At 37.2% G+C, this 248,536-nt stretch overlaps 1 protein-coding gene and 1 non-coding gene across 4 annotated transcripts; one reads left to right on the forward strand and one right to left on the reverse strand.

The window, feature by feature from the left end:
* Positions 1-4,213: 4,213 nt before the first annotated feature.
* Positions 4,214-4,286, reverse strand: TRNAG-ACC. Its single transcript has one exon. It is a non-coding gene; the product is annotated as a tRNA-Gly (tRNA).
* A 14,249-nt stretch (positions 4,287-18,535) lies between these two features.
* Positions 18,536-205,697, forward strand: BMPR2 (bone morphogenetic protein receptor type 2). Of its 3 annotated transcripts, none has more exons than XM_036857146.1 (14): positions 18,536-18,768; positions 66,135-66,407; positions 107,857-108,027; positions 109,109-109,279; positions 160,982-161,092; positions 161,860-161,951; positions 164,005-164,235; positions 164,958-165,072; positions 170,448-170,608; positions 171,631-171,778; positions 175,940-176,076; positions 191,921-192,093; positions 195,598-196,877; positions 198,196-205,697. In XM_036857146.1, the coding sequence occupies exons 2-14, from the start codon at positions 66,260-66,262 to the stop codon at positions 198,444-198,446; spliced, it is 3,189 nt and encodes a 1,062-aa protein (XP_036713041.1). In that variant the 5' UTR covers positions 18,536-18,768; positions 66,135-66,259; the 3' UTR covers positions 198,447-205,697. The 3 variants fall into 3 exon arrangements, with proteins under 3 accessions (XP_036713041.1, XP_036713042.1, XP_036713043.1); XM_036857147.1 differs by having other exon boundaries at positions 161,863-161,951; XM_036857148.1 differs by lacking the exon at positions 66,135-66,407.
* Positions 205,698-248,536: the final 42,839 nt, after the last annotated feature.

Raw genomic sequence — 248,536 nt, forward strand, 5'->3', positions numbered from 1 at the left:
TGGCATGTGGAATCTTCCCGGACCAGGGCTCAAACCTGTGTCCCCTGCATTGGGATTCTTAACCACTGTGCCACCAGGGAAGCCCTAAATTACATTCTTGCCAAGTAGAAATTCAAGTTATACAAGCAAGAACCAATTTTAGCTTCTACATGAATAGTGTCTTCCCATATAGGTCTTACACATCTCTCTTAGATAAAGATCAGATTAGATGTGTTTCATATGGAAATTTCAAAGCAGCTTAAAGACATTAATTAGTTCTCATGACAACTCTGAAGTGGGTGTATTTTATCCTGTCTATTTTCCATATGAGAAGACTGACAGGCTGATTGATTTCCTAGTATTCCATACCTCATTATTGTTAGTGAAAATAAGAATGCCATTACTTTATTGGCCACTTATTTTTTCTTGAAAAGAGACAAAGCAATTTTGGGTGGATAAGCCAAACTAAAATAACTATTTATGCTTCATTTTTTAAAAAACATAGGTATTTTTAATTATTTTGTACTTTCCTAACAATCTGGAGTATTGGTGTAGTTTACTCTACACCCCAATAGTTGGTTGGGAAAGTGTTTTCAAAATTAAAATTTCTGTTTTAAGATATATATAGGTAGATAGATAGAGGTAAAGCTCTGTCGTAGCTTCATCAGAGATCTGCTTTGGGTATTTTGTCAAGTACAAGAAATGTCCTTACAGATGAAGTAATGTAGTTTAGTAACAAGGAGTCCTATTTTTACAGATCCTGGCATGGCACACTGAAAGGATACAATAAATTCTTAGAAAAGGCAGGGTTAAAATACCCTTTCTTGTGCCACTACTATGCTAACCATTTTATAAGCATTATTTCATTTAATCCATAACATGATGAGGTAGTTCCTATCATTGTGCTTCATATTTTACAGATAAAGAGAGAGCCCGATAGTGAGACTTATTTAACATTACATAGTCATGTTACATCAGGTAAGAAGGCAAGGCAGGATTCTAAAAATCAAGCCAATAATGCCGAATTTGATCTTGCCACTTTCTCCTCCTTGTTTTTTTATCCCTGCCACTTGAATCAGGTGCATGATTTTAATCTGCCATTTTGAACCCTGTTTTTATGAGTATATCCATTTAAACAATAATTATAACCAATTTAATTCTTTTTTTTTTTAAGTTTTTTTAAAAAATTTATTTATTTATTTTATTTATGGCTGTGTTGGGTCTTCGTTTCTCTGCAAGGGTTTCTCTAGTTGTGGCAGGCAGGGGCCACTCTTCATCGCGGTGCGCAGGCCTCTCACTATCACGGCCTCTCTTGTTGCGGAGCACAGGCTCCAGACGCACAGGCTCAGTAATTGTGGCTCACGGGCCTAGTTGCTCCGCGGCATGTGGGATCTTCCCAGACCAGGGCTCGAACCCGTGTCCCCTGCATTAGCAGGCAGATTCTCAACCACTGCACTACCAGGGAAGCCCCACCAATTTAATTCTTGATCAGATTCCTGTGCAGTAACAGTGAAACTATTTCCAATTTCTTTCTTTCTTTTTTTTTTTAATTTTATTTATTTATTTATTTATTTATTTATTTATTTATTTATTTATTTATTTATGGCTGTGTTGGATCCTCGTTTCTGTGCGAGGGCTTTCTCTAGTTGCGGCAAGTGGGGGCCACTCTTCACCATGGTGCGCGGGCCTCTCACTATCGCGGCCTCTCTTGTTGTGGAGCACAGGCTCCAGACGCGCAGGTTCAGTAATTGTAGCTCACGGGCCCAGCTGCTCCGCGGCATGTGGGATCTTCACAGACCAGGGCTCGAACCCGTGTCCCCTGCATCGGCAGGCAGATTCTCAACCACTGCACCACCAGGGAAGCCCCTGGCCTTTTTAAATTAAAAATAAATTTTTTGTAAGTTAGAAAGAAAGTAAAATTTGGGATAGGGCCTGGATTGTTTAGCAAACTGTAAGAGGTTCTGTGTGTCTAGTCTAGACTTCTGGACTCTAGGGGATAAAAAAGGGGGATAAAACTGGAAATATTGTGAGGACCTTTGTTCATAAAGCTACAGAATTGTCCTTAGTTATACTGAGATAAGTGTGGTAATGGACACCCGGAAATGTGATGTTCATCATTAGCCTTTTAACTAGAAAATTGTTACTTAGCTTAATCACCCCATCAGATTTCCCCCTCCTTTCCCATTTTTCTATTACTGAAGCTTTGTGGCCAAGAGAAAAAAAGTCCTTATAGGGAGATGTAGGAAGGCAAGACAATGGCAAATAAGATTTCTTACAGATGTTCTACATAAAAACTTGGCAAACAGAATGCATATGAGTAATCCTTAGCTTTGAAACCATTCTAGTAATAGTTTGTGTTTAGTGCATTTTCCTAAAGGCGTTTATTTTTGGTATATGGGAAGATAATTCTGTAATATTTAAAAGAGAAAAAAAATCCCCAAGTCTGGTGGTTCCATTTTTTAATTCTGTGCTTTAAGAAGAATAAACGTATAGAGCCCATTTCTGTATGGTAGCAGATATATTCTGAAAAAATTGATTAATTTGAGAACTATACATGGGCAAACAATCACCCCAAGAGCAATGAGTTAGCCAGTAGAAGGCAATGATGGTTTTGAAGCAAAAGTATATTAAAGATGCCAGAGATACTGTAAGCCTCATGCTGAGTGAAATAGGGTTGTGCCCTGAGGGCAGCCCATGATCAGCCTTCTTTTAAATTGTTATTTTTATAACTGAAAATTGGATTTCTTTCAATAAAAAAGAGTAGGTAGTCACCTTGCTTTTTGAACATTTTTGAGACCAAATTTAAACAAAGATTTTATCCTAAATTTGGTGTAGGACTTGATTTCCTACTGCAAAGGAGGTTTTAAAAATGGTCTTTTATATATCTGTAACTTATATAATATTGTACATCAGCTATACATTAATAAAATAATAAACCCCACTGAATTGTACAGTTAAAAAAACAGTCTTTTAGTTGAAGGGAAAAGGAACACATTCAAGTGGAAGAGATTCAAATTTTAAAGCGTGATTTGTTTTATGTTTGGAAAATAAAAACATCACATTTTAGCTCTAAATATCTAATCAATTTTAACTAGGGAAATTCAAGATTAAGAAAGGAGAAAGTAAGTTTTGATGTGGATATTTCTGTTTCAGGGGCATCTAAAAAGGGTGAATATGTACTTGTTTGGCACAGGGTGAAGGTTGTGAAGACGAGTATTACAGTAGCTTCAGCTGCTCTTGAAATTATTTGTGTAATTTCTGCAAGCAGATAATCCAGTGCAGTTTTTTGGAGGTCATTATGAAAGGCCAGATAAATATTTATCAAAAGCCAGAAAGACTAGAATGTAAGGCCATAAAACAGTCTTGTTTTCTAACTTCAGTGCATTTCAAAAGCTTATGCAACAGCCTCAGCATCTAAGTGAGAAACTGTTGACATGCTTAATAACTGGAAAAAGTATAGAAAAAGTATTAAACATTTGAAAATATGCATTAAGAAATAAATGTTAATTATGATTTTTTTCTAATCCTCAAGATACAAATAAGCCTATTCAGGATCAAATATTTTTGCCTTGTTTTGTGTCCTCAATTGGTTTTTCACTTCAGTTACTTTTTTTTTTTTAATTAATTAATTAATTAATTTATTTATTTTTGGCTGTGTTGGGTCTTCGTTTCTGTACGAGGGCTTTCTCTAGTTGCGGCAAGTGGGGGCCACTCTTCATCGCGGTGCGTGGGCCTCTCACTATTGCGGCTCTCTTGTTGTGGAGCACAGGCTCCAGACGCGCAGGCTCAGTAGTTGTGGCTTACAGGCCTAGTTGCTCTGCGGCATGTGGGATCTCCCCAGACCAGGGCTCGAACCCCTGTCCCCTGCATTGGCAGGCAGATTCTCAACCACTGCGCCACCTGGGAAGCCCCCCAGTTACTATTTATTGAACATTTTCTGGGTATGTAGTGGCATATGATTTAGCCACTACTCTCCAATATTATGTCTTTCTGGGGAAATAAGATTTTCACACATCAAATAATTGTACATGAAATAATTAGAAATATGCTTTTAATGCTTCTTTGACAACATTAACTGTATTATGCTCATCATACTGAAATAGAGAGCTTTTAAAATTTAGTTTTTATAGCATTTGTGTAAAGTTATACGCCCAAAAAGGATTCAACAAATGCTTCCTGATAGATTTATTTATTTATTTATTTATTTTGGCCATGCCATTTGCGGGTATCTTAGTTCCCCGACCAGGGATTGAACCTGTGCCCCCTGCAATGGTAGCGCAGAGCCCTAACCACTGGGCCGCCAGGGAATACCCTAGTCATAGTATTTCTGAATAAGTTGTAAGGTATGATTCAGACCTTTCTGGGCATCATGAAGGGCAAATTGTATACTCTGATCACATATTAGTATGTAAGTGGGCAAATCTCTTGCTTCTAAATTTTGGCTATGAACAGCAGGAATCACGATTTCTTAAGAAGAAAAATGAAGACAATGATTTCTTTTCTGTAAAATCATATAACTCAGGACTCAACATTATACAAATAGCTCTAACTAGTTCATGAAATAATTTAAAAAAAAGAATCACTACAGTTTTCACTAATATAAAGTAATTACTGTAGAAAAGCTTTTGCTCAAATATTTCTGTTTTCAGCTTATGTCATTTAGGGTAAAAATGAAACCTGTCATGTATAATTTTCTTAATATAGGAAAGTCAGTGATGTAAATAAATAATAAGTTTAAAGTTGAAGGGAAACAGGGATAGATACTCCAAACTTATTTTACAGCTGAGGAATTGAAGCCTAGAGAAGCGAAATGATTTGCTCAAGGTCACAGAATCAATAGAGCTGTTCCTAAAGCTTTGGTTTAATGTTTTTTCCCCACTACATCTAATTGTTTCCTTTAATTACAAATGGGAGAGATTTAGATAGTTTACTGACATAAGGAGGTACTCTGTGGATGCTGAATTTTGCCATTCTGCTTGGTTAAAAAAAAAAAAGGTACTGCTTGAATTGATCCAGTAACTTGATAACTTGATATGGTTCTTTAACTATGTGAACAACCAAATCCTAAAACTGCAAAACTAGCCCCAAATTCGGTATTCAAATTCTTCCATTGCCCATTGTGACTCTTTTTACCATTATAGTTTCAGATAATTTTCTTCTAACCATCAGTCTTTGTAATTTGCCTGTGTCTGATGTACCCTTGGTACCCACGACTAAGGTCAGGTGCTCCAGACCCTTATGTTGATCCTCATGTAATCTTTGTATTTTTTAATGAGATATCCAGTAGTTTGTTTCAGTAATTTAAAAAGATATTGGGGCTTCCCTGGTGGCGCAGTGGTTGAGAATCTGCCTGCCGATGCAGGGGTAAGCGGGTTCGAGCCCTGGTCTGGGAAGATCCCACATGCCGCGGAGCAACTGGGCCCGTCAGCCACATCTACTGAGCCTGCGCGTCTGGAGCCTATGCTCCGCAACAAGAGAGGCCGCGATAGTGAGAGGCCCATGCACCGCGATGAAGAGTGGCCCCCGCTTGCCGCAACTAGAGAAAGCCCTTGTACAGAAACGAAGACCCAACACAGCCAAAAATAAATTTTAAAAATTAAAAAAAAAAAAAAGATATTAGCTATTCTCCTTCATAATTCTCATTTGTGAATCACAGCCCAGTTTTGTAAAAATGTGCTGACTTAATAATAGTCTTACACTGATGTTACCTGTCATTTGGTTACTTTATCTGTCGAAGGTAACACATGTTATACTAGAATATGCTCAATAACTATTCTGTAATCTCTGTACCTTAATATAAAAGTATATTTTTCACTCAAGATACATGTCCAGTGTAGGTTAATGTGGGGTTCCACTCAGTTATCAGGGACCCAAGCTAATGGAGTCTGCACCATCTTGTAGTTGTACTAGCTGGAGTACTTGGCCTTCTTGATTGTTGTAAGAAGGAAATAGCTGGAGTGTAACACCAGCTCTTCTGTGCTTTGGTCGGAAATGACACACATTAATTCTACTACAGCTTCACGAAGGAGCTGGAAAAATTGGGGAGCAGATGATATGTTTATGGAGCACCAGTGTCTCTGCCACTCATGCCAAAGTAGCCACACTTCCTGTAGGACAGCTGCCTGTTGTCCAGACTCTGCATCCTTCTTCCCACAGTTTACCTGAATTCCAGCTACAAGCCTCGTCTCACCTTTTCCCGTGGTCACAGACAGGAAGGGATTCTGCAATGATAGTTCTGGGGCTTAGGATTTTAACCTTTGGGTTAAAACTCATCCCAGTTTTAAGTTTCTGTCTCTTTCTGAAAGTATAGCAGCCCACCTTGTGCCCTGTTTCATCCCTATTTTATTCCTTGTACCTGAGTTCCTGTTTTTTTTTAAAGGAAGTGATTTTTTTTTAATTGAAGTATAGTTGATTTACAATGTTGTGTTAGTTTCTGGTGTACAGCAAAGTGATTCAGTTATACATATATATATTCCTTTTCATATTCTTTTTCATTATACGTTATTACAAGATATTGAATATAGTTCCCTGTGCTATACAGTAGTACCTTGTCATTTATCTATTTTATTTTATAATTATTTTTAAATTTATTTATTTATTTATTTATTTTGGCTGTGCCAGGTCTTAGTTGCGGCACGTGGGATCTTTAGTTGCAGCATGCATGCGGGGTCTAGTTCCCTGACCAGGGATTGAACCCAGGTCCCCTGCATTGGGAGCGCGGAGTCTTACCCACTGGACCACCAGGGAATTCCCCTGAGTTCCTATTTTAACTGGTAATTTTGAGATTTGGTAACTTTGAGATTGATGCAAAGAACTAGTCTAAAGTAAGGTTGAAGTATCTCTGAAAATGTGGCTGGTTTTTAATAATTCGCTACAACCATGAACTATTAGTTCTATTATTAACTTCGGGTTACATAGCCCTTTTGGTGTAAAGGATTCTTAACATAAAGGTCTTCTCTCCTGCTGAGCTAGGTAGCCTCCTAAATGAACTCTTGATCTGCTCATTCTAAACCAGTCTCCATCTAGCAGTCTGAATGATTTGTGCAAGATGCATATTTGATCATGCCACTCCTCTGTTTAACACCCTTCAATGGTTGCCCAGCACTGTAGGAAAAAGACCAAATGCTTAACACAGTCCTTCACCTATCTCTTTTGCCAGTGTCCTCTAAGCTCTCAAGAACTGGTCACACAGGTTGTTTAGATCTTCTGAAAAAGCCAGTGTCTTCCCATCTTTGCTCAAATTTTACTTTCTCAACAAATCTTACTCTATCATATTTTATACTATTACCTGATTGACCTCCCTACTCCAAATTCAATCACTCTTAACTTGTCTTCATTTTCTTTTTCCACAGTACTTGGCACCTTCTACATACTAGATACTTTACTTATTTTTCATGTCTCTTTTTTTTTTTTTAAAGGTAGATGCTGGAGTATCTATTTATTTATTTATTTATTATTTATTTATGGCTGTGTTGGGTCTTCGTTTCTGTGCGAGGGCTTTCTCTAGTTGTGGCAAGCGGGGGCCACTCTTCATCGCGGTGCGCGGGCCTCTCACCATCGCGGCCTCTCCCGCTGCGGAGCACAGGCTCCAGACGCGCAGGCTCAGTAGTTGTGGCTCACGGGCCCAGCCGCTCCGCGGCACGTGGGATCTTCCCAGGCCAGGGCCCGAACCTGCGTCTCCTGCATTAGCAGGCAGATTCTCAACCACTGCGCCACCAGGGAAGCCCCTCATGTCTTTTTTTTTTTTTTTTTTTTTAATATGTTATTATTTCTGCTTTTAATTTTTATTTATTTATTTGCTTATTTATTTATGGCTGTGTTGGGTCTTCGTTTCTGTGCGAGGGCTTTCTCTAGTTGTGGCAAGCGGGGGCCACTCTTCATTGCAGTGCGCGGGCCTCTCACTGTCGCGGCCTCTCTTGTTGCGGAGCACAGGCTCCAAACGCGCAGGCTCAGTAATTGTGGCTCACGGGTCCAGTCGCTCCGCGGCATGTGGGATCTTCCCAGACCAGGGCTCGAACCCGTGTCCCCTGCATTGGCAGGCAGATTCTCAACCACTGCGCCACCAGGGAAGCCCCCTCATGTCTTTTATTTACTGCCTGCCTCCCTCTGCTAGAATGAAGTGTCAAGAAGACAGAGATCTTTGTGTTTTATTCACTGATGGGCACATAATAGGTGCTTAATACATATTAGTTGAATAAATGAGTAGATAACACTTTTAGTACAGATTTGAAAGTAACAGACCTGTAATTCTGACAATCAGGAGTTGATTAATATGGGACTTCCCTGGTGGTCCAGTGGTTAAGACTCTGTGCTTCCAGTGCAGGGGGTGTAGGTTAGATCCCCGGTAGGGGAACAAAGATCCCACATGCCTCGCACTGCAGTCAAAAAAAAAAAAAAAAAAAAAGAGTTGATTAATAATAAAGTTGAATAAAAAGAGATAACAAGATTAAGGGTATGGGGACTTCCATGGTGGTCCTGTGGTTGGGACTCCTCGCTCCCAAGGCAGGGGACCCGGGGTCCATCCCTGGTCAGGGAACTGGATCCCGCATGCATGCTGCAACTAAAGATCCCTCATACCGCAATGAAGATCCCACGTGACGCCACTAAGACCCAGCTCAGCCAAATAAATAAATAATTTTTAAAAACTAAAGGAAAAAAAACAAGATTAAGTGTATGAACCCTGGACTGAGTTGGGAGATAAGAGTTCGGTGTTTGACTCTGCTCCTCTTTTGTATATACATTTGAGTAATTGCTTTTTTGGAAGTGTGTGTGAAAATAAAATAAGGATCATGTATAATACCTTAGCCACAGACATGGCCAGCCCAGGCAAATTTACAGAGCAATTGTGTCTCTAAGCTTCCCCCCTCTTTCTTTTCAATATCTGCTTTCCTTTTGGACAACTCCCAAACCCAGACAATCAATATCCTCATATTTTTTTTCCCCCCAAAGATGTTTTCTAGATTAACTGTTAGAAAGTATGCTATCAACTAACTCATACCAAAGGTATACATGATTATGAGATTAATGTGGGGTAGGTGGAGGTACCTAAAATTTAATAAAGGAAAATGCCTCTATTGAAAAAAACAAAAATTTTGGAATTCAGGCACCATATAGACATCATTCATAACTGTATATTTTTTTTAATTTTTAATTTAATTTTATTTTATTTTATTTATTTATTTTTATGGCTGTGTTGGGTCTTCGTTTCTGTGCGAGGGCTTTCTCTAGTTGTGGCAGGCGGGGGCCACTCTTCATCGCGGTGCGCGGGCCTCTCACTGTCGTGGCCTCTCTTGTTGCGGAGCACAGGCTCTAGACGCGCAGGCTCAGTAATTGTGGCTCATGGGCCCAGCTGCTCCGCGGCATGAGGGATCTTCCCAGAGCAGGGCTCGAACCCGTGTCCCCTGCATTGGCAGGCAGATTCTCAACCACTGTGCCACCAGGGAAGCCCCATAACTGTATTTTTTAATATTTATTTTTATTTATTTATTTGGCTGCGCCAGGTCTTAGTTTCCTAGTTTCCGCACGTGGAATCTTCATTGCAGACTGCAGGATCTTCATTGTGGCATGTGGACTCTTAGTTGCAGCATGCATGTGGGATCTAGTTCCCTGACCAGGGATTGAACCTGGGCCTGCTGCATTGGGAGCGTGGAGTCTTAACCACTGGACCACCAACCAGCTAAGTCCCCATAACAGTTGTTTTAAATATAGCAAACCATTTTTCTGATTTTAAAGTCCTTGCATGTTTATTATTATTATTTTTTTAATATTTATTTATATTTATTTATTTGGCTGCGCCCGGTCTTAGTTGCAGCACTTGGGGTATTCGTTGTGGCATGCATGTGGGATCTAGTTCCCTGACCAGGGATCAAACCTGGGCCCCCTGCATTGGGAGCGCAGAGTCTTAACCACTGGACCACAAGGGAAGTCCCTTGCATGTTTATTATTGAAAATATTTAAAAGTATAAAAAAATTTTTCATACTTCCACCATACAGAGACAACAATTTTGTTTTGATGTCTATTCTTCAATAGATAGTATGTATTTTTTTTTAATAGCTCTTCTGTGTGCATTTTTTTTAAATTAATTAATTAATTTTTGGCTGTGTTGGGTCTTTGTTGCTGCGTGCGGGGCCTTTTCTAGTTGCGGTGAGCAGGGGCTACTCTTCCTTGCAGTGCGCAGGCTTCTCATTGCAGTGGCTTCTCTTGCTGCGGAGCACGGGCTCTAGGGGCGTGGGATTCAGTAGTTGTGGCACGCGGGCTCAGTAGTTGTGGCTCATGGGCTTTAGAGCACAGGCTCAGTAGTTGTGGTGCATGGGCTTAGTTGCTCTGTGGCATGTGGGATCTTCCCGGACCAGGGCTCGAACCCATGTCTCCTGCATTGGCAGGCGGATTCTTAACCACTGCGCAACCAGGGAAGTCCCAATAGTATGTACTTATACAGAGAATTATACAGAGAATCTTATATACATACGGTTGAGATAATATATTATTTACATTTAACATTCTGATTTCCCAGTTTAACACTGTATCATGGTCATGTCCCCATGCCATTAATTATTTTTTGTAAGTACCATTTTAATAGCTCTATAGTATTCCATTCTTTTTATGTCATAATTTACCCAACTGTTCCTTTATTGTTGGATATTTGAATTATTTTCAACTTTTTACTACTATAAATAACATGACAGGAAATTCCCTGGCCGTCCGGTAGTTAGGACTCTGTGCTCTCACTGCTGAGGGCCAGGGTTCCATCCCTGGTCAGGGAACTAAAATCCCACAAGCCGCGTGGTATAGCCAAAAAAAAAAAAAAAAAAGTGATAGATGTCTTTGTCTGCCTTTCTGACTACATCCTTAGGGTAGAGTCCTAGAATTTCATAGCTGTTCTTTTTTTTCCAACAATCTTTTTTTTTCTTTTTGTTTGTTTTTTTCAACAATCTTTATTGAGAACCTATTCTGTGCTAGTTACTGTACTTATTGCTGGGGATAGAGTGATAAATAAGAGATCATCCCTCTTTTTAAGCTGCTTACAATCTAGTAGGGGAGAAAATGAAAGCAAGTAATCAGAATGCAGCCTGACAAGTGCAACATTAGAAGCTTATAAAAGGTATAGAGGTAACGCAAAGAGGGAATAATTATTTCTGTTTGGGATTTGGGGTCAGGGGAATCCTCATAGAGGTAGTACTGTCTGACCTGGATGTTGTATGGTGGACAAAAATTAATAAGACAATCAGAGGGGGAAAGGGCATTCTTGGCAGATATAAGTTCAAGTGTAAAGGCATAAAGGTATGTGTGTTTGAGGAACTGTAAATTCTTTGGTAGCACAGAGCTCCTGAGAGCAGAGGCTTTGACTGTTTTGCTTAATGTATCCAGAGTAGCACAGTACAGAGCCTGGAGCACAGTAGACAGTAAATACTTGCTGAACAAAGGAATGAATGAGAGGAGCTTGGACTTAGTCTTGTACTTCCCATTGGCTGAACCTAACTGGAAGCCAGTAGGCAAGGGAGTCTTGGAAATGTAGTTTGTAGGAGTCAGTCTCTGAACAAAGAAGAGAAGGGAAGGGAATGGAACTGAGAACAAATAGGCAAATTATCTACACCTTTACTATGGCCTATTAACCTTGTATGATGTGGGGCATGCCTACCTCTCTAACTATGTCTCCTATGCTCCAATAAACAGTCCCCCTTTTCATTCATCAGACATACCAAGATTGTCTTAACTAGTTCAGGACTTTTGCTTGTTTCCTAAGCCAAAAAGGCTCTTCTACCAGATCTCTGCCTAGCAGAGATCATTCTGATAGAATCCTTTTCATCATTCAAATCCCAGGTCAAGTGACACTTCCTCAAACAAGCCTTCCCTGATAAGTCCTTTTAAGGTAGAATAGCTCTCCCCCTCATATTGTCTCTCCTTGCTAAAAGGTAATGTGGTGAACATAATCTTGTCTCTCCTTGCTAAAAGGTAATGTGGTGAACATAATCTAAGGTGACCCCCCAATCATTCACATCCTTGTAAAATCCCTTCCCTTGGAGAGTGATGGAAACTATGACTTGCTTCTAATCAATAGAATAAGGCAAAGGTGATGGGATGCCACTCCCATGATTATGTTATGTTATATACAACTCAGTCTTAGCCGACTGGAGCAAGAGAGACTCTCCCTGTTGGCTCAAATGAATACGCTACTATGTTGTGAGAACAGCTATGGAGAAGGCCACATGGCAAGAAACTGTAGGGGCCTCTAGGAGCTGAGAGCAGCCCCTGGCAGACAGTCAACATCTGAATGAGCTTAAAAGGAGATTCTTCCCCAGAGAAGCCTTTGGATGAGAACACAGCTTGGCTGACACCTTGATTGCAACCTCGAGAGATTCTGAGCAGAGGACCCAGCTAAATTGTGCCTGGTCTCTTGATCCATGGAAACTGTGAGATAATAAATATGTGTGGTTTTGAGTTGCTAGGTTTGTGGTAATTTTTTAAATAACAATAGAAAACAAACACAGGTAAGTGCCATGAGAGCATGAGAGGAAGGAACTTGGCTCCCTTGTTCCTTTCATATCATTATATCTAGACTAGTGACTGGCACATAGTTCAATAAACAATAAACATTTATTGATTATATACAGGAAAGAATGAAAGGATGGATGGGGGGATGAATGGATGAACTTCAGCTGGATGCAGGGAGAGGACAGGACTGGATCCTAGAAACATGGCTAGTGGCTATAGGCTAAGGAATACTACTTTCAAAGGGAGAAGTGAATCCACTGGGCAGGTATTGATGCGGTTCAAGGACTACAGGGAGACAGGAGATCTAATATCCTGTTTTAAGATTTCTTTTATTATGTTAAACTTCTTTTTTAAAAAAATTCTAAGCCTTAGCAAAAATTTTAACCATATTTTAGTGTAGCTTAGAGAATAAATGAAGGGTCCTGTTGCTACTCTTTGGAGGAAAGCAGAGCTCAGTGTCTGGCATTTGCAAGGAAAAGCTCTTACAAGGTGTCAGTAGAGAAGTCCAGACCATATCAGGTAAATCTGTGGAAAATGTAAGTCCTCCTCCTCTGGGATTGGGATCTTTCACATGCTTAGGGAAAGGCTGTGTTCTCCTGCTGTGAGTCATTCAGGATGGGAGGTTCAGATGATTCTATTTTGTTCTTAAAGAGAAGGGTTACCCCAGAAGCTAGGCTAACTAAAATTTCAAAAGTTATATAAAAAGAGAAGGAAAGAGATGGGACAAAGATCTAGGTTCCAAAAGCAAAGTTTTTTGTTTGTTTATTTTGTTTTGTTTTTAAAGCTTTGCTTATTTCAGAAAGAGAGAGACTTAAGTTTGCTTTTAGGTCCAGAGGATGAGGGGGGTGGTGTCAGTCTCCAATTTAACTTTCCTTGTACTTCACATCAGGGTTTTCCCCTCTCCCCACAACTACAACTTAATCTTACAACAGGAGACAATGCCATGTCCCATAACTCAGTTAAATCCTAAAGGTTAAATCCTAAAGTTTCTAAGCAGCTTTAAGTTGCCTTCTGTTACTGGACCCTGAAGGGTGTTCCAGTGCTAACTTCTGGGCATCTGTATTGTTTTTATTCTAGAGTTAAGAATTTTTCTTCTATTTTTCTTTGACACCACCGCTTTATGATGATAAGCTTTGTTCTTAAAAGTATTCAGTATCTCTGAGGCCAGGTAACTCCTATTAGTCCTCAGAGGAGATAATAGGGTTTCTGACTTGGTCCTTATTCCAATCCTTGTTCTAATAATCTACTTAGTCCTCCCATTTCCCTCCTAAAATCAGGGCCTTACTTTGTTTTTGCAAGTCTTCCACCTCAGAGGAAAGATATAGTCCATGAGGAGCCATACCACCTAGTAAAGATCCATCAATCTTAGAGATGCTCTTGGTCTGTTCACCTGGATTTCTGTGTTGCTCCCCTCATTTCCCAGTTTCTTACACCAAAGTTTTTCTCGTATGTTAGAAAACCCTCCTATACTACTTGTTGGGCTTTTGGTGATTAGAGTACTGGGGATTAACTTCTCCTTGGGCACCATGGTAGTTATTAAGGTTGTTCACAAATTTTCATGTCCTCCTACTTCTAGTCACGTGGGACAGAATTACCTTTCCCTTTTCTCTTGAGGTTAGGTTTAGCCATGTGACTTCTTTGGCCAATAAAGTGTGAGTGGAAGTGAAGCATATTGCTTCTGGGTGGAAGCATTTTAATGGCTAAAGCAAGACACTGTAGACTAGCAATTAAAATTTATGATCCCTATTGCGGCAATCTTGAAAGCATGTATCTCAGTGAAGCCTCCAACAGTCTGGGGACTTCAGTGACTACAATGAGCAGAGTCCATGTAGTGGATGCTGTACTGAGTTCCAAGATCCACCCTTTAGGACTGAAACACCACGTCTCCCAACTGCTGGAAATATTGGTGGCTGACAGCGCTCAACTGGGTCCCTTTCTGGAGGGGTTGCTCTTGGCTAAAGAGAGCCCTCTCACCCAAGGAGCACCTCCCTTCCCTGGGTGCAGCCCACATCCAATGATGGGTTGGCGTAAGGGTATAAAGACCTAGCCCCTGACTCAATTTAGGACAATGTTGAAGGGCCATCCTAGTGCCAGAGCTCCCTGCAGAACTGGCTGAAGCCTCAGTTTTGTAACTGTGCTGCAGTTCAACTTCTCCCTCTGCTCAATCTTGTGACCCACAGTCTCCAGAGATTGTTCTTGAGAGCACCACCCCAAAACCTCCTATATGCAAATCTGTTTCAGGGTCTGTTTTCCAGTGAACCCCATTTGTGATGGGCTTCCTAACGACTTGTATCAAACATACCACGTGTGAGAACTAAACTTTTGTTGCAATAAGCTGCTGAGAAGTTTGTTACAACCCAGTTTATCCTAACTAGTACAGATAACAAACTTGCCTGCCCTGCTAATCCTTTGTTCTCACCAGAGTTTGACTTTTATTGTCTGTCTTGTCTTATTGGACAGATTGATTGCCAAGTTCTAGTTTTTCTCTGATGTTCTTTCTCATAGTGAGTGAACAGCCATGTCCCAGATGAGCTATTACAAGAGTCAACTACAAATTGGCACTCGCCATTGGCACTTGCCATCTACCTCTACAAGGATTAGATCAGGTGCTTCTGCAGCTGCTGATTTTCAACACCCCCTGAAAGGAGTTCAGGGTGGAGAGCAGAAGTGAGGCACTCTGTGCTCTGGGAAAAACTGGCAGAACGGGTCTTCAGATTGTTATTTTCAGGAGACGATTTTATGAGCCCAATTCTTATATCTCATCATATCTAGAAAAACACTAAAATCCTTCATGGTGACGACTGCTCCTTGTGAGTAGAAGAAACCTTCTGTAAAAAAATATGGGCTTGATTGCATGTATGCCCCCTTCACCAAAATCACATATATACTGACCTTCCCCCCTGCCTCTTTGGAGCAGTTTCTCAGAGCTATCTGGGATGCTATCTCCCGGGCTGCAGTCCTCATTTTGCCCCAAATAAAACTTAACTGGCAACTCTCACGTTGTGCATTTTTTTAAGTTGACACAAGGAACAACAGAAAAGGGAAGAGGGTTGTATATCTAGTTGTCTACTAATTATTCATACCAAGTTGGTGGCATAATTTTTTTCATATGAATTTCCTAGGACCCTTTCTTCTTTTCTATATAACCTATACATTTATAATATGTCTAAGGGTACTTCTTGTTTCTTAGGAAAATTTTTATGCAAGTAAAAATAGAGTAATCAAGTACTTAATCCCAATTTGAGAAAGAAAAACAGTATACTACCAATTAATAAACTTTCTACACCTCTAACATACTTAAATCCTATTGCTCTGAGTGCTAGCTCTTATTTCTTGAAAGTCAAATGGTAGAACAATACCAGTTCCTTATTTTGGGCCTTTTGGGAAAAAAAAAAATATATATATATAGTAATAAAACTAGTGAATCAAAGTATATGCTTTTTTTTTTTTCTTTTTAAGGGATTTTACTACAGAGAAAAACTTCTCTCTGCCTGAAGGGTAAACAGTATAAAAATATTTCCACTAAAAAGAGTCTGAGAATACTGAGCTGGTATTACCACAACCCCTAATTATATAAGATATTTAGTATGATAACAGCAACTAGTGTAAGGAATGTGAAGATTTATTTACATCAAGTTCAGATAAAGAGATAAAAGGGGACTTGAATAAGCAAGCAAAGAGTATGACTTCAGGAGTGTATATTTGAAGGTATCTTTGAACTGCCCTTAGCCACAATGAAAGACCAGCAAAACCAGTCTTCAGAATAACCCTTCTGCTTAGAAGGAGAAGGGAAGGCTAGACTTCACCTCTAAGATCGCCCTCCCACGCAGATTTTCCACCTCGCAGCTAAGAATTAAACCCAGACTTCCGATCATGGCGCCAAGCACGTCACCTTCTCCCTCTTCCCCCAGCAAAATCCCACCCAAGTCGACCAGATCCCCCAGGAGTGTGTAAGAGCTGCAGGGCGGGGGTGGGGGAGGTGGGAAGGATTCCCTTCCCCAATCCTGGTTGCTTGGGGTTTTGCAATTCAAAAAAACCCCTACTAAACAGATCCTCTCCAGATTCAAAGGAAGCTTCTGTACCAGCAAGACCTGCTCTTTTCCTCGGCTGCGTAGACCCAACCCCACTCTTTACCTAGACGCGGCGACTCCTCACCGCAAATTTCCTTTCAAATGTCCTAAAAAGCCCCTAAGGCCCCCAGCCTTTGTGAATAAAGGCCCACCCTCGAAGTGGAAACAGCGCTGCATAGACAGATATGCACAGACAGCAGGACAGCGAATACAATTGTAAAAGAATGAGTTCTTTCTGGCTTTGCATCCTTTCAAATGTTCAGTACTCCCGTTAGCTAAGAAGGGTTACGGTAATGGGTGCTTGAGGGAAGCAGGACACCGATTAGAGCAAAAATATCAATGTAGGGGTGGTCTTTCCAAATTCCGGCTTTTGTTTGAGTCAGTGAGAGTAGCCCGAGGAGGCCAAGGTCTCCGGTTCTGCTAAAGGTGGGTCCTTCCCAATTCTTTGGGCTACGGACAGGCAGGCGCGGGCCCCAAGAAACAAAGGGGGTTGTTCTGTCCTTCGAGGCTTTACTCGAGTCCCAGAGGAGTCAGAGGCTACATCACCGAGCTCGGAAGAGTTTGCCAAAGGCTGGACAATACATGCGGCCGCCCTCTCTTAAGCACGCAAATCCCAAGCGTGGACGTCTGGAAGGTGTATATGTGTGTGTGTGTGTGTGTGTGTGTGTGTGTTTGTGTGTGTGAAGGAGAAAGGACAGTGCTGTCCATTGCGGGGTGCCGGCCCCACCGTGCCCTGCCCTCAGTGGCTGCGCTAGGGCCGCGGAGTCCGCCTCAGTTAGCCCTGGAGTGAGGGGCGGGGCCGGGCGGGGCCGCGAGCGCGCAGGCGCAGTGCGGCCTCGTCGCGCCGCTGCAGCCGCCGCCGCCGCCGCCGCCGCCGCCGCTGCGGCCGCCGCCCGCGCTGCACCACAGGCCTGAGACAGACTGGGCCGGGAAGAGCCGGAGACGGAGGAGGAGGCGGAGGCGGCGGCGGAGGCGGGGCGACTCCGGTGACCGGGAGCGCCGCAGACTGGCAGCTGCGGCGACTCCCCCCTTTGTGTCTGGTCTGCCCGGAGCCGCTGGAAGTGCTTCCCGGAGGGGCGCGGGGTGTCTCGCCGCCTCGCTGCCCACCCCCTCCCCAGCCACCTACATCCGCCCTCCCGCCGCCCCCCACCCTCGGCCCGCGACGCCCGAGCTCCGCCCGGAGCCTAGAGCTGCGGGAAAGCTAGGAGGTGGCGGCGGCGGCGGCTTCCTCGGGAGGGGGGGGTTGTGATTCGCTCAGAGGAGCCATTGACGGGAGAAGACAAGGCTTCCACAGTGGAATTTACCTCAGGCAAGATGGAGCGGCAGCAATAAAAAAGAGAGAGAGGAGCGCACCCGGGAGGGCTAGAAAGGGCAGCCTCCCGGCACCTCCCCTCCGCCCGCTGTCTCGGAGAGCTCGGGGCCCAGCCTGAGGACCCCTCCCCTCCCCCGCTTCCCACCGCCACTCAGCCCTCCCGCCGGGACCTGCCGGACCCTCGTAGGATTGTTCCGCGAAGGCGTGAAGGCCGTGGGTTTGTCCATGGAGGCCAGCACCTTTTTCGATCCAGTCGAGGAAGAGAATTTGCTTTGCTCGAAATCGGAGTAAGGGAAGCACCGAAGCGAAACTTAAAAGGAATCTTGCCCTCCCGGAGCACAGGCGATGCGCCTCGGGCCGCCGGGCGCCGCCGCCGCCCGCCCGGTTTCGCCCTTCCCGGCAGTCGGGAACTTGTGCTGATCCTCGGCGCCCCTCGAATCCCCGCTCCCCACCCCTCGGCACCCTGGATATGTTTTCTCCCAGACCTGGATATTTTTTTGATATCGTGAAACTACGAGGGAAATAACTGCGGGGCTTTCTTCTTGTCTCCCTGCTTCTCCCCACAGACATGCCTTCACTTTGGGGGGCCGAGGCACCCTGTCCTGGGCGAATGAACACCCGCAGCCGCAAGGGAGAGAAATGAAGGGAATTTCGGCAGCGGAATGAAAGCTCTGCAGCTCGGTCCTCTCATCTGCCATTTGTCCTTTCAAACTGCATTGTAATACGGGCCGGATAAGTCCGACGAGAGCGAGGACTAGCCTCCCGGCCGCGTTTCTCCGCCCTCGTTCACTTTCCGTATTTCTTTTCTCTGCTCTCCTGCTTCTTGGCTGGCCCAGGGATGACTTCGTCGCTGCGGCGGCCCCGGCGGGTGCCCTCGCTGCTGTGGACCGTCCTGCTGGTCAGCGCTGCGGCCGGTGAGTAGCCCCGGGTGGCGCGTCCGGGCCACTTCTGCGGGTGGCGGGGGAGGGAGCCTGCAGAGGCCGAGGCCTGCGCTCGCCCGTCGCGACGCGGCCGCCGATCGCCCGGTACCTGCGCGCCTTTCCTAGTCCTTCCAGGCAACTAACCTTTCACGTTGACGTGTAGTTTCGAATCCCCGCACCTCGTATTCCCCACCACCCCACCCCACCCCCGCCGGGGGAAAAAAAAAAAAGACACATTGGGTGTGGTATCTTAACATTTTTAGCTGTGAGGTAATGCAAGGATTAAAAATAATATTTTAATCACCAGTGAACACTGTCTATTATGAGATCTTTGGAAACAGACCTGTAGATTTTTTTTTCTAATATAAAGAAGCAGATTTGGCTTACAGTAAAAAGAACATCAACTGTAGAACATATAGTTGAACCTTATTTTTAGATGTAGATCACTCTTTGAGAATCCATGTTACTTTCATTATTCCAAAATGTTCCCGAATGAATTGAATAAATGTTGAGGAAGGCAGAACTGTGAGATGCTTAATATACTGTATAATATTGTTAATTGTTATTATCGTTAGTATTATTTTGTTCCGAAGTATGTTAGTAATAATATTTTCATCTTTTCAATCTGGACAGTCGTATTTTATATGCTTTTGGAATTACTATTGGGCTTAGAAGTATTTTTGGTAGCTTTTCATTTAGTCATGTGGCATCTATTGACTTTCCTGTCATTGAGACAACTTTGACCTCACATCAGACTTCTAGGAGATTTGAGTCCTGAAAGTTCTTTTGACATTTTACTGAAGCTTAAAGGGAAATGGTAGTCATCCTTTCCTTAGAATATTTTGATTTTAGTTCTCAGACACCTTAGGAAAAACCTCGTTTCATTTGCAGTTACTTTTCGAGCAGTCTTTTGGTGATTTGCTTTTAGAAATTTTGGGGAGTGAATCATACATATAATTCTTAAATTTGGTTTAGGATGGCCAAATAGATTATACATCTAAAAATGAATAAAGGACAACATAACACCTTTCCAGTTATTTTTTCTTAATAAGTGTAATATTCACTTTCAGTAAATTTCTCATTGCAATGTTAGACACGGACGGGTGTTTATTTCCATTTAAAAAGTCTGCGTTGGGAAGATACTGAAACAGTTTTTGAACTTTCTTTTGTGCTTCTGATATTGTTGATTAATGTCTATTATGTTTGTGATAGTTGTGTTAACATAACTTGAACTTCTGAATTGAATGTATTTTGACACTGATATTTTAATATTCTTAATCATCACAATTCCTTTTGGGGTAAAAGTGAATGATTTTTCTCCAGAGTTCTTTATATTCTGTTAGCTATTTAAGTTCTCTAGTAGTAAGCCATGTGGTCCCTGTAAAATATGAAGAGAGTAAAAGGCGTTAAGTTCAAGCAGTCGTTCTAAGAGGAGAAATCTCAGAGCATAGACTTGTTAGTGTTCTTTGTTATTCTTGACCTTTTTAGAACATAGATTCTCATTTATTGTTGACAGGCTTATCATTTTTTGATCAGAACTGATAAAAGTAAGAATAAACTTGATTTCTATTTGGTAAATAAAATATTAGAATAATGGCCCTTAAAAGGGATGGATTAAAGTAATCACTGTTTAAAAGTGATTTTAGTCATCTTTTTCTTTAGTATTACATAGCACCAGATGCCAACATTTGTGAAATTGGATTTCAGAGCTGTAACAATAATAGTAATAGTATTTATTGAGTGCTTGCTCTGCGCCAGCAACTGTCCTAATAGCTTTACATGTATTTTCTCATTTAATTCTCATGACAGTTCTTTACTCCAGGTTCAGTTATGCTCCTTTTACAGAGTGAGTGAAGTATAGAGAATTTAGATAACTCACCACACAGTCAGTAAATTGTGGAGCTAGAATTACAGTCTGTTCCCTTACCTATCACATTAATGATGACAACAACTTCTCACTCTAATTGGGAACATGAGAGAGTTAGTGTCTTCACCAGATTAGCCTTTGAAGAGAAGCAAGGACTCTTGACAGGATCTTGGTACAGCACTGGTTGCGCAAATGTCATGGTTCTAAATGTGTAAAACTTTGCCTAATATTGGAGTGGCTAGAGCAGTTTCATTAAGTGCAAGGTGGCTAGAGAGGGCTTGTGTGAATTTGGGATGTATAGATGCAGTGATGTAACTAGACATGTGCAAATGGTACAGCTGAACAGGAAAATAATACTGGAAGACTGATATCACATCTCTCTATGGGGTCGTGGATAATCCTCTATTTCTTTTGAGTCCCTCTTTCCTGCTTACTCTGTTTAGTTCTTGGATTCCTTAATTCTAAGAACAGTTAGTATGCAAAAATAAGAATTTATGAAAAATATGTGCTTGTTTGGTTTATAAATGATTTTCTTTTCTTTTTTTTTATGGTCTGGAACAGGGGCATGAAGCTGAACTTGTTCTTTTTTTTTTTAACATTTATTTATTTATTTAGGCTGCGCCGGGTCTTAGTTGCAGCACGTGGGATCTTCGTTGTGGCATGCGGGATCTAGTTCCCGGACCAGGCATCGAACGATCCCAGGCCCCCTGCATTGGGAGCAGGGAGTCTTACCCACTGGACCACCAGGGAAGTCCCATGAATTCTTAATTTTAATAAAAGGATACAATATAATGTAATACTTATTTAAAGGTCAGCTTCTGTTTAAAAAAATTTTTTTTTGAAAAAAAAAAGTTGCCAAGCTTTTTATTTAGGTTGTAATGGTTACAGATAACATATCTAGTCCTATCTCCTGCCCCACCATATGCCGCCCAATGAGCAGACTCAGCTACTCTTTTCCCTCCAGTCTTAGTTCTTGTGTTCATCCTTCTTGTCCTTCTTGGCATCCTTCTTGGCCTGGGAGACCAGGGAGCCCATGGTATTTCAGATGGTCTCATTGGGATCCCTACCTGGAAGCTTCTCCAGGACACTGAAGGAAGTCAGCGTCCTGCGTCATGTCATAAACCTTTTTCTCCTTGGCTGGCTCACATGTGTCCGTGGCTCAGTTGTCCCCCATGTCAGCTGATTCTGCCTAGTCAATGTCAGTTGATTCTTCCGGCATTTGAAATAATTCACTTGACTGGATTTCAATTTTACATACATCTCTTCAGAAACACACACATTGTCTACAAAAGCTATCGTGGCATGTGGGTTGCTGTAGTGGTGGTATTGGTATTAGTGTGTGTGTGAAATGTGGGGAGAGATGTTTATTCTAGCTTTCCTTCATTAAAGGCCAACTTTCTTAACAGTGAAAGAGAAGAAATTGAATATTGGTCTCTGATGGGTAAATTCTAACTATAAAAGGTACAGAGTGAAGTCAGTATAAATCAGTTAATTTTATAACTGGCCATATCGCTTTTTTTTTTTTTAACTGAAGTATAGTTGATTTACAATGTTGTGTTAGGTTTTTTTTTTTTTTTAAATTATTTATTTATTTATTTATTTTATTTATGGCTGTGTTGGGTCTTCGTTTCTGTGCGAGGGCTTTCTCTAGTTGTGGCAAGCGGGGGCCACTCTTCATCGCGGTGCGCAGGCCTCTCACTATCGCGGCCTCTCTTGTTGCGGAGCACAGGCTCCAGAAGCGCAGGCTCAGTAATTGTGGCTCACGGGCCTAGCTGCTCTGCGGCATGTGGGATCTTCCCAGACCAGGGCTCGAACCCGTGTCCCCTGCATTAGCAGGCAGATTCTCAACCACTGCGCCACCAGGGAAGCCCTGTGTTAGTTTTTGATGTACAGCAAAGTGATTCAGTTATACATATATGCATTCTTTTTCATATTCTTTTCCATTATGGTTTATTACAGAATATTGAATATAGTTCGCTGTGCCTATACAGTAGGACCTTGTTGTTTATCTATTTCATATATAGTAGTTTGTGTCTGCTAATCCCAAACTCCTAATTTATCCCTCCCCCACTGCCTTTCCCCTTCGGTAACCATAAGTTTTCTATGAGTCTGTTTCTGTTTTGTAAATAAGTTCATTTGCATCCTATTTCATATTCCACATGTAAGTGTTATCATATATTTGTCTTTCTCTTTCTGACTTACTTCACTTAGTATGATAATCTCTAGGTCTATCCATGTTGCTGCAAGTGGCGTTATTTCATTCTTTTTTTTAAAATAAATTTATTCATTTATTTTTGGCTGCGTTGGGTCTTTGTTGCTGCGTGTGGGTTTTCTCTCTATCTGCGGCGAGCGGGGGCTACTCTTCCGTTGCGGTGTGCGGGCTTCTTATTGTGGTGGCTTCTCTTTGTTGCGGAGCACGGGCTGTAGATGCATGGGCTTCAGTAGTTGTGGCATGTGGGCTCAGTAGTTGTGGCTCGCAGGTTCTAGAGCGCAGGCTCAGTAGTTGTGGCGCACGGGCTTAGTTGCTCCGCGGCATGTGGGATCTTCCTGGACCAGGGCTCAAACCCGTGTCCTCTGCATTGGCAGGCGGATCTTAACCACTGCACCACCAGGGAAGTCCCCTCAATAAATTCTCTTTAAAGAAATTCTGTGTAAGAAACTGGTAGATGTAAGGTACAAGTTTTCTACTATGGCGTGCCTTTAAGAGTCTGTATGATATGTCAAGTTACATAGCAATAAGATGTTAGGGGAATTATTACCAGAAGAGCTAATGTAAAAGTTTACATACATACCTAGAGTCCCAGTGTCCAACACTGTCCATCAACCTTGCCTTGAGCATATTAAGTAACACTTAAACTTCATTACACAGATTATCAAGCTATGATACAAAATTTGTGTAATCATTCTCACCTTAAATGTGTTGACTGTGGACTTGATGGAAGAATTATGGAACATGATAAAGTATTGTGCCAGAGGTATTGGCTGTAATAGTTTTAGATGGAGTTGGATGTTTGGGGGAATAGAAGGATCGTGTGCACACATATCTCTTTATGGCAATTCCTCATCTATATCTGGAAGGCTAGATGCAGATGGCGTTGAGAAATTTCAATTTGTTAACGCCAGAAGGTCTTCTCGTTTATCTTTCAAGACAGTTTTCCCTTAAAAATTTCAGTGTCAAAAATATACTTAATAATATACCTTTATTCTGTCCCAGCAATTTAAGTGCAAAATAGCGTGATTTAGAGCAAAACATGACTTAACAAATGACATAGTGTGTCATTTACATATATGTATATATGTGTATGTATCTAATAATCCAAACCGCCTAGTTCTTTTCTTTCATTTAAATGAGGAAATAGTTGACTTTTCCCAACATTATTGATCTTTCTTCAGTCTTTGCCTTTGTAGACAAGAATAGTCTATGAACCAAGCTATATAATTGTAAAAGACACTCTAGGCCAACCTTTTTTTTAAAATTTTATTTATTTATTTATTTATTTATGGTTGTGTTGGGTCTTCGTTTCTGTGCGAGGGCTTTCTCTAGTTGCGGCAAGTGGGAGCCACTCTTCATCGCGGTGCGCGGGCCTCTCACTATCGCGGCCTGTCTTGTTGCGGAGCACAGGCTCCAGACGCGCAGGCTCAGCAATTGTGGCTCACGGGCCCAGTTGCTCCGCGGCATGTGGGATCTTCCCAGAGCAGGGCTCGAACCCGTGTCCCCTGCATTGGCAGGCAGACTCTCAACCACTGTGCCACCAGGGAAGCCCTAGGCCAACCTTTTAGGGAAAGCTTTGTTTTTGTATTTTTGTTTTTCTTTGAAAAGTAAAGAGAAAATACTGTTAATCCCATAACTCCAACACTGTGTTTTATTTTGGTGTATTTACTTCTAACTTTTAAATAAAGGAGTGTATAGTTTTGTGTGGGTGTGATTGTATAATTTATTAATTATATTTCAAACTGTTTTTTGAGCCATGCCATGTGGCATGTGGGGTCTTAGTTCCCCAACCAGGGATCGAATCCGTGCCCCCTGCATTGGGAGTATGGAGTCTTAACCATTGGACCGCCAGGGAAGTCTCTACATTTCAAACTTTTAAACATGGAATAATATGTCACAAACAGTAACTGTGTAATATTCCATTGAGTGTATTTGTTAGTATTTACTTGATTCCTGTTAGGAGATGTTTAGCTTGTCTTGGTTTTCTTCTCTTAATAAAGAGTACCATATTGAATGTTTTGTGCATATGTCCGTCTTGTGTTTTGGTTTATCTCTGTATTCTCATCTTGATCTATCAGCAGCATGACTCAGTTTGATCATTTTTTTTTTTGCTCCTTGAAACACTTCCTTCATTTGTGTTCTAAGATACCACACTCTTGGTTTTCCTTCTGCTTCTCTATCTCCTTTGATAGTTCTTCTTTATGTCCCTCACCTCTTAATGATATGTTGTCCCAGGACTCAGTCCTTGGTCCTTTTCTCTGTCTACACTTACTCCTTTGGTGATCTCATCCAGTTTCATGGCTTTAAAAATAACATCTAGAGGCTGAAAAGTTTCAAATTTATTTCCATCCTAAACTTCTTTCCTTGAAATAAAGTTGCGTGTAGCCAGCTGAGTGAGTATTCCACATCTCCACTTAGATGTCTGATAGTCATCTCGAACTTAGCATGTCCAAAACTGAACTCCTGAGCTTCTTCTGTAGGCCTGTTCCTCCTGTAGTCTTACCCAACTCAGCAAATGGCAGTTCTGTCATTCTAACTGTTCAGGCCCAAAATTGAATATATCCTGTCTCTTCATTTTTTTTTTTTTTCCACACTCACATCCAGTCTGATAGAAAAAATTCTTAGCTCTACCTTCAAAATATATCTAGTCTGACTACTTAACACCTCCACTGCTACCATGTTAATCTAAAAGCCATCTTCTCTCACTTGTAGCTTTTCAGTAACTTTTTTTTTCTCTAACACTTTTGCTTTATTACATTAACTTTGCAGTATAGTATCCTTAGTCACCCTTCTCAGACTTAAGTCAGATCATCACTTTTTTCTGTTTAAAACTCTCTGATGCCTCTCCATGTCACTCAGAATCACAATCAGAATCTCAGAATCTCACTCAGTCACAATCATTTAAAATATCCTACACAATCTGGCCCCTACTACTTATGGCTGTATCTGCTGACCTCTGTCTTGTTCAACTTTTATTGTGCTTTTAACTTTACAAAGAAGTAAAAATTCAGAAAATCAAATGTTTTAAAAGAGGTTAGATTTAAGATACTTTATATAACTTGATAGTGGCTACAGTTAGTGAGTAAATCTGTATTGGGGGAGTAAGGGAGGAGACATGAATATTTCTTAAGCCTTTACTATATCCACTAAATGCCTTACATATTTACTGTGTTATCTCATTATCCTCTAAATAGACTGATCGCTACTATTATTTTTTCCTTATTTTACAGATGAGTAAACGAAGTCTATTATACCTTCAAAGCAAAGCATTAATGTAATATATATAGTGTTAGCCTGCAGGTATAAAATACTTGTAATAGTTCAAGCATCTGAAAATCTTATTGGCATTTTAATCATTCAGGAATAATTGCCTAGACTGAACTACTTCTTAGTTATGATTTCTTATTTTGCTATAAATGACAGCAGATTATTTTCGGTTTTGGTTTGGAGTATAGCAGTCAAATGTTGGTGGATAATAAAAATTTTCATAGAAGATTCAAAGCTTAAGTTTTGGAAAGGAACACCAATTAGATCAGAAGAGAGATGATGACATACTTAGTTGAGGATAAATTTTCAGTGTTTCCATCTGTTGTTAGTGATTAGAACCCCTAGGGGCCAGTCTAGTGTGAAGAGTAACTTTTTATATTTAGTTACTACCCAAAGGGCCATATCATGGTGACAAGAAAGGCAAGATTAAGAACAGTCAAATGATGTCAGAAAATGAATTTATTCATGTTACTTATCGAAACAGAGTTCTTTTTGTGGGAGATAACTTTTCTGGGATATTTATTTTTTCCTTTTGCTAAACCAGTGTGTTAGCTTGATGAAATGTTATCAAGAATGTTAAACTAAATTCACTTTATCCTTTAACACCAACTTTTTCCATTTATCCAACACTTTTCTAGGAATCATTATTTTGTCCATTTACTTAGGTTTATGAGAAATTCAGTTTTACTGATTCTTGCTAAATCCTTTTAAGTGCAAGACAGTACTCTTAGATTTGTACTAAGTCAGCTTAGATTTGTACACTAAGCAGCCAATAGGCTGCTTATACTTATACTTCTACTTATACTACTGGTAAGTAGTATAAGTAGAAGACTCACTATTTAGTCTCGTGGTCTCTCCCAACCTCTAGGAAATGTGATCTTTCCAAGTATCTACAAAAGGAATTTGGGAAACAGCACCAATAGTGACTATAGGAAGTAGTAAGATAAACTTGTATTGACTTTGCTATGTATTTTAAGACTTGTTTTTGCTTCTAGACTTTATTTCTTTGAAAGAATCTTTGTTTTTTAGAATCCTAAAGTTGTGACACAGAATCATTAAAAAAATTTTTAGGTGATAATGAAGTATAGAAAATAAAAAGACCCATCCCTCTTTACTTTTTCTCTAATTCCATTCCCTAGATGTAACCATTGTTAGTAGTTTGCTGTATAATTTTTCATACTTTTTTTTGTATGTACTATAAATAAACATCTGGGTATAACTAGAGTTTGTTTTTTTAAACAAAGGTAGAATCGTTACGTACTACGTTAATACACAGATTTTTGTGATTATTCATGCAGGATAGTTCTGGAAGTAAAATCATTTGTTGAAAGTTTGCACATTTTAAAATTTTGATATGAATTTTCAAATTTCCCCCCAAAAGATTGTACCAGTTTTCATTTCCACCAGTAGTATATCAGAATTTCCATTTTCTTATACCTTTTCCAAATATTGTATAATATCAATGTTTTTAATTTTTGCCAAAGCAAAAGCATTGTATTTTGTTTCAGTTTGCAGTGCTTTAATTATTAGTGAAGCCAAGCTTCTTTTTGTATGCTTACTGGCCAATTGCATTTCTCTCAATTACCTGTTCAGGTATCAGATTAATTTTCCTAATGATTTGTTTCTTTTTCTTATTGGTTGAAGGTGATATTAATATAAAAGAATGATTTTATGCAATTAGAATTGTTTATCTTTTCCTTTTTGATGTCTGGGTTTTGTGTTATCTTAGAAAAGCCTTTGTTCTGTCTTATAGTAGATGAGTCTATAGGTTTATTTTTTTTTTTTAACTTTTAGATAATTTAAACCACCTGGAACTATTCTTTGTGTTGTACGTATAGTAACTCAATAATAATAAGAAGGTAGATTCTCTTATGTATTATCCCCATTTACAGATGAGGAGTTTTAGGCACAGAAAAATTAAGAAACTTGCCCGTGGCAACATAGCTAATAAGTGATAGAGTGGGAATATAGACACAGGCAGCTCATGCTCTAAACTGCTGCACTCTACTGCTTCTTATATAGGCAAATTGTCTTTTTTTTTTTTTTTAATGGCTGTGTTGGGTCTTCGTTTCTGTGCGAGGGCTTTCTCTAGCTGTGGCAAGCGGGGGCCACTCTTCATCGTGGTGTGCGGGCCTCTCACTATCGTGGCCTCTCTTGTTGCGGAGCACAGGCTCCAGACGCGCAGGCTCAGTAATTGTGGCTCACGGGCCCAGCTGCTCTGCGGCACGTGGGATCTTCCCAGACCAGGGCTCGAACCCGTGTCCCCTGCATTGGCAGGCAGACTCTCAACCACTGCGCCACCAAGGAAGCCCTAGGCAAATTGTCTTTTAATCACTGAATTCCAAGTAGACAAAGTGTCCTGTTTGGGTAGTGAAAAGCATCATTTAGGGGCAGTTAATTTGGAATATATAAAATGTACTTCTGCTAACTTGTCATAATAGATTTTTTGCTTGTCATGGTAAATAGGTGACTAATATCAATTGCTTAAAATGCCTGAGCATTGGGACCCAGACATTTTAGCTCTCATTTAGAGCCTTCCCTATTATTTTAATTTAAAAGTTTCTAAGAACCCTGGTTGTTTGGGTTTCTAACGAGGGAGCATCAAGTAAGTAAATAATATGACTAATATCAATGGCTTAAAATGCCTGAGCATTTGTATTCATTTAATGTATTCAGAACAAGTTTGAGTTAGAACCTGTTCTTTTCTTTGCAGCTGGTGTGTGGAAATACATAGCACCAAGTGGAATACTTTTGTCATCCTAGTTTTCCATTCTAGTGGTCATATTTCATAGGAGTAGTACAGATGTAGGGAAGAATAGTGGTAGCAAAAGGTAAAGGGACAGAGTTGGGGGTAGTCTGAGGGAGAAGGGAGAAAAAGTAATTTACTTAATTTCCTCTTTTATTGTCTGTCGTTCTCCACCCAAACTGCCGCAGCTTGGTCTGGCCTTGTTGCCCTTGCCTTTTATCTCTGTATTGGTGTACGCTCGAAAGCAGCATACCATTCTTTGTGTAAGCTCTTCTAGGTTTGTGAATTCAGACATTTTTAAACAGTAGCTTTGATATTGGAAAGTTTGGGAGCTATTACTTAAAGCAAAGAATTATATGTGAAAAGAAAACTCTGAACAATTAAATGACAATATCAGAAGGAAGTTAATACAGTCAGAAGTACTAAAATTACTGTGGGTTGCATTTATCATCCTGTCACTTAAGTGAACGGAGTCCTGAAATCTTTTCAGCCCATTTTACTTATTTAGGTCACTAATTATAGAATTTGTTGTTTAGAAGATAACATCTAGTTAAAGTGTTTGGAGAGAGAGTCCTGTGAGATTCAACTGAGTCATGTCCTCAGTAATTATCTTGAGAATTGTGTTGGAGAAGCAGTGAACTTCTGTAGCTAATGAATATTTCATTACTGTTTAAAGGAACCTGTTGTATAAAAGATTTACCAAAAAAATGTGACATTAATAAAGTAATACTTGGGACCTCCCTGGCGGTCCAGTGGTTGGGACTCTGTGCTCCCACTGCAGGGGGCACTGGTTCAAACCCTGTTTGGGGAACTGACATGCCGCGAGGCATGGCCAAAAAGGAAAAAAAAAGTAATACTTCAATACAAAGAATTATAGTAGATGCTACTGAGAGTAGCAACGTAAAATAGCTATTGTTTAATAACCATAATGTCCCTCTTTATGAGTACCAGTTGTGTGTCAAGTACAATGCAGAGTGTTTTTAACATGTTTTTCTCTATCAAAATAGCTGAAAGGTAGATATTTTTCCTATTTTAAGATTAAGGAAGCAGATAAACAGATTAAGTGCTTTGTTTGATGGTATATACTTCTAATAATAACTTATTACTTATTGAGTTATTTACTGAATACCTCTTTATGACAGGCATGCTAAGTTTTTAACTTTATTTCACAGAATCCTTATCCTTTATTTCATAGAATCCTTGTATCAGCTTTGCTGAAATAGATATTTTTTTCATAGATAAGGAAACAGTTGCACAGAGGTTAAATATATCACCCAAAGCCTTACACTTAGAAAATGGCAGAACTGGAATTCAAGCCAAGGTTTTCATGATTTCTGAAAGTCTCTGCTCTTAACCATATTTCCTCTCAAGACTTTCTCATTTTTTTTTTTTTTTTTTTTTTAAAGAAATACACACATTTATTTATTTATTTATTTTTGGCTGTGTTGGGTCTTCGTTTCTGTGTGAGGGCTTTCTCTAGTTGTGGCAAGCGGGGGCCACTCTTCATTGCGATGCGCGGGCCTCTCACTATCGCGGCCTCTCTTGTTGTGGAGCACAGGCTCCAGACGCGCAGGCTCAGTAGTTGTGGCTCACGGGCCTAGTCGCTCCGCGGCATGTGGGATCTTCCCAGACCAGGGCGCGAACCCGTGTCCCCTGCATTAGCAGGCAGATTCTCAACCACTGCGCCACCAGGGAAGCCCAAGACTTTCTCATTTTTAAGAGAGAATTGATCACATTGAGCTGCCTTTCAACTTTGAAATTCTGTGGATTGTTCTCCGTAAAATAATAAAATTAGGATAGATTATCTTCACACTAGTTGTGTAATAAAAGGTATTCATTGAACATGAATATGCTAAATGTTTTGGGTAGAGAACGACAGACAATAAAAGAGGAAATTAAGTATGGAAGAAGTATGGATCACTGTCCCAGTACTGACAGACTTACCCTATTATAGGACAAGAGCATAAATACAATGGTGTATGCTCAACTACTGGCTGGGTTAAAAAATCCAAATTTGAAGTAAGGTATACAGAATGCATATAGGCAGTAATAAGAAGGATAGTAATAATTTGGGCAGTGGATAAGTCACTGTGGCTGGAAAGGCATGGCATAGAGCTCACAATTCCTTTGAGGTTGGGCTAAGGGAATTCACCTCATAACGGAGGTACTCTTTTTTTTTTTTTTTTTAAATTATTTATTTATTTATTTATTTATGGCTGTGTTGGGTCTTCCTTTCTGTGCGAGGGCTTTCTCTAGTTGTGGCAAGCGGGGGCCACTCTTCATCGCGGTGCGCGGGCCTCTCACTGTCGCGGCCTCTCTTGTTGCGGAGCACAGGCTCCAGACGCGCAGGCTCAGTAGTTGTGGCTCACGGGCCTAGTTGCTCCGCGGCATGTGGGATCCTCCCAGACCAGGGCTCGAACCCGTGTCCTCTGCATTGACAGGCAGATTCTCAACCACTGCGCCACCAGGGAAGCCCCGGAGGTACTCTTTAGAAGAGCAGCCAGGTGGCCAAGGCACAGTGACCAAATGTGTGGTAAACATAGGTGTGAGCCAACTGTAAGGAGCAGGGACAGAGGCTGAGAGGCCTAGGCAAGTGGGCTAGACTGTACAAAAAAGAGGAGGAGGAGAAGATTCAGCAACCTGAGTAGTCCTCTGTCATTCCTGTGGCCACTGAATTTTATATTTGGTTGACGGTCATCCTACTGAGCCCATGGTGGTGGGGTGGTGATGAAAGCTGAGGTTATTTGGGGCATATATATTCTGTCTTATTTAAGATTGGCTTAAGTGCTGTACTGAACTCTGAAGACTTGAGATCTGGCTGATAATGGTTTATAATCCTTTGTGGGGAAAGTGTTGTGAGGGGAGTATAGATGATTAAGGAGGTAGCGATCAAAGTAGCAATCCAGAAGAGAGAGACACATGTAAGATCTCACTGATACTGTTTAGGGTTGCATTTCCCAGCCACATTACTCCTACTTACTTTCATTCTTTTTTTAAAAAAATTAATTAATTAATTAATTTTTGGCTGTGTTGGGTCTTTGTTGCTACTCGTGGGCTTCCTCTAGTTGCGGTGAGTGGGGGCTACCCTTCATTGCAGTGTGTGGGCTTCTCATTGCAGTGGCTTCTCTTGTTGCGGAGCACAGGCTCTAGGTGTGCGGGCTTCAGTAGTTGTGGCGCACGGGCTTAGTTGCTCCATGGCGTGTGGGATCTTCCCGGGCCAGGGCTTGAACCCGTGTCCCCTGTGTTGGCAGGTAGATTCTTAACCACAGCGTCACCAGGGAAGCCCTACTTTCATTCTTGACAGTTGGAGTTTTTGGGGTATCTAGCTACGTTTGCTTTGTTTGATGACAGAATTTAAATCAGGTAAGAGGAAACACTTAAAATGAAAAGCAAGTAGTAAAAGGAAGCAGAGGGTATCATAAAGAGATATAGGAAAAGAAGCCCCATTTTAACCCTTAGGTAATGTATTATATGATATATATTAAATGATTCATCAGAGGTATTGTATGCTTGATTTTGTTTTGTTTTTTAATAGATTCAACCACAATATATTTCCTTGATAGGAGTGCCTTATAGTTTTCTTGAGCAAGAAAGTTTTATTGATACTTTAAATCTCTAGTATACTAAGGGTGAGAGCAGTGTTAATGAATAACATGTCCCCTAAAAAATACCATGTTTCACTAAACCTAAGAACTTTTGATCTATAATTTTGTTTAAGCAGGTTACAGTAGTAAAGAGAAAATGATTCTCTGGTTTCAGTGTTTTATGATGACATTTCTACAGAGAAAAGTATTGATAATTTAAATTCAAAATTCTTCATATTGCATCTTTAGAGATTTTCTTTACAGTGTTTTTGGGGAAATGTTTCATTCAGCTCTTTTCTAATTATGTGTGAAAAAAAACTGACTACTAAAATAAAAGGGCTATATGTGAAGCAAATTATATGCTGTAATGCCTCTTATGTTGCCAAGTACACTTAATGAATGAGGCAGGAAGGCCATTTAGCCATCCAGGGAGGCAACTCAGCCTAGTGCTTTTCTATAGGGCAACTGTTAAAATAAGTTTAAAGACATCATAAGTTTAAGGAGAAGACAAGTTTGTAACACTCCTGAAATGAGCCAAGATAAAATATTCACCTGCTGATTTTTGAATATTCTTATGGTTTTCTTATGTCTTCTGGCATTTGAACACTGTTTAGTAGCGTTGAAAGGAGATGTTGAGCAAAATATGTAGGAGACCTTACATTCTGTAATCTAGCTTATACATGTTGTATTTATGAAGATTAGGTTAGGTTAAGAGAATAACATAGTATCTTGTAACCATGAACAAGGCATCTGGATTTCTGCCTCTAATGGCACTTACTTGTTGAGAAGACAGATCATAAATAAGTAGTAAATACATAAATGAACAAGATAGAGATTATGATAAATGTCACAGGGTTAAGGTGTTAGAGGGTTAAGGTGGTCAGTGGAGCCTTCCTTACAAGGTGACATCTGAAGAATTAAAATGAGGCAGATTTGTGAATAATTGCAGGAAGGGAAACAGAAAGCACAAAGGCTGGAAGGTGGGAAAGAGCTTGGTATTTTACAGGATCAAAAAGGAGACTGGTGTGGCCTATAGTAACTTAGGGAGAGAGATGCATGACAAGAGGTTAGATAGGCAAGCAGGAGCCAAATCTTGCGGGGCCTTTTAGGCCATGGTAGAAAGATGAAGAGTTTGAATTTTAGTCTAGGAAAATGGGAAATGCTGTTGAAAGATTTTAAACAGAGTAAATTCATTATCTAATTTTCATTTTTCAGCGGTGACTTTGGCTTGTATGTGGAGAAGGATTAGAGAGGAGCCAGGGAGAAATAGGAAGCCTGGTTAGGCAGTTGTAGTAGTCAAGATGGACAAGGGAGGTGGCAGGTTGGATTTTTCTCCCTGGTACTGTCAAATAACATTTTGGTATCATTACACACCTCCTTCTGTGATATACTGTTTTTTAAATAGCAAGGACTATTTCTTGGGTTTAGAGTGTACAGTTGAATTAGTTTTAAAAATGTATTTCCTTCACATGTTTATTTTAGAGATCTGTTATTTAATATTTTCAGTAAGCACTACAAATATGTATTAGTATTATCTGTATTTTTCATTTATTGGAAAAAAATGTAAACATGGGAAGTATTTTGCTTCAAAATAATTCAAAGAATAGGGCTAGAGTCCATCTCCCTGGACTCCCTTTATGATGCAGAGAATACAGACTATAAGAATAATTCCTAGTCATACGGCCCTTGTAGATCAGGACTTTCCTGTTTGTCCTGTTCTTAAAAAGATTATTGCAGAGTTTGAAGACTTGGGTCATATCTCATTTGTATTCTCATTTAAAGTAGATGTAATCTTTCTTTTCCCACATAGGCACATATTCAGTATTTTACTTTGAGATTTTTGTTGTTTTTTGTTGATATTCTTCTTTCCCCCGCATTATCACAAGGAAGTGCTCATTCATATATCCCGAGTAGTTTTTGGCCAGGGTAACTTTTTTTCATTCTTGGTTACTTTCAAATAATATTAGAGGCTGCTAGTTTTCATACTTGGACTCTAGAATAAAGTTGGCATGACTGCAGTCTCTAATGTCTCATCAATTTTTTTCTAAACTGACCTTTAAATTATGAGCAATAACAGAGTTTGACCAATAATTTTTTTTTTTTTTTTTAGTAGTAGAGTGAAAACTCCATAAGGCAACATGATAATTGGGGGCAGAATTAGGGTAGAATTTAAATGGGGTAAAGATTTTACAGCTAACTTCCAGAAGCCCTGACATAGCTAGCAGAGTCTATTTTCCTAATCTGATACCTCAGCAGCAGAAGTTTTACAGTTAACTGTTTTAATTTGTAGATATTAAAATACAATATCTGGGTAGTATTTCATTGTATATATGTACTATATCTTCTTTATCCATTTATCTGTTGATGGACACTTAGGTTGCTTCTATGTCTTGGCAATTATAAATAATGCTGCTATGATATTGGGGTTCATGTGTCTTTTCGAATTAGTGGGGTTTTTTTTTTTCAGATATATACTGAGGAATGGGATTGCTGGATTATATGACAGTTCTATTTTTAGTGTTTTGAGAAACCTCCATACTGTTTTCCACAGTGGCTGCACCAATTTACATTCCCACCAGCAGTGTACGAGGGTTCCCTTTTCTCCACATCCTCCCTAACATTTGTTATTTGTGTTCATTCTGACAGGTGTGAGGTGATACCTCATTATAGTCTTGACTTGCATTTCCCCGATGATTAGCGATGTTGAGCATCTTTTCATGTACCTTTTGGCCATCTCTATTTCCTTCTGGGAAACATGTCTGTTCACATTTTCTGCCCTTTTTTTTTTTTTGGCTGTGTTGGGTTTTTGTTGCGGTGCGTGGGCTTTTCATTGTGGTGGCTTCTCTTGTTGTGGAGCATGGGCTCTAGGCATGCGGGCTTCAGTAGTTGTGGCTCGCGGTCTCTAGAGCACAGGCTCAGTAGTTGTGGCACACGGGCTTAGTTGCTCTGCGGCATGTGGGATCTTCCCGGACCAGGGCTCGAACCCGTGTCCCCTGCATTGGCAGGAGGATTCTCAACCACTGCGCCACCAGGGAAGCCCTCTGCCCATTTTTTAATGGCAGAGGGTTTTTTGTTTTTTTGGTACTGAGTTGTATGAGCTCTTTATATATTTTGGATATTAACCTCTTATTGGTCATATTATTTGCAAATATTTTCTCCCATTCAGTAGGTTCTTTTTGTTTTGTCAGTGGTTTCCTTTGCTGTGAAAAAGCTTTTAAGTTTAATTAGGTACCATTTGTTTAATTTTGCTTTTATTTACTTTGCTTTAGGAGACAGATCTAAAAAAGTATTGTTATGATTTACATCAAAGAGTGTTCTGCCAATTTTTTTCCTCAGAGTTTTATGGTTTCCTGTCTTACATTTAGGTCTTTAATCCATTTTGAGTTTATTTTTGTATATGGTGTTAAAGACTGTTCTAATTTCATTCTTTTTTTTTTTAAATTTATTTATTTATTTTTGGCTGTGTTGGGTCTTCGTTTCTGTGCGAGGGCTTTCTCTAGTTGTGGCAAGCGGGGGCCACTCTTCAGCGCGGTGTGCGGGCCTCTCACTATCGCGGCCTCTCTTGTTGCGGAGCATAGGCTCCAGACGCGCAGGCTCAGTAATTGTGGCTCACGGGCCCAGTTGCTCCGCGGCATGTGGGATCCTCCCAGAGCAGGGCTCGAACCCGTGTCCCCTGCATCGGCAGGCAGATTCTCAACCACTGCGCCACCAGGGAAGCCCCCTAATTTCATTCTTTTACATGTAGCTGTCCATTTTTCCCAGCACCACTTATTGAAGAGACTGTCTTTATTCCATTGTATATTTTTACCCCCTTTGTTGTAGATTAATTGACCATAAGTGCATGGGTTTATTTCTGGGCTCTCTATCCTGTTCCATTGATCTCTGTGTCTGTTTTTGTGTCAGTACCATACTGTTTTGATTATTGTAGCTTTGTAGTATAGGCTGAAATCAGGGATCATGATTCCTTCAGCTCTGTTCTTCTTTTTCAAGATTGTTTTGGCTTGTCCAGTCTCTTTGAACCTTTCTCTTTTGAACCTGTTTGTATTACAATAATAGTATTTATGTTAAAGATGGGATTTTTATTTATTTTTTATTTATTTTATTTACTTTTTGGCTGCATTGTGTCTTCGTTGCGTGTGGGCTTTCTCTAGTTGCGGTGAGCGGGGGCTACTCTTGGTTGCAGTGTGCGGGCTTCTCATTGTGGTGGCTTCTCTTGTTGAGGAACACAGGCTCTAGGCACGCAGGCTTCAGTAGTTGTGGCGCGCAGGCTCAGTAGTTGTGGCCTGCTGGCTCTAGAGTGCAGGCTTAGTAGTTGTGGTGCACAGGCTCAGTTGCTCCATGGCATTTTTTTTTTTTTTTGGCTGTGTTAGGTCTTTGTTGCTGTGTGCAGGATTTCTCTAGTTGTGGTGAGTGGGGGCTACTGTTCGTTGTGATGTGCAGGCACCTCATTGCGGTGGCTTCTCTTATGTCTTGGCAATTATAAATAATGGAACACAGGCTCTAGGCACGCAGGCTTCAGTAGTTGTGGCGTGCGGGCTCAGTAGTTGTGGCTCGCGGGCTCTAGAGCACAGGCTCAGTAGTTGTGATGCACAGGCTTAGCTGCTCTGTGGCATGTGGGATCTTCCCGGACCAGGGGTCGAACCCATGTCCCCTGCATTAGCAGGCAGATTCTTAACCACTGTGCCACTGGGGGAGCCCCGGGCAGGCGGATTCTTAACCACTGAGCCACCACGGAAGTCCCAAAAGATAGGATTTAATTTAAATTATCTGCAAAAGTATATTCTTTTTTTTTTTTTTTAAAGAGAACATTTTTAAATTAATTTATTTATTTATTTTTTGGCTGTGTTGGGTCTTCGGTTCGTGCGAGGGCTTTCTCCAGTTGCGGCAAGTGGGGGCCACTCTTCATCGCGGTGCGGGGACTGCTCTTCATCGCGGTGCGCGGGCCTCTCACCATCGCGGCCCCTCCCGCTGCGGGGCACAGGCTCCAGACGCGCAGGCTCAGTAATTGTGGCTCACGGGCCCAGCCGCTCCGCGGCATGTGGGATCTTCCCGGACCAGGGCTCGAACCCGCGTCCCCTGCATTAGCAGGCAGATTCTCAACCACTGCGCCACCAGGGAAGCCCAAAAGTATATTCTTATACATAACCTTAATACATAATATTTACGACTAAGATGGGGAAGACAGTTAACGTGATATAAAGTTAATCTTTATCAGTGTTGATCTTGGATATTTAAAATTTATTTTTACCAGGGTAATATTAGAGGAAATAGCCATCACTTAAAACACTTAAATTTAAAAGAAGATTTTTGATGAATAGTAGGCGTGTATCATTTAAAATAACACAAACCTATGTATTTTGGAATTTTTTTTTTTGGCTGCACCATGCGGCATGTGGGATCTTAGTTCCCTGACCAGCGATCGAACCTGCACCCCCTGCTTTGGAAGCATGGAGTCTTAACCACTGGACCACTAGGGAAGTCCTATGTATCTTTGAATTTTAAGTTATTTTTGTAATAGATGTGGATTTTAAATTCAGTAACCAACTGAATTTGGTAAACCATCTTAGCCGGATTAGTGTAAGAAGTTAGCATTATTGCACCATGCCATCAATTTTCACTTTCTCCTTTTCTTTTTTAGATTTTTCTACTCGCTTTAATTAAAATTAACCATCCAAAAGGGAAAAAGCTTTTTTTCCTCTACATATGTTATAAATTAGAATTAAATGTTAGATTCTAGAAAATAACATATTAGCTATCATTTTTTGAGTACTTAATATGTGTGAGGCATTGTGCCAATTTTATCTTTTTTAATCTTTTCAACCCCTGTGAAGTACAGAGTTTGTTGACCCTATTTATTTATTTATTTATTTATACCACAGGCTTAGAAAAGTTAAGTAAATCTCCATGGTAATTTAGCTAGTGGTAGTGCTGGGATTTGAATTCAGGTAGTCTGTAATTCCTGAGCTCCTCCTGTCATTGACAGCATGTAACTCTCCTTGTTTCTTTGGTTGCTCTTATCAAAGGTCTAAGAATCTAAGTTGAAAGGAACCAGTACTTGGTTCTGGTGGCTCAATTGTACTGTCTTATGCTCAAGACCTGGCAATAATAATTTTGCCTTTCTTCCAGGAAAATATCTTTCAAAGAAAGGAGGTAAATGAATTGGGTCTGTTTTCTGGAATAACAGGGTCATATACAGATTTTTAAAAAAAATGCATTTATAATGCCCAGGATAATTTAAAAATGAAAAGTTGGTATCCAAACTGCCAAGAATTAATAAAGTATATGAAATAACTCAGAGAAACACAGCTTTGCTTCTTTGAAAGGAGATGTAACTAATTTTTTTTTTAAATTTAATTATTTTATTTTTGGCTGCATTGGGTCTTCATTGCTGCGGGCAGGCTTTCTCTAGTTGTTGCGGTGCGCGGGCTTCTCATTGTGATGGCTTCTCTTGTTGTGGAGCACCGGCTCTAGGTGTGCGGGCTTCAGTAGTTGTGGCTCGCAGGCTCTAGAGCACAGGCTCAGTAGTTGTGGCATACAGGCTTAGTTGCTCCGTGCCATGTGGATTCTTCCCAGACCAGGGCTCAAACCCTGGTCTGCTGCATTGGCAGGCGGATTCTTAACCATTGTGCCACCAGGGAAGCCTGTAACTAATTTTTTTACTAAAACATTCACTTCATAAATGAGACTCAGGCTTGGATTGTAGTGGTTTTAATTTTTTAAGTTTCTTTTTGTTGTTTTGAAAAGGGAGTAAAGATTGTTTCATTTTTAGATATTAAAATTACCTAAATATGGACTTATAAGAAATACTTCAAGGCGCTTTCTCTAAAGTGACTCTACTTCTGTATGTTTTCAAAATTATATAGTTAAAAATTTAGAAATTTAAAAATTACTGAGGATGATTTATGGGATATGCTTAATGTACATCTTTTTTTCTCATAGTGTTTTTCTCTCTGTTGGTTGAGTGTCCCAGTTGTTCTTTGGTTAAAAAGGAAATAAGTGGTTTAGAATGCCTAGGTTTTCTTACAATATCTTTGAAAGTCTATAATGATATTGCTTATCATAGAAGAAATGGAATAGTTGAGTAAAAAACATGTATCCCAACTTGTAAAATTTTTAGATTTTCTAGGCCACAGGCCAAAGTTTTGTTAGTACACAATATTTTAGCTGCTGAATATGTAGTAAGACTCAGATTTTGGGAGTTTATCTTAATTATTGGCTTTTATAATAGCAAAAATTGAAAGTCATTACTAGATTTGATATACTCACTTTTAGGATTAGTTGATATTAAGCATTGATATATTAAGAAATGTTGATATTTGAAGGAAAATTACACACCCAATTGTAATACAAAAGATGTGTTTCACGGATTTCATGATTTTCTTTGGCATGTCAGATAAATTGGGTATCTAATTTGTTTGTTTCCGCAGTAGTGCATCTGAAACTTAAAAGGTATTTTAGTTCAAGTATTATTTTATTTCTTGTTTGTTACAAAGTGAGTCTTATGTAAGAGTTAACTGTTTCGGAGATAATAAATAGAAAGAACGAGGAAGAATGATTTGTTTATCCTCTTTCGTTTTCTTTTTTATGTTAATAATTTCCTACAAAATTAGTACTATGTCAGATCTTTTTAAAAAAATTATTATTAATTAATTTATTTATTTATGGCTGCGTTGGGTCTTTGTTGCTGTGCGCAGGCTTTCTCTAGTTGCAGCGAGTGGGGGCTACTCTTCCCTATGGTGTGTGGGCTTCTCACTGCGATGGCTTCTCTTTTTGAGGAGCATGGGCTCTAGGCGCGCAGGCTCAGTAGTTGTGGCTCGCAGGCTCTAGAGCACAGGCTCAGTAGTTGTGGCGCACGGGCTTAGCTGCTCTGCGGCATGTGGGATCTTCCCGGACCAGGGACTGAACCCGTGTCTCTTGCAGTGGCAGACGGATTCTTAACCACTGCGCCACCAAGGAAGTCCCTATGTCAGATCTTTAGTTAGCATTAACTTTCTTCCTTTCTTTTGATAGTTTCTAAATGAAACAGTAATCTTCTCTGGAGTTAGGCTATTAGCATTACAGTATTTAAAAAGAAAGTGTTCAGAAAAAAGTACTTTGAAAAAAAAAAACCTCTTTCTTAGTTTATTTCTGACAGGTATGGATACCCAAATAGACAGCTTCTACAATTAACATGAGGTATTGTTAGGACAGTTTGATTAGACATAAGCTAATTGGTCTCTGAGATAATTTCTTTTTTTTAAATATTGTTTTGCTTATTTAAAAAAAAATTTATTTATTTGGCTGCGTCGGGTCTTTGTTGCGGCATGTGAGCTCTTCGTTGCAGCACGCGGGCTTCTCTCTAGTTGTGGCGTGCCGGTTTTCTCTTCTCTAGTTGTGGCACAGGTTCCAGAGCGCGTAGGCTCTGTAGTTTGCACGTGTGGGCTCTCTAGTTGAGGCGCGCGAGCTCAGTAGTTGGGGTGCGCGGGCTTAGTTGCCCCGCGACATGTGGGATCTTAGTTCCCCGACCAGGTATCAGATTCGCGTCTCCTGCGTTGGAAGATGGATTCTTTATCACTGGATCACCAGAGAAGTCCCTCTGAGATAATTTCTATTCTTTAGATTTGAAATGGTCTCTCAAAAAAAATTTAAAAAGCCACACAAATAAACACACACATTTTAAAGTCAAAATCAAATTTAAGAGGATCAAAATGAATTGTTTATTTATTTATATTTTTGGCCATGCTGCACGGCTTTTGGGAATCCCAGTTCCCCAACCAGGGATCAAACCCATGTCCCTTGCATTGGCAGGAGAATTCTTAACCACTGCACCACCAGGGAAGCCCACCAATTCTTTTTATTGTGGTAAAATACACATAAAATTTACCATCTTAACCATTTTAAAGTGTACAGTTCAGGTGTATTAAATATATTCAGAATGTTGTGCAGCTATCACCACCATTCATCTTCATAACTCCTTTCGTCCAGTAAAACTGGAACCAGCTGTACTCTATGCCCATTAAACAATAACTCCCGTCTCCCTAGTCCCTGGCAACCACCATTTCACTCTGTCTCTATGATTTTGACTACTCTAAGTTCCGTATACAGGTGGAATCATACAGTATTTGTCTTTTTGTGACTGGTTTATTTCACTTAGCATAATATTCTCAAGGATCATCCATGTTGTAGCATATATTAGAATTTTCTTCCTTTTTAAGGTGTTTAGTAATTTTTTTGATACTGAAAATAATATATAAACCTCAGAATTCTTAGTCTTATTTGCCATCTGCCTTCCACATATTCCAGAAGAGTAGAAGTTTATTTGTGTCTTCCTTCAGGAGGGCACAGACGCTCCATTTAGGGACTTGGCCTGATGCCTATTTGGTTCAGTAATTACTAGTGGTGAGATGTTCCCACGGTTTGATAAGTTTGACTTTTGACTTGACTTCAAGTTTGAAGACAATATCATACACCATGCTCACTGTATGCTCAGTACCTAGATGAAGAGAGCTGCAGAGTTCAATAGAAGATAGCAGACTCCTTCCAAGTTCTAAACAAAAAGGATTTCAGCTATAATCACTTGCTGTATCATTGCTATTTTGAACTCTCTTTTGCAACTTGCCGTTTGTCCAGCTAAACTTCTGTGTTCAGTGAAAGCTATTGCATTTTCAGTTGCCACCAAGCCAGTCCCATAATTTTTATTTTGCTCATAGTTCCCATAATCAGTTAACTACTGCAGTTTGAAATGTTGCTTCAAAGTATCCATGGGTATCCTGCTCTCATAACAGTAATACTCTCTGATATGCCTTTATTCTTTAGCCTACCATGCACTGGTTCCTTGGATATTCTGCTGACATGAAGCGTTTCTGGACTAATGAGCCTCACTGCACTAGTGGAGGGGACTGCTCTTTCAGGTCTAGCTATTAGTGATGTTGTTGGCAATAACATTTTTTTTAAGCTTTTTATTTTGAAATTATTTAAGACTTATAAAAAGTTGTAGGAATAATACAAAGAATTCCTGTATGTATGGGGAAGAATTCCTAGCTTCCCCAAATGTTAATATTTTACTACATTTGCTTTATCATTTTCTCTATATGTTTGTATTGTCTTGTTCTGAAACACTTGAGAGTAAATTGTAGACATCATGCTCATTTACCCCAAAATATGTCAGTGTATTTCCTAAAAAATGAAGATATTTTCTTGTATAACCACAATACAATTATCAAAATCAGGAAATTAACACTGTTACAATACCTCTTTCTAATCCAGAGGCCTTCAAATATCATTAATTGTTTTAATAATGTCCATTATTGCCAAAGAGAAAGTTTTTCTGGTCCAGGAGACAAATCCAGGATCATGCATTACATTTAGTTGTTTTGTGTATTTATACTCCTTTAATCTCTGAAAGTTCCTCAGTCTTTCTTTGTCTTTTATGACCTTGACATTTTTGGAGAGTACAGGTCAGTTATTTTGTAGAATATCCCTCAATTTGAATTAATCTGGTGTTTTCTTCATGACTAGAGTCGGGTAATCATTTTAGCAGAAATGCTACATTTGGGTAATTTGGGTTCTGCTATCCTAGCCCATCCTATTGGGGACACATGATGTCAATTTGCCTCATTACTGTTTTTTTTTTCTTTTTTTATAAATTTATTTTATTTATGGCTGCATTGGGTCTTAGTTGCTGGGCGTGGGCTTTCTCTAGTTGCAGCGAGCGGGGGCTACTCTCTGTTGTGGTGCGTGGGCTTCTCATTGCAGTGGCTTCTCTTGTGGAGCACGGGCTCTAGGCGCACGGGCTTCAGTAGCGGTGGCGCACAGGTTTCGTTGCTCCGCGGCATGTGGGATCTTCCCGGACCAGGGCTCGAACCCGTGTCCCCTGCATTGTCAGGCGGATTCTTAACCACTTCGCCACCACGGAAGTCCCTGCCTCATTACTGTTAATGTTAACTTTTATCACTTGGTTAAGGTGATATCTGCCAGAGAAAGTTACTATTTTCCCCTTCGTAATTAAAAAGCAACTTGTAAAGAGACATTTGAGACTATGTGAATAGCCTTTTTCCTCAACAGCATTTCCTTCAGCATTTATTGATGATTCTTGAGAAAGTGATTTTTTTCTAAACCTAATATTTCTTCTACATTTATTGTCATTCTACCATAAGGAAGAACTTTCCTTTCTCCTTATTTATTTTATTCATTTGTTTATTTCCATGTGGACTGGTGGGTTTTTATTTTAGTCAGTGGATTTAGTTATGCATTTCTGAAGTGATGAAGGAGACCTGCTTTTTAGGTTCTTAATAAATGTGTGTGATGTTCACTTAACTGTGTTAAGCCTCAGTTCCTAAGGTGTTATAATGATTTAATTCAGTTAAAGATGTGAAAATGCTAGTTGAATGTTAGTTATTATAGGTTTACAATCTCGTATGAAATTTTGAAAATAAAAACTGAGTATCGAAACTGTTTTGTTAGCTTGCAGCATACTCATTTGGTGGCAAAACAAATTTGAATAGCTATAAAAATATTTACAGTTTTATCTAAGTGTAAATTTTCATACTTTTTGCTGAAGAAATACTGATAGATTTAATTACTGGGAGCTTCCACAGACTCTGCAGGGAATGTTGTGTAAAACATGGCATAGGGCTTCCCTGGTGGCGCAGTGGTTGAGAATCCGCCTGCCAATGCAGGGGACACGGGTTCGAGCCCTGGTCTGGGAAGAGCCCACGTTCCGTGGAGCAACTAAGCCAATGCGCCACAACTACTGAGCCTGCACTCTAGAGCCCATGAGCCACAACTACTGAAGCCTGCGCACCTAGAGCCCATGCTTCACAACAAGAGAAGCCACCGCAATGAGAAGCCTGCGCACCACAACAAAGAGTAGCCCCCGCTCGCTGCAACTAGGGAGAGCCCACGCGCAGCAACGAAGACCCAACGCAGCCAAAAATAAATAAATAAATAAATTTATTAAAAAAACAATGGCATATGCACATGGTACTTTGTAAAACCTGGAAAAATTCAGAATTTAAAGCACATTTGGCTTTAAAGGTTTCATACAAAGGCTTGAGGACCTATAGTACTATAGAGGTTCTATTTATTTGTGAGTATACTTTGAAATTACCAACTAATTTAGTTGGAAAAATTGATGCTGATAGTTACAATAGTATTTAGTAACCAAGACTATCACACAATTAGAATAGTCCTATCAGCATTTGCATAAAGAGCAAAGAATAAGGAGAAAACCCAGCACTTTCTTTCCTATCAGGTATTTTCTCATGCTATTTTGTATACAGTTAGGGAGATCAGATTCCCTTCTGAGTGTTTTTCATTCTTAACTGCTGAGCTGACTGCTCTTCCTAATGTATTCCTAATGTTCTTTCTACTCTCTGCCTACTTAGGCAGGTTGAAAGGATACTTTATGCAGCTATAGAATATAGAATATCCTGCCGTTCCTCAACTGCCCAGTGACTTTAGCTAATGTTTGTTAGTGTTCTATGACTGCAGAATTAGATTCATATTAAATGATATAAAGACAGATTTTAACTGTTCCTTGACTGAAAAGTGAGTTCTTTTTAGAGTACTAACAGGAAGTGGTCTTACATTTTAGTAGAATATAATAATAATAACATACTTTGCTGTCTTTCCATGGTTTATGAACATAATGGTTATACTGTATGTAATGAGAATTTTAAAATTTGTTTTTATAACAAACGGTACTTATGTTCAGGTCTCAAAATAAATTAGCTGAATAGTGCATAGTTTTAAAAGTCTTTAGCTTTATCACTAGAAATTCTCTTAATTATTAATTTAGCTACTATTCGTGAAACTTATTTTTGATTAGATTTTTGTGTTCTATTATTCATGTACATCAATTCAAACTTTTTAATTTAAATTAATTCGACTTCTATAATCTAATTCTAATACTGAATTTTCAACTCTCCTAAATTATGCTTGATTTAGATAAAATAGTTTTAAACTAGTAACTTAAAAAAGTAAAACTAGTTCAAAATAATACATGCCATAACCAAAAAATTAGAAGTTATATGAAAGGGCATACAATGAAATGAACATTTTATAACCTTATTATCTAAGCCAGGCAAAGGTTGGTAGCTTTCTTTCAGTTACATGTCACTCAGCCTGTCGAGTATGCAGATGTCTTTTGTTCACTTGCCACCCACTTGAAGTAGTGAGTGAAGGGGAACTAGTGAAGATTGCCAACAGTACCTCACATCTCATCTCCCTCGTTAGGTAATCATAAAGTTGGTTGGCACGTGGTGGCATCCAACTTTATGATTGGAACATGTTTCTAAAAGTGAATTAGAGAGTTTTGTTTTTATCAGTTGTAGATTTTTTTTACTATAGTGGGTACAAATTTTCCTGGTAGCTGATACAGTTGCAGTGTACTAAGAATTTTGTAGAAGCATTTCAAGGGAAAGTGATTCTGAAATGAGAGTAGATAGAAGTGATTTTGTTTTGTTAATGAATTTTGGAGATATCTTTCAGTAAGGCCAATTCAAGTTTTTACTTCAAGTGTTGCATGCCAGCAAAAATGGCTTCATCTTCTATATAGGTTGCTAATCCTTAAAATATATATGTATTTAGTCAGTGTTTTCATTGGTGTAAGTCAATAAGATGATAAATCTTCATTATGTAACATTTTAAGTTGATGAGCAGTATTTTAAGAGTTTTATTTTTAAAGCAAAAAGGTAAGCCAAATGTTAATCTGTAACACATATAGTGGTACAAAAATTTGTTGAAGTGCTAGATTAAGGAATCAAGTAGCAGCAACCAACGAGTCTCAACATATTAATTAACCCAGCTTCTTAAAGAATAAATATAATTTAGTTTTTGTTGCTGAATGATTTCAAGACTACATTTTTCTTTTAGGATTGTTAGTAATTACGATGCAGTAAAATGTTAGAAATTACAGTGGTTGCTTAAAATGAACATGCAGCAGAAAGGATTCAACAGTGCTTTTTTTTATAAAGAGCTCTGTTGTTAGCACAGTTTTGCCTGTGGTTCCTCTCTTTTAGGGCAAGGCTGTAATGCCTAAAAGTTGCCAGGACTTCATTAAACTAATGTTGGATTACAGCCAGACATTTAGTTGGTTGAGACCCCAGCCTTCTCTGAGACTCAAGAGGAGCGGGTGGGAAAGGGAATGAGGTGGGAATGGGAGGTAGAAGAGACTTTTACACAGTAATTTATGTATTTATTGTGTCAGATGGGTTTAGCAGACTTTTAGAATTAATTTAAGTCTTTAAAGCCTCAAATAAGGACCCCTGGAGAGTCCTTAAGACCCTTTCAGAGGATCTGCAAGGTCAAACATATTTTCTTCGTAATTCTAGGATGTTATTTGCTTTTTTCACTATGTTGATATTTGCACTGATTGTGTAAAAGCAATTGCGGGTAAAACTGCTGGCTCCTTAGCACAACTCAAGGTGGTGGCACCAAACTGTACTAGTTTTCATTGTGATCTTCACTGAGAACTTGCAGTTAAAAAAAACCAAAACAAACAAAAAAAACCTACTCAGTTTCACGTAATATCTCTTAGTTGAAGCAATAAAAATTAATTTTATTAAATCTAGTCCTTTGAATGAAGGACTTTTTAATTGTTTTTCTAATTGTCTTTTTAATATTTTGTGTGGCAAAGTGGGAAGCACAAGTATTTCTGCTGCTTACCAAAGTGTGATGATATGTACTTGGATCCAGTTCTTCTAGAAGGTAATGAATGCTCTTATCTCACCAGTTAAAGATGATGGGAGTCCTAGAACATTATAAACCCTCAATCCAATGATCTTTCACTTAGGCCAATGATTCTTTCCTTTTCATTGAAAGTCATGTATTCCTGTAAGAATCTGATGAAATCTGTGTACCCTCTCTGAACACACCATGACCCACATGCATGTACTCACACACTCACAGGGTCACATAAGCACATGCTCACTCAAAGTTGTAAACAATTTAAGAGTTCTTGATTGGTCTCCTGGAGCATATTCATGGATTTCTAGCTAAAACTCTGTTATGGGTTAAATTTTGTCCCACACAAATTTATACGTTGAAGTCCTAACCCCCTTTACTTAAGAATGTGACCTTTTTTGGAAATATGGTTAATGCAGGTGTAATTAGTTAAGATGAGGTCATATTAGGGTAAGGCCAAGCTGTAATCCAATATGACTAGTGTCCTTATAAAAAGGGGAAATTTGGACACAGACATGCAAATGGGGGAGAACCACATGAAGATGAAGGTAGAGATCTGCAAGTCAAGGAATACTAAAGATTGCCAGGAAATTACCAGAAGCTAAGAGAGGTGTGGAACAGATTTTCCCAAATAGTCCTCAGAAGGAACCAACCCTGCTGACATCTTGATTTCAGAATTCTAACTTCCAGAACTGAGAGACAATAAATTTCTGTTGTTTAAGCCACCCAGTTTGTGGTACTTTTGTTTCAGTAGCCCTAGCAAATTAATACAGACTTCCTGGCCTGGGTTGTAGTTTCATAGCACCTTTTGAATACTGGCCAGAGTAGTTTCCATAGGGAACCGTGCTCTAGCTTTAGGATATCTTATATTTTACTTTATTGATACTTTTTCAACATCAGAAAATTTAAAACTTCTTTCTGCTTATGGAAAATTAAAGGTGGAATATAAAATAGTGATTCAGTTTAGTTTAGCAAACTGTTTTCAGTTAATTCACTATGGTGTATTGGGCAGAGAAGGACACTGGAGCCAAAAGGTCTAGATTTGAATTCTTACTATAAGAACTTCGTAAGTCATTTAACTTTTCTAGACCTCAATTTTATTCTTTTAAAATGAGAAGTTGAACTTGAACCCTTTCTAACTCTAAAAGATACTGACTCCTATCTGACTTGATGAATTTGGATAGTTTTTTTTTTTTAATAAATTTAATATTTTTTTTTGTCTACGTTGGGTCTTTGTTGCTGCACGCGGGCTTTCTCTAGTTGCAGTGAGCGGGGGCTACTCTTCAATGCGGTGCGTGGGCTTCTCATTGTGGTGGCTTCTTGTTTCAGAGCATGGGCTCTAGGCACGTGGGCTTCAGTAGTTGTGGCACATGGGCTCAGTAGGTGTGGCTTGCGGGCTCTAGAGCGCAGGGTGGCACACGGGCTTAGTTGCTCTGCGGAATGTGGGATCTTCTCGGACCAGGGCTTGAACCCATGTCCTGTGCATTGGCAGGCGGATTCTTTTTTTTTTTAATTTTTTAATTATTATTTTTTTAAATTTTTGGCTGCGTTGGGTCTTCGTTGCTGTGCACGGGCTTTCTCTGGTTACGGTGAGCGGGGGCTACTCTTCGTTGTGGTGCGCGGGCTTCTCATTGCGGTGACTTCCCTTGTTGGGAGCATGGGCTCTAGGCGCGCAGGCTTCAGTGGTTGTGGCATGTGGGCTCAGTAGTTGTGGCTCACGGTCTCTAGAGTGCAGGCTCAGTAGTTTTGGCGCACAGGCTTAGTTACACTGCGGCATGTGGGATCTTCCCTGGCCAGGGCTCGAACCCATGTCCCTTGCATTGGAAGGCGGATTCTTAACCACTGCGCCACCAGGGAAGTCCTGGATAGTATTTTAACTTTAAATTGACCTGATGTGTTTTAATGTTTCTGTTATTGTATAGTTAGGCATATATTTCGTAGAGTTGCTTGTAGGAATATATTTTGTAGAACTTGACTTCTGGTTAAAAGTTTTACTTTAAATAGTACTAATGGAATAGAAGAAGACTGTTATGATTCAAGCTGTGTCAAAGGCTGTTACCTGCGCTCCCTCTCTACCTTTTATCTTGTCAGACTATATCCATCCATTTAGAGCATTGGTTCCCAGCTTTTTCTTATTATACCATAAATTGGACACTACTGAAGTCTTGTGTTCCTGAAGCCTGAAGAGAAAATCAGATACCGTAGTTAGTACTGTTTAACTGTTCTGTCGTTTCCTCTGCTATCATGTTTTTATTCATTCATTAGAAGTCCAGACATGGAAAGGTTGAGTGTTTGCAGGGTACGACATAATTTGTGGGACCTAGGGCAAAATGAAAATGTGGACCCCTTTGTTCAAAAAGCATGAAAAGATAGTAAAATATATACCTTTTTCTTTTCTTCCATGTCTCTCTGACTTACAGGGTTTTAAAATTTGTCATTTAATGTCATTTTAAGTAAATAAGAATTAAAAACTTAAATCATTATCATGTATTTTAGCATTCATTTTTATATTGTGATGCTCATTTAAAATGCAAATATAAGAATATTTAACTGATTTGTGGGATCACTGAAATTAAAGTTATATTTTATAACTTGTACTTGCATGTGTAGTTTTTACCAGAACAGTAGAAACACTTACAAAACTAACTCAGCTGTTTTTATTTTACTTCTCAATACGTGAGTATTCTACCAACATTCTACGTTTGGCTTACTGATGAATAAGGAAGGCCTGAGAGAAAAAAGGAATTATGGGTTTGCCCTGTCTTTACCTTTCCTTCTATGTCATCATATTTTGCATAAGTGGTTGCCTAAAACTGGCAAGTAATAGGAGTAAGAAAGGATATGATAGGGTTCTTTGGTTGTTCATGTTTCATAGAACACCATCGCCTTTTGTGTTCTAAGCAAATTGTGGCCTCTTGGGGCTGTGAGCACCCTCTTCTCCAGATTAGAGTTGATATAATATTCTTTGTACTCTGTGGCTAGGGAAGAAACTGTTATTTTTCTGAGGATCCTTGCTAGTCCTTTTGTAGATCATCGTCAGAAGGACCCTAGGTTGTAACCAATGAGATAAGGAAATTGATGTTAACCATTTGCATAGAATTAAATTGTTTAATAGGAATCCAACCACCAGAACAGGAGTCTTACTGTTCTGTTTTCTGGGACATGAACATCGTTTCATGAGTGAGGAATATTTTTAGCAAATTAAAATTGCTCTCTAAGGTACAGTTAATTAATCCATTATGGTTTGACCCCGGTTTTAAGGGAAACCATATGAAGTTGAGCATTAATGAGTAAATAAATCTCTGTGCCAGAGATTGGGAGACTTTTTGGGTCATGGTGTCATACAAGCTTGGAGTTAGGCACATGTTAGAGGTTGTGACTTGGTAATTCAGCTGTTTCACTTTATCACCAGTGTGCCCTGACTGCTACGCAGGGACAGCAAGAATGTTCTAATAAACTTAAAGCTGTGGTGATGCTGTAATTGATATTAGTGGCTTAGGTCTGGGGTAGTATAGCTGAGCAGTCCTGTTCAGGCATCATTCTCAATGCTTATATTTTTTCTGTCCATCTGTGGCACCTTGTTATTGTAAATATTGGTGTGGTCCATCTAGTTCAGGTACTTCTTAATAATACTGTATTCACATTATATTCTGCATAAATATTATACCCGGGAGTTACACCACTAATGGGTTTTTTTTTTTGGAGAGTTTCTTTTGTTCTTGTGTTTGTTTTTGGACACGCTGTACGGCATGTGGGATCTTACCCGGGCCCCCTGCATTGGGAGCGTGGAGTCTTAACCACTGGACCACCAGGTATGTATCCAAGAGTTATACATTATTTTTATAAAATAGATTTAGTTTTTCTCAGTGAATCCTCTGTTTTCTTTATGAAATCCCAAGTTTAAAAAAAATCTCTTCCAGGGAGTTCCCTGGTGGCCTACTGGTTAGGATTCAGGCTTTCACTGCCGTGGCCCGGGTTCAATCCCTGGTCGGGGAACTGAGATCCTGCAAGCTATGCTGCGTGGCCAAAAAAAAAAAAAAAAAAAAGTAATTCTTGACTTTAATTTTCTGGGATGATGAGTAAAGTGCTAAAAGATGTAATGGTCAGGTCTTGGTGTCCAAAAGTTTGTGTATTGTCTTATATAAAATACTTTCTATAAAGTGTTTTTTAAAAGCTTTGTAATTTTAGGTGGCAAAATAATTCTATATGTTCATTTTCTCTTAGAAACCATGTATCTGTGGTTGCTTCTTAGGTCTAACTATCAATATCGACCCATCTGCACTGGTAGGTTAAATTGCTTCTCATAAAAGATTGGTCTTTACAAATTTTTGTTGTTAGCTTTTCATTATCACTAGATGTTAATTGTACTGGCACAATAGTATATGAAATCTAGGGAAGAAACAAATCTGTGTGAATCATAGGAGAGTTAATGGGTCCTCCCCAGAGCTCTCATTTAGTTAGATAAATGTATGTAAAGCACTTAGCACTGTGCCTGGCACAGAGGATGTGGGCAACAAGTGTTTTTAAAATAAATAAAAATTTAGATTCTTGTAAGCATTAGTATTAATTATATTAGGGACTCTAATCAGTCTTCTATCTTTGAGATTTGAATGAAGCAGGAAATAGGGCGTAGGACCTACAAGGAAACAGGAAGTCTACCCATGTTTTTCTTTCACATTCCACTTGAACTATCTTGGAAACACAGGGTAAAGCATCAAACAATGGTTATATATGGGTCTTTTTTTTTCTTTTTAACTATCTCTTTATCTACTTTGTATTATATTTTTATTTTAGGATACTGGGGATGGAGTGTCCTGTGTCTGGACATGCCTGGAATGTCTTTAATTGATTCATTAATATCAGGAACATTGTGTTTCTTTGTCAAGGAGATGTTTTTTTTTCATTTCCCATTCATTAGTCAAAGAAACAAAGTATTCTTCTTAAATGTTCATTAAAACTGGTATGTGACTCAAAAACCAAATCATTCAGATCAAACAGGATGTGGAAAGAACTCAAAAAGCTATGTAAATAATAACCTAGTTGTATTATAAATGAGTAATATATAATCACACTGAGGGAGGTGGAGAGGAAAAGAACTAGCCTAAGTTACTTTGAAAAATGATAAAGCTAAAGACAAAAAAATGTTATACCCAAATATTATACTCTAGTTGTTTCTTTCTCATAGCGGTATGGATGAGCATTTCTAAATTGCTATTAGCAATTCTACTTTAAATGTATACTTGTATTGAACAAATAAGTAAAAATATTGTGGATATTGAGAGTTAGGTTCTTAACTCTCTCCACTGAGAAGACCTAGAAGTAATGACACCACTGTAGCAGTGAAATACACTGCTGCCCAGATCTTGGTTTCTAAATAACATTCTCCAGTAAAAGGAAGCCTGGAGAAAAATGATTGATTCCAGGGCTGGGACAGGGAAATCAAGATGAACTGGAACATTTAATGGTACCAGAAAGTAAGGAAGTGCTCAAAAAATGATGAGGGTATGTTGGAAGGATACAGCTAGTGTGAAGGTACTTCCACTGGCCAAAGCTGGGACAAAATAAGCAATGATAGTATTGGATCACAATCCCTAGAATAAAATAAATATCTGTGAGTCTATACTAACATTAACAAGGGAGAAGGGACAGCTCTTTTTTTTATTTTATTTTTTTAATTAATAAACTTTATATTTGAGAGAAGTTTTAGTTCACAGCAACATTGAGGGACAGCTCTGTTTTACAGAATTCCAGTTAATAAATGGAGAGTGAATGATGGAAATAAAAAAATCATCATTAGGCAGATAGTGCATAGGTTTTTGTTTCAGGCAAGAATCAGTCAGTGGATACTAATGTTAGTGAGTGAAAGCATAATGAGAAACAGGATGTTTGTATAGTCTCAAAGTATCTTTCCAACAAGATATTTTTTAATTACAAAGGGAACCTTATTTACAGTGGAAGAATCCTGGAGATACCACCTAACCAAGTGACACATTAACATTTCAGGCTTCCTTGATAAGATGCACTGAGGACACAGCATCACCTCTATGGTATTCTTGCCAGAGAAGCTTAATCTCAATGTAATCATGAGAAAACAACAAACCCAAATTGAGGAACATTCTATAAAATGACTTATCATTTCTTAAAAAAAGTCTCAGGGTCATGAAAAACAAAAAACTGAGGAACTATCACGTATTAGAGGAGAGTAAGGAAACATGACAGTTTGTGGGATTCTGGATAAATCCTGGACCAGAAAAAGAATATTAGTGGGAAAATTGATGAAACCTGAAAAAGGTCAGTAGCTTAGTTAATTGTGTTTTATCAGTGTTAATATCCTGGTTTCCATAATTGTACTGTGGTTGTGTAAGATGTTAATATTAGGGAAAGCTAGGGTAAGGTTATATAAAGACTGTACTATTTTTTGCAGATTTTCTGTAAATTTAAAATATTTTCTGTTGAAAAGGTAGGTGTGTGTCTTATAATTCTAAAAATATTTAAGGTGGTAAAAGGAGTTCTTGAGGTAATAAAATGATGAAGTCACCAAAACTTGTGACTAAATTTCAGTTAATTCTTTAGGCAGATTCATTCATCCTTGACAATTTTTACTTTAAAATTGTCATGAGGGACTTCCCTGGTGGTCCAGTGGCTAAGACTCTGCACTCCCAATGCATGGGGCCCGGGTTCAATATCTGGTCAGGGAACTAGATCTCACATGCCGCAACTAAGAGTTCGCATGCTGCAGCTAAAGACCCCGCATGCCGCAGCGAAGATCCTGTGTGCCAGAGCTAAGACCCGACGCAGCCAAATAACTAACTAACTAAAATTTTTTTTTTTCTAACTAAATATTTTTAAAAAGTCATGAAAGGTGTCCTTTCCTCTGCCTAAGTATTTTGTTCATATAATCATGATTTTAAAAATTTCTGCCCCATAAGAATTAGGAAATAAAATCTTTGAATGTAAAACAAGAAACTCCCTGACCTGAGAAAAGTCTCAGATATAAGAAAACAAAGATAAATCCAGCGTTAGATTGAGCATTTACACAAGTCAAAAACCAAAACAAAAGCCTCTGTCCAAAATCATTGCAGATGAGGGTATTTTCAAGTTGGAGAGGAGTGGTGCTGTATTTGAGTACAGAAAGCAAATGGTTGAGAAGAAAGAATGTCTGGATGTTTGAGCCCTGTAAGTGAAAGGGATGAGATTACTGAGTGGGCTGTATAGGTATTGGGCTGGCCAAAAACTTCGTTCGGGTCTTCTGAAACATTGCACAGAAAAACCCGAACGAACTTTTTGGCCAACCCTATGGAATGACTTTGTGGGGAAAAATTGGGACCCTAACTTATTGGTGTAGAGATTGCAAGATGGTTAGACAGTCAGTTTAAGCTGTTAGGAAAGTTTTAAAATAAGAGAAAGAGAGGAGAGGGCAAGCTAGAGGGAACATCTGGGGGATGTGTTGATCAAGATAGAAAGGTTCAGCTTAGAGAAGCTGAATATACATTTCTGTATTTTCTGAATATCACAGAGGTTAGTCAAGAAATTTCTAGGGGAATTGTCTGTGTCGGAGTTTTTGAAATGGAAGTTTTGACTTTTAAGCTTGAATAGACTTTGTTCTATGTGAATCCTGAAATCCTTTTTCAGCCCTCAAGTTTAATCGGAAAACATAAAAAGAATTAAATCAGTAAATTAGACATAATAAAACTCTACCTGGGTGAACATGTCATACTTTATAGATGGCTTCTGTTGTATCTGTACTTGAAGACGATTATAGGTGTTTTTCTTTTTTAAATTTTATTTATTTATTTATTTTTGGCTGCATTGGGTGTTCATGCAAGGGCTTTCTCTAGTTGCGGCAAGCGGGGGCTACTCTTCGTTGCGGTGTGCAGGCTTCTCATTGCGGTGGCTTCTCTTGTTGAGCACAGGCTCTAGGCATGCAGGCTTCAGCAGTTGTGGCATGCGAGCTCAGTAGTTGTGGCTCGCAAGCTCTAGAGCGCAGGCTCAGTAGCTGTGGCGCATGGGCTTAGTTGCTCTGTGGCACGTGGGATCTTCCCGGACCAGGGCTCGAACCCTTGTCCCCTGCATTCGCAGGCGGATTCTTAACCACTGCACCACCAAGAAAGCCTGATTATAGGTGGTTTTGTGCTGCTTCTGTATCATTTTAGGATGGCTAAAATTAAAGCTTTAGAAAAACTTTGTGCTTTGGTATGGTATCTGCACAGCAGGAGAGTAATCTCAATATAAAGATATTAAAAGATGTCTTTTTGGTGCTGATTCTCATAAATCTTGGTGTCCCTCCAATATGTTATTGATTTAACAGTTTCTAACACTGTTTGGTGCAAGAATCATTATAGATATTGAATTCTCAGTTTACTTCATTTTCCATTTTTATCCTTGTTTACATAGGCTTGTTTTCAGTTTGACTTGAAGTCTTAGATTGAGGCTCAGACTATCACATGTTGCAAACAGAATAATATTGTAGGGAAGAAAAAGTCTTTTCCTCTACCCTTCTGTGTTCTCGACTGGGGCTCTGTAACAAAAAACAGATTACAAACAAAAGCATACAAATTTATTTGATATAAGTTTTAAATGATATAGGAACCTTCATAAGGAAATGAAGACCCTAAGAAGCAGATAAGCCTGAACATTTTTATACTAGGTTTGATGAAGAGTGGAAAATTGTGAGAAAATGTGATAGAACAAAAGTATATGAGCTAAAGGTAGTAAACTAGGGGAAACATAGCAAGACCTGTTCCTTTGGATTCCTCTTGGTGTCCCTCTGTCTTTGAAGATAAGGATGCTTTTTTTTCTCCAGGTATAGGGATGGCACCTCTCACGTAGGGGTTTTATGATCTGCTTCAGGGGAGATGGAGGTGGTCAGAAAGTCCTTCCTGCACCTGCTGTTTCTCAGATTCCTTCAGCTTAATATATTCAGTATGCAAAGGTGCTATATTTTAGAATGGTGGGGTTTTTTTGTAATTCTTTCTTTCTTTTTTTTTTTTTAAGAGTGGTGTGTTTTGAACCCCACCAATATTACAAATACTATTTATGGTCAAGAACTTAGAACTCTACTCTTCACATTAGAGTACATGTCCAAAGATAGGTCATTAGAGTATAGCTATTATTCTGTAATTTATGTATTACTAATTTAATGTTATATGTACTGAAATTGTCCTATGTTGGTACCTTTCTGTCTAATATCTTTGGCTTCAGCTTTAAAGAGATGAATTTTGTTGGAGCCTGCCCAGGTATACAAGTGATAGTTTTCTGAATATTCTCCATAGTGGGCCAACATATTTTACTTGCTAAAATGTTATTTAAGTGTCTGTGGAGATGAACTGCAGCATACTTCAGGCTCCCCTATTACTTACTAACCTCATTTTGAAATGGCTGATTTGTAACAGTGCTACTATCCTATTGGCTTTGTGACAGATGGAATGAGTTTTCTGCCCTTTAGCCTGGAAAGTATGTCTTGAGTTTTTACTATTTTATTTGAAGTCATATAAAGAAAATATCTACTACATCCTGGGGAACTTTGCTAAGATCAAAGATTATCACTTTGAATTTTGGTAGTATTTTATAGTATTCAAAGTGTTCTCATGTGTATTTCCTCATTTGCTAGAGGTAAGATCAGTACTTTTTCTATGGTGGGAATAGTAGTCCAATCTGTCATCACTTATTAAGATATGTTTTGTCATGATTTTAAGATATAACTTATATTTGGCATCAATAATTCTCAATAAAAATACAGGCAAGAAGTGTTAGTTTTGTAAATTTTATAATCGGGAGATAATAAATCTTGTGGGAAAACTAGAGTTTATATAATCACTAACTACACTATTTAAAAAAAAAATTTTTGTTTCCTCAAACTTGTTTTTCTGTGTTTATACCTGTGCTGGGTCCAGTGTCTTCAGTAATTACTATTTCATTGGTGGTTCTAAGATTATGTAATTGAAGCAGGAAGAGGAAAACTGTTTTTTTTCAGTTTCATTTTATTATTTTATTATTAAATATTTATTTATTTTTGGCTGCGTTGGGTCTTCATTGCTGTGTGCAGGCTTTCTCTAGTTGCTGTGAGCAGGGGCTACTCTTCGTTGCACGGGCTTCTCATTGCAGTGGCTTCTCGTTGTGGGATATGGGCTCTAGGCGCATGGGCTTTAGTAGTTGTGGCTCGTGGGCTCAGTAGTTGTGGCACGTAGGCTGTAGAGTGCAGGCTCAGTAGTTGTGGTGCATGGGCATGGTTGCTCTGTGGCATGTGGGATCTTCCCAGACCAAGGCTCGAACCCATGTCCCCTGCATTGGCAGGCGGGTTCTTAACCACTGGGCCACCAGGGAAGCTGGGAAAACTATTTTTTACATGTGTATTGTATACCATTTGCCTATATGTATAAGTATACATACAGTTGATTCTCATTATTTGTAGATGCTTTATTTGCAAATTCACCTACTCACTAAAATTTGTAACCCTAAAATCAATACTTGTGGCACTTTTTTGATCACTTGTGGACATATGCAGAGCTGTGAAAAATTTGAGTCATCTGATATGAATGTTCCCAGTGAGGTCAAACAAGGCAGTGCACTGCCTTCTTGTTTCAGTTCTTATACTATAAATAAGTGTCCCCTCCATGGTCTATTTAGTGCCACATTTTCTCATTTTTATGCTTTTTTTGGTGATTTCACTGCTTAAAATAGCCCACAAATGTAGTACTGAGGTGTTGTCTGGTGTTCCTGAATGCAAGAAGGCTTTTGTGGAGAAAATACATTAGAAAAGCTTCATTCAGGCATCAGTTGTAGTGCTGTTGGCCCTGAGTTCAGTGTTAACGTATCAACAATATATATTAAATAAGGTTTCTTTAAGCAGAGACACACACATAAAACAATGTTATATATTGTTTGGTTAATGAAAACGTTGTGACCAGAGGCTGTGGGAATCTAACCCTGTACTTCTCCTAGATGTTCATTATTTGTTAATTCAGTGTTTGCAGCAACTTTATAGAACATACAAGAATCAGCTGTGTGTGTGTGTGTATGTATGTCTGTAAATATGTATATGATACCTATCTATGTTCCGTATTATATATTAAACATATTATTAATGATACTACATATATTGTATATTATTAATTATGTGTGTGTTATATGTATCCCATTCTCATCTAATCCTACAAAAGCATCCATACTCTTATGAATGAGGAAAATAAGGTAGACACAATTAATATAGTAGCCAAAGTTCATGGTCAGGCTCCAAAGTCTGTATTCTTTTTAGATTACACTATCTGCTTTGCCTAAGAAATATCATGTAAAACATGTAAATATATCTTGGCATTCAGTTAGATTGCAGGAATAGTAAGTTTTCCCCTCACATCCATCTTTCTATTTGAAAATTCAATTGCCTTGATTTTAGGGTAAAATTCAGCATCATGTACTTTTTTGCTTTAAAAATTTAAATACCTTTTTCTTCAGTGATTGGTTTATTTAAAATGACATGGGCTAATTAGGATAACTTTTTCTAGGTAGTTTTTATTGATTCTTTTTTGGGTTTTATGTTTTAAGTACAGCCTTGACTGGGAAATGTGAAACTGCAGAGTTTCAGTTTCCCTAAGTAAGGTCTCATACGTTTAGTATATCTAATGTCTCCAGAAGAAGACAGTATCTTGTTGATTCTTAAGCTTTTCACTACTATTTGTTTTCCAAAAAGCACAGTGAGAAATTAGAAAAAAAATTTATTATATAAATAAAAGAAGGGAATGATGCACATTTCCTCCAAAAGGAATCAGAAGATTTCTATTAACAATGCTTACTTATCCCTTCCGTTTTTCTCCTAGAGGTAGAATTGATTAATTAATTGCCTACTGCTGCTTATTGCTTACCATAAACAGAGGAATTAGGATGTATCTAACAAAAAATAAAAATAAGACACTAAGAAAAAATAGAAGACTAACCCTTGACAATAATTGAAAGGTCTAACATCCATTTAAAATACACATATCCAAAAAAAATAATAAAAATAAAAAAAATACACATATCCAAAGAAATATTGAGCAATTGCAAAATTAAGCTTGAAGGGTGTGTTTTTACTAAATAGTATAGCACAATTAATGAAATTAATTTATACACAGAAACTCAGTGAATTTTATTGATTAGTCTTACATATCCAGACTCCTTTCAAATACTGCTTCCAATTAAGTCTTCTGGGTTTAAGTTGGAGGATGGGGCCTGCTGGCGTTCCTGAATATGCATTTGTAACCCTACATCCTGCCTGGAATATGAAAACATTTGTAGAAGGGTGAAGAGTTTTAAAGGCGATGTTTAGCAATTGTTTTTTTGTATATGAGATCCAGTTTAGAAGAAAAAAAATATTACCAAGTTTCATTTAAAAAGAAAGAAAGAAAAGCTGTGTTTTTCTTTTAAAACCAGGCAGTGATATATTTGCAGGCGTAGTTACCTATCACTGAAGGATTTTTCCCCCAGAATCTTAAGTCTGTATAATTATTACTCTTAGCGCTTTCTATAGTATTTGGTAGTAAAGCTATCCCCTTTAAACAAGTTTTAAAATGTTTTCAATACTGAGAGTTGTTTAGAGGAGGGGAATTTTAGAAATTTAGAGGCAAGGAGGTGAGTAGTACTAGAGTTCAGCCACAGGTAAGGAACTTCCCCTTTTTGCCACTCTCCCTCCCCAAGAAAAGAGACTAAAATTCCACTAAGATTCATAGATGTTGGGAAAGCAGCAGTGGGAGAAACTGTTGATTTTTTGCATGTGGAGTGGGATGAGGAAGAGGACTCAAGAATTTGAAAAGTGAGTGTATAGTAAATAACATGTACTGTCATTTTAAAGTTCATTAAATGTTTCTTTTAAGCTCACTTCAAAAAGCAGAAAATGCTTTCAAAGAAACTTGTGAATGACAGCTGCTTTTTATCTTATCCTGTAGCTAATTTGAAGTATTCTATACAGAGTTCTTCAAGTTGCCATTTCTAGTGTCTGATCATCAATGAAGTTTATATATTGTTATAAAATAATAAATATAAGGAGCTAGATATTAGCAGGAAAGTAGCAACAAAGATATGTAGACCAGATGACGACTCAAGGCCTGTTAGTGAAGATGTATCTAACTTCATGGTTTGACACGTGACTTCTAGTCCAAAAACAGCATTGACAGGTATAATTTTAAATGAGCTCAAAAACAATTTTAACATCTCCTTGGAGTAGAAGAGCAAAGTGTTGTGCCTAGCCAAGTTCTGGGACTGGAAGTTGGCAATGATGAGTACGAACTAGGTTCCTATAGGGTTAACAGGGTCCAAAAGTGACCATGTGACAAGATCAGAACCAGGCTTCCTGCCTTGAACCCAGGTGTTCTTTCTCCTTGAAACGAGGCCAAAAATCCCCCCAAAGAACAACAGCAACAAAAAACAGCTTCTTCCTTCTTGGTGGTAAAAAAATTTAAAAATTTAAAATCTTTTCATTAACTACGGACCTAATGAGTATGAGAATGAAGACGCTTACCCTTATGACCAGAACTTAGCCAAGGTCCCTCCGATCTGTGATGGCATCTGCAGCATCCCCAGTATCTTTGCAGGGTTCGAGTTTCAAAATGATATTATAGGAACCTAGTTTAGGACTACAAGCAGGAGGTAGATATACGGGCGAAATACCTGAAAGTATCCTGGGGAGCAAATGGTGAGTGGGAGTTGGGGGAGAGAGAGAGAGAGCAAACAAAAAGTCTGAGACTGCAAACTCAAATTTCAAAACATATGCAGAAGAAAATCTAATACTGAGGAAGGTCATTAGAAATGATCCAAAGGTGACACTTATATGTGGAAAAAAAATCTATATGTGAAAAACTTGAAGAAAATATATATCTTTTTGACCTTGGTCTAGAAAAGGATTTCTTTAAAAAGGTACAAAAAACAAGTAATAAAAGGAAATTAATAAATGTAATTAAATTAAAATAAAAAATTCTGTACAACAGGAGATATCACAAAATGAAAAAAGCAGCTACAGGTTGAGAACGATATTTGTAACATATGTAATCAAATAAGGATTATTATCTTAAATAGGAAAAACACCTTAAAAAAACAATTCAAAGGGAAAATGAGAAAGGATTTGAATTCACAGAATAGGGAACCTGGATGGTTAATAAGCTTCTGAAAAGATGCATGATTAATCAAGGAAATGCCAGAAAGAAGATAAAAAAAATTCTGGAGAGTCTGACATTAGCAATTCAGTGCTGTGGTTGGAAGTAATATATCACTTAGGCCCTGAGTTAGGACATGGAGCAAGACCAAGAAATGAACCTTTGTTGTTTAAGGCAACGGAGATTTTGGGATTATTAGTGAACATAATCTAGTTTATTTTGACTGATAAAAGAGGACGTAAATGGCTTCAGGACTAGGATGAAGGGGAGACTTTTAAGTATATGTCCCGGTATACCTTTAAATCACTATGTGCAGGTATTATATTAAAAAGTAAAATTACTTTGGTTACCATATAGAGACTAGATTATGAGAGGATGTGGAGGAACCAGTAAGGAGGCTATCAAAGTTGGTTAGGCAAGAGATGATGACAGTCAAAACTAGCATGGTGCATTGGATACAGATTAATACAGATAGAAGGAGTCTAGAGATATTTTGAGGTAAAGTTCATTGCACTTTGTGATTAATTGGATGTTATGTATTTCTGCAGTGGAAATTTTTATAGTGAGCATATAATACATTTGTGGGTCTAAAATAAAGTGATTAAGTAAAAAATAAAGAAGTAGGCCTTTAACAAGGTTTCATTATCAAAATAAAGTTATGTTGACTGAAATAAAAACACACAACGTGAGAGCTGAGTTTCAGTTTTATTTGGGGACTTACTGAGGGCTATAGCCTGGAAGACAGCCTCTCAGATAGCTCTGAGGAACTGTTCCAAAGAGGAAGGGGGGAGGTCAGCATATATGTGATTTTGGAGAAAAGGATATATGCAATCAGGCATACATCTTGGTAGAAGGTTGCTACTAGTCACGAGGAACACATATCTCAGTTAATGATTTTAGTGCTTTTCTAAGTATGGGAAGATGCAACAACTGGGTTCATAAAATTTTCTCCTGAAAATAATCTGGAGGCCTGTTCTGCTAGTTTTCCCAGAGCACAGAGTGCCTCATTCCTGATCTCCTTCATAGCTCCTTTTAGGGTGTGTTCGTTGAAGGTCAGTGACTGCAGTGGCTAGTGACTTAATTCCTGTAGAACCAGGCAACGAGTGACATTCTTTAGTTGGCAGTTGTTAAGTAAAAAAGAAGTAGGCCTATAACAAGATTTCATTATCTTCTGAGCCTTAAAACTTTTTCATTTCTATATTATCATTTCTCTGAGGTAGTTTGATTTCTTCACTTCACTAACACCCACCCACCTCCCTCCCTCCCTCCCCCCCTTTCTCTTTCTTGCATACACTCACTCTCTGTAGTTCACAGTTCATCAGAACTTAACAATTTATAGTTCCTGTTTCTTTGGTTCTGTTCATATTGTTCTTTTTAAGAACAAATTATTTATTTATTTGTTTATGGCTGTGTTGGGTCTTTGTTGCTGTGCGTGGGCTTTTCTCTAGTTGCGGTGAGTGGGGGCTACTCTTCCTTGCAGTGCACGGACTTCTCATTGTGGTGGCTTCTCTTGTTGCGGAGCATGGGCTCTAGGCACACGGGCTCAGTAGTTGTGGCACACGGGCTCAGTAGTTGTGGCTCCCGGGCTCTAGAGTGCAGGCTCAGTAGTTGTGGCTCACGGGCTTAGTTGCTCCGCGGCATGTGGGATCTTCCCGGACCAGGGCTCGAACCCGTGTCCCCTGCATTGGCAGGCAGATTCTCAACCACTGCACCACCAGGGAAGCCCAGGGCTTATCTTTGGTTCTTGATTATTCTCTCAATTTCCATGCCTATTTCTACCAGAGCATCCTACTAGACACCAAAGTAATCCTGTCATTTCTAAGGAGATTAACTAAAATCATCTAGAAACAGCTATAGCATATACAGCATACAGACATTATTTTCTTACCTCTTAATATAACCCTTGAGGGATTTTTCTTATTTCCATTATACTGGTGAGGGAACTAGGTTCAAAGAGGCTAGGGTTAAATGTTAAAATTTTTATGTGATTTCAAGGCCTATGCTAGTTTTGTTTGGTCCTATAAATATTTCTATAATCCATTCCCTTTATTTCTCTCAGTTCCTACCTTTATCATGTTTCTCTCTGGATTATTGCAATAGCTTTTTTTTTTTTAATATTCTTTTCCATTATGGTTTATTATAGGATATTGAATATATGCAATAGCTTTCTAACTGGTACAGTGCCTCTCTTCTCTCCCTCCCCCAATCTCTTTTTCATACTCTGCCAGAGTGCTTCTTTAAAATACAAATCTGTTCATTTTATTCCCCTGCTTAAAATTCTTCAGTTGTTCCCTGTGGCCTACAGAATGAAGTTCAAACTCCTTATCATGGCACATCCATCATCTGGTTCCTGCTTACATTTTCAGCATCATTTCCTACTACTCTCCCTTCCCCAGTCTGCATTCCAGCAACACTGAACTGTTTATGGTTACTGGAACTTAACATGTTCTCTTCAAGATTTTGCTTTTGGAATTTTCCCCTTGCATGGAATTTCCTTCTCTCCTGGTCTGCCTTGTGAATCCTTACTTTTCTATCACAGTTCAGTTCAAGCTATAGTTCTGTGATGTGGACATTTAAAAATATTCCTTGACTTTCCCCAGAAGGATGAGGCAGTGTTAGGATTGTCTGCATCCTCTTTTTTTGCTTCCAGTAGAGCATTTACCACATCGTACACTGTTTCTCTCACCTATTAGACAGTGGCATCCTTGAGGACAAAATTGTTTTCTTGAATTTGAGATTATCTTTTTAACTCTAGTCCCTAGTATATATGAGTCTGGCACAGTAGATATTTGTATTAATCTGCTTGGGCTGCCATAACAAAATACCATAGACTGTGTGGCTTAAACAACAGAAATTTATTTCCTTGCAGTTATGGAGGATATAAGTCCAAGAGAGCGTGCTGGCATGGTTGGATTCTGGTGAGCGCTCTCTCTCTGACTTGCAGACAGCCACCTTCTTGCTCTGTGCCCCCATGGCCTTTCCTTGTATGTGTATGTTGTGGGAGAGAGAGAAATCTCTTTCTCTTCCTCTTCTTATAAGGCCAGCAAGGCTATTGGATTAGGACCCCACACTTATGACCTCATTTAACTTTTTTTTTTTTTTGGCTGCATTGGGTCTTTGTTGCTGCGCGGGCTTTCTCTAGTTGTGGCAAGTGGGAGCTGCTCTTTGTTGCAGTGCGCGGGCTTCTCATTGTGATAGCTTCTCTTGTTGAGGAGCACGGGCTCTAGGCACACGGGCTTCAGTAACTGTGGCACGTGGGCTCAGTAGCTGTGGCTCATGGGCTTAGTTGCTCCGCGGCATGTGGGATCTTCCCGGACCAGGGCTCGAACCCGTGTCCCCTGCATTGGCAGGTGGATTCTTAACCACTGCGCCACCAGGGAAGCCCGACCTCATTTAACATTAATTACCTCCTAAAAGCCCTATCTCCAAATATAGTCACATTGGGGGTTACACTGAATTTGGAGGATACAATGAATTTTGTGGGGGATACACTTAAGTCTATAGCAGGATTCAATATTTGTTGAAAGAATCATTTAAATTATTTTTATTTTATGATTCACTGTTTACATGATTGTCTTTGCTATTAGATTATACATTTCTTGACACTTGGGGTTGTTTCCTATTTTTGTATTTCTTGGACTGTGAATATATGGATTTTCAAGAGTTGTTGAATGAACTAATTTAATTGCATTATAGAATGAGATTGATGTGTTATTTAAGTCAGATAGATGCCTAAGTAGGACTTCTGAACTACTAATTTTGACTGACTTTCTTCTCTAGATCTCTTATTCTTTGTCTTCGTATTTCAAGGCAACCATTGTTACTAGTTTCAGAAGTATTCTATTTATATATAAGTATTATATATATTTATCACTGCAGGATTTTTGTCATTAGAGATAATAAATTATATAAAATAACCAGTATGATGTAATAAGTCTAGTAGATTTATTACTGCTCCTGCAGTCAGAAAATTCCTTTAGGATTTGTTTTCATTTTATAGTTTAAAATACTCTGTTAATTATCAGATCACGAAGGTTCCCCATATTCATGTGTAAGTAGAAAGTAGAAAAGTGATACCTAATATCAGATAATGAATTATATCTTACCAGTTATTTGAGGTTATTCTATATCATGATGTTTCATTCCATTAGCACAGTGGTACTAAACAAGAGGTGATTTTGCATCTGGGATATTTGACCATGTCTGGAGACATTTTGGGTTGTAAAAACTAGGGGATGCTACTAGCATTTACTAGATAGAAGCCAGGGATGCTGCCAAACAGTCTAAAGTGTACAGGACATCCCACATAACAAAGAATCATCTGGCCCAAAATGCTAGTAGTTCTGAGATTGAAAAACCCTGTATTAGCGTAAAGCATAATGAATTGAGTATAAGCCATGGCCTCTCTCGTTCTTTCTATAATTATAGTCTACGTTGACTCTTCATTTCATGATTTTATAATTTTAAATCTAAAGCGATCCTAGATTAGGTGTTATCTGATATGCAGCAGATGTGTACATCTGTCCTGTTTCTCAGATTCTGATCTTAAAGTCATTTTATCATATAGTGTTGACATTTGCTTTTGAAAGTTTTCACCTTAATTAAAAACATACCAAAGGCAGCAGAAGATACGTGTTTCTTAAACTAAAATGATAAAGTGATCCTTAACTGTTCAGTACTTTGCTGCTTTTGAGTTTGATCTGACCCTATTACATAACCCACTGAGGCTAAAATTATATAGCCATCTGCCAGCTGGTAAAATAGTAGCAGTCTAGGATGTTCAAGAGTATTGGTTTGCCTCATTGGAGGCAGGTAAGGCCTATGTCTAAATTTCATCTTTATGGGACCTCCAAGGTATTTAGGGCTATTAATAATGTAATTTTTCTCTGGAATTTGGCAGTTAGATGGTGAAGGTGATTCCTGGTGGATGTGAAGTCATGAGAAGCAGGTGATGTGAACCGATGTAATAACTGGTGTCCTTTTAAGAGGAGATGAAGGCAGAGACGCTTGGAGGAATGCAGTGTGATGATGGAGACGGTGATTAGAGTAATGCCATCTGCAAGCCAAGGAACACCCAAAAATTGCTGGTTAGAAGTTACAAGAGCCAAGGCAGGCTCCTCCCATACAGGTTTCAGAAGGAGCACAGTCCTGCTGACTTCTAGCCTCCAGAACTGTGAGACAATAAATTTTTGTTGTTTTATGTCACTCAGTTTGTAGTACTTCATTACACTAGCCCTAGAAAACTAATACAGTATCCACATTATTATCTTTAATGATGTTGAAGAAATTCAGTAGGATTGAAGGTAACTCTGAATTATTCAAAAACTTAGTCTTTTAAATAGAGTTGCCTGAAGGTCTTGCCAAAATCCAGTAGTGTCTCTGGGCTGTCCTGAATTCCTGACAAGGGAGAAACTGGTCTCTTCATAACTGTGGCATCATAAGTCACAAATTGACAAGTTGCCTGTCAGCTGATATATCAAGTAGTGGTTTGGATCATAAACAATATTTTCATTTTTAGATTAACTTTCTGTAGCCTGAATTGTTGCTGTTTTCTTTGTTTCATAGTGAATTTTGTTGGTATTATATGCGCAGTGGTTGCAGTGGTTTTAACTGGATTAAAGCCCTAGTTCTTTTCTTTGAAGAAATGACAAATGTTGCTGGACAGTAGACAGCTCTGCTAGATAATCAAGAGATATTCAGGTTTCTTTGTTTATAGTGACTGCCATGCCTCCAGATTTTCTCCTTTAAGATGAAAGCTATGGGCATTTCCCATTAAAAACATGGGAAATTCTTTCACCTCTACAAAATTTCAAAGGCTTTAGATTTAGGACCCCTGGAACAGAGGTTGAGACTAAAGCTCAGTTCATAAGAGGCAGTGTCTAATTATAGTGGCTGTGGTAGAGCAGAGGATAGTAAGCGACTCCTGAAGGGAAGAACAGAGGTGCTCTTTGTGGTAACATTCTCCTGATTGGGACCATGGCTTAGGTCATAAGGTTTTCTATTCTAGGGCCCGGGCCTACCCTAAATTAATGTCTTGACATTTTCAGTTGTTTATGTTTAATTAATATATTTTTTTTTCCTGTTAGAATTGCTTATTGAATTTTTAACAAAGGCTGAAATTTGTTATTTTCTGAGGAGGAGTAGCATGTTACTAGAGATAACGTGTTACGAATAGAGAGAAAAAAATATAACTTAAGGGAAATTATTTACAAGTGACCTTATGTTTCCCAAATTGATAACTGGTTTCATTTTTCTCAGGAACATTGGTAAATGTGGCTACACAGAGTTTATAGCTATGATCGTATACAGCAGATACATACAAATTAATTGAAAGAAGTATCAATTCTAGGAAATATCCATTCATCTATCCTCTATGCATGGGCATATGTGTCATTATTGTATGTGTATAGGGAATGGAAGATCACTCACCACACCCTCACCTGCCCTACCAAGTTCTTCAATTTAAAAATGAGCATAGGGATGGAAGTCAACTTTAATTTGATAAAAAATACAGCCACCTGGCAAAAGAGGATAAGTGCAAAATCAGTTGCAGTTAACTCAGCCAGTGGGTTGGTAGCAATAAGAATCCATGTTTTATTAACATGTTTTCATTCAAAAGGATATAGTTTATCCTGAGCTGTACCTCTATTGTGGTTTGGTGAGTTTTGTCTTCTGAGCTTTTGAGTTGATCTGTGGGCTGTGACTAGCATTAAAAGATATTAGTATTATTGCCCATAGTTAAGAAAAGTATTGTTTCATGAATTTTTTGTTTAACTTACATGTGTATGTACGTGTGTACTAGGTCATACGACTCAAAAAAAAAAAAAGCATTTCTTACACTGTTGTAAGTTAACTATAAAATGGCACATCATTTTTAATAGTGTTAATAAATTGGCCATTTTCATGAAAACTTTATCTTGATATAGAAATTTCATTTGGTTCTTGGCTTTGTAATTTGCAACAGTGCATGGCCTATCTTTTGAATTAGCAAACTCTGAAAACATCCAAGTAGATCATCTATCAGAGATCTTACATATGGGATGAAATTCTGCCTTTTATGGAAAATTTGACTTCTTTGATTCTTTCCAAGTAATATTTTGTGATTCTAACTTATTTATGGTCCTACTCCTAGAAAATGATATAATCTTTTTGTACAGTTTTTCCAGTTGTACTGAAAATAACCTCAGCCCAAATTGGTTTTGCCAAATTTGGCAGTTTTGCAAGAAACATGACTATACAATTCTTTACTAAGTCTTTGCAAAATATTTTGTCGTGCTGTAGGAATTGTGCTTTACTCAGCTTGCTTTTTCTTATTTTCATGCCTTCCCATATTACCCAAATGGAAAATTCTTCTTTTTAGTAAATTAACATCTCTCTGGGGGCTTCCCTCAAAATACTTAAATTTACCTCTCTTAGGAACTTCAACTGATTGTTTATATCTTTGCTTCTTCTGTTTTCAGTTGTTGCAAATAAATTTTCACTTGTTGTATAATGTTTTACAGATGTGGTTTTTATTCACATGTAATATTTTCTATAACAGCTTTATGAGAAATAATTTACATATCTATAATTCATTCATTTAAAGGACAAAATTCAGTGATTTTTAGCATGTTCACAGTTGTTCAACTGTTCCCTTAATCAATTTGAGAGCATTTTTATCACCCCCCCCCCAAAAAAAAGTCCTGTACTCATTAACAGTAATTCTTCATTCACTCCTTCCCCCAGCCCTTGGCAACCTCTAATCTACTTTCTGTCTCTTAAGAATTTGCCTATTCTGGACATTTCATATAAATGGTATGATAAAATACACGTGACCTTTTCTGTCTGGTTTCTTTCAGTTAGCATTCTGTTTGCAAGGTACATCCATGTTGTAGCATGTATTAGTAATTCATTTGTTTTTGTTGCCTAACATTCGATTATGGATATGCCATATTTTGTTTATCCATTTATCAATTGACATTTAGGTTGTTTACATTTTTTGACTATTGTGAATAATGTGGTTATGAATAATTTTGTACAAGTCTGTGTGAACATGTTTTTATATCTCTTGGGTATATGGTTAGGAGTGGAATTGCTGGGTCATGTTGGTTGAGTTGTAAACGTTTCTTTTATGTTTTGGATACCAGACTTGTATGAAATATATAATTTGCAATTATTTTTCTCATTCTGTAATTGTTTTTTCACTTTCTGCATGGTGTTCTTTGAAGCATTAAAGGTTTAAATTTTGATGTTCAAATTACCTGTTTTTCCTTTTGCCATTGTGCTTTTTTGGTGTCATAGCTAAGAAACTATTGCTTAATCCAAGGTCACAAAGAAATATGCTTATGTTTTCTTCTGAGAGTTTTATAGTTTCAGCTTTTACATTTGGAGTCTGTGGTTTGAGTTAATTTTTGTATATGGTGTGTGAGGGGATCCCACTTCATTCTTTTGAATGTAGATATGCAGTTGTGCACGGATATACAGTTCAACTATTTGTTGGAAAAGCTAACTTTTCCCCCACTGAGTTGTCTTGGCACCCCTGTTAAAAATCAATTGACGATACATGTAAGGATTTATTTCTGAACTCCCAATTCTATTTCCTTGATATATATATGTCTGTCTTTATGCCAGTACCACACTGTCTTGATTAATGTCACTTTGGTAGTGAGTTTTGAAACCAGGAAATGTGAGTCCTCCAACTTTGCTCTTTTTCAAGATTGTTTTGGCTATTCTGAGTCCTTTGCATTTCCATATGAAATTTAGAAGCAGCTTGTCAATTCTGCAGAAAGGGAACTGGTATTTGATAGGGATTACATTGAATATGTAGATCAATTTGGGGAGTATTGCCATTTTAACAGTATTAAGCCTTACAATCCATGCGTGGGATATCAGTGACTTTCGATGACTTTTTATTTATTTATTTATTTATTTATGGCTGTGTTGGGTCTTCGTTTCTGTGCGAGGGCTTTCTCTAGTTGTGGCAAGCGGGGGCCACTCTTCATCGCGATGCGCGGGCCTCTCACTATCGCGGCCTCTCTTGCCATGGAGCACAGGCTCCAGACGCGCAGGCTCAGTAATTGTGGCTCACGGGCCCAGCTGCTCCGCGGCATGTGGGATCTTCACAGACCAGGGCTCGAACCCGTGTCCCCTGCATTGGCAGGCAGATTCTCAACCACTGCGCCACCAGGGAAGCCCCTCGATGACTTTTTGTAATAGTTTTCAGTGTACCATTCTTAACCACTGCACCACCAGGGAAGTCCTGGAATCGTATTCTTAATTTCACTTTTGGATTGTTCACTGCTAGTATATAGAATACAATTGCTTTTTGTATATTGGTCTCGTATTCTGCAACCTTGCTGCACTTACTTATTAGTTCTAATAGTATTTTGTGATCACTTAGGATTTTCCATGTATATGACTGTGGCATCTGCAAATAGAGATAGCTTTACTTCTTCCTTTCTAATCTGAATGCCTTTTATTATTTTTTTCTTTGTCTTTTCTCTTTTTTGCCTAGAATCTCCCGTACAGTGTTGAATGGAAGTTGGGGAGCCAACTTCTTTGTCTTATTCCTGATCTTAGAGGAAAACTTAATTTTCAGTTTTTCACCATGAAGTATGATGTTAGCTGTAGGTTTTTCATAGATGCCCTTAATCAGGTTAAGAAAGTTCCCCTCTATTTCTGGTTTGTTGAGTGTTTTAATCATGAAAGGGTGTCGTATATTTCTTAGGATGCTAAATAAGCATTGGGTAATATTTATATATTTTTCCACATGATAAAATAATCATAATACTAGTCTTTCAAAACTTTTCTCTCTTCATTTTTTCTCTTTTGTGTTGAAGGGAAAGCAGAGATGACAGCAGGAGAGTTATTTACAATAAGTGTCTTTTTGAATTTAAAAACGCTATTTGATCGTTATAGAATAGTCATTAATTTAGTTCATTTAAAAATTACAAAATATATTGGAAGTAGGATAATAGAAATGTTTTCTTGAGGAAGTCAAATAACTTACCTGGGTTAACTTCTTGTAAATAAAGGGAATTACCCTAAGTGAACCTTAACATTATTATCCTCTTCAAATTTCAATGATTCAGGGACTTCCCTGGTGGCTCAGTGGTTAAGAATTCGCGTGCCAATGCAGGGGACACGGGTTCGAGCCCTGGTCCAGGAAGATCCCACATGCTGTGGAGCAGCTAAGCCCGTGCACCACAACTGCTGAGCCTGCGCTCTAAATCCCTTGAGCCACAACTACTTAGCCTGCATGCCACAACTACTGAAGCCTGCACACCTAGAACCCGTGCTCCACAACAAGAGAAGCCACCGCAATGAGAAGCCCGCGCACCACAACATAAGAGTAGCCCCTGCTCGCTGCAACTAGAGAAAGCCTGCGCTGGGTAACGGAGACCCAACGCAGCAAAAAAAAAATAAATAAAAATTAAAAACAAAATTCAATGATTCCGTGGTTTTACAGCTCAAATGTATTATAGGTTCCCCTCAACCTGAACCCCTGTACCTGTTAGCAGTTAAATCTCTTTTTACCTTCTACACACACCTCCCTATTCCAGCTGTAGGCAACTCCCAATTTATTTTCTGTGTCTGTCTTCACCTGTTCTGGACATTTTATATAAATGGAACTATATAATTTGTGTTTTTTTGTGGCTGACCTCATGGTTCATTCATCTTATAGCATGTATCAATACTTCTTTCTTCCTTTCCTTTCCCTTTCTTTCTTCCTTTTCTTTCTCCCTCCCTCCTTCCTTCCCCCTCCTTGCTTCCTTTCCTTTTTATTGTGGCAAAAATCATAACATAAAAGTCACCCTCCCAACGGTTTGCAAGTGTGCAACCAAATGCACATTGTTTTGCAACAGGTCTCCAGAACCCCTCTATCCTGCATAACTGAAACTCTAAACCCACAAAACGCCTCCCCTTCCCTCCTCCTAACCCCTGGCAACCACTATTCTACTTTCCATTTCTGTGAGTTTGACTGCTTTAGATAACTCATTTGAGTGTAATTATACATTTGTCTTTTTGAGTCTGCTCTATTTCTCTTAGCATAATGTCCTCAAGGCTCATCCATGTGATAGTATATGACAGTATTTCCTTCTTTTTTTTAAGGATGAATAATATTCTATTGTATGTATATACCACATTTTCTTTATCCATTCATCTATCAATTAACATTTAGGTTGCTTCTACCTCTTGACAATTATGAATTAGGCTGTTATGAACATGTGTGGTATAGGCTGAAATGTCGCCCCCCGCCATTCATATGTTGAAGCCCTAACTCCTAGTATGACTGTATTTGGAGATAGGGCTGGTGAGGTGATAAAAGTTAGGCCCTAATCTGATAGTCCAACAGGGTGGTGCCCTTAAATAAAGAGGAGGAGACACCAGAGCTTGCCCTCCCTATCGCTCCCCCCACCACTCCTCCTCCTCCTCCTCCTCCTCCTTATGTCCACCCCACTCTCTCTGCCATGTGCAGACATAGTACTGAGAAGATTGCTGTCTCAAACCAGGAAGAGACCCCTCACTAGAGAACCAGATCACCTGGCACTTTCAGCTTGTACTTCCAGCCTTCAAAACTGTGAGAAATAAGTTTCTGTTGTTTAAGCTACCCAGTCTGTAATATTTTGTTACTGCAGCTGTAGCTGATTAATATAATTGGTGTGCAGATATCTCTGAGATTCTGTTTTCAATTCTTTTGTATATATATCCAGATGTGGGGTTGGTGGATCATATGTGGTAGTTCTATTTTTAATTTGTTAAGGAATCTCCATACTGTTTTCCATAGTGGCTGCACCATTTTACATTACCATTAACCGTACCCAAGAGTTCCAGTTTCTCCAAATACTTGGTAACACTTGTTATTTTCTTTGCTTTTAAAAAATATTTATTTATTTATTTATTTATTTATTTGGCTGTGCCAGGTCCTAGCTGTGGCATGCGGGACCTTCACTGCCGGTGTGGGATCTTCGTTGCAGCACTTGGGACCTTTAGTTGTGGCCTGCAAACTCTTAGTTGAGGCATGTGGGATCTAGTTCCCTGACCAGGGGTGGAACCTAGGCTCCCTGCATTGGGAGTGCGGAGTCTTAGCCTCTGGACCACCAGGGAAATACCAACACATTATTTTCTTTCTTTTTTCTTAAAGTGGGCATTCTGATGGGTATGAGGTGATATCTTGTTGGTTTAATTTGCATTTCCCTGATGATTAGTGATGTTGAGCATCTTTTAAAATTCTTCTTAGCCATTTATATATCTTCTTTGGAGAAATTTCTATTCAGATTTTTCCCATTTTTAAATTGGGTTATTTGATTTGTTGTTATTGAGTTGTTGGAGTTCTTCACATATTCTGGATAATAACCCCTTATCAGATATATGATTTGCAAATATTTTCTCCCATTCATAGGTTGCCTTTTCACTCTTCATGGTTTCCTTTACTGGGCAGAAGTTTTAAAGTTTGACAGAATCCCATTTGTCTGTATTTGCTTTTGTTGCCTATTCTTTTTGTGTCATATCCATAAAATCACTGACAAATTCAATGTCATGAAGTTTTCCCTTCTATGTTTTCTTCTAGGACTTTGATAGTTTCAGGTCTTAGGATTAGGTCTTTAATGCACTTTGAGTTAATTTTTGTATGTGATGTAAGATAAGGAAGGGTCCAACTTCTTTCTTTTGCATTTGGCAATTCAGTTTTCCCAGCACCATTTGTTGAAGAGGCTGTTCTTCTCTCCTTTGTGTAGTCTTGGAAGGGTTTATTTCTGGGTGCTCTCTTCTGTACTGTTGGTCTATATGTCTGTCTTTATGCCGGTATCCCACTGTTTTGATTACTGTAGCTTTGTAGTGTTTTGTAATCAGGAAGCGTTAGGCTTCCAAGCTTTGTTTTTCTTTCTCAGGATTGTTTTGGGTATTCAGGATACTTTGAGATTCCATATGATTGCTTCATTTTTTAAAAAGTATCCAAAAATCCATTGTATGGCTGTATCATATTTTGTTTATCCATTCATCAATTGATAAAGATATGGGTTGTTTCCAAGTTTATTTTCTTATGGCTAATGCTGCTATGAATATTTGTGTACAAGTTTTTATGTGGATATATGTTTTCTTTTTAAAAATATCTTTTTAAAATTAATTTATTTTATTTATTCATTTTTTTTTTTGGCTGCGTTGGGTCTTTGTTGCTGCGCACAGGCTTTCTCTAGTTGAGGTGAGCAGGGGCTACTCTTCATTGCGGTGCGCGGGCTTCTCACTGCGCTGGCTTCTCTTGTTGTGGAGCATGGGCTCTAGGCACGCGGGCTTCAGTAGTTGTGGCACGCGAGCTCAGTAGTTGTGGCTTGCAGGCTCAGTAGTTGTGGCACACGAGCTTAGTTGCTCCGTGGCATGTGGGATCTTCCTGGACCAGGGCTCGAACCAGTGTCCCCTGCATTGGCAGGTGGATTCTTAACCACTGTGCCACCAGGGAAGCCCTTGGATATATGTTTTCGGTTCTCTTGGTTACATATCTAGGAGAGTAATTCCTTGGTCATATGGCAACTCTATGATTAACCTTTTGAGGCTCTGCCAGATTGTTTCTCAAAGCAGCTGCAGCATTTTATAGTCCCGTCAGCAATATATGAGGGTTCCAATTTATATGCATCCTTGCCAACACTTCTTATTGTTTGTTGTTTTCATTATAGCCATCCTAGTGGATGCTATTGTAATTCCCTGGATGTGTCACATAAAAAGATTTTTTAAGATTGGTGCAAGAAAGAATATGCCTTTGTGTTTACTTGTATTTCCAAATAGGGGATAATTCTACTGTTTATATCTCTGCTCACTATCTCAGAAGATATATTACATTGTAATATCCTTAGAGCAGGGCTTTTCTGCCTTGGCACTGTTGACATCTTGTGCTGGATGATTTTTTTGTGTGGGGAAGTATATGTGCATTGTAAAATTTTTAGCAGGACCCCTGTCCTCTACTGCAGATGTCGGTGGCACCATCACCTGCAGTTGTGACAACTAAAATTGCCTCCTAACATTGCCAAAAGTCCCCTGGGGAGTAAAATTGCCCCTGGTTGAGAACTGTACTGCCTTAAAAAAGAAATAAAATATTCATCTTTGTTCATATCCTTTTTTTGTCAGTCTAGATTTTGCTGTTTTTGTCATTCAGAATATTTAACTTTGCTCAACAAAATTTTACAAAATTTTAATCTTTCAAATAAGAAAAATGGATTATTGCCTAAAATCTTGCTAATTAATTCTCAGGGGAGTTTTTCCTCAGTGAGTTTAAGTTGAGATTTGTGGGATAGGGATAAAGTGTCATCTTTTTTTTTTTTTCTTAGAAAGTTTATTTTTGAAATAAAGATTTTAGGCACATATGCTTGTGAAGAAATTTTTAGAATTATATAACCCTAGATGTTGACTTAGATGGGACCTTAAGAAAGGCTTAATTTAACATATTTTTTGATTTTTAGAATGCAGCCTAGAGAAATTATGTAATTTTTTCAAGTAACATTGTAACCTGACTGGTGACAGAAATAAGATAGAAAGACCTGTGGTGTTGTTTTGGGGTTAGAGGGTGAAGGTTTGCCTGTTTGTTTTTTGGGTTTTGTTTTGTTTTTTATTGGTGAAGATAAATGTATTTAATATATGGGGTTGGAAGGATTAGTTTGCTTTTGGGTAAAAGTTAATTCATAGTCTTACTTCATATCATATGTACAAATAAATGACAGATGGATTGTAGTGATAAACAGTACAAAAATAATTTTGTAAGAAAAGTGAGGCAATGAGAAAATAGAATAAAATAGAAGTCAACATTTTAGGGCAGTAGAAACACTCTATATGATACTGTAATGATGGATTCATGTCATTATGCATCTGTCCAAACTCATAGAATATATAGCACCAAGAGTGAACCTTAAGGTAACGGGTGATTATGATGTGTCATTGTAGGTTCATCAGTTGTAACAAATGCACCAGTCTGCTTGAGGATGTTGATAATAGGGGGGGCTATGCATGTGTGGGGGCAGAGGGCATATGGGAAATCTCTGTACCTTCCTCTCAAATTTGCTGTCAACCTCTAAAGCTGCTCTAAAAATAAAGTCTTTAAAAGAAAAAAAAAGATGAATTTAAGCAAATTAAAAAAAAAAGAAGTTGAACATTTATCTCTGGAAGGAAAAGGCTTTTTCTGTATTTAGTGTGATGGAAAATTAAAGTGAAAAGAAAATCTTGATAGATTGACAATGTAAAAGTTGTGCCTCTTTGCCTTTTTTAAAAAAATATTTATTTATTTGTTTGTTTATTTATTTAGTTAGTTAGTTGTACTGGGTCTTAGTTGCAGCAGGTGGGCTCGTTAGTTGTGGCATGCATGTGGGATCTAGTTCCCTGACCAGGTATCGAACCCATGACCCCTGCATTGGGAGTGCAGAGTCTTGTCCACTGCGCCACCAGGGAAGTCCCTCTCTTTGCTTTTTGACAAAACTTCTGTGTTCCATTATATCATTAGGAAAACCTGTTCTTTTGATTCCCAGTTCAGTGCTTTCTTCATAACACCATGTTTTATAGAACTAATAAACTCTCTCTGCCCTATTTAGTTTGTTCTGTTCTGTCTGGAATAGATCATATTATGAAAAATATATTGAATATATTTCATATGTACTGAATATATATGAATGAAGAGCTGGTTACAGTAAAAGCTTAGGGCTTGCTTTTAAGAATTTATATTCTTAGATACCTGGGAGCTTGGATATACATATACTTATATATCCATGTGGCTATTGTAGATATACTTATTATAATGACATTTGACCCAATAACATGTATATTTTACTTAAGACTTTGGAGATGTTTTTAGTTGGGTTTGTTTTGGCGAGTAGTGGATAATAAGTTACGGCTGAGTTGTCAGTTTGGGTGTGTGTGTGTGTGCGTGTGTGCGTGCGTGTGTGTGCGTGTGTGTGTGTAGTATTGTTGAAGTTTAATTTACATAAAATAAAATTCCCTCTTTTAAGTACCCAGCTTGATAAGTTTTGGAAAATGAGTATGGTTGTGTGACCATTACCACAATCAGTAACGTCTGAACACCCTCAAAATTTTCCCTCTTAACTGTTTACCATTGCTTCCTGCTCTCAGCTCTTGCTCCAGGTTACTGTTGATGTGTTTTCTGTCTCTTTGATTTTATCTTTAGTATTTAATATATGTGAAATGAATTTATTAATTAGTATAATAAATTAATGTAGAATTAACTGTTCATTTAGAAGTATATCTTACGCTTTTTCATCTTTAAAAATGAATGACTTTAATAGTGATTAGACAGTTTTGTATTTGTCTGTAGTATTTCATATATATATGTTTTTTATATTTATTCATGTTGTTACATGTGTATGTAGTTCATTCCTTTTTATTGTTGAGTAGTATTCTTTAAGCTGTTGTGAATAATGCTGATATGAATGAACATCTTGAATACTGGTACGTTTTCATTTCATGGAGTACCTAGGAGGGAAATTGCTGTGTAGCACTGTAAACTGCTCAACTTTTCCAAAGTGGCTGTACTGTTTTGCATTTCACCAGTAATGTATTAGAGTTCCACTTGCTCTACATTCTTTCCTGTGTTGTTTTTTTGTATGTTTATGTTTATATATGTCATGATTTTGAAGACCTTGGTTTGTTCATATGTGAAACTCTTTTGCATAGAAATGGTTTAATGGAGGTTGCCAGTGTTTTGTTTTGTGTGTGTGTTTGTGTGTGTGTTTTAAAGAGCACTAGAAATTTGATCAATATAACTTTGGATCAAACAGTTCTCTTTTATTTACCCATCTTTACCCCTATAATTGCTCTCCATTTAGAAGTATATCTTAGGCTTTTTAATTTTTAAAAACCAAAAACAAATAACTTTTTTAGTGAATTAGACATTTTTAAAAGAGTAGTAGTTGATAAGTGACATTCTTGGTGCATTCCATCACCATATACTTTAAGGTACTACCTCTGTCCTTTTATTTTTCTTTAATTTATTTTTTGGCTGCGTTGGGTCCTCTTTGCTGTGCGAGGTCTTTCTCTACTTCTGGCGAGTGGGGCTACTTTTCATTGCGGTGTGTGGGCTTCTCATTGCGGTGGCTTCTCTTGTTGCGGAGCACAGGCTCTAGGTGCCCGGGCTTCAGCAGTTGAGGCACGTGGGCTCAGTAGTTGTGGCTCGCGGGCTCTAAAGTGCAGGCTCAGTAGTTGTGGTGCACAGGCTTAATTGCTCCATGGCATGTGGGATCTTCCCAGACCAGGGATGGACCCATGTCCCCTGGATTGGCAGGCAGATTCTTTTTTGTTTTTTTTAGATGAATGAAATGCTTTCTTTCTTTCTTTCTGGCTGTGTTGGGTCTTTGTTTCTGTGTGAGGGCTTTCTCTAGTTGCGGCAAGCAGGGGCCACTCTTCATCGCGGTGCGCGGGCCTCTCACTATCGTGGCCTCTCTTGTTGCGGAGCACAGGCTCCAGACGCGCAGGCTCAGTAGTTGTGGCTCACGGGTCTAGTTGCTCCGCGGCATGTGGGATCTTCCCAGACCAGGGCTCGAACCCGTCTCCCCTGCATTGGCAGGCAGATTCTCAACCACTGCGCCACCAGGGAAGTCCCTCTCTGTCCTTTTTTTAATAGGTATTCTTTAAAATATACGAACATAATTTTTACAAAGAATTTTAAATTTGAAAATTAATATACTGGTGAGAAAATTCTTCATAATTAAATATGCACAATAATTTTTAATTTTTACATTAAAAAATTTTTTTTAACTTTTACATTTGTTTCTATTTTAGCTAATTGATACTCTCTATAAACCATAATAATGGGCCTTTTAGGTCTTCAGTTTTGATATCCTGTTAGTTTAATGTAATAAAGAGTGTGTTACCAATACTAAGTCATAATCCCACCATATTTTGGAATATATCCTTCCAGAAGTTTGTTACATACGTGCGCATGCACACACACACACACACACACACAGTCTCTCTCTCTCTCTCTCACACACAAATTTACAAAACTGGAATTATGTTCACTGGTTTTTTTTAAAGGACACAGTTTATTTTATTTGTAAAATCATAATCCTTGTTTATTTATTTTGAATATTTTATTTTTTATACAGTCACCATATTTAATATGGTCTTTTCCATTAAAAAATATATCATCGTCCCCCACCACGTAAGCAGATCAAGTCTAAACGATTTTTTATGGCTGCGTAGTATTTTATTTTTGTATATACTCTGATTTTGATAACCTAAATGTTTATCAGTAGAGAACTGATTGTTTCCAATTTTTACTATTATAAACAATGTTCCAGTAAGTTCACTTACACATATTTACATATTGGTTCTTTATTTTCTTAGCATAAAAATTGAAAGGGAATTTGGGGGCTTAAGAGCATCCACATTAAAAATATTTATGTAAAACACCAAGTTTCTCTTGTGGAAAGCTGTGGCAAAGTATGTAGTTGAAGAATATTTTTAGGATACTCTAAAATTTATTCTCGGAAGAGTAGCTACTGAGAATGACCACTGATTGCACCATAGGAGGAAAAACTGAGTGATTCAAAGCCATCCTATGAAATTCTTATATATTTATTTGTTTTGCAGTTTTATAACTTTTATATTTCCATCAGTAGAATATACGCACCTTGAGAGTAGAGTCACTGTCTATTCCTTTTGTAGTATACTGTATCTTATTCCTACCATATCTCCAGTGCCTGGCATATAACAGGTGGTTAATAAGTATTTGACTGACTCTTTAATGACTGATTGTTAGTCAGTCAGTGGTTTACTGTTGCTGTGAATTCGGGGAGAACAATGTATCTCACTGCTGTTTGGGAGAGCTTGGACTGCCTGAGACATTTTGTTCAGCCCAGAGTTGTTGTTGTTGAGTACGTGTGTATTCATATGTGGTGTTTTTTGTTTTTTCTTCCCCTCAGTCAATTGGACAACTTTTGTGGATGGAGAAACTTTACTTCGGTTTTTTTTTTTCCTTTGGCCACCACCACCGCTACAACATTGAAACATTAATAAATGATGCTAATTAAAGTGGTAATAATTACAATAATGATAAAGCTATTATTTCTTGCATGTTTTTTGTTTGACACAGAGAGAGAGAGAGAGAGAGAATCTGAGATATTCTATGATTTACCTTTGAAGTTATATAATAGTTCACCTCAGCCATGTTTAACCAAGAGATCATTTGAGCTAGTGACCTGGCAACCCAGGCCCAAGTCCAGTTGGACAGCTGGTCGACCTGGCAACACGGTGTCCAAGGCCCATGTCTGTTCAGACAGCTGGTCAGCCTTGCAACCCAGTGCTCCAAGTGTTTGTGTGTATTTTAATCATCCTTTGGTTGTCATTCTCCTTTGGCGTCTATGCAGAAAAGGAGTTAACAAAACAAGGTTGCTATCCTTAGAAAGATCTGCTTATAAGATTGGCCTTTGGCTGGCATCTGAGAAAAATTGGATTCTGGGAGTGTTCCCACGATTTCATAACTGATAAAAATGGTTTACTATGCTTAAACTATTTATACAAACAATTTGGTTCATGTTGAGCACCTCCTTTTTTTCTAGGAGTCTGGAATTTTTGTGTGTGCTAGACAGAGGCTGCCTACGTGACCCCAACAAAAACTTTGGATACTGAATCTCTAACGAGCTTCCTTGGTTAGGCATTTCACACGTGTTCTCACAATTCAGTGCTGGAGGAATTAGGTGCATCCTCTACGACACGGGGCGAAAACCCCTGGAAACTTGTACCTGGTTTCCTCTGGACATCACCTCATATAGCTTTTCCCTTTGCTGATTTTGGTTCTGTATTATTTTGCTGTAGTAAATTATAGCCATGAGTATGATGATGTGCTGAGTCCTGTGAGTCCTGGGATAGTTACAGGGACTCCCAACATAGCATCAAATTCAGGAACATCCTAAAGAGGCACTTTGTGAAGACTATAATCTTCTTCCCACTTTGCTCTCTCTTTGACATTATGGGAATGCTCCCCAGAACGACAGTTTAACCTGTTGTAATCTGGATAAAGAAATATATAAATTAAGAGATAATTATTTAATTTTTGAAAGAATTGGAAAAATAAGAAACTTTCTTACTTGATTTATTATAATTGAATTTAGAAATTTGAGTTTGCACCAAATTTTTTAGGAACATTTCTGTTAGGTTAAGACATTCTCTCTTTGTAGCGATACTCTGAAATCCCAGTTTTGTTTGTCCCGAGAAATTTGTGTTCTAAGAACAGGATACTGTTGTTTCAGTTATTCAGTTATTTGCCCCATTACTGCAAGGTTCCTGTGTTGTTTATTTTAGATAGTTCATTTTGACACTTAGATAAACAGAAGCCAAACACACAAGCATACCCAGAACTAGTCCTTGAACTTTGTTCCAGGGTAAAGATAAGGCATTTAGACTTTTCCAGTACAGATAAATATATTACAGCTACTGAAAAATGGATGTTATGTGACTCTTGGATTGTTTAGATAGGCAGTGAAGGTCTTAAAAAAATTCCTGCCAACAAAACTAAGGGAAAATTTATATTCATTCATAGAACCAGCTTTTAAGAGCTTCTATGGTGCAAGCTTTTTTGTAGGGTCGTACTTCTTCAGAGCCAAACCCTGGGATCCACGTGTTCCACTGGCGTTCTAGATGCAGCTGGACATCTTTCACCTCCAGGGTGCTGGACTTGCGATGCCGAGATTAGGCATAAGATTCTGTGACTCAGGAAAACATTTGTATATACCATTTCACAACATGCATAAAAAATTGCTCTGAACTATGTTGTCCTGTTCCTGTTCAGTTTTATACTGTGTACCTGTCTTTTTGAAAATGGACCTAGTTGAGGTATAAACTGCATGTGTTTAAACTGTATAATTTGATGAATTTTTATAATTGTATATACTTATGAAAGCCCTCCACCACAATCAGCATACAGAACATTTTCATCATCTCCCAAAGATTCCTTGTTCTCTTTTGTAGTCTTTTTTTCCTTCTGCCCCTAGCACCAGGCAACCACTAATCTACTTTAGATTTCTTTTATATTCTAGAATTTCATATAACTGGAATCATATGGTATGTTCTCATGTGTAGTGTCTATCACTCAACACAAGATATTGAGATTTATCCACATTATTGCATGTGTCAGTAGTTTATTCCTTTTACTGCTCATTAATATTTATATGGATATATTACATTTTGTTGATCCATCCATCAATTTATGGACACTTGGATAGTTTCCATTTGGGGGCTATTATAAATAAAGCTGTTATTATACTTGCTTTTGCATGGACATAGGGTTTCATTTTGCTGGTGTGCCCTACTTTTATTCATTTTTTAAAAATTTGTTGTAGTAATACTTCGTGTCCTTCGCAAAAAATAGGGGAAGGAAACACATTAATCATTCACATATTCAAAAACATATATATCGAATGCTCGATATAATGCCATGTGCTGAAGACACAGTGGTGAACAAGAACTCAGCCCCTGCTCTTATTTAGAGCTTCTAATTTGATGAATAAGTCGGGCACATACAAGTAATAAGAAGTTGTGGAGATTGTGTAAAGTACAGAATGCTGTGGAGCATATGATAGGAGTTACCGGCCTTACCAGTCTGGGGTGAATAGGGAGAGATTCTTTGAAGAAGAAACGTTAAGATGAATAGAGGTTGAGTAAATGAGGCATTCTGTCTAGGTAAAGGGAATAGAATGCATGAATATTCTAAGGTGAGAAGGAGAATGGTACTCCATGGTTGCTGTCTGGATGAAGCTGGAAAGATTTGCAATTACTAGATCATGCAGGTCCTTATACATCATCTTAAGGATTTTGGAAATGAAAATCAAGCAAGGAAGTGATAAGGTCAAATTGTGGATCTCAGCTCAGTATATACTGTGGTCAAGTTTTTTGAGTAAGTACTTTATAATCTCCTTATTTCCAGAAATTCTGCCTGCCATCTTTAATTCTGTTGATTACTTTTAACCATAAGTTTTAGTAAGGAATACTGTTAATCAAATGTTTTGGTAAGGAATGCTATTAGGAAGTTGTGCAGAATATTGGAGTACGATTCAGACGACTACTCATTTAATTTTCTTATTTATTTCTGATTAAGTAGAATTTATCAAGATATGACTGGAATACTAATGTTGAAAACTTTCATATATGTAAGAAAGGTTTATTTGCAGGAAATCAGTTTGGCAAGAGGCCTGATATATAATGCTTGGCGACAGTCTGATGACCTTTTGTAACCTAGTACCTTGTTAAGATACTGAACACTCTTTTATAGTACTTGCTCTGAGGCTAGGAAGAGGAAGTCTTTTTTTGGAGGACCAGGGTTGTCATAACAGTTTACAATTGTGCTTTAAAGAATAAAAGCAAAAAGTGAGCATAATCTCAAACTAGTTTTGTTTATATCTAGTGCCTGGTATATTTATATAAACTACTAGAGCTGCACTATCTAATTATGTCACTATCCACATAGTTGGCTTTATTAGTCAACTCGAACTGCCATATAAAATACCATAGATTGAGTGGCTTAAATCAAAGGAATTTATATCTCACAATTCTGGAGGCTAGGAAGTCCAGATTCAAGGTGCTGTTTGGTTTGCACACAGCCATCTTCCTCACATGGCAGTGGTGAGTGCGGGAGAGAGGAAGCAGGCTGTCTGGTTTCTCTTCTTATAAAGGCACTAATCCCATCATGACGGTCCCTCCCTCATGACCTCAACCAAACCTAATTACTTCTCAAAGGCCCCCCGTCTAAATACAACTACTTTGGAGGTTAGGGCTTTAACATGAATTTTGAGGGTACACAATTCAGTCCATAGCAGTGGCTATTTAAATTTACGTTTAATTAAAATAAAAACAAAAAAAATCAGGTTTTTTGGGGTCATATTAGCCATATTTCAAGCGCTTAATAGTGGCTACTGTATTGGACAGTATAGATTATAGAATATTTCCATCACTGCAGAAAATTATATTGGATAGTACAGATACAGGCAGCGTTTGGAAGCCTTTCAAGATCCTATGTATCATATAAACGAGGTTAGTCCTATTTTGAGTAAGAGGCAAGGCTGTGATTGCTTCTAATTTGGTTTGCTTTCTTCAATGAATATCCATTATAATGAACCCTTTTAAGAAGTAGAGAGTTTTGTTTGGAAGCAGTGGTTAGTTTCATTTTAAAGTTGATTTTTTAAACTGCTATTTGCTATATTATTATCATGGTGTGTTCTTTTGTATAATTTTTACTTTAAAGTAGTATTGCTAATTACTTGTTTCAGATCTCATCAGAAAGGTCATTTCTATATGTATAATACTTTTCAAAGCCCTTTCATATATCTCTGCAAACCATGGTGAACCTGAGTTTGGAGATTGCATGAACTATACAATATACATAGCTTCACATGTGGGTATCTCTTAAAAGGCTCAGAGTAGTGTAAATGCTCCTTTCTAATAACAATAAATCTATAAATTGACCTATATTCTTCCGTCCGTCCCTCCCTTCCTTCCTTTTTTTAAAGTGTCAAATATCAATTTGAATTTTTAGAGGGAGAATATACCTTTCCAGTACACTGTACTGGAAAGGTATGTGTCTGCCAAATTGCTCCTATTATCAAAATAGATTTATCATCTGTCTATCTATCTATGGACACTAGTATTATTAGCATCTGATCCAAAATAATGAATGAAATTAAGCTTCATGTTGTGAGATTTTGAGCTAGAATAATAGCCTTAATACGTTTGGGTTTTGTATATCATGATGGGCACATCCTGTTTCAGTTATTTATTGCTTCAGATGATGGTTTTTTTTTTTTTTTTTTCATTGCTTCATCCCCAGTATCTGACACAATTTTTGTTCAGAAAGAAGGTGCTCTATAATTATTTGTTGAACAAACTTTCAGCCCGTGACAATTGTCTTGTAAATACTTTAAAATCTCATATGACATCTAGCCTACTGTGTATTAATACATATTGCCCCCAAATCAGTACTTGTTTATTAATGTGTATTCCCTATATGTACTATACTGAGACATGCACTTCAATATATATCATAAGTGGAGATCTGACTTTATAGTAGCAGATAATACGTGAAAATTTTTAACCATTTCTTTTGTAAAACCATCAACATAATAAAATTTTTAATAAAGTCCCTCTTAATAGATCTTGATCTTAGCTCTATTATAGTGAATCTCTATTAGTATAACTCATATACATGCCTATGAGATAACTGTTTCTCATGACAATCATGTTTTTGGTGATTTCTTCAGCAATTTATATCTTTAATGATTGTTTTAGAAGAAAAGAAAATAATACAAATAAAAAGATACATCATTTTATTTTTAGCAAGCTTTGGTTTTATATATAGTTTTTAAGTTTAGATAAGCCATTGAGATATTTGGAAACATATGCTCATTCTTCTTTGTCAAAGTTTCTTTTTTTATCTTTTTCTTTCTAGTGTCAAACAATAAAATGGGGACATTTCTACTCCAAGGATAAAACATAGGTTACAAAATTTCACTTTTTTAAAGTAAATAATTGGACACCTTCTACTTAAATGGTATGATAACACATGGCCAATTCTGTGTAATGATACTTTCTGCTGAAAGCGTTAATTTGCCACATCTATAAAATTGATTTTTTTAAAAAATTTGAATGCTTAATACTCTCGTTTTCTGTCTTTGTTAATACCCTCTGTTAGAATTTGGCCTCTGCTTTATTCTTTCAAACTCTTCTTTTTATTCTTTCTGTATCTCTGAGTTTAACAAATATTCAAAGTAGATGCCAACCAAATGGTAAAGATTTCTTTCATGTCACATTTTCCTTCATTTTATTTTTAAAAGTTGCCTTCCTTTTGATTTGAGATGTGAATTTTTTACATTCTTTAAACTAATTTTCTTATTTATTTTGTTCTCCAATATATATCTGCCTGTAAGTAAGCTATTATTTATAACTACAATTTTCATGTCTGTCAAATCTCCTCAGGGTATAAATTGGTTATCACTAGGTTCTAAAAAGCTATTGTGGAGTTAATTTGAAAAAAACTGTTCTCTATATTGGTGTACAATTTCTAGAGTTTTACATTTATAGACCTAGCTTGCATGCTGTATCGTAAAGATAGAAAAAGTGTAGGCTGTTCTCAAAATGTTGGACTGAGAAAGTAAGATGTCCTGCTGCCAAATATATTGTTGTTTTCATGTCTCTGCTAGAATTCTTTTTTTCTTTAGGCATTCCCCTTTAAGCGAACTCTCTTCCTTTGCTTTCCTAGAGGTCTGGTTTTTTGGATACTTGTTTATGAAACTTTTATTGGCTACCACCTGGCTACTCACTTCAGAATCCTCATACTCCTTCTTTTACCCACTTTTAGTTATTTGGTAAACATGATTTATCAATAGAGCTCTACTTAGTTTTGTTGAATAAAATGATAAAAACTCATACTATGAAAAATAGAAGATTATTTAGAATTCTTAGAGGTTGATTCTACTTCTGAAAATTAGATAGAATTAAAACCCCCAAGTGTTTAAATTGTTTGGCATTTGGCATTAGAGTAACTCTGTTATTAAGAAAAAGAAAACCATAAGAATATTTGAAGGCAGGGAGGAAGAACATCCTTGCACTTATATTTTAAGGGATGTAACTAAAAATTCAGTAAATTTTGATGAATCTCAAAAGCATAATGTTTTAAATTAAAAAAAGCAAGTTTCATGATCCTATGCACTACCTTTTATGCAAATTTAAAAACACCTCAAAGATTGCCAAACATTGTGGATCCATATATTCATATATATGTAGTAAAAATATAAAAAGATACACTTAAGGGTTAAACACAAATTTCATGAATGTTGTTACTCCTCAGGAAATAGGATCAGGGAAAAGTCAAATAAGTTTCCAAGAGTAGATACAACATTTAGAATAGATCAAAGCTAATATGGGAAAGTATTAACATTTGTTAAATCTGGATGGTGAGTACTATGGTTTATGTTATACTTTTCTGTGATTTGAAATTTTTTATAATAAAACAATTTAATAGGAAAAATTAAATCAGTATTAAAGGAAGTAAAGAATAGATGTGGTACCACAAAACTGAGTAAGAGGCCTGGAAGGATACCATGAGAAGCTCTCATAGAAGCAGAGCAAAAGATGGAAATGCTGAAATAGAATGTACTGATTTTGGACACCATGGGTTCATCATATAACTGTCATTTTCAAAACAAGGAAAAGAAATGAAAACAATTATCAAAACATAATTAGTATTATTTTTCTGACCTGAAAAAAGACAATTTTCTATATTGAAAGGCTTATCTGAGTATCAATAAATGTATAATAAAAAGAGAACAATACTTTGAACTAAAAAGAAAGAAGAAGCATTTATAATTAGTCCACCAACTTCCTAGTTTGGTGAAAAGGAACTAAAATCAAGCTTCACCTCTGAAAATCTAATGTTCACTATGAGCTGTGTTAACAGTTTTGACATAAAAATTATGTTTCCAGGATTCAGGGGAAGCGAGAAAATATGAGGGTTTAAATCAGAAGCAACAATTCATTTGACTGAGAATAAGACTTGACTGCAGTTGACTACTTAATGGTAAAGAAAAGAAGAAGTCAGATTCCTTTTACATATTCTCAGTTATTTGACAAACATATTCACATAATTTGGATTAATTCTGTGTATTATATTTTCTTATCTTCCTAAATCTCAGGAATCATACCATAAATTTCCTTTGTACCTCCCTAGTATGGCGGTGAGGTTGCATTTTGGAAGGGATGACTCTTTTACCTGCAAAGCTGCTTTGCATATTGCAGAATATTTAGCACCCCTGGCCACTGGCATTAAAGCCAGTGAAAACCCCTCAGCCATTTTGACACCCGAAACAAAACAAACAAAAAAATACCTCTTCACACGTCTCCAAGTCACTACCCTCCCACCACAGGCCATCCTGCCCAATTTAGGAACTGCTGTTCATGTATTGGTTTGTACTCAGAGTGTTAACCAACACCTACCAATCGAAAAACATTTAGCGGCTATCTAAATCTTTTAATAAATGTAGCGATTACAGTAATTCTGTCTTTTACCCAATTTTTCATCATGCCTCTCCATTCCCCCGTCCCATACTTTTTAAAAATTAATTAATTAATTAATTAATATTTATTTATTTGGCTGCGTTGGGTCTTCGTTGCTGCATGCAGGCTTACTCTAGTTTTGGCGAGCGGGGGCTACTCTTCGTTGCGGTGCTCAGGCTTCTCATTGCGGTGGCTTCTCTTGTTGCGGAGCACAGGCTCTAGGCACGCAAGCTTCAGTAGTTGCAGCACGCAGGCTCAGTAGTTGCGTCACACAGGCTCTAGAGCGCAGGTTCAGTAGTTGTGGCACACTGGCTTAGTTGCTCCACAGCATGTGGGCTCTTCCCAGATCAGGGAAGAGATTTTATTTTTTACAGTACTTTTAGGTTTGCAGGAAAATTGCCTGGAAAGTATAGAGTTCCCATATACCCACTTACCCAGACTCCTCCACTGTCAAAATCAAGATGAAGAAGTTCCCCTGTATTTTTATCATGAATGGGTGTTGATTTTTTTTTTAAATTTATTTATTTTTGGCTGCGTTGGGTCTTCGTTGCTGTGCACAGGCTTCGTTGTTGTGGTGCACAGGTTTAGTTGCTCCGTGGCATGTGGGATCTTCCTGGACCAGGGCTTGAACCCGTGTCCCCTGCGTTGGCAGGTGGATTCTTAACCACTGCGCCACCAGGGAAGCCCCTGGGTGTTGATTTTGTTAAACACTTTTCCTTCATCTGTTGATACGGTCATGTGAGTTTTTTTCTTTCGTCTGTTGATGTGATAGATTATACCAACTGGTTTTTGAATTTTAAACCAGCCTTGCACACCTGGGATATATCCCCCCATAAAAATTTTTTCCCCAAATGTTCAACTATAGATAGGCCTTGTGATTTTTTAGCCTTAGCCATTCTATGTTCAAAACTCTGTCAAGGTATTCTATTTTTACGCATTGTTTTAGCTTACCACAATTTCTTCATTTATAAAATGAAGAGATTGAACTATTAACACTGAAGTTCTTCTTAGTGCTCTAGTTCTGTGAATCATGTCTAGAATATTTAAGCTGTCATTGCCCAAAAGCCCAGCATTTAAAAATTAAAAAAAAATTTTTGTTGTGAAATATTTCAAACGCACTAACACTCAGAGACAAATACCGAAGACCAAGATTTATTAAATGTTACATTTTGTCATTATTCCACTATATTTGTTTTAAAAATGTATGTGTGCATGGATCAGATTAGTTAAAACTCCACTCCCTAATTTCATTCCCTTTCCAGCTTTCCAAAACTAATGCTTTCCTGGGTTGCAATGAATCCATGTACCTGTAGTTTTTATACATAATGTATGCATCCATAAACAACCTAGAGTATTACTTTCGGTTATTTAACGTTATATACAGGCGAACTTTGGAGACATTGTGAGTTTGGTTCTAGACCACCACAATAAAGCAAATACCACCAAAAAAGTGACTCATGTGAATTTTTTGGTTTCCCAGTGCATATAAAAGTTATGTCTAAAAAAACAATGTACATACCTTAATTTAAAAATACTTTATTGCTCAAAATGCTAACCATCATCTGAGCTTTTAGCGAGTCAGTCTTTTTGCTGCTGTAGGGTCTTTCCTCCCTGTTGATGACTGCTGACTGATCAGGGTGGTGATTACTGAAGTAGGTGGCTGTGGTAAGTTTTAAAATAAGACAGTAATGGGGACTTCTCTGGTGTCTCAGTGGTTAAGAATCCGCCTGCCAGTGCAGGGGACACGGGTTCGAGCCCTGGTCTGGGAAGATCCCACATGCCACGGAACAACTAAGCCCGTGCGCCACAACTACTGAGCCTGTGCTCTAGAGCCTCTGAGCCACAACTACTGAAGCCCACGCACCTAGAGCCTGTGCTCTGCAACAAGAGAAGCCACCGCAATGAGAAGCCTGCACACCATAATGAAGAGTAGCCCCCACTCGCCGCAACTAGAGAAAGCCCGCGCGCAGCAACAAAGACCTGCCAGTGCAGCCAAAGATAAATAAATTAAAAAAAAAGACAGTAATGAAGTTTGCTGCATCAATTGACTCTTCCTTTCATAAACAACTTCTCAGTTGCATGTTGTGCTTTTTTTTTTTTTTTTTTTTTAAATTAATTAATTAATTTATTTTTGGCTGTGTTGGGTCTTCGTTTCTGTACGAGGGCTTTCTCTAGTTGCGGAGAGCGGGGGCCACTCTTCATCGCAGTGCGCGGGCCTCTTACTGTCGCGGCCTCTCCCGTTGCGGAGCACAGGCTCCAGACGCGCAGGCTCAGTAGTTGTGGCTCACGGGCTTAGTTGCTCCGTGGCATGTGGGATCTTCCCAGACCAGGGCTCGAACCCGTGTCCCCTGCATTGGCAGGCAGATTCTTAACCACTGCGCCACCAGGGAAGCCCGCATGTTGTGCTTTTTGATAGCATTTTACCCACAATAGAACTTCTTTCAAAAGTGGAGCCAATCCCTTGAAACCCTGCTGCTGGTTTATCCACTAAGTTTACGTAATATTCTGAACCCTTTGTTCCAAACTCCTCTTAATGTTGATATTTTGACCTCTTTCCATGAATCACAAATGTTCTTAATGGCGTCCAGAATGGTTTCCAGAAGGTTTTCAACTGACTTTGCCCATATCCATCAGAGGAATCACTGTCTATGCCAGCTATAGCATTACGAACTGTATTTCTTAAATAAGACTTGAAAGTCGAAATGACGCTTTGATCTTTGGGCTGCAGAATGGCAGGCATGAAAACAGCATTAATCTCTTTGTACATCCCCATAAGAGCTCTTGGGTGACCAGGTGCACTGTCATTGAGCAGTAATATTTTGAAAGGAATCTTTTTTCTGGGCAGTAGGTCCAAACAGTGGGCTTAAGATATTCAGTAAGCCATGCTGTAAACAGATGTACTGTCATCCAGGCTTTGTTGTTCCATTTATAGAGCACAGGCAGAGTAGATTTGGCATAATTCTTAAGAGCCCCAGGATTTTCAGAATGGTAAGTGAGCATCAGCCTCAACTTCAAGTCACCAGCTGCATTAGCCCCTAACAAGAGAGTCAGCCTGTCCTTCGAAGCTTTGAAGCCAGGCATTGACTTCTCTGTAGCCCTGAAAGTCCTAGATGGCATCTTCTTTCAACACAAGGCTGTTTCATCTACATTGAAAAAAATCTGTTATTTAGTGTAGCCACCTTCGTCATTTATCTTAGCTAGATCTCCTGGATAACTTGCTGCAGCTCCTACATCAGTACTTGCGGCTTCACTTTGCACTTCTGTGTTATGACAATGGCTTCTTTCCTTAAATCTCATGAACAAACTTCTGCTCGCTTCAGACTCTTCTTCTGCAGGTTCCTCTCCTCTCTTGGCCTTCATAGAATCGAAAAGAGTTTGGGTTTAATTTACCTTTCTTTTTGTAGTTTCCTAAGGTGGTGACGTCCCTTTTTAAAATTCAAATACATATAGAAGGAATTGATATACTAACCTAATACATATTCAAAAATTATCTCTACCAAATTATTTTTAAGATTAGTTTTAAATTTACATAAGTGAAATTTTCTCTTTTTGGTATACAGTTCTATGAGTTTTGAGAAATACATAGTCATGTAACTACCATCTGAATTAAGGTACAGAACATTTCTACCCCTCAGAAATTCTCTTTTGGTACCACTTTATCATCAACTACTCCGTCCTACCCCCGCCCCCCCCCCCCACCCGCCGCCGCTGCCCAAATCAGGTCTCTGGCAACCAGTTATCTATTCTCCATTCCTGTAGTTTTACCTTTTAGAGTGTCATATAATGAATCATATAGTATATAGCTTTTTGAGTCTGGGTTCTTTCATTTAGCATAATATATTTGATATTCATTCATGTTGTTTCTTATGTCAGTAGTCCATTCCTTATTTATTTATTTATTTATTTATTTGTTTGTTTATTTATTTATTTATTTATTTATTTATTTATTTATTTATGGCTGCATTAGGTCTTCGTTGCTACACGTGGGTTTTCTCTTGGTGTGTCGAGTGGGGGCTACTCTTTGTTGCAGTGTGCGGGCTTCTCATTGCGGTGGCTTCTCTTGTTGCGGAGCACCGGCTCTAGGCATGCGGGCTTCAGTAGTTATAGCACATGGGCTCAGTTGTTGTGGCTCACGGGCTCTAGAGCACAGGCTCAGTGGTTGTGGCACACGGGCTTAGTTGCTCCACGGCATGTGGGATCTTCCCAGACCAGGGCTCGAACCCATGTCCCCTGCATTGGCAGTGGATTCTTACCCACTGCACCACCAGGGAAGTCCAGTCCATTCCTTTTTATTGCTGAGTAATACTTGTTTATCCATTGCTCAGTTGAGGGACATTTGGGTTATAAACAGTTCTTTGCGACTATAAATAAAGCCACTATAAGCATATAGTGACTATAAGGTTTTTTTGTGAACATAAATTTTCATTACATTTAGGTCAATACCCGTAAGTATTAGGGAACGGGATTACTAAGTTAAATGGTATATGTTTACTTATAAGAGACTACCAAACTATTTCTCACAGTAGTTGTACCATTTTGCATTTTCATCAGCAGTTATTCCCATCTGTGTCAGCATCCTGATCAGTACTTGATGTTGTCAAGAATTTTTTGTTTTGTTTTTAAATTTTAATCATTCTAATAGGTGTGTAGTAGTATCTCATTGTAGTTTAAAATTTTTTTTCATTCATTTCATTTTTTAAAAAAATTGAATTATAATTGACATGCAATATAATATTAGTTTCAGGTGTACAACATAGTGATTCAGTATTTTTATACATTGTAAAATGATCACCATGATAAATCTAGTTACCATCTGTCATCATACAAAGTTATTACATCATACAAAGTTATATTATTAGCTATAATCCCTATACTGTATGTTATAGCACCATGACTTATTTATTTTAAAACTGGAAGGTTGCACCTCTTAATCTCCTTTACCTATTTTTCCCATCCCCTCACCCTCCTTCTTTCTGGAAACCACCAGTTTGTTCCCTTTATCCATGAGTCTGTTTCTGCTTTGTTCTGTTTGTTCATCTCTTTTTTTTTTTAGATTCCACATGTGAAAAGTGGAGTCACATGGTATTTGTCTTTCTCTGTCTGACTTATTCCACTTAGTGTGATACCCTCTAAATCAATGCATGTTGTAGCAAATGGCAAGATTTCATTCTTTTTTATGTCTGAGTAATATTCCACAATGTGTGTGTGTGTGTATACACACACACACACCACATCTTATTTATCCATTCATCTGTTGATGGGTACTTAGATTGCTTCCATATATTAGCTATTGTAAATAATGCCACAATGAACATAAAGGTACATATATCTTTTCAAATTAGTGTTTTCATTTTCTTCAGGTAAATAGAAATGGAAATGGAATTGCTGGGTTGTATGGTAGTTCTGTTTTTAATTTTGAGAAACCTCCATACTGTTTTCTGTAGTGGCTGCACGAATTTACATTCCCACCATCAGTGTACAAGGGTTCCCTCCCTTTTCTCCACATCTTCACCAACACTTGTTATTTGTTGCTTTTTTGAGAATAGCCATTCTGACAGGTGTGAGGTGGTATCATTGTGGTTTTGATTCGCATTTTTCTGATGATTACTGATGTTGAGCATCTTTTCATGTGCCTGTTTGCCATCTGTATGTCTTTGAAAAAATATCTATTCAGGTCTAATGCCCATTTTTTATTTGGGTTGTTTGGGGTTATTTTTTGATATTGAGTTGTATGAGTTCATTATATATTTTGGGCATCAACTCCTTACAGGAATTGCAAATATCTTGTCCCATTAAGTAGGTTGGCTTTTTATTTTGTTGATGGTTTCCTTCACTATGCAAAAACTTTTTAGTTTGATATCATCTCATTTGATTATTTCTGCTTTTGTTTTCCTTGCCTGAGGAGACATAGCCAAAAAATATTGTTAAGATTGGTGTCAAAGAGGTTACTGCCTATGATTTCTTCTGGGAGTTTTATAGTTTCAGTCTTACTTTTAAGTCTGTAATCCATTTTGAGTTTATTTTTGTACATGATGTAAGAAAGTGGTCCAGTTTCATTCTTTTGCATCTAATTGTCCAGTTTTCCCAGCACCATTTACTGAAGTGACTCTCTTCGTCCGTTGAGTATTCTTGCCTCCTTTGTTGTAGATTAATTGATCATATAAGCGTAGGTTTATTTCTGGGCTCACAGAATATTCTGTTCCATTGATCTGTGTGTCTGTTTTTGTGCCAGTATCATACTGTTTAGATTATTATAGCTTTGTAGTATTGTGTGAAATCAGGTCATGTGTCACCTCCAGCTTTGTTCTTTCTCAAGATTGCTTTGGCTTTTGGGGCATTTTGTGTTTCTATAGAGATTTTAGAATTATTTGTTCTAGTTCTGTGAAAAATGCCATTGGTGTTTTGATAGGAATTGCATTGAATCTGTAGGTTGCTTGGTAGTATGGACATTTTGATAATATTAATTCTTCCAATCCATGAGCACTGATAAATGGATATCTTTCCATTTATTTGCATCATCTTCAGTTTCTTTCTTCAGTGTCTTACAGTTTTCTGAGTACAGGTCTTTCACTTCCTTGGTTAAATTTATTCCTAGGTGTTTTATTCTTTTTGATGCAATTGTAAATGGGATTGTTTTCTTCATTTTTCTTTGTTTGTTCTCAGTGTATAAAAGTGCTGCAGATGTCTACATATTAATTTCGTATCCTGCAACTTTACTGAATTCATTTATTCTAATAGTTTTTTTTTTGGGGGGGTAGAATCTTTAGGGTTTTCTATATATAATATGTCATCCCCAAATAGTGACAATTTTACTTCTTTCTTTACATTTTGGATGCCTTCTATTTCATTTTCTTGCCTAATTGGTGTGATTAGGACTGTGAATACTGTGTTGAATAAAAGTGTCAAGTAGGCATCCTTGTCTTAGTTCCTGATCTTAGAGGAAAAGTTTTCAGCTTTTCACCATTGAGTATGATGTTAGCTGTGGTTTGTCATACATGGATTTTATTATGTTGAGGTATGTTCCCTCTATATCCACTTTGTTGAGAATTTTTATCATAAATGGATATTGAATTTTGTCAAATTCATTGTACTTTTAATTTATTTTCATGTGAAATTCACATTTATAATGTGAAAATTTATTTGCCATGTATCTATTTTTAATGTAGGGAAAAGAAAGATGGATGGATCAATCTTGTTCTTGTTATGCTTCTAGGAAAAGCCAGCCAGCAGAGGTTTCCACATTAAAGGGTTCTGGGTATCCAGGCATCAGAAGGGAAAGAGTGCCTCTTTGCCTGTTGGACCTTGTTACAAAGGACTAGTCTTTGTTTAAACAACAACAGACATCCCAAACTGGAATCTCTTATCTCAGATATTTAGTGCCATAATTAGCTTGTATTTTGTCTCATTTTACTTTTTTTATACGTAAAGGATACTACATGAATGGTTCTTTAAACCATGATCCCATAGCACAATCCAGTTTCTCCCCATACTAGAACTACTTGGTGAGAGGAAGTAAGAGAGTTTGAATGCTTTTTAATAAACTTTTAATGGACAAATGTATATGATGAGGCACAATGTATTTTGTTGGTAGAGCACATGGTCTTAGTGTCAGGTTTCTTTTTACTGACATTGTACTTTATTTTTCTAGGATATTATTCTTATTTTACTTCAAATAAACAAAATTCCTAATAAAATTGAACATATACACAAATGTTCATAGCAGTTTTATTTCTAATAGCCAAAAACTGAAAACTACCCCCATGAGCTTCAAAAGGTGAAAAGTTAAACAGATTGTGTATTTCATCCATATCATGGAATACTACTCTATAAAAAGTAATGAACTATTGATACATGCAACAAATTGGGTGAACCTCAAGGAATTTTTGCTCAGTGAAAAAAGTCAATCTCTAAAGGATATGTACTACATGATTCCATTTATATAGTAATCGTGAAATATAATCATTGAGTTGGAGAACAGATTAGTGGTTGCTGTTGGTTAGGAATGGGGACAAAGGGATCGTGATTATAAAGCGTTAACATGAGGGTATCTTGTGATAGTACAGTTGAATATTTTGATTGTGATAGTATGTGACCGAATTGCATAAATTCGTACTCACACAAGTTGAGTGCATGTATAACTGGTAAAATCTGATTAAGCTCTATGGATTGTGCTAATGTTGATTTCTTGTCTTTGATACTTCACAGTGATTGTGTGGGATGTTTGCATTGGGGAGAGAGGTACTGGACTTGTCCCTATATTCCTTCCTTCCTTCCTCCCTCCCTCCCTCTTTGAGAGTGGGACAGCACAAGCTTTATTCAGTGGCCAAAGAATGGAGAAGCGGGAACCTAGTTCACAAATCACCTTCTCCTCCTTACATTTCTTTCCAACTACCTGTGAATATATAATCATTACAAAATTTAAAAAAAATGTAAAAATAATTCAAGTACAAAAACCCTTTTATTTTTGAAATATGTAATACATGAATATATTTTCATGAAAATTCAAATAATATAAGAGTATTTGGTAAAAAAAGGAAAAGGGCAAATAGTTAATATTATAAGTATAGCCATTTTTCCTTTCTTTCCTCCCCCATAAAAGCGAATAGATAGTATTTTTCAGTGTATGCATAATGATGCTGATTTATGTCGGTAATGACAGTTAACTGATGCAGACATGATAAAACTATGCCATACCTTTATACTCTACATTCTTGATAGTGTTATATTGCGGAGTGGGAAACGTAAGACAGCTGAGTATTCCAGACATGCCACATATGTTCCTGGGAATTAAATGCTGCACGTGATTAGCAAATGCTGATCCAGAAAGCATATGTAAACAGAAAATGATTAGTTTATTCTCAGTAAGTTGGAGATATATATATATATGAAAATAATATAATATTGCATGTATACACATACTATTTTCACAGCTTCATTTATAGTAGAGTGGTCAAAGGACTAGATGATTATTGCCTAGATTTTGTAACCTTTGAATGGGAATATGATATTGAGTACAATACATGTAGATATGAACGCTGTCTGCCTGTAACACTGTTGGGTATTCGTGGTATACAAAATGAGTTATATACACCTAGTCTTCCTCTAGGAACAAGTGTAGTCAGCCTCCTACTTGGTGGGGGAGATATGCATGTAAACAGATAAAATATAATGCCATACAATGCTAAAACAGATAGAGTTAAGAGATTTGGGAGTGTAGAACATATCATTTAACTGCAGAGTAAAGTGAAGAGCACGAAAAATGGCATTCTAGATATTGGGTACATTATGTATAAAGGTCAGGAAAGGCCTTGGCATATTAGTGTGGTGGAAACTGAGGAATGGAGGAGTGGGATGAATGGCAAGAGATAGATTGAGTCCCAGGGCTGACTTACCCATTAGGCACAGGGCCCACAGTATTTCTGGAGGTCCATGAAAATGTTTTAATTTGTTTTAAAACCAGAAGGAAAAAAGGAACTTTCATGTTGAAGAAAAATGTTCTAATATCTAGGGTTAACATATTGTCTTTATCCCAATGCAGTTGTGAGGTATAATTTTTTTAAAAAATAAATTTCTTTATTTATTTTATTTTTGGCCGTGTTGGGTCTTTGTTGCTGCACCTAGGCTTTCTCTAGTTGTGGTGAGTGGGGGCTACTCTTCGTTGCAGTGCACGGGCTTCTCATTGCAGTGGCTTCTCGTCGCGGAGAACGGGCTCTAGGCACGCAGGCTTCAGTAGTTGTGGCAAGTGGCTCAGTAGTTGTGGCTCGCAGGCTCTAGAGCGCAAGCTCAGTAGTTGTGGAGCATGGGCTGAGTTGCTCCACAGCATGTGGGATCTTCCCGGACCAGGGCTCGAACCCATCTACCCTGCATTGGCAGGTGGATTCGTAACCACTGTGCCACCAGGGAACTCCAAAGTATAATTTTTAATATTTTTTATTGGAGGAAAGGGCCCATGAAATCAAAAGTTCCTAGGGCCCACCAAAGTGATCATGGTCGTGTTGGGTCTTGCTTATGAAGGATGTTAAATGCCAACTAAAGAGCTTGAATTTAATTCTAGGAACTTCAGGGAGCTAAAAGATTTTAAGCATGATCAACTCTTTTTATGAAGATACCTCTGTCAGCAGTTTGGATGAGACTGTTTGCGGTTCATTGTAGTTATGTTAATCAAAATTGCTTTAGTGCTTATTACAACCAAATATCACCTGTTTAAAATGAGGAGAGAGAGGGCAGACAGCAGAAGCAAGAAGAACTACAGTCCTGCAGCCTGTGGAACAAAAACTACATTCACAGAAAGATAGACAAGATGAAAAGGCAGAGGGCTATGTACTAGATGAAGGAACAAGATAAAACCCCAGAAAGACAACTAAATGAAGTGGAGATAGGCAACCTTCCAGAAAAAAGAATTCAGAATAATGATAGTGAAGATGATCCAGGACTTCGGAAAAAGAATGGAGGCAAAGATCGAGAAGATGCAAGAAATGTTTAACAAAGACCAAGAAGAGGGCTTCCCCGGTGGCGCAGTGGTTGAGAATCTGCCTGCTGGTGCAGGGAACACGGGTTCGAGCCCTGGTCTGGGATGATCCCACATGCCACGGAGCAACTAAGCCCATGAGCCACAATTACTGAGCCTGCGCGTCTGGAGCCTGTGCTCCGCAACAAGAGAGGCCACGACAGTGAGAGGCCCGTGCACTGCGATGAAGAGTGGCCCCCGCTTGCCGCAACTAGAGAAAGCCCTCGCGCAGAAATGAAGACCCAACACAGCCATAAATAAATAAATAAACAAATACTTAAAAAAAAAAAAGACCTAGAAGAATTAAAGAACAAACAAACAGAGATGAACAATACAATAACTGAAATGAAAACTACACTCGAAGGAGTCAATAGCAGAATAACTGAGGCAGAAGAACGGATAAGTGACCTGGAAGACAGAATGGTGGAATTCACTGCTGTGGAACAGAATAAAGAAAAAATAATGAAAAGAAATGAAGACAGCCTAAGAGACCTCTGGGACAACATTAAACGCAACAACATTCGCATTATAGGGGTCCCAGAAGGAGAAGAGAGAGAAAGGACCAGAGAAAATATTTGAAGAGTTTATAGTCGAAAACTTCCCTAACATGGGAAAGGAAATAGCCACCCAAGTCCAGGAAGTGCAGAGAGTCCCATACAGGATAAACCCAAGGAGAAACACACCGAGACACATAGTAATCAAATTGGCGAAAATTAAAGACAAAGAAAAATTATTGAAAGCAACAAGGGAAAAATGACAAATAATATACAAGGGAGCTCCCATAAGGTTAACAGCTGATTTCTCAGCAGAAACTCTACAAGCCAGAAGGGAGTGGCATGATATACTTAAAGTGATGAAAGGGAAGACCCTACAACCAAGAATACCCTACCTTGCAAGGATCTCATTCAGATTCGATGGAGAAATCAAAAGCTTTACAGACAAGCAAAAGCTAAGAGAATTCAGCACCACCACACCAGCTCTACCAGAAATGCTAAAGGAACTTCTCTAAGTGGGAAACACAAGAGAAGAAAAGGACCTACAAAAACAAACCCAAAACAATTAAGAAAATGGTCATAGGAACGTACATATCGATAATTACCTTAAACGTGAATGGATTAAATGCTCTAACCGAAAGACACAGGCTTGCTGAATGGATACAAAAACAAGACCCATATATATGCTGTCTACAAGAGACCCACTTCAGACCTAGGGACACATTCAGACTGAAAGTGAGGGGATGAAAAAAGATATTCCATGCAAATGGAAATCAAAAGAAAGCTGGAGTAGCAATACTTATATCAGATAAAATAGACTTTAAAATAAAGAATGTTACAAGAGACAAGGAAGGACACTACATAATGATCAAGGGATCATTCCAAGAAGAAGATATAACAATTATAAATATATATGCACCCAACATACGAGCACCTCAATACATAAGGCAACTGCTAACAGCTATAAAATAGGAAATGGACAGTAACACAGTAATAGTGGGGGACTTTAACACCTCACTTACACCAATGGACAGATCATCCAAAATGAAAATAAATAAGGAAACAGAAGCTTTAAATGACACAATACACCAGATAGATTTAATTGATAATTATAGGATATTCCATCCAAAAACAGCACAGTACACTTTCTTTTCAAGTGCGCACAGAACATTCTCCAGGATAGATCACATCTTGGGTCACAAATCAAGCCTCAGTAAATTTAAGAAAATTGAAATCATATCAAGCATCTTTTCTGACCACAGTGCTATGAGATTAGAACTCAATTACAGGGAAAAAAACGTAAAAAACACAAACACATGCAGGCTAAACAGTACGTTACTAAATAACCAAGAGATCACTGAAGAAATCAAAGAGGAAATCAAAAAATACCTAGAGACAAATGACAATGAAAACACGACGATCCAAAACCTAGAAGCAGTTCTAAGAGGGAAGTTTATAGCTATACAAGCCAACCTCAAGAAACAAGAAAAATCTCAAATAAACAATCTAACCTTACACCTAAAGGAACTAGAGAAAGAAGAACAAACAAAATCCAAAGTTAGCAGAAGGAAAGAAATCATAAAAATCAGAGCAGAAATAAATGAAATAGAAACAAAGAAAACAATAGCACAGATCAATAAAACTAAAAGCTGGTTCTTTGAGAAGATAAACAAAATTGACAAGCCATTAGCCAGACTCATCAAGAAAAAGAGGGAGAGGACTCACATCAATAAAATTAGGAATGAAAAAAGAGAAGTTACAACAGACACCGCAGAAATACAGAGCATCCTAAGAGACTACTACAAGCAATTCTAGGCCAACAAAATGGAAACCTGGAAAAAATGGACAAATTCTTAGAAAGGTATAACCTTCCAAGACTGAACCTGGAAGAAATAGAAAATATGAACAGACCAATCACAAGTAATGAAATTGAAACTGTCATTAAAAATCTTCCAACAAACAAAAGTCCAGGACCAGATGGCTTCACAGGTGAATTCTATCAAACATTTAGAGAAGAGCTCACACCCATCCTTGTCAAACTCTTCCAAAAAGTTGCAGAGGAAGGAACACTCCCAAACTCATTCTATGAGGCCACCATCACCCTGATACCAAAGCCAGACAAAGATACTACAAAAAAAGAAAATTACAGACCAATATCACTGATGAATATAGATGCAAAAATCCTCAACAAAATACTAGCAAACAGAATCCAACAACACATTAAAAGGATCATACACCATGATCAAGTGGGATTTATCCCAAGGATGCAAGGATTCTTCAATATATGCAAATCAATCAATGTGATATACCATATTAACAAATTGAAGAAGAAAAACCATATGATCATCTCAGTAGATGGAGAAAAAGCTTTTGACAAAATTCAACAGCAATTTATGATAAAAACTCTCCAGAAAGTGGGCATAGAGGGAACCTACCTCAACATAATGAAGACCATATACGACAAACCCACAGCAAACATCATTCTCAATGGTGAAAAACTGAAAGCGTTTCCTCTAAGACCAGGAACAAGACAAGGATGTCCACTCTTGCCACTATTATTCAAAATAGTTTTGGAAGTCCTAGCCTCAGCAATCCGAGAAGAAAAAAAAATAAAAGGAATCCAAATTGGAAAAGAAGAAGGAAAACTGTCACTGTTTGCAGATGACATGATACTATACATAGAGAATCCTAAAGATGCCACCAGAAAACTACTAGAGCTAATCAATGAATGTGGTAAAGTTGCAGGATACGAAATTAATGCACAGAAATCTCTTGCATTCCTATACAGTAACGATGAAATATCTGAAAGAGAAATTAAGGAAACACTTCCATTTACCATTGCAACAAAAAGAATAAAATACCTAGGAATAAACCTACCTAGGGAGACAAAAGACCTGTATGCAGAAAACTATAAGACACTGATGAAAGAAATTAAAGATGATACCAACAGATGGAGAGATATACCATGTTCTTGGATTGGAAGAATCAATATTGTGCAAATGACTATACTACCCAAAGCAATCTACAGATTCAATGCAATCCCTATCAAATTACCAATGGCATTTTTTATGGAACTAGAGCAAAAAATCTTAAAATTTGTATGAAGACACAAAAGACCCCGAATAGCCAAAGCAGTCTTGAGGGAAAAAAACGGAGCTGGCGTAATCAGACTCCCTGACTTCAGACTATACTACAAAGCTACAGTAATCAAGACAATATTGTACTGGCACAAAAACAGAAACATAGATCAATGGAACAAGATAGAAAGCCCAGAGGTAAACCCACGCACCTATGGCCAACTAATCTATGACAAAGGAGGCAAGGATATACAATGGAAAAAAGACAGTCTCTTCAGTAAGTGGTGCTGGGAAAACCGGACAGCTACATGTAAAAGAATGAAATTAGAACACTCCCTAACACCATACCCAAAAATAAACTCAAAATGGATTAGAGACCTAAATGTAAGACCAGACACTATAAAACTCTTAGAGGAAAACATAGGAAGAACACTCTTTGACATAAATCACAGCAAGATCTTTTTTGATCCACCTCCTAGAGTAATGGAAATAAAAACAAAAATAAACAAATGAGACCTAATGAAACTTAAAAGCTTTTGCACAGCAAAGGAAACCATAAACAATACGAAAAGACAACCCTCAGAATGGGAGAAAATATTTCCAAACGAATCAGCGGACAAAGGATTAATCTCCAAAATATATAAACAGCTCATGCAGCTCGATATTAAAAAAACAAACAACCCAATCCAAAAATGGGCAGAAGACCTAAATAGACATTTCTCCAAAGAAGGCATATAGATGGCCAAGAAGCACATGAAAAGCTACTCAACATCACTAATTATTAGAGAAATGCAAATCAAAACTACAATGAGGTATCACCTCACACCAGTTAGAATGGGCTTCATCAGAAAATCTCCAAACAACAAATGCTGGAGAGGGTGTGGAGAAAAGGGAACCCTCTTGCACTGTTGGTGGGAATGTTAACTGATACAGCCACTATGGAGAACATTATGGAGGTTCCTTAAAAAACTAAAAATAGAATTACCATATGATCCAGCAATCCCACTACTGGGCATATACCCAGAGAAAACCACAATTCAGAAAAACACATGCACCCCAATGTTCATTGCAGCACTATTTACAATAGCTGGGTCATGGAAGCAGCCTAAATGCTCATTGACAGACGAATGGATAAAGAAGTTGTGGTACATATATACAATGGAATATTACTCAACCATAAAAAGGAACTAAATTGGGCCATTTGTTGAGACGTGGATAGATCTAGAGACTGTCGTACAGAGTGAAGTAAGTCAGAAAGAGAAAAACAAATATCGTATATTAACGCATATATGTGGAACCTAGAAAAATGGTACAGATAAACCAGTTTTCAGGGCAGAAATTGAGACACAGATGTAGAGAACAAACGTATGGACACCAAGGGGGGAAAGCCATGGGGGGGGTGGTGGTGTGATGAATTGGGAGATTGGGATTGACATGTATACACTGATGTGTATAAAATTGATTACTAATAAGAACCTGCTGTATAAAAAAAATGTGATCAAATGTATTCTCTTGGAAAGAAGCAAAAAAATACTGCATTATATGTTTGAAAGTCTCTAAGAGAATAGATTTAAATGTTTTCACCATACACATACATACACAAAATGGTAATTATGTGAGGTGATGGAGCTGTTAACTAACCCTATTGTGGTAATCATTTTGCAATATATACATGTATCAAATCATGTTGTACACCTTAAACTTATACAATAATATATGCCAATTATATCCCAATAAAGCTGGAAAAAATTTTAAAAAAATAAAATGAGAGCAGTTTTTAAAAGACTCATATCTAATCACTGTATTTGATTAAGGATGTCCCTTGAAAGAGTTAATTGACCATACTTGATTAATCAAGATTTGTTCATTAGCTGTTGACAAATTCAGAAAACCACATGTAAATGATCAGGTCTCTTTATGTGAGAATATAATACTAGGCTATACTGTTTCTCATAGTACTCTTTGTTTCATGCCTACTTTTCCTGCATTATTTATGAAGAATCCAAAACTTTATACAGAGATATTGCTGAGACATTACAACAAATAACATTTAAAAAGCTGCAAGCACTGTTTTACAAAATGGAGTTTTTCTTTCTTTTAACCAAATGGAGTTTAGTTAGAATTCTTGCTCAAACACCTTTATTTAATATAGGAATTTGCTGAATCATAATTTGAAAGAATTACTCTTAAAATAGCGAAGTATAATTTTCCTATACTAATGACACTGTCATAAAATAATTCCTATGAAGTAGGCTGAAGTAATTTTAAGAAAAAATTATTTGGTGAAAACTGAGGGATATTAAAGGTATGATTCAGTGTCCTACAGTTGTACCTTTATTGCCTTGATCTTGGGATGAAGGGAGAGGGAGACATAGAGGAGATTGGATTTGTTTGTTTGTTGTCTTTTTATATAAGGAGAATTTTAGGTTTCAGTCATCAAATTATTTAATAATGGAACTAAAAATTTTATGCATGTTCATTCCTTTAGCTACTTTTCAGATGTAAAAGAAATCCAGGCAGAGGAAAAATTTTCATTTTGTATTTATTCTTTCACAAGGATATACTTTTCTTTTTATTTTTAAATTAAATAAGGCACTTATTTATTTATGATCCATCTACCTCCAGGTACGGTTAGATCCCTATTCATTAACTCAGTATTCAATACAAAATTCTAGTCAAAACGGATAACAACAGAAGAGGAGGGGAAAAAATAGAATATCGTGGTTGTGGAAAACTAGAGATAATGAGTTCATAAATTCATTCTGATCTTTCTAACAATCAAGACAGAAAGGGAAACAGAGTGGGTTACATAATTTCAGCAAGTGGTAGTAGGTAAGTAGCACATAACCTGAGTCAAGAAATGGGGATAAGGAATTGTGTCTCATAAATAGGCATGCTTTTTTAGATCTACATTACAGAGTTTTGTTTTTAGTTTGCGTCTTTTAAGTATCAATCTTTGTGTTGTGTGTACTTTATATGTAGAGATATGTTTGATTTTAATCTTTATAATAATTTTGTAAAGTTTGCAAATTAGGGTATATCTAAGGAAATACTGGTAAATGTGCGAGATAATATAAATGTTTGTCATTAAAGGAATTTGAATATGTGACTACATGTGGTAAAAATGTGGTATACTCATAATCTGGCTAATGCCCTGGAAGTAGTTTTTATAAAAAGGGTAGGAGGGCTTCCCTGGTGGCGCAGTGGTTGGGAGTCTGCCTGCCAATGCAGGGGACACGGGTTCGAGCCCTGGTCTGGGACGATCCCACATGCCGCGGAGCGGCTGGGCCTGTGAGCCACAACTGCTGAGCCTGCGCGTCTGGAGCCTGTGCTCCGCAACAAGAGAGGCCGCGATAGTGAGAGGCCCACGCACCGCGATGAAGAGTGGCCCCCACTTGCCGCAACTAGAGAAAGCCCTCGCACAGAAACGAAGACCCAACACAGCCACAAATAAATAAATAAATAAATAAACTTGGGGGGTGGGAAATAAGGCTAGGGACTTCCCTGGTGGTCCAGTGGTTAAGAATCCTCCTTTCAATGCAGGGGACTTGGGTTCGATCCCTGGTCAGGGAACTAAGATCCCACATGCTGGGGGGCAACTAAGCCTGCGGGCTGCAGCTACTGAGCCCGTGCGCTCTGGAGCCCGAGCACCGCAACTAGAGAGAAGCCTGCACACCGCAATGGAAGATCCTGTGTGCCGCAGCTGAGACCTGACGCAGGCAAAAATAAATAAGTAAATAAAAAATCTTTTTTAAAAAAGGCTATACTACATTTTCTGGCCATTTATATGATATTAGTAAATATCTTCTAGAAGACTGCCTGAAGTTCTAAATTGTGGAAATGTGGAAGTCACGTTTATTTTTTTTTTTAGTAATTACTGTCTGTCGCCAAGCAGACTATAAGGTGCTTGAAGGGTAGAACTCTGTATTATCTATTTGTGAATCCTCTATTTACTTAGCTCAATACTTTGAAGGTGCTTTCTGTTGTAATAAATATGGCAGGTCTGTGTTTCTAAATAGACTTGGGCACACAGTTGTTGGTGCTTTCATTTCTTCTCTAGGGTTTGGTCCTTAGTTTTGTAGTTTCAGAAACATTATTTTAATAAATCATTTCCAGTGCTAAGGTGCTAATGAATTAAGCCATACTAAATAAGATACACAGCAAAATCAAGAAATAAATCAGAAGCCCATTAGGAATATAGTGGCAAAGTGTATTAGATTGTTATTCTGGCAAGTCAAACACAGTAGGAAAGTCTGCTTTAAGAAACCAAATAAAGATCAGCTGTTGCTTTTGATAACCATTTACTTCTTTGGTATTCTCAGCAGTGTTGGTAAATGTTTATTAGCTGATAAATTATGTGGCAAATGTTCTACTGAGATTAGTTAAATCAGATTATGTATATGGAGAAAGACTGACTGGCGTTGGAAATACATTGGGTTGACTTTTGGTATAAGGGATTGTTGAGCATTTCTTCTTCTGACTATTATATTGATTTTTTAAAAATTAATTAATTTATTTATTTAATTAATTTTTGGCTGCATTGGGTCTTCGTTGCTGCGCATGGGCTTTCTCTAGTTGCGGCAAGCAGGGGCTACTCTTCGTTGCGGTGCGTTGCGGTGCATGGGCTTGTCATCGCGGTGGCTTCTCTTGTTGCAGAGCACGGGCTCTAGGTGCGCGGCCTTAGTAGTTGCAGTGCGTGGGCTCAGTAGTTGTTGCGCACAGGCTTAGTTGCTCTGCGGCATGTGGGATCTTCCCGGACCAGGGCTCGAACCCGTGTCGCCTGCATTGGCAGGCAGATTCTTAACCACTGCCCCACCAGGGAAGTCCCTATATTGATACTTTTAATGACAGAAAATCATTTTCTTATTTAGCACTAATAGCCTTAATTTTTAAAAACAGGTTTATTAAGGTATAATTTACATAGCATGAAATTCACGCATTTTTAGTGAACAGTTATTTTTTTGTACATTTACAAAGCTGTGCAAACATTGCCACAATCTAATTTTGGAACATTTCTATCTCCCCAGATGGAAACCATGTACTATCCATTTGTAGTCTCTCCTCATCCTTAGTTTAACATGCCTAATGTTATGTTTAACATTTTACAACTGAGTATAAAATATGGTAGAAGTGAGTACTGTAGAATTTCCAAAAACTATTCAGCCCTCTAGGTTTGCTAATTTGTTTTGAATTTTTAATAATTTAGAGCATGGGCATTTTTCTGATGATATTTCTTTATTCAGACACCAATATTATTCAGTAGGAGAAAGAGTGGTGAGAATAATTTATGTAAGAGGGTATTGCTTTTGGGAAATGAGTTTTCAAGTTTGCTTCTTGTTTGGAAGTTACAAATTAATTAATGAAAAGAAAGACGTTACTGAATAAATACAAAATTGCACATTTATTCAAGCCTTGTTAGGGAGTTAGTAGGGAAGTTTACAGTGCCTTTCAAAAAGGCACTAAGATTTTATATAATAATGTTTTGCAAAGATTATCATAAAGTGAATTTGTCATTCTTTTTTTCCTTTATTTTAGCTTCTCAGAATCAAGAACGTCTTTGTGCATTTAAAGATCCATATCAACAAGACCTTGGGATAGGTGAGAGTCGAATCTCTCATGAAAATGGAACAATATTATGCTCAAAAGGTAGCACCTGCTATGGCCTTTGGGAGAAATCAAAAGGGGACATAAATCTGGTAAAACAAGGCAAGTAATACTTTACCTGAAATAACTGTTTCATAAAATTGAAGTTTATCTAAGAAGGGCATGGAAGTAGATTATAAAACCCTCTGCAGGAGAACAGTTAGTTTAAAAGTGTGTATTCATGTATGTATTCACACCAAGCTCCAAATTTGCAAAGGGTAATTGGTTTTAGCTTATTTTAATAATATCTTATTACAATTTTAATAATATAATGCCATTTTATGAAGTTTAGAAAATAAAGAAAACTACAAGAGAAACAAATGTCTACAATTCCATACTTTAAAAAGTTTTTTTAAAAAACTATATTGGTTTATTCCCTTCAGGTGTGTTTTCTTTGTACTTCTATGTTTATGTGTGTGTGTGCTATTTTTTTCAAAATTATGGTAATACTATATAAATAATTTCATATACAGTTTTTCCCATTTTAAATTATATCATGGATATTTTCCTATTTCTTTAAATATACTTTGAAAACACTCAAAATCTATACAATTTTTCATTGTATACATGTATCTCAGTTTACTTACACATTACTCTGCAGTTGGACATTATATTGTTTTCTGGTTTTCATTGTAATACCTAATGCTTCAGTGAACATCTTTGAACATAATTCTTTGATTGTATCTCATAATTTTCCTGGAATAGACTTCTGGAAGTAAAATTAGATTATAAAACATGAAAAGGCTCTTCATAAAAATTGCCATGTGACTTTCTAGAAATGTTATATACATTTACATTCCCTCCAGCACTGTGTGTTACTGAATCCTTGTTATTGTTATATATAATTATTTTAAAACCCAGAAGAATTCAATAGATATAGACAAAAATGTAATCTTATTGATTTTTTAATAATAATTCTTAGATTAACTGTGAAGTGAAACATTTTATTAGTGGCTTTTTCCTTCCATGAAATGCCTGTTTATACTTTGCCGTTTTCTGTTATTTAGAAAATGTGGTTTCCTATTGGTTTGCAAGAGTTATAACTTATAAAAAATGTGGTTTCCTATTGGTTTGCAAGAGTTATAACTTATTTACATTATTACATATATAAACCTAACTTGTTTACATTAACATCAATTTGTAGGTTGCTGGTCTCACATTGGAGATCCCCAGGAGTGTCACTACGAAGAATGTGTAGTAACTACCACTCCACCCTCAATTCAGAATGGAACATACCGTTTCTGCTGTTGTAGCACAGACTTGTGTAATGTCAACTTTACTGAGAATTTTCCACCTCCAGACACAACACCACTCAGTAAGTAGTTAAAGTAATGTACGTTTCCTTGTAATTCCTTTCTCCAAAGATTTTTAGAATTTAAAAATATATGAAAATATTCAGTTTGGGCCAGAGTGAGAGGGAGAGTTCCAGCATCATGAGACTATATCTAGCTAACACCTAAAATCGAAAAGAGATACATGAGGATTTCCAAGGTATTGGTATATTATCAAATAAGTTTGAATCAAAATATAGTACTTTCCAACTCACATGAAGAGGAGTTTGGCAATATTAAGAACACAACATATGTGCTTACTCTTTCACCCAGCACTCCCATTTGTAGGAGCTTATCTTTGAAGACATACCTCCAACAGTATGAAAATACATATGCATAAATTTATCCATTGTAGTATTGTCTGTAACTGCATAGTATTGGAAACTACCTAAATGCCTAAGAATAGGAGATTGATTGAAATCCACTATGGTACACACGTGTAATGGAGTACTAAATATACAGCTATAAGAAAAAAATGGGTAACATCTCTGTGAACTGATATGGAGTGATTTCTAGAGATAACGTTAGGTGAATAAAAAGCTTATATAGTATGCTGTCTTTTGTGTAAAACAGAAAGCTTATCTTTACAAAAAGAAGCAAAGAAAGGATAAACCAGAAAATAATGAAGTTGGTTACTTACAAGAGTTGGAGGGAATGGAACAGAAAGGATACAGGAAGGAGGAAAAATCCTCTGAATATAGCTTTATGCATGTAGTTTTGACTTTTGGAATCCTGTTACTAATCTGTGTGTGCAAAAAGTATAATTAAATCATTAAGGATGGGAAGGGGGCAAAATCCCAAACTGAAAACAAATGAGCCCAGTTGTATTTTACATAAACATCATAATCACACTTAAGGGAAAAAGAAACAACTAATCTAAGCATTTTACAAAAACAGTATTTGACTGTATATACTCTTTTAGGCAAGATATGATATAAGAGATGGGGGGAGTATTGCAAACAAATACTGAACTCTTTTTAGAAGGTTTGATTTTTAGTAGTGTATACAAAGCAATTCTGAAACAATTGTAGATATATTTGTATTATAGGATTAAGAAAATGAGTATTAGTGTTGATATTCTTGGGAACTAGTGTTCTCACTGAAGGAACAGGGAAACAGTTATAGATGGGGGAAGAAAAGAGAATCCTATGTGAATAGATTGTAGTTCAAGGTATTATTATAGATTTATGACTTAAAAAATATCCATATGTATGTGTTACATGCATGTATATGCAGCCATGTATATATGTATTTGTATGAGTATGTATTTATATGCGTGTGTGTATACATACATGCCTACATATATTTCTTATCTCTGTTTGTTGAAAAAAATAAGAAGCAAAAGCACCCCTGTAGCTATGAGTGTACATAATGCCCAGGTTTAGTTTCTACTACGGCTCCGCAGTCAGTGGAACTTGGGCTCCTTGGAAAAATGACTTATTCTAGGACTGGGGCAGGATAGGTGCAAGATAAGCCTGCAACATCTTATAACACTAGAAGATAAGGAAAGAAGTACCCCCCAAAAGGATGGAGACTTGTCACAGTAGCCAGTTTGAAGGAACCTCCCACGAGCTACATTTGAGATCATGTTAGTGCTAAAAAAGTACAGTAATAAGTTATAAACCATTGGAGGGAAAGTGAATTGAGTCTATGCTGATAGCAGAGAAGGGAGAAGAGAGGGCACTTGTGGATAGTAGAATGCCAAGTGCCAAGTTGTAACTGTAGGTGTTGGAAAATTATCATTATGCAGCCATCATGGCAAGGATTGGATCAGGCAAGAATCATCCTAAGATCCTAAATCTAGGGGGCAGGTTCAATAAGGACTGAGGATATTTGCATTCTTTTAGAGTTTGTCCAACATATTGCAAGGGAAAAATTAGTAATTATAAAGTGAGGAAATTGGACAATAGCTTAACCAGGTAATATCATTAATGAAGGGCAGATGGACATCTGTGATACTCTGAGAACACAGTGTCACTAATTTAGTACTGTATTTCAATCAAGAATGAATAATCTAATCACAAAGGAACATCAGGCAAATCATAAATTAAGAATGTTCTGTTATAAAAAGGGAGTTTGTTTTCCTCAAAAATGTCAATATCATGTAAGAAAAAGAGACTGTGAGAAAGATCTATACTAAAGGAGGCTAAAAAAGTTGACAACTAAGCGGTACCTAACTCTCCTATATTGGATGTGCAAAATGTGATAAAGGATGTTGTTAATCCAATTGACAAAATAGATGATTAAAGATTTTTTTCAATGTTAAATTTACTGAAGCTGATAAGAATAGTGTGGTTATATAAGAGAATATCCATATTCTTAGGAAATACTCTAAGAAGTGTTTAGAAGTAAAGGGCCATGATGTGTGTATCTAACCTTCCTTGAATGATGAAGCAAATGGGGTATAATGGTAAGAAAAGTGAATTTGTATAAAGGCATATGGGTATTCTTTATACTATTGTTATTCTTGCAACTGTTATAATTATTTCCAAATAAAAAGATTTAATTTTTTTTAATAATTTTTTTTTTTATTGAAATGTAGCACTTTTCAAGAATTCTTTTCTCTGTCAAGAAATTTTATCAGTCCATACTCTAAGATCTTCAGTTTTGGATTATTTCCTTTGATTTTTTATTTATTTATTTTATTTTATTTTTTAAAGTGTTTTTTAAATTTATTATTGTATTTTATTTTATTTTATTTGGCTGCATCGGGTCTTAGTTGTGGCCCACAGAATCTTTGTTGCGGCATGTGGGATCTTTCGTTGTGGCGCGCAGGCTTCTCTAGTTGCAGCACGCAGGCTTCTCTCTAGTTGTGGCACATAGGCTCCAGAGTACGCGGGCTCAGTAGTTGCGGTGTGTGGGCTTAGTTGTCCTGTGGCATGTGGGATCATAGTTCCCCAACCAGGGATGGAACCCACGTCCCCTGCATTGGAAGGCGGATTCTTAACCACTGGACCACCAGGGAGGTCCCTATTTCCTTTGATTTATTGATGAAACACCTAACTGAAAGCAATAGGGAGTTTTTTTCATGTAGTTTCTATCTACTCAAGGCAATTAGCTTTTATTGCGAAATTATACTGAATTGGCTATATTTATTTTCCACAAAAAAACAAAGAAAGATCTCTAATTTTCACATCTAGCTCGATGAAAGAGAAGAAGTGAATTTGTCCATAAATTCACCTCAAAGATCTTTACAGCTACATTTCAGATTGTTACCTAGATCTTGGTCTACTGTAATCTTTTGAATCAAAAGCAGGGAACGATTGCCACTATAAATCAGTAATGTTATCCTGATAAAAAGGGAAAGTGTTTTAAGTGTTCTAATTTGAGAGTGTTAACCCAATTAATGTATTTTGTTCTTCAGACAAAACAATCAAGTAAATTCATTGTTAGTAAACAAAATGAATATTTACTTTTATATTAATTTCAAGAAAAATAACCACTACTATATAGAATGTCAGACATTTAGTCTGTAAATGGTTAGGTGCTTGACCAAAATAAAAATAGTTTTAAGTGTTAAAGTTTAAAGGAATTAATTAAAATATAAAATTAAGAAGCAGAACTTTTTGTTCCTTGACATATATGGAATAATACATCAGTAGAAAGTTTGGCGATAGTGATTTTTTTCTCTAATTTTTCATTATAAAAATGCCATTTATTGACTACTTAATATAAACATTGGCCAAATAAAGACATGTATTTAAAAATTACTAGAAATATGGTGCAAACTCATCAAAGGTAGAGAAGGGGGGATAGTTCAGGGCGACTGTTTATGGGAGGTTGCCTATTATTATTATTATACTTTTGTATTGTTTGAATCTTTAACATGAGAATATATTTGTATATTACTTATTTAAGGAAATATTAAAGGAATACCTGCCTGTTTATTCAGAAAAATAGAAAAATGAGATAAATGGAGAGGAGAATAATAATCTTTAAAAATCCCTACACCCATATACAACCATTGTTAATATTTTGAATATTTCTTTCTAGTCTTTTCTCTTTAATTTATTTATTTATTTTTTATTTTTATTTTTTAATTTTTAAAAAATTTTTTTATTTTTAATTTTTGGCTGTGTTGGATTTTCGTTTCTGTGCAAGGGCTTTCTCTAGTTGCGGCAAGCGGGGACCACTCTTCATCGCGGTGCGCAGGCCTCTCACTATCGCGGCCTCTTGTTGCGGAGCACAAGCTCCAGACGTGCAGGCTCAGTAGTTGTGGCTCACGGGCCTAGTTGCTCCGTGGCATGTGGGATCCTCCCAGGCCAGGGCTCGAACCCGTGTCCCCTGCATTGGCAGGCGGATTCTCAACCACTGCGCCACCAGGGAAGCCCCTCTCTTTAATTTTTGTATAGTTGTATTAGTGATATAAATTTTAGATCCTCCTTTTTAAACATAATATAATATTTTCCAGGTATTACATGTTTCAAAATCATCAGTTTTAATGGTTGTATATTTTACCAACTAGATATTTTTCTTATCCATTCCCCTGGTTTTGGGCATTTAGGCTGTTTCTAGTTTTTTGCTACAATGCACATCTTTGTATATATAGCATTATATTAAATTATAATTCCCAGAATTGTAATTTCTGTATCCACTAGTAACAGTATTAAAGTTCCTCATACATTGTCAAATTGCTTTTCCAATGGTTGAAACAGTTCACATTCCCATCAGTGATATACTAAAGTGCATATTTCATCATATGTTAATCAGCACTAGTATTAAAATAAAACTTGGCTGAGGTCATTTTGAAAATGGATTTACATTGTTTTTACTAATGAGGTTCACTTGTTGTTTGATTGTTCTCTATTTTGAATATTTTTATATTCATTGTCCATTTGTAACATTATTTCTCAATAATGAAGGTGACTAGTTTTGAGAAAAATGATTTTTAAAAATCTTTGAACCTTGGCTCTTCCTAAGGAAATACCCTTAATATCTTTCAATAAAAGTTCAGTGTTCATTTCATAGTGTGTAAATTATACCTTAATAAAGGTGTTAAAATGCTTATTACTCATTCTTCTGAGAACAGTGTTCACAGAAACAGTATCTCCATCCCTCACATGATGTTTTCGTGATGGTGTTAAAGCCTTCTATTTGCATAGTATTTTATACTTTCAAAGTGCTCTCACATCTGTAAACTCCTTAAAGATGTCTCCTTAATGTCTAGGTAGTTCAGTCAAAGATAAACCCTGTGTTTTAATGAGTAACCATGCTACTCAGGAGGAATGGATTGAAGTGGTTGTCTTTCTCTAGCAGATTTGACTTATAGCTTATCTTCCTTTAACTTTTTGTCTATTGTATTGGTACACAATAAAAGTAAAGTGTTAATATTTTGGGCCCCCAACCAAAAAAAATTCTTTTAAACTTTGAAATTATTTCAAACTTATAAAAACTCCCATGTACCCTTACTCAGATTCACTGATTGTCAACATTTTGCTGTATTTGCCTTATCATTCTCCCTCTCTCTATATATGTAGATCACTATTTTTTAACCTTTTGCAAATAAGTTGCAGGCATCATACCTAAATTTTTATGTATTTTGCAGCTGTCTCTCTGTCTCTTCTAGATTCTAAAGTCTTCGGTGATAGGGACTTTGTTTTAATGCCCCTTTGTCTCCACAGTGACTGGTGCAGTGTCAGGTACATAGTGGGAGTACAGTAAATGTTTGTTGAATGAATAATTTAATAAACGAATATGTGCTAATGTGTAAATTTTGAAATACTGTTAAATGCTTGAAAGGAATAGGATTTGCCTTTTTTTTAATCTGGCAAAAAAATGAATTTAATGGATTCACTAACTAATGGACAGGTGTTTATTTTTTTTAATTTATTTTTAAATGTATTTATTTATGGCTGCGTTGGGTCTTTGTTGCTGCGCGCAGGCCTTCTTTCTCTAGCTGCGGTGAGCGGGGCTACTCTTCGTTGCGGTGCGTGGGCTTCTCATTGCAGTGGCTTCTCTTGTTGCCGGAGCACGGACTCTAGGTGCGCGCGGGCTTCAATAGCTGTGGCATGTGGGCTCAGTAGTTGTGGCTTGCGGGCTCTAGAGAGCAGGCTTAGTAGTTGTGGCGCATGGGCTTAGTTGGTCCGCGGCATGTGGGATCTTTCTGGACCAGGACTCGAACCCATGTGCCCTGCATTGGCATAACCACTGCGCCACCAGGGAAGTCCCTGGACTGGTGTTTAATGAAAGCTGGTTGCTACTTTCAGTTAAAAGGACAAATGTAGCAAAATAGTTAAGTGGGGTAGCAAACCGAGACAAAACAAATTAACTCTCCTGTTTGAGATTCACCATGGTATAAGTACAAAAAAGCCATGATCATTCCCCTCTCCAAAAAATGAAATATCAGCCTTTAATTTTTAAGGTAATAGAAGAATATAAAAGACTTTTCCTAAGTAGATTCTGTTATACGATCTCATTTTCAGAGATTACTCTAAAAGTACAATTGTAGCGTATTTTAATACTGGTAAAGAAAACAATGCACAAGTATCAATAGATTATGGCTGTTTAAAAGACCACATAGTGAGGTTAAGCTCCAGGGAACAACAGAGGGTACTTAATGTTCTCTGTGAATCCTATTCATTTCTTTCTAGATTGTTTTCAACTGAACAGTTTGCTTCTTGACATCAAACCATTCGTTGCTGTTACTGTAATTATATCTTTCTCATCAAGTATGCATCTGTACAACATCCACAACCACATTTACTTGCCTTCTTACTTGCTATCCCTTGTACGTTGAGTAGGGTTAGATCCAGCAGCAGTAAAGAAATGTATGGATGATTGAGAATAACAAGGTGTAGCTCTCTTTCTTCAAAAGAAGCTTGTTTTTTTTCCCCAACCTTCACTGAAGCTGAAGACAATGAGGTACTGAGTGATAGAAACTAAAGCATATGATAGTAGTGGATCTTTAAGAATAATGTGGGGGGAGTTGTTAGGGGAAAAGGTGATGGACTAACCAGAGGACCATAAGCAACTATCTGTAATTTTGCCGAGCCACAGAGTGTCACATTATAATAATTCAAGGATTACTTTGATAGTTATAGGATTGGAGGAAGGTACTCTACTTACCTGTAGTTCTTAAATTTTTTTTAATTACAGATTTTATGTAGTCTTATAAAACTGCCCTACATAGTTTTTTAGAGGCAACAAGATAGGGCACAAATAAATGAAACCTCTGCAACCTGTTCACTCAGGTGAATCTGGGTAACATACATATGGGAGTTTTTATAAGTTTGAAATAATCTCAAATTTAAAAGTTAAAAAATTTTTTGTTGGGGGCCCAAAATATTAACATAAGGCATTTATTGTCTACCAATATAATTATAGGCAAAAAGTTAAAGGAAGATAAGCTATAATTCAAGTGTGACTGGTTCCTGAAAATTTTAGCAGAATGGGAAGTCCACTGATGCTTTTGTTGAGACATAAGTGAAATGTCTGCTTTAAAATAATTAAACACCAGCAGTTAATTATTAATGTTGGAAAAAGTTATGTGAGCATTTTTATGTGCCATAAAAATTAAGGTTCTATTTGGACTATAGATCACCAATGATTTCTGGCTAGTTAGGACACTAGCTCTCTGTTCTCAAAACCTTTTTCCTCCAGCCACAGCATCTGAAGTATAGTTTATATGTTGTGTTTCTCCATTAAGAAGAATTATTACCATTAAAAAAGAAAAATAATGTCAATTATTTTGCTGTAATCCCTGATCTGAGGTTGTTGGCAACAGAGGCTTATAGCATGTGTTCAAACAGAAACACATTATGAGATAATTCTCCAAAACAAAACTGGCTAGAGGTGAGGAGATTTATGGATTGATAACTCATATTCTAGGTCTTTGTACCACAATCATTACTTTTTCAAAGATTTTTCTGTTCTACTAGTGAGTCTATTTCAGTTGTTTATCTCTTTTTAAGGGGGATAGGTACCATATTTGACTATTTGAACTTTAAAAATGAGAAAATATGAGAACCTTAATAAATACTAGCCAGTAGTTCTGTACCTGTTTAGTACTTAATTATAAGTAGACCTGGCTCTAGACACAGTTATGGAATTGAGGAAGATTAGATACTTTTCTTCCCTTGAGATCTTATTTTCTGAGGCCCTTTCCTTTCTGTTAGGAAACCCTCCCTCTGTTGTGCTCAGTATGATAATGTTAACTTTTTTGGGCACTTTCCTTCCATCCCCCATCAGCATATGCTGTTCTTAATTCTGTTTTCCTCTGGCCTTAAGACATTAGTGTTGGATATTTATTTAGTGAGTGTTGCTCCTTAAAGACTTGGCAGTAAACTTAAGATTCTTAGAGAATGTTTTTCCAGATGGGATAAATCTCGTAGAGAAATTTCAATTCACTTTATCAGGATTATAGAGTTGTTAGAGCAGTCTCTTTTCGTAAACATATAAAGGGCGTTCAGGCATTTAGTATATAGAGAAATTGAAACTAGCTAAATAACATTTTTGACTACTCACTAAGGGCTCTATACGCACTAAACCTTTACGTTTAACCCTTACAGAAACATATGAAATGGTTACTGTTATATTCTTATTTCCCATGAAGAACACTGAGACACAGATACGCAATTTACCAAGTCACACAGCCAATGAGTGGTAGAGCCAAAATTCAAACCTAGGTGTTTTGGCTCCAGAGTATGTGTTACTACACATTACTGTCTATTAGTTTTAACCATTACTCTCTGTATTCAATTGTCATTAACCATTACTCTACACTCAAACAGGGGGCCTGTTAATATTTGTTTGTTCATTCATTTGGGAGAGAGATTGAAAAGATTTTTTTGAAAATGTTTATCACATTTCCTAAAATTCAAGGACCACTTCTATTTTTCTTCATATAACCTCATTTAAAAAAAACACAACTTATATGTATTTTAAAGGGAAATTTCCCATCACTACTATAAATGGAAAGCCAGTATTGTAAGTAGAAGGTAACTTTAAAAATTATTTATTTAATTGTAAATAAGGTGAAAGTAAAATCATATTATTAATTAGCTAGATATTGTTGCTTATCAAATTGTCTGAAACTTGAAGCTTGCTTTCTCTGTGTTAAAAGAGGAGAATAGCAAATGTTTGTTAGGAAATAGAATTACATTGTCACGAAGTTGAGATTTTCTTCTTTAGTAATCAGACAAAAGAAAGAAAACTAACTTTCACTAATGACATGTCCATGTACTACCTAAAACCAGAAGTCTGACACTTTAGGAAAGTGAACTATATTATTCTGAGTCTCTTCCAACCATGAGAGACTTTCTGGCACTTAATCTGTTTAAAAAGAAAGCCATTCTTGGGACTTCCCTGGTGGTCCAGTGGTTAAGAATCCACCTTCCAATGCAGGGGACGCGGGTTTGATCCCTGGTCAGGGAACTAAGATCCCACGTGCTGTGGGGCAACTAAGCCTTCGCTCTCTGGAGCCTGTGCACCACAACTAGAGAGAAGCCCTTGCACCGCAACGAAGAGCCCGTGCGCTGAAAGGAAAGATCCCACATGCCTCAGTGAAGATCCCACATGCCACAACTAAGACCCGACACAGCCAAATAATAAAAAAATTAAATTAAAAAAAAAAAAGAAAGTCATTCTTTAAGTAAGTGAATTTATACCTACAGTATTCTTTTACTTTCTTATACCCTTAATTCATCCTTAATGTGCTTGTAAATTCCAAGAGTTTGAAAGAAGTATGTATGTAATTATTGCAAGGTTCACAGCTATTTTAGAAAATTTTTTTGATAAGACTTATGGAATTGGTATAATTAACCTCCCTAACTATAAACAAGATAATCAAGTTAGTAGAAAAGCTGGCAAAAATTTGTCATTTAAAAAAAATTAAATAAACCTAACTCATTTTATTTAGTGTTGGAAGTTCTTAGATGAAAGTCAGTATAAAAATGTAGAATCCTTTTCTTTTATGTACATTCATTAAGTTGATGGTTGGATCGAGTTGATGAGAAATAAAGATCAAACTGCATCTAAAGCTAGGTATAAGAAATTCTGATTTATGCTGTGCTGTTAAGATGAGAAATTCTAATTTCAGCGTCTGGCAGCAAATGTCTTTATCTCACACTAAGCTAGAAAAGAAAGCCTACATTCAGAGAAGCTGACATTGGCTTAGGGCCACAGGTAGGTTTTTAGCTATTGTGAATTTATAGTGATTTTTTTCAGTTTTTACTGCTTCTGTGACAGCATTAAAGTGATTGAGTAGACAGAAAATGGGAAATAAGAATGTTTTAAAAGTCTTTGCTTAATACTTCGTGAAGCATTTTAGCAAGAAGCAAAACAAAATATGTCATTCCTTTTTATACTTATTAAAAATATTAGTGGAGAAGGAGTGGCACAAGAGAAATAGAGGAGTGCATCCTTTAGAAAATATTAATTCTTTCATGCGGTAGTAATAAGATTCTATTTACACATGTTATGTATTGTTGGTCAGACAGTTTTCATTCTGAAGTTTTGTTAGCTCTGTCCTATTGAAAGTCCATCCCATTCCATACCTATCTACTTCGCTTCTATTCTCTCAAAAAAATAATCACTCTTCCTTTTGGTGTTTTTAAAGTTTATATTACTTGATTGTCTTGAAGAACAAAGCAAAACCTGTTGACTAATCTGGCTTTACTGACAAACTCAGTGGAAGTTTTTGGTCTGTAAAATCCAAGTCCCAAGTGTGTATGGTAGAATTGACTGGTATTTAAAAATAAATGTCTCCTGAGATACAAATGTGTATATTGATCAAGAAATAATTTCCATGTCTTTATTTCAGTATATACAATTTTTCTTGTCTTTTATGATTTCCGGTTCCATTTGTGTTCCTCTCTATCTGTCTGCCTGCCTTAACTGTGCTTCATTTCCATGTAGTATCTCTCTGATTACTGAGAATTTTCTGCATCTTTTCATATGGAAAAACTGATTATTCTTAAATCCATAAATATTTAGTGGTTTCATATGCCAACATATCATAAGAAGTAAAGTCATAGATACATGAAAACACTTCAAATACATTCAAAACCAAGATGAAACTGTTACTAACCAGGGTTCTTGGACTCCTTAATCAATAGAAATTGATAAGAGGCCAGGCAAGAAATTCGGGCAAGGCTTTGTTGGGACTTCTGCTGCAGCAGGAGGGAGCAAAAACAAGTAACAGATTCCCTTGCTTGCTCCCTGGGGTTGGGGGTGGTGAGAGCTGGTCCCTCATATGGGGTAGGGTAGGGGCGGGTCCTGGCTTTGAGCCAGAGGGGTGACTTGGGTGGTTTGCCCATGCCCTTGGTGGTGCTATGTGCAGGGGGCATATGTAGTACCCTGCTTTCCCTCCTGACTCCTCCAAAGTGGCAGTTGGGTTTTTTGTCTTTTTGTATCTTGTTCATAATTTGCCCCAACTGTGAATGCATGCAGTTATTTTTAGTCCCTTATCATTTCTTTGTATTTTGTTGCTCCAGGAGACACTGGTCCAGGTGCAAGCATTGCAGCAAAAGGTCCCAGGTCCCAGGTTCCAGCCTGTCTCAAAACTAGCTGTGGTTTGAATAGCAGCTGTCTTTAAAATAATATGTTGGTTTTTAAAATTGAGGTGTAATTGACATATGAATATATTTAGTTTCGGATGTTCAACATAATCTGTATAATAATCTCCACATTCTCTATATCTATAACCTAAGTTTTTTTTTTAATATTCCACATAAAAGTATTTGTATAAATATTCCACATATGGTATTTGTCTTTTCTCTGTCTGATTTATTTTACTTAGCACAGTGCCTTCAGGGTTCATCCATGTTGTAGCAAATAGATTTCCTTCTTTTTATGGCTGAATGATATTCCATTGTGTGTGTGCACACACACATGTGTGTGTGAATGCATGTGTATATGTATATATATGTACTTATATACATATACCACATTTTCTTTATCCATTCATTCATCAATAGACACTTAGGTTGTTTCCATATCATGGCTATTATAAATAATGCTGCAGTGAACATGGGGTGAATATATCTTTTTGAGTTGGTGTTTTCATTTTCTTCAGATAAGTACCCAGAAGTGGAATTGTTGTATCATATGTTAGTTCTATTTTAATTTTTTGAGGAAACTCCATACTGTTTTCCACAGTGGCTGCACCAATTTTCATTCCCACAAACAGTGCACAAGGGGTTTCTTTTCTCCACACTTCACCAGCACTTGTTATTTCTTGTCTTTTTGATAAATAATGTTTAACACTAGGTGAACAGATACATCGTTGGCTGGGAATGCACTGATGGCTTCAAAATACTGTTTTAAGTACTTCTCAAAGTGTCTCTTAAAAAAAGTACATTTTATTCTAGCCAAATATGAAGTTAGCCTAGTCATCTGCTAAAAAAAAAAATAGGATCATCTGAGGGAAGGAAATACTAGATTTCCAAAATAATCACTTGATTCTTTGGGAGGTTGTATAGCATAATGATGAAGAGCACTGGCTCTCAATCTCAGTGCCTGGGTTAAACCTTGCTGTTCTACTTGGTAAACATAACTTTGAGCAGGTTACTTAGCCTCTCTATGTATCAGTTACTTCATATGCAAAATAATAGTATCTAATTTATATGGTTGTTGTATAGATTAAACAAGATAATGCATGTAAAGTGCCTAGCATGTAGTAAGCATTCAATAAATAATGGCTATAATTAGGAGGGAACTGACTAAGCCACCTATTATAAACATCCTCCCTTATTTAATTCTTTTTTTTTTTTACTATGAAGGATACTTTTCTGCTAGTTTTACTTTATTATATGAGGCCTATATTCTGTGATCTTTTTTTAAAATTAATTTTTATTGGCGTATAGTTGGTTTTCTGTGATCTTTTTTTATTTGCAGGAAAGATTGTTACTGGGTTTCCCGTTAAATGTATTCAGGTTCCTATGTCCTTCTAGGTGAGAAATAGAAGATAGTATTTCCTGCATCTTTCATCCCCCCACAACAAAAACTATAAAAAGTTATTCCTCTGCGAGTTTGGGATTAGCAGAGGCAAACTATCACATACAGGATGGATAAACAACAGGGTCCTACTATATAACATAGGGAACTATGTTCAGTATTCTGTGACAAATCATAACGGAAAAGAATATGAAAAAGAATATATGTGTGTATATATAATAAGTTTATAAATATATATATATATAACTGAGTCACTTTACTGTACAGAAGAAATTAACACAACATTGTAAATCAACTATACTTCAATAAAATTTTAAAAATTAGTTTTGAAAAAATGGATATTCTGCTTAATTTTTCCCAAGTGTAAACTTCTCAAGGTTTTGAAAAATGAATAAAACACAGTTGATCTTCAGGATTCCATATTTGTGACTCCTTACTTGCTAAAATGTATTTTTAACCCCAGAATCAATACTCACAGTGCTTTCTCAGTCATTCACAGACATGAGCAGAATAATAAAAAATTTGAGTCGTCTAATGTGCGTGTTAGCAGCTAAGGTCAGTCAAGGCAATGTGCTACCTTCTTCCTTAAGCTCTCATACTGTAAACAGATGTCCTCTTCGTAGTCTACTTTGTGCCATGCTTTTTGCATTTTTGTTGGTGATTTTTTTGGTTTAAAATGACCCTCAGTTGTAGTGCTGAAGTGCTGTCTAGTGTTCCTAAGTGCAAGAAGTCTTGATGTGCCTTACAGAGAAAATACATGTGTTAGGTAAGCTTCTTTCAGGCATGTTATAGTTCTGTTGGCCATGAGTTCAATTCTAATGACTCAATAATATACAGTATATTAAATGACTTTTTTCTTTTTTTTAAATTAATTTTTATTTGAGTATATTTGCTTTACAGTGTTGCATTAGTTTCTGCTGTACAGCAAAGCGAATCAGCTATGCATATACATATATCCCCTCTTTTTTGGATTTCCTTCCCATTTAGGTCACCACAGAGCATTGAGTAGAGTTCCCTGTGCTATACAGTAAATGACTTTGAACAGAAACACATATAAAAGAAGGTTATATATTGATGGGTTGACAAAAATGTTTTGACTAGAGGCTCACCTGACCCTGTATTTCCCATAGGAACAATGATTCAGTATTTGCTAATAAAGTGTTTGCAATAATTTTATAGAACATGACTACCACAGTTAACGAGAATCAAATGTACAGATGCTCCTCAACTTACAATGGGGTTACATCCTGATAAATCCATCGTAGGTTGAAAATATTGTAAGCAGAAAATTCATTTAATACTCCCAATCTAATGAACATCATAACTTAGCCTAATCTACTTACACAATCTCAAAACACTTAGCCTACAGTCGGGCAGAATCATCTAACAGAAAGCCTACTTTATAATAAAATGTTGACTAGCTCAGATAATTTGTCTAATACTGAAAGTTAAACACAACTGGTGTGGGTACAGAATGGTTATAAGTGTATTGGTTGTTTACTCTCATTCTCCTGTGGCTTACTGGGAGCTGGAGCTCACTGCTGCTGCCCAGCATCACAAGAGAGTATGGTACCTCATACGGCTAGCCCAGGAAAGACTCAAAACTCAAAATTTGAAATACGGTTTCTACAGAATGCATATCATTTTCACACTATCATAAATTTAAAAAATCCTAAATCAAATCATCATAAAGCAGGGACCATCTGTATATATACTGTGGTAGGCAACCTCTGACATGGCTCTCAGTGATCCCTGTCTCCTGGTATTCTCACCTCTGGGTAATCCTGGCTCTCTGAATATGGGTGGGACCTGGTGACTTGATTCTAACAAATAGAATATGGTAAAAGTGATAGGATATGACTTTTGTAGTTAGGTTTTACAAAGACTGTGACTTCTGTCTTGCTGGTATACTCTCTCTAGCTCTTCTTCTGTGCCAGTTCTGATGAAGAGGGCTGCCTGGCAAAGTACTGAGGTTAGCCTCCTGCCAACAGCCAGCAAGGAACTGCCAACAGCCCATAAGGAACTGAATCCTACCAACAACCACTTAGTGAGCTCAGAAGCAGTTACTTCACCACTTAAACCTTGAGATAACTATGGCAGTGCCCTAAACCTTAATTGCAGCCTTGTGAAAGGTCCTGAAGCAGAGCACTCAGTTAAGCAGTACCTGGATTCTGACAAACAGAAAATGAAAAAATAAATGTGTGTTGTTTTAAGTCATTGAATTTTAGGGTAATTTGTTATGCAACAATAAGTAATTAATACGTGTATAGTTAAATACATATAGTTACATATTAAGACTTCTAAACACAATAGTTGAGATGGAGCAGGCAATAAAAAGCTGTGCTGTGTTTTGACCTTTGGGAGCTTTTATTCTTTCTCCCCAATGTTCAATTATTATTTTCTTTTCAGTTCTAATTTTTTGATAATAGTGACCACGATTCCTTCTTTTTTATTCCTTTTTCATATGAAGATTGCTGTATATAGAGGAAAAAGTTTGAGTATTACAATTAATATCTTATATTTCTGTGTAGATTCAATAATTATTAACATTTCCAAAATTTGCTTTCTTCCCCACCTCCTCTCTTTATAGATGGATGGATAGATAGATACCTGTTTTCTTATTGTTGCTGTTGTTGAACTGTTTGAAAGTAAGCTACAAATATCACATGCATCTCTTAGAAATACAAGACATCATTCTCAAATCCAAGAAAATTAACAATAAATTCCATAATATCATCCAGTATCTAGTCCAACCACAGACTTCCCCATAATGACTTGTATAACTTTTTTTCAAAACAGAATCCAGTAAAGGTTGATGATACATTGCATTTGATTGTTTTGTCTCTTTAGTTTCTGTTAATCTAATACAGTCTTCCCCTACCCCTATATTTTTACTATACATGAAATTGACTTCTAGAGAGTTTAGGCCAGTTGTCCCTACATTCTGGGTTTGTTAAATTGTTATTGTATTTTTAATCCCTTGAAATTTCTAAATTGGAAGTTAAGTCTAGAAGGTTGATTTCATTGGAGTTAAACATTTTGGCAAGAATACTTCATGGGTGATATTGTATACTTCTTATTGTATCATATCAAGCACAGTATCATTTAAAATGATGACTCTTCATTGGAAAGGTACATTTTTTCCTTTGCAATTAGTAGGTAATCTGTGGGTAGTTACTGTGGCACCGTGCAAATAATTTTGTTATTCAACAACCTTTTCACTTCATGCATTGGTAATCCTTTCCCAAACTTGTTATTATATTAAGGGTTATAAAATGGTGATTTTCTTATTATATTATTTATTCTATTAATAATAGCTGGCATTCTTGTGTTAAAAAAAGAAAAAAAAATTAACCAAAAAGTCATTTTTTTTTTGAGTACTACTGTGAACTTGTGGATTTTTATTTTAATGCTAAAATAACCATGAATTTGGCTAGAAGAGTCCTCTTAAGCTGGTTCTCTGTCCTTTTTTAAAAAGTAACAGCTTTATTGAGATACAGTTAACATCATAACATTCATCCTTTTAATGTATATATTTAATGTGTAAAAGTTGATGTTTTTTAATATATTCACAGTACTGTACAACCATCACCACTATCTAATTCCAGAACATTTTCATTACCTCAACATAGAAACCCTAAACCCATTAGCAGTCACTCTCCATTACCCCTCTCCCCCCAGGTGCTGGCAACCACTAATCTACTTACTGTCTCAATGGATTCGCCTATTTTGGACATTTCATATAAATGGAATCATAGAATATGTGGTCTTTTGTGTCTGACTTTTTTCACTTAGGATAATATTTTCAAGGTTCATTCATGTTGTAGCATGTATCAGTAATTCATTCCTTTTTAGCAATAAATAACATAGTTGGTCCCCCATTCCATGGATATGGAGGGCCAACTGTACTATGCCATTTTTATAATTGTCTTAAGCATCTGTGGACTTGGGTATCCATGGGGTTCCTGGAACCAATTCCCCTCAGATACCGAGGGACGACTATATTCCATTGTATGAATATATCGCTTTTTGTTTCTTCATTCATCAGTTGATGGACAGTTGGGTTGTTTCCAGTGTTGGCTATCAATAATATTGCTATGAACATTAAGGTACAAGTTTTTTTGTGGACGTATGTTTTCAGTTCTGTGTATACCTAAGAGTGGAATTATTGGGTTTTATTGGTAAATCTATATACTTAACTTTTGATGAACTGCCAAACTGTTCTCCAAAGTGGATGAACCATTTTACACCCCCACCAACAATGTTGTCCATATTTACAAAAAAAGGCAACAGGGATTTTGATAGGTACTGTATTGAATCTGTAGGTAAATTTGAGGAATATTGCCATCTTAATAATATTAAGTTCTTTAATCCATAAGCATGAGATCGGAAGTCTTTCCGTTCATTTAGGACTTTTTTGTTTTGTTTTTTGGCCACACCACGTGGCTTGCAGGATCTCAGTTCCCTGACCAGGGTTTGAACCCAGGCCATGGCAGTGAAAGCACCGAATCCTAACCACTAGACCACCAGGGAACTCCCCCCATTTAGGACTTCTTTAATTTCTTTCAACGATGTTTTGTAATTTTAGTGTACAAGTCTTACACTTCCTTTTGTTAAATTTGTTCCTAATTATTTTTGTCTTTACTGTAGCTTATTGTCTTTAACCAAGATAGCTACACATTGAGTATACACCATTTATAAGAAATACATTTTAAAAATATTTAGTTTTGGTAACATACATATAACCAAATTTGCCATCTTAACTGTTCATAAGTGTACAGTTCAGTAGTGTTAAATGTTGGTGGAAGGAGAAAATCGGAGGCTTTGGTGTTAATAGATGAATGTAGGAAGTGGGGGCAAAAGGGGGAGGAGAGAACTATTTTTCAGATATTCTTGGTAGCTTTACAGTTCTACTCCCAATTCCATCCCTATCCTCAAGTCTGCTATGGCATTTATTAAAGTAGCAGGGAGATGTAGCCACCCTAGTATGTCTGTCATTGGACCATTTTTTGGCTGTCGATTTCACTTTCCCTTTATTCCCGCAATCATTTACTAAGTACTATAAAGTCTTAACTACTTTTTTAAAACTGAAAAATTTTTTTCATAGTCTTGCCAATTACTTTGATTACCTTTCAGTCCTAGGATACATCCACAGGACCTCAGCCTATTCCATTACATATCCCTATATTTTCTACTCATTTCCTCTGCATTTCCAAGATGTTCAGTAGTTTGTTAAATTAATTAATTAAAGATTAATTGATAGAACGACTGACATAGCTTGGTGAAAATGGCTTACCCAACAAGATCTATTGGTTTAATGTTATGAGAAAGCAGTGTTTGGAGGGTTATATATTAAGAAGAGAAACTCCTGTTGACTTCAATTCTGAAGTGTTTTAAAATGAAAAAAAGAAATGGCATTCTTTTTTTTTCTTTTAATTGAACTATAGTTGATTTACAATTCTGTGTTAATTTCAGGTGTACAGCAAAGTTATTCAGTTATATATTTATATTTGGTCATATTTATATACTTTTTCAGATTATTTTCCATTATAGGTTATTACAAGATATTGAATATAGTTCCCTGTGCCGTACAGTAAATCCTTGTTTATCTGTTTTATATATAGCAGTGTGTATCTGTTAATCACATACTCCTAATTTATTACCCCCCTTTCCCTTTGGTAATCATAAATTTGTTTTCTACGTCTGAGTCTGTTTCTGTTTTGTAAATAAGTTCATTTGTATTATTTTTTAGATTCCACATGTAAGTGATACAATATTTGTCTTTGTCTTTTTGACTTAGCTCACTTAGTATGATCATCTCTAGCTCCTTCCATGTTGCTGCAAATGGCAATAAGAAATGGCATTCTTTAATTTCAGTTTCTATTAATATTGGCACAGAGATTAAAAGCCTGATGTTTAATTCAGAATTCAGGCTTTCTATTTTAGAATTTATGGAGTATTTTTTTCTGCCTGCCTTTGTTTTTTTGTTATTGTTATTTGTTTTTTGGGTTTTTGTTGTTGTTGTTGTTGTTGCCATGAAATAGAATTTTCCCTACTCCTTTTTATATGCGATTTTATTTTTATTTTTATTTTTTATAAATTTATTTATTTTACTTTTGGCTGCGTTGGGTCTTCATTGCTCCACGTGGGCTTTCTCTAGTGGTGGCAAGCGGGGGCTACTCCTTGTTGCGGTACGCAGGCTTCTCATTGCAGCGGCTTCTCTTGTTGCGGAGCACGGGCTCTAGTTGCATGGGCTTCTGTAGTTGTGGCCCGCGAGCTCAGTAGTTGTGACTCGCAGGCTCTAGAGCGCAGGCTCAGTAGTTGTGGCACACGGGCTTATTTGCTCCATGGGATGTGGGATCTTCCCGGACCAGGGCTCGAACCCATGTCCCCTGCATTGGCAGGCAGATTCTTACCTACTGCGCCACCAGGGAAGTCCCTTATATGCGATTTTAAAAGAGGTTTTTACAGAATTTTTTCCCAATAGAAATTTATGCTTATATTTAAAACAGTAGTTTGCAATTATTTCACTACAGAGACTTCTTTTTTTCTACCTGTCCTGAGTCTCTCTGTGCCATTTTGGGGAAGATTTTGTCTACCGCAGTGTATTTTATTTAGTAAAAGATCACTTCTTTTCCCTTTAAAACATTCAGTCAGACACATCTCAGTGCCAGACCACCTAGCAAGTCAACATGGTATTTCTAGTTGCCAAAGCTGCTGACCAGAGGTCGGTGTTTTGAAGTGAAGGAAAAGGTTATTTCCTTTATCAAAGACAAAAAATACACTGAAATAAGTGCCAGTAGTATCTGTAAAGCATTTTATAAATACTGGAAATTGTTACTGAGTTCTGGTCTTTATGTGTATGTATATATCCTTGATATTTTAAAAATAAAAAGTTATCTTTGAAAAAGGTGAGAACCATTCTCTTGGAGTGTTTTTTTAATTGTGGTAAAATACACATAACATAAAATTTGCCATCTTAACCATCTTTAAGTGTACAGTTCAGTAGTGTTAAGTACATTCACATTGTTATGCAACCAGTCTCCAGTCTCCAGTCTCATCTTGCAAATCTGAAGCTTACAAAAGTTAAATAAAATGTTCATCTTTGGGGAGTATTACATTTCTTACCCCACAATACAACCAAAGCGCTATGTTTTAAATAAACAAATATCATTTATTTTTCCAATGTTAAAAGTTCATTCTGTAGTTAATAGCGGGATTATAGGCATTTCTTATATAGACTCTTTTGTTTGGACGTTAGTATGTCTACAATTGTGAGAAAAACATGGGTAAAACTAGAAAAAAATTTTATTCTAAGCTATTCCTAAATGTCTGATTTTTAGATAACTTGAAAGTTGTACATATTTGTACACATCTCTGTAAGACGCTACGTGAGCAGTAGGAGGTATACTCATTTATTTGTCAGCTATTGCCAATAATACCTCATCAGTAAGCCACCTCTAAGTTCAGTGGCTTTAACAACAACCATTTATTCTCATAATCAGCGGTCTTGCAGATCTGCTGGAGTTTTCCTGATACAGGCTGGACTGAGCTCCAGGCTGCAGGGTCAGTTCAGGTCTTCTCTGGGGCTCAGGATAAAGGGGCAGCATTCTACTCAGAATAGTTCTTCTCATAGTGGATTAGTTGATCACAGGGAGTTCAAACAAAACTACCCAAGCATATTTTAGATCTCTGTTAGTTTTATATTTGTCAACTTCCTGGTGGCCGAGTAAGTCACATGGCTAAGTTCATTGTCAAGGGGTGGAGAGCTACAGTCCATCTACCTCCATAGGAGGCCATAGCAAGAATGTGGATATATTTCTGTTACAGGAAAGTGAGAATTTTAGGAAGTAAAAAGAGTTGATTTCTAAACTTAAAAGGCAGATTTCTTTTAGCACCTATATATTTAGTACCAACTCTTTTCTGTATGTTATAAATTCCTCACTCCTTTTAAAATAAAATTTGTTGTATATAAGATTGGACATCTAAAATGTACCCACAAATGGTATATATCAAAATTATTTTTACTCTGCTAGCTTTTAATACAGATGTTTTAGTTAGGTAATTTTTTACATTCTTTTTTAAATAGCCTGTCAGTTACTGTAAAGATCACTACTTTTTCTTTTTTATTAGGTTGGTATTTTTTTATATGGTAGACATTATTAATCCAGCTATATCAGTAATCACTTTAAACATCGATGTCTTATTTTTTAATTTTTAATTTTTTAAAAAATATTTATTTATTTGTGGCTGTGTTGGGTCTTCGTTTCTGTGCGAGGGCTTTCTCTAGTTGTGGCAAGTGGGGACCACTCTTCATCGCAGTGCGCGGGCCTCTCACTATCGCGGCCTCTCTTGTTGCGGAGCACAGGCTCCAGACGCGCAGGCTCAGTAATTGTGGCTCACGGGCCCAGCTGCTACGCGGCATGTGGGATCTTCCCAGACCAGGGCTCGAACCCGTATCCCCTGCATTGGCAGGCAGATTCTCAACCACTGCGCCACCAGGGAAGCCCCTTAATTTTTAATTTTTAACATAAATTTACTTATTTATTTTTGGCTGCGTTGGGTCTTTATTGCTGTGCGTGGGCTTTCTCTAGTTGCGGCGAGTGGGGGCCACTCTTCGTTATGGTGCATGGACTTCTCATTGCGGTGACTTCTCTTGTTGCAGAGCACGGGCTGTAGGCGTGCGGGCTTCAGTAGTTGTGGCACACGGGCTCAGTAGTTGTGGCTCACGGGCTATAGAGCGCAGGCTCAGTAGTTGTGGTGCACAGGCTTAGTTGCTCCGCGGCATGTGGGATCTTTCCAGACCAGAGCTCGAACCCGTGTCCCTTGCATTGGCAGGCGGATTCTTAACGACTGCGCCACCAGGGAAGTCCAGTTGGTATTTTTAGTTGATGATTTTTGAAGTGTTGGATCTATCAAAGGATTGGAGCCACTAAACAATCACTCATTTAAAAAGATTAATGTGTTTTGTTTTGCAATTTGATGTAATACTATGATATTTTTTAAAAACATAAATTGCTTTTATCTCACAGAGATCATATGATAACTATTTGTTTGTTTGTTTTTGTTTTTGTTTGAAAACCAAGATGGAGTTGGCCTAAAACTATAACTTCTTACATTGCCCAGCATTTCATTAGTGCTTCTAAGCAGGACATGTAGGTGCCTCTAAGACAAGTTTGTAGACAAAAATATGTAAAAGGAGGAAGAAAGGAACATAAAAGATAAGGAAAGGTAAAAAGAGGAATTGGGAAAAAAGAAGAGGTGAAGAGGTGAGAAAGAGAAGTATCTGTGTTGGAGAATGATTCAGTACCGGCAACAGTTATTCTAAACTCCACTTGGCTTCATCAGTGCCCTAGATATTGTGTCACTTTACCACCGTTCTCTCACTGTCTGAGGAGTGGGGTTTGTAGGAACTGAGGAAATATTTATGAACAATTTTGAGTGAGAATAATCAATGATGGATGATCTGATGATCTTTTCATGGAAGACCAGATGCGCATGTTTGAAGGTCTCTTTTAAAGAATTGTCAAGTACGATAAGGTAGGTGCTTTGAGGGTAGGGGATGAGGAAATAGTCTGAGAACTATGGAATAGGTAAGTTAAGGATTTCAGTGGTTTATTAAGGATGGTTTTCTGAATGGTGCTAATTATATAAAGCCCTGTCCAGTAAGGCATGTTTTCCTCTATCCTATCTCTTAATCTCCAAGCTTTTCTTTCTGCTCTGTTCTGCCCTAGTGTATCTTTTATTAACTCTGACCTTTCTGGTTGCTACTACTGCCTCTGCTGCCAAAACATTAGAAACGGTGAGAGAATGTGCAGCCTTTTCATTTGTCTGCTTTGTTTAATATTTTTCTCTTGCCAACAAAATTGGATACTTTAAAAGTACTAGGGTTTCCCTGGTGGCGCAGTGGTTAAGAGTCCACCTGCCAATGCAGGGGACATGGGTTCGAGCCCTGGCCCAGGAGGATCCCACATGCCGCGGAGCAACTAAGCCTGTGCACCACCACTACTGAGCCTGCGCTCTAGAGCCCGCGAGCCACAAATACTGAACCCACGTGCCACAGCTACTGAAGCCCACGTGCCTAGAGCCTGTGCTCTGCAACAAGGGAAGCCACCGCAATGAGAAGCCTGCGCACCTCAAGGAAGAGTAGCCCCTGCTCGTTGCAACTAGAGAAAGCCTGCGCGCAGCAACGAAGACCCAACACAGCCAAAAATAAGTAAATGAAATAAATAAATAAATGAAATTCCAAAAAAAAAGCCCAGCTCTTTAAAAAAAAAGAGTACTAAATAAAACTGGAAGACTAAATGTATATAGATGTGAAATGTTTCTTTTCTTTGTTTTTTTGGCTGCATCAGATCTTCGTTGCGGTACGTGGGCTCTCTAGTTGTGACATGCTTGCTCCAGAGAGTGTGTGGGCTCAGTAGTTGCGGCATGCAGGTTTAGTTGTCCCTCAGCATGTGAGATCTTAGTTCCCCAACAAGGGGTCGAACCCGGCCCCCCTGCATTGGAAGGCGGATTCTTAACCTCTGGACCACCAGGGAAGTCTCAGGATGTGTAATGTTTCTATGATGCTTAGTAGGGATTACCTACAGTGGTCTTTTAATTATTATTATAATAAGTTCCAGGCTCATTACAAAGAAAAATAACTTGTTATATAGAAAAGCAACCCTGAATGAATTTTATCTGCTCATAACAGCACGGTTAAATCTTGAAAACATTATTGAATAACAGATCAAGGCACGAAAATTCTATTTATATAAAATTCAGAAATGGGCAAAACTAATCAGGTAGAGAATGTAATACTATTAAGAAAAGCAAGGAAATGATTACCACAAAAGTTAGAATAGTGTCTTTATTTGATGAAAAGAAAGGCTGTTATGACCCAGAAGGACCAGGTAGGGTTTCGGGGAACCTAGATGTTCTATTTCTTGGCCTAGGTGGCAGCTACATGAGTGTTTACTTCATAATAATTTACGGAACACTGCATTTGTATTATAAACACTTTTGTGTATGTGGGTTATGTTTTGTAATAAAAAGTGGTTTAAAATAAGGAAGACAATTATGGGAAAAACTAGAAAACAGGCAAACAAATTTAATAGAAAAAAGATAATTTTTCTCTACATGTTTATCTTGCTTTTCTTATTAGAGTGGGCACAAGTTACTAGCATAATGAAGAGAACATCAGAGGGGTCGGGATTTATCTGTACAATGCAATTTATATTTTGCTGTCTAGTCGGCAAAGACTGGACGATGTAACTTCGACTTTTATAGTTAAATTATTTCACGGTCATTTTCTGAGGGGTCTTTAGTATGAATTCTGGATTTAGAAGTATCATTTATATACCAGTTAGAAGAATTGACTAAGTATCTCTTAGTCAATGTGACTCTTTGGTATGATTCTGTATTGTGAGAATTTTAATTTTAATTTGTTTTGTTTTACATAATGAATATTGCAGTGATTAGATTTCTGTTTTCCTAATGTTAACTTAGGCTCAAATTGACTTTTCTTGCTCAGTTAGGTTATTGATGATTTGTAAGGAGTATGAAATAATTATTTTCAAAAGCTGTTGCATGCAGTAACAACACTTTTGTTTTATCATATATATATAAAGGTAGAAAATAAAATCTGAGCAAAATAGCGACAATTAAGGCCTGGTAGAATTATACCAAAAATATTTTGAGAACATATCTAATGATGTTTTCTTTATACTTTTATGTTGTTTTTTAAAGGTAGCATAGTCTGCAGATTAATCATTATCTTGTATTTTCTTCTATTTACTAAAAATTCTTAACCTATTTACTTACATTCTATTTTTAAGCTTATTTAATGACTTTATTCCAATGAAATATAATTAACTTTATTTTTAATTCCTTCTCTGATAAGAGAAACAAAATGCTGAAATTCAGTCTTCTTAATCACAAAGCAGCTATTTTAAAGACATTAAAAATTTAAATACATAGTTAGAAGTTAAGATTGATAGGCACTGAATATCTTTCCTGTGTTTTCTTCTCAAACTTATTTTGGGGAAGGGGGTTTCACGCAGTTTGTTTCTCTTTCTCTCTCTCTTTCCCTTTAGTTTTCTGCCATTCCTTTTATAATTCAGTCATAAAATGCCTGGACTCAGCAAAATATGAAATATTTTTGTTTATTGTTGTTATTTGTTGTGTTTGTTTCTTACAGGCTAGGTCTGTTTACAGTGATTAACAAGGAAAGTTAAATTTAAAATAGTCTTAAATGTTCAGTATTAAATACCACCTTGGAGGAAAAAAACAAGAAATCTGCCTCCTCTCAATTTGTTTTTGGGACATTACACATAAACATTAATCTGATTATGATTACTGTATAGTTACCATTCCAAACATAGTAATTAAAATAAGTCAACATTGTTTACTCTTTGTAAAAATATTTGTTCAAAACACTATGCTGCACAATATTATCATCATTACTGAAATGGTATTTAACAATCTGAATTATTTTGCTATGGAATTCATTTAACTCCCACTACATTGTTTGATTTAAGTGTTTTTCTCTGCTTTTATGAAAAGCACACTCTTAAAAAAAATTTTTTTAACTTAATCCCTAATTTGCCTTTTCACACAAAGTTTTAGAAGATTAAGGAGTCAACATAACCAGTGTGTGTTATGTTTAAGATTTCCTTTGTTGTTTGCAGCACATGCAACAATGTTGTTCTTTCTCTGACACAGACCCAGACAAAGGCTGAGCGTAGCAAGGAAGCAGACAGCACGCCTCCAGTAGTGGCCCCTGCCTGGCTCCAGGATTTGTAAACAGAAACATCCCAGGCTCCAATGAGGCAGACAGCGGTTCCCTGTCAGTTCTGCATGCAGGAAGTGCTTGCTTGTACAAGCCCAGACATTGCACACAGGCATACATAGCAGTGTTTACATTTGGCTGAGTATTTAACTGAGAAAGCTGATAGGGAGGAAGAAGAGGGTTTATTAGAACTAGCAGAATACAACAGTTTCAGGGATAGCTTATATATAGCATATATGTTTTTTAAAAAAAGATACAAAAAACAAAAGCTTGGAGTTTTTTGGTTAAAGGCCTCTTTTATTGCACACATATGTGAATATACATACTGAAATATTTTTCTTGGCAGTTTTTCAGGGATTTCATATTTTTAGACCATGTGACATATACTGAAAACTTTTTCATTTAAAATATTTAATCATTAGCATGATTTTTAATGTTTAAAAATATTTTAACACTTTTTTTCTTCCCTATTAATATGAATTAATTTCTATTTCAGATTTTGGGTTAATGTATACTTTTATATAAAATTTATGTTGAATTTTCTTTTGTGAATTTGAGAAAGCAAAGAGAATGCTGAGCCTTCAGAAAACACTAGAAGACTTAAACAGAATTTTGGAATTAGAAGGACTTTAGAAGTTACCTAGTATAACCACTTTTTTTTCCTAATAGTTTAATTTTAATAGCAAACATATAGGAACAGCACAGCAGACAGACAACATTAAAAACATGTTACTGCATGTAGGACAACTCCGAAAAGTATAGTGAATGGGTGGAATCTACTGTATAATAAAAATGCTACAAACACCATTTAGTTGCTGCCAATAAGAAATTTACGTGTTTTTGAAAAAATCCAAATGCTGGCATTGTTCAGAAACACTTAACAGGTTTATTTATAGTTGTTATGAAGTTGAACTGCTGAAACTTGTTCACTGAAACATTTTGACTTGCATTTATGCTTTCTGTGTCCTTGTTTATATTAAAAATTGACATACAAATGAAAATAGAAAAACTGCCAATACCTAATTTCTGTCCCCTATTTTTCCACTCCAAATCATACCTTTTGACCCCGTGGTGGTGGTGGGGGGGGGGAGGTCTAACATTCAGAACTATTAATAACAAGAAGGAAAGAAAAAAATTATTTTTTGAGAATGAAATGTTTCCTGTCATACTGGATTCTTAAGTACATTCTCCACACATGTAGAATGCTAGTTGACTGTCTCTTGGCATAACAGTTACACATTTGGCATGGATAGCACACAGGTTGCTGTCTTCAATAAAGTCCAACCAGGACTCCCCTGGTGGCACAGTGGTTAAGAATCCACCAGCCAATGCAGGGGACGTGGGTTCAATCCCGGGTCTAGGAGGATCCCACATGCTGCAGAGCAGCTAAGCCCGTGCGCCACAACTACTGAGCCTGCGCTCTAGAGCCCGTGAGCCACAACTACTGAGCCCGTGTGCCACAACTACTGAAGCCCGCACGCCTACAGCCCGTGCTCCGCAACAAGAGAAGCCACCGCAATGAGAAGCCTGCACACCACAACAAAGAGTAACCCCCCGCTCGCTGCAACTAGAGAAAGTCCGTGTGCAGAAATGAAGACGGAACACAGCCAAAAAAAAAAAAGGCCAACCAGAGAGGATTCATTCCCCTCCTGCGCTATGGACGTGCAGATTTGTTTTGACTTCCTGAACAATTTCTCACACCAAATACTGAAAGGGAAGTTTGGGAATTAGAATTTTAGTGAACTCCTAATAACGTCTAATTTTATGGACTGCTGCAGTACCAGGTCTGTAACGATGAAGTGTCTTCACTATAAGCAGCTGAGATAGATGCTACAAAATTTTTCTATTTTTATAGAAGTCCCTTAGTCTTCTTTTAAAAGTTTGTTTTCTTAAAATTTACATTCAGTTATAACAAGTTAGGCTGTCTGTTTTTAAAACCCAAACTAGATTATAAAAACGTTAAGGCAAGCACATTGACAACATAAAGAAGAGATTGCAAAGGATGAAATGGAAAAATTGGAAATCAGTTGCAATAATGTAGAAAAACTCAATGGTCTGGGAATCCTTAATAGCCCTGGAGAATATCACCATAGGCTAATTGATATCCAAAATTATGACCCCAGTCATGTAGATATTTGCTCCAGTATACTTAGGTTAAGAAGGCAGAAAAAATACACATTGTACTTTAAAGAGCATTTTATATAAAATGCTTTAAGTTAAAAAAGTATTCAATTGTGATACTCATTGACTTTTATCCAGCATTTTTTGCTCTTCTGTACTAATCATTTCTCAGTGGCACTAATAGGCAAGGGAAATAGCCCCTTTTTTGCAATAGGTGGTAATAAGGAGCTTAGTTTTAAATATGTTGTTTAGATATCTCTAAAATATTCAATTAGGAATATAAAGTATATTTAAGAAACTATAGGTACATTAATTTTTTTGCAATGATATTTATTTTAAATATCTTTGTTGGACTATAATTGCTTTACAATGGTGTGTTAGTTTCTGCTGTATAACAAAGTGAATCAGCTATACATATACATACATCCCCATATCTCCTCCCTCTTGTGTCTCCCTCCCACCCTCCCTATCCCACCCCTCTAGGTGGACACAAAGCACCAATCTGATCTCCCTGTGCTATGTGGCTGCTTCCCACTAGCTATCTATTTTACATTTGGTAGTGTGTATATATGTCCATGCCACTCTCTCACTTTGTCCCGGCTTACCCTTCCCCCTCCCCGTGTCCTCAAGTCCATTTTCTATGTCTGCATCTTTATGCCTGTCCTGCCCCTAGGTTCTTCGGACCTTTGTTTTTTTTCCTTTTTTACATTCCATATGTATGTGTTAGCATATGGTATTGGTTTTTCTCTTTCTGACATACTTCACTCTGTTTGACAGTCTCTAGGTCCATCCACCTCACTACAAATAACTCAATTTCGTTTCTTTTTATGGCTGAGTAATATTCCATTGTATATATGTGCCACATCTTCTTTATACATTCATCTGTTGACGGACACTTTGGTTGCTTCCATGTCCTAGCTATTGTAAATAGTGGTGCACTGAACATTGTGGTACATGACTCTTTTTGAATTATGGTTTTCTCAGGGTATATGCCCAGTAGTGGGATTGCTGGGTCGTATGGTAGTCCTATTTTTAGTTTTTTGAGGAACCTCCACATTGTTCTCCATGGTGGCTGTATCAATTTACATTCCCACCAACACTGCAAGAGGCTTCCCTTTTCTCCACACCCTCTCCAACAGTTATTGTTTGTAGATTTTTTGATGATGGCCATTATGACCAGTGTGAGGTGCTACCTCGTTGTAGTTTTGATTTGCATTTCTCTAATGATTAGTGATGTTGAGCATCCTTTCATGTGTTTCTTGGCAATCTGTATATCTTCTTTGGAGAAATGTCTATTTAGGTCTTCTGCCCATTTTTGGATTGGGTTGTTTGTTTTTCTGATACTGAGCTGCATGAGCTGCTTGTATATTTTGGAGATTAATCCTTTGTTAGTTGCTTCATTTGCAAATATTTTCTCCCCTTCTGAGGGTTGTCTTTTCGTCTTGGTTATGGTTCCCTTTGCTGTGCAAAAGCTTTTAAGTTTCATTAGGTCCTATTTGTTTATTTTTGTTTTTATTTCCATTTCTCTAGGAGGTGGGTCAAAAAGGATCTTGCTGTGATTTATGTCATGGAGTGTTCTTCCTGTTTTCCTCTAAGAATTTTACAGTGTCTCGCCTTACATTTAGGTCCTTAATCCATTTTGAGTTTATTTTTGTGTATGGTGTTAGGGATTGTTCTAATTTCATTCTTTTACATGTAGCTGTCCAGTTTTCCCAGCACCACTTATTGAAGAGGCTGTCTTTTCTCCATTCTATATTCTTGCCTCCTTTATCAAGCATAAGGTGACCATATGTGCATGGGTTTATCTCTGGGCTTTCTATCCTGTTCCATTGATCTATATTTCTGTTTTTGAGCTGGTACCATACTGTCTTGATGACTGTAGCTTTGTAATATAGTCTGAGGTCAGGGAGCCTGATTCCTCCAGCTCCATTTTTCTTTCTCAAGATTGCTTTGGCTATTCAGGGTCTTCTGTGTTTCCATACAAATTGTGAAATTTTTTGTTCTAGTTCTGTGAAAAATGCCATTGGTAGTTTGATAGGGATTGCATTGAATCTGTAGATTGCTTTGGGTAGTATAGTCATTTTCACAATGTTGATTTTTCCAATCCAAGAACATGGTATATCTCTCCATCTATTTGTATCATCTTTAATTTCTTTCATCAGTGTCTTATACCTTTCTGCATACAGATCTTTTGTCCCCTTAGGTAGATTTATTCCTAGGTATTTTTTTGTTGTTATTGCAGTGGTAAATGGGAGTGTTTCCTTACTTTCTCTTTCAGATTTTTCAGCATTAGTGTATAGGAATGCAAGAGATTTCTGTGCATTAATTTTGTATCCTGCTACTTTACCAAATTCATTGATTAGCTCTAGTAGTTTTCTGGTAGCATCTTTAAGATTCTCTATGTATAGTATCATGTCATCTGCAAACAGTGACAGTTTTACTTCTTCTCCGATTTGGATTCCTTTTATTTCTTTTTCCTCTCTGATTGCTGTGGCTGAAACTTCCAAAACTTTGTTGAATAATAGTAGTGAGAGTGGACAACCTTGTCTTGTTCCTGGTCTTACAGAAAATGCTTTCAGTTTTTCACCATTGAGAACGATGTTGGCTGTGGGTTTGTCATATATGGCCTTTATTATGTTGAGGTAAGTTCCCTCTGTGCCTACTTTCTGGAGGGTTTTTACCATAAATGGGTGTTGAATTTGGTCAAAAGCTTCTTCTGCATCTATTGAGATGATCATATGGTTTTTCTCCATCAATTTCTTAACATGGTTATCACATGGATTAATTTGCATATATTGAAGAATCCTTGCATTCTTGGGATAAACCGCACTTGATCATGGTTTATGATCCTTTTAATGTGCTGTTGGATTCTGTTTGCTAGTATTTTGTTGAGGATTTTTGCATCTATGTTCATCAGTGATATTGGCCTGTAGTTTTCTTTTTTTGTGACATTTTTGTCTGGTTTTGGTATCAGTGTGATGGTGTCCTCCTAGAATGAGTTTGGGAGTGTTCCTCCCTCTGCTATATTTTGGAAGAGTTTGAGAAGGATAGGTGTTAGCTCTTCTCTAAATGTTTGATAGAATTCACCTGTGAAGCCATCTGATCCTGAGCTTTTGTTTGTTGGAAGATTTTTAATCACAGTCTCAATTTCAGTGCTTGTGCTTGGTCTGCTTATATTTTCTATTTCTACCTGGTTCACTCTTGGAAAGTGGTGCTTTTCTAAGAGTTTGTCCATTTCTTCCAGGTTGTCCATCTTATTGGCATATAGTTGCTTGTAGTAATCTCTCGTGATCTTTTGTATTTCTGCAGTGTCAGTTGTTACTTCTCCTTTTTCATTTCTAATTCTATTGATTTGAGTCTTCTCCCTTTTTTTCCTGATGAGTCTGGCTAATGGTTTATAAGTTTTGTTTATCTTCTCAAAGATCCAGCTTTTAGTTTTATTGATTTTTGCTATCGTTTCCTTCATTTATTTTTCATTTATTTCTGAACTGGTCTTTATGATTTCTTTCCTTCAGCTTCCTTTGGGGGATTTTTTGTTCTTCTTTCTCTAATTGCTTTAAGTGTAATGTTAGGTTCTGTATTTGAGATATTTCTTGTTTCTTGAGGTAGTGTTGTATTCCTATAAACTTCCCTTTTAGAACTGCTTTTGCTGCATCCCATAGGTTTTGGGTCGTCGTGTTTCATTGTCATTTGTTTCTAGGTATTTTTTGATTTCTTCAGTGATCTCTTGGTTATTGAGTAGTATATTGTTTAGCCTCCATGTGTTGTATTTTTTACAGACTTTTTCCTGTAATTGATATCTAGTTTCATAGCGTGTGGTCGAAAAAGATACTTGATACGATCTCTATTTTCTTAAATTTACCAAGGCTTGATTTGTGACCCAAGATATGATCAATCCTGGAGAATGTTCCATGAGCACTTGAGAAGAAAGCGTAATCTGCTGGTTTTGGGTGGAATGTCCTATAAAAATCAATTAAGGCCATCTTGTTTAATGCATCATTTAAAGCTTCTGTTTCCTTATTTATTTTCATTTTGGATGATCTGTCCATTGGTGAAAGTGGGGTGTTAACGTCCCCTACTATGATTGTGTTACTGTCAATTTCCCTTTTTATAGCTGTTAGCATTCGCCTTATGTATTGAGCTGCTCCTGTGTTGGGTGCATAAATATTAACAATTGTTATATCTTCTTCTTGGATTGATCCCGTGATCATTATGTATTGTCCTTCTTTATCTCTTGCAGTAGTCTTTATTTCAAAGTCTGTTTTGTCTGATATGAGAATTGCTACTCCAGCTTTATTTTGATTTCCATTTGCATGGAATGTCTTTTTCCATCCTCTCACTTTCAGTCTGTATGTGTCCCTAGGTCTGAAGTGGGTCTCTTGTAGACAGCATATATATGGGTCTTGTTTTTGTATCCATTCAGCCAGTCTGTGTCTTTTGGTTGGAGCGTTCAATCCATTTACATTTAAGACAGTTATCGATATGTATGTTCCTATTACCATTTTCTTAATTGTTTTGGGTTTGTTACTGTAGGTCTTTTCCTTCTCCTGTGTTTCCTGCCTAGAAAAGTTCCTTTACCATTTGTTGTAGAGCTGGTTTGGTGGTGCTGAATTCTCTTAGGTTTTGCTTGTCTGTAAAGGTTTTAATTTCTCTGTCGAATCTGAATGAGATCCTTCCTGGTGTAGTAATCTTGGTTTTAGGTTTTTCCCTTTCATCACTTTAAATATGTCCTGCCACTCCCTTCTGGCTTGCAGAGTTTCTGCTGAAAGATCAGCTGTTAACCTTATGGGGATTCCCTTTTATGTTATTTGTTGTTTCTTCCTTGCTGCTTTTAATATTTTTGCCTTGTATTTAGTTTTTGATAGTTTGATTAATATGTGTCTTGGCGTGTTTCCCCTTGTGTTTATCCTGCCTGGGACTTTGTGCTTCCTGGAGTTGATTGACTATTTCCTTACACATATTAGGGAAGTTTTCAACTATAATCTCTTCAAATATTTTCTCACTCCCTTTCTTTTTCTCTTCTTCTTCTGGGACCCCTATAATTCGAATGTTGGTGCATTTAATGTTGTCCCAGAAGTCTCTGAGATTGTCCTCGATTCTTTTCATTCTTTTTTCTTTATTCTGCTCTGTGGTAGTTATTTCCACTATTTTATTTTCCAGGTCACTTATCCGTTCTTCTGCCTCAGTTATTCTGCTATTGATTCCTTCTAGAGAATTTTTAATTTCATTTATTGTGTTGTTCATCATTGTTTGTTTGCTCTTTAGTTCTTCTGTGTCCTTGTTAAACATTTCTTGTATTTTCTCCATTCTATTTCCAAGATTTTGGATTATCTTTACTGTCATTACTCTGAATTCTTTTTCAGGTAGACTGCCTATTTCCTCTTCATTTGTTTGGTCTGGTGGCTTTTTACCTTGCTCCTTCATCTGCTGTGTATTTCTCTGTCTTCTCATTTTGCTTAAGTTACTGTGTTTTGGGGTCTCCGTTTTGCAGGCTGCAGGTTCGTAGTTCCCATTGTTTTTTGTGTCTGCTTCCAGTGGGTAAGGTTGTTTCAGTGGGTTGCTTAGGCTTCCTGGTGGAGGAGACTGGTGCCTGTGTTTTGGTGGATTAGGCTGGATCTTGTCTTTCTCTTGGACAGGACCATGTCCAGTGGTGTGTTCTGGCGTGTCTGTGAACTTACTATGATTTAGGCAGCCTCTCTGCTAATGGTGGGGTTTGTGTTCCTGTCTTGCTAGTTGTTTGGCATAGGGTGTCCAGCACTGTAGCTTGCTGTTCGTTGAGTGGAGGTGGGTCTTTGTGTTGAGATGGAGATCTCTGGGACAGCTTTTGCCGTTTGATATTATGTGGGGCTGGGAGGTCTCTGGTGGACCAACGTCCTGAAGTCGGCTCACCCACCTCAGAGGCTCAGGCCTGACACCTGGCCAGAGCACCAAGACCCTGTCAGCCACACAGCTCAGAAGAAAAGGGAGAAAAAGAAAGAAAGATAAATAAATAAATAAATAAATAAATAAATAAATAAAATAAACCTATTGAAATAGAAAAAAATTATTAAAAATAAAAAACTTAAAAAGTAATAAAAAAAAAAAAGAAAGAAAGAAAGAAGGGAGCAACCAAACCAGAAACCAAATCCACCAGTGATAAGAAGTGCTAAAAACTATACTAAAAAGAAAAAAAAAAGGACAGGAGAACCCTAGGACAAATGGCAAAAGCAAAGCTATACAGACAAAATCACACAAAGCAGCATACACTTACACACTCGCAAAAAGAGAAAAAGGAAAACAATATACATCTATAATTTTTTTAAAAAAAGGAAGAGAGAAACCAAATCAATAAACAAATCTACCAATGATAATAATCTCTAAATACTAAACTAAGATAAAGATAAAGCCAGAAAGAAATTAGATGCAGAAAGCAAACCCCAAGTCTACAGTTGCTCCCAAAGTCCACCCCCTCAATTTTGGGATGATTCATTGTCTATTCAGGTATTCCGCAGATGCACAGTATATCAAGTTGATTGTTGAGATTTAATCCACTGTTCCTGAGGCTCTGGGAGAGATTTTCCTTTCTTTTCCTTGTTCACACAGCTCCTGGGTTTCAGCTTTGGGTTTGGCCTCACCTCTGTGTGTAGGTCACCTGTGGGCATCTGTTCTTCACTCAGACAGGACAGCGTTAAAGTAGTAGTTGATTAGGGGGCTCTGGCTCACTCAGGACGGCGGGAGGGAGGGAGGGATATGGAATGAGGGGTGAGCGGGGTACGGAATGCGGGGCGATCCTGCGGCGTCAGAGACTAGCGTGACACTGCAACAGCCTGAGGCGTGCCATGTGTTCTCCTGGGGAAGTTGTCCCTGGATCACGGGACCCTGGCAGTGGTGGGCTGCACAGGCTCCCAGGAGGGGAGGTGTGGATAGTGACCTGTGCTTGCACACAGGCTTCTTGGTGACTGCATTAGCAGCCTTAGCGTTTCATGCCCATCTCTGGGGTCCGCACTGATAGCCGTGGCTCATGCCCATCTCTGGAGTTCGTTTAGGCGGTGCTCTGAATCCCTTCTCCTCGCACACCCGGAAACAATGGTCTCTTGCCTCTTAGGCAGTTCCAGACTTTTTCCCGGACTCCCTCCTGGCTAGCTGTGCTGCACTAGCCCCCTTCAGGCTGTGTTCACGCAGCCAACCCCAGTCCTCTCCCTGGGATCCGACCTCCGAAGCCCGAGCCTCAGCTCCCAGCCCCCACCCGCCCCGGCAGGTGATCGGCAGCGATCCTCTGTGTGGGAATCTCTCCGCTTTGCTCTCTGCACCCCTGTTGCTGCGCTCTCCTCTGTGGCCCTGAAGCTTCCCCCCACCCCTGCCCCCGGCTCAACCAGTGAAGTGGCTTCCTAGTGTGTGGAAACCTTTCCTCCTTCACAGCTCCCTCCCCGAGGTGCAGGTCCTCTCCTTATTCTTTTGTCTCTGTTTTTCCTTTTTTCTTTTGCCCTACCCAGGTACGTGGGGAGTTTCTTGCCTTTCAGGAAGTCTGAGGTCTTCCAGCGTTCAGTAAGTGTTCTGTAGGAGTTGTTCCACATGTAGATGTAGTTTTGATGTATTTGTGGGGAGGAAGGTGATCTCCACGTCTTAGTCCTCTGCCATCTTGAAGGCGCTCCCCCTGCATTAGTTGATTGATACAGTTATTCCACATATTCCAGAAACCAGCTGCTGTATCTCCTAGTCAAGGAGATTTTCCTGGTACATACACATGATTATTCCTACACAGCTAAATAGTTGCGACAGGTCAAAGGCAGAGACTTCTTTCCCTATGTTACATCTTAAAGATTATTCAAAGCTTGTAAGTTCTAGCTCCTCAACATTCGTTTAGAGAATCCAAATTTGACTCTGCCTGCCACAAGTTTCCTATTTAAGAATGTTCATTTAGGCCAGATGTGAAATCTAGTCCCTCACATTTCTATCCCTGTAGTTTTTCTCATGGTTTTTCTACATCTGGCATGCACAGAAGATATCACTTGCCCTTTATTACAGGTAAAACCAGCACTTATGTTCTTTTGATGCATGTTTAAATTACACCCCCTACAACTTCTGTCAATGGCTCAACTACCTTTTTTTTTTTAATTTATTTTTGGCTATATTGGGTCTTCGTTGCTGCCTGCAGGCTTTCTCTAGTTGCGGTGAGCAGGGGCTACTCTTCATTGTGGTGCGTGGGCTTCTCATTGCAGTGGGTTGTCTTGTTGCGGAGCACAGGCTCGAGGTGCCTGGGCTTCAGTAGTTGTGGCATGCAGGCTCAGTAGTTGTGGCCCACGGGCTGTAGAGCGCAGGCTCAGTAGTGTGGCACATGGGCTTAGTTGCTCCGCGGCACGTGGGATCCTCCCGGTCTAGGGCTCAAACCCGTGTCCCCTGCATGGCAGGTGGATACTTAACCACTGCGCCACCAGGAAGCCCATCAACTACCATTTTTAAGACTGGATATAGCTCTTCTCATCTTCTCAGCTATTTCAGGTTTTCTTTTGGTAGTAAAAGAACATATAATGACTACAAAATCTGTTGAATTCCACTGCAGAATAAGATGGCTTTTTATTTAGGTTGTTAGTTCCTCTGTTTTTATGGGTGCCATCCATAAAGCATTTGATTATTAATTTTGCTAAATAAAATGTGGATCTTTTGCAGAAGAAAACCTACCTGATTGTATGTTTTTGATGCTAGCCATTGCTTTGTAATCTGGAAATGTCATTTACTTATAGATAATGCTGCACAGGCTGCTGTTTGAATAGACATACAATTGTGAGGAACATTCTTTGATTTACAACTGCATTTATTCCTTATAGAATCTGTTTTTTGCAGTATTCTTGTTGGCTTCATAATCAATGCCAAGTTTCTCCCCATGAACACCATTCTAGAACTTTTGGTTTCATATCAGGCTGATCTATGTGCCTCGACGATTTTTCAACAGCTCACAGTTATGCAGAACACTTTAACTGTACTTAAGAACATCTTTAAAATGGTTTTGTTCCCCTCCCCTTATTCTATAGTTCATTGTAAAGAAATCCATTGATTATTCTATGTTGATGATTCTTCTAAGATGTATATAGCCCCGTGTATTTGATTTATTATGTGCCTATTTTATTAATCTTATCTTTTAATATTTGGGAATAAGGAGAGAGCAGAGGATAATAGCTTTTTTTTTTTGTAAACCTCCTTACCAGTTCATATAAAGTAGGATTTAATGGTGACAGTGTGAAATTGGTAAGATGCCTGTGGTGTGTTTATATTTTATAGACAAAGGAAAATAAGTTGAAAACTATCATTTTATTATATAGTTCGGCAGTATACAATAGTGGCAGCTAATAGTGGTGGTTAATAGTAGAGGTTAAGGAGAATTTTTGTTTGTGCAGTAAATCTTATATATCAGATACTAGCATTTCTTAACTCAGACTTTCAGAGAAACTGGGATACCAAAAGTAAGATGTTAGAGGATAATTCCTTATGATAGTAAAGCAGGAACATTTTGTACCCAGCCAATAAAGAGGGAAGCTCATTCATGAAAACTGGTACTACATTGTGAACTCCTAGCGAACAAGCAGCGAGTTCTTTTAAAATGATGGTTGTTGGGTTTCCTGCTGCTTAAAATAAAAAATAATACATATTTATTGTAGAATATTTAGAAAATACATACATAAAAATTGCTCAAAATCTTTGCTAACATTTCAGTACATTTCCTTCTAGTCTTTTTTTCTGGGCCTAAGTATTTTATAGTAAAACATATATAAAATATATACAGTTCAACATAAAGCATCATCAAACCCAAATCCAGAAGAACATCCCAGATGACCCCTGTGTTATGTCTCTTCCTAATCACAACTCATTTTTCCCCCTTTTCAGGATAGCTGTTATTCTGACTCTTATGATAATCATTTCCTTGATTTCCATAATTTTTTCTGTAATCTTTTCTTTAGTTTCTCTATCTTCTGATATATGCCCAAGAGTTAAATATAGTTAAATTTTTCCAGTTTTTAAATTAATTCATAGCCTCTTCTTTTGTGTCTTGCTTCCTTCACCCAACAAGATGTTTTTAAGATTTGTTTGTGTTACTGAGAAAGCTGCAGTTCTTCTGGCATTTTTGTTTGTTTTTAATATAATGAATGCAAATCATTTCCACTGCTGCATGGTATTCCATTGTATGGATATACAACAATTTACATGTCCATTCTCTTGATGATAGACATTTGGGTTGTTTCTAATTTTTGTATATTGAGAATAATTCAACTCTGAACATTCATGAACGTATGTCCTGGTACACATGTGCATGTGTTTCTCCAAAGTATATACCTAGGAGTAGAATTGCTTAATCATAGGAGATAGAGCTAAACTGTTTCCAAAGAAGTTGTACCAGAGGACAGACAGCAGAAGCAAGAAGAACCACAATCCTGCAGCCTGTGGAACAAAAACCACATGCACAGAAAGATAGACAAGATGAAAAGGTAGAGGGCTATGTACCAGATGAAGGAACATGATAAAACCCCAGAAAAACAACTAAATGAAGTGGAGATAGGCAACCTTCTAGAAAAAGAATTCAGAATAATGATAGTGAAGATGATCCAGGACCTCGGAAAAAGAATGGAGGCAAAGATCGAGAAGATGCAAGAAATGTTTAAGAAAGACCTAGAAGAATTAAAGAAAAAAAAAGAGATGAAAACTACACTCGAAGGAATCAATAGCAGAATAACTGAGGCAGAAGAACGGATAAGTGGCCTGGAAGACAGAATGGTGGAATTCACTGCTGTGGAACAGAATAAAGAAAAAAGAATGAAAAGAAATGAAGACAGCCTAACAGACCTGGGACAACGTTAAACGCAACAACATTCACATTATAGGGGTCCCAGAAGGAGAAGATTGAGAGAAAGCACCCAAGAAAATATTTGAAGAGACTATAGTCGAAAACTTCCCTAACATGGGAAAGGAAATAGCCACCCAAGTCCAGGAAGCGCAGCGAGTCCCATACAGGATAAACCCACGGAGAAACACGCCAAGACACATAGTAATCAAACTGAAAAAATTAAAGACAAAGAAAAATTATTGAAAGCAGCAAGGGAAAAAGGACAAATAACATACAGGGTAACTCTCATAAGGTTAACAGCTGATTTCTCAGCAGAAACTCTACAAGCCAGAAGGGAGTGGCATGATATACTTAAAGTGATGAAAGGGAAGAACCTACAACCAAGATTACTCTACCCAGCAAGGATCTCATTCAGATTCGAAGGAGAAATCAAAAGCTTTACAGACAAGCAAAAGGTAAGACATTTCAGCACCACCAAACCAGCTATACAACAAATGCTAAAGGAACTTCTCTAAGTGGGAAACACAAGTGAAGAAAAGGACCTACAAAAACAAACCCAAAACAATTAAGAAAATGGTCATAGGAACATACATATGGATAATTACCTTAAACGTGAATGGATTAAATGCTCCAACCAAAAGACACAGGCTTGCTGAATGGATACAAAAACAAGACCCATATATATGCTGTCTACAAGAGACCCACTTTAGACCTAGGGACACATACAGACTGAAAGTGAGGGGATGGAAAAAGATATTCCATGCAAATGGAAATCAAAAGAAAGCTGGAGTAGCTATACTCATATCACATAAAATAGACTGTAAAATAAAGAATGTTACAAGAGACAAGGAAGGACACTACATAATGATGAAGGGATCAATCCAAGAAGAAGATATAACAATTATAAATATATATGCACCCAACATAGGAGCACCTCAATACATAAGGGAACTGCAAACAGGTATAGAAGAGGAAATGGACAGTAACACAATAATAGTGGGGGACTTTAACACCTCACTTACACCAATGGACAGATCATCCAAAGTGAAAATAAATAAGGAAACAGCTTTAAATGACACAATAGACCAGATAGATTGAATTGATATTTATAGGACATTCCATCCCAAAACAACAGATTACACTTTCTTCTCAAGTGCGCACAGAACATTCTCCAGGATAGATCACATCTTGGGTCACAAATCAAGCCTCAGTATATTTAAGAAAATTGAAATCATATCAAGCATCTTTTCTGACCACAATGCTATGAGATTAGAAATCAATTACAGGGAAGAAAACGTAAAAAACACAAACACATGGAGGCTAAACAATATGTTACTAAATAACCAAGTGATCACTGAAGAAATCAAAGAGGAAATCAAAAAATACCAGAGACAAATGACAATGAAAACATGACGATCCAAAACCTATGGGATGCAGCAAAAGCAGTTCTAAGAGGGAAGTTTATAGCTATACAAGCCTGCCTCAAGAAACAAGAAAAATCTCAAATAAATAATGTAACCTCACACCTAAAGGAACTAGAGAAAGAAGAACAAACAAAACCCAAATTTAGCAGAAGGAAAGAAATCATAAAAATCAGAGCAGAAATAAATGAAATAGAAACAAAGAAAACAATAGCACAGATCAATAAAACTAAAAGCTGGTTCTTTGAGAAGATAAACAAAATTGACAAGCCATTAGCCAGACTCATCAAGAAAAAGAGGGAGAGGACTCACATCAATAAAATTAGAAATGAAAAAGGAGAAGTTACAAGAGACACCGCAGAAATACAAAGCATCCTAAGAGACTACTACAAGCAACTCTATGCCAATAAAATGGACAACCTGGAAGAAATGGATGAATTCTTAGAAAGGTATAACCTTCCAAGACTGAACCTGGAAGAAACAGAAAATATGAACAGACCAATCACAAGTAATGAAATTGAAACTGTGATTAAAAATCTTCCAACAAACAAAAGTCCAGGACCAGATGGCTTCACAGATGAATTCTATCAAACATTTAGAGAAGAGCTAACACCCATCCTTCTCAAACTCTTTCAAAAAATTGCAGAGGAAGAAACACTCCCAAACTCATTCTATGAGGCCACCATCACCCTGATACCAAAACCAGACAAAGATACTACAAAAAAAGAAAATTACAGACCAATATCACTGATGAATATAGATGCAAAAATCCTCAACAAAATACTAGCAAACAGAATCCAGCAATACATTAAAAAGATCATACACCATGATCAAGTGAGATTCATCCCAGGGATGCAAGGATTCTTCAATATACATAAATCAATGTGATACACCATATTAACAAATTGAAGAAGAAAAACCATATGATCTCTCAATAGATGCAGAAAAAGCTTTTGACAAAATTAAACACCAATTTATGATAAAAACTCTCCAGAAAGTGGGCATAGACGGAACCTACCTCAACATAATAAAGGCCATATACGACAAACCCACAGCAAACATCATTCTCAATGGTGAAAAACTGAAAGCATTTCCTCTAAGATCAGGAACAAGACAAGGATGTCCACTCTCACCACTATTTTTCAACATAGTTTTGGAAGTCCTAGCCATGGCAATCAGAGAAGAAAAAGAAATAAAAGGAATCCAAATTGGAAAGGAAGAAGTAAAACTGTCACTGTTTTCAGATGACATGATAGTATATATAGAGAATCCTAAAACTGCCACCAGAAAACTAACTACTAGAGCTAATCAATGAATTTGGTAAAGTAGCAGGATACAAAATTAATGCACAGAAATCTCTTGCATTCCTATACACTAATGATGAAAAATCTGAAAGAGAAATTAAGGAAACACTCCCATTTCCATTTCAACAAAAAGAATAAAATACCTAGGAATAAACCTGCCTAGTGAGGCAAAAGACCTGTATGCAGAAAACTATAAGACACTGATGTAAGAAATTAAAGATGATACCAACAGATGGAGAGATATATCATGTTCTTGGGTTGGAAGAATCAACATTGTGAAAATGAGTATACTACCCAAAGCAATCTACAGATTCAATGCAATCCCTATCAAATTACCAATGGTATTTTTTACAGAACTAGAACAAAAAAAATCTTAAAATTTGTATGGAGACACAAAAGACCCCGAATAGCCAAAGCAGTCTTGAGGGAAAAAAACGGAGCTGGCGTAATCAGACTCCCTGACTTCAGACTATACTACAAAGCTACAGTAATCAAGACAATATGGTACTGGCACAAAAACAGAAACATAGATCAATGGACCAAGATAGAAAGCCCAGAGATAAACCCACGCTCCTATGGTCAACTAATCTATGATAAAGGAGGCAAGGATATACAATGGAGAAAAGACAGTCTCTTCAATAAGTGGTGCTGGGAAAACTGGACAGCTACATAAAAAAAGAATGAAATTAGATCACTCCCTAACACCATACACAAAAATAAACTCAAAATGAATTCGAGACCTAAATGTAAGACTGAACACTATAAAAGTCTTAGAGGAAAACATAGGATGAACACGCTTTGACATAAATTACAGCAAGATCTTTTTTGACCCACCTCCTAGAGTAATGGAAATAAAAACACAAATAAACAAATGGGGCCTAATGAAACTTAAAAGCTTTTGCACAGCAAAGGAAACCATAAACAAGACGAAAAGACAACCCTCAGAATGGGAGAAAATATTTCCAAACGAATCAACGGACAAAGGATTAATCTCCAAAATATATAAATAGCTCATGCAGCTCAATATTCAAAAACAAACAACCCAATCCAAAAATGGGCAAAAGATCTAAATAGACATTTCTCCAAAGAAGACATACAGATCGCCAAGAAGCACATGAAAAGCTGCTCAACATCAATAATTATTAGAGAAATGCAAATCAAAACTACAGTGAGGTATCACCTCACACCAGTTAGAATGGGCATCATCAGAAAATTTACAAACAACGAAGGCTGGAGAGGGTGTGGAGAAAAGGGAACCTTCCTGCACTGTTGGTGGGAATGTAAACTGATACAGCCACTATCGAGAATAGTATGGAGGTTCCTTAAAAACTGAAAATAGAATTACCATATGATCCAGTAATCCCACTACTGGGCATATACCCAGAGAAAACCATAATTCAAAAAGACACATGCATCCCAATGTTCATTGCAGCACTTTTTACAGTAGCCAGGTCATGGAAGCAACCTAAATGCCCATTGACAGACGAATGGGTAAAGAAGTTGTGGTACATATATATAATGGAATATTACTCAGCCATAAAAAGGAACAAAATTGGGTCATTTGTTGAGACGTGGATGGATCTAGAGACTGTCATACAGAGTTAAGTAAGTCAGAAAGAGAAAAACAAATATCGTATATTAACGCATGTATGTGGAACCTAGAAAAATGGTACACAAGAACCAGTTTGCAGGGCAGAAGTTGAGACACAGATGTAGAGAACAAATGTATGGATACCAAGGGGGGAATACCATGGGGCGGTGGGGATGGTGGCGTGCTGAATTGGGTGATTGGGATTGACATGTATACACTGATGTGTATAAAATTGATGACTAATAAGAACCTGCTGTATAAAAAAGTAAATTAAAATTCAAAAATTAGAAAAAAAAAGAAGTTGTACCAATTTGGACTACAAGCAAGAAGCATATAAAAGTTCTCATTGTAGCACTTGTGCTCATAATAATTGTTCATGGAGTTTTAAGAAAGGGGCTGAAATATGACATCAATAATTAATCATGGAGAGTGTAATAATTGTTACCATATTCTAAGGTCTTTCTATTGCCCGGAAAACTAGTTGGCATGGTCCAATAGTCTAAAATAAAATAGTAGATATAAACACAAAAGTGTCACTAAGTATCTTAAATGTAAATAGATTAAATATTCCAGTTAAGAGACAGAGATTGTTTGGATTGAGTTAAAAACACACTAGCATCCGTATGCAAAAGAATGAAGTTGACCCCCTACTTTACACCATATACAAAAATTAACTCAAAATGGTTCAAAAACCTCAATATAAAAGCTAAAACCATAGAACGTCTAGAGGAAAATATAGGAGTACATCTTCATTACATTGGCTTTAGCAGTGAATTCTTACATATGACACCAAAGCATAGGCAACAAAGGAAAAAGTAGATAAGTTAAACTTCATCAAAATTTAAAACTTTTGTACTTCAGTGGACATATCAAGAAGGGGAAAAGATAACCTATATACTGCAACATGGATGAACCTTGAAAACATTATGCTAAATGAAATAAGCCAGACACAAAAGAACAAATATTATATGATTACATTTACATGAAATATCAATAGTAGGCATATTCATAGAGAAAGAAAGTAGTCTGGAGTTTACCAGATTGTGGGAGAAGGGGAGAATAAGGAGTTAATGCTTAATGGTTACAGTTTCTCTTCGGGGTGATAAAGTTGCTTTTTTTTTTTTTTTAATTGAAATATAGTTGATTTACAGTGTTTCAGGTGTATAGCAAAGTATATGTGTGTGTGTGTGTGTGTGTGTGCGCGTGTATATTGTTCTTCAGATTCTTTTCCATTATAGGTCGTTACAAGATATTGAATATAGTTATAGTTTCCTGTGCTATACAGTAGGTCCTTGTTGTTTATTTTTTTTATGGTAGTGTGTATCTGTTAATCCCAAATTCCTAATTTATTTCTCCTGCTCCACCTTTCCCCTTTGGTAACTGTAAGTTTGTTTTCTATTTTTGTGAGTCTATTTCTCTTTGGTAAATAAGTTCATTTGTACCATTTTTTTCTTTAGATTCCACATATAAGTGATATATTATATTTGTCTTCGTCTGACTTACTTTACTTAGTATGATAATCTCTAGGTCCATCCATGTTTCTTCAAATGACATTATTTCATTTTTTTTTTATGGCTGAGTAATATTATATTTTATCTATATCTATATATCCATATCTATATCTGTATACCACATCTTCCTTATCCATTCATCTGTCACTGGGCATTTAGGTTTCTTCCATGTCTTGGTGTTTTAAAATAGTGCTGCTATGAATATAAGGGAGCATGTATCTTTTTAAATTAGAGTTTTTGTCTTTTCCGGTTATATGCCCGGGAATGGCATTGCTGGATCATATAGTAACTATATTTTGAAGTTTTTTAGGAACCTCCGTACTGTTTTCCATAGTGGCTGTACCAGTTTACTTTCCCACCAACAGTGTATGAGGGTTCCCTTTTCAAGATGATAGTGAATAGCACTCTTTTAAGAAATGCTATGTTACTTTCTCAGTGATGATTTTAATGGCACATAGGAGAGAAATGTATGTTGAATCATTATGTTTTACACCTGAAAATAATATTCTGTTGTATGTCAGTTATATCTAGATTCTTTTAAAAAGAGATGTATGAAAAAAAAGAACATAGATGTCCAATTCAAAAAATAAAAATCAAGGTGACAAGTCATAGCTTGAGTTCTACTTTAAGCAGTGCAATTTTTATCTCATTTTTTCCTCTGAAATAAAAAAAATATGTAAGTACCATATAGTTGGCATTTGTAATGTTTTCAAGACATTACTTTATTAATTCATATGTGTTTGAATTACACAAGAAAATAAATATCCATTTAAATAATTAGCCTTTCTAATTTGGAAATAGCAAACCTTTGTTTCATACTAGATTTGTGAATTTTTAGTAATGCAGTTAAAGAACAACTTCATTCTATGAAAAATAAATTTTGTCTGTCACATTTGATACTGAAAATCAGCCTCTGTACACCAGCCCCAGTTTGAATCTCAGAGAAAGAGTCTGGATGAAGTAGAAAAGAATAGCTTTATTGCTTTGCCAGGCAAAGGGGGCCACAGCAGGCTAATGCCCTCAAAACTGTGTCCCAGTTTGGGGGGGGCAATTTGTGAGGAGTCTTATAGTCAAGGGGAGGGGTTGCTGATAAGGATCTGGGTGCCTGCAGGACCTGCATTCCTTCAGTCTAGAGATCATCTGGTGTCAGGTGGTCTCACGATGGGATTCTGTGCTTCTCGAGATTATCGAACTGTGACCTCTCTGGAATGAAGAACGCTTCATCAGGTAGTTAACATCTTCCATTTGGTGGGGGTTGTAGTACTGCAGAAGAGCTCAAAGATACTGATATGTATATCCCTTGCGGAGGATCCAGGACCCTGCCCCAAAGCTGCACTATTGTTTTTTGACTACTTCTCCCTTTCTCTGCATCCCCTCCCTTCCTCGATTAGCAACTGTTTGAACCTGCCCTTTGGAACTCAGGGAAGGTCATGGAGGCTGAATGAAGCCTATTTCCTACAAACAAGAAACGGGGGACACAGAAAGGGTTTTGGGCCCAGGAGTCCCACAGGGCCTGCTTGGTTTCACATGGTTGCTAAAGTTGGGGCAGATATTTTATTTTAATGTTAACTAGTTGAATTGGATTTAATTTTGTGTGTCCTTTTTTTCCCTTTCATAATAAATTCTAGTGATTTCCTAAGTTTTTACCTTAGGAAACTAGAAAAAGAGGAGCAAATTAAATCTAAAATAAGCAGAAGGAAAGAAGGAGTAAAAGTTAGATCAGAGAAATTAATAGAGAAAAGGCAACAAAACCAAAAGCTGGTTCTTTAAAAAGATCAATAAAATTGATAAACCTCTAGCCAGGCTTCCAATAAAAAAATGAAAAAAGAAATAAATTTCTAATAATCATAAATGAAAGAAATGTCATGACTACAGATCCCATGGATAGTAAAGGAATATTATGAACAACTCTATGTTAACAGATTTGATAACTTAGATGTATTGGACCAATTCCTTGAAAGACACGATCTACCAAAACTCACACAGGGAGACATATATAATCTGAACAGGTGTTTATCTATTAAAGAAATTGAATCAGTAATTAATACTTTCTAATACCAAAGCACCAAGCTGAGATGGTTTTATTGTTGAATTCTAGAAAACATTTAAAGAAGAAATGATTCCAGTTCTCTATAATTTCTTCCAGAAAATGGGAGCTTAGAGAACACTTTCTAATTCATTCTGTGAGGCCAGCGTTACCGTGATACCCGTGACAGTGAAAAGACAATCCACACTAAGATAAAATATTTGCAAAACACATATCTGATAGAGGATTTGTATCTGAAGTATGCAAAGAACTGTTAAAACCTAACAATAAGAAAACAAACAGCCCAATTAAAAAGTAGACAGAAGATCTAAATGGACAGCTCACCATAGAAGATAGACAGATGGCAAATAAGCATATGCTCAACATCCTATGTCATGAGGGAATTGCAAGTTAAGACAACAATGAGATACCAGTTTGAAAAAATCTATTAGAATGGCTAAAATCCAAAACACTGACTACACCTAATGCTGACAAGGATGTAGAACAACAGAAACTATTCATTGCTGGTAGGAATGCAAAAGAGGACAGCCACTTTGAAGAGAGTTTGACAGTTTTTTTACAAAGCTAAACATAGGCTTACCATACCATGTGACAGTCATGCTACTCAATATCCAGATGAGCTGAAAGCTTCTGTCCACACAGAAACCCGTACACAAATGTTTATAGCAACTTTATTCATAGCTGTCAAAAACCAGAAGGATCCAAGATGTCTTTCAAGAGGTGAATGGATAAACTGGGATACCATGGAATATTATTCACTGTTAAAAATAAACTGTTAAGCCACAAAAAGACATGGAGGAATCTTGTATGCATATTGCTAAATGAAAGAAGCCAGTCTGAAAAGGCTACATACTGTATTCCAAGTATATGACATTATGGAAAAGGTAAAAATCAATGAGTTCCAGAGTGGGAATTGGAGTGAAATATGAGTAGGTGGAGCACAGGGAACTTTTAGGATAGCAAAGCTATTCTGTATGATACTGTCATGGTGGATACATGATATTATGTATCTGTTAAAACCTGTAGAACTATACAACACAGACCTTGAAACTTAATGTAAACTATGGCCTTTAACTAACAATAATGTATCAATATTGGTTCATAATTTGTAATAAATGTTTCCATACTGTCTTAGTCTGCTCCAGCAGCTGTAGGGGAGAAAATATCATTTTCCCTCCACCCTTCTAGGTTCTTGGCTGAGACCAAGACAGAATGACAGCAGAAAAACAAACAAGTTTAATAACATGTATATACCTCCTACATACATGGGAGATACCCAGGAGAAAAATGAGTGACTCTCCAAAATGGCCCAAGCTATCACGTTTTTAAATACCATACCCAGCTAAAGACAAAAGAAGATTGGGGTAAAGGTGAGGTGGAGACCACTTATGGGAATTTACCAGGCAAAGCAAAATAAACAAGGGTATAGTTGTTATGCAGATTTAAGTATAAGCTTTCTACAGTAAGTTTTAGTCTTCCTCTTCCTGGTACAGAGAGGGAGATACCTTTACAAATGGATATATCCCTTAGAAATGTAAATATCCCTTATAAAAGGATAACTTCTATTAGGTTTTCAGAGCTTCTCCAGTGTCTGCTGTTTCTTAAAAATAACCAGCTCAAGAAAATCCTTATGCCAAAGGGGCATATTTTGGGGTGTCATATTCTGTTGCCCTTCCCAGCCATAATAAAATAACATAACAAGTGGCTTGAACAACACAAATTTATTTTCTCACAGTCCTGAAGGCTAGAAGTTGGAGATTAGGGTTCCAGCATGATTGGGTTCTACTGAGGACTCTTCTGGGATTGCAGATGGCCTCCTTCTCACTGGTTCTTCACAGGGCAGAGAAAGAGAAAGCAAACACTCTCTTGTTTCTTCTTATAAGCACACTAATCCCACCCACTGTGAGGCCACTCTCATGGCCTCATCTAAACCTGTCTCCCAAAGGACCCATGTCCAAAAGTCATTACATTGGTAGTTAATGCTTCATCATATGACTTTTAAGGGAACACAGTTCAGTCCATAGCACACACTAATGGAAGCTATTAATAATAAGAGAAATCGTGTGTTGGAGGTTAGTATAATGAGAACTGTCAGAACTTTCTGCATAGTTTTTCTGTAAACCTAAACATCTCTAAATAGTAAAGTCTATTAAAAATAATAAGAACAGGGCTAAAGATTATGAATTTCAATTTCAGAGAGATTTAAAAATGACCTTTTCTTTGATATTCACTGCCCAATAGAATGCTAAATATGACAAGAGCAAGCCATGTCAAGTCAGCGTTCACCGTGTTACACCTTTTGGTCTTTCTTTTCCTTTCTTCTGCCTTCCTTGAAACTCTCTACCTTACTTTAAATGTCACTATTTTCCACTATATCCTTGTTTCTTGTTTTGTCCTCCACCTTTCATCTCCTACCTTTTCTCTCTTTTTGACTTCAGTGGACCATAAAAATAAAATGTGAGCTTCCATAATAATGAATCTGTAATCTGATGGTCTTATACAATATATAGTTTAAAGCTTCATAGTTACCTTAAAAAAATACAAAGTGTCTGACAGTCAGTAATGATCTGACAGTCAATAAAGGGACGATCAATAAGCACATAAAATAATTTGTGTATATCTTATTATAGTAAAGAATCTATAGATTATTATTTTGTGTGTGCATGTGTCTGTGTTTTTTGTGGGTTGAAAATAATTTTTCTTTTGGGTTGGGCATATTCTAAAGTCAGGGTTTTTTTAAAGGTAAAATTCATATAACGTAGAAATAACCATGTTAAAGTGTGCCATCTAGTGTATTTACAGTGTTGTGCAACCTCTATCTAGTTCCAAAACATTTTTATCAATCCAAAAGGGAATTCTGTACCTGATAAGGAGTCACTGCAGATTTCCCCCTCACCCCAGTCCCTGGAAACTACTAATCTGCTTTCTGTCTCTCTGGATTTGTCTATTCTGGGTATTTCATTTAAATGGAATCGTGGAATATGTGACCTTTTGTATATATCCATTATATGGATAAACCACATTTTGTTTATTCAATCATTAGTTTATGAACATTTGTGTTGTTTCTACTTTTGGCTGTTATGATTAGTGATGCCATGAACATTTCTGTAGAAGTTTTTGAACAGTTAATTTTAATTCTTTTTGGTATATGACTAGGAGTTGGATTGCTCGGTCTTATGGTAATGCTAGGTTTAGCTTTTTGAGGAACTTCCAAAATATTTTCTACTGTAGCTGCACCATTTACATTCCAACAATAATGTACAAGAGTTCTAATTTCTCTCCCCATTCTTGCCAACACTTTTTTCTTTTTTTAAACTATAGCCATCCTAGTGTATGTATGAAGTGATGTCTCACGGTAAAATGAGGTTTCCTCCTATAACTTACTCTATATGTTAAATTTATGTGCAATTATTAATATGTTAAAGTCTATTAAAATACAATAAATGTCCTGCAGATTAAGAGAGTATTATAGTGCTTCAACAGATCCTTCTATAGAAATATTGTTTTGACATTTTAATATTTAATTGTGCTTAATTTGAGACAGATACATTCATTTAGAACAGGAATGCCCGTCAGAGGAATTCTTTGCCATGCTGGCTTTTGAGTTTGCTATAGAGCCTTCTAGTTTGATAGAATACATAATGTCCAAAGTGAGAAAGATTTAAAACACAATATGCTTGATTTTGACAGAGTGCAAAGAATGATTAAATACAGATATTAGCAGTCATTAAGCCCAGTATCTGGTCATCATTATCAAATACTTCATGAATACCTCCAGTTAAATGAATATGAACAGCTATCTCATAAGATAATTCATTCCTTTTTATTTATTTTTTAATTTTATTTTTGGCTGCGTTGGGTCTTCGTTGCTGCGTGCAGGCTTTCTTTGTTTGCGGATAAGGAGGCTACTCTTTGTTTTGGTCCGTGGGCTTCTCATGGGCGGTGGCTTCTCTTTGTTGCGGAGCACAGGCTCTAGGCGTGCCAGCTTCAGTAGTTGTGGTACGCGGGCTCAGTAGTTGTGGCTTGCGGGCTGTATAGTGCAGGCTCAGTAGTTGTGGCTCACGGGCTTAGTTGCTCCGTGGCATGTGGGATCTTCCTGGACCAGGGCTCGAACCTGTGTCCCCTGCATTGGCAGATGGATTCTTAACCACTGTGCCACCAGGGAAGTCCCATTCATTCCATTTTAGACAGCTCTGTTTATAATCTTAAGTTCTTCTTTATGCTAGGTTAATAACTGCTGTCCTTGAACGGATACTAATTGGATCTTGTTATCCTCTCTAGCTACAGGTCCATTTTTCCACACAAAGACAGCTACCATATCCCCTCAAGTTTTCTCTTTTTCTACATCTGACACTTCTAATTCTTTCTACCCATCACATTTCAGAGTTTTTATACCTTCACTGTTCTACTTGCTCTCTTCTGGATGTGCTCTAGTTTGTAGTCATCCATTCTAAAGGGTACTTCTCTAGACATTATCTGATCCAAAGAATGAAACTAACACATAAGATGGTTTGCATGCTCGTGATAGGCCTGTGATTTAGACATGTGTGTTCCCTTTCTGCAAGTGAATAAACTTAGGCTCAGACAGGTAAAGGTATATTCCCAAGGTCATAGAATATGTGGAAGAATGGAGTTTTAAGTCCAGTTCAGGTTTAACTGTCTGCAAAGCTATACTCTTTTCGTTAATAATCATAATACCAATATTGATAAACATAACATTTATTGCATATGTAGAATATACTCAACACTGTACTAAGTACTTAGACTCCGACTTAAGCCTCACAGAAGACTTGTGAGGTAGAGATTACTATTTTTACAAATGAGAGAGTTGAAGATCAGAAAATTCTAATAATTTTCTAAAGGCCACTGAGAGACTAGTGTAGTCAAGATTTAAAACCAAATGTGATTCCAAAGATTATTCTCTTAAATATTATACTGTTCTGTCTATGCTGTTCAATGATATAGTTGATATTTCAGTAATTAGGAGCACAACTACCAGGTGTTTCAGTGTTCTAGGTCTATATAAAATAATTCATATGATCAAAAATATACAATTTACAGTTATTGCAAATTTATTATTAATTTTTCTTTCATTTCATTTGATGCAAAAACACTGCTGATTTGACTATATATTGATACAGCCTTTCTGTCAGTATTTAGAAAAATACCAAAAAGAAAGGGTGACTATATTTAAAAATTTGTTTTCTTTTAGGTCCACCTCATTCATTTAACCGAGATGAGACAATAATCATTGCTTTGGCATCAGTCTCTGTATTAGCTGTTTTGATAGTTGCCTTATGCTTTGGATACAGGATGCTGACAGGTAAAAATATAATTTTTTGTTTTGTTATTTATTAAACATGTCATTTAATCAGAATTGATTTTATTTTAAAAGAATTCATCATGGTAAAAAACATCTCTGTGCTGTGGTAACCCCAGAGTCATCCTTCTCTCTTAAACTTTTTGTCCTAGTTTTTATGAAAGGTTTCAAACATATACAAAATACCTATTACCCAGCTTCAATGATTATCACATCTGTATATCATCTATAGCCCCACTCACCACATGCTTCCATGCCACTGGATTATTTTGAAATAAATTGAAGGTATAACTTATCTGTAAATGTTTTAGTATTATCTCTGAAATATAAAGACTTAAAATATATATAACCACAATACCATTTTCACATCTAAAAATAACAGTAACTGCTAAGTATCATCAACTGTATAGTTGATTCTAATAAACTTTAGATTTGACAAGCTTTTTAGGAAATCAGCACCCATTCATTCATTTGAATAACTTTAATAAAACCTTCTTTAATGTTTCTGCATACTTCTTAGGGTTTTATACTGGGTGTGTTACTGGAACAATCTCCCAGAATTCAGCTTTTGTGTTATTCATTTTTCATCTTCATTTATAGATGATTCCTAGTTTAGTAAATAGTTTTATTCCCTTTGACATTAGGCATAAGTCTTGCTGTCTGTCCTTCTGTAGGTCTTTTTTTAACTGTAATATATTAAAAAGTGTAATATAAAGATTTTCATTTTAAGAGAACCACACATTAGCAGGTTATTTTTCCTATTCCTCTAGGAGACCGTAAACAAGGTCTTCACAGTATGAACATGATGGAGGCAGCAGCATCAGAGCCCTCTCTTGACCTAGATAATCTGAAACTGTTGGAGGTAAGATTGCTTTCAGATTACGGACTGTTTTTTCTGCTCTCATAGTATATCTGAGACAGTGATTTCATTAATTTATTCATTTATTCAACAAGCATTTATTATCAATTTTGTGCCAAGGCCTATTCTAGGCACTGAGAGTGTTGGTGAACAATACAGATACATGAGGCTTATATTCTAGTGAGAGAGAGGCTACAAGAGGGTAAATAAATGAAAGTACAGTTGACCCTTGAACAACATGGTTTTGAACCGAATGGGTCCACTCATACACAGATTTTTTTCAATAGTAGATACTACAGTACTACACCATCCACAGTTGGTTGAATCTGTGGATGTAGAACCATGGACAGAGAGGAACCATGTATATATGAAGGGTCAACTATAAGCTATACGTGGATTTTGGACTATGTGGAGGGGTTGGTGTCCCTAACCCTCACGTTGTTCAGAGGTCAACTGTATATTTCAAGTAGTAGTAAGTGCTATGGAGAAAAGAAAAAGCAAATGAGATAAGAAAGTTATGGAAAAGGGGTTATTAAAGAAAGTATATTTAGAAAGGAGATGATCTTTGAATACAGACTTGAACAAGAGTATGGGAATAAAGACATATCAGATTCTGAGAAAAATGTGCTAGGCAAGCAATTCACAGTAGATGCTGAATAAATAATCCTTGTCTGTGTATATATTGTATATTGTATAGGTACGTATGAATATGTTTTGTATAGAATTAAATTTTCATTTGGTAATATCTCAGAACCTGTGTTAAAAGTCTTACCATGATGAATGTTTTTATGATCTTTATTAGGATAAATTAACTAAACCAGAGACTGCTAAATAATAGATCTGGTAGATTTGGTTATATAAAACATTTTAAGAACCTTCCATTTGGGAGAAAAATATAATAAAAGTTAAAAGCAAAATTTTAAAAAGGTATTTCAACACATAAACAATTGATAAAGAGATGGTAGAAATCAACATGAAATAAACAGTCCATTAAAAATAGACAAAAGAGATGAATTATCAATTCATAGAAGAAGTAAGTATGCCTAGTAAATGTATAATAAGATTTCCAATTTACTAAACTGGAAAAAATACTAATTAAAACCATTAGGATTTTATCCTGGACTGAGTAAAAGAAACACTCCCAAACATTGCTGATTTAACTTTATATTGATACAACCTTTCTAAAGGGCAGTCTATCTGTTTGTTAAAATTTAAATTAGAAATAGTGAATGAAATATAACAAATATCCTTAAATGGTAAATCCCTAACCTTTTTTCAGCAAAAAGTCAGAGAATCCCAGAAGCCAAAAATGAAGAGAACAGTTGCATCTTGCTGGGGTTTTTTTGAGTTATTTTTTATTGTATTGTATTGTACTAGATATTGTGAATGTCATATTGCGGAGACCCTATGTTCTGTTAGGTTCTTCTAAAGTGTGTTCATTTCGTTGTTTATTTTAGTAGGTGATTAACTTGGTTGGACATATTGCAAACTCATCTCTTGAGCTGAAGTTTAGTTACTTTTTATCTTTAGCTGGAGTCTGTCCCATGCATTAATTGGGTTTCCAACTCTCTGACTCTCCTTTTTGGGATTCTCCCTTCATTTTCCATGGTGTGGTTGCCCCAAATTCTGTCCCCTGCTTCCTGAGGCCAGAAAGATTTTCTATCACAGTTTTTGCTCCACTACGCAGTGCAGATTTCAGCCTGCTCACAGGCTTAAAGCTATAAAAATAAGTAGCTCACCCTGTGCCATTCCTTTCTTCCAAGTGTTGACTCCCCTCAGAACCTATCTACTTTTGTTCATTCTCCAGCATTTTTAGATTTCTTTTTAAAAATATTGTTCAGAGTTTCTAGTTGTCATCTGAGGGAGGGCTGGGTCTGGTAGGAGTTTCTGAGCCATATAAGATGCCAAATTTATTATTTTCTTGACAATGGAGTTACTCAAACTAAGCAGTAGAGACCTGGTTGCATACATATGGATTTATACTTTATTATTTAGTAAATTTGATTGTTAAGTTGTGATGAAATAATATCTTGCTTTCTTCAAAACAAATTTACAGCTGATTGGCCGGGGTCGATATGGAGCCGTATATAAAGGTTCCTTAGATGAACGTCCAGTTGCTGTAAAAGTGTTTTCCTTTGCAAACCGTCAGAATTTTATCAATGAGAAGAATATTTACAGAGTGCCTTTGATGGAACATGACAACATTGCTCGCTTTATAGTTGGAGATGAGAGAGTCACTGCAGATGGACGCATGGAGTATTTGCTTGTAATGGAGTATTATCCCAATGTAAGTTCTTCATAAAAAATATACTGACATTTATGTCAGTCAGATTTGTAGGAGGACCCTGGTTATGTAGAGTGTTCCTGGTTTGCAAACTGGTTATTAATGGTCTACAATGAGACAAGGATTTTACTCTAGAATGTGAATGAAACTGTTTAGTCCTTACGCACTCACGTCACTGTGTCTCTGTCTCTGTCTCTCTCTCTGAGCAAGACTTTCTTGATGAATGGAAGCAGTGCTTTGATTGACATTTATTCTGATACATGCTTCTTATCCCAGACTGGTAATAAATAGTTTGTAGATGAGCACCTTGAGTAGCACTGACACATATATATTTACAAAAGCCTTCTGTTTTCTACTTGTAAAACATAACAGTATAATTTATATTTGTACTGGTATAAGATACAGTGTAAAGAAAGAGTTGAAAATACTTTTTTTTCTGTCTTAAGTTGATAAATAAAAGAAGCGTTTAAAATGAAATAACCATTCATAATTTTTAATATTGGAGAAATAAAAATTGATAATGTCTAAATTCTGTTTTCCATCCTCTCCTCCTCTACCTATAGAAATGTCTTTTCTTACTTCAAGATTCTGAAATGTTATAATTCATTAGATCTCCTTTGAATCCTAACATATGCAAATCCTTTTTACAGCTGCTAACTTACCTCTTCGTGTTCAAGTAAAGTAATTCTACTTTTTCCCCCTTTTTACTTTTTCCCTCCATACAGGGATCTCTATGCAAGTATTTAAGTCTCCATACAAGTGACTGGGTAAGCTCTTGCCGTCTGGCTCATTCTGTGACTAGAGGACTGGCTTATCTTCATACAGAATTACCACGAGGAGGTAAGACAATGAATAGAAGATGCATGACAACCATGTGGGGCCACAATTCACAAAGGGAAATTTTATTCATATCTTTAAAGTAAAAGTATATTTTATATTATAGCAGATCTATTATCAGCCAGTTGTTTACAAGATCTAGCGTGAGGAAATATATTTGAAATTTAACAAGAAGAATAAGAAAAAGAACTTCAATTCTCTAGAGGGGTCATAGATTCCATTGCGATTTTGATTAAAGCTCTGAACACTCCCCCTGTAAAGACAGACGTATGGGCATACTTTAAAAAATACTGTTTTGATTGTAGGGGTTCTCAGATCCTTTGAAGTTCATCTATGGACCTAGGTTAAGAACCTCTTAGCTAGACTGTGTTGTATTTTCCTTGTATTTATTTTGCTTATTTAAATGAACTACAAATGTATTATCACTTCTTTACACATGAATTCCATAGGTTGGTTGGTCTTTAGTGTAAAACCCAAATGTATCTTTTGATAAATCAGTGCTTCTCTTAGCTAGAATTAGGCTTGTTCAAATTTATCAGGGAGAAAAAAGTAACAGGTTTCAATGAGGATGACATTTTTTTTTTCTTTCTCATGTAAGAATCTGGAGAGAGACAGTCTAATGTTTTTTGGCAGCACCATAATATTATCAGGGCCCCAGGCTCCTCTATTTCTCCTCCATTACTCTTTATATGTGCCTTGTTTTCAAGGTCACCTCATTGTCCATCATGCCATATGCTAATCAGCAGAGAAAAGGAAAGTAGAAGGAATTGCCTCCTTTTGCCTCCAGGAAGTCCCACTCTTGTGCTTATGTTTTGTTTCCCAGAACTTAGTCCATGCTTTCCTACCACACTTAGCTGCAAGGGATGCTTTTGAATATAGCTTGTTTTTGTTTTTGTTTAGCTGCGTGCATTGCTGCCTCAAATAACACTGGGTTCTGTTACTAAATAGGAAGAGGAGAACGCGTGGTGAGGAGTCAGGCTTCACCAGTGTGTCAGTACCGTGTGGTTATGTTCCTTGCCTTAACAACAGTTTATATTCAGCCTTTATGTACATTTTTGCTAGTTTTTCAAATCATCTTTTTAATATATTTGATTTTTCACTTTGTTTCAATATACACTTCACATCACAGGCATCTCTAAATTAGCTTTGCTGTGAAAATCCGTCTTTGCATTTTCATCCCTTACAGCAATTTTCTTGTCATGCATTGTTTTTTCAGTTGAAGAGAATATTTAATGTAAAAATTTCTTAGATCTTTGTTCCATTGTATGATAGCATGGATCATCTTTTCTATCTGCTGCTTCATATATAAATAATTTCTCCTGAATAATTTATCAGTTCATTTATCTTGACATCTTGCTTTTCCTGAGTACAGAATTGACCAATGTTATTGCCTGTGTCAGCAACTTGATGCACTTACTTTAGTGCTTTAGCTCATTAACCATTTGTACTGTGTTTCCTTATTCTTAAATATTATAACTCCTTTAAAGAGCTGGCTTAGCACAGAGCTTAAAATACCATCCTAATCCCCCTTTTCAAGGCTTGCATGATTCAGTAAGGTTTCTAGTCAAACATTGGCTGAAAAGAATGATTGCCATCAAATATGAGTTTTATTTAAACACAGATATTATTCTAAAACATTACCTAATATTATCACTAAATAGTTAACCTTTTTAAAAAATGCATATCTATATGCTATTGTAAAAAACATACGTATAATAGCTATTTGAATTTTTGGTTTTACCTAATTATTTAAAAAATATTCCATACCTCACACCAGTCAGAATGGCCCTCATCAAAAAGTCTGCAAGTAATAAATTCTGGAGAGGGTGTGAAGAAAAAGGAACCCTCCTACACTGCTGGTAGGAATGTAAATTGGTACAGCCACTATAGAGAACAGTATGTAGGTTCCTTAAAAAACTAAAAATAGAGGTACCATATGATCCAGCAATCTCACTCCTGGGCACATACCCGGAGAAAATATAATTTGAAAAATTGCATGCACCCCAATGTTCATTGCAGCATTATTTACAATAGCCAAGCAACAGATGTCCATCGACAGATGAATGGATAAAGAAGATGTGGTATATATATATAAAGGGAATATTACTCAGCCATAATATAATGCCATTTACAGCAACATGGATGGACCTAGAGATTATCATACTAAGTGAAGTAAGCCAGAGAAAGACAAATATCATATATCACTTATATGTAGAATTTGAAAAAAAAAAAAGATACAAATGAACTTATTTACAAAACAGAAATAGACCCACAGACATAGAAAACAAACATATAGTTACCAAAGGGGAAGGGGGAGAGGGATAAATCAGGAGGATGGAATTAACATATACACACTACTATATATAAAATAGATAACCAACAAGGACCTACTGTATAGCACAGGGAGCTATACTCAATATTTCATAATAACCTATAAGGGAAAATTATCTGAAAAAGAATATGTGTGTGTGTGTGTGTGTATGCATGTATATGTATAACTGAATCACTGCTGTGCACCTGAAACTAACATGACATTGTAAATGACTGTATTTCAATAATAAATAAATATTCCAACTATACTGTACTATTTCAAAATATTTAAAGTGGCATTTCACTTTTTTTCAGAGAACTCTATTCTTGCCGGTATCTTCAGATATAACTTTGCTGTTTGGCATACAAATTTTGTAGTAAGGAATAATACTATTATTATTTATTCAGCTATTTTTTGCTTCAGGAAAAGTAGGAGTTGAACCTGTTTATTTGTAATTGGTTCTCCCTATGAATTTTTTTCCTAATGATAATGTCAGTGTAACATTATCATGGAAAAAAGTCTAGCAAAGAAAGAACATATATAGATCATTAAATCTATAACCAGAAAATTACTATTAACTAGTTTATGTACATCTTTCCAGGTCCTTTGCTGTGTGTGTGTGTGTGTGTGTGTGTGTGTGTGTGTTTATGTAAATATCCACAGAGAGACTATTTTGTGTTCAGGTTTTATTTTTTAACATAATGAAAATAATATTGTGTCCCACTTTGCTTTAAGAAATTTGCCAAGTGTGCTACTGCCCAGGGCAAAATTATTACATGCTCTGCCCCCCTTTCTACAAACCACAACCCCTTCCCCAGTAAAAAAAATTAAAATGAATATTGAGGGGAACTTTAAGGGGAAAAGAAGTCTCAAAAAGGTGGTCTATAGTTCCACCCTCTGCATTGGTGATGAATCCTCTTGTCTCTTCCTTTTTCTTTTTTTTCCTTTTCCTTATTTCCTCCCTCGCTTCCTTCCTCCTTTGCTTCCTTCCTGTCCTCTTTTCTTTTCATTTCTTTTGTTTCCTTTTTTATTAGTAGCAGAAAGTATTACCCTGTTTTCCCCTCTGGCTGGCTGACTGACTGACTCATTGCACATTCTTCACATTATTAACCTGGTTTCCCTTATGTGTGAGATATTTTAGTTTAAGTATTGCTTTGGTGTTAGTATACAAACATTTTCCAGTGTCTATAAATTTTCTTATATAAATATCAGCTCGAGATTATACCACATATACTTATGTTGTGGTTTTATCCATAGTAAGAAATGTAGCTCTGTTAGGGGTTGAATGAGCCATGTTAGTACATACTTTGGAAGGCTGGACTGGGAAGAGGAGCAAATGAGATAGAAGTCAATTTTTAGAAAAAGAAACCTGGTAACTACTATTTTTCTTCTAGTTGTGCTATTGCCCCCCCCCCCCCCCCCGCCCCGCCCCAATATCAAAGGAATCATTATCTTCTGTCTTTGGTTTCATTGTTGGTGAAATTGAAGTCTAGTACATGTTAATGAGAGTAATAAATGTAAATACTGAGTCTTTTTGTGCCTGAATATAAACACTCTCAACTTATCATTGACTTTGTTCTGATTGCTCTATTTCTTTCTATACCTGAGGAGTTATTTTAAATTTTGGGGGCTTCCCTGGTGGCGCAGTGGTTGAGAATCCGCCTGCCAATGCAGGGGACACGGGTTCGAGCCCTGGTCTGGGAAGATCCCACATGCCGCGGAGCAGCTGGGCCTGTGACCCACAATTACTGAGCCTGCGCGTCTGGAGCCTGTGCTCCGCAGCAAGAGAGGCCACGATAGTGAGAGGCCCGCGCACCGCGCTGAAGAGTGGCCCCCGCTTGCCGCAACTAGAGAAAGCCCTTGCACAGAAACGAAGACCTAACACAGCCATAAAAAAAATAAAAATAAAAATAAATAAATAAATAAATAAATAAATTTGGGAATGGTACTATAGAATTTTTTTCTTTTCAAGAGCTACGGTTTTATTTCAATATAAGATTTATATAAGGTTTTCTTTTTTAAAAATTTTATTGGAGTATAGTTGATTTACAATGTTGTGTTAACTTCTTCTATATAACAAAGTGACTCAGCTATACATATATATATTCTTTTTCATATTGTTTTCCATTATGGTTTATCACAGGATATTGAATATAGTTCCCTGTGCTATACAGTAGGACCTTGTTGTTTTTCCATCCTATATATAATAGTTTGCATCTACTAATCCCAAACTCTCAATCCGTTCCTCCCCCTCCCCCCGCCAAGGTTTTCTTATAAAGAGGAAAAGAGTTATGATTTTAGTTAGGGGCTTAGGTTGGATATATTCTTTCACTCAGCAAGCATTTACTATGTGCCATGCCTTTTGAATTCAGGCAAAACATGTTCTTTCTCTGCCTACATGGAACATATAGTCTTCTGATAAACAAGTAATAGAATGAGTATAATAGTGTTTTGTTTCTTTGTAAAATCATAAAACAGCTACCAGTCCATTGCAAAACTGTTTCTAGTTTGATTTGAAGAATTGTGGTGGGCTTAGATACATGGCTAAGCCTCAGGACAGAACTGGGATTTTCTGTCATAGGTTTGATTTGTTTAAGCTGTAAGAGAATACTATAAAATACATATACCAATTTTGGAGCCATGTCAGTTTTTCAGTGATAATTGTTTTAGATAAGTTGACTTTTTATTGTTTTTTATGCCAGATATTCCTTTCTCTGTTGCCTCCTTTTGCTACTCTAGAAATGAAAAGGAAAAAAAAAAGTACATGTTAAAATTAGAAGCAACAGCCTCTTGGCTATTAATTGCAGCTGAATGTTTATGTAGCTGAATGTTTAGAGTTTAATTAATTATAGTTCCAACAGGAGTTATGTTGTGAAATATACCGAAAATAGTGGGGATTGTGAGTTGAAATTTTGATTTCTTATGTCCTTTTTTGCTATTGGAAAATAAATGGGCAGAAAAATAACACTATCTTCTATGTTTATATAGCCCCTATTACCTTCATGCTCATTTCATGTCCAGTAGTGCTATTTAAGCATTAATAAATATTTGAAAATTATCCAAACAGATCACTATAAACCTGCAATTTCCCATCGAGATTTAAATAGCAGAAATGTTCTGGTGAAAAATGATGGAACCTGTGTTATTAGTGACTTTGGGTTGTCCATGAAGCTGACTGGAAATAGACTGGTGCGCCCAGGGGAGGAAGATAATGCAGCCATAAGTGAGGTGAGTGTCTACAAAAGGTATCACACTGACATATTTTCAAAACATAATAAATTGCATTTAAAAATCCACTAACTACTCAGGACAGTTATCCTTATCCAAGTGTAGCATATTAGGAATTACAAAATTCAGATATACGGAAGACATTGCATGAAGTTCATCAATTCATTGTGCAAATCACTGCCATTCCAACTCATTTTTGTCAATATTAGTAGGAATGCTATTGAATAGGATGAATATATCACAGTTTAATTATTTTAAAAGGGTATTTTTTTTGAAAGAAAAAATTGCTAAGGTGAATTTTATTAAAATTAAAAACTTCTGCTCTGCGAAAGACAGTATTAAGAGAATGAAAAAAACAAGCCACAGACTGGGAGAAAATATTTGAAAAACACATATCTGATAAAGGACTTGTATCCAGAATATAAAAGAACTCTTAAAACTCAACAGTAAGAAGACAAACAAGCCAATTAAAAAACAGAAGATCTGAACAGACACCTTACCGGAGAAGATATACAGATGGCAAATAGGCATATAAAAGTTACTCAGCATCATTCCTCATTAGAGAACTGCAAATCCAAACAAGATTCCATTACATTCAAATGGTTAAAAAAAAAACCAAACAGTAATATCAAATGCCAGTGAAGATGTGGAGCAACAGCAACTCATTCATTGTTGGTGGGAATGCAAAAGGGTATAGCCACTTTGGAAGACATAGTCTTCCAGCAATCACACTCCTATATATTTACCCAATTGAGTTGACAGCTTATATTCACACAAAAACCTGTACATAAACGTTTTAGCAGCTTTATTCATAATTGCCAAAAACTGGAAGCAACCAAGCTGTCCTAAAATGGGTATTTTATTTATTAAAAATTTGGTATAGAAAGGTTCAGTGACTTGCTTTGCTTCAAATAACATTGACATATTGTTGACCTGAAATTTATGTATAACTTCTGGTCTAATGTATGCCCTTCAGAATATGCTACATTCTTTTTCTGAAATACATCACTCTAATTTATCAGGTTGGCACAATCAGATATATGGCACCAGAAGTTCTAGAAGGAGCTGTGAACCTGAGGGACTGTGAATCAGCTTTGAAACAAGTAGATATGTATGCACTTGGACTAATTTATTGGGAGATATTTATGAGATGTACAGACCTCTTCCCAGGTAAGGGAACTGCTGTCAAAAATTGATGTATGTTTTGAAGTGAAGCAGTTATATTTTTTTCTACCTATATTAAATAAGTCGACTTCGACATGTTTGACTTTCATTTAAACCTTTAGCTCATTGCCATCTAGTGTTCAGAAACATTACTAGCAGAAGGATGTGAATCAGGAAAAACTTTTTAGAAAGGACTCCAGGTTTGCATCTGAGTGTAATTTAATTAATTGCTCATAATAGCTTATCTGTGTTCAGGATGGTCTCTGATTGCTTTAGCAGTCATTGTTTTCTTTACACAACCTCTGAGTATTTGAGAAGCTGCACTTAACAGTATTTCCTGAATTGACCCAATAAGGAATTAGAAGTAAAGAATTATCCATTGGAACACTTTTTTCTTCCTTTCTTTTTTTCATTCTCCTTTTCTTCCTTTTTAAAAAACTTCTCCCTTGTCATCATGCCTTCCTGCCTACCTTCCTTCCTTTCATGAAAGAACACTCATTTAATGTGAATGCTTATTTGAGGCTTACTTGAAATAGCCAAATAATTGTATATTTTTCTTCCTTTTGTTAAGATTACATCACTGTCACTGTGATATAAAAATTTAAAGTAATTACCAATATGTGCACTGCACCCTTATAGGTGGTGTACAAAATGACTTGACATAAATGGTCTTTATCTTATAAGAATAACCACATTAAAAGCATAAGAAAAGGATATACAGTCAGTTAAACCAGCATTGGACAAATTTATGAAATGGAACTATTTAATAAAAACAGATTAGTAGTGGGGTTGAATATTTTTGCTTTAAAAACAGTAAGCATTTAACAATAGTTTAATTTTAAAATATAATGAAATAAATTAATAATTACTTAGATTACCTACACATCAATCAGTTATTATTTAGAAGTATATTTTCCAGTTAATTGGAAGTACGGAGTACTCAAAGTGTTTTTCTGGAAATAGTAGTGATTGCAGTAGTATCACATATTATTGGAACCATGGAGCTTTTAATTTCTATTATTGGAACTTTGGCCACATATTTTTTAAAAATCCTAATCCAGAATTTCTGGTTTTTAGAAGCATGTCTGACTGAAATGATTCTTGTATCAGCTTTAGTTAGTACATTGCTATCAGCAACATTTTTTGAACAATTACTGATTCAAAGAATATCTGTTGCTTTTGGACTGATAAATAATAAAATGCAATATCAGATGTTTGAAAAATAAAAGACAATTAAATCTTGTTTGAAGAATATTATTATAATAGAAATATAGGATGAATTGAAATAGTACTAGAAAGAGTTTAAAAAGGAAAAAGAAATTGGGGGCTACTTTTAAATGTATACAGAATTTCAGTTTAGGAAGATGGAAGAAGTTCTGGAGATGGATGCACAACATTGTGAATGCACCTAGTGCCACAGAACTGTACACTCAGAAATGGTTAAAATGGTAAATTTTATGTTTTGTACATTTAACCAAAATTTAAAATAAAAGTAAAGGAAAAAGAAGAGAGTTGCATTAAGATACCCTGCAATCTTGGGTATGGAAATGGGGAAGAAGAGGTATATGTGAGACAAAATGTAGAAAAGGAAGCTATGGTTCTGGTTAGCTATTGGAAGACAGTCTAGGGAATTGAGAAGTATTGAGAGGTCTGAGAAATAGGGTGGCAGCCAGGAGCTTAGGAAAAAGTACTGGTTTACATTGGAAAGATGAGTTAATTGTGGGAACTTTTGGGTGGGGTATTGATAGACAACTGAAAAAATTGTTACTGAAGAACTTAAAAGAGTGAAGAATTTAAGATTAAAATGATTATTTGGGAATTACCTACGTAGAGATGGTAATTGAGAATTTATAAGTGGATGCAGTCCCCTAAAAGAATAAATGAAGAGAGAAAAACATTGGTGAGTAAAGACTGAATATTAGGTGACCTCCCCCTCCCCCGTCATAGGAAGACAAATGGACAGTGAGGAAACTGAGAAATCTTAGTATTTTGGAAGTCAATGTTAGAAAGTATTAAGAACCAACATTAGTAGAAACATATGTAATTGAAAGGTCAAAAGGAAGTGGAACTGAGGAATGATCTTGGAATTTGAATAGGAGGAGGTCATTGGTATTCTTAGAGGAGTTTCTGTGGAATAGAGAAGACAGAAATATTACAGGGTGTAGGAGGAAAAGAGTGCTAAAAAAGCACAGGCAGAGGATACAGGGTACTCCTAAAATTTTTAACAGTGAAATGGGGTGTAAATTGAAAAAAAGTTTTCCACAAACATATGAATAAGCCTAAAGAATAGCATATATTAGTGGAAAAATTCTTATAAAATATTTTTTAAACTTCTATAATAGAACTCCAAGTGCAGGACATGCTTTTATTATTATTCCATTTTATTGAATGGAAACAGTTTGTTATGAAGGCTGCCTCTCTCTGTAAAATATTAACAATATAAATGAATTAGGATCTATATTACAAAGGAAGAGCAGGAAGGAAAGGCAGGAAGGAAGAAAAAAAGAAGGCAAGAGAAAGAAAAAGGAGGAAGAGAACAAGCATAATTTAAGAAGGGGATTAAAACGTTCCTAACTGCTTAGAGACATAATTAACAAGTAACAGATGAGAACCATGAAGATTTAGTAGAAATTTGATAATTCTTAATGTCATTCCATTCCCAAAACAAGATTGTGCATCAGTTTTATTTAGCAAGTTTTCTAATTATAATTTACACCCAATTAAAACAAATAAGTAAAATTGTATTAAATATTTATTTATTCTACTGAAGAGCATTTGAGGAAAAAATAACACTTGGAAGGTATGTATGTGTGTTGTGTATATGTCTCAGAAAGACAAAAGAGATATATTAGTAAGTATCTTACAGTTCACAGATGGTATGGGTTGAGGGTTTATCATATGAGATTTCATGAAAGAAAGTGATACACTAACTGGCAGGATGAAATACTTTAGTTTTGTCTTTCAAGTTCAGTGTTGATGGTTATTGATCAAAAATAAGTATCTGCTTAAATCTTTATAGAATATGTGAAAATACCATTTGTATTTATAGATAGTGCAATATTCCAAAAACTTTGGGCTATGCTACATAAATTATAGAATTACTCTTTGTAAATCTTTTTTAATATTGGTGGAGGGCAAGTGTATAGGTGGTGTTTTTTTTTTTGAATATTCAAATTGAAGCATAAAACTTCAATTACATGCTTTGTAATGTACTTTCTATCTGGGTCATTATAAATTTTGTATTGTCTCCATGTGAGTGAGATAAGGAAGGCAGACATTTCCATTTTGCTGACAGGAAAACTGAAACACAGAATAGTTAAACGGCTTTTCCTAGATAGAGATGAAGCCAAGATTAGAACCTACATGCCTTACCTCCTTCCTGGTATTCTTTCTTCTAATTTATCTTGTCATTTTAATGGTATTGGGGGAGGGACAAGGAGGCAGGAAGAGTCTATTTCTCTTGTGTTCTTTGCCAAGATTTTGACTAAACGATTGGTTTTCTAAATGTTGGTCCCAGAGGTCTTCTGGGTGGCTGAATATGTTAATTAAGTTTAATTTGACAACATTTTGTAAAAATCGTAAGTCTTTTATCACAAGCTGCTGATTGTGCATATTGGTGATGAATAGGGTTATTGAACAGTGGTAGAATACTTAATGATATTTCAAAATCCTTGATCTAGATACTACTTATTAAGGGGAAAAATCAGTTTATTGATTTTTTGTCAAATGGTCATTATCATAAAAATTTTTGTGACATATGAAAAATCTGGCTAGACTATATAATAGAGTCAGTGATGTAATGAGACATGACTGTACCACCCACCCACTTACATTTAGTTCTACAGACATGTTTGTTGTACTAGATCTTGGACTTTCTCCTCATAGTCACCACCCTCAATCCCTGTATGGGATAAGAATTCAGTTTTAAGTGTTAAACCTCATGTATATAATAATGTCCACCCCCACCCCCAAATTCACTAATACTAGAAACCATTTAAAAATAGCTGCCCATCATTGTAACTACCATCTAATTTATAACAAACATTTAATTTATCAAGCAAAGACTATTCTAAATAGAGCTTTTACTAATAGTGCATAAAACCCACAACAGGGTCTCTTTATAATTATAAATTTTACTCTTATCTTTTTTTAAAAAAAAAAACACAGGTGAATCTGTACCAGAATACCAGATGGCTTTTCAGACAGAGGTTGGAAACCATCCCACTTTTGAAGATATGCAGGTTCTGGTGTCTAGGGAAAAACAGAGACCCAAGTTCCCAGAAGCTTGGAAAGAAAATAGCCTGGTAAGGAAAAACTAAATTATTGAAAAAGAGGACTTATGATGAAGATGTTCAAATGTTGCTTGAAGCAAAAATAGATTGTTAATAATGGTAATAGTTTTTAGAGTTGTCTAATACCAGAAATCCAACTTACTTGATTTGTATGCTATTATATATTTTCAAAGAGGGACTAACTGTTGTGTCTGAAGTTTGCTACATTGGGTAACAGCTAGAATAATTAACATGATAATATTTTAAATATTATTGAAATTCCTTTCCATTTATCCTCTTGAGAGTGGTACCAAAAATGTTAATTAGTGCAGACTTACATATTCAAGGACTAATAGAAATTTAAACTGCACCAAAAAGAAACCAAGGTACCACATATAAATTCTGCTTATTAAAAATGCAGTTCACAACGCTGAAATATTTTCAGAGGCTCCTGCCATTTCAGTAAATTGTTGCTACAATGCTAAAAATATCTTACAAACATTTGCATACAAGACATACATCCACACACTCTTTCTCATTTTTTTTTTAACATGAGTAGGATCATCCACTATCATTTCTGAAGCTGATTTTTTCACTTAGTTTTTCATGTCAGTACATATATAGATGTACCGCTTTCTGTCCATTTGATCAGCATTCCATTATATGTCATAATTATTGAATTGCCCTCTTATTAATGACAGTACCCCGTATTTCTTATTTTAAACAACTATTTTTTAATTTAATTTAATTTATTTTTGTATACAACAGGTTCTTATTATTATCCATTTTATACATATTAGTGTATACATGTCAATCCCAATCTTCCAATTCATCACACCACCCCACTACCACCACCACCACCACCACCACCACCACCACTTTTCCCCCTTGAGATCCATACGTTTGTTCTCTACATCCGTGATTCAATTTCTGCCCTGCAAACTGGTCCATCTGTACCATTTTTCTAGGTTCCACATATATGTGTTAATATACGGTATTTGTTTCTCTCTTTCTGACTTACTTCACTCTGTATGTCAGTCTCTAGATCCATCCATGTCTCAACAAATGACCCAATTTCATTCCTTTTTATGGCTGAGTAATATTCCATTGTATATATGTACCACATCTTCTTTATCCATTCGTCTGTCGATGGGCATTTAGGTTGCTTCCACAACCTGACTATTGTAAATAGTGTTGCAGTGAACATTGGGGTGCATGTGTCTTTTTGAATTATGGGTTTCTCTGGGTATATGCCCAGTAGTGGGATTGCTGGGTCATATGGTAATTCTATTTTTAGTTTTTAAGGAACCTCCATACTGTTCTCCATATTGGCTGTTATCAATGTACATTCCCACCAACAGTACAAGAGGGTTCCCTTTTCTCCACACCCTCTCCAGCATTTGTTGTTTGTAGATTTTCTGATGATGCCCATTCTAACTGGTGTGAGGTGATACATCACTGTAGTTTTGATTTGCATTTCTCTAATAATTAGTGATGTTGAGCAGCTTTCCATGTGCTTCTTGGCCATCTGTATGTCTTCTTTGGAGAAATGTCTATATAGGTCTTCTGCCCATTTTTGGATTGGGTTGTTTGTTTTTTGAATATTGAGCTGCATGAGCTGTTTATATATTTTAGAGATTAATCCTTTGTCCATTGATTCGTTTGCAAATATTTTCTCCCATTCGAAGGGTTGCCTTTTTGTCTTGTTTATGGTTTCCTTAGCTGTGCAAAAGCTTTTTAGTTTCATTAGGTCCCATTTGTTTAGTTTTCTTTTTATTTCCATTATTCTAGGAAGTGGATCAAAAAAGATCTTGCTGTGATTTATGTCAAAGAGTGTTCTTCCAATGTTTTCCTCTAAGAGTTTTATAGTTTCCAGTCTTACTTTTAGGTCTCTAATCCATTTTGAGTTTGTTTTTGTGTATGGTGTTAGGGAGTGTTCTAATTTCATTCCTTTACACGTAGCTGTCCAGTTTTCCCAGCACCACTTATTGAAGAGACTGTCTTTTCTGCATTGTATATCCTTGCCTCCTTTGTCATAGATTAGTTGACCATAGGTGCATGGCTTTATCTCTGGGCTTTCTATCCTGTTCCATTGATCTATATTTCTGTTTTTGTGCCAGTACCATATTGTCTTGATTACTGTAGCTTTGTAGTATAGTCTGAAGTCAGGGAGGAATCTGCTTTGGCTATTCGGGGTCTTTTGTGTCTCCATACAAATATTAAGATTTTTTGTTCTAGTTCCATAAAAAATGCCATTGGTAATTTGATAGGGATTGCATTGAATCTGTAGATGGCTTTGGGTAGTATAGTCATTTTCACAAGATAGATTCTTCCAATCCAAGAGCATGGTATATCTGTTGGTATCATCTTTAATTTCTTTCAACAGTGTCTTATAGTTTTCTGCATACAGGTCTTTTGTCTCCCTAGGTAGGTTTATTCCTAGGTATTTTATTCTTTTTGTTGCAATGGTAAATGGAAGTGTTTCCTTAATTTCTCTTTCAGATTTTTCATCATTAGTATAAAGGAATGCAAGAGATTTCTGTGCATTAATTTTGTATCCTGCAACTTTACCAAATTCATTGATTAGCTCTAGTAGTTTTCTGGTGGCATCTTTAGGATTCTCTATGTGTAGTATCATGTCATCGGCAAACAGTGACAGTTTTACTTCTTCTTTTCCAATTTGGATTTCTTTTATTTCTTTTTCTTCTCTGATTGACGAGGCTAGGACTTACAAAACTATGTTGAATAATAGTGGCGAGAGTGGATATCCTTGTCTTGTTCCTGATCTTAGAGGAAATGCTTTCAGTTTTTCACCATTGAGAATGATGTTTGCTGTGGGTTTGTTCTATATGGCCTTTATTATGTTGAGGTAGGTTCCCTCTATGCCCACTTTCTGGAGAGTTTTTATCATAAATGGGTGTTGAATTTTGTCAAAAGCTTTTTCTGCACCTATTGAGATGATCAGACGGTTTTTTTTCTAAAGTGGGATTTTATCCCACTTCTTTTTTTTTATTAATTAATTTATTTATTTTTGGCTGCGTTGGGTCCTCGTGGCTGTGCGTGGGCTTTCTTTTTTTAGTTTCGGTGAGCGGGGGCCACTCCTCACTGCCGTGCGCAGGCCCCTCACCGCGGTGGCCCCTCTCGTCACAGAGCACCGGCTCTAGAGCGCAGGCTCAGCAGCCGTGGCGCACGGGCCCAGCTGCTCCGCAGCATGTGGGATCTTCCCAAACCAGGGCCCGAACCCGTGTCCCCTGCATTGGCAGGCGGATTCCCAACCACTGTGTCACCAGAGAAGCCCATCATCATACGGTTTTTATTCTTCAATTTGTTTATGTGGTGTATCGCATTGATTGATTTGCACATACTGAAGAATCCTTGCATCACTGGGATAAATCCCACTTGATCATGGTGTATGATCCTTTTAATGTGTTGTTGGATTCTGTTTGCTAGTATTTTGTTGAGGATTTTTGCATCTATATTCATCAGTGATATTGGTCTGTAATTTTCTTTTTTCTTGTAGTATCTGTCTGGTTTTGGTATCAGGGTGATGGTGGCCTCATAGAATGAGTTTGGGAGTATTCCTTCCTCTGCAGTTTTTTGGAAGATTTTGAGAAGGGTGGATGTTAGCTCTTCTCTAAATGTTTGATAGAATTCACCTGTGAAGCCATCTGGTCCTGGACTTTTGTTTGTTGGAAGATTTTTAATCACAGTTTCAATTTCATGACTTGTGATTGGTCTGTTCATATTTTCTATTTCTTCCTGGTTCAGTCTTGGAAGGTTATACCTTGCTAAGAATTTGTCCATTTCTTCCAGGTTGTCCATTTTACTGGCATAGAGTCACTTGTAGTAGTCTCTTAGGATGCTTTGTATTTGTGCAGTGTCTGTTGTAACTTCTCCTTTTTCATTTCTACTTTTATTGATGTGAGTCCTCTCCCTCTGTTTGTTGATGAGTTTGGCTAATGGTTTATCAATTTTGTTTATCTTCTCAAAGAACCAGCTTTTAGTTTTATTGATCTTTGCTATTGTTTTCTTTGTTTGTATTTCATTTATTTCTGCTCTGATCTTTACGATTTCTTCTGCTAACTTTGGGTTTTGTTTCTTCTTCTTTTTCGAGTTCCTTTAGGTGTAAGGTTAGATTGTTTATTTGTGATTTTTCTTGTTTCTTGAGGTAGGCTTGTATAGCTATAAACGTCCCTCTTAGAACTGCTTTTGCTGCATTCCATAGGTTTTGGATCATTGTGATTTCATTGTCATTTGTCTCTAAGTATTTTTTGATTTCCTGTTTGATTTCTTCAGCGATCTCTTGGTTATTTAGTAACGTATTGTTTAGCCTCCATGTGTTTGTGTTTTTTACGATTTTTCCCTGTAATCGATTTCTCATCTCATAGTGTTGTGGTCACAAAAAGTGCTTGATAATGATTTCAATTTTCTTAAATTTACTGAGGCTTGATTTGTGACCCAAGATGTGATCTATCCTGGAGAATGTTCTGTGCACACTTGAGAAGAAAGTGTAATCTGCTGTTTTTGGATGGAATGTCCTATAAATATCAATTAAATCTATCTGGTCTATTGTGTCATTTAAAGCCTGTGTTTCCTCATTAATTTTCTGTTTGGATGATATGTCCATTGGTGTAAATGAGGTGTTAGAGTCCCTCACTGTTATTGTGTTACTATCGATTTACTCCCTTATAGTTGTTAGCATTTGCCTTATGTATTGAGGTGCTCGTATGTTGGGTGCATATATACATTTATAATTGTTATATCTTCTTCTTGGATTGTTCCCTTGATCATTATGTCGTGTCCTTCCTTCTGTTGTAACATTCTTTATTTTAAAGTCTATTTTATTGATATGAGTATTGCTATTCCAGCTTTCTTTTGATTTCTGTTTGCATGGAATATCTTTTTCCATCCCCTCACTTTCAGTCTGTATGTGTCCCTAAGTCTGAAGTGGGTCTCTTGTACACAGCGTATATGTGGGTCTTGTTTTTGTATCCATTCAGCAAGCCTGTGTCTTTTGGTTGGAGCATTTAATCCATTCACGTTTAAGGAAATTATCGATATGTATGTTCCTATGACCATTTTCTTAATTGTTTATGACCATTTTCTTAATTGTTCTAGGTTTGTTTTTGTAGGTCCTTTTCTTCTCTTGTGTTTCCCACTTAGAGAAGTTCTCTTAGCCTTTGTTGTAGAGCTGGTTTGGTGGTGCTGAATTCTCTTAGCTTTTGCTTGTCTGTAAAGCTTTTGATTTCTCCATCAAATCTGAATGAGATCCTTGCTGGGTAGAGTAATCTTGGTTGTAGTTTCTTCCCTTTCATCACTTTAAGTATATCATGCCACTCCCTTCTGGCTTGTAGAGTTTCTGCTGAGAAATCAGCTGTTAACCTTATGGGAGCTCCCTTGTATATTATTTGTCATTTTTCCCTTGCTGCTTTCAATAACTTTTCTTTGTCTTTAATTTTTGCCAATTCGATTACTATGTGTCTAGGCGTGTTTCTCCTTGGGTTTATCCTGTATGGGACTCTCTGCGCTTCCTGGACCTGGGTGGCTATTTCTTTTCCCATGTTAGGGACGTTTTCGACTATAATCTCTTCAAATATTTTCTTGGGTCCTTTCTCTCTCTCTTCTCCTTCTGGGACCCCTATAATGCGAATGTTGTTGCGTTTAATGTTGTCCCAGAGGTCTCTTAGGCTGTCTTCATTCCTTTTCATTCTTTTTTCTTCATTCTGTTCTGCAGCAGTGAATTCCACCATTCTGTCTTCCAGGTCACTTATCCGTTCTTCTGCCTCAGTTATTCTGCTATTGATTCCTTCGAGTGTAGTTTTCATTTCAGTTATTGTATTGTTCATCTCTTTTTTTTCTTTAATTTTTCTAGGTCTTTCTTAAACATTTCTTGCATCTTCTTGATCTTTGCCTCCATTCTTTTTCCGAGGTCCTGGATCATCTTCACTATCATTATTCTGAATTCTTTTTCTGGAAGGTTGCCTATCTCCTCTTCATTTAGTTGTTTTTCTGGGGTTTTATCTTGTTCCTTCATCTGGTACGTAGCCCTCTGCCTTTTCACCTTGTCTGTCTTTCTGTGAATGTGGTTTTTGTTCCACAGGCTGCAGGATTGTAGTTCTCCTTGCTTCTGCTGTCTGCCCTCTGGTGGATGAGGCTATCCGAGAGGCTAATGCAAGTTTCCTGATGGGAGGGACTGGTGGTGGGTAGAGCTGGCTGTTGCTCTGGTGGGCAGAGCTCAGCATAACTTTAATCCGATTGACTGCTGTTGGGTGTGGCTGGGTTCCCTCCCTGTTGGTTGTTTGGCCTGAGGCAACTGAACACTGGAGCCTGCCTGGGCTCTTCGGTGGGGCTAATGGCAGACTCTGGGAGGGCTTACACCAAGGAGTACTTCCCAGAACTTCTGCTGCCAGTGTCCTTGTCCCCACGGTGAACCACAGCCACCCCTCACCTCTGCAGGAGACCCTCCAACACTAGCAGGTAGGTCTGGTTCAGTCTCCCCTGGGGTCACTGCTCCTTCCCCTGGGTCCCGACACTCACACTACTATGTGTGTGCCCTCCAAGAGTGGAGTCTCTGTTTCCCGCAGTTCTGTCGAAGTCCTGCAGTCAAATCCCTGTAGCCTTCGAAGTCTGATTCTCTAGGAATTCCTCTTCCCATTGCCGGAACCCCAGGTTGGGAAGGCTGACATGGGGCTCAGGACCTTCACTCCAGTGGGTGGACTTCTGTGGTATAAGTGGTCTCCAGTCTGTGAGTCAGCCACCCAGCAGTTATGGGATTTGATTTTACTGTGATTGCGCCCCTCGTACCATCTCATTGTGGCTTCTCCGTTGTCTTTGGATGTGGGGTATCTTTTTTGGTGAGTTCCAGTGTCTTCCTGTTGATGATTGTCCAGCAGCTAGTTGTGATTCTTCTGTTCTCGCCAGAGGGAGTGACAGCACGTCCTTCTACTCCACCATCTTGGTTCCAATCTCTACAAGTAATTTCTTGATTATAGTTAAAGAACAAAAATGAGAAAGTTTTCATTAAGCAATATAAATCATTTTACTGCATATGTTCACATTTTAATTGTAGATTGTCTTGATAGGATTAGAATATTTTCATTCTGGATCCAGGGGTCGTGGCATTTTGGAAAGAAGCTAGAGAGAGTTTATATGTTTCCAGATAGATTTAGATTGAGTATTTTTTCCATTGGTCATCTTTGTAAGTAGATTACCTTCATGGAAGGCTTCTGCTTCTAATGAGATTGAAACCTTCAGGTATGAGACAGTTGAAGACCTATTCCCAAGCTCGTATGCCCAAGATTGCCACCAAACTGTAGTCCCTGCTGTGGGAACTGGGACAGATTTTTAAGAGGTCCCTGACATCAGGTGAGAGGCTGAATCGTTTATCAGGATTCACTAGATGTGCCAGCCTCATAGTAGAGTACGCTTCAAAGAAAAGTCTCTTTGTGAAATTTTATCTAGTAAAATACAACTTCATCTTCCTTAAATTGTTTTATTTCTTCAGAGAAATTGGACTCCTTGTTCTGAAGTATCTCTTGGCAACCCTACCGTTACAGGATATGCATATTTTTCTGAAAACTTTTTACTTTCAATTTAGATGAGGTTGCTGAGTAAGAAAGAAGTAGTATTTGGTTCACTTCCAATTGATCCATTTAAAATCTAATGTGCTGCAGTCAGTAGAACTGCTGCTTCTATTCAATGAGAATCCAGTACTAGAGTTAGATAGCAAATACATAGTTTTATAAAATGAGAAATATCCCTTTTTTTTTTATGAAGGCATTTTGCTTCATAGTTGCATTGAAATTAAAAAACATTTTTATTGTAACAAAACTCAAAATCTTCTAAATATTAATGAATGTAAAAACTCATTTTAAAAACTGCCAGGGAACCAAACATAGATCAGTTAATAAAGGGGGAAAGAATAGTTTCCTGATAAAATGGAAGTATGGAAAATAGTTTGAGGGAAATACCTGAAAATGCATACATAGGTCTTCAGTTGCTTATATTGACATTTTGAAAATATTGAGTCATATTAACATAGATTTATAATTACGTTTTATGCATTTGTCTGAAATTCTATAGAAAAAATAGGAGTCACATCCTAAAAACACAATGATACTGGCTTTTTTGTTTACCTATGTAGTTACTTTTTAAAAAATTTTTTTTATTGATTGATTTATTTTATTTATGTATTTATTTTGGCTGTGCTGCATCTTCGTTGCTGGGCGTGGCCTTTTCTCTAGTTGCAGCGAGCGGGGGCTACTCTTCATTGTGCGCGTGCTTCTCATTGTGGTGACTTCTCTTGTTGTGGAGCGTGGGCTCTAGATCTGCGGGCTTCAGTAGTTGTGGCACGTGGGCTTAAGTAGTTTTGGCTCATGGGCTGTAGAGCGCAGGCTCATTAGTTGTGGCACATGGGCTTAGTTGCTCTGTGGCATGTGGGATCTTCCCTGACCAGGGATTGAGCCCGTGTCCCCTCCATTGGCAGGTGGATTCTTCACCACTGCGCCACCAGGGAAGTCCCCTATATAGTTACTTTACCAGTGTTCTTTATTTCTTTATATGGCTTCAAGTTATTGTCTAGTGTCCTTTCACTTGAGCCTGAATGATTCCCTTTAACATTTCTTTCTTTCTTTTTTTTTAAATTTATTAAATATATTTATTTTTGGCTGCATTGGGTGTTCATTGCTGTGTGCAAGCTTTCTCTAGTTGCGGCGAGCAGGGGCTACTCTTTATTGTGGTGCACAGGCTTTTCATCACAGTGGCTTCTCTTGTTGCGGAACACGGGCTCTAGGTTTGTGGGCTTCAGTAGTTGTAGCATGCAGGCTCAGTAGTTGTGGCACTCGGGGTTAGTTGCTCCATGGCATGTGGGATCTTCCCGGACCGGGGCTCAGACCCTCATCCCCTGCATTGGCAGGCGGATTCTAATTTCTCTTTCACTATTGGAGGATAGTTTTCTCTGATATACAATTCTTGGGAATTCTATAGAAAACACTTGTTTTCTTTCAGCAGTTTAAACAATGTCATACCATTGCCTTCTGACTTCCAAGGTTTCTGATGAGAGATTAACTGTTACCTTTATTGAGGATCCCTTATACATTTCAAGTTGCTTCTCTTGCTGCTGCCTGATTCTCTCTTAATCTTTGGCTTTTTATAACTTGATTATAATGTCCCAGTATGGAACTCCGCTTTGAGTTCCTTGAGTTTCTTGGATGTGTAGACTTATTTCTTTTATTAAATTTGGGAAGTTATTGACGATTATTTCTTCAAATATTCTTTCTCCATTTTCTCTTCTTCTGGGGCTCTCACTCATGTGTATTTTGGTGCGATTAATGGTGCCTCAGAAGTTTTATAGGCTCTGTTCATTTTCTTCATTCTTTTTCTGTTTCTGCTTCTCAGATTGGATAATTTTTATTTCCTATCTTCAAGTTTAGTAATTCTTTTTTCGCTCTGCTCAGATCTGCTGTTAACCACTCTGGTGAATTTTTCATTTCAGTTTTTGTACTTTTGAGCTCCCAAGTGTCTTTTTAATTCCTTTTTATAATTTCTATCTCTTTATTGCTCTTCTCCATTTTGTTGAGACATTGTTTTCCTGGTTTCCTATAATTCTTTGTCCATGGTTTCCTTAGTTCTTTGAGCATATTTAAAGTCTTTGCTAGTAACTCCAACGTCTGTATTTCCTGAGGACAGTTTCTGTTCATTTCTTCTTTCCTGTGAATGGGGCATACTTTCTTGTTTCTTCCCATGCTTTGTAATTTTTTGTTTAAAATTGTATGTTTTGGATATCATTATGGGCAAAAAGGAAACAAAAGAAAAATATTCTCCAAGTCTTTGGAGATTGGCTCTGTGTTGGGGCCCTCCGTTAACACTTATCCAGGCCTTTTACAATTCTGCCTTAGCCTTGACTTCCTGCTAGTGCTGAGCCTAAATACTTCCTACTGGCTGAGCCAGCCAGTTATGAAAGCTTATGGTCTTCTCTGAGCATGCATCCTGCCCTGGTCCTGTGTGTGGTTTTCTAGATTCCCCAGTATATGTGGAAGCTTTTCAATGCCCTTATTCCCCAAAGTTTCTCCACCCAGCTTTTCCTCCCTGACTTTCAGCATTTTTGTTGTGTGCCTCAACTATTATATTTTTCCCCAGGCTATAGCACTTGTTCATTTGGCTTTCAGTGTTTTCAGGGAATGTTCTTCACTTAGTCATAGCTACTTCCCTGTCCTGAGAGAGTTCTGAGTTAGGCAGAACAAAGATAGACCTCTCAAATCAGTCCTTCAGGGATCTCATACACATGTCAAAACAGCATAATTCCTTTGAGACAAGATCACTCTTCTCCCTCTGGGACCAGGTACCCACCTTGGGAACATGGGCAGCCATGTTCATATCTGCCAGCACTCCAGGGCCTGGGAGAGTTCTCCTCACCACAGAGTTCTCCTACCCTGTTTCAGTGGCCTTTCTTCTTCCAGTTATATTTTAGTTGGTTGCTGTAATATTTGACTAACTTCCAGAGTTTCAGTAAAGTTGATTTTGATAATATTTGCCAAGTTATTGGTGCTTATTGGGAGGAATGTCCCCCAAAGATCCTTCCTCTGCCATTTTGACTGAGGTCCTCACAGAGTGAACTAGGTAATATCCTCCCCTGTTTGATTTTCTGGCAGACCTGTGTAGACTTGGCATTAATTTTTTCTTAAATGTTTGGTAGAATTCATTCAGAAAGCCATCCAGGCCTGGTGTTTTCTTGGTGGGAAAGTTTTAAAATACAAATTTACCTTCCTTAATAGATACAGGAAATATTCAGGTCATCTATCCCTTCTTGAGTGAGCTTTGGCAGTTTGTCTGTTTTTTTTTCCTTCTTTTAACTTTTTATTGGAGTATAGTTGATGGCAGTTTGTGCCTTGGAAGGAATTTATCCATTTCATCTAAATTTCATCTAAATTGTCAAGTCCGTTCTCAGTATTTTTTTTGAAGACCTGACTTCCCATTGGTGACTTAATCCTCCTGTTTAATACTGTTTATTTCATTAATCTTCTCTTAACGACTTTTCCCCTTATTATGGGGTATTCAGCATTGCTTTACTCTATTTCTGGAAGTTTTCTCCAACCAAATTATTGTTTTTTAGACCCTCAAAGTCCTCCTTATAGTCATCCTCTTTGAATTCTCAGTTATTTTTCTAATTTTTCCTTTTCCCAATTTCTTATTAGTAACTTCTAAGTCTTTACTTGTGTTAATGACTTAACAACTATTATTTTAACGTTGTTTGGAACTTGTAATAGATTTTCTTCAAAAAATCAACTTGCAAATTTTGTAGCAGAACCAACCCATTTATCCACTGGGAACTTTCCTGTACCAGCATAGCTTAGAGTCAGTCAGCATAGGATAATGTATAAATTGTGGAGCTATGCTGCCTGGACTTTGATCTTAACTTTGCCATGTGTCCTAACTTCTCCTCTGGGCAACTTTTCTTGCATCTGAAAAATGGAGATGATAATAGTATTTACTTCATATAAGAATTAAATGAGTTAAAACAATCTAGTACAAAGTTAGAACTCATCAATTATTTACTATTATTATTCATCAACAATGATTCTGTCTGAAAAATGGAAACTTCTTAGACGTAGGGAGCAATGCTTCTGTTTACCTGATTTTATTCATCATCCAATACAATGCCTTGATGACTGTCTTTTTTTGGTCTCATTTTTCAAAAAGAATTTTATCAAATTATTTCCCAACTGTATAATGAAAAATAACAAATTTTATCCACATTCAATGTCTCTGTTTCCTCAAGATATAGAAAACTCAGTGTATGATTTCTAACTACTTGGATATTGGTGTTTCTGAGCTTTTCTGGGCCAGCCAGCAGTTGGTGAATGGGACTCTGTAAAATAGTTAGTGCTTTATTTTTGAAAAGGAAAGGGTCACTTTTAGTTTTGTGTGTAAGGGTGTCCAGATCTTTGCTTTAGAAAGATTTCAGTGTGTATGCTTCAGTGTTGCATTTTATGTTTAGTAATTAAGAACATGGATGAAGCTATAAATTTGTATGTGGGGGTATGTGACGTATATGTGCTTGAAAAAAAACAGAGTTTCTCTGGAAGAATACTCAAGAAATGGGTGATATTTGTTGCCTGTAGAGAGGGAAAATGGGTGGTTGGTGGATAGGGATGGGAGGGAGATTGTATTCCCTTTTTGACCTTTTGAATTTAGTGACATATTATCAATACATACATTACCCACTTAAAAAAAGTCATTTAATTAAATGTTTTTCATGCATGTGGTAAAAATTCAAAGAGTTCAAACAATAAAGCGTTATTTTTAGGGACTTCCCTGGTGGCCCAGCAGTTAAGACTCTGCGCTCCCAGTGCAGGGGCCCCAGGTTCAATCCCTGGTCAGGAAACTATATCCCACATGCTGCAACTAAGAGCCTGCATGCCAGAACTAAAGATGCCTCATGCCACAACTGAAAAAGATCCCACATGCTGCAACTAAAGATCCCGCACGCCACAACGAAGATCCCGAACGAGGCAACAAAGATCCCATCCCGTGTGCTGCAACTAAGACCAGGCGCGGTCAAATAAATAAATAAATATATATATATTTTTAAAGTTATTTTTAGCAATACAAAAAATATGCAGTGAAAACTCTTACACTCACCTCAGACATCCAAAAACCCCTCTGGAGAAGCAACCACTGTTAAGTTCCTTCTGTAGACTTCCAGAAATGTCTGCATATTACAAGACTATATGTTTTTATATCCTTTTCTAACATACTAATGGGAATTACTATACCCATTTAACCATTTTACTTAGCAGTTGGGAACATATACATCTTCCTCATTCTTTTAATGCTGCATAGTATCCATTATACCATAAATTTTTAGCAGATTGCTGTTAGAGGACATGTAGGTAGTTTCCAGCTTTTGCAGTTATAAATGACAACTGCAGTGAACATCTTATACATGCATTTTTCTGCAAATGTAAAAGTGTAGTTGAGGAATAAATTCCTGGAAGTAGTATTGCTGGATCAAAGGGCAAATACATTTGAAATTTGTTATTGCCAGATTACCCTCCAAACTGATGGCACACCCAATAATAATATATATTGGGAGCCTGTTTTTCCATCACTAACACTTTGTGTTGCAAAATTTTATTTATCGTTAATGTGGTAGGTAAAAATAGATCTTGTTTTGATTTGTAACTAGTAAATAATAGAGCCACAATTTGAAGCCAGGGGCTTCCCTGGTGGCGCAGTGGTTGAGAGTCTGCCTGCCAATGCAGGGGACACGGGTTCGAGCCCTGGTCTGGGAGGATCCCACATGCCGCGGAGCAGCTGGGCCCGTGAGCCACAACTGCTGAGCCTGCGCGTCTGGAGCCTGTGCCCCGCAACGGGAGGGGCCGCGATAGTGAAAGGCCGGCGCACTGCAATGAAGAGCGGCCCCCGCACCGCGATGAAGAGTGGCCCCCGCTTGCTGCAACTAGAGAAAGCCCTCGCACGAAACGAGGACCCAACACAGCCAAAAATAAATAAATAAATAAATAAATAAAGTAGCTATTAATTTTTAAAAAAAATAAATAAAAAATTTGAAGCCAGGATCTTAATTGAGCTGGTACTGACACTACAAAGCTGGAACTAATATTCTTAACTACTACATTTTATGTACTACCTCAACATGGTGAATAAGGTTGAGCATTTTAGCATATTTTTAAGGTATTTGCATTTCTTGTTTATGTGCACTTCGTCTATATTCCTATTATGGATTTACTATCATTTTTTTAAGTGTCTTCTTACTGGCAAGCATCATAGAAATAATTGATTCAGCCAAGAAACATCAAGAGATGCTAAAACTAGTGGGTGAAAAGTTGAATGCAGAACAGGATATTTACAGGGCTTTGAGTACTTCCCCCCCAAACGGTGATTGATTATTAAAAGGGAAAATGGAACTTTACAGTGAAGAAACCTGGCAGACACCAACTCAGTCATGTGATCAAGCTTAACTTCTCTAGTAATGGGACAAATCAAAAATGTGTACCACATGATAGGATTCAATGAGAAGAACACAGCATCTCTTCTGTGATTTTCTGACAAAGATGCAAACTTTGAATCTGATCATGACGAAACATCAGATAAGTTGAGGAACATTTTAAAAAGTAACTGGCCTATAATCTTCAAAAATGTCAAGATTATGAAGGAAAAGAAAAGTAAGTTTGAAATTATTTCAAAATAAAAAGAAAAATTCCTCTTTTCGTAACTTGGGACCAGTTCATTTTTTCAAACCAATATTAAAATCCACTAAGGTAAATGTATAACTAGTTTTTAGAGGTATATTTGTCACAAAAAGTTAGTTATAATTGATTCTTGAGTTTCTTTTATTATCTTCAAATCCAAGTCCATTTTAAATCCATTATATACAGTCTTTCCTCATTATTCATGAATTTCATATTTGGAATTCAACTACTTGCTAAAGTGTATTTGTAGTCCTAAAATCAACACTCAGAACACTGTCCCAGTCATTTCTGGATACGTGTAGAGCAGTGAAAAACTTGAGTTCAGATGTAATGTTCCCAGCTGAAGGTCTAACAAGGCCTTCTTGCTTCATCTCTTGTACTGTGAACAAGTCTCCTTTTTGCTATGTATTTAGTACCTTATTTTTCACACTTTTGTGCATTTTGTTGGTGATTTCACAGTTTAAAATGGCCCTTAATTGTAATGCTGAACTACTGTCTAGTGTTCCTACGCACAAGAAGGCTGTGATATTCCTTATGAAGAAGGAAAAACATGTGCTAGATGAGCTTCATTAGGGCATGAGGTATAGTGCTGTTGACCATGAGTGCGATGTTAATAAAGGGATAATATATATTTTAAAAAGTATCTTTAAGTACATAAAATCTGTTTTTTTTTTGGCTGCGTTGGGTCTTAGTTGCAGCATACGGGGTCTTAGTTGTGGTGTGCAGGCTTCTCTCTAGTTGTGGCATGTGGGTTTTCTCTCTCTAGTTGTGGCACACAGGCTCCAGGGCACATGGGCTCTGTAGTTTGTGGCACTTGGGCTCTCTCATTGAGGGGTGCGAGCTCAGTAGCTGTGGCAGGCAGGCTTATGGGATTGCATGACACTCAGTCATGTGGCGTGCGGGATCTTTAGTTGCAGCACGTGGGATCTTTTTCAGTTGTGGCATGAGGCATCTTTAGTTCTGGCATGCAGTTGCCCTGCACCATATGGGATCTTAGTTCCCTGACCAGGGATCGAACCCGAGTCCCCTGTATTGGAAGGTGGATTCTTTACCACTGGACCACCAGGAAAGTCCCTAAAATCTGTTTTTTAAAAGGGAGTTTATACCAACTTTCCCCAAATGGGACACTGTTGTTCATTGCTTATATATATGAATGCTACAGAATGGGACTGCTTTTGATACTACTAATGAAACTAGTTTTTAAATACGAAGAAAATACCAGGCCTTTAATATTTACGGTTTGAATGAAGCACTCTTACTAGGAGAAAAGGAGAAAAAGTTCACCTAGAGATTGAAGACAGACTAGTGCCAAAATTTCATAAAACTCAGAACTCATTTTTGAAGTGGAATTAGTGGCTATTGATTGAAATAACAGTGCTGTGGATCAACAATGACATAAATGTGTGGCCTTGAAGAAACATGTAACTTACTACAACTGCTTACTATTGTGGATAATTCTTCAATGAGTTCAGTTAAAGTTTGCTTACATACTTGCTCCTCACCTTTTGAGAAATATGCCCCTTTACAAATCTCTGAAGTCTAAGATATTTTATTATAGTTATATAAAATATTGGTTAAAGAAAACTGATTTTTCTGTCACTTCACGTCGCTAAAAAACTCAGTATTTTTTGATAAGGTACACTGTTTGACCATGTACTTTATTACAGGCAGTGAGGTCACTCAAGGAGACAATCGAAGACTGTTGGGACCAGGATGCAGAGGCTCGGCTTACCGCACAGTGTGCTGAGGAGAGGATGGCTGAACTTATGATGATATGGGAAAGAAACAAATCTGTGAGCCCAACAGTCAATCCAATGTCTACTGCTATGCAGAATGAGCGGTAAGACCCTGAAGGTTTGGAATCCCTCTGTCAGTATTTAAAACTGATACCAAACAGAGAACAGGAAATAAATACTATTAAACCAGACTAAAAGTGCAGTGATTAACTTGTACAATCTAATGTCATAATTTTTCTTTCAGTATTCCTGTTCTTTTACCAAAGTTTTTTTATGGTATAAGTGCAAGATGAAATCTGTGTTTTTGTATATCTAACGATATAGTAAAAGATTAGTCTTTCTCTGTTAATGCTCCAAGTTCCCTACAGTAATGAAGGAAAAACATTTTCATAGTTCCAAAAGTTTATAAGCACTTCTACATACTATATTGTCTTGATTATACTTTGTTGGCATTATTTGTCTTTCCCCTGCATTTTGTTTGTTTGTTTAAAGGAAATAGAACTATGAACTTGCCTATGTATCTAACCACTGCTTCACTGGAAACTAAAGTTTCCAGCCTTCCTATCCAATGTTCTTTCTTTATAGAATGCTACTACATTTACAAGAAAGCAATTTGTAAGGTCTTTTCATCCCATCATGAGCATTATTTCATGAGACATTTCTTTATTAGAAATATGATTTTTGGTTGTAAATAAAAGGGCTTAAAAAAAAATTCCTAAAACTTGGAACTTTCAGACTGTGTAATCTGTGTTTCTTTGTTCCATGTTTAGAGGATAAAGTCTTCCCACAAATTTGTCATTTTATCTAAAATGTTATGTTAAAAGTTTTCAGAAGGGCATCCAGGAAAGAGTAACCAGAGAAAATTGAGATAAAAACAACTCAATTCTTGAATCATTTCCTTTGCTATTTTCTATTGTTCTAATTTCTGAGAACGATTTGTGTTATGAACTATAGGCCCAAAATTGGGTTTACACTACTTACATTTAGACTGAATTACCTTCAGCATATAAACCTTTATTCCCATTATATCAGGAAGTCAAGAAAGGTAGAGACTAGCAATTCTAAATATAAATTTTCTCATTTTACACACATCTGAAGATAGTCTTCCTCTTCCATCTCCCTTTATCTCTGTATTTTCTATGTGATTTAGTATGCTACTTGCATCTCTCTTAAGAGTCAGCCACTTTTACTTTAAGTGTTTTTTAACTTTTCTTGACTGGTAAGAAGAAACTTTGATGCTCCTCCTTTCTTTGGCCATTTTTGCCTCCTGTGTTATTCAGCTCTACCCTTTACATGCTTCTTTTCATGTCTTCTAAATAGTTTCCCCCAAATCATAGTTCATCCCACACTCATTCCACTCTAGGTTTCATTGTATTGAATCTTACCCTACATCCCTCCTTAACTTCCTTTTCTTGTGCAGTACAAAAGCTTTTTTCTTCCTCCCCTTCCTGTCATTCCCCTCATAACTTCATCAGTCTTTCTTCATAGCACTTCTTCTCCTTTAGTTGCTGCTTTTCTGCTATAACACTTGTATCTATTAATGTTCCCAATGTTTATACTTGATTGTTTTAGTTAAAACTCTCCCTCATTTTTATTTTATTTTATTTTATTTTATTTCATTTCATTTTGTTTCATTTTATTTTTTCTTCCAGTTTATTGGGGTATAATTGATATATAGCACCGTATAAGTTTAACATATATACCATAATGATTTGACTTACATACATCATTAAATGATTATCACAATAAGTTTAATGAATATTCATCATCTCATAAATACAAAATTAAGGAAATAGGGAAAAAATTTTTTTCCTCTTGTGATGAGATCTCTTCGGATTTACTCTCTTAACAACTTTCATACATAACATACAGCAGTGCTAATTATATTTATCATGTACATTACATCCCTAGTACTTATTTATCTTATAACTGGAAGTTTGGACCTTTTGACTGCCTTCATCCAGTTCCTCTTACCCCCACCCTCTGCCTCTAGTAACCACAAGTCTGATCTCTTTTTCTATGAGTTTGTTTTTGAAATATAATCAACCTACAACACTATGTTAGTTCCTGTTACACAACATAGTGATTTGGTATTTCTGTACATTTCAAAATGATCACCAAGATACGTCCAGTTACAGTATATCACCATGCAAAGTTATTACATAGTTATTTACTATATTCCCCCACAGTGTGCATTTCATACCCATGACTCATTTATTCTGCAACTAGAATTTTATACCTCTTCATCTCCCCCACCTATTTCTTTCCTCCCTCCAACCCCCTCTTCTCTGGCGACTACCTGTTTCTTCTCTGTATCGGTACCTCTGTTTCTGTTTAGTTTTGTTTGTTCATTTGTTTTGTTTTTTCGATTCAATGTGAAAGTGAAATCATATAGTATATCTGTTCACCTATCAATAGGCACTTGGGTTGCTTCCATATCTTGGCCTGGCTTTTATTTTTAAAACATAAATATATTATAGTGTGATGCTCAAGAACCATCACTCTCAAGGTGTGACAGTGACAGTGAAAAACCCTTGATAACTGGAGAGCAATTCTGAATCTTTGATTTTTTTAAATTAATTAATTAATTAATTTACTTATTTATCTTTGGCTGCATTGGGTCTTCGTTGCTGCGCGCTGGCTTTCTCTAGTTGCGGCCAGCAGGGGCTATTCTTCTTTGCGGTGCGTGGGCTTCTCATTGCAGTGGCTTCGCTTGTTGCGGAGCATGGGCTCTAGGTGCGCAGGCTTCAGTAGTTGTGGCACACGGGCTCAGTTGTGGCTCATGGGCTCTAGAGCGCAGGCTCAGTAGTTGTGACGCACAGGCTTAGTTGCTCCGCGGCATGTGGGATCTTCCTGGACCAGGGCTCAAACCCATGTCCCCTGCGTTGGCAGGCAGATTCTTAACCACTGCGCCACCAGGGAAGTCTCTGAATCTTTGATTTTTTTTTTTTTTTTTTTTAATCTGAGTGTCACATTCTGCCTTGTACTCTAGGCTCTAAGACCCATATCTAAGACCTTCATTGATATGGCTCAGTCTACCTAGGAAGATATGTTTCTTTGCTAGACTATGCCACTTAATGGAGCACTTTGGAACAACCTAAAAGCTTGTGTTCTTTTTACTATTTGGAACTTAATTGGTAACATATTTGTTGAGTAGCCACTGTGTATCTAGAATTGTGGAAATGCAAAAGACACATTCCTTGGTTCCTCCTCTCACGGAACTTCATGTCTTGTGCAAATATACAATTTATAAAGATATATTTGCTAATATTACAAAACTATAGGGGAGATCTTTAAAAATAATAACTCTTATAAACCAAAATAATGAACATCTATAAAAATCATATCTAGATCCACATAGGTTTTTTGGTAGGGTTAAATAGTATAAAACTAGCCTTTAGCAAGTTATTAGTTGATACTTGATTGATATTTGATTAGAATTTTTTTCTTAAATAATCTCTAGAATATTGTGGGTTAGAAATAAAATAAAAAGCAATTCATACTTTAAAATCAGAGGTGTTAAACTTGGAGAGTCAGAGGTGTTAAACTTGGAGAGTCAGTTTGTCATAAATGTATTCTCAATGTGGCACTTTTTTTCTTTCTTTAAGCAACCTGTCACACAATAGGCGTGTGCCAAAGATTGGCCCTTATCCAGATTATTCTTCTTCCTCATACATTGAAGACTCTATCCATCACACTGACAGCATTGTGAAGAATATTTCCTCTGAGCATTCGATGTCCAGCACTCCTTTGACTATAGGGGAAAAGAACCGAAACTCGATTAACTATGAACGGCAGCAAGCACAAGCTCGAATCCCCAGCCCTGAAACAAGCGTCACCAGCCTGTCTACCAACACTACAACCACAAACACCACTGGCCTCACTCCAAGCACCGGCATGACCACTATATCTGAGATGCCATACCCAGATGAAACAAATCTGCATGCTACAAATGTTTCACAGACAATCGGGCCAACCCCTGTCTGCTTACAACTGACAGAAGAAGACTTGGAGACCAACAAGCTGGATCCAAAAGAAGTTGATAAAAACCTCAAGGAAAGTTCTGATGAGAATCTCATGGAGCATTCTCTTAAACAGTTCAGTGGGCCAGACCCCCTGAGCAGTACCAGTTCTAGCTTGCTTTACCCCCTCATAAAGCTTGCAGTGGAAGTGACTGGGCAGCAGGACTTCACACAGGCTGCAAATGGCCAAGCATGTTTAATTCCTGATGTCCCACCTGCTCAGATCTATCCTCTCCCCAAGCAACAGAACCTTCCTAAGAGACCTACTAGTTTGCCTTTAAACACCAAAAATTCAACAAAGGAGCCCCGGCTGAAATTTGGCAGCAAGCACAAATCAAACTTGAAACAAGTAGAAACTGGAGTTGCCAAGATGAATACAATCAATGCTGCAGAACCTCATGTGGTGACGGTCACCATGAATGGTGTGGCAGGTAGAAACCACAACGTTAACTCCCATGCTGCCACTACCCAGTATGCCAATGGGGTAGTACCATCTGTCCAGACAGCCAACACAGTGGCACATAGAGCCCAAGAAATGCTGCAGAATCAGTTCATCGGTGAGGACACCCGGCTGAATATTAATTCCAGTCCTGATGAGCATGAACCTTTACTGAGACGAGAGCAACAGGCTGGCCACGATGAAGGTGTTCTGGATCGTCTTGTGGACAGGAGGGAACGGCCACTGGAAGGCGGCCGAACTAATTCCAATAACAACAACAGCAATCCATGTTCAGAGCAAGATGTTCTTACACAGGGTGTTCCAAGCACAATAGCAGACCCTGGACCATCAAAGCCTAGAAGAGCACAGAGGCCTAATTCTCTGGATCTTTCAGCCACAAATGTCCTTGATGACAGCAGTTTGCAGTGTAAGTGGAGGGATTGTATAATCTCTCCTGCTTGTCTTTTGGGACCATTTAAGTAACTACTTAGATAGAAACAGATTGTGTTTCAACAGCAGTATTTACTTTTACCACATTTGATTAGACTTCAAAAGTAATTAGACTATTGTAAAGAAAAAAGTAATGTTTTTGTTGATAATTAAAAAGTCAGTGTCACAATAATCAGAATAATTACCAATTTAATATGTACCTTATGTAGCTGCTTGTTTATAATGCAACTCACATACTTTTTGTGAATAGTTGAGATAAAGTACTCACCAGTTTAGAAGATCCAAGTAAAATGATACCAGTATAACTTTTGAAACAGTTTGTTGAGCATATTATATCTATTATATACACATTTAGATTTTATCTGACTAATCTTAATAAATCTTAAAAGTCCAGAGAAGATTCAGAAGAGTCACTATAAAGAAACTATAAAATTGTTCTTGGTTTTTAATGTCAGTTTTTTCAGGAGTTGTGTGTTGAGTCTCCCACACGCCTGTAGCATTGTGCTATGGGACCTCTAGCGACTTAAACAAATAACTTGATACTTGGTTTATGGTCCCAGAAGGATTATAACACAAGACAGGAGAGCTCACCAAAATCTTTAACAGTCATCATTGTACAAAATGATTTCTCTTTTAGACCGATAGCACTTATAAAAAAAAACCAAGAAACTAAGTCATGTTTTATGGCTGTTGTCAAGGACTGCGAAATGGGCTAAAGGGATTCAGCTGACCAAAATCAGTAGAATCTAGCCCCTTGCTTGAGTGGCTTGTATTATAGAAAGGTTGACATACCTTATGGCAAGGTTCCATATCAGTAAAATGTCTTGTCAGGTTTGAGACAGGGAAATTACTAGAAAATTTGTACTGTAGTGTTTATTTTATGTCATTCTTCTGAAAAGTATTATATTCCAGGTGCCTACTTTGAGCATGAAGTAGAATGATTAAATGCATTTTGCCAAGTTAGACTTGCTACCAATAACCAAAGGATTTGAGAATACAATTGAGAACTTGGAATTTTCTCCTCTGTTTTTGCTTTTTGTGGTTTTTCTATATTTTCTTCCTTGCCCTATGGAATAATTCAACCAGTTATAAAAAAGTTAGGCTTACAGAGTCTCAAAAATAAGTTGGTTAAGTTTTGCCTAGAAAAATATTGCTTGGCATCATAAATTTCAAGAAATGTCCATTAGCTCCTCCTGTAGACATTAGTTTGATCTCTTTTCCAGTTACAACCCTAACTTTTTACTTTTTAATAGTTTCTTTATATATAGTTCATTTTTCTGCACTTTTATTTTCAGTAGGTGAGTCAACACAAGATGGCAAGTCAGGATCTGGTGAAAAGATCAAGAAACGTGTGAAAACTCCTTATTCTCTTAAACGGTGGCGCCCGTCCACCTGGGTCATCTCTACTGAACCACTGGACTGTGAGGTCAACAACAATGGCAAAGACAGGGCAGTTCATTCCAAATCCAGCACCGCTGTTTACCTTGCAGAAGGAGGCACTGCCACAACCATGGTGTCAAAAGATATAGGAATGAACTGTCTGTGAAATGTTTCCAAGCCTATGGAGTGAAATTATTTTTTGCATCATTTAAACATGCAGAAGACATTACAAAAAAACTGCTTTATTCTCCTGTCAGTACCCCCTCCCACCCCTGCAACAAGGACTTGCTTTAAATAGATTTCAGCTATGCAGAAAAATTTAGCTTATGCTTCCATATTTTTTAATTTTTTTTTTTAAGTTTTGCACTTTTGTTTAGTCTCGCTAAAGTTGTATCTGTCTGTTATGACCACAGAATTATATGTGTGTGTATCAAAAGTGGTCTCAAAATATTTTTTTAAGAAAAAAAAGCAAAAACAATGTATTGCTGATAATCAGTTTGGACCAGTTTCTAAAGGTCATTAAATCAGAAACAAATTACGACAGGTTTGACTGCAGTGGTGTCTGGTATCCATGTTTTATTTCTGGGCACAAGCTAGTTTATATGTTGATATGTTCCTGAACACATTATCTGTTGGACTTTCTTTTCTCTTGTGTTTTGTTTGAATGTGCAATAGTCTGTAGGCCACAAATAAGCTTTCTCATAAGTTCTCTTCCTAACAGAATACGCATTCTTCCATGATATGAACATTTTCCTCCCCCATCCTCCATACTTTTAGCAGGTCAGTTCTTTGACAGTGAATTTTTGCACAAGAGAAAGCAGCTACCTGATTTCTTGCTTTCTCTCTCCTTATGGAGAATGCAAAAACATTGTCTCAAAGGGCTCTAAAGAAGGAACTACCAAAACCTAATTTGAAATGCCATTTCTTTTATCCTTCCAAGTCCTAAACATTTCCTTCCAGGCATTTTAATGAACATATTTGATTCTGGTTTTGGAAGTTCATAAGAGCATAGAACAATGAGCAAGTCAAATATTAGCTGTTTTCCATTTTATTTTATTTTTTTATATGTATGTTCATGTTCCATATTCATTTATTTAAGTAGCACATTTTTATCAGAAAACTTATAGAGCTATACTTATATGGAATTTTTAAGTAGATAGATGGTTAACACAGTATAGTATTATAGCCTTCATTCTCTGAATAGGCCATGTTTGACTCAAATAAAATTACATCCTGTTTAAAATAACTTCAAAAGTAATTCATAGTTTTGAACCTGTAGTATCTTTTTTTTTCTTTTCCCAAGCAAAGCCTGGTAACTTTATCTGAAAATGATTCCTCTTCCCATGACCTAAAACACTGTGTGGAAAAATCATTCAACTGGCATGCCAAACCCCTGTGGAAGGAAGGATTGCTGCCAAACCTATCATTTTTGAGCAGCCTGAGACTTAACCTCTCTCTTTTCAAAACTATTTCTTCACTAATCCTATTTTCATCATTTTTCCATTTGCCAGTTTTTCATATCATCTTTGATATGTGAGCATTTATTATTTACATTATATTAGAATGTACCTTTTAGTGATAACATTATGTATATTCAAATCATGTTGTTTTTTTAAAACTTCCTTTGCTTCTTTCATTACTGATAATCGTCTCTAAAACAATCTCTGCATGTTTTTTTAAATAAAGCACTTTATGTCAAATAAGGGACTTTTTTTATGAGCACAAATTGTTTTCTATCAATTTGCAAACAATGAAGATCTCACTTTTTTTTTCCAGATTCTCAGAGTACTTAATAGACTTTAATTAAGTTCTAAGATTTCTCTGCGAGATAAAAAAGCTGAGAGGAAAACACAAATCCCAAATTCCTGATTGAGGTTTTTATCTCCTGAACAAAATTTTCTCACTCATATTCCTCTATCCACATCATTTAGCTAAAGACAGCCTAAATTTCCCAATTTGCTATCCAAAATATTTATGACTTACTTGTGTATATAAGCCTTCTTTTGTTTGCCATCTACTGTGATACTATGAAGTGAGATGTTCAGCTAGATTGCTGAACATGGTTTTGAACTCTTAGAATTAACATTATTTTGCTAGTGCCCAGGATTTCCACCCTTTGTATTTTATTGGCCCTTCTCTTGATTCAGATCCTTAACATATTTTTCAGTCATCTAGCGTAAAAATTTTTCATTTTCTTATTTTTTTATCTATGTAATGAATTATTTATATTTTTTCCAATGAATTTTCACTTGGTTCTCTTGATTTTCAATGGCTTTCAACTGCATTCCAGGATATTACTTTTAAGTATTTCTAGAACATCTTTGAGTCCAAATAAATTATATTCCTTCTCCAATTGGAAGCATCGAAGGTAAATGACCATTTGAGGTCTAACTGATTTTTCCTGACAGAAGAGTTGTCTTACATTCTACTGCACTGTGTTTTGGCCAGTTGATTGTAAGGTTTTCAGCATTTTTTGATGTTTAATAGTAAAATGCTTTCAAAAATTGGTATACCAAATTAGAAGAACTCCTTATAGTTTCCCATTTTTATGCGAGCATGTTTAAAACAATTTCCTTTCCCCATGTTTTTATTAGTAGACTCTTGGAAAAGTAGGAGAAATAGTGTAGATCATTTTAATAAATTTTAAATTAAATTGTACATCGGACTTATTTACTTTTAGAATCTGTTTGCTGTATACAAGCAAGCAAGATTACTTAAAATACTCATTTGCAAACTTTATTCATGTAATAATAATGTATCTTAAATCTAATATTTAACTTCCATCACAAAATTTTGCATGTAGAAAAGCATTTGGGTCCCTTTGAATTAAAGGCTATTCATTTAATGAAAAAATACTAAAATTCAACCTTAAAAGTATTACAACCCTAAAAGCATCATAATAGGTAATCAAAGTCTGATATTAATTCCCTTAACTGTCCTAATTGTATACAAGAAATGTCATTGAAAGAACTTGATTTGAATTGAGTTTAGACAAAATGATTTAATTATAATTCCTAAAACGTTTCCCTCTTTTTAAATGCATAATTGGAAAAAAATATTGGTGTAAAAAGTTATTGGAAGACAAAGGAGTAGATACTAATACTAATTGGCCATTTATTATATACTGAATGCTGGGATATATATATACACATTATCTCTTTTACTCCTCATAGCAACCGTATGAGGATTATAGTTAATATTCCCATTTTACAGATGGGGAAACTGAAGCTAAGAGAAGCTAAGTGATTTGCCCGAGGTCCACACCTAGTATTTGACAAATCTGTGATTTTTAACCTAGGCTTGCTCTCTTCACATCTCTTTCGACACCACACTGCCTATACACTGTATGACAGTATGCGTGATGGACTGACATTTTGTAAGAAATTTAGTCATTATACCCCAGCACAATTGTGGCTTGTATATAAGCCAAACCAGATACCTTAATGACTTTAGAAATTAGGCAAACAAAAGGAGATGTACAGACATGTCTGTGGTGATTGTTGCTTGAAAAAAATTACTAATTCAAGACAAAATTCAATCCCACATCTGCCATCATGAATCTTAAAATCATTTCATTTCTCTTCACTCCTGACAGTCTTATATTGCAGAACTAAAGGTAAAGTAAATTTTAAGGGAAAAGCGAAGGCTTATGGGAACAGAGACCTTTTCCTAAATTGATTCCATATTTGATTTTGCGGAATTAATTTAATGTTCACTTTGTCTCATCAATCCTTTCACTTCATTTTGAAAATTTCTGCTTTTAAAAGTGACTTTAGAAAATTTTACTAATCCAGAGAACTAATTGAAGAGGATGTAGGAAGGATAATGTCCTTTTTATAAAGCAATTTGTATAGCTTCCTTTCAGGTATCCACTTGTTCCGGAAAATGTGTGTTGGTTCTGAATGTGAAAATAATTAAAGAAAGGTAGGAACACTCAAGTAAGTATGTGTTTCAGTGGGAGTTATCATAAAATTCGGCAAGTATTTTTATTTAAAATATTTTCTAATTTGGCTTCTAAAGCCAAATGAAACACCTGATAGGCTGCAGCTATTTACTGAATTTTCCATTCTCTATAAACCTCTCTCTTCAAAGTCATTTAAAATGGAAAAAAATTTCAACAAACTTTTTGGCTTTTTTTTCTTACTTATAAAAATGAATATTTCATTGGAGGTAATTGGTTCCTAGAATGTGAGATTACATTCTATTTCTGTACAACCTTTTATATATTTATGTTAAACTTACTACCAGTTATATGCAGGTTATTACGTAACTATTCACAGATTGCTTTATATATTACTCTATCTTCCAAGCTAACTTCTTAAACTTAAAATCTAGACACACATGTTAGTTGATTATCTAGACCAATTATCCTAGAAATTGTATAACACTCCCACAGACACCCCAGGAGTCTTTTTCAGACTAGGAAGTTTCTAAATATTCATACCTTTTACTGTCAGTTTGCTCTTCAGCAAATAAGAGTGCATTTTAACTTTTAGATTCTGAACTATGTAAACTTTAGCCAAAACTACCTTGCGTGATCCATTCCTAAATATAATCCTTGATTAAGTAAATCTGGCAAATCACTGTTTAAACTAGTTTACACAAATATTATCAAACGAAGGATTTTCTACAGGTTCCCAGATTAACATACAAGAAAAGAAAAAATCCCAGGGCACTCTGATGCACCTCCCCATTACTTTCCTTCATTCACCTCTTAGTTTCTGTCTTCACTTACTCTGTCCCTTGGTTATCTGACTTGCAATTTTCTGTGTCAGGAAAGTTTTCTTCATATCTATTCTGCTTCCCTCCTGATTCATTTTATATCCGTTTCTCTTATCCAATAGTAAAGAAAAGAGAGCAGTTGCTCATCCTCTCCAACACTGTTACTCTTCAGTATACTTCAGGCTTCTCAACACCTAAGTCTCAGTTCTTCAGACAGAATTGCTCTGGTTCCTTTAGTATTTTCTCTTCAGTTTTATTTTAATACCTACTTATATTTAAGAACACCTAAAATTATATTTTGTTATATTCAAATTCATTACTCCAGTTAAGTAGTAGTTAAATAGGATAGAATTGAGAATTAAGATGTTACCATTTGACAGTGGATCCAACCATCAGATTGTCAGCAAATCAGCACTTAAGTTTATATTATCTAACATTTTCTATTGTGGAGTTTTATGATTTTGTACTCTCATTAGTTTATAACTAAAAAGCCATGCATACAGAATTGTGTATCATTTTGCTATTCTTTTTTAACCTATATTGCAGCACGCTTAGCATTCATTATGATTGAGCCACAACATTTTACATATTTCTTTGTATCAAATATTAAACACAAAATGCAATATTAACTTTCAATAGCAAACCCTACAATAATCAGGTATTATCTACGAACATTTTTGCAGACCACTTTTGAAATACTCATCATAGTTTTGCAACATAGACTGGACTCTAACAACTTTTAAGTGACTGGTTAAAATTGAGTATTTGTGCATATAAGGAAAAATTTAAGATTTTATCTCATGGCTGATAACATTTGAAAAGTAAATACTTCAGAAGAATTTATGCTGTTTACTAAAATCATGCCGAAAATAAATATTATATCTTGAAAATTCTAATTCCTTTATTACTGTGATGTTCATAGTGTTACTGTTAAACGTTGTAACATTCATTTTTTAAACTTGATTTGAGACTCAGATTTTAAAATCTGGGTAAGCGACAAGGAATCTTATCACATCATTAGGGCGTCCAGTTTATGATTGAATTTGCAAGCAAATTACTGTATTTTAAACTGCAACTTGTTTTTGTTTTTAATGTTTTAAAAGGCAACATGTGGGTTTTTTACATTTTATTTGTACCTTTAGATTTCAGAACCATCTTCCTGTTTTAGACTTGCTCTGTAGACATAATATTACTTAAAAACTCAGGGCCCTTTTCATCCCTTTGCACACTGAAAAACTTCAATTGATAGCAAACAAGCAGTTAGATACAGTTGAATTTGTTGCACACACAGTTCATTTAATGTTTCATCTTATGATTTGACTTCATTTACATAAATATAATATCAGCTTTCATTAATCATAAAAACTTGCCCAGTTTTATAATTACTGAATAGAGGGAAATGACTCAACTAATTGGCTACATGTTGCAGCATATTTAGGCCTTAGAGTTGAAGCACAGTCTTCAAACGATTTCTCTTCTTTGGTTAAATGGTTGTACATGATGGGACAAACTGTTTCATTTGTTTTTGTGTTTTTAATTGGAGAACTTGGTAAAGTTCCTCTGAGATAAAATTTTTCAAGAGGTAATTTAACATTATTAAACTGTCTTCTAAAAGTGGACTAGTGAGTTTATAGCTTTAGTAGTAGCTTGGATGGTTTTGAGAAGGTAATCTATGGTAACCTATTTATCACATTGTCAGATCCAAATAGAATGTTTCTTTCAGACAAGTTTAAGCTCCAAATTGGTAAGCTGTATATGTATACTTAAAATCCTTGCAGTGAAGTTATTTGTAACCAGTCTCTTGTCTCAGGCTCTCCACCTTATTACCAATCCTCTTAAGTGTGATAGGGAAAACATATTTTTAAAGAAGCTTAACAGTAAGAACACTGAATTAATAAAAGATGAACTTCAAAGATAGGTCCTGGTTTAATATTGAATTGCTTGGCTTCTGTGGCTTTTCTTTTTCTGGTCACATTTATTTATTTAAACAGTTTTTGTATGCCTTGTCATGTTTCCATGGAGATTATATTGTGTAAGTGTTTGTATAAGCTGGAATCATCCTTAATTTTCTGTTGATAATTTTTCAAATGAAGATAAGTGGATAATTGTAAAATACACTAACTCTTAGGGTGTTGTAGTAGCTGAAATATGGAAATGTGTAGCTGCCATGCTTTTTCTGAATGGACAGGAGAAACATAAGCTACAGAGTATTCATTTCTGAGGATGCTTTTCTGGAATAAGAAAGGCTGAAAAATACTGGCAATTCCTCAGAACCCTCTTTCTTGTTAACGGGTATCTTTTGTTGGTGTGTTTTGCTCTTACATTACCAATAGAATATCATATATGAATTTTATGAATAATTGCTTTCAGTTATTTTGCTTTTGTATAAGCCGTCTGAGACCTTGCTATGCTGTATAAGTTGTGTTTGATGGATCGGTGTGAGTATGAAATAAAGCAAATCACTTCTTTTGTATTATCTATTGATGCCACTATGAAAGCTGACATTAAGCCACTAAAGAGTTTTCTATGAATAACTGTAAGTAAATGCTTTGATATATATAAACCTAAATAAAAAGATTGTATTGATACAGAGACATTGGAGAAGAAGATTTTAAGAAAGTTCTTTAGGTTTAAAAATGGCTTGCTGTAAAATGGTGCATTATTCCATTTATTAAAGATCATATTAATGACAACAGTGATTGTATCTTTTGATTTTATGAGGTCATCAGAAATTGATTGTTAGTGTGTTATTTTAGGTATTTTGCACCAGAATAGTAAATGTTCATCTAATATGACTTTCATTACTCAGTATGATACATCAAAAAAAAAAAATCAACTAACATTAGAATAATAGTTGCACACTCACTGTATGCCAGGTATGGTGTTAGTTATTTTACATATGTTGATAATCCTGACAGCAATTCTACAAAATGCATATTATTATTCCCGTTTTATAAATTAAAATAATGGGCTCAGAGAAGTCAAACACCTTGCCCAAAGCCACAGAACTGGTAAAGATGAGATTCTAATGTATTTTCCATTTTGCTTTGAACTACAGTTTTCAGTTTCTGACTGTAGGAAGAGAAACTCAAAAATAAAAATGGAAATGACCCAGCGGCTAAATAGAGTAGCCAGGAACATACATGAAGCAATTTGAGATTACTGAAAAGTTACCAGGTACCAAAACAACTATCTCTGTTGGCCTGACACTGCATTTGTGCTTCACATCATCAAATAATCTTTTCAGTTAGATCTTTGTATTTTTTTTTTAATTTTTTAATTTTATTTATTTTTTTATACAGCAGGTTCTTATTAGTCATCAATTTTATACACATCAGTGTATACATGTCAATCCCAATTGCCCAATTCATCAAGACCTTTGTATTTTTAGAAGGCCTTGTTAAAATGAAATACGAGTTTGTGAAGGCAACATATTGTTTTTGACTCTAGATTAATTCAGTGTATTAGTTAAGTGTCCTGGAGCAGGATCCACAGGACAGCCATGTATGCCAAGGGGATTTTTGCTTGAGAAAAAGCATGGTCTACTCCCATAGGCTCTGTTGTCACCTTACATAATATTGTAGGGCTAATAGGTTTGGAGTACCTTTTTCCTTTTGACTCACATGCCCAACCTTACTATATATATGATGTTACAGAGTAACATTGCAGTCCTCTACAGGACCCACTGTGTAATGTTCAAGATGATAACTAAATGTCCTTAGAGAAAATATGATGACCTGGAGGAAATGTATAGTAATGACCTGCTGAACCTTTTAATAATGACTTACCACAAGTAAAATTATTCTCATTTACACCTATACCTATGTGATCCATCTTCCCAGTTTATATACCTCTCAGCAAAGGACAAACTTAGATAGTGACTAATCTTCCTCATTATTCTTGGTGTTTTTCAAATTAAAGTCCAAATTCCATATTTGGGCAGCTTTCATTTTATTGGTATAATGTGTTATTATTCACTTTCTTGAAATTGAATCATTATTGCTGTACTGAGTATGATACGATTCCTGCCCCCCAGGAACTTAAGCCATCTTGTGGAGGAGAGAAGGCCCACCCAGGAAGAGGTTCCATCCAATCAAGATGACGTGTAAGTGCCCAAATAAGTGGTAAACAATATGTTCAATATGTGTTTGAAGAGCCAGGGAAGACTTCAATGAGGAAATGATTACTGAGCTGGGTCTTGAAAGGACAGGTGGGATTTCAGTAGGAAAAGTGAAGGCAGAATATCTGAAGTGACCAGAAATAAAGGAGAATAGAGACTGGAAATAAAGCAGAACATGTAGAACCAAACAGACATTAAGACTTTTGAAAACCAGGTTTTGGACTTGCTGTCGTAGACAATAGGGAGGCCAAAGTTTCTTAGGAAGGAAAGACCTTGATAGAAGTAATTTGAAGAAGTTTGGACTGACAGATGGGCAGGATAGATGAAAAAGGAGAGTGACTCTACTCGGGGCAGGAGAGGAACTGCAAACAAAATACAATTTCTGTTGTGACCAGTAAGTTTCTTTTTTGAAGGGGCATCAAAAAACTTTTTTGAACACCTATTGTGTAGCAAGCACTGTAGTGGGAGATAAAAGACACAGCCCACCCTCAAGGTGCTCACAGTAGATTTGGAGAAAATTTTAATTGGAGAAAATTATAGTACAGATTATAAGTATTGTGATCGAGTGAAAACTAGGGGTATTATGGCAAGGATACCTAATCCAGTCTTACTGAGTCAGAGGCAATTTCTCCTTTTGAGATAACTTTCCTGACTCTTAAAATATAAGTAGGAATTAGTTAAGAAATGAGCAATGGCCCTCTAAGCAGAAGTTGCAGCACCCACAAAGCCCTAGAGGCCGGAGAGGGTGGAGCTTTTACTGGGGGGTGGGAAGATGTTAGATGGGAGTAGAGTTTGGGATTCTAAGTGATAGTATGGAGAGAGATGATCCAGGGGAACCCAGATGACCCAGACAGGACTATAACACAGAAGGGCTAGCATAACTACGCTAGGAGTTTGGACCTGGCTGGAAGCCACTGGAAGAATTCAAGCAGGGAAGGTTCAAATTAGATAACTCAGCTCGCAGTATAAAGAATGGATTGAGAGAAAGGGAGTTGAGTATAGAAACATGGAGACCAGTATGGCACTGGTGAGAGATAATGAGAGCCTGAACCAAGGCTGAGTCAGTGATGGTAGGGAAGAGGCAGCAGACTGGGTCAGGGTTAAAGGGGAATCTCAAGGAATGTGCAGCTAACAGAGGGGACTGCCTTCATAGGTTTTAAAATAGAACATTTTTGACATCGTGTGTTCAAATTTTTGGTTCCAGATATATATGCAGATGCCTTTCACCTATTTTCTGTAGAAACGCTTCAAGTACAGAGCCTTCCCTAAGTAAGTCACACACAACTTAAATTTGATCTTTTTGACTGTGTGCCATATTAGGCCAGCTTGTTGTACAAATTACTGTTCTGGGATATTTTGAGGGTTACCCTGTCCCTGCCCCATAAAAATGAGTATCAAAATCAGCCTTAAAAGGAACTACAACAACAAAAAGTTATCCTAAAATTGTGGGTGGTGGAAAGACAGTGAGGAGGTTGTATTGATTGTAGATGTGTGATCTTCCAAGAAGAACCCTTCTCTTGCCGGGTGCTTCCCTCTCCCATCAAGTCCTCAAGCAGCTTAACTTCTCAACACTGGAGCTCTTCCTTTCTTCTTTACTTAATTAGAAAGGAAGGTAGAAAAACCCAGAAACTGTTTCCTATTCAAGGAAACAAGCATCCCAAATGAATGTTTGATTTCTTTTGTAATTGCTATAAATGGGACAGATAAGAGAGAAGTTTTCCTTTGCTTAGCAACCTTTTCACAGATGAACCAATACTTTGTGTAAGATGTCAGAGAAAATATGACATCTAAGGAAATGTATTTAAGAAAATGAGTTATTTTCTTTAGATGTCATGCAGAACTTCAGAACTACCTGGGATTTTTAAACCAAAATTTTTATTTAGTTTTTAAAGTAAACAAATAAATTTATTAAACTTGCTTCTCCATGACACTGGTGATGCCCTCTGGAAGTCACATCTTCTCACATTTAGAAGAGTAAAAAATAATTCAGTAAAATTCTGAAGTGAAACCTCTTCCATCTCTATCTCCTCCTAACTCCCACTGCACCTTCTTAACTGAGTTTCAAAACCCCTCCCTCTGTGAGCTGTTTCGATAGGCTTTTAGTCTTCCTTTTTTTGTTGTTTTCTCCCTACTCCAGACAATTTTATACTCTCCTGCCAATCATCTTGTCAATACCCTTATCAGGTTGCCAATGGTTCATGCTCCTCGACCTGAAATTCTAAGTTGTCTACCGTGCATCGGCCACTTCCTTTCTAGCATTACCTTCTGCCACTCGACTCTATAGTTTATAGCTACCTGCTGTTTATCTCCTTACTGGATTGTCACATTTTGCTTCAGGGAGGGAGTCTTATCAGTGTTTTCTGTCTCTGAAATACCAAACTTGATTGATATGCTGTACCAAAATAGTTTTTAAAATATTTTAGATTCTCACCTAACTTCTCTTAATCAGGCTTCTTAGTCCATCCGAGTTCTCTGCGTGCTTGAAAGTAATTTAACTTAAGGTCATTCAGTAAGTTATTTTGTGAGATTCATGGCACATCTTTAGGGTTAAAATTGACCAAAATGATAAGCACTGAAAGAATGTGTGGGTGTGCTTTATATATATAAATGCAGAGTTTTAAATAAATGAATACCAGTATTACCTATAAACTACATTCAGCAGGCATGGTTTTAGAAAAAGTGAGTTAGAGTAAGTGGGTTTGGGAAATAGGTCCTTCAGTTAAATGCTTTAATCTTTTTTGTTTTTTACTATAGTGTCTTTTTCTCTTTACTTTTTTGGTCATGTTAAAAAAACGGTAAAATCACTGTTCCTCAGGTACCCAGCAGCAAGTCTGTGCACCACTTTGACCACCAGGAGGCTCTCTTATTTCATGTTCTAAGAACTGGAGGCCTCCATTCTTTTCAAAGACTAGATGTCTCAAATTTGGTTCATAATGTTTTCTTATTGATTATGAATAATAAGCAGGACAGGCTCTGTGAACACTATTTACATTAGAAGAATCCAGTGCATTTCGTTGACTAAGAACGTTTGGGCTACTAGGCAGAAAGTCTACAGGTTCCCTTCTCTCCAGAAGAAACAAATACCAGAGCCAGGACTTGACAAACATGACCTTCTTATGACTTCACTGTAGTCCTGCAGTGAAACATAGTGTACAATTCCTGAAACATTGGAAAAGGTGACTAATCCTTAGTTGTTCGAATGTTTTCATGGAACAATGGCATTTGCCAGAATTCGATCAAAGTTTAGCAGAGTTCTATAAAGGCATTTTATGAGCAAAGTTAGGTTTTAGGTTTTTTAAAACCATTTTTACTTTGGCTTTCTTGATATTTAATTTTTCAAGGACACAATTTCTGATTATTTTTCCTCCTTATATTTTCTCTTCTCCAATTATGTACCTTAAAATTTCAGTCGTATCAATATTCAGAATTGTTGAACAGCCTTCAGTATTACTCTGTATGGTATCATAAGAAGGGAAAACAGGTCCAGTTTGTTTTTTTTTTTTACTTAAGATGCCTTCAGATGTATAAACTGACAGGAAGTTCCCCAATTATAAGAACTTATTTGGGGGCTTCCCTGGCGGTGCAGTGGTTAAGAATCCACCTGCCCATGCAGGGGTCACAGGTTTGAGCCCTGGTCCGGGAAGATCCCACATGCCGTGGAGCAACTAAGCCCATGCACCACAACTACTGAGCCTGCGCTCTAGAACCCACGAGCCACAACTCTTGAGCCCATGAGCCACAACTACTGAAGCCTGTGCGCCTAGAACCCGTGCTCCGCACCAAGAGAAGCCACTGCAATGAGAAGCCTGTGTGCCGCGACGAAGAGTAGCCCCCGCTCGCTGCAACTAGAGAAAGCCCACATGCAGCAACGAAGACCCAATGCAGCCAAAAATAAATATAAATAAAATAAACAAATTTTTGAAAAACTAACTTATTTCGAAATTTTAGGTGGTAAATGAAGCTACTGGTATCTCCTTTACTAAATATGAAAATGAAATAGGGAAGAATGAGACATTACTACCTCTATCCTGATAAACGGAAATACTCCAAATGATCAGGGGGGTGTTGAGCTAGAATAGATCATACCTGACTCAAATGTGAGTTCAGTTTACCTATTTCAGAAATGTTGGATAAATTTTAATATTATCTTGTCTTTTGTCTAAATCTGAGCCACTATTTTCTCATGTTCTCAAAAGAGAAATTATTTTCCCAATCTTCCAAATCTTTTTGGATTTGAGGGCTGTTTCTGTTGTGACACATTTCAATACTTCATGTGTTTTCAAACAGGACATCTTTCAACATGAAAATTTTTAGCAACATTAAGAATGATAGACTCACAATGTAAGTTGGTTCAGCCACTATGGAAAACAGTATAGAGGTTCCTCAAAAAACTAAAAATAGCAACCGCAATCCTGGGCATATATCTGGATGAGACTATAATTCAAAAAGATACATGCAACCCTATGTTCATAGCAGCACTATTCACAATAGCCAAGACATGCAAACAACCTAAATGTCCATGGACAAATGAATAGACAAAGAAGATGTGGTGTATATATACAATGCAGTACTAAGCAGCAGTAAAAAAAAAGAATGAAATAATGCCATTTGCAGCAACATGGATGGACTTAGAGATTATCATACTAAGTGAAGTAAGTCAGAAGTAGAAAGACAAATACCATATGATATCACTTATATGTGGATTCTAAAATTTGATACAAATGAACCTATCTACAAAACAGAGACTCACAAACATAGAGAACAGACTTGTGGTTACCAAAGGGGAGAAGGGGTTGCGTAGGGATGGATTGGGAGTTCGGGGTTAGCAGATGCAAACTACTGTATATAGAATGGATAAACAACAAGGTCCAACTGTATAGCACAGGGAACTATGTTCCATATCCTGCAATAAACCATAATGGACAAGAATATAAAATAGAATGTATACATATGTATAACTGAATCACTTTGCTATACACCAGAAACTAACACAACATTGTAAATCAACTATACTTCAATTAAAAAATAAATTTAAAAAAGTAAAAAATAAATAAAAGAATGATATCCTCACGTAGACTGTATGGGCAAGAACCAAAAAGGGCAGTAATTGACTTTTGAGCAATCTGGGGGGAGGAGGGGAAGTTCCATCCTTTCAAAGAGATTTGCACAAAAATATTTTATATTGCCCAGCCCAAAGCTGATTTGAAGAATTAAAGTAAGAAACCAGAACTAGGATTGCTTTAAATTCACAGTGTGACTAAAATTCTAGAAATAACCTCTCCTAGGGTATGCAGAAGTTCAATAAATTATGCTCTATCTAGACCTTCCTCTTAATTAGTTTTGATTTTCTGTATCATTTCCATATCTGACATACAAGAGGAGAATACCTTAACCCCTATTCTCTAAGAAAGGAGTAAAAGCAGGATGAGTGAAGAACTGAACACAGCCAGCCAGCCAGCTGTGTTTGTTTGGCCTGCATAATATTCAAAATGTGTTTTAATTTAAATGCCTTTTAGGTGGGACCTGGACTCTTCCCCAAACCAGTAATTCCTAATTGTCTTCTACCTAAGATTTACCCATTTATGTCCCCTTCCTAATCTTTGTAACCTTGATTCGTGCTCCCTGTTCCAGGAATTCCCATCCCAGGCATAACATGGAAATAAGGACCTAGAGGAAATGCTTGGCACACTGGGATAAACTTGAGAGGAGAGGCAGCCCCAGCTAAAACTGTGAAGCAAGGCAGCCTGTGTGCTCTCTCCACTGGTGAGCACTCTTCTTCCATAGGAGGTCCACCGTTAATCTTATTTCTCCATTCTTCCTTCATCTCCCATTGAAATCTGAACAAGAGTCCAATCCTCATTCATGGGATAGAGGACTACTTTAAAAAAATATTTTTTAAAGCTGTGTTATCCTAACCCAATATGTCTTCCTTTAAACCCAAAACAAACTTTCATCTCCGAGCAAAATGGGATAATCAGAAATCACCCCATACTTGAACCCTGCTTGGTTGTTTTTATAATGGCTTCTCTTTCTTAATGCTTTTCTTTATTTTTTTGACTTGGTAGGAGAGATGGTCAGGAAAAGTAGACAAGAAAGGCCACTCTTGAGAAAGGAAAGGTAAGACAAGTTTCACTTCAGCCTTTTAGAATGAGAGGACCAGAGGGAAGAGGCGTTTAGAAATCATTTTCTCCAAGTCACCCCCTGCTTCACGGCAAACTGAACCCGAGAAGTACAGAGTGGTGTTACTGACCTCAGAAACTTGCCTCCGTGTCCTTCACCTCCATAAGTCAAGACCTATTGGTACTGATTCTCACCTAAAGTTCTTCTGGTTTTAACTCTGGGATATTTATTCTTTCAGTTGCTCATGTCAAAGAAAACAATTGGTGATGTGCTTTTAAACAGATTTCAAAGTTAACATAAAATCTCCCCCATAGTTTTTTCTTCTAAAATCCCCTTCCACTTTCCTGTAAGTCTCTCTCTCATGTGTCTTATTTATTGATTTATTGATAACCTCATTTATTGATAACCTTTGTCTGATTTGTTTTCACCTAAATTGTGTGGCCCAAATCAGACCTTTAGTACCTTCAACTTTAACATTCAATGGATAACTTAAAATTTCATCTTGGGAAGGTTATTGATGCTACTAATCCTGCTGAACTGGCTTTTCTAGACCAAAACTTGAGTGAAGTTTAGGCTGGAATTCAAAAGGAGTATGTTTTATTATACAGCATACAGCTGTGCCTCTCTTTAACAAGCAAATCTGCTACCTGAAAACCTGCCTTTGTAGAATAGAAAGTGATTCTTCAATTAAAAGGACTCAAGGACTCACCAATACTTTTTTTTTTAAAATAGGCTGTCCTCTGGTACATATAGTCTTTTCAGTAACACATTTATCGTGTGAATTAACATGCACTTGTATAATTTGAGAGGGTGAGAAGAAAACTATCTGCAAACTGAAGCAATATAAGAGCTGTTAATTTTATAGAAAGTAACAATATATCTTTGTGTCATGTTATTCTATGCTGCTCTTTCCTACATCTTTCTTAATAAGTCTCTACCCAAAGCAAAACTTTTTTTTTAAAAATATTTATTTAGGCTGTGCTGGGTCTTAGTTGCAGCACGTGGGATCTTGGTTGTCACACGCGGACTCGGTTGCAGAATGCGGGATCTAGTTCCCCAATCAGCGATCAAACCCGGGCCTCCTGCACTGGGAGCACGGAGTCTTACCCACTGGACCACCAGGAAAGTCCCCCAAAAGCGAAATTTAAAGGGCTTCATTTCTGCTATCCTCTAGCCTAAGTAAATAAGCTCCTCCCCAAATAGTGGGCAAATAGAAAGGAAATTAACTCCTCAATTTAAAAAAGGAAGAAGTAAATATACTTATTAATCTCTCTACCTTCATAAGTTTCAAAATAATTAAATTGGTTTCAACTCTTACTCTTTATTTTTTTAAGATTACATTTTAACTAAAACAAAGCAAGAACTTCCCTTTAATTCAAACAGTTCCTTGAAGTTTTCAGATAAGCTCTACCCTTGGCAGCACTGACATCTCAAAGGTGAGAGCCAACACCCAAAGCTCCTTTGTAGCTGGGATTAGAGAACGTTATTTCCTAATAATGCGCGCGCGCATGTGTGTGTGTATGTGTGTGTGTGTGTGTGTGTGTGTGTGTGTGTTTCAGAGACACAGAGAGACAGACAAATTAAAACTGAGAAAACAGGATCAATGACTGGAATTCATGAAGCTCAAAGCCCAGAACCCCTTTGATCCCTAGAGCAATGGAAAATCCATTTCACTTACGTTGTTACCCAGAAGTTAGAAGTGGCAAAACATAGGGAACTTACTGTCCTAGAAACACAGCAGGGTACAAAAGGCAAAGGAAGTGGTGGTTTGAGTAGTCTGCCAACTCTTTTCTCCTGGGGGAAGTGGAGGGGACCCTCTTCCCACCTTTTCCCAGGGAACTTAACTGCAGGAGATTCAGTGCTCCTCTCTATACTCACCAATTATACACATTTGTCAGGTGAACTCAGGAGTCTGCATTTCCAAAATGAGTGGCTTACTTCACAGAATTTATGGGTCATTTAAAAATTGTTGCTTTGTGACTATGGTCTAGGTCAAACCTTGACTTCATTGTCATATTCTGGGTAGGTATGTTTTGACTTGTCTGGTCTTGTATCTTCTGTAAGTAAATAGTTTTTACCAGGTGGAAATAAAATTGTCAGTGTCTTTAGTTAGTAAAGTTAGGCTGGTTATTTTGGAAAGAGATTAAATCTTTTTACATATTAGTGACTTTTCAAATTGACTAATTCACACATTCTACAAATATTTTTTGTTACCTACCATCATCATATCCAAAATATATGAAACGTGGAGCAGATCATTTTTTAGCTCCCCTCCTCTATACAACTAATTTATTTTAAATAAGAATCATGAAATGAAATGAACAACAACAGTGTCCAGAAAAGAAATCTGAGGGCAAAAATTTTGTTTCATTGAACTTTCTATCTATCTATCTATCTATCTATACACTCATGACATTAATAAATAAGTAATGAAATAAATACAGTACAAAAAAGGAAAGAAGTAATTGATACTTTTTATTTACATTAATGTATTTGTTGGAAAAGTTGAAAAACACTTATGCCTATATATTAGTCTATTGATGAATAATGATATTTTAGCTTATTAAATAACAAAAATAACAATTTTAAAGAATTTCAATTTCAAAGGTATTATTCAAATTCAGTAGGTTATTTCATGTATGAACTAAAATATGCACTAACCAGATAAAAGTGTTACATCTTGCAGTGTGCACTTTCACCGTTTTAAATTTTAAACCGAAACAAAACTTTAAATGATCACATAGAGTGAGAGAATAGAAATCATTCTGTATCTTAACCTCTACAATCACGTGCTATCATTTATTTTGAATCTACTGTTTAAATTCAACAATATGTAGTACTACAAGGGTCTGAGATGTGAACTGCTCCCAAAATGAGTAGAATAATTCTAAACCATTGTAAACTTAACTCTTGAAATGCCTGTGTGTAGCTGAGTCTGCATGTCTAACTGGGATTTCTTCAAATTAACTTTTTTTTTTAATTTAATTTTATTTATTTTCTTATACAGCAGGTTCTTATTAGTCATCAGTTTTATACACATCAGTGTTTACATGTCAATCCCAATCTCCCAGTTCATCCCACCACCACCCCCACCCGCCGCTGCTTTCCCCCCTTGGTGTCCATACGTTTGTTCTCTACATCTGTATCTCAATTTCTGCCCTGCAAACCGGTTCATCTGTACCATTTTTCTAGGTTCCACATATATGCGTTAATATACGATATTTGTTATATTTGTTCTTCTCTTTCTGACTTACTTCACTCTGTATGACAGTCTCTAGATTCATCCATGTCTCTACATATGACCCAATTTCGTTCCTTTTTATGGCTGAGTAATATTCCATTGTATATATGTACCACCTCTACTTTATCCATTCGTCTGTTGATGGGCATTTAGGTTGTTCCATGTCCTGGCTATTGTAAATAGCGCTGCAATGAACATTGGGGTGCATGTGTCTTTTTGAATTATGGTTTTCTCTGGGTATATGCCCAGGAGTGGGATTGCTGGGTCATATGGTAGTTCTATTTTTAGTTTTTTAAGGAACCTCCATACTGTTCTCCATAGTGACTATATCAATTTACATTCCCACCAACAGTGCGAGAGGGTTCCCTTTTCTCCACACCCTCTCCAGCATTTGTTGTTTGTAGATTTTCTGATGATGGCCATTCTAACTGGTGTGAGGTGATACCTTGTAGTTTTAATTTGCATTTCTCTAATAAGTAGTGATGTTGAGCAGCTTTTCATGTGCTTTTTGGCCATCTGTATGTCCTCTTTGGAGAAATGTCTATTTAGGTCTTCTGCCCATTTTTTGATTGGGTTGTTTGTTGTTTTAATGTTGAGTTGTTTATATATTTTGGAGATTAATCCTTTGTCCGTTGATTCGTTTGCAAATATTTTCTCCCATTCTGAGGGTTGTCTTTTCATCTTGTTTGTAGTTTCCTTTGCTTTGCAAAAGCTTTTAAGTTTCATTAGGTCTCATTTGCTTATTTTTGTTTTTATTTCCATTACTCTAGGAGGTGGATCAAAAAAGATCTTGCTGTGATTTATGTCAAACAGTGTTCTTCCTATGTTTTCCTCTAAGAGTTTTATAGTTTCCAGTCTTACATTTAGGTCTCTAATCCATTTTGAGTTTATTTTTGTGTATGGTGTTAGGGAGTGTTCTAATTTCATTCCTTTACATGTAGCTGTCCAGTTTTCCCAGCACCACTTATTGAAGAGACTCTCTTTTCTCCATTGTGTATCCTGGCCTCCTTTGTCATACATTAGTTGACCATAGGTGCATGGGTTTATCTCTGAGTTTTCTATCCTGTTCCATTGATCTACATTTCTGTTTTTGTGCCAGTACCATATTGTCTTGATTACTGTAGCTTTGTAGTGTAGTCTGAAGTCAGGGAGTGTGATTCCTCCAGCTCCGTTTTTTTCCCTCAAGACTGCTTTGGGTATTTGGGGTCTATTGCGTCTCCATACAAATTTTAAGATTTTTTATTCTAGTTCTGTAAAAAATGCCATTGGTAATTTGATAGGGATTGCATTGAATCTGTAGATTGCTTTGGGTAGTATAGTCATTTGCACAATATTGTTTCTTCCAATCCAAGAACATGGTATATCTCTCCATCTGTTGCTATCATCTTTAATTTCTTTCAACAGTGTCTTATAGTTTTCTGCATACAGGTCTCTTGTCTCCCTAGGTAGGTTTATTCCTAGGTATTTTATTCTTTTTGTTGCAGTGGTAAATGGGAGTGTTTCCTTAATTTCTCTTTCAGATTTTTCATCATTAGTGTATAGGAATGCAAGAGATTTCTGTGCATTAATTTTGTATCCTGCAACTTTACCAAATTCATTGATTAGCTCTAGTAGTTTTCTGGTGGCATCTTTAGGATTCTCTATGTAAAGTATGTCATCTGCAAACAGTGACAGTTTTACTTCTTCTTTTCCAATTTGTATTCCTTTTATTTCTTTTTCTTCTCTGGTTGCCGTGGCTGGGACTTCCAAAACTATGTTGAATAACAGTGGCGAGAGTGGACATCCTTGTCTTGTTCCTGATCTTAGAGGAAATGTTTTCAGTTTTTCACTATTGAGAATGATGTTTGCTGTGGGTTTGTCATATATGGCCTTTATTATGTTTAGGTAGGTTCCCTCTATTCCTACTTTCTAGAGAGTTTTTATCATAAAGGGGTGTTGTATGTTGTCAAAAGCTTTTTCTGCATCTATTGAGATGATCATATGGTTTTTCTTCTTCAATTTGTTAATATGGTGTATCATATTGATTGATTTCCATATATTTAAGAATCCTTGCATCCGTGGGATAAATCCCACTTGATCATGGTGTATGATCCTTTTAATGTGTTGTTGGATTCTGTTTGCTAGTATTTTGTTGAGGATTTTTGCATCTATATTCATCAGTGATATTGGTCTGTAATTTTCTTTTTTCTTGTAGTATCTGTCTGGTTTTGGTATCAGGGTGATGGTGGCCTCATAGAATGAGTTTGGGAGTGTTCCTTCCTCTGCAATTTTTTGGAAGAGTTTGAGAAGGATGGGTGTTAGCTCTTCTCTAAATGTTTGATAGAATTCACCTGTGAAGCCATCTGGTCCTGGACTTTTGCTTGTTGGAAGATTTTTAATCACAGTTTCAATTTCATGACTTGTGATTGGTCTGTTCATATTTTCTATTTCTTCCTGGTTCAGTCTTGGAAGGTTATACCTTGCTAAGAATTTGTCCATTTCTTCCAGGTTGTCCATTTTATTGGCATAGAGTCGCTTGTAGTAGTCTTTTAGGATGCTCTGTATTTCTGCGGTGTCTGTTGTAACTTCTTTTTCATTTCTAATTTTATTGATTTGAGTCCTCTCCCTCTTTTTCTTGATGAGTCTGGCTAGTGATTTATCAATTTTGTTTATCTTCTCAAAGAACCAGCTTTTAGTTTTATTGATCTTTGCTATCGTTTTCTTTGTTTATATTTCATTTATTTCTATTTCATTTATTTCTGCTCTGATCTTTACGATTTCTTTCCTTCTGCTAACTTTGGGTTTTGTTTGTTCTTCTTTCTCTAGTTCCTTTAGGTGTAACGTTAGATTGTTTATTTGTGATTTTTCTTGTTTCTTGAGGTAGGCTTGTATAACTATAAACTTTCCTCTCAGAACTACTTTTGCTGCATCCCATAGGTTTTGGATCATCGTGTTTTCATTGTCATTTGTCTCTAGGTATTTTATGATTTCGTCTTTGATTTCTTCAGTGATCTCTTGGTTATTTAGTAACGTATTGTTTAGCCTCCATGTGTTTGTGTTTTTTACGTTTTTTTCCCTGTAATTCATTTCTAATCTCATAGCGTTATGGTCAGAAAAGATGCTTGATATGATTTCAATTTTCTTAAATTTACTGAGGCTTGATTTGTGACCCAAGATGTGATCTATCCTGGAGAATGTTCCATGTGCACTTGAGAAGAAAGTGTAATCTGCTGTTTTTGGATGGAATGTCCTATAAATATCAGTTAAATCTCTCTGGTCTATTGTGTCATTTAAAGCTTCTGTTTCCTCATTAATTTTCTGTCTGGATGATCTGTCCATTGGTGTAAGTGAGGTGTTAAAGTCCCCCACTATTATTGTGTTACTGTCGATTTCCTCTTTTATAACTGTTAGCAGTTGCCTTATGTATTGAGGTGCTCCTATGTTGGTGCATATATATTTATATTTGTTATATCTTCTTCTTGGATTGATCCCTTGATCATTATGTAGTGTCCTTCCTTGTCTCTTGTAACATTCTTTATTTTAAAGTCTATTTTATGTGATATGAGTATAGCTACTCCAGCTTTCTTTTGATTTCCATTTGCATGGAATATCTTTTTCCATCCCCTCACTTTCAGTCTGTATGTGTCCCTAAGTCTGAAGTGGGCCTCTTGGAGACAGCATATATATGGGTCTTGTTTTTGTATCCATTCAGCAAGCCTGTGTCTTTTGGTTGGAGCATTTAATCCATTTATGTTTAAGGTAATTATCCATATGTATGTTCCTATGACCATTTTCTTAATTGTTTTGGGTTTGTTTTTGTAGGTCCTTTTCTTCTCTTGTGTTTCCCACTTAGAGAAGTTCCTTTAGCATTTGTTGTAGAGCTGGTTTGGTGGTGCTGAATTCTCTTAGCTTTTGCTTGTCTGTAAAGCTTTTGATTTCTCCATTGAATCTGAATGAGATCCTTGCTGGGTAGAGAAATCTTGGTTGTAGTTTCTTCCCTTTCATCACTTTAAGTATATCATGCCACTCCCTTCTGGCTTGTAGAGTTTCTGCTGAGAAATCAGCTGTTAACCTTATGGGAGTTCCCTTGTATATTATTTGTCGTTTTTCCCTTGCTGCTTTCAATAATTTTTCTTTGTCTTTAATTTTTGCCAGTTTGATTACTATGTGTCTCGGTGTGTTTCTCCTTGGGTTTATCCTGTATGGGACTCTCTGCACTTCCTGGACTTGGGTGGCTATTTCCTTTCCCATGTTAGGGAAGTTTTCGACTATAATCTCTTCAGATATTTTCTCGGGTGCTTTCTCTCTCTCTTCTCCTTCTGGGGTCCCTATAATGCGAATGTTGTTGCGTTTAATGTTGTCCCAGAGGTCTCTTAGGCTGTCTTCATTTCTTTTCATTCTTTTTTCTTTATTCTGTTTCGCAGCAGTGAATTCCACCATTCTGTCTTCCAGGTCACTTATCCGTTCTTCTGCCTGTTATTCTGCTCTTGATTCCTTCTAGTGTATTTTTTATTTCAGTTATTGTATTGTTCATCTCTGTTTGTTTGTTCTTTAATTCTTCTAGATCTTTGTTAAACATTTCTTGCATCTTCTTGATCTTTGCCTCCATTCTTTTTCTGAAGTCCTGGATCATCTTCACTATCATTATTCTGAATTCTTTTTCTGGAAGACTGCCTATCTCTACTTCATTTTGTTGTTTTTCTGGGGTTTTATCTTGTTCCTACATCTGGTACATAGCCCTCTGCCTTTTCATCTTGTCTATCTTTCTGTGAATGTGGTTTTTGTTCCACAGGCTGCAGGATTGTAGTTCTTCTTGCTTCTGCTGTCTGCCCTCTGGTGGATGAGTCTATCTAAGAGACTTGTGCAAGTTTCATGATGGGAGGGACTGGTGGTGAGTAGAGCTGACTGTTGCTTTGGTGGGCAGAGCTCAGTAAAACTTTAATCTGCTTGTCTGCTGATGGGTGGCTGGGTTCCCTCCCTGTTGGTTGTTTGGCCTGAGGTGACCCAACACTGGAGCCTACCTGGGCTCTTTGGTGGGGCTAATGGCAGACTCTGGGAGGGCTTACCCCAAGGAGTACTTCCCAGAACTTCTGCTGCCAGTGTCCTTGTCCTCAGAGTGAGATACAGCCACCCCCCGCCTCTGCAGGAGACCCTCCAAAACTAGCACGTAGGTCTGGTTCAGTCTCCTATGGGGTCACTGTTCCTTCCCCTGGGTCCTGATGTGCACACTACTTTGTGTGTGTCCTCCAAAAGTGGAGTCTCTGTTTCCCCTAGTCTTGTCAAATTCCTGCCATCAAATCCTGCTAGCCTTCAAAGTCTGATTCTCTAGGAATTCCTCCTCCCGTTGCTGGACCCCCAGTTTCGGAAGCCTGACTTGGAGCTCAGAACCTTCACTGCAGTGTGTGGGCTTCTGTGGTATAAGTGTTCTCCAGTTTGTGAGTCACCCACCCACCAGTTATGGGATTTGATTTTACTCTGATTGCGCCCCTCCTACCATCTCATTGTGGCTTCTCCTTTGTCTTTGGATGTGGGGTATCTTTTTTGTGAGTTCCAATGTCTTCCTGTTGATGATTGTTCAGCAGTTAGTTGTGATTCTGGTGTTCTCGCAAGAGGCAGTGAGAGCATGTCCTTCTACTCCGCCATCTTGAACAAATCACCTCTCAAAAGCTTCTTTTTTTGAGCAAATATTTGGTGGATTCCCACATGTCTACTGTCATGAATTCCCTTGGAGTGCTCATTTTCAAGCCCTCTTGATGTGTCTCTCTGGAAATGCAGTTCCTTTAGTGCCCAAATTAACTTTTATGTAAAATAAAATGTTTATTGAAGCATAAGTGATACAAATATGCTAATTTGAAGCTTTCATTAGTGAAACTCAACAATAGTAACAATTGTTACAGAATTTATATCAACAAAAGAATTTGGGGGGTGTAAATCAACTATACACCAATAAAAATTAATTAAAAAAATGAATTTGAGTGGGGGAGTAGTCTATCACTGACATTGTTTAGAATTAAAGACTCATGTTGATAATAAAAAGCAAAGCAACTCCTAGTTGGTTTCTGTTATTGTTTTTAAACCCATCCCCGTATTGTTTGAACCAGGGGGATACTATTCCCCCTACCCATCCCTGGTACACAGCTGCCTACTAAGCTTAAGGCATGGTGTCAGGTGTCAGGCATGTCACAGTAGGCAGAACCAATGAACTCTGGTTCTCATGGAACTTCCAGGTTAGTGAGGGAGGTCAAGAGAGAATAAGTAAATAAGCAAGAATTTACAAAATTCCTAAAGCTGTGAAGGAAATAAACCATATCCAGAGACAGAGAGTAACAAGAAGTCTGTTAGGTAACATGGTAAAAGAAGTCTTATGTTCTTGGTGCTTGATGATCAAGAGCAGGAGGGAAGTGACTTGAGGTTGGAAGATAAGCAGACACCTGACCAGCTTTGAAGAGCATGGCTTTTATTCAAAGTGCAGAAAAGAAATCCATTCAAACATTAAACAGTGAAATGACATACGTTTATTTTTCCAAATGATTACTCTGGCTGCGGTATAGAGAATGGATTAAAATCTGGCAAGAATAGAAGCTAGAGGAACAGTTAGAGTATCTCTAGTCTGGAGAAAGATAATGGTGCCTTGGCCTGGAACGGTGGCAACAGTGTTGGGAAGAATATTAAGGTATGTTTTCAGCAGGAGGGAATGAAAGTGGAGAGTGAGGCAAGGGAAGCCGTCAAGAATGACGCCCAGGTTTCTGGTTTGCGTAACTGGGAGAAAGGTGGTGACTTTTACTTAAATGGGAAGTTTGGTGGCGGACAGGTTTCCTAATAATGGCTTGACTCAGCATGCATCTCTCAATGAGCTTTTAGTTATTTGTTTTTTTAATAGACTTTATTTTTTATAACAGTTTTAGGTTCTCAGCAAAATTGAGTGGAAAATACAGAGAATTCTCCTTGCTACCACACACAGCCTCTCCCACTATCAACATCCTGCACCAGAGTGGTACATTTGTTAAAATCAATGAAACTACATTCACACATCATCACCTCAAATCCATAGTTTACATTAGGGTGCACTCTTTTTTTAAATTGAAGTATAGATGATTTACAATGTTGTGTTAGTTTCAGGTGAATCAGCAAAGCAATTCAGTAATACATATACATATTCTTTTTCAGGTTCTTTTCCATTATAGGTTATTACAAGATATTGAATATAGTTCCCTGTGCTATATACAGGGACTTGTGCTAGGTCCTTTTTGTTTATCTGTTTTATATATATATTAGTGTGTATCTGTTAATCCCAAATTCCTAATTTATCCCTCCCCTACCTCTCCTTTTTGGTAACCATAAGTTTGTTTTCTACGTCTGTGAGTCTGTTTCTGTTTTGTAAATAAGTTCATTTGTATCATTTTTTCAGATTCCACATATAAGTGATATCATAAGATATTTGTCTTTGTCTGGCATACTTTACTTAGTATGATAATCTCTAGGTCCATCCATGTTGCTGCAAATGGCAATATTTATTCTTTTTATGGCTGAGTAATATTCCATTGTACATATATACTACATATCTTCTTTATCCATTCATCTGTTGATGGACACTTATGTTGCTTCCATGTCTTGGCTATTGGGGTTCATGTATCTTTTTGAATTAGAGTTTTCATCTTTTCTGGGAATATGCCCAGTAGTGGGATTGCTGGATGATATGGTAACTCTATTTTTAGTTTTTTAAGGAACCTCCATACTGTTCTCCATAGTGGCTGCATCAATTTACATTCCCACCAATATAAGGTTCACGCTTCTCGTTGTACATCCTTTGTTTTTTTGTTTTTTTTTTTATTTTTAAAAAATTTTCTTTATTTTTTTGGCTGCATCGGGTCTTAGTTGCAGCATGCAGGATCTTTCGTTGCCATGCACAGGCTTCTCTCTTGTTGTGGCATGTGGGTTTTCTCTCTGTAGTTGTGGCATGCAGGCTCCAGAGCACGCAGGCTCTGTATTTTGCAGCACGCCAGCTCTCTCGTTGAGGCATGAGAGCTCAGTAGTTTTGGCTGGTAGGCTTAGTTGCCCCCTGTCATGTGGGATCTTAGTTCCCTGACCAGGGATGGAACCCACGTCCCTTGCATTGGAAGGCGGATTCTTTACCACTGTACCACCAGGGATGTCCTCATTCCTTGGGTTTTGACTAATATATAATAACATGTATCCAGCATTATAGTATTAAACAGAAGAGTTTCACTGCCCTAAAAATCCTCTGGGCTCTGCCTAGTCATCTCTCCCTTTCCCTTCTCCTTGGTAATCACCTTTTTCTTTTTTTTTTTTTAACTGTCTCCCATGGTTTTGCTTTTTCTAGAATGTCTTATAGATAGAACTATATAGTATATGGCCTTTTCAGATTGGCTTCATTTACTTAGTAATATGCATTTAAGCTTCCTCTATGTCTTTTCATGACTTTAAAGCTCATTTCTTTTTAACACTGAATAAAATTCCATTGTATGAATGTATCACAGTTTATTTTTCCTCAGTTGACTTCTTGGTTGCTTCCAAGCCTTGTCAATTATGAACAAAGCTGCTATAAACATCCAAATGCTGGTTTTTAGGTAGACATAAGTTTCCTATTCCTTTCGGTAAATATGAAGGAGCACAATCTCTGGGTCATATTCTAAGAGTATGTTTAGTTTTTTAAGAACTGACAAATTGTCTTCCAAAATGGCCACACCATTTTGCATTCCCATCCTTGCCAGCATTTGGTGTTGTCAGTGTTTTGGATTTTCACCATTTTAGTAGGTGTCATGTGGTATGTCATTGCCGTTTTAATTTGCAATTCCCTAATGACGTATGATGTTGAGCATCATTCATATGCTTATTTATCATCTGTATATCTTCTCTGGTGATGTGTCCGTTCAGGTCTTTTGCTCATTTTTTAATCAGGTTGTTCATTTTCTTATTGTTGAGTTTTATGAGTTCTTTGTATATATTTTTAAAATCAATTAATTAATTTATTTTTGGCTGTGTTGGGTCTTCGTTGCTGCACATGGGCTTTCTCTAGTTGCAGTGAGTGGGGGCTACTCTTCGTTGTGGTGCGTGGGCTTCTCACTGTGGTGGCTTCTCTTGTTGCGGAGCACAGGCTCTAGGCGCGTGGGCTTCAGTAGTTGTGGTGCACGGGCTTAGTTGCTCTGCGGCATGTGGGGTCTTTCCCGACCAGGGATCGAACCCGTGTCCCCTGCATTGGCAGGCAGATTCTTAACTGCTGCGCCACCATGGAAGTCCCTCTTTGTATATTTTTGATAACGGTTATCTGATATGTGTTTTGCAAATATTTCTTCCCAGTCTGTGGCTTATCTTCTCATTATCTTGGCTAGCTTTCAGTTTTGTCTGTTCAAACCACATTTTCATTGTAAGTTTTATTTTAATTCAGTCAAATGTTGAAATCTTTTATACTGTGTAAGGCTCTCTTTTCCCTTTTTCAAAACAAATGTATTTTATTATTACAAAAGCAATATGCATTCCTAATGGAAAATTTGAAAAACACATAATTAGAAAAAAGAGGGAAACCTATGAAAAACACTGGTACCTTGACTAATGTCCTTAGCAGTACCTGGAAGCTCTGCCCTTGGCCTGGGCAATTTGACAATCCATGTCGGAAGCCTAAAAATGCTACTCGCACTTTGACCCAGCAATTCTTGTTTAGAAATATATTCCAAGAAAATAATTGGACATGTGCTCAGAGAGTAAAATATAAGGCTGTTCCTAGTTGGAAAAAAATAGAAACAACCTACATTAGTTTGCTAGGGCTGCCATAACAAAGCACCACAGACTGGGCGACTTAACAGAAATTTATTTCTCACAATTTTGGAGGCTAGAAATCCAAAATCAAGGCACCGGCAGGATTGATTTCTTCTGCAGCTTCTCTACTTAGCTTGTAGATGGCCATCCTCTCCCTGTATCATTTTACAGTCTTCCCTCTGCATACGTCTGTGTACAAATTTCCTCCTCTTATAAGACACCAGTCATAGTGGATTAAGGCCCGTGCTAAAATCCTCATTTTAACTTAATTACCTCTTTAAAATCCAAACTCTAAGTACACTCACATTCTGAGATACTAGGGTTAGGACTTCAACATATAAATTTTAGGGGGACATGATTCAGCCCATAACACAACCTAATCCAAGAACTGGGAGTTAGTTAAATAAATTATGACTCATTCACTCAATGGTATATACATTCTAGTTCATGTACAAATTTTTAATACTGTCATTAAAAATAGCCCTAGAAATATATATGACATGGAAAGAATTTCATGATATATGTTGCTCAGTGAAAAGAATAGGCTACAAAATAATATGTATAGTATGATTCTTGTTCTATGTGTGAAATACATACACAAGTGCACAGACAAATGGCTAGAAATTATATTGGGGGGATGATATGGGTGATTTTCCTTTGTTTTATTTCTGTTTACTTATTTATTGCTTAACTGCACATTTTAATTTTTTCCACAATAAATTTTTGCAATATTTTAAAAGAACTCCCCTCCTGCCCCCCCCCACCACCACGTCATGACACAAACACTCCAAAAAAAAAAAAAAGAAAGAATAGGAGGAAATCTACCATGTATATAAAGCAGGTTTCAGAGAACAGTTCTCTACTTAGGTAGTTTTCCTTTAGCCATTTCTTCTCTCCTGCTGCTAAGGTGAGTTTCAGTGAGTTATGAAAGCTTACTCCGTGCTCTTGACTGGTTCTCTTTGCCTCTATAGTGTAATGGCCTACTCATTTAAAGTGCAATGAAGTGCTCAGTGTATTCTTATTCTTTTTTGGAGGCTGTTTGGAAAGGTTTTTGTTTAATCATAAGACATTGCTGAAGCCAGTGACATTATGACTGAATGATTCATCTTGGCTTAGGGCTTATGATCAGACAGGCTCTGGAATCTATTTTCAAACTTGTAGAGAAAAAAAATTTTAATGGGGTGGGTTCCCAAGAAGAGAGCAGGGTGGATATGTTCAGAGCCCTGATCATATGATTTCTAGCTTAGGAAGCAGTAGGTGCCTATTCATATCTCATTTATGGGAGAATTGACTACAGGCATTTTTCTTCTAAAGTCTGTTATTTCTTAGAGGCTGGGCCTACCACTCTAATCATTCTCTTCTAGGCCTGTGTCTCTTCCCCTTTCCCCCACTTCTGTAGCTTGGGTAATTTATGCACAAAATAGATATTATTTGAATAAAAGGACAACACCTGAGTTAAGACATCATAGAGTGATTTGAGGTTACCGGTGCACACGACTCCACATGTTAAGCTTTCACTTTGTATAATATACCTACATGGCCATTGAAATGCAGCTACTGCCCTGGTTGTTACATGGAGTAGTGACGGATTTAGCATCACTATACCTGTATAAGTAGGCCACGTACAACAATGGCAGAACTTAAAAATTTAGTCTTGCAATAAAGAGGGCATCTTGTACTAAGCACCTTGCTTACACTTCTGACAAATCTTGAGAATACGTCTAGAATTAAGAATCCTCTGCAGAGGCACATATTTCATAGACCCCTTCTTGACCTCGATTTCTCAAACAGAGATGCTTATACCAATTTGTTCATTTTCAGAGCAAAGTAAAGGGCATGCACTCCAGGTTCCTAGCATTTTTCTTTGACCCATGGTAAAATTTGAGTTAATGGCTATTTACATCTATTATGTACAGTACTCTCAGTGAACAGCTTTGATATTATAGCATCTGACCAACCATGCTCTTGGCCAGTAAGTGTGAATTAGGAATGCTCATCAGGTGGGTTCCTGCAATGATCAGGCAGCCCCTTCTGCTTGCAGTACTTGGAAGTCGGTGGAGACGTAAGAAGAGAAAAGAAACCTGGAAGTTGCCTACCAAGGTGGCTCTGGAAAAACCTTCCTGAACAGACTGGGTTTTGTTTGATCTTTTGTCAGACCTGGATAGTACTTAGATAAAAGATTATCTGTGGATACAGAGTCTTATAGGTATTTCCTCTAGGCTGACAACTCCTCAAGAGCGTGGGCCACATCTTCTTTGTCCTGAGAGTGCGGGCCTGGCACAGAGCAGGCAGATAAGAGATTAAAGAGATAATAATTATCTCATTGGTTGAAGTCACAATCAACTACCACCTTCATTACATATATATTTTTCTGTTACTGATCTGGGGTATGATAAAATTCTATGGTGTCATGAGGTTTGAATACTGTCCTAATATTATTTTAAAATATTAGAGATGAAATAGACCTTAGAAATAATTTACTATAGAGTACCTTCCTTTTGCAGATGGGAAACTGACACCCAGAGAAGTTAAATGACTTTTCAAAGCTACTTAGTGACAGACATAGAGGCAGGAGAATCCAGGTCCTCCTGGCTCCCAGTTTGCTACTAAACACCCCAAAGTGACTAAGAAGACTGCTTCCACTTTAGGTTATATTTTGTTTTGGTTTTTTTCTTTTTCTTCTTTCTCTCTCTCTTCACATGCTTTTATCTCCCTACTTGGACATGAGATCAACAGGCAAATCAGAGAACTTAGAACTTTTTAGAAAAGCCAGGGCTGTTGTGTTGTGACCCAGTATGGTGGGGGTGGAACTTTATCTTTCTGGAAAGGTTTTACGTTTACTCATGTTCTCTGGGCCATAGTTGAATGTGAGAGCCTTGCCCAGGTGCAGGCATCTTTACTGCTGATTGGATGTGCCTTGCTCTGGAAAGTCAGGAGACCTGAGCTCTCATCTTGGCTCTGTCACACTCCTGTGACCCTGGGAAAGTTAATTTTCCTCTCTAGGCCTCAGTTCCTCCTTTATAAAACATGAAACTTGGACTACGTAAGCTCTAAAATCCTATGAGTCTACCTGTTTCCACTTCTGAATTATGAGGAATTAAAACTTTTTTCTATCTTTAAAGTAAAACTGCACCTAATCCCCATGCAATTTGATCACCCTTACATTTTTGTGTGAGTGTTGACAGGCCTTCTCTGCTCTACTTGGTAATAACTAGAATGATTTAGTTTTCATTTCAATGGTTTCAACTGTTAGCTTCCATTTGTCATTCTACCAAAGAAGTAATTGGCACAATGGTTAAAGGTGATATATGACTCAGTTCTTTTGGGTCCTGTTTCAAGTGTTACTTTGAAAGTCTCTAGACTTCCTCCCCTCTATCTTTCACTCATCCGGAGTTGGATGGTATCCATGGATCCTATCTTTTTTTGCTTCTTGTGGAATTGGTAGAGAGGGCATAGGGTCTCCTTAAGATCAGGGACCCAGGGAGGTGCCTGGAAGGGGGAACATTTTCTCTAAGTAGAGGGGGGGAAAGCTGCCAGGTTGCTGACTCTTGCTGTAGCAGGAGATAAGGAGTTAGTTGCAACCTGACTCCTCTCCCCACTGTGGGGTTACTGGCTTTGTGTTGTCTCAGCAAAGTCCCCTAGACATGTCATGGCAGCCTATCCCTTGCTTTCCTCTGCTTACATGCCTACACGCCCAGGAATGGAGAATCAAGAGATTAGCTTTCTGGCTGCTCTTGAAAGGATGCCCTGTTTGTTAGAGGCAAGTGGCCTGCCTTACACTGAAAATCACCCTGATGTGCAGAGCTGCAGAATGCATAGTTATGTTACCTGCACTTAAAGGAACATAAGACCCAGTGTCGCATTACTTTGTTTGCCTCTAACAGACCCTTCTCTTTTGCATTGACTGTTTCACACCATTAATCACTCAACAGTATTTATGAAACACTTGCCTTAAGCCTGAAGGAAAAGTTGAAAGGAAGAAAAACCATGATCTCTGGCCTTGAGGGCTAAAAAGTTGCTGAGAGGAGACTTGAGAATGCATAAAACCACAAAGTACTACACAAACAAGTCCAAATTAACATAATGCAGAGTATTTCCAGACATGATTAGTAGTTAATTGGCAAGATCAAGCTTGGGTGGAGTTAATCAGAGAAGGCTTCTTAGAAGAATTGCCACTGCTAATTTGACTATATTAACATACTTACCTAGAGAACCCAGGGACAAGTTTACAAAAGGTTTAAATGATTAAAGAAAGCGCCTGAGTCATATTCCAGAAAACACAAAAGATGCAAACTAAAAAATGACATGGTAAGCTGTATGAAAAGGCTTGAGTAGAGAGAGAATGAGGAAACTAAGCAGGGAATTTGTAGAAATTTACATGAAGGCTGAGTTGAAGAATTTGGATCTGATAAAATTTGTGATAGGGAGCCTCTGGAGATTCTTGAGCATGGGAATGGTATGTGAAATTGTCTGAGAAAGATTAGTCTTCCTGCTATGTATAAACTAATATGGAAAAGTTAGTGGCGGGGCTCAGGTTAGAGCTGCAGCTATGGAAATGAAGTGGAGGTACACTGGAGGGATAAGATGGAACCAGTGAGCAGAGCTTGACCAATGCTTAGACAGTCATCATGACCACCCTTCACTGAGTGCTTTCTATGTGCCAGTCACAGAGCTAAGAGCTTGTCACACGAATTAATGCATTCAAACCTCAACAGAACTGTATGAGAAGAAATTAAATAACTTGCTCCAGATCATGCAACTATAAATGAGGAACTAGAATTTGTACCCAGGCACTCTGGCTCTGAAGCCACTTAACTACTATCCTAGACTGCATCTCTGAAGTCAAAAAGTAAGGGAAGAAAATTACCCTACTGCTGTGGTCAAGAGTATGACCTCTAGATTCAGACTCTCTGGGATGTCTGCCTATGGCACTGCCTAGCTATACACTCCTAAACAAACCACTTAAAATTCTACCCCTCCTTTTCCTTATCCATAAAAATAGGGATAATTGTACCTGTGTGTAGGGTTGCTATAAAGCATAAATGTGTTATAGTGTGTACTGTACTCAGCCCAGCACCTGACACACAGTAACTGTTCAATAAATGTTAACCATCAATGAAATTGTTATTATCATCCTATGTTTTAGAACCTGGCAGCATAGCACTGTAATTGCCAGAATAAGAAAAGGGGGACATTTGGTTTAAGGTTATTTACCACTCACAAGTCCTTTGCTCTTGAGTTATAGAATATTTAGGGATCAGTAGAAACCATACTGAGGGAAGTGAAGAGAAACTGAGGGATGTTCCAAAGAGAAGAGTTAACTGAAAATGCCAGTCATTCAGAGCATTGGAGAAAAATCATGTTAGAAGTGGAGGAAAGGGAGGGAGGCTAAGACTTTGGTTAGTGTGGAGCCTGCTTTTTGGGTAGGGAGGACTGGGATTGCCACTTTATTAACTTATATATTGAGCATGAATTTAACTTCCCTTTTGGTTTCTGCTTTTTCATCCTCACTATTAATAGACTATGCACATATTAAGAAGTAATCTATGCTGTAACTTTGCCTCAGAACTGTGTCGACTTAAAGAGGAGTTAGGAGAGATTTTTCAAGAACATTGTTTAAAAATATATATACAAAAACAACGAGGAGAACATGATAGGTGATTGTCATTGTTCATAGGTCAGAGCGGCTAGTTCTCTGAAGTCCTTTTCTCCCTAGAGATATCTCCAAGGAGAGATCTTTGTGCCCCATGGAATGACTACTTAGGAGCTGAGTCAAACAAGCAGTCTTATTTTAGTTTTCTAAAGACCAAGTCTGGGCAGGCCTATGCTTTCACTACACGGGAGGGGTAAGTGGTTAAGTTTATTCACATGTGAACTGCCTAAGTCATCTCACAGGCTACCATGGCTCAGTTAGCTCTCCCAACTGACAGAAGACACATACATGGGGGGATAAGCTACTCCCCACTGAATGTAACAGGAAGCAGTGACTTGGTACTCTGCCATTTGAATTCACTCTGTATTCTGGCATGGCTAAGTGACACTGAGAAAAGATAGCAGTAATCATTGGTGAAATTATTAGTGCCCTTAAAATCACTCATCCACAAGTATTTATTGACAATGGTGAATACCTGTATAGAACACAGTACTGGTCACATTTTTTTGATTCTAGCTTGGACTGTACATTTGCCAATATACAGAACTTAACTGTGTTTCTTTCAGGAAAATTCAACTATATCTATAGAGTAAAAGAATAAGTAAGAATTGCCAGGGTCCCGTGATCTAGGAACAACTTCCCTGGGAGAACACACGGCGCGCCTCAGGCTGTTGCAACATCACGCTGGCCTCTGCTGCTGAAGGCTTGCCCCGCATTCCGTACCCCTCCCTCCCTCCCCCCGACCTGAGTGAGCCAGAGCCCCCTAATCAGCTGCTACTTTAACCCCGTCCTGTTTGAGAGAAGAACAGACGCCCTCAGGCGACCTACACACAGAGGCAGGGCCAAATCCAAAGCTGAACCCCAGGAGCTGTGTGAACAAAGAAGAGAAAGGGAAATCTCTCCCAGCAGCCTCAGGACCAGCGGATTAAATCTCCACAATCAACTTGATGTACCTGCATCTGTGGAATACCTGAATAGACAACGAATCATCCCAAATTGAAGCGGTGCACTTTGGGAGCAACTGAAGACTTGGGGTTTGCTGTCTACATCTAATTTGTTTCTGGTTTTATGCTTATCTTAGTTTAGTATTTAGAATTTATTATCATTGGTAGATTTGTTTATTTATTTGGTTGCTCTCTTCCTTTTTGTTTTATATATAGATTTTTTTCCCCCTTTTTCTCTTTTTGTGAGTGTGTATGTGTATGCTTCTTTGTGTGATTTTGTCTGTATAGCTTTGCTTTTACCATTTCTCCTAGGGTTCTGTCTGTCTGTTTTTATTTATTTATTTTTTAGGATAGTTTTTAGTGCTTGCTATCATTCATGGACTTGTTTATTGGTCTGGTTGCTCTCTTCTTTCTTTCTTACTTTTTTTATGACTTTAAAATTTTTTTATTTTTAATAATTTAAAAAAATTTAATAACTATATTTTATTTTATTTCTTTCTTTTTTTTCTCCCTTTTCTTCTGAGCCATGTGGCTGACAGGGTCTCGGTGCTCCAGCTGGGTGTCAGGCCTGAGCCTCTGAGGTTGGAGAGCCGAGTTCAGGACATTGGTCCACCAGAGACCTGGCTCCACGTAATTTCAAACGGTGAAAGCTCTTCCAGAGGTCTCCATCTTAACACTAAGACCCAGCTCGACTCAATGACCAGAAAGATACAGTGCTGGACACCCTATGCCAAACAACTAGCAAGACAGGAACACAACCCTACCCATTAACAGAGAGGCTGCCTAAAATCATAATAAGGTCACAGACACCCCAAAACACACCACCGGACACGGCCCTGCCCATCAGAAAGACAAGATCCAGCCTCATCCACCAGAACACAGGCACCAGTCCCCTCCACCAGGAAGCCTAGACAACCCACTGAGCCTTATCCACTGGGGGCAGACACCAAAAACAAATGGAACTATGAACCTGCAGCCTGTGAAAAGGAGACCCCAAACACAGTAAGTTAAGCAAAATGAGAAGACAGAGAAATACACAGCAGATGAAGGAGCAAGGTAAAAACCCACCAGACCAAACAAATTAAGAGGAAATAGGCAATCTACCTGAAAAAGTATTCAGAGTAATGATAGTAAAGATGATCCAAAATCTTGGAAAAAGAATGGAGAAAATACAAGAAACGTTTAACAAGGACCTAGAAGTACTAAAGAGCAAACAAACAGTGATGAACAACGCAGTAAATGAAATTAAAAATTCTCTAGAAGGAATCAATAGCAGAATAACTGAGGCAGAAGAACGGATAAGTGACCTGAAAGATAAAATAGTGGAAATAACTACCACAGAGCAGAATAAAGAAAAAAAAATGAAAAGAATTGAGGACAATCTCAGAGACCTCTGGGACAACATTAAACGCATCAACATCCGAATTATAGTCTTCCCAGAAGAAGGAGAGAAAAAGAAAAGGACTGATAAAATATTTGAAGAGATTATAGTTGAGAATTTCCCCAATATGGGAAAGAAAATAGTCAGTCAACTCCAGGAAGCACAGAGGGTCCCATACAAGATAAATCTAAGGAGAAATACGCCAAGACACATAATAATCAAACTATCAAAAATAAAATACAAAGAAAAAATATTAAAAGCAGAAAGGGAAATACAACAAATAACATACAAGGGAATCCCCATAAGGTTAACAGCTGATCTTGCAGCAGAAACTCTGCAAGCCAGAAGGGAGTGGGAGGACATATTTAAAGTGATGAAAGGGAAAAACCTAAAACCAAGATTACTCTACCAGGAAGGATCTCATTCAGATTCGACAGAGAAATTAAAACCTTTACAGACAAGCAAAACCTAAGAGAATTCAGCACCACCAAACCAGCTTTACAACCAATGCTAAAGGAACTTCTCTAGGCAGGAAACACAAGAGAAGGAAAAGACCTACAATAACAAACCCAAAACAATTAAGAAAATGGTAGTAGGAACATACATATCGATAACTACCTTAAATGTAAATGGATTAAATGCTCCAACCAAAAGACATAGACTGGCTGAATGGATACCAAATCAAGACCCGTATATATGCTGTCTACAAGAGACCCACTTCAGACCTAGGGACACATACAGACTGAAAGTGAGGGGATGGAAAAAGGTATTCCATGCAAATGGAAATCAAAAGAAAGCTGGAATAGCAATTCTCATATCAGACAAAATACACTTTAAAATAAAGACTACTAAAAGAGACAAAGAAGGACACTACATAATGATCAAGGGATCAATCCAAGAAGAAGATATAACAATTGTAAATATTTTTGCACCCAACATAGGAGCACCTCAATACATAAGGCAAATGCTAACAGCCATAAAAGGGGAAATTGACAGTAGCACAATCATAGTAGGGGACATTAACACCCCACTTTCACCAATGGACAAATCATCCAAAATGAAAATAAATAAGGAAATACAAGCTTTAAATGATGCATTAAAAAAGATGGACTTAATTGATATTTATGGGACATTCCATCCAAAACCAACAGAATACACTTTCTTCTCAAGTGCTCATGGAATATTCTCCAGGATCAAGCATATCTTGGGTCACAAATCAAGCCTTGGTAAATTTAAGAAAATTGAAATTGTATCAAGTATCTTTTCCAACCACAACGCTATGAGACTAGAAATCAATTACAGGAAAAAAATTTGTAAAAATTACAAACACATGGAGGTTAAACAATACACTACTAAATAGCCAAGAGATCACTGAAGAAATCAAAGAGGAAATCAAAAAATACCTAGAAACAAATGACAATGAAAACATGACTACCCAAAACCTATGGGATGTAGCAAAAGCAGTTCTAAGAGGGAAGTTTATAGCAATACAATCCTACCTCAAGAAACAAGAAACATCTCAAATATACAACCTAAACTTGCACCTAAAGCAATTAGAGAAAGAAGAACAAAAAACCCCAAAGTTAGCAGAAGGAAAGAAATCATAAAGATCAGATCAGAAGTAAATGAAAAAGAAATGAGGGAAATGAAAGCAAAGATCAATAAAACTAAAAGCTGGATCTTTGAGAAGACAAATAAAATTGATAAGCCATAAGCCAGACTCATCAAGAAAAAAAAGGAGAAGACTCAAATCAATAGAATTAGAAATGAAAAAGGAGAAGTAACAACTGACATTGCAGAAATACAAAGGATCATGAGAGATTTCTACAGGCAACTGTATGCCAATAAAATGGACAACCTGGAAGAAATGGACACATTCTTAGAAAAGCACAACCTTCCGAGACTGAACCAGGAAGAAATAGAAAATATAAACAGACCAATCACAACCACTGAAATTGAGACTATGATTAAAAATCTTCCAACAAAAAAAAGCCCAGGACCAGATGGCTTCACAAGTGAATTCTATGAAACATTTAGAGAAGAGCTAACACCTATGCTTCTCAACCTCTTCCAAAATATAGCAGAGGGAGGAACACTACCAAACTCATTCTACGAGGCCACCATCACCCTGATACCAAAACCAGACAAACATGTCACAAAGAAAAAAATCTACAGGTCAATATCACCGATGAACCTAGATGCAAAAATCCTCAACAAAATACTAGCAAACAGAATCCAACAGCACATTAAAAGGATCATACACCATGATCAAGTGCGGTTTATCCCAAGAATGCAAGGATTCATCAATATATGCAAATCAATCAATGTGATAACCATATAAACAAATTGATGGAGAAAAACCATATGATCATCTCAATAGATGCAGAAAAAGCTTTTGACCAAATTCAACACCCATTTATGGTAAAAACCCTCCAAAAAGTAGGCATAGAGGGAACTTACCTCAACATTATAAAGGCCATATATAACAAACCCACAGCCAACATCGTTCTCAATGGTGAAAAACTGAAAGCATTTCCTCTAATATCAGGAACAAGACAAGGTTGTCCACCCTCACCACTATTATTCAAGATAGTTTTGGAAGTTTTAGCCACAGCAATCAAAGAAGAAAAAGAAATAAAAGGAATACAAATCGGAAAACAAGAAGTAAAGCTGTCACTGTTTGCAGATGACATGATACTATACACAGAGAATCCTAAATATGCTACCAGAAAACTACTAGAGCTAATCAATGAATTTGGTAAAGTAGCAGGATACAAAATTAATGCACAGAAATGTCTTGCATTGCTATACACTAATGGTGAAAAATCTGAAAGAGAAATTAAGGAAACACTCCCATTTACCAATGCAACAAAAAGAATAAAATACCTAGGGATAAACCCACCTAAGGAGACAAAAGACCTGTATGCAGAAAACTATAAGACACTGATGAAAGAAATTAAAGATGATACAAACAGATGGAGAGATATACCGTGTTCTTGGATTGGAAGAATCAACATTGTGAAGATGACTATACTACCCAAAGCAATCTACAGATTCAATGCAATCCCTATCAAACTACCACTGGCATTTTTCACAGAACTAGAACAAAAAATTTCACAATTTGTATGGAAACACAAAAGGCCCCGAATAGCCAAAGCAATCTTGAGAAAGAAAAATGGAGCTGGAGGAATCAGGCTCCCTGACTTCAGACTATACTACAAAGCTACAGTAATCAAGACAGTATGGTACTGGCACAAAAACAGAAATATAGATCAATGGAACAGGATAGAAAGCCCAGAGATAAACCCACACACATATGGTCACCTTATTTTTGATAAAGGAGGCAAGGATATACAATGGAGAAAAGACACCCTCTTCAATAAGTGGTGCTGGGAAAACTGGACAGCTACATGTAAAAGAATGAAATTAGAACACTCCCTAACACCATACACAAAAATAAACTCAAAATGGATTAAAGTCCTAAATGTAAGGGCAGACACTTTAAAACTCTCAGAGGAAAACATAGGCAGAACACTCTATGACATAAATCACAGCAAGATCCTTTTTGACTCACCTCCTAGAGAAATGGAAATAAAAACAAAAATAAACATATGGGACCTAATGAAACTTAAAAGCTTTTGCACAGCAAAGGAAACCGTAAGCAAGACGAAAAGACAACCCTCAGACTGGGAGAAAATATTTGCAAATGAAGCGACTGACAAAGGATTAATCTCCAAAATTTACAAGCAGCTCATGCAGCTGAATAACAAAAATCAAACAACCCAATCCAAAAATGGGCACAAGTCCTAAATAGACATTTTTCCAAAGAATATATACAGATTGCCAAGAAATACATGAAAGGATGCTCAAAATCACTAATCATTAAAGAAATGCAAATCAAAACTACAGTGAGGTATCACCTCACACCAGTCAGAATGGCCATCATCAAAAATCTGCAAAAAATAAATGCTGGAGAGGGTGTGGAGAAAAGGGAACCCTCTTGCACTGTTGGTGGGAATGTAAATTGATACAGCCACTATAGAGAACAGTATGGAGGGTCCTTAAAAAACTAAAAATAGGACTACCATAGGACCCAGCAATCCCACTACTGGGCATATACCCTGAGAAAACCATAATTCAAAAAGAGTCATGTACCACAATGTTCATTGCAGCTCTATTTACAATAGCCAGGACATGGAAGCAACCTAAGTGTCCGTCGACAGATGAATGGATAAAGAAGAGGTGGCACATATATACAATGGAATATTACTCAGCCATAAAAAGAAACGAAATTGAGTTATTTGTAGTGAGGTGGATAGACCTAGAGTCTGTCATACAGAGTGAAGTAAGTCAGAAAGAGAAATACAAATACTGTATGCTAGCACATATATGTGTAGTCTAAAAAAAAAAAAAAAGGTTCTGAAGAACCTAGGGGCAGGGCAGGAATAAAGATGCAGACGTAGAGAATGGACTTGAGGACACGGGGAGTGGGAAGGGTAAGCTGGGATGAAGTGAGAGAGTGACATGGACATATATATACTATCAAATGTAAAATAGATAGCTATTGGGAAGCAGCCGCATGGCACCGGGAGATCAGCTTGGTGCTTTGTGACCACCTAGAGGGGTGGGATAGGGAGGGTGGGAGGAGATGCAAGAGGCAGGAGATATGGGGATATATGTATATGTATAGCTGATTCACTTTGTTATACAGCAGAAACTAACACACCATTGTAAAGCAATTATACTCCAATAAAGACGTTAAAAAAATAGTAATAATAAGTAAGAAGAATTGATTAGGTACAATGTAGATTGAGTGTATTTTTTCTCTTCTGTTTCCCTCTGTTAAGAAATCCAGCTCCAGTTCAGCAATGGTACAGTGACTGCTATTACACAGCAATAATTGGTGTCTGTGAGCTCATGTTGCGTGCTTGCTACAGAATTTGAAAGGGCAAGGCATATTTCGTGTACCAGTCCTCAACTATCTCCATCAAGCTGTCACCATAGAGACAGAAAACTTAAGACTTCCTACAATCATTTGAGAAGGGAAATGTCTATTTCTGGCTGAGACTTGGCCTCTCCGGAGTAGAGTTTACGAGGAATTTCTTACTGCTTGCTATGTAGTGTGGAATTTAGGACAAAATATGGCGCAACTTTATGGGGTAAGAGGATCAGCAATATTAAAAAAAGGAAAAACCTACTTTGATTAGCATAGAGCTAGATCCTACAAATCAGTTATGACCTGGATATAATTTAGCTACTTTAGAAGTAACTTATCTTCATGTTCTGTGGCCTGACTCTCTCTGGAGTGTGGTTGAATAGTTTCTTGCCCTAATTATTCCCATAACTTACAGAGCAGTCACCACCCTGAGATCAGGTCTCCCACAAACAATTAAGTCGTAAACTCAAATATCAGTTACCAAAGATCATCTGGCTTAAAGAATTTTCTTAGCTGCTACTTCCTTAGGTCTTTATAGATAAATAAGACCAAGTACCTCTTTGTAAGTTTCCATTTTTGCCTCTACTGCAATACCAATCAAATGGCCTTATTGGAGAATCTAATTTTGTTTTCTAGAAAGATGAGAAATTCTAATCTTTCAAATAGCCTGTGTTAGCGCTAATTCTGAAGCCAAGTAGGACCCATGGAAAAGAAGAATTTATTTCAGTCTATTTTACCTCTTGGAATATTAATTCCATGAGAAAACACTTTATTAAATTCTGCATTTAAAGCTTATAAAATACATTTGCCTGGTTCTTTTAAACCACATTAAACTTTTTTCTTTGGATACAAAGAAATCAAATTTTAAAACAGTTACCCTTGGATACCACAATTTCACCTCAAGGAATTTCTTCCAGAAAAATATTCCCATTAAATGAAAGTCTATTCTGAACTTGAAGCTATTCAGCCTAATTCCTGCACTTGGCCCCAGGAATGCCAGAAAAGAGATTGGTGGATTTTCTTTTGAAAAAAATGTAACATCTCAAGAGAAATTATATTTGGGGGCCCTACAATGAAGCAGGTGGATTCCTGCTTGATGACCCCAAAGTAAAGCCCACCAACAGACAAGCCCCATTTGAGTACTCAGAGCTAACAATCAGCTATTATGTGAAAGTCACTTGACGTTTGAGGAACGTCTCCATCATGAAAGGCAGATGCCAAAACAAAGGGATTTGGGGAAAAAAAGAGACAATGCAGGAAGATAAATAAATTATATCCATGAAACATGAATAAACAACAATGGCATGCTATAAAAAAAGGGAATGATCAGAAAATAAAGGGAGCTTTTGGAAATGAAAAATATGGTTTCCTATGAAATAGGAAATTTATAGAAGTGTTGGGAGATGAAGACAAGGTAATTTCCCAGGAGGTAGATCCAAGAGATGATACAGAAAGCGAAAACTGAAGAGAATGTTAGAGGGTTAGTCCAGGAAGTTCAATATTTCCTGGAAAATGGAGAGAGAGAGAGAGAGAGAGATTGAGAGCAGACTATATCAGTCAGAGTCCTAGCAGCAAACCCAATTCACCCTACGTGGTTCTGATAAAGTGATTTTTACGAAGGGACTCCTTATGGAAGTGTGAGCAGTAAGGATTAAGGGAACAAACAAGGGTGGTATAGTGTCCAGAGACTAGCAACAATGAGAAGGTGTTACACTCCCAGGGCTGAAGGGGCAAGGTTGGAGGAGGTGGTATAAATGGAGCCCAGCGAGAACTGCAGCCAAGGAGGTAGAGACTCCCAGCAGGAGACATAGCCACTGCCCAAGAGATGTGGCTTTACATCAGGAATACAGCAGGGAAGAAACACTCTGACTTCTCTCTCTTCTTGTGATCTGATCTCACATTGGCCAAACCTAACCAGAAACCAGCTGATATAGTCTACTGGGGTCATTCTCTCAGGGCAGGTCAGGGCTAGTATGTGAAGGGAAATAAATTATTGAAGAATAATACAATAGCATTTTCCCATCTGAAAACCATCTGTGACCATCCCAGAGAATTAAAAAAAAAAAAAAAAAAAAAAAGCCCTACTTAAGCACAATATAATGAAATTTCACAACACCATTAACAAAGAGAAGATCTTAAAAGCTTCCAGAGAGGAAAAAACATCATATATAAAGGATCAGAAATCACAAAGGCATTGGCTTGATCAACAACACTGAATGCTATATGACAATGGAGCAATGTCTTCAAATTTCTGAGGAAACATTCTTTCCAAGCCGAATCACCAGTTAATTGTAAGGATGGAATAAAGACATTTGCAAACATGCAATGTCACAAAAAATTTACCCTCTAGACACCCTTGCTTAGGAAGCTATTACAAAACAAAGGAGTAAACAAGCAAACAAAAACAGAAGTCCTGGGTTGCGAGAACATGATATATGCATAGCCAAGAAGTGAAGAGAAATCCCTGGCTGACAGCTATGCAGAAGTCCTAGAATATTTCTAGTTTAAACAGAGCAGGAGAGAAGAAGTCTCCGTTAAGATGTCTTTAAGGAAAAAGACAAACCATTAATCATTTTCAGAGAGATTTAACAATTCTTTGGAGGGTTTGAGAAGGGCAATGAAAGCAAATGATTATTTAAGAAAATCAGCCTTCTAAAGCTATTTGATTTCTTAATTTGTGTATACATACTGCTTTTATACATTAAATTTAAAATACTCTCACAAGAATGCAAAGTATAAGTGCAAAGATATCATTACAACATTGTGTGGTATATCAAAAAGTTGAAAATAACCTAAATGTCCATTAGTGAAAGATTGGTTAAATTACGGTGCTGCCCAATGATAGAATACTATGTATCCTTGAAAAGGAATCTAGATGTATACTGAGTGAAAAGATGTCCTAGATATATGTTTAAGGGGAAAACATAGGTTTCAAAACTTGTATCCATGATGTGACCGTTTTTTAAAAATTAAAAAAAAAAAATCTTCTAAATATGTATTACTTTATACATAGGAAAAACAAAAGCTTAGAGAACCGTGTATTTTTATTTTCTAATTAAAATTTTTGGTATTGAGTTGTTGTTTATAATGAGGATGGACTTCATGTACTCAGAAAAATCAACACAGGTGAATTTTTAATTTTATTTATTTATTTTATTGAAGTATAGCCGATTTACAATGTGCCAATCTCTGCTGTACAGCAAAGTGACTCAGTTATACACATATAGACATTCTTTTTTTTTGTATTCTTTTCCATTATGGTTTATCAAACGATACTGAATATAGTTCCCTGTGCTATACAATAGGACCTTGTTGTTTATCCATCCTATATATAATAGTTTCAGATGAATTTTTAATAAGATTACTTTGGGGCTTAGAAATAAATTTTTCCATACCTTCAGTTAACAATATTCATTCATCAAACTATTGTGTTTGATACTGGAGAGACAGAGATGAATAAAATATATTTCCTGCCTTCAATTTTTTTTTTTTTTGGATTAAGCTATGGTTTTTATTTTATTTTATTTTTTTAACATCTTTATTGGGGTATAATTGCTTTACAATGTTGTGTTAGTTTCTGCTATATAACAAAGTGAATCAGCTATACGTATACATATATCCCCATATCCCCTCCCTCTTGCGTCTCCCTCCCACCCTCCCTATTCCACCCCTCTAGGTGGTCACGAAGCGCGGAGCTGATCTCCCTGTGCTATGCTCCTGCCTTCAATTTTATGACAGTCTAGTGGAATGTTTTTTAAACTGCCTGGTGCTTCAGGGGTGGAATAAATGTTTGATCTGAATTTCATTTCAAAATACATTTAAAATATTAAAACACCTGTAATAAAATTAATTTAATATAATAAATTTTAATACATTGGGACCACCACTGGTTAATTTCTACTGTCAGGTAAACTAGTATTTTGTGTGTGTAGCTATCAGCATTAAATTTTTCCTGTTATTTCTGAGCATATATTTGAATTTATTGTAAACATGTCATTACTTAGAAAGTTGTAGCTTTATATTGGTCTTTAAAAAATCTAATCTGTGTAAGGTGCTTATAGAATAATGTGCATGTGACTATGCAACCACAGCATATATGCGCTAAACATGATTAAATACACAAAAAAGCTCAAGTTCATCTGCTTGATGTACATTCTCATGTGCAATAACAGATAAATGTATAACAGGTAGGGTAGAGAGGATTTTGCAGATCCTTAAATTTAAAGCTTTATAAGATTTCATTGTTTGTCTGACTTTTATAATAAAGCATGTGAGCAGTTTTTGGCTATTTTTGTGAACCAGTTTTTAAAACATTTTATTATGAACACTTTGAAACAGATACAAAGTAAACAATAGAATAATGAACAACTCTATACTTATCACCCAGCTTCAACAGTTGTCAATATTCTGCCATTCTTTTGTCATCCAAGAATGACACAAGGGATCTTGATTCCCTACTTGATTATTATTTTTTCCAGTAAACATTTTCCATTACTTCTGTTTCAAGTTTCTGAATCTGTCCAGTTGAAGAGCAATCAAAAGAATGTTGTTACCATTTTTAATTACTTATCTTTGTTGATCAGGATTTCCTCAGTGTTATTCAATCTAAACAAAATACAGAAATGTTTTGGATACTGAAGCTTATATAAGACTGCAATTATCATTTATAAATTCTAATTTCAAACTTTAGTCTTCACCAAGATAATCTAGTTTCTGATATTTTTTATAAAATTTTTTTGCTAAAACTATTACATAAACATGCTTTAAAAACTTCAAAAATAGTACAAAGAGTATGCATAAAAAAGAACATCTTCTTCCTACCCCTACCCCTCCCAGTTCCTCTTTTCAGAGGCCAGTTTCTTCGGGATAATTTCCAGAAATACTCTATGCATGCACATACAAGCATGTGCATAACTATAATCCTTAAAGAGAAAAGAAAAGCCTTATTGGCAGTGTACACTGTTCTATACCATGCCTTTGTTCATTAATGTTTCTTTTAATACACAGATCAAAGAGTTTCTGAAAAGATGCAAAACTGCCGGTATAGTGGGAACCATATCTCTGACAGCACAACATCAATGAACAAAGAGAGGAGGGAGCGAATACCTTGCTTTTGGGAAATGGAAAAGGCCATGTGAAGTTTTAGCTGAATCTTGATGGAAAAGCTCGCATGGCAGAAAAGTATTATACTAGAAGATTGTTTTAAGTGGTAATACGCACCAATCCCAAACCTAATTTCTTGGTTTTTCTTTTTTCTTTCTTCACAGCATATGTTAATTGGTGGGTACAAAATATCCAGAGCAGCTGCTAGTCTGTTGAAAGTCATCCCTGCTATGTTGAAAGCATGCTGGAATTTGAGTCAAAAGACCTGGGTTCTAGTTTTAGGCAAGCCATATAACCAGTTTAGTTTCCTTATTTCTATACTGGGGATACCACGTACTTGTCTTTCTTACCAGGTTTTGAGACCATATACTGAAGTAGAGTACCATCCTAATGTGAAAGCAAATTGTCTTTGGAGTCTAAGAAACATAGGTCTGAAATTACTGTTTTGAAGCTATGAATGGTATAGTTGCTAAGTCATTCATTCCATTCACAGGACATTATTGAGTACCTGCTGTTTGCCAGACACTATCCTAAGTGAGAGGATATAAGGGTGAACAAGACAGACAGGCACTTAAATTGTTTTTGAGCATTTAGTGTGTGCCAGGCTCTGTGCTAAGGCTGAGAAGTAGTGGCTAGTCCTTTGGTGGTCTTATTTGCTCACATAGCTACAAATAACAACTGTATGTGAAAACTCTCAAATTTATACTCCTGGACTGACGTTTCTGAACTTGACTCTTAAATATACAATGCCTTTTTGATGACTCCTTTTAAATAAAATTCATAAGAAACTCAAACATAATTTTTTTTTTTTTTTTTTTTTGGCTGCATTGGGTCTTCGTTGCTGCACGCGGGCTTTCTCTAGTCGCAGCGAGCCGGGTCTACTCTTCATTGCGGTCCACAGGCTTCTCATTGCCGTGTCTTCTCTTGTTGTGAAGCACAGGCTTCTAGGCGTGCGGCCTTCAGTAGTTGCAGCACATGGGCTCAGTAGTTGTGGTGCACGGGCTCAGTAGTTGTGGCTCAGTGGGCTCTAGAGCGCAGGCTCAGTAGTTGTGGCGCACGGGCCTAGCTGCTCTGCAGCATGTGGGATCTTCCTGGACCAGGGCTCGAACCCGTGTCCCCTGCATTGGCAGGCGGATTCTTAACCACTGCGCCACCAGGGAAGTCCCTCAAACATAATATTGATACATCCAAACCTAGACTGACTTTGATCCCAAAGCTGTTCCTCCCTCCTCTCTTCCCAATCTCTATAAACAGACCACCATCCACCAAGGTGTTCTAGCCAGAGACCTGGGGGACTTCCCTAACAACTCCTCTCCCTCACCTCCTATCACCTGCAAGACAAATTAGTTCTACCTAAAAGGCAGATCTTGAGTCCGTCCACTGTTTTCCTCTCTGCAATCCTCCTTGCTCAGACTTCTTTGCAATAGGTGCCTTACTATTTTCCTTGCTTCCTCTTGCTCCCTTACAAGCCATTCTCCATACAGTGGCCAGAGTGGATTCCCAGTGTGAAAGCAACAGCAACAGTAGTGGTAACAAACACAAACAAAACAAAGAAACAAAACTAAAAATATAAGTATTCTTTCATTCCCACTCCTTTCTGGGAAGATTCCACCCCTGGGCTCTGGGGCTTCTGTTGTGCTGATGGGGATAAATTGGTAGAGATGCAGAAATGGTGAGGTCAGAAAGGATAGACTGATTTACACGAGCAAGTGCAGGGAGTTATTCAAGGAGCAAGAATGGACTCTTAAAGGGGAGAGAATGAGGTCAAGGACAGAAGAGCCAGGTCCAGGTCTGGCCTAGTTTGGGGGGTAAAATTTAAAGAGAAGAGTGATTGCAGACTGTTGCTGTGCTGTGATGAGCAGAACTTAAGAGAGATAGATCAAGATTTTTTTTTTTTTTAATTTTATTTATTTATTTATTTATTTTTGGCTGTGTTGGGTCTTCGTTTCTGTGCGAGGGCTTTCTCTAGTTGTGGCAAGCGGGGGCCACTCTTCATCGCGGTGCGCGGGCCTCTCACTATCGCGGCCTCTTTTGTTGCGGAGCACAGGCTCCAGACGCGCAGGCTCAGTAATGGTGGCTCACGGGCCTAGTTGCTCCGCGGCATGTGGGATCTTCCCAGACCAGGGCTCGAACCCGTGTCTCCTGCACTGGCAGGCAGATTCTCAACCACTGCGCCACCAGGGAAGCCCCAAGATTTTTTAAAAGCATGTTTACTGAGACTCATGCACAGAAATTTCCCTTTTGTGCTTATTTCATAAACTTCTGTAAATATTAGTTTGCTTTTCATTTTTATTTTTGGTACTTGTTTCTTTTGAATGAGACCGGCTATGATAATACAGGCAATGAATGGGCTCAGCTTTATTCAAAATCCCTTACCGGGGCCTACTGGATGGCAGATTCTTATCTTTTAGGTCTCATCTTAAATGCCACCTTTTCAGAGAGTCCTTTGCATCTATCTTAGCTGGATCTCCATTGTTGTTCTCTTTCATGGCACTCTATGGTTTCTTTCATAGAACTTCGCAGTTGGTAATTTATTCATGTGTATGGTTACGTGTGTGTGCACACATGCCTGGGTTGCTGGTTGTCTGTTTCCAGCAGATGTACGTTCCAGAGGACAAGGAGCTTGTGGCTTTGTTCACTGCTGTGGAGCCAATGCCCCTCACAGTGCTCTGCACATAGAAGGCTGCCAATGAATACTTGTTAAGTGAACAAACAAGCTCATGTACAGCTTAACATTGAGAAGGAAATACAGATACTGAACAGATAATCATGTTATGATGACCACAACAGGTAAGTATGGTATAACTATAAACCTGAAGAAGCTAATTGAAATGGGGAGCAAGTCTAAAAACAGATCAGGAGTTAGCCAAGTGACAAGAGTGAGGATTGTTCTAGGCAGAGGGAATAACAAGTGTGAAAGCCAAAGGATGAGAGTATGGAGTATTTGGGGGAAATCAAAGACCAGTATGGCTAGAGCCTAGAGAGGAAGAGGTGGGCCGGTGGAAACATGTGCTAAGCCTCAGGATTGGGAGCTTCAACCTAAGGAAAGGGAAAGCTTCAGGCAGTAGAGTGAGGTGATAAAATCTGTGTTTTTAAAATACCACTATAGCTGTGTGGGGAATGGATTACAGGTTGGAAATGGAGAGCATGGAGAAGTGGGGAGCTTGGAGAGGAAGGCCAGGGCAGAGATGATCTTGGTTAGACTGGCTAGGTATGTGTAGGAGCACAGGCCAGAGAAGACAGAGGCTTGGCTAGAGGAGATGGTGAGTTTGGAGAATAGTGGTAGATTCACAAGGGATTTAGAAGCTAGAGTAGTTAAGGTATGGTGCGTCATTGCACTTGCCTTAAGGGAGCAGGAGGGCCAAGATTATTTCCAGGGTTTTGATTTATACCTCTGAGTGGCACCATTTACTGAGATAAGAGAAAACTGGAAGAGGAGCCAGTTGGTGGTGGTGGGTAAGTGGTAGAAAAATGACAAATTCAGTTGTGGACAAGATTTGAGGCACGTGTGAGAAATACAAGGAGCAAGACCAAGCAGAGAGTTAAATAGATGGCAGTATGATGGTCAGCGGGATTCTATGTACAAATGAAGCTATCTGTCTAGGGAGTGAGTGGGAGTGAAAGGCTTAGGATGGAATCCTGAGGTCCTCTCACCATTTAAAGGTCAGGTTGAGAAGGAGCCAGCAAAAGTGACCAAGGAGTAGTCAGAGGGGTAAAAGTAACACTGGAATGTGTGGTGCTATGGAAGGCCTTGAGGAAATGGTCTAAGACAAATGTCTCAGTGAATTAGCAGTCAGATTTCAAGCAGAGAACATCACTCAGCAGTTTAAGTTCTGATCATTCTCCCCCTTTATTAGGAAATTGTATATCAACATATCTTAGGGAAAAAACACCTCCCCAACTCGCACCTTAAAATGACTATTTTATTTCCATATCAGTATTTTATCTTCCAGTATGTATTTTTTTTTTTTAATATTTATTTATTTATTTATTTATGGCTGTGTTGGGTCTTCGTTTCTGTGCGAGGGCTTTCTCTAGTTGTGGCAAGCGGGGGCCACTCTTCATCGCGGTGCGCGGGCCTCTCACTATCGTGGCCTCTCTTGTTGCGGAGCACAGGCTCCAGATGCGCAGGCTCAGTAGTTGTGGCTCACGGGCCTAGTTGCTCCGCGGCATGTGGGATCTTCCCAGACCAGGGCTCGAACCCGTGTCCCCTGCATTGGCAGGCGGATTCTCAACCACTGCGCCACCAGGGAAGCCCCCAGTATGTATTTATAATGCATAAA

Source organism: Balaenoptera musculus, chromosome 7, assembly GCF_009873245.2.
Source record: "Balaenoptera musculus isolate JJ_BM4_2016_0621 chromosome 7, mBalMus1.pri.v3, whole genome shotgun sequence".
In the NCBI taxonomy this organism is placed as follows: Eukaryota; Metazoa; Chordata; class Mammalia; order Artiodactyla; family Balaenopteridae; genus Balaenoptera; species Balaenoptera musculus.

What these genes read in the sequence shown, in the direction of transcription:
- BMPR2 (XM_036857146.1), top strand. Translation starts at nt 66,260, where the DNA reads ATGATGGAGACGGTGATTAGAGTAATGCCATCTGCAAGCCAAGGAACA. An exon ending in ATAATGCAGCCATAAGTGAG is followed by an intron (nt 170,609 to 171,630) that starts GTGAGTGTCTAC and finishes CTAATTTATCAG; the next exon opens with GTTGGCACAATCAGATATAT. An exon ending in ATGTACAGACCTCTTCCCAG is followed by an intron (nt 171,779 to 175,939) that starts GTAAGGGAACTG and finishes AAAAAAACACAG; the next exon opens with GTGAATCTGTACCAGAATAC.